Source organism: Chiloscyllium plagiosum, unplaced genomic scaffold, assembly GCF_037043375.1.
Source record: "Chiloscyllium plagiosum isolate Xiang-an unplaced genomic scaffold, Cpla_swu_hap1 HiC_scaffold_30, whole genome shotgun sequence".
NCBI classification, from domain to species: Eukaryota; Metazoa; Chordata; class Chondrichthyes; order Orectolobiformes; family Hemiscylliidae; genus Chiloscyllium; species Chiloscyllium plagiosum.
This window is the reverse complement of record NW_028270168.1, coordinates 4896766-5105259: the sequence shown is the minus strand read 5'-3', so window position 1 is coordinate 5105259 and position 208494 is coordinate 4896766. Positions and strand designations below refer to the sequence as shown.

The 208494-nt window shown below is 41.5% G+C and overlaps 1 protein-coding gene across 12 annotated transcripts; it reads right to left on the bottom strand.

Annotated features, from left to right (window-relative positions):
• Positions 1-19992: 19992 nt before the first annotated feature.
• On the bottom strand, positions 19993-207868 carry ahdc1 (AT-hook DNA binding motif containing 1). 12 transcript variants are annotated; one of them, XM_087976686.1, is made up of 7 exons: positions 111227-111488; positions 97713-97750; positions 79430-83998; positions 53679-54031; positions 30897-30991; positions 28304-28598; positions 19993-27774 (listed from the first exon to the last, which is right to left on the bottom strand). In XM_087976686.1, the coding sequence occupies exon 3, from the start codon at positions 83861-83863 to the stop codon at positions 79466-79468; it is 4398 nt and encodes a 1465-aa protein (XP_087832812.1). In that variant the 5' UTR covers positions 83864-83998; positions 97713-97750; positions 111227-111488; the 3' UTR covers positions 19993-27774; positions 28304-28598; positions 30897-30991; positions 53679-54031; positions 79430-79465. The 12 variants fall into 12 exon arrangements, with proteins under 12 accessions (XP_087832812.1, XP_087832810.1, XP_087832819.1 ...); XM_087976684.1 differs by lacking the exons at positions 19993-27774; positions 28304-28598; positions 30897-30991 and adding exons at positions 44677-45839; positions 45952-45991; positions 207837-207868 and having other exon boundaries at positions 46755-54031; positions 111227-111325; XM_087976693.1 differs by lacking the exons at positions 19993-27774; positions 28304-28598; positions 30897-30991; positions 111227-111488 and adding exons at positions 44677-45839; positions 45952-45991; positions 207837-207866 and having other exon boundaries at positions 46755-54031; positions 79430-83292.
• Positions 207869-208494: the final 626 nt, after the last annotated feature.

Below are 208494 nucleotides of genomic sequence, written 5' to 3'. Positions count from 1 at the left end.
CAGAGATACAGACACTGCCACCATGCCACAAGACCCCAATACTGTCCATATTTGATTTTTAAAAACTATTTTTGAACCTCCACATTTAAAGTTAGTTTCTGTGATTCCTTTCAGTTGCGTGCATCTAACATTGTCAATGTCAGTCGATCTTTGTGTTCTGATTTAGGACTTATCCAGATGGTGAAGTAACAACTTCACAATTCTCTCTGCCTCATAATTCAAACTCAACAAACCTGAAGTAGAAACACAAACAAAAATTTGGTTTGAGTTAGTTCTTGGGACAGATTACTTGGCACGCAGATCCATTAATTATCACTTCTACTATTCACTCATCATCTCATGCATAATGCTTAATTAGGGGGATTGTTCTGAAAATTTCAGGAATAATTATGTTAAGCTGCATTGCAAAAGTAGACATTAACCTTGACAGTGCTGAGTATCTCTGTATACTGTACCTCAAATCAGTATTACTTATTATCATTAGGGATCATTAATTAAACTATTCCTTGAATATTTCCCCAAATATCACTTGTATTTTTGCTTTGTACTGATATGTTTCTTCCCCTCCCACAACCATCTAAGAGGTTACTTATCACTGAGAAAATCCAAAACTTTCAGTAGATGATAAGGAATCTGACACAAGTTTTGTATCAAATAAGTAGGACTACACAGTATTAAGTGACTGTTCTACATTCACGTTTGATCAAAAACGAAGTTAATTCAATTTACTCTGGTGTCATGATGGACTTAACAGAAGAAGCTGGAAGGTACAAAACCATGGCCCGTTCTGAAGAGGGTGACGGAAGTGATGATTGATACTCCGAGAAAGACAAGAGTCATTGGCAAGATGCATCCAGACCTGCATCCTGACCTGCATCCTGACCTGCATCCTGACCTGCATCCAGACCTGCATCCTGCGTGTATTCTTAATTTGGGAGTTGAATCTAGATATTATGGATTCCACAGTTAAATACTGTCAAGATAGGGTCAATATTACAGCCTTCAAGAAAAGTTACATAGAACTGAAGAATCAAAATATACTTGCTGAGCTGGAAGGTTTGTTTTCAGATGTTTTGTCACCATACTACATAACATCCTCAGTGAGCCTCTGAATGAAGCACTGGTGGTGTAGCCTGCTTTCTATTTGTAGGTTTGGGTTTCCTTGGTTGGTTATGTCATTTCCTGTGGTGACATCATTTCCTATGGTGATGTCATTTTCTGTTCTTTTTATCAGGGGGTGAGAAATGGGATCCAAGTCAATGTGTTTGTTGATAGAGTTTCGGTTGGAATGCCATGCTTTTAGGAATTCTTGTGGATGTTTGAGGCTTGTCCTAAGATGGATGTGTTGTCCCAGTCGAAGTGATGTCTTTCCTCACCTGTATGCAATCAACCCACAATCCACTAATGAAGTTGCATTAGAACGTCATTGCAACGAGCCAATGAGCTAACACAGACTGCAGCACAGAGGAACTACGCAGAGCAGAGGAAAATCACTTATACAGTGTATTAAAAAAGAACGGATACCCAATGAACACAGTTCGCCATTTCTGAGGAACAAACCCAAACAAGCAGACAAAACATGTCCAGAAACCCTAGCCACTCTCCTCTACATCAAAGGCATCTCTGAAATGACTGCCAGACTGCTCAAACCTCTTGGCTTCATGGTAGCCCACAAACACACCAACACACTAAAACAGCAGCTAATGAACATGAAAGACCCTATACAGACAACAAACAACACTAATATCACATACAAAATACATGTCAAAAACTGTAACAAACACTACGTTGGACAAACAGGCCGAAAACTAGCCACCAGGATACATGAACATCAACTAGCCACAAAAAAAGACATGACACACTCTCACGAGTATCCTTACATACAGATGAGGAAGGACACCACTTCGACTGGGACAACACATCCATCCTAAGACAAGCTGGAATTCCTGAAAGCCTGACATTCCAACCGAAACTCTGTCAACAAACACATTGACTTGGATCCCATTTACCACCCTCTGAGAAAAAGAACAGCAAGTGGCATCACCATCGGAAATGGTATCACCACAGGAAATTACATCACCAATCTGATGAAACTCAAACATATAAACAGAAAGCAGACTACAATACCAGTGCTTCAACAGGAGGCTCACTGAAGATGTTACCTAGTATGGTGAGAATAGGAGTGGGAGGAGCGACTGCGAAGACCAGTGGCATGACGGGAAGGTAATATTTAAATATATAAACTTATGTCGGGAGTTTCAGGTACATACTTTGGCAGTGACCGAATCCCGAGACACTACCCGCCCTCCTCCTCTAACCAAAGAAAACTCGTGTGTTGCAAAGGTAAGGCACTTCAATTGATATTTCTTGTGTTTCGTGTGATTGATTAAAAGTTTACTACTAGTTGGTTAGTTGAATAAGACCATAGAGAAGTACTAACAATTGTTTAAATTAATTAACTAACCAGAGATGGCTGGGCAGGTGATTTGCTGTAGCTGTATGATGTGGGAGCTGGCTGATCCCATTGTGAACGGCAGTGACCACATCTGCATCAAGTGTTGGTTGCTGGAAGAACTCCGGATCAGAGTTGATGATCTGGAATCTGAGCTTCAAACACTGCGGCACATCCGGGAGGGGGAGAGTTACCTGGATGCTTTGTTTCAGGAGGCAGTCACACCTGGGAGATTAAGTAATTCACATTCAGTTAGTGGTCAGGGACATCAGAATGTGACTGTAAGTGAGGCAGGTAGGGGGAACCTGAGTTCAGGAGTGGAGGAGCCTCAGTCCTTGACCTTGTCCAACAGGTATGAGATTTTAGCTCCCTGTACGGATGAGAAAAAGGGCTGTGGACAGGATGAGCCAGCTGAACATGGCACCATGGTACAGAAGGCCATTCAAGAGGGCGGGAGCAAAAAGACAACTAGTTGTTATAGAAGATTCTATAATTCGGGGGACAGATAGTATCCTTTGCAAGCTGGATCGGGAGTCCCGCATGGTGTGCTGCCTACCCGATGCCAGGGTGCAGGACATTTCTGAACAGCTTGAAAGGATATTGAAGCGGGAGGGAGAGGATCCAGTTGTTGTGGTCAACATTGGCACTAACAACATAGGCAAGGCTAGGAAGGAGGACCTGTTTGGGGATTATCAAGCACGAGGAAGGACATTGAAGAACAGGTCCTCGAAGGTCACAATCTCTGGATTACTGCCCGAGCCACGTGCTAATTGGCATAGTGATAAGAAATTAGGGAAGTAAACACGTGGCTCAGAGATTGGTGTGGGAAAGAGGGTTTCCATTTCATGGGACATTGGCATCAGTTTTGGAGCTGGGGGCGATCTATACCAATGGGACGGTCTCCACCTGAACCGATCTGAAACCAGTGTTCTGGCAAAAAAGATAAATAGGGTGATCACTACATCTTTAAACCTGTGAGTCGGGGGAAAGGGAAGGGAAAAGGAAGGGAAAGGGAAAGCAACAGAGTATGGAGTCAAGTAGAAAGATAAGCAGCAGGTTAGCATGTGTGCAGGGTTAAAGTTCAAGGCAGACTAGGAATGAAGCAAAAAGGAAGGATAACTTAGGACATATTACTAGACGTAATGGAAATCATGAGGTTAAGAAAATTAGCATTAAGGTGCTTTACCTGAATGCTCATAGTATTTGTAACAAAGTAGATGAATTAACAGCACAAATCATCGTGAATGATTATGGTGTGGTAGGCATCACAAAGACGTGGTTGCAGGGGATTCAGGACTGGCAGTTAAACATCCAAGGATTTACAACTTATCGAAAAGACAGGGAAGTGGGCAGAGGGGGTGGGGTGGCCTTGTTAGTAAAGAATGAGATTAAATCTATGGCACTGAACGACATGGGGTCAGATGATGTGAAGTCTGTGTGAGTGGAACTGAAGAACCAGAAAGGCAAAAAAACCATAATGGGAGTTATGTACAGACCTCCCACCAGGGACGCAAGATGTACCGGGAAATAGATAGGCCATGTCGGAAAGGCAAGGTCACGGTGATCATGGGAGACTTCAATATGCAGGTGGACTGGGTGAATGATGTTGCTGGTGGATCCAAAGAAAAGGAATTCATGGAATGCTTACAGGATGGCTTTTTGGAACAGCTTGTGAAGGAGCCCACAGGGGAGTAGGCTATTCTGGGATTAGTGCGATGTAATAAGCCAGACTTTATAAAAGATCTTAAAGTCAGGGAACACTTAAGAGGTAGCGATCATAATATGGTAGAGTTCAGTCTGCAGTTCAAAAGAGAGAAGGCAAAATCAGATGTAATGGTTTTACAGTTACATGAAGGTAATTACAGAGGCATGAGAGAGGAACTGACGAAAGTTAACTAGAAGCAGAGCCTAGTGGGGAAGACAGTAGAGCAACAATGGCAGGAGTTTCTGGGTATAATTGAGGACACAGTACAGAGGTACATCCCAAAGAAAAGAAAAATTATCCGGGGTGGTGGGGGGGAGGGGGAAGTTAGAATTGACAACCATGGCTGACGAAGGAAGTCAGGAAATGTATCACAGAAAAAGAGAGAGCCTAGAAAGCACTGGGAAATCAGAAGATTGGGAAGGCTACAAAACAAACAGAAAATAATAGAGAGAAATACAGGAGGAGAGAATCAAACATGAAGGTAAGCTAGCCAGTAATATTAGAAATGATAGTAAAAGTTACTTTCAATACATAAGAAACAAACGAGAGGCAAAAGTAGACATTGGGTTGCTCCAAATTGATGTAGGAAGGCTAGTGATGGGAGATAAAGAAATAGCTGAAGAACTTAATAAATTCTTTGTTTCAGTCTTCACAGTGGAAGACATGAGTAATATCCCAACAGTTAAGGAGAGTCAAGGGGCAGAGTTGAGTATGGTACCATTACAAAGTAGAAAGTACTTGATAAGCTAAAAGGTCTAAAACTTGATAAATCTCCTGGCCCCAATGGGCTACATCCTAGAGTTCTGAGGGAGGTGGCTGAGGAAATAGCGGAGGCGTTGGTTGTAATCTTTCAAAACTCACTGGAGTCAGGGTAGCTGGTGACAAGTGGTGTCCCGCAGGGTTCAGTGTTGGGGTCGCAGCTGTTCACTTTATATATTAATGATCTGGATGAAGAGACTGGGGGCATTCTGGCAAAGTTCATCGATATTACAAAATTAGGTGGACAGGCAGTTAGTTCTGAGGAGGTGGGGAGGCTGCAGAAAGATTTAGTTTAGGAGAATGGTCCAAGAAATGGCTGATGAAATTCAATGTGAGCAAATGCGAGGTCTTGCACTTTGGAAAAAACAGCACAGGCATGGAGGGTTGGAATGTAAAAGCAGTGATGTGCTTCTGAGAGTTTAGCAAGCTCTAGTTAGGCCCCATTTAGAATACTGTGTCCAGTTTTGAGCCCCACACCTCAGGAAGGACATACCGGCACTGGAGCGTGTACAGTGGAGATTCACACGGATGATCCCTGGAATGGTAGGCCTAACATACGATGAATGGCTGAGGATCCTGGGATTGTATTCGTTAGAGTTTAGAAGGTTGAGGGGAGATCTAATAAAAAAACTTACAAGATAATACAAGGCTCAGAAAGGGTGGACGCTGGCAAATTGTTTCCGTCAGGCGGGGATATTAGGACTCATGGGCACAGCCTTAGAACTGGAAGGAGTCGATTTAGAATGGAAATGAGACATTTCTTCAGCCAGAGAGTGGTGGGCCTGTGGAATTCATTGCCACGGAGCGCAGTGGTGGTCAGGACGTTAAGTGTCTTCTAGGCAGTGATTGATAAATTCCTAATCTCGCAATGAATTAAGGGCTACGGGGAGAGTGCGGGTAAGTGGCGTTGAAATGCACATCAGCCATGATTGAATGGCAGAGTGGACTCTATGGGCTGAATGGCCTTACTTCCACTCCTATTTCTTATGGTCTTATGGTGATGAAACATCTGAAAATAAACCTTCCAGCTCAGCAGGCAAACCTACAACCTGAGCTACAAATCTTCTTTAAAGTCGCTAATCAAAATATATATTTATAGAAATGCTAGATAATATATAGATTCATACAATACAGTAAAATGTACATCCCCAAGTATAATGAATATATTTCAACACTTTTTTTGAAGACATACTTGTTTTCATTCTTGATCTGATCAAATCAGACTTGTCATTATAACTGCAATTTTAAGTGATCAAAGGTTTTAATTCTTCTCCTAAGACTGATGCTTTCGCTGATTATTTTTTCTTTGTGTGCTCATCCCTAATTGCCCTTGTACTGAATGGCTTGCTCAGCCATTTATTGGGGGCAGATGATCAACCACATTGCTATGGGTCTAGAGTAACATGTAGGCCAGACCAGGTGACAATGGCAGATTTCCTTCCATAAAGGCAGCACGGTGGCTTGGTGGTTAGCACTGCTGCCTCACAGCACCAGGGACTCGGTATTCCAGTCTCTTCCCCTAGTCCAGAGATGTGCATGTTAGGTGGATTAGCCATGGGAAATGCAGAGTTTACAAGAATAGGGTAGGGGGCGGTGGGTTGCTCTTTGAAGGGTCACTGTGAACCCGACAGGTCGAATAGCCTGCTTCCACACTGTAGGGATTCGATAAAGTATAGCTAACTTTCTCAGCTGCTTCATTCATTACCAGCCTCATTTTTTATTGGAAGATTTGTTTTCATTGTCCTTTTTGAATTTCTCATCGATAGTGTTGCACCTCAGTGACAACAGAAGACAGATATGAGGAATTTGTTTGCACTTACTGTACCTACTCCTTCTCAGCAGCTCTCAGTTTCTCCACTGCCTCTGTGTTTTTGGGTTTTTTGCCGAGTTCCTGAGCCAGTCATTGCTTCGGACTGAACTATTATTGGACAATCCTACTGGAACTTAGATCACCCACTTCCATCCAATCCTCTCCGTTTCTGTCCATCCTCTGCTGAAAGCCTGGTCCATGTTTCAATTCCCTCCAGAAGTGAAAATTCCAATCCTGCCCTGGCCAAACCCATCCTCCACAAACTTGAACTCATTCAAATTTCTGCCACCTATTTCCTGCTCATTCATCAACATTTGAACAATGTTAGCTTTTCAGTCCTTCAAGGTTTCAATTTTAAAATTCTCTCAAGCTCATGCACCAGTTCTTCCATGGCCACGAGTCTCTTGTCTCCGTAATTTCCTTCAGCCCCACAAAATTCACACATTCATGTTCTCCTACTCTGGCCACTTATGCATTCTCAAAATTCATCACCTCCACATTGATTATCATGTAGCCATCCAACTAAGATCTAAATAGTGGAATTCACTCCTTAAACCTGTCCACCTTTCTCTATTTATTTAAGATGCTCCTTAAAACATTTTCAAAGAACAAAGAACTTTACAGGATAGGAACAGGCCCTTTGACCCTCCAAGCATGTGCCAATCCAGATCCTCTATCTCAAGCTGCCACCTATTTTATAAGGATCTGTATCCCCCTGCTCCCTGCCCATTCATGTATCTGTCTAGATACATCTTAAATGACACAATCATTCCCGCCTCTACCACCTCCACTGGCAACAGATTCCATACACCCACCACCCTCTGCGTAAATAACTTTCCACATATATCTCCCCTAAATTTTTTCCCCTCTCGCTTTGAACTCGTGACCTCTAGTAAATGAGTCCTCCACTCTGGGGAAAAAGTTTCTTGCTATCCACCCTGTCTACACTTCTCATGATTTTGTAGGCATCAATCACATCCCTCAATCAGTCATGCTTTGATCACCTCGCTAATATCTCCTTTTTTGACTTGGTGTTTTCTTGTCTGATGACATTCCTGTGAATTATCTTGCAATTTGTTTTTGCTTTTAAGGCACTATATGAATGTAAGTTGTTATTTTCTCTTTCATTCACTTATGATAGTGTTTGCCTTTCATTTTACCATTCCCTTTCTTCAGTAAGGTTAGATTCCATCCATGTTGATCTCATACCCAGTTCTAGGCTTCATCTTACTTTGTGACATCTTTCCAAAGTCTTTCTGAAATTCAAATTAAAATGAATTGTACACTTGCTTCAGTTTCAGCCTGACTGAAAGCAAATGGTTCTGGGGTTGTGCCTAGAGTCCGGCTGAGCTCTGGGTGAGGTAGCTCAATGCCTGAGCTCCAGATTTCAGCTTTCTTCTGTGGTGCAAAGCAGAGGAAGCAGCAACTATCTGAACAGCCTGGCACTGATCCAAGAGCTGGTCCCAGAGACTCATAATTAAAAAAATTATTATTGATATCAATGCAATCCTTGAAGGGATCGAGAAGATGGGAATGGAATTGGACACACAATAAAATATATTCAGAAGCTCAGATGATGGCACAAGACCCATCTAGATCTAAGACTAATATTGAGATATAGTGATGAGAGAAATCAAAATCTGATGAGACTAAGAGTATGGGACATCCAACCCATTAGAGTCATACAGAGGTATAGCACAGAAACAGACCCTTCAGTCCAACCTGTCCATGCCAACCAGATATCCCAACCCAATCTAGTCCCATCTGCCAACACCCAGCCCATATCCCTCCAAACCCTTCCTATTCATATACCCATCCAGACGCCTTTTAAATGTTGCAATTGTACTAGCCTCCACGACTTCCTCTGGCAACCCTTACACGCACCCTCTGCATAAAAAATTGCCCCTTAGGTCTCTTTTATATCTTTCCTCTCTCACTCTAAATCTATGCCCCCAAGTTCTGGACTCCCTCACCTCAGGGAAAAGATCTTGTCTATTTACCCTATCCATGCCCCTCATGATTTTATAATCATCTATAAGGTCACCTCTCAGCCTCTGAGGCTCCAGGGAAAACAGCCCCAGCCTATTCAACCTCTACCTATAGATCAAATCCTCCAATCCTGGCAACATCCTTGTAAATCTTTTCTGAACCCTATCAAGTTTCACAACATCTTTCCGATAGGAAGGAGACCAGAATTGCACATGATAAAAGGGAGAGGGGTAAGGAATTCTTTAGTTTGAGCTTAGATTAGATTAAATTCCCTACAGTATGGAAACAAGCCCTTCGGACTAACAAGTCCACACTGACCCTCCAAAGAGTAACCCACCCAGACCAATTCCCCTACCCCCTAAATTTACCCCGACTAATGCACCTATCACTATGGGCAATTTAGCATGGTCAATTCACCTGACCTCACGTTTTTGGATTGTGGGAGAAACTGGAGCACCTGGAGGAAACCCACACAGACACAGGGAGAATGCGCAAACTCCACACAGACAGTCGCCCAAGACAGGAATCGAACCCAGTTTCCTGGTGCTGTGAGGCAGCAGTGCTAACCACTGAGCCATCATGCCACCCTACCAATACTAACCAAAATAGATTAGATTCCCTACAGTGTGGAAACAGGCCCTTCCGCCCAACCAGTCCACACCGACACTCCGAAGAGTAACCCACCCAGACCCATTTCCCTCTGCCTAATGCACCTAATACTATGGGCAAGTGCACCTTTGGGCACCTAAGCACTACGAGCCACCATGCCACCCCGAGTTCTTGGGAAAGAATGAGTTGGAGGTGATAGGTAACGTTGACACAGGGATGATGAAACAAATATGGAATAATGAACTGGTAAAATAACCCATACATGATAGATATTCTTTGCAAAAAGGTGGACACTCAAACACTATAAAGCTATTGTTTCATGACCCAATGGTCCCACCAACGGACAAAAAGCATCAATAGCAATGGGGAGACAGTGTTCTCTTCAGCTAATTTCTAAATATAGATAATGGATAATAAAACAAAGGCATAACACCGTAGAAATAGATACCTGCTTCTCAACTCCTAGTAAGAGGGGGATTGTGTTGGTAAATGGATGACCAAAGGCAATCAGCCTGTGCAATATGAAGTTTCAATCACCTATTAAATCATTGAAAGTACAGAGAACAGAAGAAATATTTATATACTATAATCAATTAATAACAATTTTAAACACCAAACAGCAATGATTTTAACTCAGACTATACTTAACATTTGTTAAATGTTTCAAGACAAAAGCAATTTTGAAGGCACAATATAAATGTTAGTTGTTGTTTTAAATTTTCTTTTATGATATTGTATATCTTTCATTTTATGATTTAAAAGAATTTTCTAATATTAAAACCATTCTATTGCAATAAAATGTTACTTGGCATATATTTAGTGTAATCATTTAAAGTGCCTCCAATGTAATATGTTGCTTGCAGAATTGCATTTTGTTCCTATAAGAAATTTTGTGTTAATTCACATGATCCTCAATTCAGTGTTTGTAAGATATTCACAGAGCATAAGGTCAACATTTAATCATTCATGTTTTCTCATAATGCAATACACATGATAAAACATATGGTAAACACTGTAAAAATGTACCTAACGTAATGACTCCTACAGTTGATCCATTTCATTAAATTCCTAATCAGAAAATTCAAAAAACTGTGATTCTTCTTGAAAATGTCAAACAATTCTTCTGCACTTAAACTCTCTAACCTCATGTAGATTTATAAGTCAACTTATTGATTCTGACATGAATGCTTTAACCTGAATTTGTTCCTTGTTCTTAACTCCAGCAACTGTTCAACCTTCAATTAAAAATAAATTTGGTTTCACTGAGGTTCACGCTGTATAGTTGTTACATTTGCTTCACATCACTAATTGCTATTAAGGTGTGCTCAGTGTTATACCATGTGAAGATGCTTTGCCCTGATGATATTGTGCAAAGTAGGCTACATAGAGATTTCACCTGTTGATCAATCACCCCCCTCACCAAGACCTGCTTTCTTGGTCCCGACTAGCCCATACCCTTCACCTTTCTGCAGTAATGTTTCCATTCCCTGGTCAATGGTTACCACTGCTTCCAGTGGCACTGTTCTAGATGAACAGCCGCCTCTGATTGGTTAGCAGTTCTTGAAAGTGAGGTATCTTGCCTCAGGATGGGAAAGGTTTATGGGGTGAGAAGTTACTACAACCTTGGGCAACTGATTGGTCCTTAGTCCCATTTCAAAGTCACAGTTTCCCACTCCCAGATAGTTGTCTCATGTTTCAGCTTTGTCTCCATTTAAAAACTAATTTGAGGTTTGGATCAGAGTGGTGCTGGAAAAGCACAGCAAGTCAGGCAGAGTCCGAGGAGCAGGAAAATCGACATTTCGGGCAAAAGCCCTTCATCAGGAATAGAGACAGGAAGCTTCCAGGTACCAGTCCAAGATATAAAAAGGGGTTTCAGTTTTTGGAGATGGCACTGAAAGTGCAAATTCATAGTCAGGACGCTGTCAGATTACATTACATTACATTATTACATTACATTGCAGTGTGGAAACAGGCCCTTCGGCCCAACAAGTCCACACCGACCCGCCGAAGCGTGGTGCCTACATTTACCCCTTACCGAACACTACGGGCAATTTAACATGGGCAATTCACCTGACCTGCACATCTTTGGACTGTGGGAGGAAACCGGAGCACCCGGACGAAACCCACGCAGACACGGGGAGAATGTGCAAACTCCACACAGTCAGCCGCCTGAGTCGGGAATTGAACCCTGGTCTCTGGCGCTGTGAGACAGCAGTGCTAACCACTGTGCCACCGTGCCGCCCACTGTCATTATGGAACACTTTGAATTAACACAATAAAGGTGTGTTCTAGTGATGAAAGTAATGTCACTATCTGCTGTGCAATTGCTGAAATTAATAGTTGACAAGAGGGGGGATCCAAGATGGCGGCGTCTGAGTCTATAGTGCTCCTCCCAAGACCTGGGAAAAGTGGGCCACCCACCTCCACCACACTCACCAAATCATTTAAAATAGTTTTTACTTAATGTAATTAGTGACTCAGTACTAAATTTAAACCGTCTAGTCTCCTGTAAAAATGACTAGGGGGAAAGGAGCCCGCAGTTCTCAGCAGGCAGGAACCCCTCCACCACCCTCTCCAGCTGTAGCAGAGGCATCCACCGCCACCCCGGGGGACTTACCTACGATGGCGAGCCTCGTGGAAATAATCTCCAAACTCAATGCGAAGATCGATACCTTCAGCAAAGTATCCCGGAGCCCATGGGACTCACTCTCAGTCGCACTACAAAAGCACGGCTGAGACATCAAAGAAATTGAGCGCCAAGTTGGAGGGGCGGAGCTTAAGGCCACGACCTCCGAGGTCATAGCAGAGTCGGCCATGGTTCGGGTCCGGACTCTCGAACAGCGAGTCCGAACCTTAGAGAATCACATTGACAACCTCAAGAATAGAGGTCGTCGAAAAAATATTCGTTTGCTGGGCCTTCCCGAACGGGAAGAGGAAGGCCAACTTACAGCGTTTCTCGAGCAGTGGCTTCCACAGCTGTTAAATCTGGAGGCTGGATCAGGCCAGGTAAGGGTGGAATGGGCCTACTGGGTTGCAGTGCATGGACCTGGCTCGAACCAGCGCCCCCGCCTGGTCCTGTTCCGGCTGCAGGGCTACAAGGAGAGGCAGATGCTCTTGGAAGCTTCCAGAAATCTTGGGAAAGATCCCCAAGCCATGATTTGCAAAGGATCCAAGATTATGTTATTTCAGGACTTTTCCCCAGCTTTGGTCCGAAAGAGGAACGCGTTTGATGAAGCGAAGTATTTAAGGGGCTTAAACATTCAATACTCCTTGTGCTACCCAGCTACACTATGCTTCAGCCATGAAGGGTCCGTGTATAACTTCGGATCACTGGAGAAGGCCAAGGAATTTTTGGACTCTCTTAGATAAATTATAAGAGTTAATTGATGTTGTTTTTCCTCCCCCCCCCCCCCCCCCTACCCCCGGCTTACCCCCTTTTTTTTCCTTTCATTACCTTACTGTTTAATATTATCTCTGGGGGGTGGGAAGAAGGGTTTATTTATTTATTCTTTGCTTAGCGATTTTCTTCCCTTTTTTTATATGTATATAAGCCAGGGGGTCTAGTTAATGTAGATGGGGGGATGGTGGTTACCTTATCCTATTTTATCTTTGTCCTTAGGAGTGGGGTTGTTTTGCCCTGTTATTTTGTATTAGTATATTTAATTATTATTTGCTGAGACTGTAAATTTATAGTCATATATGTTCATATATGGTATTAATATTACCAAATATATCCAGGTGTTGGTGTGGGTGGGGGATGGGGGGAGTAGGGTACTCATTGTTAGTTCTAGCTCAGTAGTATACTTGAATTTTCTTTATCCTATCATGGGGTGCCTGGGTCAAGGGTGGGGCACTGGTTGGGAGCGGTTATGATGGGTTTTTTTATTTAGGATCTGAATGTATTAAAGAGCCTTTATTTTTGTGAATTTTATATGCTCTATGCTCGGGATGTTTTGGATAGGGTTTCTTCTCCCGGGGCGTCTTGGACTTGCCCGGTGATTATGGGTGATCGGTCGATTAAATGGTGCGCCTGGAATATCATGGGGAGTAATTCATCAATCAAAAGGAGGAGAATATTATCAAACCTCAAGAAAGAAAGGATCGATATAACTCTCCTATAGGAGACACATTTATTGGATAAAGAACACCTGAAATTACAACAGGGAAGAGATTATTTTCCACTCTCTCTTTCTGTGCAAGGAAAAACATTTTGGCAAACTGGGTGGCTGATGGCCCTCATGGACTTTCGAGTTGGCACAGAATAATTATGGAATATACTCCCCCTGACCTCCTTACAAATATGATGCACCAGGAGAAAAACCGAATTACTCCATAAATATGGCAGCCCTTCTTGAATTACACAAATACAGATATCTCGGTCATCCTAACAAGGAACTTTATTTAATTGAGAGGGTGAACCTGGCTGGTCCGGGGCCCCTTAGGAGAGGAATCCCATACGAATACGGGTTTTGTTGTGACCTGATGTTAACACATTCCAAGCATGTATATTACCACTCAATTTCTGTGTTATCCGTTGGGTTTTTTTTTCTCTTGAATAATGTAAGAGTTTTAATCATACACTCTGGTTAGTTGTAGGTTAGATGGGTAGGGTTAGTTGAGTTTTGTTTTTTTTTCTCTTGGTATTTCTTTTTTTTCTTGTTTGATAGAATTTGGTTATTATTTATTTAAGATTTAACTGTATATCAATGTTTATACTTGGGTTTTTTTTAGTTTTCTTTTGTAAACTTGTAAAAATGTTAAATTTTCAATAAAAATATCTATTAAAAAAAAGTTAACAAGAGAGTTAGTGACATTAATTGCATACCACGGCCTGAGACTTTGCTGTGATAACACTTGCAGAACTCTCAACATGCCACTGAGACTGACAGGAATGTTTGGAACTCCGTACATACACGTGGAAATGGGTGTCAGTAATTCTGTGCTTCTCTAATGAAGAGCACTATTGAGGTCCCTTGTTCTGGACTGCAATTCTGAAGCAATCAGTAAAATTTACTGTAAAAACCTTCAAAAAGTCACTTTCAAGAATGAGATCTAACTGAATTTGATGCACCAACTCCACAATCATTGTTGAGTAGCCTTCCTGGTCCTGCAAACTATATCAAATGTTTCAATTATAATGCCATTTTAATAATCTATTTTGCAATCAGAAAGCCAATCAAAAAAAAATATTAAATAAATTTAAATTCCTGGTTTGCTGTCTGAAATATGAATGGCTATGTCGTCAGCTTTCTGATTTAACAGCTTCTAGGTACTGGATGATCCTCTTCACTTGCTGCTAGATTCAAATAGCTTTCAGGAGAGGGAAAATTCCACCTCAAAGATGACCCATTCCTTGAGGAGAGTGTAACTTCTTTGCTGCTGATTACACCCACAGAAATAGACATTCACTATCACGTGACATGTCCTCAGTGCAGAAAGAACAGTAGATATGGAAACAGTCAGGTGTCAGTTCCTGTGATATTGGTCACCATAGCTTTAATTTTGCTGCTATTGTGTTGTGTGCTATATACATCCGAGAAGGAATTCTTCAAAACATCTGTGACCATTTTTATAATTAACAAGCAGCAATCCAGCTGTGACCTTATTTCAGAGTCATGTTCAATTTCTGGTCTTAACAGGGCAATTTTACACTTGTAATTGTGTAGTTTGAACATTGATGGTAACAATTAGGTTACCAAGGCAGCACAAGGAAACAGAATTTTGTACTTCAGTGTGTTGTGCAACAGTTAGTTATGATAGAGGTTTGCACAATCATTTCTCCTTCTGGTGAATCTTGATTTTTTTTTGCTACCGCACAAATAGAGGTGTCAAAATAACCAACAGGGATTTAGGATAGAAAATAATACCATCTTGAGCAAGCTTTTGTGTATTTCATAATCTACCACCACCATTGTTCCTGAAAACTAATCATTGGCCCTTCATATTTGCAGATCTCTCTATCCTGTGCTATTCTTGCAGTATCAATAAATTCCTTTCATTTTAAACTTACTTAACCTTGATATTCTTTTCCCTGGAAATCTTCCCCCTTAAAATGTGGCCCAAACTAGGTTTTCTACTTGAGTCTAACAAATGTAATTGTTCATTCACTTGCCTTAACCCCATCATCTGTCCAGCTGATTCTTTCCATCCTTCTCAGCCCCACATTTCGAAGATATCTTGTAACTGTCTCTTCACACACATAGCTTCCTGAAGAAGGGCACATGCCCGAAACGTCGATTCTCCTGCTCCTTGGATGCTGCCTGACCTGCTGCGCTTTTCCAGCAACACATTTTCAGCTCTGATCTCCAGCATCTGCAGTCCTCACTTTCTTCACATACATACGCACGTATCATGTTAAATCATCGGGGAAACAATGACCTAATGGTATTATTGATAGGCTATTAATCCAGAAACTCAGCTAAAGTTCTGGGGACCTGGTTTTGAATCCTGCCATGAAGAATCTGGAATTAAAAATCTACTGATGACTATGAAAAACATTGTTGAAAAAAACCCAGCTGGTTCACTGATGTCCTACAGAGAAGGAAATCTGCCATCCTGATCAGGTCTAAATGTTACTCCAAACCCACAGCAATGTGGTTTGACTCTCCAGTGCCCTCTGAAATGGCCAAGCAAGCCACTTGGTTTAAAGGTAACAAGAGATGGGCAATAAATGTTGGCCAACCAGCAACGCTCGCAGGTGAGTTTTTAAAACTAACTTTGTAAGATGACTGGCTACCTGTCTATAGACAAAGCCCCAAAAATGAAAATAAAAAGAGATTAGAGCAGCCAAAACATGGAAGCTTGAGGATAAAGTCTCAATGTGGTTAACCAAGTGCCTGTTCTGGTGTTCAATCTCCAGCAAAAACAACAAACACAATGAAATGAATCGATAACCATGCGAGGCAAACAGAAGCTGGGATGGAGAGATTGGGAGCGAACTAAATGGAGAGGAATATTCATCATTATGTGGGTATTTTCCAACAGCAAACCACATAAGCAACCTAAGCTAGCAATGAACTGTCAATCCTCATTTTTGTCAGAGGTTGCCTTTAGCCATGAGAGATGAGAACTGATAGGAAGATTAACTTGAGGGTCAATCCACCTTGTCCAAAAATCAAAATATCATAAAATATTTATTCTAATTTTGGAATCCCATGCCAGTTGGATTTTTTTAGAATGGATTTCTGTAAACCATAATATACTATTTGAGGAATCTATAAAAAAATGTGCTTTTTTTGCAACATATTTCATGCTCCAATTACTTTAGCTGCTTTCACTTCATATTTGTGTTTCATTAGAGTACAGTAATAATGAGTTCAAGCATTTTATTAACTAGTGGACAATGAAATTCCATAGCAGCTGGCTGGTTTGGGAGTAGCTGACGTGTATTTTTTCTGGCAATATATTCAGTTTATCACGAAGCTACAGAAGAAGCTGTTGAAATGATTTTCAATATTTGCAAATTCATTTTGTTTTGTCCCAGTAAGTAAAACAATGCTGCAGAATATTTTGCCACAAGATGTCGGCAGTTTAGACAGTAAATGCTGCACTGCAGATAATTAGGGCATTGAAATTTGGTTAAACAAATTAAAATTTGACTCTAGTACTTTTTAATTCTTGAAGTCATCAATCCTGAAAATGCTTCACATTGTGATGAAGAACAAATTTCACAGTCTTTAATACTTGCAATCAAACCAAAAAATTGGCATTAATTTTGATCATCTATTGTTTCTACTGCTATTGAATTTCTTGCATAATTTTTGTTTAATGTTGTGTGCTGATTGCACCACGAGGGACTGGCTTGGAAGAAATATTAATCTGTAATTTTGCACCACTGTTTAATGTGACTCATGTTTTCGATTCCTTTATGCCTCAACACATTGTGTTGCATGAAGTCAACCATTCCACTGGAGCAGAATATGACTGCATTAACACAAGATGAACTGTAAAGCTTCTTCATGTCATAGAGTCATGCAGTATAGAAACAGGCCCTTCAACGCACCATTTCTATGCCAACCAACAAATGCCAAACAACATTAATCCCATTTATCTGCACTTGCTCCATAGCCTACTATGCTCAGGCATTTGAAATATTCATCCAGATGCTTCTTATAGAGTCATGGGGCTGTGCAGCATGGAAACAGACCCTTCAGTCCAACTTGTTCATGCTGACCAGATATCCTAAATCAATTTAGTCCCATTTGCCAGCATTTAGTTTAGTCCATATTCCTCTAAGCCTTTCTTATTTATGTATATCGGAGGAAGTGCTGGACATCTTAAAATGCATAAAGGTGGATAAATCCCCAGGACCTGATCAGATATATCCTAGAACTTTGTGGGAAGCTGGGAAGTGATTGTTGGGCCCTTTGTCGAGATATTTGTATCATCAATAGCCACAGGTGAGGTGCCAAGACTGGAGGGTGGCTAATGCATTGCCATTATTTAAGAAAAATGGTAAGGAAAAGCAAGGAACTATAGACTGGTGAGCATGGGTCAGTGGTGGGGAAGTTGTTGTAGCGGATTCTCAGGGACAGGATTTACATGTATTTGGAAAGGCAAGGACTGATTAGGGATAGCCAACATGGGGGGAAATCAAGTCTAACTTGATTGAGATGTTTTTGAAGAAGTGATAAAGAAGATTGATGAAGGCAGAATGGTGGACATCATCCATTTCGACTTCAGTAAGGTGTTCGACAAGGTTTCGGATGTAGACTGGTTAGCGAGATTAGATCACATAGGATCCAGGGAAAGCTAGCCATTTTGACTAGCTTGAAGGAAGGAGACAGGAGATGCAAGAATGCTTTTCAGACGAGAGGTCTGTGACCAGTGTTGTGCAGCAAGGATCAGTGCTTGGTCCACTGCTTTTTGTCATTTATAGAAATGATTTGGATATGAACATAGGAGGTATAGTTCGTAAGTTTGCAGATGACACCAGAATTGGAGGTGTATTGGACAGCGAAGAAGGTTACCTCAGAGCACAATGGGATCTTGATCTGATGGGCCAATGGGCTGAGGAGTGGCAGATGGAGTTCCATTTAAATAAATGTGAGGTGTTACACTTTGGAAAGGCAAATCAGAGCAGGACTGATACCCTTAATGGTAAGGTCCTGGGTAATGCTGCCAAACAAAGAGTGCAGATTCACTAGATCACAAAAAAGTTTTTAAGATGAAATTTGAGCTCATCCTTCTGTATCTTCCCAATCCAGCTTTTAGAATTCATAAATGAGCTGAACCATTGGTAATCTACCTCAGTTTCTGATCACTCACTGTGTAAAGAAATATTGTGTTGTTTATTCCACATTCATCCTTCAGAGGGTGAAGATGTACTTGCTTGTCCTATCTCTTTAGAATTCCTCATAGTTGACTTCACACTGTGCAAATTTATGTGTCACAATGATAGAAAATGCAGATTATTAATAGTTAACTTCCATTGACTAATTCAAAAGTCATGGACTTTGAGAGGAAATAATTATAAATGAGATGGGACACATTAAAATTGCCCTTAAAATTTCCTGACCTGAAAATAGGCAATCTCAACAGGAATCTACAAAGAAATATTTAAATACCATAGCTGAATAAAAAATAATGTGCAAGAGTTTGGGGAAATTGGCCCAGGTAATGATGCTTGTTTGATGAGCCAGTGTAAGCACGATGGGCTGAATGTCCTCCTTTTATGCTGTAATCCTTCCTGTAAAGGTTATCTAAGGTTAATTACCTGCACATTAAAAGTGATCTTCTGGAATGCATAGCCCAGAATAAGACGTTCAAATGTCTCTGGGATGCGAAATTCAACAAGTATATTTTTGAAATATAAAAAATAATAAATCTCAAACTCAGTGTACATATGGGAGGATTCACATCCTCAATCATCACCTCCCACCAAAAACTATATCAAAGTAGAACAGGGAACTCAGACAATAGACCATTGAGATTTAGTTAAAAATGGATTATCCACATTGTGGGCCAGTATTCACATGTAAAACAATTCCCCACCTGATAGAAGACATGATTAATATTTGTGGCATTTGCCACAGAAGACAGTAACATCAAGGACATTTTTGTAAATCTCCATCTAAATGTCGTGCCCACTTTTCCATTGAGAGAAAACCAACTGCAGAGTTATTTCAAAATGTGGAGATCTGCTCCAACATGTACACCCAGAACAACTAAACCAGTTCAGGAACACAACACCCCACTAGAACCTCAAGACCAACACCAAAACATGTCACTCCTTCAGCTGGAAACTATTTGCTGCTCAATTCCAACTCCCCTAACCCAGTACCTTGCTCTGATTGCTTGTATGTGTGCATGTTGTGGGAGTCAGGGGAGGTGTCACCTTTTCTACAATACTTTACAATGAGCAAACTTCCAATAAAACTAACTGTGTAATTGTGGTTACCTCCAGAAGTCTCTTTCTTCATTGTCCTAATTCTTGTCCAAGTGCAGATTGAATCAGTTTAAAATCTATTGCACCAACCTCAAGAGTGGAGAGGGAGGAGTTTCTTTACCACGCCAGACAAAAATAAAATGTTTTTGACTGGAAGATTTCTGGCTTATTGAACTGTGCTTTCAACTGTTCTCTCTGCTATTAGAAAGCCTCATTGTTCTTTGTTATATTGCATCTAAGAGTTGGACACCTTAATTTACCACAAGTAACATCATATATAATTACACAGAAACAGTCGGCCCAATTTTAATTCTTAAGTGAACGAGTTTCAGTGACTGAGATACAATTGGATCCATGCCAAACATTGATTTTGAACACAAGAAATCACAAGTTAATCCAACATGCTACTTGCTTTGATGATTCCCACCTGGAATTTAGGTTCACAGTTCTCTGAAAGTGGAGTTCCAGGTAGACAGGGCAATGAAGAAGGCTTTTGGCACGCTGGTCTTCATCAGTCAGGGCACTGAGTATAGAAGCTGGCAAGTAATGTTGCAGTTGTACAGGACATTGGTGAGGTCGCACTTGGAGTATTGTGTTCAGTTTTATCACTCTGCTATAGGAAGGATGGTATTAAACTGGAATGAGTGCATTAAAAATTTACAAGGATGTTGCCAGGACTCAATGTCTGAGTTACAGGGAGAGGTTGGACAAGCGAGAACATTTTCCTTTCTGAGGGGGGGACCGTGTCGAGGTATATAATATCATGAGAGGAATGGATAGGTTAAATGCACTCAGTCTTTTTCCCAGGGTTGGAGGATCGAGGATTAGAGGGCATATCCTTAAGGAAATAATAAAAGGGAGCCTGAAAGGCAATTTTTTTAAACACAGAGGGTGGTTCTTATATGGAATGAGCTGCAGCGGAAATGGTTGAAGTGGGTACATTAATATTTAAAGGCATTTGGACAAATACATGGATAAGAAAGGATTAGAAGGATATAGGCCAAGTGCAGGGAAATGGGGTTAGTGTGGATGGGCATTTTGGTCGGCATGGACCAGTTTGGGCTAAAGGACCTGTCTCCATGCTGTCGGACTCTGACTCTCACAGTTTAGAGGCATGGTGGGGTAGAACTTGAATTTGTCTAGAAGTGTACGTGATGATGGGTTGGTCGCTTGTTCAATACTTTTTCCAATTTTTAGTCACATTTAGATAAAGTAAAAGTCCAACGTGGAGAACAAGATAACTATGATTTGGGTTCTAATTTTATTCCATTCATAAAGTACATGTGAATTTATTGTAATTTTCCAAATGCAAATTGTTGGTATTAAATTGTACTTGCCAAGGTACAATTCTAAGCTTTCACTGTAAGATCTTAGTTGATTAGTAAATGCACAGTTTGCAGCACCCTCCTCCCTCTCCCCAGCCAACTGTAAAGGTGTTACATTGATGTTAATGCTGTGCTTCCCAATCACAAAAATGATACTGATCTCAGGCAGAGCCCTGTCCACAGACCCAATACCACCTCCTTCCCTTCTGACCAATTTGTACTCTTGCTCTTTAGCCAGGCTTGTGCTTTTGACTAAATGCCTCCTTGGACACCCCTCACTCTTCTCAAAGTTCATACCTTTATATTTTAAGCAGTTCATTTATTTCTTCCAAAACGATCCATGCAGATGCTAACATTACTACGTCCCAAAGATTTCACCCTCCTGCTCTTGTCTTTACCTGTTATTTCATTCCCATCTCCCACACTGCTTTCATCAAACTCACTCCTTTCATGAAGCCAATCTCCTGCTCACTTTGTCCTCTCCCCATCAATTGTTGACTGTTCAATTCACTTCCTGGATTCCATTGCTAAATGTTAGTGTCAATGGTCCCACTGAAAACTCCATCCATTTCACCAGTCACAAGTAAAAATTAGACCAAACTTTGAATTCCACATCTTGAGGCTTATTTCCAGCTCTGAAGCATTGCTCTGCTACTGAAATTCTTTTCAAAGCATTATTCACCCAAGACACAACTATCCCAATATTCTCTATCACAGGCCTTCCTAGCTCTCACTTCAGAAATTCCAAAACTGCCCATATTCTCATGATCCTATCCTGTTGATCTATAGTGGTTCCTGTTCCAATTGCATTTGAAATTTGAAATTTTTGCCCACAGTCATGTGGGGCTTCAGAAATGATTTGCAAGGATGTTGCCAGGGTTGGAGGATTTAAGCTGAATAGGCTTGGGCTGTTTTCCCTGGAATGTTGGAGGCTGAGGGGTGTCTTTATAGAGGTTTATAAAATCATAAGGGGCATGGATAGGGGAGTCTTTTCCCAAGGATAGGGGAGTCCAAAACTACTGGTCATAAGTTTAAGGTGAGAAGGGAAAGATTTGAAATGGACCTAATGGGCAACTTTTTCACACCAAGGGTGGTGTGTGTGTGTGGAATGAGCTGCTGGAGGAAGTTGTGGAGGCTGGTACAATTACCACATTTTAAAAGACATCTGGATGGGTATTTGAATAGAAAGGGTTTAGAGGGATATGGGCCAAATGCTGGCAAATGGGACCACATAAATTTAGAATATCTGGTCGGCATGAACAAGTTGGACCAGAGGGTCTGTTTCTGTGCTGTACAGCTCTATGACTCTGACTTATTTTCTCGAGTTTCTCCTCTTCTCCCCTGACAGATGTTGCTTCTTCCTTGGAATATAAGTTCAAACCAATTCAATTATTTTTCTGCCAACCCATCCGAATGACCATTAAACAGCTCGGAAAAAATGTATGTGGGGATTAACAATGTCAAACGTCACATGACACCAGGTTATAGTCCAACAGGTTTATTTGAAATCACAAGCTTTCGGAGCGCTGCCCCTTCATCAGGTGAAGTGGAGGGAAATGTTTCCTTCCCTCAAGGACATTAGTGAACCAGATGGGCTTTCCTGATAATCTGCAATAATTTTGCGGTCATCAACAGACTCATCAAATTCCACCATGGCAGAATTTGAACCCAGGTTCCTAGGACGTTACCGGGTCCCTGGATTAACAGTCCAGCAATAAGCCCACTAGGCCAAGATGTCCTTGTCAATCCAGCTGCAATGAATACACTGGGTATTGAACTGAATAAATTAATTCATCATAGGTAAAGTTATAATCATTCCAGATGATAATAGGGCTGCTCTCTTATTGGACAGAGAGATGACGGGTGGTGGTTTAACCTGAGGGTAACTATGCCTCAGGCAAGGGGAAAGATTGAGAACGTGGGACTTTCATGATGCCCTCAGTCAGTGTGAGATGTTGTCTGTAAAAGGAGGGCCACTACAGAAACACTGAATAGTAAAGTCTTGTATGAAGCTCATGGAACTTTGCAGTTTCAACTCTACTGGATTGGACTAGTGAAACTGAACACTCTTGCATGTACCAGCCTGTGATTGAGTGTTGCTGTGCTGTGAAGGTCACAGTCAAAGAACTATTCTCTAGTTACCCTGTGTGGTAGGTAAAGACCCACTCTCAATTCAAGCGCTGCAAAAATAATCAAAATGATATAACAGATTTAATTTCAAATTTGCAAGTATATCTACCTAAAGTTCAATTTTAATTATTGTTGTATAACTATGTAGATAATGTAATTTAAACTTAGAACCCAAACCATGGTAAGTGTGAAATTTTGTATGAGTATACATAAGACTAGAAATTAGGCCATTTGGCCCATCGAATCTGCTCTGCCATTCGATCATTGCTGATAGGTTTTTCAACCCCATTTGTGGTTAGTTGTGAGTTAGCTTCCAGCTATCTGACTCAATATAAATGTAGGCTTACATGTAGAAAACCACATGACATCAGTTATCTGTCTTAACTGTTTGTGGACAGTTGATAATCTCATTAAGATATTTGAATGTAGTTGTATTTTATGCTCCAAATTCCAAAAAAGTTACATGTTTATTGCCAGGATTACTTGGATAATAATACAATTCTGAATTTTGGCAATTGAACCTTCCATAAATGTGTAACTATCATTTTCCACAATGTCATCTTGAGTTATTGGAATCCTACATACAAAGACCACAACGAATAACTGGGTTTGATGGAACAAGGAACAAAGTTAACTAAAATATGATAGAACTGCAGAATTAGGTAGAAGTGTGTAAGGATGAATCTGTTTGTTTGGATTGAGAATAAATAGAATGCACTGCTTGAGAATGTTAATAAGTTCACAAGATATAGGAGCAGAATTATGCCATTCGGCCCATCAAGTCTGCTCCACCATTCGATCATGGCCGATATGCTCCTCATCCCCATTTTCCTGCCTTCTCCCCATATCCGTTCAATCCATCACCAATTAAAAATGTCTAACTCCTCCTTAAATTTACTCACTGTCCCAGCTTCCACTGCACTTTGTGAGTAGCAAATTCCACCGACTCACAATCCTTTGGGAGAAGTAGTTTCTCAACTCTGTTTTAAATTTGCTACCTCTTATCCTCAGACTATGACCTCTCAAACGTGGAGGTAGGTTCAACTGAGACATTAAACACTGAGTTAGACAGTTGCTTGAAAAGGAACAATGTGCAAAAATTGGCAGGAAGTGATTTGCTTTCCCAGTCAGGAATGATGGGTTGAATGGCCTCCTCTTTCACTGCAACAATTCTGTGATTAAAAAACCTGCAACTGAGAGCTTTAATTGTGAACATAATTTGAAATTTATTTTGCAACATTAATTTGTCAGTCTTAGATTGTGTGACTTTGCTGATCAATGCAGGGTGTGTGCCCAAAGGTTCAGAGAATACTTTCACTGGGTTGAAGGGTGTTTGGAACATGTGCTGCAGGAGCAGCACACTCTGTTTTGATGATAGCTAATGTTCCAGACTAACGTTTAACAACTATCACAAAGAGCATTTAGCTCTCAATTTAAGGATAAGTGCCAAATGCAGGTAAATGGGACAAGATGTATTTAGAATATCTGGTTGGTATGTAAGGCTCTGTTTCCATGCTGTACATCTCTCTGACTCTTAAATGCCTGAGCTTCACTTTTTAGTAGATGCTGGAACTGAGATGTTACAATGTCAAACAGGAAATCGCTGGAGATTATTCAGTGCATAGAAATTGGATTTTGAAAAGATTTGGGCACAGGAAACATTTACAAACATCACTGGTGAGGCTAGCGTTTACTACGCATTCCTAATTACAACCACATAGGGGGTCTGAAGCCACATGTAGGCCAGACCAGGTTAGGGACATTAATGAATCGGGGGATGTTTTTCACAATTGGCTGTGGTTCCTTTGGGCAAGCTTTTCATTCCAGACTTTTCTTGAGTTGAAATTTCACCACCTGCCTTGTTGGGATTTGAACTCTGTGCCCAGAATGTTAATCTTGGCTTCTGGATTATTCAGTCAATGGTATTATCCCCTTCTATGTGGAATTAATGACTGGTCAGCCAATTTGTTAACCCTTTATTAATGAAGTTACAATGAAGTTTCCATTTGGTTTTCATGCTGATCATTTTCTCATTTCGAGCACTTTGACCTAAGAGAGCCATCACAATGACAAATTCCAGAATGGCCTCAGTGCAATAGCCAGAATTTCACCAAACTCACAAAGGCCGCTTGGCTAAGTTGAGAAACAAAAAAATGAATAAAAGTTTGGAGTCACATTTCTGGTCAATTTGGACTACAGCAAGAAAAAAGTATGTGGAGTGACTTGATCGAGAAAAACGCCTCTTGCTTTTATATCATACATAGACCATTCCTGATGATGGGCTTTCCCTTGAAATGTCGATTCTCCTGCTCCTCGGAAGCTGCCTGACCTGCGTTGCTTTTCCATCACTACACTCTCAACATAGATCATTGAACGGTGGTACAGCACATTACAGGCCCTTTGGCCCTCGATGTTGTGCCAACCTTTCATCCTACTCTAAGATCAGACTAAACAACATATCCTTCATTTTATTATCATTCATGTGCCTATCCAAGAGTCGCTTAAATATCCTTAATGTATCTGTCTCTACTACCACAGGTGACAGAGCATTCCACACACCCACCACTCTCTGCTTAAAGAACCTACCTTTGACATCTCCCCTAAACCTTCCTCCAATAACCTTAAAATTATGCCCCCTCATGATAGACTGGATAGCAAGGAAATGGCTATCAAGCCATCTCTCATCTTTCTTCATTCCAATGAGAAAAGCCCTAGCTCCCTCAACCTTTTTAAGACATGCCCTCCAGTCCAGGCAGCATCCTGGTAAATCTCCTCTGCACCTTGTCTAAAGCTTCCACCTCCTTCCTATAATGAGGCGACCAGAACTGAACACAATATTCCAATATTCTTGGTCTACCTAGGGCTGTACAGAGCTGCAGCATTAGCTTGTGGCTCTTAAACCCAATCCCCCTGCTAATGAAAGCCATACACCATACACCTTCTTAACAACCCATCAATTTGGGTGGCAACTTTGAGGAAGCTATGGATGTGGGTCCCAAGATCCCTCTACACTGGCAAGAATCCTGCCTTTAACCCTGTAATCTGCATTCAAATTCAACACTCCAAAATGAATCGCTTCATACTTTTCCAGGTTGAACTCCATCTGCCATTTCTCAGCTCAGCTCTACATCCTGTCAATATCCCATTACAACTTACAACAGCCCTCCAGAGTATCCATAACTCCTCCGATCTTTGTGTCATTTGCAAACTGACTAACCCACCCTTCCAGTTCATCATGCAAGTCATTTATAAAAATCACAAAGAGCAGAGGTCCCAGAACAGATTCCTGCAGAACACCACTGGTCATCCAACTCCAAGTTGAATATTTTCCATCTACTATAACCCTCTGTTTTCTATAGGCCAGCAAATTCTGTATCCAGACAGCCAAGTTTCCCTGTATCCCATGCCTCCTTACTTTCTGAATCAGCCTACCATGGGGAACCTCATCAAATGCCTTGCTAAAATCCAAAACACCACATCCACTGCTCTATCTTCATCACTGTGTTTTGTCACATCCTTTAATAATTATATTAGGTTTGTGAGGCATAACCTACTCATGACAAAGTCATGTTGACGATCTCTAATCAAACTATGGTTATCCAAGTAATCATAGATTCTGTCTCTCAGAATCCTCTACAATAATTTGCCCATCACTGATCTAAGACTGACTGAACTGTAATTCTCAGGATTATCCTTATTCCCTTTCTTGAACAAGGGAATAACATTTGCCACCCTCCAATCATCCTGTACTACTCCAGTAGACAGTGAAGGCATAAAGATCATTGCCAAAGGTGCAGCAATCTCTTCCCTCACTTCCTGTACTAACCTTGGGTATATCCCATCTGGCCCTATAATATACTTTTCCCTATAATCAAATTTGGCAAAATGCTCTATAGTTAATGCTATACTTTTGAAATACAGTTACTGTTTCAAGAAATGATTTGACTACCACCTGATGAAGGAGCGTCGCTCCGAAAGCTAGTGTGCTTCCAATTAAACCTGTTGGACTATAACCTGGTGTTGTGTGATTTTTAACTTTGTTTCAAGAAAGGTGATGGTTAATTTGCAAGAAAGCTCCCGCAATGCGATAATATCTGTATAATCCATTATTTCTAATGTTATTTGTGAGAGATAATTGTGGAGAACTCTCTGAGTGGCTTCAAATAATGCCTGGAAACTTTCACATCCACCTGAGAGAGCAGATGAGACTCAATTTAGTGTCTCATCTGAGAGACAGCACTTCTGGCAGTGCAGCATTCCCTCAGTACTGCGCTGAATATCAGTCTTGATCGTCATGCTCAGGTCCTGAAGCGGGACTTGACGCTATCATGTCCAACATACGGCAAGAGCTGATACACCTGAAAGGTCCTGGGGAATTAGTCTTGGTCACAGTCCAGCCTTTGGCAGGTACTTGAAAGGGAGAAGGCAACAAGACTGAGATCCTGCAGAAAAGGCATATTGGTTGAAGCAGCAGCTGCCCATTGGAGGGATTTGGGAATATTCTGTAATCACATATCAGAGGATGGGGTGCAGGGCTGGTGCTGATCACTGCAACTGAGTTGAGAAAAGCCATGGAAAGATTTGAAATTTTCCTCAAAGATCTCAAAGCTGTAGAGACAAAGGATAGAGGCAACACAAATCAGATTCTACCATCATTAAACAATCGATATGTTATACAATGGCTGGGCTAATCAGACCATTATCCAGAAACTCTAGTCTCAACACTGCATCATCAGCATTACAGTAATAAACTATAAATACTGTGTAAAAGAAAGATCAATTAAAAATGCCCACAAGATATTTCAACACAAGGGTAACATGCTATTAACTCCAAGTGCATATTCTATACAACAGAGAGATACAGAAATTACGTTAAACTTTCATGTTCCTTCTCCTCTTTGCCACATTCCCCTACTGTCTCTCCCAGATTCCGTCTCTCTGCTCTCTCACCCACATTCCCTCCATACCACATGAAATATTCCTTTATTTTCCAACTTGTGCAACACTGATGATCCATCCAACCATCTGTCTTTTCCAGGAAGTCAAGATCTTGTTAAAGTTTGTTTTGCATTAGTTTATTTCATAAAGAATTCAAAAAATAGAAAGACAAAATTGATCTGACCATTTGGATACAAACCGCTTGTGTAAAGTATAGGTGTATTATGAAAAGAGTGTTGTGCCTGAAGCAGCAGTCCATCCCTACAGTTGGCCTGCTCAGTAGGAGGCATTCTGCTCTGATTCCTGAAGAAGGGGTTTATGCCCGAAACGTCAATTCTCCTGTTCCTTTGATGCTGCCTGACCTGCTGCGCTTTTCCAGCAACACATTTTTAAGTTCTGATCTCCAGCATCTGCAGTCCTCACTTTCTCCTAGGCATTCTGCTCTGGACAGACACATTAGTTTGTACATGATGTCATCAATGAACCTGTGGAGGCTGAAACAAAAACTCCAGTCAGCGAAAACACAGCAATCCGGGCACACTGTAAACCTTCAGCATTATCGGTGCTAATTTTGACTCCCAGCCAGCATTCTTGTTTAAGTAGTGCAATCATTTTGTTTGTAGCAGTTGTGACCAAATTCACTTTGACAAGCTGCTGACGCTTTCTCTGATGCGGTTTCACCTATTACATAATTGTAAGAAAATGTGGACTACAATTTCTTGATTGTGTTATTTAATTTGCAGTAAAAAGTCCAATTGGCATGTATAATAACTCTGAAAGCCTGGCTGGGAAGGAAAATAAATTAACATTGAACACTAAGGGGGGCACGGTGGCTCAGTGGTTAGCACTGCTGCCTCACAACGCCAGGGGCCTGGGTTCAGTTCCACCCTCAGGCGACTGTCTGTGTGGAGTTTGCACATTCTCCAGGTGTCTGTGCGAGTAACCTCCAGGTGCTCTGGTTTCCTCCCGTGATCCAAAGGTGTACAGGCTTAGGTGAATTGGCCAAGTTAAATTGCCATAGTGTTCAGCGATATGTAGGTTAGGTGCATTAGTCAGGGGTAAATTTAGGGGAATGAGTTTGGGCGGGAGACTCTCCGGAGGGTTGGTGTGGACATGTAGGGCTGAAGAGCTTGTTTCCACACTGTAGGGATTATGAAACCAAAATAGAGACACCAGTCGGGGACAGCTGCTTAGACCCATCTGCAGGTCTGCTTTATAAATTGTAGCATTTTGCCTTATTTCATGAGGCTTTGGAAAAATAGAAACAGAAGTAGGGTCGCTTGACCTGAAAATAATAACTCTGCTTTCTCTCCACAGATGCTGCCAGACTGTTGAGTTTCTCCAGCAATTTCTGTTTTTGTTTTACCTTTCACCTTGTTAGATTGCAGAGCACCTTCTCCATGGCTAAGTTAATGATCTGCAGCTTGAATTACATTCAATTGTCAGGGAGGAAGTTTGTGCCTGGATTCACTTCAGCCTGAATAGCTGTCTTCTGGCCCTTGGTGGGAGACACAGCCAGAAAATCCCAACCTACAGGCTGCTCTTGAAGAAGATGAAAGCCAAGGCTGGGAGTTTGTGTATCCCCCAGGACCGTCACAAGCTTTTAAACTCAGGTCCATTCTCAATGTCATGTCAGATTACAGCTGTACTTGATGCTGCTGCTTTGGGATGAGTGTGTGACTATATTTAGCTGAGAAGGGATATTCAGACGGAGAGTGGGGCTGAGGATCAATGGGGGAGCAATGAGAATCCTGATATATTGGTGTATATCGGCCTGCACTTGAACAAGCTTCCACTGTCCTGACCAAAAACAAACAAACAGCCAAAGAATAATTCAATAATCTGGCACATTAGTTCAGTGTCCAGTGGGTGAACCAATCACAATTCTGTAATGTTGTTTTGGATTTTGCTTCCAAAACGATGTCCTTCCCTTTTACTTAGAAGCAGTTTTATTAATGACTGTTGCAATTCATAGGCTGAAAAGTGAATTTTAAATACGCAAACTGCAACAGTAAGCGAGATGAATTAATAGAAACAATTATTTCAGAAAGAAAGAGTATATCCCTGATTTGGCAAAGAAAAATAGATTCATAATTAGGATACGTAGTTTAATAATTAATGCATTAAATAATTAAACAATTTATTGTTTTAAAGGCTTCAGAAGATTTCATTTTATGATATTTGAATTCTTTTTTACATGCCTCTAAATATTCCATTTAGTTTCAAATGTAAGAAATGCAGCTTTTACAATTATTATTAGCAAGAAGATGATGATTTAAGATAACTTGTGTAAATGTGTCTGGGGTAAAAGTTCTTTACCCAAGCCCTTCAATTCTGCAGGGCATTCAAATTGGTCAAGATAAAAACATTAGATTCTAAAACTTTGTGCACCAATAAGAAAGATGGACATTCAGTTTATCCACAATCACTATGAAATTTATGAAGACATTTCATGACTGCATTTTTTTGAATGGAACATTTCAGGACATTAGGTATACGTCACATGTCAAACTTATTCTAGTTTTTAAAAAGTTGTTTTTATAAGTTACCATAACTTTGACTAGTTTTTTGTGATGAAATTTAAAAACATGTCATTCTCCTTTCATAGAAATTGACTTTTTTCTCACAAAGAATCTCTGATCAGTCAATGCTTTGATACGAACTGGATGATAAGTAACTTGGGTGTAAAACAGCCACTTCAGGACTGTCATCCAAATTCTTGAATGAATCTATATTCTACAAATGTACAAGCTGCCCAGAGTCAAATGAAAAAAGAAATCCATGATACTTACGTTTCTCCAATGACAGAGGTGCCGCCTGTGATCTTTCTTTCCTTGCAGTGTAATAGTTCAACTTGATGCTTCTCTGGCACAGAACAGCAGGAATCCTATTGGAAAAAGAAACCTCCAGAACACAGAGACATTGTCACATAAACAAAACTAAATGTCATTTTCACTTTAAAAATGGAAAGCCTACATTTTGAAAGGTGGCACGTTTCCAAGATGAGGAACTCAAATCCTACAATCTCTGAAGGTAACAGGCTAAGAACAATAAATGTATTTGAAAAAACACTTATATCTAAAGATGTGCAATTCATCATTTCTTTTGTTTTCAATAAAACATAGGTGGCCTATATAAATGATTGTTTCTGGTGGAAAATCTGGACCAGTTTGACTTGAATGATGAGGTAATGTTAGTACTGCAATGCCAAATTGTTGAACAATGAAGTTGTAACAACAATTCTGAATGAATGTGTGCAAATTGATGCATATTGTCAACACAGATACTCACTGCATCTTTGATGGTGCCCCAAAAGAATGATTTCTGACTTTATTGGGCAACATAATCCATTAACACATGTGTCTAACTGCCTGTTTCAAAATGTGAGGGGCTGAGAGCTTGGGAGAAATCCTACAATTATTCATCAGTTTAATAGTCAGTGACATTCGAATCACCCACTCATTGTTGTTATGAAACTTATCAAAAGTGTCCTTAAAATCCACGTGTATAATAATCGGTGCTATTTTTGTGTTCTTGCTGTGATATTTTTGAAAATTGCTGAATCCTTCCAGAACCAAAAACAGACTTTTTTAAAAAAAAAGAATTTTGAGAGGGTTTTGTCCACTAGAATGGCCAAAATCAGGTGATACAAAATAAAAGAAAATACAAAATTAGCAGCTAAGTGATATCTGTTTTAAGACAATCATATTTCAACTTAAAGGGAATGGAAAAGAGAAACCAGTAATTTATTGCAACAGGCTGCAGTGTGATTTTTTTCTGTTTATCCATCAAACTAATTAGACCTCTGTACGTCGTGAACTGCTGTCACAAAAGGGAAGGAGGAAATCGAGGGAAAGGAGATAGGGAGAAAGAGGGATAACAAAATAAGGAGGAAGAGAACTGTCAGGCATGATTTATTCCATGCAGACTTTGTGGATGATTTTCTTTTGCTTTTGTGAGTCAGGCAACATCACACAGGGGACTGCAGTGCTCATAGCAACAGCAGGAAGGCTGGTTTCCTTGGCAGTGCACAACACAATTCACTGCATTCTTACAAGTCAGACAGGGTTGGAGGTCATTTCACTGCCTGTACTATTTAATGCAGTCTCAAAACGATGTAACATTCAACCATTCTGCATTGCATCATAAGAGTCTTTAATTAAAGTGCTGGTAAAAGAAGAGTAACATGACCTATGTGTTTGCACATTGCAAAGGAACCACAGCTGAACAGCCATTATCAAACAGGATTGTACTGAATCACTAAAATTGAAGATATAGATTTGTGCCAATGATATATTGTGGATATAACATCAACAAACCCCTCAGCGCTGGTTCTGTACATTTTTTGCAACAACACAACAGGGTGCTGCTTATGCCATTGTATCTCCACCGATTCCAGAGCACTTGACCTCAATGCACCAGTTGCACCCTGTCTACAGTTAGGCCTGAACTTAGTGCAGAGAAACAAGGAACTGCAAATACTGGAATTCTGAAACAAAGACAGAAAATGCTGGAGAAACTCAGCAGGTCTGGCATCATCTGTGGAGAGAGAAACAGTTAACATTTTGGGTCCAGTGACTCTTCTTTCACCAGACCTGAAACATTAACTCTGTTTCTCTCTCCACAGACGCTGTCAGACCTGTTGAGTTTCCCCAGCACTTTCTGTCTTCGCTTTTGAATTTAATACAGCCTCATATGACAGGACGTATGGTGGCCAGGCCCGTGTCATCATGGGGGAGGATTCCATATTGGTCAGCCAGGGGCACTGGAGCCCCCTCTGATTACTGACAGATGGAAGGGACTGGTGAGCGACTCCCAGTCTCCGACGCAATGGAGACCTAACAGCCTTGACCCACTTCAAATTGGTGCTGGGCTCAGGGATTAAATGGGAGGTTTCTCACACTCTCAGAAACTCACCCAGCAAACCAATCCCCAGATGGGTGTAGGAATCTCTCACGGGCAGGAAATCTGACACTGGACTGGGGGACTGGGACTGGTACATGAAGGCGGGCAACTGTGCTCTTGCCTCCACGCTCAGTACCCGACTCCTGCCTTCACATCTCTGGCCCATTGTCCCACAGAGATCCTGGGTCTCTAGTGGACACAGGCGAGCTCACACGGTCAGCTTTCAGCATCTTGACTTCTATTGGCTGGGGCACCAATCAGAGGGAAGGAGATGATTTTGTCAGGGTTTCCTCACAGGCTGAGGTGAACTGACTGTGATTTTCCCAGTTGCTCCCTGATGGGTGTGATTGCTATCATCCTAACAGACTTGAGCTTCAGTGTCTCCCTGTGATGTCCATCGGACTGGGGTTTTGGACGAGTTGCTAGGTGTAGATCGGAACAGAGAGAGACCGAGGCAGGTCACTAAATTCACAGGAAAGAACTGTAAGGAAAGTCTGAAAAACTTTGGGTTATCAACTTGATCTCATAAACCTTTTATGAGGTAATAAACGTTATGGAAAGGTAAATCAAGGGCAATAATCAAATGGTACTCGCTGCAGCATAACCTCACATTAACAACACAAATCTGGAAATGTGCAGCAGAGAGGAGGCCTTCAGCCCACCATGCCAGTACCAAGCTTCTGGCAGAGCTTTCCAATTCATGTCCTACACTTCACCACAGCCCTGGAATAAGTTTCATTTTCAAATATTTATCCATTTTCTTTCGAAACTTTTAATTAAATCTACTCCCACCGCCTTTCCAAGCAATACACTTCTGATGGTAACATCTCTCTGTGTAATCAAACGTTTCTGCAGCCTCTGGGGTTGAGAAACATATCAGCCATGATTGATGGGCCAAATGGCCTAATTCTACTTCCAGATCTTAGGGTTAACCTTTATTCCTTTTGCCAATTATCTTAATATTGTTGCCTCTAATTACCAATCCTTCTGTCAGTTGAAACAGTTTTTCCTTGTTTACTCTTAAAATTCTACAAGATCTTTAACAGTTATTAAACCTCCCTTTCATCTTCCCCATTCAAAGGAGAACAAGCTAGTTTTCGTTTGTTCCGCCAAGTAACTTACCTGCTCGTCAAATTTCTCTCTTCCTTTCAATTCACTAAAATCTCTTCTTTCAAAACTCTGCTTGTCCAAGGTGTGATGGGCATAAACGTAACAAATTCAACCGGGCTAAACCAATGCTTCATGAAGATTTAGCTTACATTTTCTGACTTTGTACACTATTTAAAAAGTTAAAGGGCTTGCATGCCTTTTTAACAGGCAGGAGGCTGGAAGGACACAGCAAACCAGGCAGTACCAGGAGGTGCAGAAGTCATCGTTTCAGGTGTAGCCCTTCTTCAGGACTCGGAGTGGGTGTAGGGGCAGCAGAAGATGAAGTGGAGATGTGGGGTTGGGTGACGAGGTGGGGCTAACAGCCTTCTCAACCAGTCCTGCACCTACACAAACTGTTTGATGTACAGCCCCAGGTTCCTGTTCTTACAACCTCCTTCAAAAATGCACTCATTAGATTATACTGCCACGCCCCAGCTTTTCCACTGAACTGAACGAGGTGGCAGCTTACTTTCATCCTGAATTAATTTGCAGGATCTGTACCTACAGGGTTAGTGGGTAAAGTGGGATGCAATCTTTCATTCAGGCCGTCCTTTTGGACTGGGGTGAGTAGCTCTGTACCTGAAACAGAAATTGCTGGAAAAGCTCAGCAGGTCTGGTAGCATCTATAGAATCCCTACAGTGTGGAAACAGGCCCTTCAGCCCAACAGGTCCACACTGACCCTCTGAACACTAACCCATCCATTCCCCTTTCCTATTACTCTACATTTACTCCTGACTAATATACCTAACCTACACATCCCTGAACACTATGGGCAATTTAGCATGGCCAACTCACCTGACCTGCACATCTTTGTGATTGTGGAAGGAAACCGGAGCACCCGAAGGAAACTCCACGCAGACACGGGGAGAATGTGCAAACTCCACAAAGACAATCACCCGAGGCTGGAATCAAACCTGGGACCCTGGCGCTGTGAGGCAGCAGTGCTAACCACTGAGCCACAATGCCACCTGTGGACAGAAATCAGAATGAACACTTTGGGTTGAGTGACTCTTCCTCAGAACTGATGGTAGCTTGGAAAATGTCAATTTATATGCAGAAGATCGGGTGGGGCAGGGGGTTAAGGTGGGGATAAAGCTCAAAGAGAGAGAAGAGCAGTTGGATTCTCTGCCTGACCTTGGAGGTTCCTCACAATTTCACTCATTGCGACAATAACTTGCCATTAATAAGACCGATCTGGAAATGTGCAGCAGAGAGGAGGCCATTCAGCCCACCATGCCTGTGCCAGCTGTCTGGATCCAGAGGATAAAGGCAGTCACCTCCTGAAGCCGTTAACTATCAACAAATGTCACTAGATCACACTTTATTCAAGATCAAAAGGCATTATTTCTCCACCAAATGCTTATCCCAACTGGATGGTTTTCTTTCACATTCTTATTTCTATTTTGCTTGAAAAAAATGTCTGTTTTTATAAAAGCAAAATGCTGGCAATTTGAAATAAAGGCAGAAAGTATTGAAGACCCTCAACAGGTCCACAGTGTCTATGGGGAGAGGAACAGAGTTCTGAAGCAATAGTCATGTCAGTCTGTTTCTCTATCCAGAGGCTGCTAAACCTGAGCAGTTTCCCCAAGATGTTTGGATTTTATTTTAAACAGCTTTTCTTTTTGCAATTTCTCCTTTTTTTTCTGTAAGGCTCTAATTATAACTTATTTCTTGTTATATATCTTCATTTGGGACAACTACAAGATGATGAGATGGTGCGATTGTGGTAATATCGCTGGATCATTCATCCAGATCCCTAGAATCAGGCTCTGGGAAAATGGGCCTCAACGCATAGTCAATGGTAATATTTGAATTTCGTACATTCAATGTAATAAAAACCTATCTGATTCACTAATGTCTTTCAGAGAAGGAAACTGCCTTCTTTACGTGAGCTAAACTTTGCATGACTCCAGACGCACTATAACATGCCTTTAGTTACTTGCTTGTCAATTTCTCTCTTCCTTTCAATTCACTGAAATCTCCTCTTTCAAAACTCTGCATGTCCAAGGTGTGATGGGCATAAACATAAAAGTTCAACTGGGCTTTTCATGAAGATTTAGCTTAAATTTACCCTTTCCTGCCCCGTGAAATGATCTAGCAAGCCACTCAAGGGCAATTAAGGATGGATAACAAATTCTGACCCAGGCACTGATACCCAGATTCCATGAAAGAATGTTAAAAAAATGATCAGCCAGTTTGAGAAACATCAGTAATAGTGGAAGGTCTACATACTCCCCCAGGGCTTTGAAAACCAGACTGAAGGCTGGTAAGTTCTAAATGTAGAACCACACTAAGATTCACAGCTCCATTACCGTCTCTAAAGTCTCACCTCAGCACGGTGGCACAGTGGTTAGCACTGCTGCCTCACAGCGTCAGAGACCCGGGTTCAATTCCCGCCTCAGGCGACTGACTGTGTGGAGTTTGCACGTTCTCCCCGTGTCTGCGTGTGTTTCCTCCGGGTGCTCCGGTTTCCTCCCACAGTCCAAAGATGTGCAGGGTCAGGTGAATTGGCCATACTAAATTGCCTGTAGTGTTAGGTAAGGGGTAAATGTAGGGGTATGGGTGGGTTTCGCTTCGGCGGGTCGGTGTGGACTTGTTGGGCCGAAGGGCCTGTTTCCGCACTGTAATCTAATCTAATCTAATCTAAGCTCCTTTGATCAACTGCAACCTCACCATCTTTGGGATTTATTCATGCCACGAATGGGTGGGTCAAAGGCAGGGACAGTCTGCACAACAGATTTCAAAGTATTTAACTCCTTGACTGATCCTACCCTGCCAACTTTATTTTAAAATCTTTAAAAATTCCTCTCAATTACTCTAAAAGTCTTCCCATCCACACTGCAAGCTTCCCCTCACAGTGATTGAGATGTAGAATGAACTTCAATGTCGGGGAAGGGGAAGCAGAATTACTGGAATTATTTTTAAATACTAGTTGGAATTTGCAATGGGAAACTGAGAAAGATTTTCTTGCACTGAAATGGATGTAGAGAAGTTCCCTTTCTGTACCTTGTGATTTGATTTATTGGAAAGACGGAGAAAAAACATCAATGCAGTCTAATTAGAGAAAATTATATCTCATGCATGAAGGCATAGTCCATAGTTTTTAAACTTTTGATAAGGCCATTCCTAGTTTTCCAATTCAGAAATCAGTTGCAGATACAATAAATGTGCATGAGTAAACCTTTCAGCACCCATAAAATAAAGGCGCATTCAGAAAAGGGGGCCTGTAAATTATACAACAAAATTATCTTAGGAATCAAAATCTCCAAATATCATCACCAATCCTACACCTTAAAAAAATTTGTTAATAAGGTAGGTGAATTTATTGACATAGATGTCGCAAGTCCATGTTAAATGGGCAAAGGCCATTCCTGTTCAAATGTCTTCAAGGTAGTGCCTTTACCTACCAATAGATGTCACCAGTGCACATTTTAATCTAGATCAATAAACATCTCAATACAAATGCTAATCAGAAACAAATCCAAAGGGCTTCTTTCATAATGCAAATTTTAATTTTGCAAACAATCTCTCTTTACTCTTTTTACATTTCACATCCTCCTGCAATTGTCCCGGCTACACATTTTCAACAGGACAGAGTACATGTTAACATCTTCCAACTGCAAAATGATCAACATTGGTTCCTCTTAGGGGAATCGAAAATTTCTTCCCTTTCCCAACCAAAGACATATAAAAACTTGCTTTACCTCTGAATTTCAATCATGGCACCTCACTAAGAACTAATTAAACCCTGTGATTGAGTAGTAGGATCCCTGTGGCAAACTGATAATCGGGTAGCCCACATTCCAACACTCGAGCATTACTTCAGTTTAAACTTGATTTCTTAGATGACATTTCATATATTTGCTCATTCAGCTGCTGTTTACATTATCCATAAACTGTTCTGTGGAATGTATTGTTACACAGTTCAGCTGCTTGACCAGCCCTTTCAGATGACAGGTTCTGTTTTTCACATTATACTTACAGGTAAATAATATTCCCAGAAAGGGTTCCATTTTCTTACAACTAAGTAAATATTAAATCATTAACACTATTTACTCTCTCTCTCTGTCTTTCTCTCTCTATATATATTAGGACAAGGAAAGTGAATGTACTATCACCAGGACTGCAGATGACCCAAATGTAGATGGCAAGTGATGAATATGACACATCGAGTCTACAGAGGGTGACAGACACGTTGAATGAGTAAGAAAAAATGGGGCAGATGAAATATAATGAAAGAAAATCTGACAATGAGCACTTTGGCAGGGGTAGAAGAGCTGTGTTTTAATTAAATTGAGAAATAAAGCAAAAAGCCACCGTACGTAGAGATTTGCAGCCCCTTGTGCATTAATTATTAGAAGCTAGCATCCATGTTCAGTGGTTAATAGGGAAAGCTAATGGAATACTGGCTTTTATTTCAAAGGGGATAGAGTATAAAACCTATCGAAGATACTAGTTAGACCACAGTTGGAATACTGTGAACTGGAATACTGGTCCCATTATGTAAGGAAAGATATCCTGGCATTGAAGGCAACTGAAGGAAAGTTAATTAGATTGATCCAAGGTATGGAGGGATTGTCTTATGAGGAGAGGTTGAGTTGGCTGGGCCTGTACTCATTGAGTTTAGAAGAATGAGAAGTGACCTTATTGAAACATATAGGATTTTCAGTGGACTTGACAAGGGAGATGTGGTAAGGTTCTGAAAGTGGGTCATTGGACCCAAAACGTTAACTCGGCTTTCTCTCCACAGATGTAGCCAGACCCACTGAGTTCTTCCAGCAATTTCTGTTTTGTTTCTGATTTCCAGCATCTGCAGGTTTTTGTTATATTTTGTTGTGGAAAGGTAGCTTCCTTTTGGAGGAGAGCTTAGGACCAGAATAAGGAGTTGCCCCATTAGGACAGAGATAAGGAGGAATTTCTTCTCTGAGAGGATAGTGAATCTGTGGAATTCTTTACGGCAGAGAGCTGTCAAGACTGGGTCAGTAAGTATATGCAAGACTGAAATATCAGATTTTAATCAGTAAGGGAATCAATGGTTATGGGGAAAATGCAGGTAAGTGGGGTTGAGGATTCAGATCAGTCATGATCTCACTGAATAGCAGAAGACTCGATGGGCTTAATAACCTACTTCGAGTCATACATCGAGATCACGGAGTCTGGACGAACCAATCTAGAGTCATACAGCATGGACACAGACCCTTTGTCCAACTTGTCTGTGCTGACCACATATCCTAAATTAATCTAGTCCCATTTGCCAGCATTTGGCCTATATCCTTCTAGACCCTTCCTATTCATATACCCATCCAGATGCCTTTTAAATGTCATAATTGTTCCCGCCTCCACTACCTCCTCTGTTCCATACACACACCAACCTCTGTGTGAAAACTGGTCCTCATTCCCTTTTTAAGTCATTCCCTCCTCACCTTAAAACTTTACACTCGAGGTTTGGACTCCCCTACCTTGGGAGAAAGACCTTGGCTATTTGCCCTAGCCCCATGGCCCTCATGATTTTGTAAACCTCTATAAGGTCACCCCTCAGCCTCCAATATTCCAGGGAAAACAGCCCCTGCCTATTCAGCCTCTCCATGTAACTCAAACCCTCCGATCCTGGCAACATAGCATCATAGAGATGTATAGCATGGAAACAGATCCTTCGGTCCAACTTGTCCATGCCAACCAGATATCCCAAATTAATGTAGTTACATTTGCCAGCATTGGCCCATATCCCTCTAAACCTTTTCTACTCATATACCCATCAAGACGCCTTTTAAATGTTGTAATTGTACGAACTGCCACCACTTCTTCTGGCAGCTCATTCCATGCATGCATGAAAAAGTTGCCTCTTAGGTTCCTTTTAAATTTTCCCCTAAACTTATGCCTTCTCGTTCTGGACTCCCCCACACCAGGGAAAAGACCTTGTCTATTTATCCTATTAATGCCTCTCATAATTTTATAATCCTCTATAAGGTCACCCCTCAGTCTCCGACACTCCAGGGAAAAACGCCCCAGTCTATTCACCCTTTCACGTTTCACAACATCCTTCCTTCAGGAGAGAGACCAGATTGCACACAATATTCCAAACGTGGCCTAACCAATGTCCTGTACAGCCGCAACATGACCTCTCAACTCCTGTACTCAATACTCTGACCAATAAAGGAAAGTATACAAAACGCTTTCTTCACTATCCAGTCTACCTGTGACTCCACTTTAAAGGAACTATGAACCTGCACTCAAAGGTCTCATGGTTCAGCAACACTGCCCAGGACCTGATCATTAAGTGTATAAGTCCTGCTCTGATTTGCCTTTCCAAAACGCAGCGCCTCACATTTATCTAAATTAAACTCCAACTCTCAGCCCATTGGCCCATCTGATCAAGATCCTGTTGTGATCTGAGGTAACCTTCTATGCTGTCCACTACACCTCCAATTTTGGTGTCATCTGCAAACTTACTAACCATAACTCTTATGCTCACATCCAAATCATTTATATAAATGATGAAAAGTAGTGGACCCAGCACCAATCCATGTGGCACTCCACTGGTCACAGGCCTCCAGTCTGAAAAGCAATCTTCCACCACCACCCTTCTAGCCAGTTCTGTATCCAAACAGCTAGTTCTCTCTGTATTCCAGGAGATATAACCTTGTGAACCAGTCTCCCATGAGGAACCTTGTCTAACACCTTACTGAAGTCAATATAGATCACATCTACCACTCTGCCCTCATCAATCCTCTTTGTTACCTCTTCAAAAAAATCAATCAAGTTCGTGAGATATGATTTCCCACGCACAAAGCCATATTGACTATCCCTAATCAGTCCTTGCCTTTCCAAATGCATGTACATCCTGTCCCTCAGGATTCCCTCCAACAACTTGCCTACCACTGATGTCAGTGTCATTGGTTATAGTTCCCTGGCTTGTCCTTACCACCCTTCTTAAACAGTGGCACCACGTTAGCCAACCTCCAGTCTTCCGGCACCTCACCTGTGACTATCGATGATACAAATATCTCAGCATGAGGCCCAGCAATCACTTCCCTAGCTTCCCACAGAGTTCTAGGGTATACCTGATCAGGTCCTGGGGATTTATCCACTTTTATGTGTTTCAAGACATCCAGTACCTTCTCCTCTGTAATATTTTTCAAAATGTCACCATCTATTACCCCACATTCTATATTTTCCATGTTCTTCTCCACAGTATACACAAATGCAAAATACTTGTTTAGTATCTCCCCTATCTACTGTGGTTCCACACAAAGGCAGCCTTGCTGATCTTTGAGGAGCCCTATTCTCTCCCTAGTTACTCTTTTGTCCTTAGTATATTTATAAAATCCCTTTGGATTCTTCTTAACCCTTTTTGCTGGTGTGTTGGCCATAGGAAATGCAATGTTCCAGGGAAAAGGGTAGGGGGATGGGTCTTGGTCAGATGCTGTTCAATGTGGACTTGTTGGGCTGAATGACCTGTTTGCACACTATAGGGATTTGATGGATCCCTCTGGATTCCTTGTGTCCTGTCAGTACTCCCTTGTCTCGTTATTTCTTCGAAAGTTGTCATCACATTCTTTTTTAGGATTAACTTCTATGCGCCACTGATCTGTCCATCTGATTTGTGTCTTCCTGTAATTAAGAGCTTCTGTCTCATCCAGCAAATATTTGTGTCATCTGCAAACTTACTCATCATCTCCCCACATTCTCATAGGATAGGCACCAACACTTCCTCCACCATAATCCCCAACACCAGTGCCCCACTAGGCTGCGTACTCAGCACCCAACGGTACTCCTTATACACCCATGACTGAATTCCGCTTTAACTCTGTTCACATGTTTGCTGATGACACCATTGTTGGAGGTCAGATTTCACACAACGACGAAACAAAAAACAGGAAAGAGACTGAGTGCTTAACAGCTGGGTGTACAGACAACAATCTCTCTGTCAACATTAGCAAAATAAAGGAGCTGGTCATTGACTTCAGGATGTGGAGTGGAGCGCACACCCCTGTTTGTATCAATGGAGCTGAGGTAGAGGTGGTTGAGAGTTTCAAGTTCTTGGGAGCTGGCAATCTGTCCTGGTTCACCCACATTGATGCTGTGGTCAAGAAAGCACAACAATGTCTCTCTTTCCTCAGGAGACTCAGGTAATTCAGCATGTCCACAAAAGATACTTACCAATTTTTGTAGATGCATCACACAAAACATCCTACCTGGGTGCATCACAGCGTAGTTTGGCAACTGTTCCTCTCAAGGCTACAAGAAACTAAAGAGAGTTGTGAACGCAGCCCAATCCATCACAGAAACCAGCCTTCCATCCATTGACTCTGTCTGTACTTGTTGCTGCCTCGGGAAAGCAGCCGACATCATCAAAGACCCCTCCCAACCCGGTTCGACTCTCTTCCACCCTCTTTCATCAGGCAGAAAATATACAAGGTTGAAAACAGATAAGAATAGTTTCAAGAGCTGCTTCTTCCACATTAACAGACTTTTGACCAGACCTCTCAAATGTTAATTCTGATCTCTCTCTCTCTCTCTGCAGCTGTAATACTGTATCCTGAACTCTGTTGTTACCCTGATGCACTTTGTATGGTATGATCTGCCTGTATAGCACACAAGACAACACTTTTCACTGTATGTCGATACATGTCACAACAATAAATCAATCAAGTTACATCATTTATATATAATTATGAACCTTGTGGTATCCCACTGCACACAGGGTTTCAGTCACAACTCCTTCGTTTACCTCCCTTTGTATCCTCCCACTAAAGTCAATTTTTGATCCAACTTGCGGAGTTACCCGAATCCCAGGTACTTTTACTTTTGTTGTCAATCTCTTATGTGGGACCTTATCACATGATTTGCTGAAATCCATACTAACTATATGAACTACTTTATCCTTGACACACCCACTCAAATAATTATTTCAAATTTGTTAGGCATAACCTCCTTCTGATAAAGACTTGCTGATCATTCCTGATCAAACCTTGCTCCTTCAAGTGGAGATTAATTCTGTCCTTCAGAATTTTCTTCAACAGTTTCCCTACCACTGAAGTGAGACTCACTAGTCAGTAATTGTTTGGTCTATCTCTACCAGCTTTCTTGAAAAGTGGAACCACGCTAGCTGGTTTCCAGTCCTCTGGCACCTCCCCTTTGGCCAGAGAGAAATTAAAACATTGCTCCTATGTCTTATGGTCTTTTGATGAAATCAATAGTTTGCCTCAGTAATGTACACACATCTTGATTCATATTATTTTAACCAATTGTTCCATCTGATGTGTTCAAGGTTCTGTTTATTCTTTTGTAGGTTGCAATATGACATTACACCAGATGTTGTATTAGGATTTAACAACCAAGCAAGTTCATTAAACAATTAAATAATAAGTAAATAGTAACAGTATCAAACCATGCACATTTACAGAAGCCTTTTTAAGCCTGTAATAGAAAATAATAGATTACAACCACACCATTAAACTGAAAGCAGTGTATTTCTTTGACATGGAATGTTTTCCTCTCTTGTAAGTACAGAATTTATCTAGCCTAAACAGGGTCTCTTCAGAGACTTCTGGTAGACTAGATGGTCTGAAAAAGACCGACTAATACATTAACTTAGGATAACAAATGGGACTGCCTGACGTTGAACAATATGGAAGGATCAGAAGCACATTTCAATTAATCACATCTAATGTTTATATTTGAATTACTTTACTTATCCATGGAAAACAGACTTCAGACCAACTGACAATACAAATGTATAAAGTTAAGTTCACTCAGAATTTGTGTTAAACTTGCTTTTAAATCCCCAATGCACCTTGTCAGAAGCCAATATTCCACTAAATTGTAAGATAAAAATCTTCATTTTGTCACTGCAGATGCTTGCCAACTTGCTGATGAGATCACCTAACTGGTCCAAGGGACTATTTTAAGAGACATTACTAGCAGCGAAAATAATGTAACAAAAATTGCTGAAGGGCTCAGAGGTGCTCAAAAATTCTAATGCAGTGAGATGTCACAATACACAGTAACTAAAAAACAAGATAGCCCAGATTCATTCAGCTCCTTTTGAACTATTAGATAAAGGAGACATTGACCCAAAACATGGAATCGATTCAAACATAGAGCTTTAAAGTGAAAAAAAAGTCTGGTTTCTGCATTTTCATCTGACTCACCAGGCACAGAATAACTGGTTTATTATGTATCTTATGCACATGCTGTAAAATAACCCCTTTTAATTCAGCACTCACAACAGTTAAATTATATCACATGCATGATAGTTCAGTTGTGTCCTTACTGCCAAGGATGCAAAGATTCTGACGGAAGATCATGAACCAAGTGCAATCAACAATCAAACAATATCTTTCAATCTGTTTTCAGATTTACCAGTCTTTCGTTATAACAAAATAATGGTGAATATGGAAGAGTATATTGATTGTTGTGTGACCATAAAGCCTGTTGATGTTTATCTTGCTGTAACAGGCGAGATAATTTAGTCATTTTCAGTTGGTTTAGCAATATGCAGAAGACAAAACATTCAGCAAACAGGTTTCTTTATTAACATGGTGAACATAATAGAAATAAGGTACATATATATGAAGGCTAAACTGAATGATTTTGACCAAGAACAACTTATTGCTGTTTTGAGTTTTTACTTGATTGTCAAAGCATGAAGACTTTTAGCCAAGAATTACTTTTTTCAACAGATACTTATCCCATTTCTCTGATGGCTGGTAAAATGTGAGATTTGGATGGTGCTCATCTAAAACATCAATAATCCAAACCTCTTTGTCTCAAATAGCGAAGGGTTAAAAACAGCAGAGTAAAATGTTATCGTTGACCTCTTGTGTCTCTTTCCTTGTTACTTTTTGTCTGATAAAAAGATATTCTGTTCTGTGCAAAATGGGATTCCAACCCCATAAATAAATAATATTTACAATTCTAAATCCCACAATGTTTGGCAACTTGCTGTAAGAACAATGATGCCATTTCAGAGATATTTTTAAATTTAGCTTAAAAAACGTTGTTAAATATGACTTGTTTCAATAATTTTGCTCTGTATACGATTAACTGTTTAACTTCAAGTCCTGGATGGCTTTAGAATTTTTATTTATTTTATACATTAAGAATGTAAACCATTTTGTTTTCAGAAAGAATATTTAGTAGCTTTACACTCAAAATTTCCCCGTGTTTATTTTCATCGACACTAATCTTTTTATTGTATGGGCTTCCCATGAAATGTATTTTCCAATCCAAGGTACGATTTCTATTGCTGGAAAAGGCAATTCTTTTATCAAACAGAATTCAGCAAGTACAAACACAGAAAATCATTTAGCCATCATTTCTTGTTTAGCCAGTGTTTTCACATAGAGATTTCTCTCATATCTTCCACATTAACGTACCTTTACTCCTTTTAAGAGGCTGTCCAAACATTCCATGTTGATGTTCCTTGATGAAATTATGGTATATCTGGTTGAGATAGGGGTAAACTTTGCAGCAGTATCCACACAACATGTAATCAAGCCAATGGGTGACAGCATCTCCAAGAACTTTAAATCCAAAAAAAAATTGTTATAACCCAAAGACCAACTTGCACTGTTGAATTTTCTATTCCTCTTGCCAGAAGCTGGAGTGGATTGAATGTTGGAACAGCACAGCAATTCCTCATTTAACTCTGTAGTTGCGTTCCTGGGAAATGCATCTTTAAGTGAAAAAATTTTAAGTGAATCAGATTTTCCCAGTAGAACCAAGGTAAAAGCTGTTAGATTAGTTCAGTAGGCTCTCTTGCTAGAAAAAAAATCAAAACATCGTACCTTGCAGATCTAAGTTGAAATACTTCGCATTCCTAAATACCTATATGAGTAAACAAAATGACATTTAAAATAATTTTTAAAATATAAAACAAATATGCTAGCCCCTTCTACCTACACCTCACTCATGACGTCTGCTGGTCCCTGCCTCCCTCTCCTGAACTCTCGCTGACTGAGGGCTCAGGGGGAGGAGCTGTGAGCATGTGGGTGAGAGAAGATGTGGTGTGGGACAGGAGACTGAGTTGGAAAATGGAACAGCAGTGGTGAACAGGTCATATGTCACTCTGTTGACACCAGACACAATCCACATTGAGGCAAAGGTACTGATGTTCAGTGCATGAACCAGCACTGTTACAGCCGCAAAGCTAGAGTGGAGGGCGGGTGAATGGGGTAACAACACACAATCGGGAGCAACTTTTGGAGCAGGTGTTGCAATGTAGTAATGTCGCTGTGCTAGTTATCCAGAGAGTCAAGTTAATGGGTCTGGAGACATTGGTTTACATTCAACCATGGCAGCAGGAATTTAAATTAAATCAATACAATTCCTTCCCTAAGGGAAGTGAGGGTCTACCTACAGCAGGTGGACTGCAGCGGTTCAAGAAGGCAGCTCACCCCCACCTTCCCAACAGGCAGCTAGGGACAGGCAATAAATACTGGACCCAGCCAGCGACCCCCGATGCACGAGTGAACTTAAGAAAAAAATCTGGAATTAAGAGCTTGTCTTGATTTTGTGAATATTGTCAATTGTCGTAAAAACCCAATTTGTTCACTGAAGCTCTTTAGAGAAGGACATTTACCATCCTCACCCGGTCTGGCCTACATGCGACTCCAGACCCAAAGTACTGGCTTTGCAAACAGCTCAGTTCAAGGGATGGGTGACAATGCCAACAATACCAGTGAAGCCTATAGGATACGAAAGAATACATGGAACCTACTGCATCTACATATAAAAAGAGCATTCTGCTGCTGTCTAAGTAATCTTCAGAGAGAAAACGAGAGAACTACAGACAGCAGTTAAGTGTGTGACGTACAGTTAATTGCACTGTATTATACCTTTGTTCAATGGATCATTTCACCTGCAGCAAAAATCAGGAAAGTGCTCTGTTGAAATAAACTAGTCTGGTGAGTAGACATTTCTCCCAAATGCTGTGATAGCAGCATGTGTGGGGAACAGCATTAGTACTCTGCAGTATGTTATGCTTGGATTTTGTTAAACAATTTAAAGGGTTTATAACTTGGATGTGAATCAAAAGATGGAACCCTAGAGCACTGGGTCTGGGAGATGCAGGGCCATAGCTCCTTGAAAGTGGAGTCGCAGGTAGATAGGACAGTGAAGAAGGCGTTTGGTATGCTTTCCTTTATTGGTCAGAGTACTGAGTACAGGAGTTGGGAGGTCATGTTGCAGCTGTACAGGACATTGATTAGGCCACTGTTGGAATATTGCGTGCAATTCTGGTCTCCTTCCTATTGGAAAGATGTTGTGAAACTTGAAAGGGTTCAGAAAAAATTTACAAGGATGTTGCCAGGGTTGGAGGATTTGAGCTACAGGGAGAGGGTGAACAGGCTGGGGCTGTTTTCCCAGGAGCGTCGGAGGCCGAGGGGTGACCTTATAGAGGTTTATAAAATCATAAGGGTCATGGATAGGATAAATAGACAAAGTCTTTTCCCAGGAGTGGGGGAGTCCAGAACTAGAGGGCATAGGTTTAGGGTGAGAGGGGAAAGATATAAGAGAAACCTATGGGGCAACATTTTCATGCAGAGGGTAGTGTGTATGGAATGAGTTGCCAGAGGAAGTGGTGGAGGCTGGTACAATTACAACATTTAAAAGGCATTTGGATGGGTATATGGATAGGAAGGGTTTCGAGGGATATGGGCCGGATGCTGGCAGGTGGGACTAGATTGGGTTGGGATGTCATGAATAAGTTGGACCGAAGGGTCTGTTTCCGTGCTGTACACGAGTATGACCCTATGACGTGGGGAGAATGTGCAAGCTCCACACAGTCACTTTGGGTTGCAATTGAACCCAGGTCCCTAGCGCTGAGAGGCAGGAGTGCTAACCACTGAGCTATCCTGCCTTACACAAGTTTATAAAATCAGGAGGGGCACAGATAGGGTGAGTAGCCAAGGTCTTTTTCCCAGGCTAAGGGAGTCCAAAGCTAACAGGCATAGCTTTAAGGTGAGATGGGGCAAGATTTAAAAGGGACCAGAGGGGCAACATTTTCTCACAGTGGGTGGTGCGTGTATGGAATGAGCTGCCAGAGGAAGTGGTGGAGGTGGGTACAATTATAACATTTAAAGGCATCTGAATGTTTACACAAACAAGAATGGTGATAAATAGGACTAGGGCAGTTTAGGATATCTGGCTGGCATGGAAGAGTTGGACCGAAGGTTCTGTTTGACTCTATATACACTGCACTCATGTGCAGGATTCATTCTCAATTAAATAAAAACAGGGGAGAATTATCAGTTCTTATCTTCACAGAATCACATTATTATCAGCAAAGCGATTATATACACTTTCCCTCGATCACGTGTGAATCTTAAAATTATGGCTTTTAATTGCAAACAGGAGTAGAGGAAGTTACTTCATTGCATCCACAAAAAGAAGCAGTCTTCTCATTTAATAAGTTACTGACTGAATCGTGATGTGAATTTTGATTGCTTCCCAACCAAAGGAAGATCTACGGGTAACAATCTGCATGTCTGAAACTTTACAATGAGTTTTAATAAGTTCTAGAAATATTTTTTAAAATCGTTAGCCAATTAATACCATGAATAAATTTATAATTGAAATTATTTTCCTCAATTGTGAAATTAAAGAAACTGATTGCGAAAGGGCCTTGGGGTGTTTTAGTACATTCAAGGAGCTGTGTAAGTGGCTTTTATTTTTCCTGGAAGTTGTTTTGCACCTGATGTAGAATTTTAAGAATAATTCTGTGCTCCTTTAATCATTAAAGGGAAAGCCATGTGCAGACAGATCCCATACAAATTAGCAATGAAACAAATCTCAACTTTAAAAGAATGCTTCATAGGAATCATGCATCAAAATTGAAGGGAGGACCTTAGTCAATGAAAGGCTGACATTTTCCTAAGTGGGAAATTAAAAAAAAAATCAACATTATATCCTACAGTAACTCCTGGTGAGCAATGGCCTAACTCGCTCACCAGTCGCCCACAACTCTCTTTGACCCGTGATGAGACACTACTGATGGAGGAGGACTTGAACACAGCTAAATCCATTCCCTTAACTACTTGGCCTTGACCAAATGCAAACACCTTTTGGGAAAGTAACTGGTTCCTATTCCTTTGAGGAAACCAACAAGTTGGAGGTAAAAAGAAATCTGAAAGAAGTGGGATAATCATTGAAATTAATCAGTTCAGGAATTGAAACTTGTGCCAATTTGAAAGGGCAAGAAAGAACTTTGTTTTGAAAGCCGAGAAAAAAAACACTGCAACTCCAAGTGATGTACATTTTACAATCCATCTGTTATCATGATCACTTCTTCATTGCTGGCCCAAATGCAATTTGGATATAAGTTTTTGTGTCCTTAATGTCCAACATTCTTGGAAATCTGACAAGGTAACCAATGATTTTAATTTTCGGATCATGTATGCAGATAAGAAACAGAAGTCCAAATATTGATCCCTGTCAGATATCACTCAACAGTTATCATTTGTCGAAGAGTGTGGCACTGGAAAAGCACAGCCGGTCAGTCAGCATCCAAAGCAGGACAGCATAAGCTCTTCATCAGGAATGAGGCTTGTGGCCCAAGGGTGCTGAGTGATCAATGGGAGGGGTGAAGCTGGGGTGAAAGTAGCTGCAATGGGTAGATGAAGTTGGGAGTGATGGTGATAGGTCAGACAGGACGGAGGAGTGGATAGGTGGGAAGGAAGATGGACAGGTAGGACAGATCAAGAGGGTAGTGCCAAGTTGGAAGGTTGGATTTGGGATAAGGTGGGGGGAGGAGAAATGAGGAAACTGATGAAATCCAAATTAATCCATGTGGCTGAAGGGCCCCAAGGTGGAAGAAGAGGAGTTCTTCCTCCAGGTGTCAGATGTTTAGGGTTTGGTGGTGGAGGAAGCAGAGGAGTTGTATGTCTCTGGGGAGTGGGAGGGGGAATTAAAGTGTTCAGCCACAGGGTAGTGGGGTTGTTTCATGCATGTGTCCTGGAGATGTTCTCTGAAATGTTCCACAAATAAGTGTCCTGTCTCGGCAATGTAGAGGAGACCACATCGGGAGCAACAGAGGCAGTAGATGACATGTGTGTGGAAGATTCTGACACATTCTGCAAATAGGTTCCATAAGTTATCATTTGTACCTAGTTTACAAGTGTCTAAGACTTTTTTTCTGTACCAAGGATGTTATATAAATGGAAGTTGATAGTTTTGTTGCCATCACCAGTTCCCTGCTCCAGGCAAGTTAAAAGCCTTTCAAATGGAACTTTGTCAAATATCTTCTGAGTCAAAGTTTGCAGCTCCAAAGCATCATATCAGACAAGAAATGTTAAGTTTCTCTCTCCACAGATGCTGCCAGACCTGTTGAATTCCCATTTGTATTTCAGATTTCCAGCATCTGCGGTATTTTGCTTTTATAAAATTCCACCATCTGGAGTTCCAATAGCCACATTATTTGGAACATCTTCAAAAGCTGTTGAACGAGTCTGCCTGGTGAGATGTATTTTTAAATCACATCAATTAGGTTTTCCTTCATAATTACTTCTCCAACTGAATCTTTGGAATGGATTCCATTATTTTGTCTGGAAAGAACTGGCTTTTATATATTTCCATTCACAATCTCAGGATAAATGTTGGGACATCAAAGCAGCTAATTTGCCACAATTATTACTTGGTTGAGGAATAAACATCAGTTTGGACAGAGAAATCTCTTTGTTTCAAATAGTACTGTGGGATATCTTATATTTGTTGGAGATAGCAAATGGAACCGTGGTTTAAAGTCTCATTCAAAGATGACATTTTTCACTGTGCAGCCTGCTCCTAGTAATAGACCATACAGTTAGGTTCAATTTTGTGTCCAAATCTCTGGCCTGGGTTTAAACCCAGTGCCTTCGGATTTGGAGGAAAAGTGACAACTATTAATCTAATGCCGACACATTAGTTATTGATTTAGGGCTAAAACTCCTTCTTTAGCAAATTTTTCACCTTTTTAAAAAATTGTCTGACAGGTTCAGAAGACAAGGTTCTTATGTTTTTAAATCAGCTAATGTACCCACTTTGAAAGTAGTTCAAATCAAAGAAAGTGATTTTGCTACAAGGGAGGTAAGGTACACTTCTCCCAACATTTGATTTTGCTAAGAAACATCAGATCATGAGCAAGAGGTACACAATGCTTGGAGGAGAATGGCCAAGGTGTAACATTTTGCAAACCAATGATTGACTGCCATGAAAAACACCTGCAGACTGCTCTATATCAGCACCAAATAACAAGACCATAGAACAGTTACCGTCCTCTCAGTCGGCGAGATCTCATTCCCCATTAGTCAGACAGAGTGGCATAGAGGTGCGATAATTTATAGTTCAGTAAAATGGAAGAAAAACAACCTCCAAAACATTCCAGCAGCTGAGCTTCTGCTGTCACAGGCCCAGGGTCTCCTGATTTCCACTTTAGAATCTCTCAATCTTGTAAAATTAAGAGTTCCATGGAGCAGAACCGACCAAGCCAATTGCAGAATTTTTGTCTGCAAACCACAAAAAGCCCTGAAAGTTTGACTCCTGTAGATGTCTGTGGAATACTGAGGAATATCTTGCTCATCGAGCCAGTTTCACCATTTAACTAGAGCACAGCTGATCTTTAATCCTAACTTCATCTCTCCTGCACTACCTCTTATTCCTCAATACTTTCATTGTCGAGAAATTGACTGAAGATGGTACCGAATAACTGAGCCCTCTCAGACTCTGTAGTAGATAACTCCAAAGACCCTCTAAACTCTGAGTGAAGTCTTTCCTTCTCCTCTTGTTCCTAAATGGCCTGATCCACAGAGATTATATCCTCTGATTCTAACTAACCCAGCCAGGGGAAAACCCTCCATCTCTCCCCTGTTGAACCCAGAAAGAATTGTGTGGGCTTCAATGAAATCATCTCTCATTCTTATAAACTTAGAGAGTATAAGCTTAGTCTTCATCCTCAGAGGACAGTGGTGCCATTCCAGGGATCAGTATAACTCTTGAGAATTTAGGCTTTTTCCCCCCCGGATTGCTGATATGTGGACACTGAATATAAGACTAATGATCAGACTTTATCTTAAGTAGGTCACAACAGCTGCAATGGTTTAATGAAGAAGACTACTGCACAAGCTCAGTGACTGCAGCAAACACAAAAGCCTCATATTCTACATCTGATGATCCTGACTTAGGTAAGCACATTATGTACCAATGTGAAAGCTGGAGAAAGGTGCGCTTCTCATCTTGGGTGCTGTTGGCAGTAGACAATGAATGAAGATTATTTATTGTGTGTGTAAGCAAAAACGTAAATCTGGAAAAGATGAGGGAAGAAGGGGGTGAAACAAGGAGAAAAGCTCATCTATGGTAATGCTGGTTCTGTATTTTATGTGGACTGAACTAAACACAATCAGGCAGTCACTGAGTACAACTTCAAGAACACGTAATGTGAAGACGATTTGTTTAAAAAATGGTTAAAAATGTTCATATTTTTCACACAAACCACTCAATAAACAGATCAAATCAGGCAAGTCAACAGAAATGACACCCTGAGCTTATTATCATCTGTACTCCAAAATTCATCGTATAATACTGCATCTTACAAATAAAAAGTCCATACGAAATTGTTTTACAAAGATATATCTTTGGGTGCACACTGCATGAAGGCAAAAAAATGTGCTAAAAACCAATCTTGCAACCTCACAACAATTACTACAGGTAGGTACAGAATACAATAAAAACACATCTTAAATAAAACATTATATACATTAAATACGTTATAACCTTTTCTGTCATTCCCCAGGCAAACATTTCAGTGCATATTTGAAGCACTAGCTATATCGATATAAAGAATTTACAGATACGTTTGTACAGTAACATAAACTGCTGGTGCCCTGATGACACATCTACTCCATCCTTGGTTAAATACTGTTTATAAAAACTGTACATTTTAGTCTTTTAAAAAAAACATATGTATTTATAATAACACAACATGTATTGTCACTGCATAATGAGGTGACAAAAAATGGATCAAGAGCTGTTGACAGCATTGCAATTTCAGCGATCTTAGCTGACTCCAAGCAATTATAGAGCTGCCAAAATACACACTGTATGGCATATCAGTACCATGTTTCTTGTGCGATTCTTGTACTCTGAAGAAAAAATGAGTGAAGAATTAGTGTGATTCTTTTCCCTAATTATCCCTAATTTTGCCACTGCTGTCATCGGAAATGTACAGTGCATTTTGTTTCCTCCATCCAATACCCCATGTTAAGTACAAACCTTTCAAGTGGCATTTAGAATTTCTAACTTAGAGACAGCAAGCTCACTGATGCTTCATGGTAAAAAGTAAGCTCTAGAGACAATGAACAATGGCATTTTAGCAAAAGAAAATTCAGTGACAATTTTACAGTATCTTAAATGGAATACATGTTAGAAAGCTTTATACAGTGCAGTTTTAAATTTCCAAAGAGGAACCATACTGTTTCGAAAGCAATAAAATGAAATCACAAAATCAGAAGTTATATTTACACTGTACAAACATTATACGTACCAGCTGAGTAAGTGCATCCTAGAACCTCATTTTTGTAGCTGTCTAAAAGATGGATTGTGTATGAGAGAAGAGTCAGCATTTTGCAGCCAGTTTTTCATATTTTTTTTTCAAATGTGAATATAGCAACAGCTTCTTCACTGCAGTTTTCAAAGTGCAATTCCTCTGTCTGCATCCTTCTGCTCACCTTCCCACAACTCTTTGTGATTGTCTCTGCAGGAGTCCATCTTAATATTACTCTTTAAAGCCGAAATGCAGTTTTCCTGAATAAGTCAGTTCACAACAAAACTCTCCAATGAATTCATGCAGACTATGTGCGTTCCTAATTGCTCCACAAAACCCTTGATCCAATCATCCTGAAAAAATTAATGATTTTACTGTATAGCATGGTGTCCCATGACAGGAAAAGCAGCAAAGATTAATTTTCAACAATTGCATGCATCCAATGTTGCATGCTACTATCACAATAACAGGCAAAACAGAACAGTAAAGCCAGACTTGCATTTATGTCATTCATGACTACTGGTCTCAGAAGCAGTCTACTGAAGTGCTTCTGATATGCAGCACCCAAATTGCACACAGGAAGCTCGACAAACTGCAACATTATATTAACCAGATGACCTGTTTTTATAATGTTAATAGAGAAATGAATATTGGCCAGGATACAGGGAGAACTCATCTACTCTTACATGAAGTAGTACCATGGAGTCTTTAAAGACCACTGGAGAATAAAGCCTGGGCCTTAGCTTAGCATCTCATCTGAAGGGCAACACCTCTGGCAGTGCAGCACTCACTCGGCAACGCAACAAAGAGTGAAACTTGGTTTTGATATTCAAATTCCTCAAGTAGGACTTAAACCTGGACCTTTCTGACTGATAAGTGAGAGTCTCATTAACTGAATCATAGCTGACACTTATTGCAACACACATATTGAACAGAAATACATTGACAGAAGTAACTTGAAATATTTAATGTCTCCTATTCTATATATAGGATCCAACTAGACCCCAACAGTTCAACCCAAATTGTCTGGAATCACTTCTGGGCTCAAGCTACAATTATTCAACATATTTTTTCTTTACATATTGAGTTAATTTCTGTCTCTCCTCCCATCAAGATTATAGAGATGTTAACTTAAAATCACTTCAACCCAGTAATTTTCCAATAACATTTCCTTGGTTCCAAAAATATACTGTCAGCTCTGTGGAGCTCAACCTCACTGTCAACATCAAGTTAAATAGTTCCCAAAATGTCCAATTTTAACTGTCAGTAACAAAGCTGTACTTTATCATGGTTTAAACTAAAATTGCTACATTATTGATTTGAGAAGTTTGGAAATTTTGTTAAGATTGTTCTTGGCTCTACAGAGTGGAAAAAAGTTCATTCAAATAGTCCTAAAATTATGGCATAGCTAGTTACCATTTATTGAAAATATTATTCTCCATTGGTTCTGAAATGAACTTGTCATTAGAAGAAAAATACATGGAAGCAGGTGGAAATAGATGTCAGAATGGAAAAAATAGAAACACTAAATTTCCTTTCTGGATATGATTTTCTGTATAGTATCCTGATTTAGAATGTAGCCTCATTAATGTTGTTGCAATGGATGTAGTAACTTATATTCTAATTATAGTTGCCAGAATTCACTTTGCTGCACTAAATAATGACCAATGTTGCCTTACTACAGGCAACTAAAATGCCTGTTGCATAATCTCGTCTTTAACAATACACAAATTATATCAGTCTCTTGTCTACAATAAATGCCCCTTCCTAAACACCCAGGAAAAGCTAGAGATTTACTGCATGGACAAATACAAGTTGTTATAGAAATGACTTGTCCCTTTTTGATTCTGAATTATGAAGCAGTTTCAGCTTTCCAGCCATGGAGGTATTACTTTAAGAACACATAATTTTCTATTAGGTGTTTCATACCACACAGAAACATAATATGTTTCATTGCCACAGTAAAATTAAATTGTCAGTCTTCCTTGAACAATTAAGCACTTTGATAACTGTACTACACCAAACAAAATCAAGCTTTTATTAGAAATCTTGCTGTGTTCAGACAGCATTATGGAAAATAGTATAATATTATATTTAATAAGGAGTATTTACTTGTTTATTGATTTAACTTTTGTGTTCAAGACAAATAGTCATATATCTTAATTTTAAAATGCTTAGTCTTTGAGAATTTGCTCAGAAAACTGTCAAGATAATTATTAGTGTAATAATAGACTAATTGTCTGTATCATGCAAAATTTATGTTTTGTTGTCATTGCTAAAGTATTCTACCTTTAATCACGTATCAATCCAATTACAGCAGAGATTTAGTTATAAAGTTCTAAATAAATTAACTCTAACAGACAAGGGCTCTATAACATGCCAGCTTGAAAAAAAGAAAAATGGAAGATATTCAGGGACCATCTTTTGTAGTTACTTCAACACAACAAAACTGTAAGGTTTTGTACAGATTGTATTTTCCACTGAATGAAGCTGAACAAGGAACATCTGGACAAGAGAAACAGAGCAGGTCTGATGCAGTAATGTGCTTTGCCTTGATCTTGCTGCTAATTTTGGGTCTTGCTCCGATGCAAAAATGTATTTACAAAAATTACCTGAAATGAATGCCCACAGTTAAGAATGGAACCAAAGTTCTGTTCCAAAGTATAGCCACCTATAAGAAAATTCAGCAAGGACTAGCAGCAAGTTTACTACAGTACTTTCTACCACAAAGTGAACACTGCCACTATGTTTATGAATGCGAAAAAGGTAAAGTCACCAGACTTACCAGACCATAGGGCTGTCCTCTTACTAGAGACAACTGGTGGTAGTTTAACCTGAAGGTCACCATGCCTCAGGCACAGAGAGAGATTGAGGAGGAGAGTCTTTCATGGTCACCTCAGCTGGTGCAGGAACTGAACCCACACTGTTGTGCAACATTGCATTGCAAACCAGCTGTCCAGTGAATTGAGCTAACTGACCCTATACCCCTATGAATGCAGTCACTTATACACCAAACAGTTGTGCTGCATGCTTTAATTTTATATATTATTCTGATATGCAAATCTGTGACCATTATCAGAAAAGGAATGCACATCAAAACACATATCTTTGTTCTGGAGCAAGTAAACGTGAACAACTCATCTTGGATAATGGCCTTGTTCCCTGGAAAATACAAGTTAGACAGTCCGCCCAGAGGTGATACTGCTGTCACACAAAGCCCACACTGATGCAATGGATAGGTGATGCAATGAGCAATGCATCAGATATCAGGACTGTCTTTGAGGATGGGAAACCTACAATCTGTTCCAGTGAAGCTGTGAAAAACTACAAGAGCATGGACATATTTTACAACACAGTAGATGGACAGAGACCTCATCACATTTTTGAGTATGGAAACAGAACCTTGCCAGTGAATGCTGGGAGGGTGAAAATGTGCAGGTACGAGCAGATCTGGATGGATTGAGGCAGACAGCTGCAGAAGGAAATGGATATCATTTTGAAGGAGGTTGTGTGTTCCGACAGCTGCCACCATACTGGATATGTTGATAAACAGGAAGCTGCTGGTTCATTTCCCTGTTCAATGTTGAAGAACTATATAATTGCACTTTGGTCTACGTTTGGGAACAAAAAATAATTTCCTGTACAAGAGATAGAGATGAGATATAACTTTATTCAGTGAAAAAGTGCACGAGCTGTTAACCTCACACGTGTTTTCAGCAATGTTTGCATCTTCTTGGCTGATAATACATCTCTACACCATTTTTCGACATATTCTGCTGCTAACAGTGTAATTGTGGAAGATAGTTGTTCAGTCATTTGGTAAGTTGCCCGAGATTCAGAAAAGCCAGTACTTCTATCTTGGAATATCTCTGACGAATCCACAAGAGTGTCGGGAGTCCCGATGTGAGTTCACTGCTCTCTGAGACAATGCCTGGCGCTATTTCTACAGCTGGTGGCCCAGATCACTGTCATTCTCACCCTGTACTTTTGTTCTCCACATACATCATTGATGTATCCCAATTATTAACCATGGGCTCATGAAATCCCTCATATATGATAATCGTTTGTCAAGACATTTATGAATGTTATCTTCACCCCAACATCTACCTCTCTCACCATTTGAGCTGTAAGATGAATAAAAATCAGTGTTTTCTCTGCTTACTGTCAGTGGAAATTCTTACAAAGACTGGACACTATACGGGCCACAAACTGGACACACTTCACAATGGGGTTTAGGAACTGTGCTGAAGGAAGAATCATCAATGAATGTCGATAAAGAGGAAAATAAAGGATGTGGGAGTTTCATTTTGTGGTGAGGATAAAGAGGAGTTCAAACATTAAAGGGGATAGAGTGAATGTTGTGGATATGGAATGGAGGAAGTGTAGGCTTGATTTAAAGGAAGAATAAGTGCCATCGAGCACTGAGCTGTCGAAGGCTATCAAATTAAATGACAGAAGTAGTGCAGCTTCAACTGGGGAAGGTGAGGAGAGCCAACTGAATTAACAAACGATGAATTTGAACAACATTTTGAGGGAAAGAAGAGTTCCAGCTTGAATTGTGAGGGAGAGAAATTCCAGTGAACATTGGAAGGATTGGAGTAAGAGTGTTTCCTGTGGAAGGGACAGGGTGTTACACTGGGTACTTGCTATCAGACTGCAGGAGGGTTGATTTTAATTCTAACATAAAGCAAAGAACCGGAAATCTGAAACAAAAACAGAAACTGCTGCAGGAACTCAGCAGGTCTGGCACCAACTGTGCAAAGAAAGCAGAGTTAACATTTTGAGTCCGGTGACTTTGGTCTGTACTGAACTGTCACCAGGTTCAAAATGTTAACTCTCGTTTCTCCCACAGATGCTGCCAAATCTGATGAGTTTCACCAGAAATTTCTGATTTTATTTGATTTGAATCTGGCCTATCCAGTGGAAAGTGGACACTTGGGCAGGTTAAAAGAAAGAGCAGGTAGCTTGCCCATGCCGACCTGAAGTGTATGTGAAACACGTTGGGTGCAATAACAACTGATGCGATACTGATGTAACTGTAACGGGGCAATCATTGCGACACTTTGATCTGTAACTTGGGGCAACTCAGAACCAGCTTCTTCCCCAGACTCCAGCCCTGTATGAGCTGACTCCTGAACGACTGATAACTTTCTCCTGCCTACAATGCCAGTGCCTATTGCATCACTCTATACAGCACCCTCATTGCTAAATAATGTCTTAAGATGCTGCTTGGTCCAAGCAGGAATAATGATGCTCAGTTCTGAAGCTGCAGAATTAGATTCTTCACGCTCTGCAAAGACAGCAGATGGGATATTATTAGTAGTCCATTTAATTGGGCATTTTAAATATGGAACACTTGTGCATAGTTTGTATGAACACACCCATGCAACAGCAGATGACAAGTGTAAGACATACATACCTTGGAGCTAGTGATCATCCAATTTCTTGCAAATCATCAGCTTCTGCAGCCTCCCTCCCTGATACTGCCATTTATGTGCAATTAAAGGCTGCCGATGCTGGAATTAGGATCTTCCCTTTGCTGCCCTTCTGTTGTGTGCAAATATTACCTTTAAACATAAGAGCAGTTTAATTCAGAAGTGTTGGGAACCACAGGTCATTTTCCCAGCAGTAAGTTCTCTGCCATTCCGATCGTGAAATGCAATTCACAAAATTCCATTTTTAATTGTACATAACTCTCAACACGGTGAGATTACAGATCCTCCACCCCGCCAAAAAAAAGTTAAAGTGACGTATGTGGCACGAACCAAATTATGAGGTGTTTAATGTCAAGGTCATTGATTCTGAAGTTGCCAACAAATCATCAAAATTATAATTGAACAGCTTATTTGATAGTAAGTGACATCTTCGCTCAGGAACCAGTTTAGCTCTTGTAAAAGAATGTGTTGGCTTGTATTACCACACGATACCTAAAATGGCGATCTGTGAAAAATAAACACATTGCCATGTAGGAAGGAGAGATACAGGTAGCTCTTCTATAACACAATGGTTGTGTTCATGGGCAACTCCACGTTATACAAAAATCATGCTTTAGAAACAGCACTTAAAGTGTTGGTGATGTAATCGCGTTTTAAAAGGTCACGCTTTCGAAATGGTGTCCCCAATTTGTCAATTGCGTTACAGCGAATTCTTGGCAATGAAATGCGCACTATAGCAGAACGACCTATAAATGTAGTTTTTGTACTGTTTTTAGAATCGAGAAGAGTAAAAGTGGAAGGACAGGTTTTATTTACTTGTTCATGGGATGTGGGCATTAATGCTTAAACCAGCATTTATTTCTCATTCCTGCTTACCTGGGAGAAGGTGATAGTGTGCCCCTTTTTGAACTCTAACAGCCCTTGGGGTGTAGGAATACTTGGAGTGTTGACGGGGACGAAATTCTCGGATTTTGACTCAGCAACACTGAAGGAACAATGATATATTTCCATGTCAAGATGGCGTGAGCCTTGGAAGTGAACCTTTAGGAGATGGGATTCCCATGTATGTGCTGCTCTTGTCCTTCTAAATGCTAGAGGTCATGGAAGGAGCACTGGTGGGTTGCTACAGTGCATCTGGCAGATGGCACACACAGGTAGCGATGGTCTAGTGGCATAATCTCCAGAATATTAATTCAGAGACCCAGGTTCAAATCCTGCCTTGGCAGATGGTACAATTTGAATTTAATAACTATCCGAAATTAAGAGTTTAATGATGACCATGAAATCATTATCATTTGTCAGGAAAAAGCCATCTGGTTCACTAACGTCTGTTAGGGAATGAAATCTGCCGTCCTTACCTGGTCTGGTCTACATGTGACTCCAGACCCACTGCAATTTGGTTGACATTTAACAGCTCTCTGGGCAATTACAGATGGGCAATAAATGCTGGCCTGGCCAGTGATGCCCACATCTCGTGAGTGAATAAAATCAAAACACAACTGTCAGTGATGAAAAAAGTGTATGTTGAAGGTGGCAGATGGGGTGCTCGTCAAGTGGGATGCTTTGTCCTGGTCAGTCATGAGCTTCTTCAGTATTGCTGGAGATGGAAGACCCTCCTCCAAATGCCTGACTTTGATGTTTTGAGAAGATTTGTAGCTCAGGCTGAGGTTCTGGATGTAAGTTTGCTCGCTGAGCTGGAAGGTTCATTTCCAGACGTTTCATCAACCTACTAGGTAACATCTTCAGTGGGCCTCAGGTGAAGCACTGTACATGATTCCTGCTTTCTCTTTAGATGTCTGGGTTTCTTTGGGTCGGTGTTGTCATTTCCCGTGATGTCACTTCCTGTTCTTTTTCTCAGTGGGTGGTAGATGGGGTCTAACTCGATGTGTTTGTTGATAGAGTTCCGGTTGGAATGCCGTGCTTTTAGGAATTCTCGTGCATGTCTCTGTTTGGCTTGTCCTATGATGGATGTGTTGTCCCAGTCAAAGTGGTGTCCTTCCTTATCTGTATGTAAGGATACTAGTGAGAGTGGGCCATATAATTGATGTTCATGTATCCTGATGGCTAGTTTTCTTCCTGTTTGTCCAATGTAGTGTTTGTTACAGTCCTTGCATGATATTTTGTAAATGACATTAGTTTTGTTTGGTGTCTGTTTAGGGTCTTTCAAGTTCATTTGCTGCTGTTTTAGTGTGTTGGTGGGTTTGTGTATTACCATGATGCCAAGGGGTCTGAGTAGTCTGGCAGTCATTTCCAAGATGTCTTTGATGTAGGGGAGAGTGGCTAGGGTTTCTGGATGTGTTTTGTCTGCTTGTTGGAGTTTGTTGCTGAGAAATCAGTATTGTGTTCATTGGGTACCCATTCTTTATGAATACACGGTATAGGTGATTTTCCTCTACTCTGCGTAGTTCCTCTGTGCTGCAGTGTGTCGTTGAAATAATGATCTGATGCAACTTCGTTTGTGGGTGTTGGGATGATTGCTTCTGTAGTTCAGTATTTGGTCTGTGTGTTGTTTTCCTGTAGATACTGGTTTGAAGTTCCCCATTGGCTGTTCGCTCTACTGTGACATCTAGGAATGGCAGTTTGCTGTTGTTTTCCTTCTCTTTAGTGAATTTTATGCCAGTAAGGGTATTATTGATGGTCTTGAAGGTTTCCTCTAACTTGTTTCGCTTAGTGAGGACAAAGGTGTCATCCACGTAGCGGACCCAAACCTCGGGTTGGATGGTTGGCAGAGCTGTTTGTTTGAGTCTCTGCATTACTGCCTCTGCTAAGAACCCTGATAGCGGAGATCCCATGGGTATTCCGTTGGTTTGTCTGAAGGTTTTGTTGTTGAAGATGAAGTGTGTGATAAGGCATTAGGTCTAGTAGCTTGACGATACTGTCCTTGCTGATGAAGTTGTGGTGTTTGGTGTATGTGTCGTTGGGTCTTCTAATAAATAGTCAGTGTTTCCTTGGCTAGGTTAATGTTGATTGATGTAAACAGGACTGTTACATCAAAGGAGACTATTATTTCACCCTATTCTATCTTAGTGTCTTTGATGGTCCTCAGGAATTCTTGGGTGGAGTGGATGGAGTGGTGTGAGTCTTCTACTGAGTGTTGTAGCTCCTTGGCTAATCTGTAAGTTGGTGTTCCAGGTAGCGAGACTATAGGTCTGAGGGGGGCTCCTGGTTTGTGAATTTTGGGTAATCCATAGAAGCGTGGTGTGTTGGATCTGTCATTTTTTGGAAGCCAGTCTTATTTATTTCTCCAGATTTCTGAAGGTTTTTGAGTAGGGCTGTGATTCGTTTCTCTAGTTGTGGGGTCGGGTCTATTGCCTTTGTTGGTAAGTGTTGGTATCTGTAAGTAGCGCATTCGCTTTATCAATGTAGTCTCTTCGATTTTGAATGACTGTCAAGCGTCCTTTGTCTGTGGGTAGGATAACAATGTTTTTTTTTAGTCTTTCCAATGCTTTCCTTTCTTGTGTATTGAATGTGTTTCCTTCTTTTTTTCTGCTTAATGTTGGTGTGACTACTTGTCTGATGGCTTGCTGGGTTTCTTCTGTGAGTTGGCTGTCTTTTAGTGTTGTTTCTAATGCTGCTAAGAAATCTTTCTTGTCCGCATCCTGGCAGTTGTAATTTAATCCTCTTCCTAAGACGGCTTTTTCAGTGTCTGTTAAGGGTCGGTCAGATAAGTTTTTTATCCATGCTTCTGTGTTGTCTGTGTTGTTATTTTGTGTAAGGTTGTCTAGTTTTTTTCATTTTCTGTGTTTGTTGCTGTCTAATATCTATGGCTTGGTGTACTGTGTCTGTACAACAGGAAATGACAACACCAACCCAAAGAAACCCAAACATCTAAATAGAAAGCAGGAATCATGTACAGTGCTTCGCCTGAGGCCCACTGAAGATGTTACCTAGTAGGGTGACAAAACGTCTGGAAATGAACCTTCCAGCTCAGCGAGCAAATTTACATCCAGAGCCTGACTTTGATCTTGGAGATGATGGACAGCATTTGGGGAGTCAGACATGATGAACTTCTTGCTGTTGAAATCCCAGCCTCAGACCTGTTCTTGAAGCGATAATTTTTATATGGCTAGTCCAGTTCTGCCTCTGGTCAGTGGTAATCCCAGGATATTGACAGTAGGTATTTAGTGGTGGTTTTGCCATTGGATGTCAAGGAGACATGGTTAGATTGCCTCTTACAATATAGAGCAGTACTGCAGAAAAGCAAGACCTTCAGTCCACCATGTCTGTGCTGATCATGATGTCATTCTAAACTAATCCCAATTGCCTGCACATGGTCCCTATCCATCTGTTCCCTGGCTGTTCATGTCCGTCTAAATGCCTCTTAAATGTTGCAATTGTGTTTGCTTTTACCACCTTCCCTGGCAGCGCATTCCAAGTACTTTCTGTATATATAAAAAAGTTTCCTCACACATCTCCTTTACGACATCCCCCTCTCAGCTCTTAGTATTTGACATTTCCACCCTCGGAAAAAGACTCTAACCACCCACCCTATCCATGCCTCGCATAATTTTATATACTGCTTCTATCAGGTTGTTCCTGATAGCCTCCAACTCTGTAGCATCTTCTCTGGTGGAGACAACCATTACCTGGTACTTGTGTAACGTGAACATTACTGTCACTTTGTGCCAGGTATAAATCCAACTGGGACAGAGTTTTCCAGATGATTCCCATTGACTCGAGGTTTGCAAGGGCTCAATGATACCATACTGGATTAAAAACTGCTTTGAAGGGTGGTCATTATCACATCACCTCTGCAATCCAGTTCCTTCATCCATATTTGCACCAAAGCTGTAATGGCTGTAAAGTGTTGGGCAATTAAACAACTCACGGGAGGAGGAGGTGCCGCAAATATCCCCTTTCTTAACTGTGTGAGCTCAGCATATTGTGCAAAAGACATGCCTGAAATGCTTGCAATAATCTTCAGCCAGAAATGCCGTGTGGATGGTCCAAGTTAGCCTCCTCCCAGATGCCAGTCTTCAACCAATTTACTTTGTTCCATGATATCAAGAAATGGCTTAAGGTACTGGATACTGAAAAAGGCTGTAAGTCCTGACAATATTCTGGCAAGAGTACTGAAGATTTTTCTCAAGAGCTAGGTGTACCTCTCCCCAAGCTGATCTAGTACAATATCAGCAACAGCCTGATAATGTGGAAAACTGTCAAGGTAATGGTCTATCCATAAAAAGCACAAATCCAACTCGGCCAATTACTGTCTTACCAGTTTGCATTTGATCATCAGCAAAGTGTTGGCAGGAGTCACTGACAATGCTGTCAATCATGATTGGCAAAGGAATAACCTGCTGACCAGAGCTCTGTTTGGGTATGCCATGGCTGGTGAACTCCTGATGTTATTTTTAGTTTTAGCTGTTCATGGGATATAGGCATTGCTGGCTGTGCCAACATTGTTTTATATCCTTTATTACCCTGGAGGTGGCGGTAGTGAGCAGTCTCCTTCTCAACTGGAAACCTTGGGGTGCAGTGCTCATGGAGAGGGAGTTCCACATTCTGACCCAGTGACAGGGAAGGGACGGTAATATATTCCCAAGTCAGGATGGCGAGTGGCGTGGAGTAGAATTTAACAGTGGTGGTATTCCCTCGTAGCCGATACTGTCCTCATTCTTCTAGGAACCAGAGGCTGGAAGTTTGAAAGGTGCTGTTGGAGCAGCCTTGGTGAACTTCAACCATGTACCATGTAGATGGTAAGGTAGTTCACACTGCTGCTACTGTGAAGGAGGGAGTGAATGGTCAAGTTGCTGCATGACATTCTAATCAATTGGCCTACTCCATCACTGATGGTGTTGAGCTTCTTGAATGTTGCTGGACCTGCAAGTGGAGAGTATTGGGTGGTATTTTTGCTCAGTGGTTAGTGCTGCTGCCTTACAGCGCCATGGACCTGGGTTCGATTCCCACCCTCAGATGCAGACATCCAAGCAAGTGGAGAGTATTGAGTGTACCGCTGCATCAGGGGAGCATGTGGGATCACAGTGGAAGGTGACTGTTTAAATCACTAGCCACCACCACTTCAGTGGGATCTTAGGAACCAAGAAATGTGAAAATTCAGAATTTACACAGTATAGCAGGTTGGAGCTGATCGAAATTATGTGCATTTCTCTGGAATCACGGTCCGCTTTTCATTTAACTACGTGAAAAAGCTCAGGTGCCCTTTAGGGAGCCCAGGCTCTCTCCAATAGTTTTATGGTGAGCATAAAAATGCCCAAACTTAGTGCTGTCAACATGGGTATGAAGGTGATAGCACAGCTTACAAAGGTCCATGGGCATGCATGCACAAGCATCCCTTAGTTTAACCATTCTCAATGGGGGCCAAACAGTCCCCTCAGGGGCCCTGGCACATTTGAAGGGGGCCACAGGGTGTTCAATAATAATTTATGTTCTGTACACCTGTTCATGTTTGAAAGGGGGGCCCTGGAACTTGAGAAGAGTTCCTAAGGGGGCCATGGCCAAAAAACAGTTGGGAATCTTTCAAGGATATAAGGTGCCATGGTTGGTGGAGACCATAGCTGGGCTTGTGGGAGTATGAGAGGCCATTAGGAGGGGTGGTGGAGGGGCATGGATGGGACATGGCAACTGGTAAGGGGACAAGGATTGACAGCTGAAGGGATATTCCATGTTTTTTTAATTTCTAAATTTCAGGTAAGGCGCTAGACCCCAGGGCATAGCCTTGCAGCCGGCCCTTCTCCACAACCAATAGCCCAATTTGGATTTTTCAGGATCTCCCAATCACAAAACCCGAAGTCCAAGCAGGTATGTTTAAAGTCCTGTTCATACAGTCAGAACTCTCCTGTCTCAGCACAGCCAACAGGATTGGAAATCCAGGCCAAACAGCTCAGAAGGCATTGGGGCTAGAAGCATGAATAAATGTGCTGGAGAAATTCAGCAGCTCTAGCAGCATCGGAGGAGAAAAAAACAGGGCTAATGTTCCAAAGGAAGGTTATGCTGGTCTTGAATCATTACTATGTTTGTCTGCCAGACCTGTTGAGTTTCTCCAGCACATTCTTTGTTTCAGATCTCCAGCAGCTGTTGTATTTTGCTTTTACCTTCTAATTTAGAAGGGGTTGGATGGCTCCAGTTCAATTGCAAGGAGCATTAAGTAACCCAACACTAGGAAGACAGGGAAGAAAGCTTTTGACAAATCTGACTCCCTGTACAACTCAAACCAACACTCCTGGTGCTCTAGTTATCTGGTTTCCCACTAAAGCTGAGCCATCTCCCATTCCTCACATGTAAATAACTTCACTTGAGGTTGCTTTGTTCGTAGTTTGGTGTCACATTTGACCTTGGGGTGAGCATCCAATGACCTATCTGTGCCATCATTAAAACTGACTCGACTTACCCTTGTTAACATTTCCCAGCTTCAATCCCATTTCAGCTCATTGTTTGAAGTTTTTTCTTGTCCCTATGGCCTTGACTACTGCAATTCACCTCCTAGCAACTCTTCTGTATTTTACCCTCCACAGAATTTTGCATGACTCAAGTTTATGTCTTAATTGGCAGGTAGTCCTTCCTCCTACATCTCCCCCTGTGCTTATCCACCCACCTGGCTCCCAGCCGGTTAACAGCTTGAATATAAAATTCTTATCCTTTATTTCAAATTCCTCCATGACTTTGCCCTTGCATTTTTGTCATTGCCTCCAGTCCTACAAACCTCTAAACCTCCTCTAATTCCAGCTTCCTGTGCATTCTCAATTATACACACTTCACCACTGGTGATCCTGTCCTCAGGTGCCCTGATCCTAAGCTCTGGAATTGCCTATCTGACTTTCCACATCACTTTCCTCCATTAAGATACTCTTTTAAAACCTATATCTTTGACCAAGCATTTGGCCAATCCGCCCAATATCTCCTGAGCTTTGGCAGGACTTTTTCTGTTAATGCTCCTGTAAAATGTCTCAAGATGCTTCTAGAAGTTAAAGACAGTGTCCAAGTATAAGCTATCTGTTTTGCAGGATGCTCAGGAGTTGCAGCAAATGGTGGCTCTTTAATCCAACAAGTGGCGCAGCCTGAGGTTCTGAGGAGAGACTGGGAAAAATGGAGTTCTGTGTCTGAGGGAGTATGATAGCTCAGTTGGGAATTGCAATATGAGTTTCAAGGTGCAAATACACACAGGAGGCAATTCTAAAGTTGGAACATCTTTGTTAGGGGCTGTCATCGGCAAAATGGAAGGTGCTTTGGCCTAAAGTAGGACTGACGTGCAGTTAAAAACCAAAAGAACTGTAAATCAGAAACAAAAACAGAATTTGCTGGAAAAGCTCAGCAGGTCTGGCAGCATCTGTGGAGAGAAAGCAGAGTTAATGTTTTGGGTCCGGTGACCCTTCCTCAGAACTCACCTGACCTGAAACATTAACTTTGATTTCTCTTCACGGATGATGTCAGATCTGCTGAGTTTTTCCAGTAAGTAAACTGACAAAGTATCCCTGAGATGGATGCATTGCAAGTCACAGCAACATAATGCATTTCACTCTCTCAGCTGCAGTCAGTGGAGATTGGGACTGTGGTAATTTTGTCAGGGGCTCAAGATCTGCCAATATGGATGTTGTAGTGAGACCTTAAGATTTGGGAACACAGTGGACATCTAGATAGAGCACGCCCTCCCACTTTGTTCCTCATACCCTCCCTCCATCCTGGTTAATGTCTTCCACATGTACACAGTGTCGTCCAGAGCAGAACAACAGAATTGAGAATTTGTATTCACAAAGGAGACAGAAAAAGCTGGACAGTGGATACCAAGTTTGGGAAGGCAGCAGGGGAATATTCTAAAAGTTGTTGATTGTGGCAGGAGGTTTGGGGAGGCCACTGTAGTCTGATACTCCTCTTCAGCATCTCTCTACTACAGGGTTCAAACATGCTGAGCTGGGCAGCAAGTGTTTGGCTTTTCAGGGTGTACATTATGTTGAGATTTTATACATTTTTTAATGGGCCTTATTCTGTATCTTGTAGACAGAAATCAACAAATGGAAGTGATCTTTGTCCAGTAAAAGAATCACAAAATGAGCTCCAGTGAACCAGATATTAGAATTGAGGATTACGTTTGAGCACTGGGCATGCTGACTGGAAAAGGGCGACTTCCAGATCATTACCAGCTGGGTCAACTCATGGAACTTACATTTCTTCTGTGATGGCAGGATAGATTACTGGTAATTAGTCCACACTGTGGAGGCTACCATTATATAATGTGCACCTGAACCCAAGGACTGAAAGGGAACATAACGTTGCAGATTAGAGAAACAAAGTTTATCTTTTTAGTGGCACATGTGGATTGGGCCTCACTCTGTGCCAGCCATACCATAGCAATCAGAGAAGGTCACTGAGCGGGGGCTGAAAACAAAGGGAATTTCACCTTTGAAAAAAGGTGCAAAGGATGTACCTTGACAGATTTCTCTTTTACAGAAAATGTGAATTGAAAATGAGAAAGAATGGCAACTGGAAAGCACTTGACCTGAAGTGCCCACCTACCTACCATTCTGTGTTCTGCAGCGTGTCTTATCCCATTTCTCAGGTGGGTGGAAAGTAGCCTGATGGGTAACAGCTAAGTGCATGAGATTTATGAATAATATGCAGTTTAAAGATGGCACCTGTCCAGTCAGTCAACGCATAGCAGAACTGCTTCTGTTGTCAAATTACCAACTCGAATGAAAATATTTGGAAGGGTCACATACAATTCCTTCCATAATCATATACCTTCAAATATAGATTTTACCCTAAATCAGGGCCTATTTTGCCCTTGGTTTGTTTTGCTGCCGATCTTCTAGTCTTCATACTCAAACATGTTTTCTGCCAAAATTGCCAAGCGGCAGAATTTGATTTGCCCCACTCAAAGTGGTGCTTTACCAAATTGTCTGCGTCTCTCAAAACATTATGCGCGGCAAACCATCCACGTGTCAAATGGCTCCTGCTCTTTTTGAAGATGCTGTTATTCAGGTCTGTAAGAGTGCAGTGAAAGATGCAAATCCTCTGAAAAACAAGGTGCTGAACAAAACATGTCATCGACAATAATTCAGGAAGGAAACCTATGTAATACAGAAGTGCAGCACCAATTTTCATTTATCAAAACTCTACAGACACAAATAAGATAACTCATTTTTGTAATGTTAGGAGGACATGACATGCTAGAACTCTGCTGTGCTCTCCTACTTTGTAACCAATAGTGCCACAGATTCTAACGCAATAGAGAGAATTGGTATGGACTTTAACGTCTTGCCTGAAATGTATCAGCTCTGACCACACAGCACTTTCTCAGCAACGCAGCTGTAGCATCGGGCTAAATTACAAGCTCAGATTTCTGAATTGGGACTTTCAGACCCAGTTTGCTGACCTAGAGATGAATGTGCTACCACTAAGCAAATGTAAGCAGCTACACTGCTGGAGCAATTGAAAGCTAACGTTATTTTTACACACCTATCCAGTGGGCAGGTTGCCTTTGTGACTGGAACAGTGTAAGAGTTAGTACAGGGCAAGATCATCCACAGCAAAATCATGCACATATGAAGATTTGATTTGATACACTGCAAGTTCAAACAGCTCACAAAAGAGGAAAATAAAGTCCCAAGTTTAATAAAGCCCCTCCCCATGTGGGATGAAAAGAAAGCACAAGTGTTGATTACCAATTAATGGTCTTCCATTGTCCGTTTTGACAAATGATATTCCTTATCTGTGTCTTTTAAAGTATTTGTTTCCACACAGCTTTAAAAAGGAAAGAATTCAATATTTGGCATAATCCTCTTCAGCCTAAATGGTTAAAATCAACAACTAATACAGACGAGGGCAGAGGGTTAAATGAGGGTTGTTCCAGGGGAAAGGAGAGAATTCCCAATGGCACACGACTTTAGAATTGTTTGTCCCAGTTAGAAGCAGACACTCCCTCTTATTACTCTCATAGATTTTATTCCAGAGAACACACAATGAACATTATCTTGGGATCAACTTCTTCCCTTTTTTCAGCAATAAAACGAAGAGTTGAAGAAAATTGCCACGACCAAGACATACTTGATCAATTTCAGCCAATTCGTTCACATAATTTACCAACTGATCATCTAGCGATCATTTTGCAATCAAGTCATCCTCCATTAGAAGGGTCCTGAAAATGTACTGAGAGCCTCAGAGAAACCTCCCCAAACCATCTGCCAGAGCTCCTTCACTTGTTCACGTAAATCTTCTGAGTTAATCTGTGCCACCTTCAATGGGAGTGCCACCAACACTCACTTCCCTGTGCCCCCCCCAATGAATCCCACAGCTCCCCCAGCCCCACTCCCCCCTCCAACTCCACGCCCCACCTCCACAACCCTCCCACTCCCAACCCCACCCCCCTACTCCACCCCCTGACCCCACTATGCGTTGCTTTCTTCAAATAATTCTTCATCAGACAGGTGGCCTGGATCGGTCAGAATGTGATTTGATGAGATTATACCAGATACAACAATAATATTACATAGCACGTTTAATGTAACAACACTGCAAGGGATTTTGCGGGGGTTGGTGTGAAGCACATTACACGGGATGGTATCTGGGCAGATGACCAAAAGCTCAGTCAAAGCAAGGGTCATAAAGGAGTGTCTGGAAGGAAGAATGGCTGACAGTTGGAGGTGGCCAAGGACAGTATTCCAGAGCTTCTGACCTCCCTCACTGACAGCCCATCACCAACTGGGCAGCAAGTAAAGTCAGGGATGCACACAGAGTTTCTCCACTGCAGAGGGCTGTCAAGGTTCAGTCAATAAGTACACTCGAGGCCAAAATCCATTCTTCATCACGATGGAAATCAAGGGTTATGGGGTAAAGTTGGAAAGTGGAATTGAGGATGATCAGATCAGCCAATGATCTCACTGAATGACAGAAGAGACCCGATGAACTGAATGGCCTACACCCGTTCCTCTGTCTTATGGTCTAAAAGGCAAGGATTAGACAAGTACAGAGATCTCAGAAGTTGAGAAACTGATGAGGATTACAGAGGTGTGGAGGTCTAAGGCCATGAAATGGTCTGGAAACAAAACACTGGACGTTGGTGATCCAGCACAGGTTGACGAGGACAGGGGTGAAAGGGAAGGAAATCAAGATATGGGCAGCAATGCTCTGGCTAACCTCACGTTTACAGTGAGTAGGGTGTGATAGGCAGGGCAGGAGCACACTGCAATGGTCAGGCTTACAGGGCAGCAGCATCTTGAGCTGAGACACTGATGAAGTTGGGTAACATTGAAATATTCAGCTTTGGCCATGGCTCGAACATGCATGTGGAATCACGTCAAGGTCAACCCTGTGAAGATTGTGAACACACTGATGTCATCGCGGGTAGGTGAGCTACAGGAGGTGGTCACTACAAAACAGAGATCAACCTCAACTAGAGTATTCAGTCCAGTTGTTCAATATTGTCCTTTCAGCTGCATGACACTGACATCTTTCGCTATAAATTTGGTGTCTTATGATCCTACTCCACAGCCACCTGATGAAGGAGTGGCGCTCCAAAAGCTAGTGCTTCCAAATAAACCCGTTGGGACTATAATCTGGTGGTGTGTGATTCCTAACAGTGCACACCCCGTCCAACACTGGCTCCTCCACATCAGTGTGTAAGGAGGTGGAGGGAGTGAGTGAGTGTTAAAGGGGGCTGAGGGAGTGAGTGTTAAAGGGGACGGAGGGAGTGAGTGTTAATGGGGACGGAGGGAGTGAGCGTTAAAGGTGACGGAGGGAGTGAGCGTTAAAGGGGCGGACGGAGTGACCATTAAAAGGGACGGAGGGAGTGAGCATTAAAGGTGACGGAGGGAGTGAGCGTTAAAGGGGCGGACGGAGTGACCATTAAAAGGGACGGAGGGAGTGACCATTAAAAGGGACGGAGGGAGTGAGCATTAAAGGGGACGGAGGGAGTGACCGTTAAAAGGGACGGAGGGAGTGACCGTTAAAGGGATTGTAGGGAGTGAACGTTAAAGGGGGCAGAGGGAGTGAGTGTTAGAGGGGACGGAGGGAGTGAGCATTAAACGGGACAGAGGGAGTGAGCATTCAAGGGGCACACGGAGTGGCCGTTAAAGGGGACAGAAGGAGTGACCGTTAAAGGGGATGGAAGGAGTGAGCGTTAAAGGAGACGGAGGGAGTGAGCGTTAATGGGGACGGAGGGAGTGAGCGTTAAAGGGGACGGAGGGAGTGACCGTTAAAGGGGATGGAGGGAGTGACCGTTAAAGGGGATGGAGGGAGTGACCGTTAAAGGGGATGGAGTGAGTGTCAAAGGGGACGAAGGGAGTGAGTGTTATAGGGGGCAGAGGGAGTGAGTGTCAAAGGGGACGAAGGGAGAGAGTGTTAGAGGGGACGGAGGGAGTGAGCGTTAAAGGGGACGGAGGGAGTGAGCGTTAAAGGGGACAGAAGGAGGGAGTGTTAAAGGGGACGGATGGAGTGAGCATTAAAGGGGCGGAGGGAGTGAGCATTAATGGGGACGGAGGGAGTGACTGTTAAAAGGGACGGGGGGAGTGAGTGTCAAAGGGGAGGGAGGGAGAGAGTGTTATAGGGGGCAGAGGGAGTGAGTGTTAGATGGGACAGAAGAAGGGAGTGTTAAAGGGGACTGAGGGAGTAGGCATTAAAGGGGATGCAGGGATTGACCGTTTATGGGGATGGAGGGAGTGAGCGTTAAAGGGGCGGAGGGAGTGAGCGTTAAAGGGGTGGAGGGAGCGAGCATTAATGGGGACGGAGGGAGTGAGTGTCAAAGGGGATGGAGTGAGTGTCAAAGGGGACGGAGGGAGTGAGCGTTAATGGGGACGGAGGGAGTGAGCGTTAAAGCGGACGGAGGGAGTGAGCATTAAAGGGGACAGAAGGAAGGAGTGTTAAAGGGGATGGAGGGAGTGAGCATTAAAGGGGACGGAGGGAGTGAGCATTAAAGGGGACAGAAGGAAGGAGTGTTAAAGGGGATGGAGGGAGTGAGCATTAAAGGGGACGGAGGGAGTGACCGTTAATGGGGACGGTGGGAGTGACCGTTAAAAGGGATGGAGGGAGTGAGCGTTAAAGGGGATGGAGTGAACGTTAAAGGGGGCGGAGGGAGTGAGCGTTAGAGGGGACGGAGGGAGTGAGCGTTAAAGGGGACGGAGGGAGTGAGCGTTAAAGGGGACGGAGGGAGTGAGCGTTAAAGGGGACGGAGGGAGTGAGCGTTAAATGGGACAGAGGGAGTGAGCGTTAAATGGGACAGAGGGAGTGACTGTTAATGGGGACGGAGGGAGTGAGCGTTAAAGGGGACGGAGGGAGTGAGCATTAAAGGGGCAGACGGAGTGACCGTTAAAGGGGACGGAGGGAGTGACCGTTAAAGGGGACAGAGGGAGTGAGCTTTAAAGGGGACGGAAGGAGGGAGTGTTAAAAGGGATTGAGGGAGTGAGCATTAAAGGGGATGCTGGAATTGACCGTTAATGGGGACGGATGGAGTGACCGTTAAAGGGGACGGAGGGAGTGAGCATTAAAGGGGCAGTGGGAGTGAGCGTTAAAGGGGGCGGAGGGAGTGAGCATTAAAGGGGCGGAGGGAGAGAGCGTTAAAGGGGACGGAGGGAGTGAGCGTTAAAGGGGACGGAGGGAGTGACCGTTAAAGGGGATGGAGGGAGTGAGCGTTAATGGGGACGGAGGGAGTGAGCGTTAATGGGGGCGGAGGGAGTGAGCTTTAAAGGGGAAGGAGGGAGAGAGTGTTCTAGGGGGCGGAGGGAGAGAGCGTTAAAGGGGCAGGACGGAGAGAGTGTTTTAGGGGGCGGAGGGAGAGAGTGTTAAAGGGGGCTGAGGGAGTGAGTGTTAAAAGGGACGGAGGGAGTGAGTGAGTGTTAAAGGGGACTGAGGGAGTGAGTGAGTGTTAAAGGGGGCCGAGGGAGTGAGTGAGTGAGTGTTAAAGGGGGCTGAGGGAGTGAGTGTTAAAGGGGGCTGAGGGAGTGAGTGTTAAAGGGGGCTGAGGGAGTGAGTGAGTGAGTGTTAAAGGGGGCTGAGGGAGTGAGTGTTAAAGGGGGCTGAGGGAGTGAGTGTTAAAGGGGACGGAGGGAGAGTGTGTTAAAGGGGACGGAGGGAGTGAGTCAGTGTTAAAGGGGGCTGAGGGAGTAGGTCAGTGTTAAAGTGGGTGGAGAGAGTGTGTTAAAGGGGGCTGAGGGAGTGAGTGTTAAAGGGGGCTGAGGGAGTGAGTGTTAAAGGTGACGGAGGGAGTGAACGTTAAAGGGGCGGAGGGAGTGAGCGTTAAAGGGGACGGAGGGAGTGACCGTTAAAAGGGACGGAGGGAGTGAGTGTTAAAGGGGACGGAGGGAGTGAGCGTTAAAGGGGACGGAGGGAGTGACCGTTAAAAGGGACGGAGGGAGTGAGCATTAAAGGTGACGGAGGGAGTGAGCGTTAAAGGGGCGGACGGAGTGAGCATTAATGGGGACGGAGGGAGTGACCGTTAAAAGGGACGGAGGGAGTGAGCATTAAAGGGATTGTAGGGAGTGAACGTTAAAGGGGGCAGAGGGAGTGAGTGTTAGAGGGGACGGAGGGAGTGAGCATTAAACGGGACAGAGGGAGTGAGCATTCAAGGGGCACACGGAGTGACCGTTAAAGGGGACAGAAGGAGTGACTGTTAAAGGGGATGGAGGGAGTGAGCGTTAAAGGAGACGGAGGGAGTGAGCGTTAATGGGGACGGAGGGAGTGAGCGTTAAAGGGGACGGAGGGAGTGACCGTTAAAGGGGATGGAGGGAGTGACCGTTAAAGGGGATGGAGAGGGTGTCAAAGGGGACGAAGGGAGAGAGTGTTATAGGGGACGGAGGGAGTGAGCATTAAAGGGGACAGAAGGAGGGAGTGTTAAAGGGGACAGATGGAGTGACCGTTAAAAGGAACGGAGGGAGTGAGTGTCAAAGGGGATGGAGTGAGTGTCAAAGGGGACGGAGGGAGAGGGTGTTATGGGGGCAGAGGGAGTGAGTGTTAGAGGGGACAGAAGGAGGGAGTGTTAAAGGGGATGGAGGGCGTGAGCGTTAAAGGGGACGGAGGGAGTGAGCGTTAAAGGGGACGGAGGGAGTGAGCATTAAAGGGGACGGAGGGAGCGAGCGTTAAAGGGGACGAAGGGAGTGACTGTTAATGGGGACGGAGGGAGTGAGCGTTAAAGGGGACGGACAAAGTGAGCGTTAAAGGGGCAGAGGGAGTGAGCGTTAAAGGGGACGGAGGGAGTGACCGTTAAAGGGGATGGAGGGAGTGACCGTTAAAGGGGATGGAGAGGGTGTCAAAGGGGACGAAGGGAGAGAGTGTTATAGGGGACGGAGGGAGTGACCGTTAAAGGGGACAGAGGGAGTGAGCTTTAAAGGGGACAGAGGGAGTGAGCTTTAAAGGGGACAGAGGGAGTGAGCTTTAAAGGGGACGGAAGGAGGGAGTGTTAAAAGGGACTGAGGGAGTGAGCATTAAAGGGGATGCAGGGATTGACCGTTAATGGGGACGGAGGGAGTGAGCATTAAAGGGGCAGAGGGAGTGAGCATTAAAGGGGCGGATGGAGTGAGCGTTAATAGGGACGGAGGGAGAGAGTGTTTTAGGGGGCGGAGGGAGAGAGCGTTAAAGGGGAAGGAGGGAGAGAGTGTTAAAGGGGACGGAGGGAGAGAGCGTGAAAGGGGACGGAGGGAGTGAGCGTTAAAGGGGACGGAGGGAGTGAGCGTTAAAGGGGACGGAGGGAGTGAGCGTTAAAGGGTACGGAGGGAGTGAGCATTAAAGGGGACGGAGGGAGTGAGCGTTAATGGGGACAGAGGAGAGAGTGTTAAAGGGGGTGGAGGGAGTGAGCATTATAGGGGACGGAGGGAGTGAGCGTTAAAGGGTACGAAGGGAGAGAGCGTTAAAGGGGACAGAGGGAGTGAGCGTTAAAGGGGACGGAGGGAGTGAGCGTTAAAGGGGGCGGAGGGAGTGAGCATTAAAGGGGCGGACGGAGAGAGTGTTAAAGGGGGACGGAGGGAGTGAGCGTTAAAGGGGACGGAGGGAGTGACCGTTAAAGGGGACGGAGGGAGTGACCGTTAAAGGGGACGGAGGGAGTGAGCGTTAATGGGGACGGAGGGAGTGAGCGTTAATGGGGACGGAGGGAGAGAGTGTTTTAGGGGGCGGAGGGAGAGAGCGTTAAAGGGGAAGGAGGGAGAGAGTGTTTTAGGGGGCGGAGGGAGTGAGCATTAAAGGGGAAGGAGGGAGAGAGTGTTTTAGGGGGCGGAGGGAGAGAGCGTTAAAGGGGAAGGAGGGAGAGAGTGTTTTAGGGGGCGGAGGGAGAGAGCGTTAAAGGGGAAGGAGGGAGAGAGTGTTTTAGGGGGCGGAGGGAGAGAGCGTTAAAGGGGACGGAGGGAGAGAGCGTTAAAGGGGAAGGAGGGAGAGAGCGTTAAAGGGGAAGGAGGGAGAGAGTGTTTTAGGGGGCGGAGGGAGAGAGCCTTAAAGGGGACGGAGGGAGAGAGCGTTAAAGGGGACGGAGGGAGTGAGCGTTAAAGGGGACGTAGGGAGTGAGCGTTAAAGGGGACGTAGGGATTGAGCGATACAGGGGACGGTGGGAGAGACCGTGAAAGGGGACGGAGGGAGTGAGCGTTAAAGGGTACGGAGGGAGAGAGCGTTAAAGGGAACAGAGGGAGTGAGCGTTAAAGGGGACGGAGGGAGTGAGTGTTAAAGGGGACGGAGGGAGTGAGTGTTAAAGAGAACGGAGGGAGTGAGTGTTAAAGGGGACGGAGGGATTGAGCATTAATGGGGACGGAGGGAGTGAGTGTTAAAGGGGACGGAGTGAGTGACCGTTAATGGGGTCGGAGGGAGTGAGCGTTAAAGTGGATGGTGGGAGTGAGCGTTAAAGGGGACGGAGGGAGTGAGTGTTAAAGGGGGCGGAGGGAGTGAGTGTTAAAGGGGGCGGAGGGAGTGAGTGTTAAAGTGGGCGGAGGGAGTGAGTGTTAAAGGGGACGGAGGGAGTGAGCGTTAAAGTGGATGGAGGGATTGAGCGTTAAAGGGGACGGAGGGAGAGAGTGTTAAAGGGGATGGAGAGAGTGAGTGTTAAAGGGGACAGAGGAATGAGCGTTAATGGGGATGGAGGGAGTGAGCGTTAAAGGGGACGGAGGGAGTGTGCGTTAAAGGGGACGGAGGGAGTGAGCGTTAAAGTGGATGGAGGGATTGAGCGTTAAAGGGGACGGAGGGAGAGAGTGTTAAAGGGGATGGAGAGAGTGAGTGTTAAAGGGGACAGAGGAATGAGCGTTAATGGGGATGGAGGGAGTGAGCGTTAAAGGGGACGGAGGGAGTGTGCGTTAAAGGGGACGGAGGGAGTGTGCGTTAAAGTGGCAGGGGGAGTGAGCGTTAAAGGGGACGGAGGGAGTGTGCGTTAAAGGAGACGGAGGGATTGAGCATTAAAGGGGACGGAGGGAGAGAGTGTTAAAGGGGATGGAGAGAGAGAGTGTTAAAAGGAACGGAGGAATGAGCGTTAATGGGGACGGAGGGAGTGAGTATTAAAGGGGACAGAGGGAGTGAGCGTTAAAGGGGATGGAGTGAGTGTGCGTTAAAGTGGCAGGGGGAGTGAGCGTTAAAGGGGACGGAGGGAGTGAGTGTTAAAGGGGACGGAGGGAGTGTGCGTTAAAGGGGACGGAGGGATTGAGCGTTAATGGAGACGGAGGGAGTGAGTGTTAAAGGGGACGGAGGGAGTGACCGTTAATGGGGACGGAAGGAGTGACCGTTAAAGGCGATGGAGGGAGTGAGCGTTAAAGGAGCGGGGGGGAGTGAACGTTAAAGGGGATGCAGGGAGTGAGTGTTAAAGGGGATGGAGGGAGTGAGCGTGAAAGGGACGGAGAGATTGAGCGTTAATGGGGATGGAGGGAGTGAGTGTTAAAGGGGACGGAGTGAGTGACCGTTAATGGGGACAGAGGGAGTGAGCGTTAAAGTTGACGGTGGGAGTGAGCGTTAAAGGGGACGGAGGGAGTGAGTGTTAAAAGGGACGGAAGAAGTGAGCGTTAAAGTGGATGGAGAGATTGAGCGTTATAGGGGACGGAGGGAGAGAGTGTTAAAGGGGATGGAGAGAGTGAGTGTTAAAGGGGACGGAGGGAGTGAGTGTTAAAGGGGACGGAGTGAGTGACCGTTAATGGGGCCGGAGTGAGTGAGCGTTAAAGTGGACGGAGGGATTGCGTGTTAAAAGGGGCGGAGGGAGTGAGTGTTTAAGGGGGCGGAGGAAGTGAGTGTCTACCATCCCCTGGGCCAATTCTTGATTCAATTCAATTTTACAACGACAACTGATGCCAAACATTGTGAAATGACAACTTAACGTCAAGGACAGTTATTCAGATTAAACCGTTGAAATTCAGCTCTTTCTTTCCTCCCCCTACGTTTAACTTACAAACATGTTGTGGAGGTGCCGGTGTTGGACTGGGGTGGGCAAGATCAGAATTCACATAATACCAATCTGCAGTTCAACTGGTTTATCTGAGAAGACAGACCTGACAAAGGGACAGAGCTCCGACAGCTCGTGATTTCAAATAACCCTGGTGGACTATATCCTGGCGTCTTGTGACTTTGGACCCTAACTTATAACCAGTTATCTGTCAAATCGATGGAATCATTGGAGATGAAATTAATGGTAATTCAACTTATTTTGTTCTTTATTCTTCTTTTAGCATCTAAGATTTGTACCTCGACATTTTGTACTTAAGATGGTGCCTTGAGAGGTGACATTGTAAACATTTCACTGTACTCCTCTACTTGAAAACACACGAGAATAAACCTTATTCTATTCTAAGTTAAACATTGACATGTCAACAAAAGCTCAGCATTCCTCCCTTAACACAGAGGAAGAGGATTTTCATTGAAGTCCTTTTGTCTTGCACCTTCTTCTTCGGTGGGGAATGAGAGAGCCTGTCAGAGATCTTCTTCCAGCTGACACTGATTATTTAGCCAGAATACAGCTCAAGTTGCTGTTTTTGATGGAATATCAAGTTGGAGTCAGTATTTTCCCACTAACTTTGAGAGGCAAGAGGAACACAGCTGACAATGGAAGGCAAAATAATTAAAGTCAACAATTTTCTTTTGTTGACACTGAGTGAATGATTGTCGCTTTATCAGATCAAGATTCCTAAAAGAATGCCATATATATAGGTGATGGGGAAGAAGATAATGATTAGATTATAATTAAAACATACATACATATATTCACATTCTGTGCTTAGAAAAAGAGAACTTTGCATCCTAAACTCGAATACAGAAGCATAATTCTTGAGGCATACAATGAACATAACCCCAATGTTAACCAGTAATACATTACATCATATATAAAATGTGCTGGCAGAACTGATAAACAAACAATACATGAGCATAATCAGAAACAATGATCATCACTGGCTGAAGCTAGGAGAAGATCAATGCTCTTACCTAATTGCACTGAATGTTTTGCAATATCATCAGAAGTCACTGTGAAGCATTTCCTGTGTACACCTCATCCTGATTTTGGTCCAGTAGTAAGCCCATTGGTGCCTGTCTACGGTTCCCTTGTTTGTCTGCGTAGTTATTGTCCACATGAATAGAAGAATCACTTGATGCAGGCGAAGCATTTGCTGTAGATAACATCGCATTAGCGTATACCGAACTGCTGTAATCTATCGCCATCTTCTGTGTTTCTTTGTCCATCTGTGCTACCATATTTAGAGGGATCATTTGGGGTGCAGAACTGGGTGGATTATGTCTTCCCTGCATTACAAACAGGGGCATGTCAGCTTCTTTCTTGCTCTCAACTAATGAACTGCAGCTGGTAGAATTCTGCAAATATCTGGTGCTCGGTTCCAGAGGTGGATTATCAGGTTCAAACTGGAGCTGTGACACTGATAAATCTCTGTTGGCTGGTGTTGTCCTCGGAGCCACATTTGTTCCTGAGCTGTTTTCCAATGCATCGTAAAAAGCTGAATGTTTTTTCCCTTCACTTGACTCTAGATTGTCCACATACCCAGGGGTGCGCAAACTAAAAAAATCTGGGTTCTCAGACAGAAGCCCTTCATGATCAGGGTTGATTGAATGTTGCAGTGCTTGGGCAGATAGCTGCTGGTGAGGGCTTTGAAATGGTTCAGTTTCTAATGTAGACTGCTTTAGGTCTGAATACAGAGTCTCTTGAACATCATTGCCAGAAAATATTGGGGAATAATTTTCATCAGGCATTGGTGTCGAACAGCCTGAAGAGTATAAGCTACAGTATTCTTTCTGATCATTTTTTTGAACTTGAAAGTTTTGGGTGTTAGAAAGTGTTGGGGGCATACTGCTATCTGGACTGTAGCCATAATCTAAAGCACAGTCTGCACTTTCAGAGAATATAGGATTGGTTCCTTGAGTTCTCTGTAACAGCTTTGATTTGCGAATAAATTGATCTCGCTTATTTGAAGCACAAAGTCCCCTGGTGTTCCTCACCTGTCTTGGTAATGCACCTTTTCTAGAAGGAAATGAGGGTGAAGCTGGAAAAACCAACTGAGAAGGGCTGGACATATCAACTCGTTTCCGTCTTCCATACACAGCTCTTGAATCAGTGGGGAATGGGACATGATGGTTCCACTGACGTTTGGAACCAACTTTCGGTCCAGATCTTTCAACAGGTACTGTTTCGTCCCAGTCCATCATCAATTTTTCTAGACTTGAGAGACTAGATTTCTCTTCACTTGCCATATTACCACAAATGTTAACACCTCCTTCAGAATTCTCAAAAGATGTGTTAAAGTGGGATGAGGATTCACTGTAAGTCTCTGGAAAGGACCTTAGCTTTACTTTCTGGGGTGTATAGTTTGAAATATCCAAGATGTCTTTTGACTCATTCAGGTTGTAATCCAACATTGGTGTGTAATGGTGATTAAAATATGCCATATTCCCATCGCAAAGATTAAAACTGGATTTGCAGCTCAGTTGAAGACCTCTGGAAAACGCCATCCTGGAAGTATCAGCTGATAACTGCAATGAATTTAAATATTTCTGAGATGCGTGGTCCATGGAACAGGCTGCATCAGATTGATTCTCAGAAGTTAAAGATGTTTGTAAAGTCAGAGGACTGTGATCTGGCTTAAAAGCGTTAAATGAAGACGTCTTATTAAAATGTAGATTTGATCCAATTACATGATGACTATATGTCTCAGTTGAATTGGCTTGTGAAGAAGTAACATTATTGCTTGTATCATAGCCAAACGAGCAATCTCTGTTACCAAGAAAGTCAAGACCAGAATACTCTCGAGGTTGTGGCAGCACATCTGAATTACTGAAACTTTGAGCTTTCGGTCTGTAGTTACTATACGGAACAAAGCTATCTGCAGTCTGTTGGCATGAGAGTCCTGTCGGTCTCGAAAGAGGTGGCTGAGCAGCAACTCTTTGGAAAGTTTCTGAATCAGAAGGATGATACGAGGAGCCGAAATCAACATTGTCTGAATTGTCTGCAATCATTTGTGGATAAGTCTGTCCTGTTTGATTTGTATGTTGCTGGCTGCCAATGCAACTAGGAGAATTAGTTTTATCAAATCCTTCCTGGTAATGAGTTAAGTGTCTTGATGGCTGCACTGAATTGCTGACACCAAAGCTTCCACTCAGGTTACACGATTCTTGCCCAGTCTGCGAAAATGATAAATCCATCAAGTCTGACGAATCATCTGAATCAAGTAAGGACCGGAAATAGCCAGCAATGCAGCCTGGACTTTGTTGAGCGACACTGCTTTGGTTGGAGGATAAACAACCCATCAAATAGCCATTCCTTGACATAGAACCAGACTCCCAAATAGTATTGGGAAATGATTGTGTAGACATACCAGGGTAAGATGGATACAAACCATTTCTGATTGGTTGCTTCGAAGGATAACCTTGGCCCACAGGCCAAAAGTTTTCATTTTGTCTTGCCCATTCTGAATTTTCAGCATTCATATTCCGAAAAATTCCGTGTTCTGGAAATGGTAGTGCACGCTTATATGGTTTCCTCCTTTGAACAGGTTTCTCTTTCATTTCTGTGCCCCATTTGCATTTTCTGGCATACAGCTTGGTTTCACCCAAGAAAATCCGCTTTCTCTTTCCAATGCCCTCAAAGAAATCACTGAAAGTAGAAGATGATTCTGCAAATTGCCCCAGTTGCCTTCCTCGTGAACACCCTGCTTTTCCACCTCTTCTTCGAGTACCTGCCAATGTACGGTAAAACTGAGACATGTCCTGATGCATAGAAGCTGATCTCTGAAATGATCCCGGATCACTAGGTGACCAACACCTGGGTGGTGAGCATCGACCCAGGATCAGACTCTGTTTAGTTAAAAAAGCCAATTTGGACAAAACATCTGCATAGTCTGTTGTGTTGTCATTGGATCCAGCAATATAAGTAGGTTGTGGTGGAGAAAGTTTGTGATGCCTGGGTTTTCTCTTCACATGATTGGTAGCTTCACTGCTCCCTTCAGGTAATACTTTCCTTGGCCTACCTCTTTTCCTTTTGATAACGACAGGAATATCGCTTGTCGGTAACACCATCACCTTGCTTCTCCTACCTTTCTTCACTGTTGGTAACGCAGCTGTGTTTTGCTCTGGCAGAGTAACGTGATGTGTTTTGACTCCTGCACTCACGTTATTGTGCAGTAAAAGCTTTTGGCACATTTTTGTTTTTCTTTCTGCGTACATCTGGTACTTCTGAGTATTGATTTTTGCTATTTTAACTAACATCTTCCGACTGCCTTTGCATTTAGTTTTTGGGTTCTTATTTAAAAGTGTCCTTTTAAGAGGCAAACGAGAGACTGCTCCATAATCTTGATACGCTTCTGCAGATGCTGAAGGAATGGAAAGACTCTTGCAGTATTTTTCAAACTCGATTTGTTCCAAACTATTTTCTCGATTATACTGAATCATTGGTTTTTTCCTCAAAGCGTATTTTTTACATGTAGTTTCAGTTAAAAGCAGTCCAGCATTTATTTCCTCTTCATTTTGGCTGTTGTGTTTCAGAATCCCAGCTTTAGAACTTTCACACTTTACATGGTGTCTATGTTCCGGGACAGTGTACAATGATGACATATTTTCAAAAAAGCTATTGTTGTTCGGTGACACGGCAGATGAGATCAGAGCTTCGATTTTAGAATCTGGGTTGGCTGGATCAAATTTTTCAAATTCAACACGCCTGCATTCGCGATGGTCTGTATTTTCTTTCCTTTGCGTCCTATCCATTTCTTGCCTTCTGCTTGCCATCTGAGATTTAGATCCTATATGCAGGCTTTCTTCTGGACTTCTAATACTGCTAGCAAGCACAACTGAAGAAAAGAAACTATACTGTAATCCTGTCTTTTCATTTTTTGCTACTTTGCTTCCATTACTTTGAAAGGTGCTGGAGTCAATTTTAAATGCACCACAACTGAGCTGGATGCCATTATTTTGCACGTCATTAGACAAGAGATTTAAGTCTTTCATGATATCTCTTAAAGTTACTACAGGGTATAAATTACTTTTGCCATTGCCACATTTGTTTTTCAGCAATGCCACAATGTTGTTAATATTTCTTTTCCCAGTTCCCATTGTAGCATTTGGAAAACTTCTATGGAGTGAATCAGAGGACATTTTTTCTTTTGTAACTTCATTGGTTTCAGCTTTACCAATGCTGGATTTGTCTGATCCTATGTCTGACTTAAGACTTTCCTCGTTATAACAGCTTTTTGTTTTCCTAGTCTGACAAATACCAACTGAATCCATTTGAATCAGAGTATCTGCTTCATTATAAGTGTATGCATTTGAATACTGACCATCTTTTACATCTAGAGACCCATTGGCCAAAGGAACACCTTCGGTTTCTTCAGAGCCATTACAAAGTTCCTTAGAAGCTGACATTTTTATTATGGCTGGTGATTTGGTGATGTGTGTGTTCTCCTTTAGTACAGTTGAAATGGTTTACTCTCTGAATGTTAATGTTAGCAGCATTGGAATAGGTGTTGGGTTGTGAACTCCTACACTTTATAGAAGCACCTATAGTTAAAACAAATTTAAAAAGTAAAAACCAAGATGGTTTATTTTAAACTGCCTACATATGATCTTGCTATTTATATCTGTAAACAGGCTTACACATAATATATTGAAGATTATAGTGTCATATAAACATTTGAAATCGGAGAAATGAAAATATTTTGTCAGATTAGCCAAAATAAGAGCACATAGTTAAATTTAAAAAGAAAGCATACTGTTGTTCTACTGAATTTAAGACTTGACTTTTGAAATTAATTTATTCGTTAGGGTGAGGAAAATGTGTAGTATGTTTGATCAAATATGATATTTTAGTTAATATCAAAATAAACCTCTTGTGTTAATTTGATGTGATTAGAGCTTCCATATGAAATGTTTAATTTAGTAGAACAATTTTAAATGAATATGATATGTCACAGGTTATCTACCCCAGGCACAGCAATGTTCATTCTCCAAATGATTGTCTCTTTTACATCATGGGTCTATTTTTGATTCTGCCAATAGGGAAGATATGTGTGCTTTACTTATCCATTTTAGTATGAATGGATATTCTTTTGCAAGTTTCTCCAGCGGTAAAGCACATAATTTAGTTGACATCATACTGTTTTACACAACTGCTTTACACTGATTTAAATTAGACCTAAAAGTCCTAAAATTTGGAAAATGGGGATTGAGAGACTATTATTCAAAGCAACATCACAATGCCTTAGGTAACCATTTTCGCTTTTTCCTTCACTTCAAGTTTCCTTCACAAAAGGTTGGTCATCCTAGAGTTGTCCTAATAAGGAGGACTGGAGGATCATGGCTCAAGTCATGAATTTCATTAAAAAAAAGGTTTACAGTGGTCTAAGAGTGAAAGGAGAAACCAAAATGTGTAAAGCAGGTTCTGACTTCATCTATCACTTTCCACTCAAAGATCTTGACCACTGACCCCAGCAATTGGGACACCAACATCATCCAACTCATGATGTCAAGATATGTAGCAAGATAATCCCACCTCCATGAGGTCACTTGTTTTTCAACCATACCAGTGTGGACCAATCACTGCAAACCAACAGGTGCTTATTTAATTTAGGCTTCCTATTCTTTCAAAAGGACATTTCTCAAAACAGCAGTTGGAAGAGGAACTGGAAGAGGCATTTTAACAAAATATTGGTGCGCTTTTCTCTAAGTTCAGAAGAAAAATCCTTCACTCTTGGGTTTTGTAACTTTTGAAAATTTCTCTTTTGCCCAATTTCTGTATTTTCAATCTCTAACTGGCCATTGGATAAAAGCTGTAGATGTTCAGAATTTCAAAAGCAGAATTTGAAGGGCAGAGAAACTTTGAAATCAGTCAACATCAAAATAAGGTCAATAGAAATGCAAAGGAACTGGGAAAGGGAAAAGACAGTCAAAATGATTCAACATGGCACCCAGCAGTGAGCCTCAAAGGAACATAAATTTGATGGGGATTAGTTAGATTGCCAAAAAATTAAAAATCGACAATGGGCATTCTGATCACAGAAATGTGTTTGAAATTTATCACACATCTTTGCCTTCTGGGGAGAAACTATCCCTCACCAGATGTTAAAAATATTATAATTTTGCTTCCATTGGCACACAGGTCATATCGGAGTTCGGATCAATGTTTCCTACATCTGCATTTCCAGCTCAGCCAAACTTCTGCATTCAAGATGTCGAATAATCTGTTGTCTTTATTTACCTGTTCTTTCTGGTGACTTTCAACTCTGTTCAAAAAAGGAAGAGCATTCAAGAGGCATTTAATAAATGATCTAACTGGATGATATGGAATCTCTGTCCTGATTTGTCAGCACTTTAAAGTTCAAAAGACACACCATGCCAGATCAGAAATGCAGAATGGAACATAAATCTTTCAAAAGCTTACTTCAAATCTGGGTTCCTAAGAATGCAAAATATAAAGAACAAACTCACTCCAGCTTTGTCAGGAGGCCAGAAATGAAAGCTCTGCCTTGGCAAATTGTTTGTTGTGAAAAATACAAGATATTCCCATTACTCAGAAGAAGATCACAGCACTGGCAGAAATTAGATACTTCACGCTAGTATAAAACTTCAATAGTGACCCTCAAATTACTTGGGAGTGCAATGTGGGGCATCCAAAATCAAATGACATTTTAACCATTGCTTCCCTCCATTTTTAATCAACTGTTTATCTCCTTCATGTTTGAAAACTGGCTGCTAATCTGTGGAGGGGGTGCTGTGAACAAACATTAGAAGCGACATGACATTAATTGATATCATTTTCTCAGCAACCTTCTGTTCCAGGTGCAATTTCTCAGGTTTTGAATTTTAGACAATGCAGGAAGAGGATTAGAAGTGGGGAGTTAAGGCATTTCCACTTTATAAATAATATAAATCTCTAAATAATAATAAGCTCGTGGCTGTGGTGGTACTGTGGCCGTGATTGAAGTGATGGTGGCTTGTTGGACCTAATCTGTCCCTTCTGGAGAAATGCCAATGATGCAATGGCTTTGGTAGTGACAGTGCTGCTGGTACAGTCCGGAAATCCTTGCAATGTTAGCCCCAGGGGCAGCTTCAGCAACAGCATCCCATAACCACTCCATAAACCCAGGAGCCATGAAGGGAAAAAAAGATGAACTTTGTCCTAACTTCGTCTCAATAATTTATTTTAATAATTTCTCATTAAAACAATGCCAAATTGTGGTGGCCTATACTCTTCTTATCTTAAATACAAGTGACAATAAATTGCTATTCTATTCAATCAACCTTCGGGAAATGCTCAAGCCTCATCTGCAGTTCAGTGCAGCAGTTCTGACTACTCAAAATTAGCTCAGAGCAGATACTAGTCTGCAAGGATGTGCTACTAACTCAAAAATCAAGCAAGAGGTCCTGGCTTCAGATCCCGGACGAGCCCCCAAACTGTTACGACAGGAGGTAAATCCTCCTGCTTAATTTAAACCAGCAACACAGAAAAGATTTACCCCGTGCAATAATCTGTGAAAATCCAATAGGCCAAGAACTATTTAAAGTTAAAAATTAACAACTTTATTTCTTAAAGTATAAATAAAGTATAAGAATAATTAACTAACAAGTAACAACGACTCCTTCTTCTAACCTATCTTTTACTTTCCCTTTTATAATACTACTCCGATAAAATCCCTGATTAAGATTTACTGAAAAATTCAAATTTCAAAACCAGCCTGCAGTCGAATCTTCTCTTTGCAGATTTGCCTTCCAGGTCGTTGTTGATATTTTTCTCTGCGCAAACTCCTTCTCTAGACAGGTACCTCTCAGACAGTTCTGACTAGCAGTCTACATCTTGTAGCAGTTCTCTTCCAACTGTTCAATTTTTCCCGTCTTATACCCCAAAGAATTAGACTTCTTCATTGGTTTTTAATATTGTCAATATACTAAATTCAAACTTGATTGGAGGTTGGCATTTTGGGGTATAATGTAAATTGATTGGCTAAACTGAAATCTGTTTTTGTCTCCAGGCAACCAGCTACACTGACTGCTGGATGACATACTACATTGTGTCTAGTTGAGAACATATGGCACTGTCAGGTAAGTTCTGCTAGCTTTTAACTTTCTTAAAGGTACCATACACCACACCTTCATAATACCAGCACATTCATTCTCTTGTATGAGTCAAAACATCAAATATTATTTGCAACAATTTTCCCTGAATTATTTCAAGGAGTGACTAAACTTTCTATCTTAAAGAAGGATGGTCGAGTTAAAATAGACTACAAAATAATTATGAGGCATTTTGATGCTGAATGATGATATCGGACAGCAAAACTTTACAACTGGCTACAATTCACTTTTCTTGGAAAACCATACTGTGGACAAGATCAAACGACCTGCTCCTAGTCTCTTTTAGCTTCAGTGACAATGAGGAGCAGTGTTAGTTCAGTAAGAAATGTCTGCCTGGAGGAACGCCTCCGAATGAATACATTATATTACTTTGTTGGGATTCAAGTAACTCATCTTCCTCATGCAGGAGGTCTCATTTTGTAGATAGGGCATTGACCATCTACCCAAGCATTTTTATACATCAATATTGGTGATGTGATCATAGTATTAGCCAGCTCTTTGTAGTAGATTCAGCTCTTCGGAATCCGCCTCCAACTGGAATCTTTGTAAACAAAAACAGTTCACTGTTGCATTAAGTTATTGAAGGCGATTGATCGGGGCAGCATTGTGGCTCAGTGGTTAGCACTACTGCCTCACAGCGCCAGAGACCTGGGTTCAATTCCAGTCTCGGACAACTGTCTATGTGGAGTTTGCACATTCTCCCTGTGTCTGCATGGGTTTCATCCAGGTGCTCTGGCTTCCTCCCACAGCCCAATGATGTGTAGGTTAGGGTGGATTAGCCGTGGGGATTGCACCGTTAGGATTGGGTAAGGGGGTGAGTCTGGGTGAGATGCTCTTCAGGGAGTGGGTGTGAACTTGTTGGGCTGAATGGCCTGTTTCGGCACTGTAGGGATTCTAGGTAATGACCACGCCAACACTGCAACTTAAAGACTTTTTAAAAAATTTATTGGAATAGATGGAATGGTCTACTGTGCAAGTCAAAACTAAAAACCTGTATAATCTGAACTGCATGACATTACTCAATGAATACGGATTAGTGAGTATTTTCTTAAGCATCTTTGGTATGTGAGGAGAGCTGACAAAGAGGGGAGAAGCTATTCTTGAGGAAATGTGCGCAGGATTCTGGAAAACAGACCATTGGGCATTGTACAGTTATTCAGGGCAATGTCAATGAATTTTATTACCTTCAGGTTAGGCTTGGAGGGTGGTCAAGGGCTGTTCTGAGTTTGTCTCTAAAGGTTTTATTTGACCCAAATTGGTATTTCTATATGAGAATACAGAAAATGGTCAATATGAAGAAAAAAATACTTAGATTTCCACAAGGAATCTGATTCTTTTCTTTCATCTCATGATGGTGATAGATGCATTTTATTGCATCAAAAAAAAGTAATGACAAAGGGCCCTGGTGGGACATTGATAGTGCTCTTTCCTCTGAGCGAGGAGGCCTGAATTCAAGTCCCACCAGCTCCAGAGGTACACTGTAAGACACAAAAAATATTTATGTCATGAGAAATTCTACAACAGAGTAGTGACCCATGCTGCTCAGTAAGGAGGCTTGGCTTCAAGACCCATGTGCTCCAGAAATGTGTAATAAACCATAGAACATAAAACATTACAGCGCAATACAGGCCCTTTGGCTGTCAATGCTGCGCCAACCTGTGGAACTAATCTGAAACCTATCTATGCTATACTATTTCATTTTCATCCATATGTTTATCCAATGACCATTTAAATGCCCTTAAAATTGGCGAGTCTTCTACTGCTGCAGGCAGTGCGTTCCACGCTCCTACTACTCTGAGTAAAGAATTGACCTCTAACATCTGTCCTCGATCTATCATCCCTCAATTTAAAGCTATGTCCCCTTGTGCTAGCTATCACCATCCAAGGAAAAAGGCTCTCACCGTCCACCCTATCTAACCCTCTGATCACCTTGTATGTTTCAATTAAGTCACCTTTTAACCTTCTTGTCTCTAATGAAAACATCCTCAAGTCCCTCAGCCTTTCCACATAAGACCTTCCCTCCACACCAGGCAACATCCTAGTAAATCTCCTCTGAACCCTTTCCAAAACTTCCACATCCTTCCTATAATGCAGTGACCAGAACTGTACGAAATACTCCAAGTGTGGCTGCACCAGAGTTTTGTACAGCTGCAACATCATCTCGTGGCTCCAAAACTCAATCCCTCTACCAATAAAAGCTAACATATTGTTTGCCTTCTTAACAATCCTATCAATTTGGGTGGCAACTTTTAGGGATCTATGCACATGAACATCGAGATCTCTGCTCATCTACACTGCCAAGAACCTTACCATTAGCCCAGTATTCTTTATTCCTGTTGCTTCTTGCAGAGTGAATTATCTCAAACTTTTCTGCATTAAAATCCATTTGCCACCTCTCAGCCCAGCTCTGCAACTTATTTATGTCCCTCAGTAACCTGCAGCATCCTTCCGCATTCTTCACAATGCCACCGACCCTAGTGTCATCCGCAAATTTACTAACCCATCCTTCTACGCTCTCATCCAGGTCATTTATAAAATGACAAACAACTGTGGATCCAAAACAACTCCTTGCGGTACACCACTCTTAAATGAACTTCAGGATGAACATCTCCCATCAACCACCACCCTCTGTCTTCTTTCAGCTAGCCAATTTCTGATCCAAACCGCTAAATCACCCTCAATCCCGTATCTCTGTATTTTGCGCAATAGCCTACCATGGGAAACCTTATCAAATGCCTTACTGAAATCCATATACACCACATCAGCCACTTTACCCTCATCCACCTGTTTGGTCACCTTCTCAAATAACTCAATAAGGTTTGTGAAGCATGATCTACCCTTCACAAAACTGAGTTGACTATCCCTAATCAACACATTCCTTCCTAGATGATTATAACCTTTGCTAACACTTTAACCACAACCAAAGTAAGGCTCACTGGTCTATAATTACCAGGATTGTCTCTACTTCCCTTGTTGAACAAGGGGACAACATTTGCTATCCTCCAGTCTTCTGGCACTATTCCTGTAGACAATGACGACTTAAAAGAGCAAAGCCAAAGGTTCTGCAATCTCCTCATTGGCTTCCCAGAGAATTCCAGGATAAATCCCATCTAGCCCAGGGGACTTATCTTTTCTCAGAGTGATAATTTTCATACCGACTGAGAATATCTAGATGTTGATTCATGGAAATTAAGCAACAACATTGCCAAGAATTCTAATTCATATTCAGCTTGCTGAATGCAGTGTTCCATTGAATGTGTAGGTTAGGTCCAACCTAATCTGGAGATCTCTGCTGTGACACTGATTGCTGGTCCATTATTACATTATATCTTCTGTTTGTTTGCTGTGATTCTCAACAAAATAAGAAAAGCAACATTCTGTTACAGGGTTAAGATAACTCCTGTACTTGCTAAAGAATCTGACTGATTTGCAAAGTCTTTTTAGTATTTTTTGGTTTGTTTTAGCTTTCTAGAATCACCTTTAACTTTTTTCTTCCTGCTTTCTCCTTGAAGAAATGCTGTCTTCTGCCTCCCTCCCTTTTTAAACAGGGGCATTACATTAATCATTTCCAATTCTCTGGGACTCTTCTCTGACTCTAGCGATTCCTGAAAGATCACAAATGCCTCTACAATCTTCTTAGCCACTTCCTTCAGAATTCTGGGGTGTAGTCCATATGGTCTGGGTGATTTCCCGTTGCAGTTGACAATTCTAACCCCTCAGATTCTACACCTTCTAACTGTACATCACTTCTTGTTATATATAATTTAATTTAATTTCTTACTTAACAAGGCAAACCCCACCTACTCCTCGATCTAGCCGCCTGTCCTTCCGATAGGACATGTATCCTTGGATATTTTGTTCCCAGCCCTGATCCCCAATGCAGCCACGTCTCTGTAACACCCCCAACATTGTACCTGTCAATTTCTATCTGCACTACAAGCTCCTTTACCTTGTTTCATATACTGCATGCATTTAAGTACAACACCTTTAGTCTTATGTTGACTGCCTCCCTCTCATAGTTATCCCCTTACCTGCTGTGCCTGAAGTTAGATTCCTGACCCTTTCCACACACTCTGCACCATTATTTGTTCTAGAAACCTTTATAACCTCTTCCCTGCTTGAACTTTCTCCATAATCTTCTAACCAACTGAACACCATCACCCAACTACCAACTCCCCTCACCCCGTCCCCAACCCACCCACCCAGAACTGGCGCCAATTGTCTCATGAATTCAAACCCATTTCTCCCACACCAACCTGTGAGCCACATGTTTACCTCTTTCACCTTGTTGACCGTGTGCTGATTTGTTCATGGCTCAGGCAGCAATCCAGAGACTATTCCCTTTTTTGGTTCTGTTGTTATTTAGCCCCTAAATACTCATCGTCCCTCAGCAGAACCTCTTTCTGCTTTCCGCATTGTTGGTACCTGGTAAATGCACCAGCTCCTACACCATGCAGTTACAACAGGCCACTTGTCTCAGCATACCCATCTTAATTACTTAGTTCATAATTTGATTTTTTTTTTTAAATCATACTGTACTGGTCTTTTAGTTTGCCTGTAAATATTTCCTCTATTAACCTTCTGTCTGAAAGTAACCTATAATAGTTACTTTGTAGTTATCAACCAATGATCTTACAGTTTACCTATGATGTTACACTTTTGTGCTGGCCCCTGATCCTGGGATTCAAATGATCTAGTTTCTTGAAAAAAGCAAGCAAAAAGCACCTCTTCCCCTCTGCATAGAGTTCCCACACTGTCTCCAAGTTCCTCAAACTATATACTATCCACTCACTCAGGCTATGATTCACTCCTGAAGTGACCTTCCTGACCAAGCGAAGCTTACTTAGTCTGTGGATTAAAGAGCCTACTCCTGTTCGTAAATCTTCTGTTCTCATGTTTTTGCCAAACAATACAAAGGTAGCTCACCTATGGACATAAGACATTAGATATTTCAGTTGTTCTTTAAAGACCTTAAAGACACTGAAATCTATTGGCTAGGAAGAGCATTTCTGACCTCTTTTTTAAACTGAAACACAGTATTCAAATTGATATTGCCCAATTTGCATATGGATTAGGATGACTGCAATCAACACAGAGTTAATGTTTGAATTCTAAAATATTTAGTATCCTGCAGAGCTTTATATTCATGTCCCTTATACAACTTCGAAGTTCAAAATGCTTCATATTTTGCCATCAAATGCCCACCTCATGACTAACCAACAGATGTTGATACAACTGCAATAGTTCAAGGCAAAAGCACTGTTTTGTTCATTTTGTTTCTTAGTCTCAAGTCTGTCTTAGGGGAGGTGTTAGTCCACTGGTATTATTATTAGTCTATTAATCCAGCGACCCAGTATTATTCTAGGGACACAAATTCAAATCCCACCATAGTAAATGGTGGAATTTGAATTTTTTATTTAATTTGGAGTTAAGAGTCTGATGATGACCATGAAACCATTGTCAATTGTCAGAAAAACCCACCTGGTTCACTAATGTCCTTAATGAAGGAAATCTGCCATCCTTATCAAGTCTGATTTACATCCACCTCCACAGCAATGTGGTTGACTCTAACCGCTCTCTGGGCAATTAGGGATGGGCAATAAATGCTGGCCTAGCCAGCAACACCCACATCTCATGAATGACTGAACAAATTAAAGCAACGTCTCTAATTAAAAGTTCTAATTAAAGGTTAGTGATGAACAGCTGAAATTTTCTGAAAATGAAAGATCAAAAGACCATAGGCTGCTCTCTCACTGGAGAGAGGTGATTAGTGGGAAGTTTAACCCAAAAGGTCAGTATGTCTTAGGTGGGCACTTCATGGTAACCTGTGGACTAGCAATTAATCCCTACTGTTGGTGTCACACGACATCGCAAACCATTCTACTAGTCAATCCCCCTCCTGAAACTCACTCGAATTGAGTAGACAAGCTAACGCATTCAACACACCACACAGTCAACTGGTGAGATAGTAAACAGATAAGACAATTTTAAGATCACTTCACTTCTGCTGTCTTGGAATGACATTTATATGTATATAACTCTGGGAGAAATCAAACAAAGACTGTTTAGAAAGACCCTAGCTCATACAAAATACTGAAAGCGGAGAGTCCTACATCCTGTACAGAAGATTTCTATGACTTAAAGTAAAAGTTCATAAGAAGGAGTTCAAATGATGGGATACCAATACATGGAGGAAACCTGAAGTGAAGGACAATAAATCTTCATTTTTATAATTACATTTATATCTTATAGTAAATAGGTATTTGTTGTTAATTTAGAATCATTAGATATTAAATAATAAACAGTTATTGGTCTAGTATAGTATATCTAATTCAAAATAATATTTAATTGTACTTTAGAAAGCTATGACTTGTAACAAAGGAAATCATATTTTAGTATAAAACAAATTAATTTAACTCCACACTACAATATAAAACTTGTGGCATTGTGGTAAGATATGTAGTTATGCCCACACCCAGCCCAATCAGGTACCCATTCCCTGCTATGGTATTATTACCAAGTGCCTAGTCAAAACAAAGCACTTGCCCCTTCTCCAAAGTGGTGGTCTTTCATTGGATTTGCTGTGTGGCTTCAGAGCACTGGCAGGTCCAGTTTACACTCTTCTGGTGTAGGCCAAGCCTTCAACTCAAATCCCACACAAGCCTCTGAAATGTCTGAGCAATTCAACGTTGCAAAAGTTACTTGAAGGAAACAGCAAACTTCCACCTCCTCCAAGCAACTGGGGACATGCAATACAGACACGTCCACTTTACTCTATAACTGTATTAGTTGGGAGTGTGCATTCTCCTAAAAACAGTAAGGAAGACATCCTCCATGCTCACGCTGCAACGATGATTACTGGCACAGGCAGATAGAGGGCTTCAGGTTCCCATATTCAAATGGACAATCAACACCCTCACTCCGCTCTCCCATTGCTTTAGTTTACACCACTCTGATTGTTAATGGAAAGTTGAAAAATATTTGGATTATGATGGTGATAGAACAAGAATACACAGCGTGCCACTATGTAGTGTCACCTCAAAGAATAAAATATTAATTGGCCAAAATATTTAGTTATATATCATATCCTCCAAATTAGAATGACACAGGGCACTTCCACTCATTTTAATCCACTAGGATTAGGGTTTCCAATTCCTTACAAGAGTTACTTAAAGGAAAAGATCATTTTTAGCATAAATATAAATGTTTATGAAACCATTTTCTATCTCAGTTTACCTGTATTATCTGAAGGACACTGTAAACTATATGTTTGATCTTAAAGACAAAACTGAACTAATAATATGAGACACGTATTGTTAAATTTGGTAAATGCAGCAGAAATGAAAGTTGAAATGTTGAACATTTACTTTTCTTAGATCAAAACAGAGTAGTAAAAAATCATGGATGTTACTCGCGTGGCTTGGTTATTCTCACATCATCATCACACAGCCCAAATATTACAATGTAGAGATCCCAGTATTGGACTGGAGTGGACAAGATCACAAATCACACAACACCAGGTCAACAGGTTTATTTGAAATCATAAACTTTTGGAGCACTGAGTCCACCTGATGAAGGAGCACCGCTCCAAAAGCTTGTGATTTCAAAAAAAAACCTGTTGGACTATAACCTGGTGTTGTGTGACCTTTGACCTTACATATTATAAAACCATAAGGATGTCAAAATGGGTTTGTAAATTAAACACTTAATCATTTAAAGTGTTGATTCGCAATGCCAAAGTGTGAAATCATTGTGACTCTTACAGCTGCCACTTGAGTTTTACTTGGAATTGGCTGAAGAAAGAACATACTTCAGAAGTGTAGAATTTGGCACATACAGATTGGACTAGTTCTGTTCGTAATGGCATGAAGTCTCTGAATTATGATGTTCCTTTAAAATAAAATTTTTAATCCCTTTTCAGTTAAAATGCAAATTATGTCACGGTGACCACTTTCCCCAGCATGGCTGTCACTCATCAGGAAGATGGCGGGAGGGTGATGTTTGGGAGGAGACATTAGGTAATCCCTCCCCATTGCAAAACTAGACTGTGAGCCCTCACTGTTGAGGACATCCTATCCTGGAGCTACTGGACAATCCGAAAGGCCAGCAGCACTAACTCTATAATGGACTGCAGGGCAAGCCACTGATCCCAGATCAGCATGGTGGCTCAGTGGTTAGCACTGCTGCCTCACAGCACCAGGGACCCAGGTTCGATTCCTCCCTCTGGGTGACTGTATGTGTAGAGTTTGCACATTCTCCCAGTGTTTGTGTGATTTTCTCTGAGGATGTGCAAATTAGGTGGATTGGCCATGCTAAATTGTCCACAGTGTCCAGGGGTGTGTAGGCTAGGTGGACTATGGTAAATGCAGAGACAGGATAGAAGGGTGGGTCTGGTTGGATGCTCTTCGTAGAGTCGGTGTGGACTCTATGGGCTGAGTGGCCTGCTTCCACACTGTATGGATTCTTTGATTCTGTTGAATGGCAGAGCAGTTTAAGGCGTCTATCCCTTTTTTTTGGTCTTGTCCTGGATTGAGGGAAGTTGGGGCATTCGGAAAGGAGTGTTTGATCAATTATTTTGTTTTTCGGGGGGAATGTGCTGGTCTTGGAAGGTTTTGGTGCTTGGGAAACAAAATGGTTGTCTACCTCCCACCCAGATCAACTGTTTCAGGGCATTGGGAAATGGGGACCCAGTAAACTGGAGTCAACTGAGCTCTCAAGATACTCAACACAACACAACAGGATGTATTTCTGCCTAGTATAAATCAGGGTCCCTCACATTCCCTTCTCCCTAACCCTGTCTGTATAACCGCTTCCCATCAGCGGAACAGAAAGGAAATGATTAGAATTACAGTCCAGACTTGGTAGTATTTCAGCTGACATGACAGCGAGGTCAGATAGATGCTGGGAAACAAGCAGGGCAGCAGCACAAAGGCTAATAGGAAGAAAGTTTGGGAAGTCAGTCAAAGCCAGACAGAGACCCTCAGTTGAGGGGGGATTGTGTAACTATATCACGGAGATGCTCACAGTGTCCTGATGCAGCTAACGAATTCACGATTTCAGACCCAAGAGATGATTAGGATGCGCATGCCTGGTGCAGCTCATGTTGGGGACCCCATATTACATCTTTAATTACTTAATGTTGTTGTTCTCAACATGTGACTGAGTCTAAATGATGCATGCTGGGCTGAATAGCTGCATAGCTCCATTTTCTAGTCCTTCGCTCAAATTATCAACTTTCACTGCAAAACCAGCCATTTATTTTGCAGTTAGAAGGTTTTGCAACTGATTAAGCCAATAACCACCTGCAATCCTAACCTGGTTACAATATTACTGTCAGAATAAAGAACCGATAACAAATGGATTTATTTCCTTGCATTGTTTTGAAGTTAACATTTCAGCCTTTTATTCACTTTCTTTTAACAGGAAGTCAATGGGGAACTCCAATAGTCTCCTTCCTTTTCCTTCTGGAAGTATCAATACCTTTAATGTAAACACTCAAACTGTAATTGTTTGAAAGCTTCTGGAATCAACTATTAATAGTAATGACATTTATGATTGAAAGAAAGCATCCCAATTTCACTCAATCTATATTTTGGTCTCTAACTTAATATCTTTCTAAATACAGTCAACTAAGTTAGGTTGTTGTATCTGTCAGAAACATCGCTTGTCTGAATTTACTATTAATATGTCACAAGCTTAGTACTTGACAAATGAAAGGAGTGTTAAGTATGTTCATTCGATCTGTCTAAGCACAATTTCAGTAATTGTTTCCATTCGAAAAAAAAACAATTTAAACAGCAAGCATGATTTGAGAATGTTCCTAGATTAAAATTCTTGGAAATGGCCTGTGAGTATTTATGTTTATTTTTGTCTTTGAAGTTATTTTACATATGTTGTCAGGTGTCAGGAGATTGCTGATGACAAACCTATAACCCAAATTGTTTTCCATATCATAATTTACCATATTTAATTCTGAACAGATTACATATCCAAATCACAATTTAAAATCAATTGGCATATGCAAATAAATGACTATTACAATCTATTTACCAAAATAAAGAAAACTCCAATGTGGCATTGGACAAATAAATTAAGAAAACTAGCAGTGTTTCAAGGCTTACATAAGTTGTAAAGAGACCCTTACCTTTAACTGTGACATTTCTGCTACTGGTCAGTAAGCTCCTATAAAACAGAAACAAAACAGGGTAGATAGTTTTAGTGCATTGAAGCTTAAAACGTCAAAAGGCTATTCCATCAAAGGCTAAATTAACTTTTCCCAATTTACTTGGCCTCATCAGTGTTTTAGATCCGAATTAGATGCATTGTCTTTAGATTGGAAAATTGAAACTTTTCTGTCTCAGGGATGGACAAGTACAGAAATTCTCCAACTTAACTGCATACAATTTCAAATCTGGGTGATACATACACTTCAAAGATCCAAGTGACTAATCATGGCTCACAGTGAATGAAAGCAGAGAAGAATAAGCAAGGAGGGAAGTAAAAAAGATTTCAGTTTAAAATAAATCTATTATTTCATGAGGCACAGTGGCTCACACTGCTGCCTCACAGTGCCATGTACCTGGTTCGATTCCAGCCTCATGCAACTGTCTGTGTGAAATTTCTATGTTTTCCGTGTGTCTGCATGGGTTTCCTCTGGGAGTTCTGGTTTCCTTCCATAGTCCAAAAATATGCAGGTTAGGTGGATTGACCATTCTAAATTGCCCTGTACTGTCCAGAAATGTGTAGGCTGGGTGGGTTAGCCATGTTTAATGTAGGGTTACAGGGATAGATCTGGGTGAGATGTACTTCATAGCGTCAGTACGGACTCGATGGGCTGAATGGCCTGCTTCCGCACTGTAGGGATTCTATGATTCTAAGATTATCAATGTTATGATAAATAAATAAATTGAACAAAAAAAAAGCTAGCCATAACATCTAACTCCACCATCCTTTGTAACATGAATTTGCAATTTATGAGAATTTCTGTTTCTGACTACTCTTCTGTTCAGCAAATGCCAGTAAAAAGAGGCAACCTGACCTGCCATAAGTTCCTTTATTATTTATGGCATCAAGCAACACAGGAAATAAGTAACTGCAAACCCCCACAACCCTGCAAACTCCAGCTGTGAAATCACCTGGAAACGATTTCATTAATTTATAACACAGCAACTACATTATTAGGTTTAACTGTCCATTTTCTGCCATATTGGAAAAAGTCTATTAGTTACTATTCCTATACATTTCCACGTTGAATACACATTTCTGAGCTCAACAAGTTAACGTCAAAATTCATCAGCCTCAATTGTTTTACACACTCCATCTCATATCATCTTTTTGTTAACAACCTCTCCACAAACATTCTACTAAAGTGGCTGTCAGGAATCGGTAATAACAATCACCACCTATTGGTGAGGCAAGACAAGTGTTCAATCAATGAGAAAAAAACTTGATATTTGTTAGCCACACCCAGATGTGGTTGCGGCGTATACAAGAATTAGCCCATGTTCATTATGTTTTAAAGGAACCTCCTAACAAAATTTTTCTTACATGCTACGACACAGAAACAACACATTACATCAGTGCACAGATAAACCTCTGAACTGCAAACAATTGAGACCCTAAATGACTGGCAGGTGATCTGCAAATCTGATAAAAACTGAATAGAATGGAGGAGGAGGAGAATGTGGTTGACAATTAGCAGTATTTGCTTACAAAACTTTTCAAATGAAACCTTCACTTAAATATCACATATAAAACAGTTTAATATCAGTGGGTATAAAGAAAGACCAACATTTATATAAACCTTTCAAACCACAGATGGATCAAAACACTTCACAGCCTATGAGATACAACATGAAGTGTATAGGTTACTCTGCTGTAACGCGCACTTCATCAATGCAAATTCGCGATTAACGAATTGGGGATGCTATTTTTAAAGTACGAACTTTTAAAACATGCGTTGGATGTAATGTGTTTACACAACCAACACTTGAAGTGCTGTTTCTAAAGGATGATTTCTCTGTAATGCGGGGTTGACTAAGAATGCAACCATTAAGTTACAGAAGAACTGGCTGTACTCACTTTTATATTGTACGGAATGCAGCAGGCTGTAATCTCCAGCAAACAGCAACGGGGTAACAACTTCATTAGCTAATTTGTACGATTGTTGAGGGATAAACATTGGCCCTGCGGATAATTCTTATCGTTTTTTTTCTCAAGACAATGCTGTGGGATATTTCACATGCATGTGAGGGACTAACTGGATCACTGGTTGAAAGATAGCACGTCTGACAGTGCAGCACTCTGTCAGAACCACATCGGAGTGCCAGCCTTGGGCTTTGTGCTTGTGTTGTGGAGGATGCCTTGCACCAAAACCTTGCGATTTATTAGTGTTGACCCTCAAAATGTTCAGTTTTGAGCTGTGCAGTTATTATGAATCAATAATAAACACTAATATTGGAAGTGAACAGAAGCTGATGGTTGCATGATTTCTTTTTTAAGGTATGTCTACAATCTTTGAAAACTATTAGCAACAACAAGTAAATCCTATCACAGAATTTAATCTCATGTTGTTCAGATTATGATGAAAATACTGCACTTTATGTTTGCTTCATATTCTTGGGGCAATAATATTGTCTTCCTCAAACTTCAGCCCATCAAAATATCTGCTAACCACATTCTAACATTAACCAATTTCCCTTCACACATCATTCTTTGTGCTAAACTGCCTCTCAGTATTCTGCAAGTTTCAATTCGATCCTTCCTCATCCTTCTAAACTCTGAATACAGACACAGAGTCCTCAATTGCTCCTGATATGTGCACATCACTGGCTTGACCAACATTTATTGCCCATCCTTAGTTGCCCTTGAGGTGGTGGTGAGCTGCCTTTTAAACCCCTTCAGTCCATATGCTGTAAATAGACCCACAATGCCCACTTGGGGGGAATTACACGATTTTGACCCAGCAACAGTGAAGGAACGGTGATATATTTCCAAGTCAGGATAGTGAGTGGCTTGGAGGGGAACCTGCAGGGGATAGTGTTCCCAAGTATCTGCTGCGCTTGTCCTTCTAGTTTGGTTTGGAAGTGGTTTGGAAGATACTGTCTCAGGATATATAGTGAATTTCAGGATATATAGTGCACACTTCTGTTACTGAAGTAGAGGGTGTGGATGCTTGTGGATGTGTGCCAATCAAGCAGGTTAGTTTGTCCTGGATGGTGTCAAGTTTTTTCAGTGTTGTTGGTGCTACACCTCTCCAAACAAGTGGGGAGTACTCCATAACACTCCTAAGTTGTACCATGTGGATGGCAGACAGTCTCTGGGGAGTGAGGAAATGAACTACTCACTGGAGAACTTCTAGTGTCTGACCTGCCCTTGTAACCAATGTGTTCATGAGGCAAGTCCAGTTGAGTTTCTGATCAGTAGTAACCCCCAGGATGATGTTAGTGCAGGATTCAGTGATGGTAACATCATTGAATGACAAGGGGTACTGGGTAGATTATCTCCTATTGGAGATGGTCATAGCCTTGCATTTGTGCGGTACGAATGTTATTTGTCACTTGTCAGCCCAAACCTGGATATTGTCCAGATCTTGTTGCATTTGAGCATGGACCGATTCAGTATTTGAGGTGGTGTGAATGGTGCTGATGTTGTGCAATCATCAGCAAACATCCCCACTTCTGACCTTATCATGGAGGGAAGGTCATTGCTGAAACAGCTGAAGGTGGTTGGGCCTAGGTCACTACCCTGAGGAACTCCTGCAGAGGTGTCCTGGAGCTGAGATGACTGATCTCCACCAACCACAACCTCTCTGCCAGGTATGACTCCAACCCTATTCCCATGATTCCAATTTTTTCCAGGCTCCTTCATGCCACACTCAATCAATTGTGGCTTTGATGTCAAGGGCTGTCACTCTCACTTCACCTCTGGAATTCAGCTCTTCCACAATCAATGGGGAAAGCTTCCATGGGAGGAGACAAAGAAATTGCCAGTCAAACTAAAGACTTAAAGCAGCAAAGGGGATTGAAGGAACAAACAGAAGTACATAGCAGGTAAAAACAATGACTGCAGATGCTGGAAACCAGATTCTGGATTAGTGGTGCTGTAAGAGCACAGCAGTTCAGGCAGCATCCGAGGAGCAGTGAAATTGACGTTTCAGGCTGATGAAGGGCTTTTGCCCGAAATGTCGATTTTACTGCTCCTCGGATGCTGCCTGAACTGCTGTGCTCTTCCAGCACCACTAATCCAAAAGTACATAGCAGGTCAATAAAGCTTACAGCTCCGCAGTACAAAAGCAACATTTGACATAATCAATAGAACACTCAAACATGTGTGACCTTCTGCAAGCACTAAGGAAATGCCCAGTCTTTGATCAATTTTATGAGACACATGGCAGAAACAGCCATTGGCAAAGTCAGTGCATTGGAACAAAGGTGATTCTGTTACAACGAGCCGTGCACTGACCCAGACTGCATTGACCTCGGGATACAACAAAGACCATCTGCTATCCTGCCATGAAGTAATCAGAGTCGAATAGTGTGGCACGAGAAAAACACGGCTAGTCAGGAAGCATCCGAGCAGCAGGAGAATCGACGTTTCAGGCATAAGCCCTTCATCATCAGCAAACAGGAACTTGATGATGTACATGGATTAGACAGAGATTCACATTTACATCCTTCTAGAAAACATCACCATCAACAAGCCATCCAAAATATTGATGAAACTTAAGTCACTTCGCCTCAGAAACTGGTGAAATTATTAATTATTGACTAATATTGACACAAGGACATGTGCCAAAATACTACCCCTGCAAATTCTAAAAAAAATAGAAATGGAAAGCCACGATGAAACCAATGAGTGTGATGCTTTCAACATACCACAGTTTACCAATTCCACATGCAGGTCAATAGTATTGGAATGTAAGCACAGTCAATCCACAGTCAATCCACTCCGATATTGCTGATGCTCTGCATCATAGTCAATGCTGATCCAGCAATTCCAGACATACAGCATGCTGTGAGCTAACACAAGTTACAATCCATGGGATCAGTGAGGCATCATCAAAACAACAGAAACTGCAGTAGACCGTTTAAGAATAATTCATTTCTGCAAGTAAGAGGTACTAACATCTCCATGTTCTGATGTGGAGGAAAAGAAATAAAAGTTGAAGCAAAGAAATTGAAAAACTAGCTCAGTATACATTCAGATTTCAGAATACCATTGTTGAGATGAAGTCTTTCAGTGATACCTCTGTTCAGCTCACAAAAGAAATGAAGAGTTGAAAGATAAAGAAAGGAATTCAGATGAACTGTAACCTCTGTATCATCCATCTAATGAAAAGGCTGACTATTTACAGGAAGAGCTACAGATATTGCCTTTCTCCATGCAATGCTGAAGAAAATGACAGTCCTGCAAAGGCAGCTAAAGGTATACATCCAACATACCAAGGAGCTGCAATTTTTGAGAAGATTTGTAGCTCAGGTTGAGGTTCTAGTTGTAGGTTTGCAGAAGAAAAATACCTACACAGCGTATTCAGGAAGAATGGGTACCCAATAAACACAGTCCACCAACTTCTCAACAACAAACCCAAACAAGCAGACACAATACGCCCAGAAACTCTAGCCACATTACCATACATCAAAGAAATCTCGGAAATGACTTCCAGACTACTCAGACCCCTTGGCATCATGGTAGCCCACAAACCTACCAACAGCGGCTAATGAACTTAAAGGACCCTATACAAATGACCAGCGAAACAAATGTCATTTACAAAATACTATACCAGGACTGTAACAAACACTATATTGGACAAACAGGCAGAAACCGAGTCACCAGGATACATGAATATCAACTAGCCACCAAACGACATGGCCCACTATCGCTAGTATCCTTACATGCAGACGAAGAAGGATATCACTTCGACTGGAACAACACATCAATTGTAAAATAAGCTAAACAGAAACACGCAAATGCATTTCAACTGGAATGGCATCAATAAACACATCGATTTGGACCCCATCTACCATCCTCTGAGAAAAAGAACAAGAAATGATATCACCCACCTTAAGAAACCAAGACACATAAATAAAAAGTGGGACATAACACCAGCACTTCACTGGAGACTTACTACTGATGTTACCCAGAGTGGTGATGCAATGTCTGAAATCAAACCTTCTAGCTCAGTGAGCAAACGTATAATCAGATACCAAGGAGCTACAAATCATTCACATACCCATTAGAAATAAACTCAAGCAATGATACCCCAATGGAAGAACTCAAAAAGGGCACAGAGTAAACAAAATAACCACTGAAACAGAAGGAGGGATTCTGGCTTCAAATTAAAATTTAAAAAGCATTAAGTTGAAACACTGGAGCAGAATGTCAAGGAGAAAAATATACTTGACCAAAAGACTAAAATGTTGATGGAAAATTTCATAGCGTAAACCCAGAAGCTTCAAAATGAGCGAAACACTCGACGTCAATGCTAAGAGATCTGAACCACTCAAATAGTTGAAAGAATAAGTGAGTAAGTGGCTAAACTGGAACAAAAACCTGGGTGCTGCACAAACATAAGCAAAAACAAATGAAAACTGCAGATCACAGTAGAAAATCTTGACAATGGCAACAGGAATGACAGACAATATCATTGACATCTGTGGAAAGTAACGGAATCTCCAAAGTCAAGATCATGAGATTTGGATGCATCTGCAAATTACCTACAAATCAGATCACCTGCTTTTCTTAAAAAAAAAAGTTAAATTATGTTTTGGAAAGGAAGAGGAATATTGTGTGTGCACGTTCCCATTAAGAGAGAGTTCACCTATAAGGACGGGTTGCATCTGAACTGGAGAAGCATCAATATTCTGGGTGGGAGGTTTGCTCGAGCACTTTGGGGGGGTTTAAACTAGATTGGCGGGGCAACCTGTTGATGTTGATGGAGTAGGTAGTGAACAGCCAGACACAGCATGCAGAGAGTCCGTGAGGAAGGACAGGCGCTTGATACGACAAAGGTGCAGTCAGTGTGATGGGTTGAAGTGTGACTATTTTCATGCAAGAAGTATTAGGAATAAGGGTGACGAATTCGAAGTATGGATCAGTACTTGGTCCTGTGGTGTTATGGCTATTTTAGAGACTTGGATATCACAGGGGCAGGGTGCCCAGGGGTTGGATGTTCCAGGGTTTAGATGTTTCAAAAGGAATGGAGCAGGTGGTAAAAGAGGTGGGGGAACGGCATTGCTAATCAGGGATAGTATAACAGCTGCAGAAAGGGAGGTCGGCGAAGAGGGTTTGTCTACTGAGTCATTCTGGATGGAAGTCAGGAACAGGAAATGAGCAGTCACACTTTATTGGGAGATTTCTACAAGCCCCCCAACAGCACCTGAGACATGGAGGAGCAGACTGGGAGGCAGATTTTGGAAAGGTTCAGAAATAACAGGGTTGTTGTCATGGGTGACTTTAATTTCCCTAATATCGATTGGAATGTTCTTAGTTCAAATAGTTTGGATGGAGCAGTTTTTGTCAGGTGTGTCCAGGGAGGGTTCCTGACAGAATATGTAGATAGGCCAACTAGAAGGGAGGCCATATTGGATTTGGTGCTTGGCAACAAACCATGCCAGGTGTCAGATTTCTCGGTGGGAGAGCATTTCAGTGATAGTGATCACAATTCCATGACCTTAACTATACTCATACAGAGGGATAGGAGCAGACGGTATGGGTAAGTATTTAATTGAGGGAGGGGGAATTACAGTGCTATTAGGCAGGAACTGGTGAGCCTAGATTGGAAACAAATGTTCTCAGAGAAATGCACGACAGAAATATGAAGGTTTTTTAGGAAGCATTTGCTGATAGTGGGACAAACCTGTCTTGCACTGAGGCAAGGAAGGGATGTTGGGGTGAAGGAACCTTGGATGACAAGGGATGTAGAACATCTAGTCAAGAGGAAGAAGGAAGCTTACCGTGGGCGGCACGGTGGCACAGTGGTTAGCACTGCTGCCTCACAGCGCCAGAGATCCGGGTTCAATTCCCGCCTCAGGCGACTGACTGTGTGGAGTTTGCACGTTCTCCCCGTGTCTGCGTGGGTTTCCTCCGGGTGCTCCGGTTTCCTCCCACAGTCCAAAGATGTGCAGGGTCAGGTGAATTGGCCATACTAAATTGCCCATAGTGTTAGGTAAGGGGTAAATGTAGGAGTATGGGTGGGTTTCGCTTCGGCGGGTCGGTGTGGACTTGTTGGGCCGAAGGGCCTGTTTCCACACTGTAATCTAATCTAATCTAATCTGAAGGTTGAGGAGATAAGGATCAGACAGGGTTACAAGGTAGCCAGGAAGGAACTGAAGAATGGACTTAGGAGAGCTAGAAGGGGGCATGAAAAAGCTTTAGCGGGTAGGATTAAGGAAATCCCTAAGGCATTCTACACTTATGTAAGGTACAAGAGGATGGTCAGAGTGAGGTTAGGGCTGATCAGGGATAGTGGAGGGAACTTGTGCCTGGAGTCAGAGGAAGTAGGGGAGGTCCTTAATGAATACTTTGCTTCAGTATTCACTACTGCGAGGGACCTTGAAGTTTCTGGGGACAGTGTGAAACAGGCTGATATGCTCGAACAGATTGATGTTAGGAAGGAAGATGTGCTGAAAATTTTCAAAAACATGAGGATAGGTAAGTCCTCCAGGCCAGACAGGTTATACCTTCGGTTACTACAGGAAGTGAGGGAAGAAATTACTGCGCCTTTGGCAACGATCTTTTCATCCTCACTGTCTACTGCAGTAGTGCCAGATGATTGGAGGGAGGCAAATATTATTACCTTGTTCAAGAAAGGGAGTAGAGATAATCCTGGGAATTACAGACTCTTACATCAGTCATAGGCAAAGTGTTGGAGAGGATTCTGAGAAAAAGGATTTATGATTACTCGGAAAACCATTGTTTGATTAAAGATAGTCAGTATGGCTTTGTGAGGGGCAAGTCATGCCCCACAAACCTTAATTAATTATTTGAGGGTGTGACAAACACGTTGATGAAGCCATGATGTGGAGATGCCGGTGTTAGACTGGGGTGTACAAAGTTAAGAATCACACAATACCAGGTCATAGCCCAACAGGTTTATCTGGAAGCACTAGCTTTCAGAGCGCTGCTCCTTCATCAGGTGGCTCATCACAGCGCTCTAAAAGCGAGTGCTTCCAAATAAACCTGTTGGACTATAACCTGGTGTTGTGTGATTCTTCAGGTTGATGAAGATAGAACAGTGGATGTGGTTGATATGGATTTTAGCAAGGCATTTGATAAGGTTCCCCATGGTACCTTCATTTAGAAAGTAAAGAGGCATGGGATACAGGGAAGCCTGTCTGTCTGGATACAGAATTGACTGGCCCATCGAAGACAGAGGCTGATAGCAAATGGAAAGTATTCAGCCTGGAGCTCAGTGACCAGTGGTGTTCCGCAGGGATCAGTTCAGGGACCTTTGTTCTTTGTGACTTTTATAAATGACTCGGATGAGGAAGTGGAAGCTTGGGTTAGTAAGTTTGCCGATGACATGAAGGTTGGTGGAGTTGTGGGCAGTGTGGAGGGCTGTTGCAGGTTGCAATGGGACATGGAGAGGTTGCAGAGCTGGACTGATAAGTGGCAGATGGAGTTTAACCTGGAAAAGTGTGAAGTGATTCACTTTGGATGGTCGAATTTGAATGCAGGCTTAAAGACAGGATTCTTGGCAGTGTGGAGGAAGAGAGAGATCTTGAGGTCCATCTTCACAGATCCTTTGAAGTTGCCACCTTGGTAATAGAGTTGTTAAGAAGGCGGATGGGTGTTGGCTTTCACTGGCAGGGGGATTGAGTTTAAGAGCCGTGAAGTTATGCTGCAGCTCTACAGAGTCCTGGTGAGACCATACTTGGAATATTGTGTTCAGTTTTGGTTGCCTCATTATAGGAAGGATGTGGAAGTTTCGAGAGGAGATTTACTAGGATGAAGAAATGTTGAGGGAGCTATGGCTTTTCACATTGGAGCAAAGAAGGAAGACAGGTGACTTGACAGAGGTGTACAAGATGTTGAGAGGTATAGATAGAGTGGATAGCCAGAGTTTTTCCCAGTGAGTAAATGGCTATCATGAGGGGGCATAATTTTAAGGTGATTGGAGGAAGGTTTAGGGGAGATGTCAGAGATAGGTTCAGGGAGCGGAATGCACTGCCAGCAGTGGCAGTAGAGTCAGAGATATTAGTGATATATAAACGACTCTTGGATAGGCACATGGAAGCTAGCACAACGAAGGATATGAAGCTGAGTCTGATCTTAGAGTAGGATAGAAGGCCAGCACAACATTGAGGACCAAAGGGCATGTACTGTGCTGTACTGTTCTATGTTCCAATTCCATGTGTTTTGTCTATACGATGTTGTAACTCTCCCTCGCAGTAATTCTACTGAGAGTTTGTGAGCTACTCAGAGAAATCTGTTGGTTTGCAGCATTTCACGGTTTTGAATAATCTAACTCAAAGTTCATTAATTCCTGATGAATCATTATATCATTAACGTAACATATTTGGTTTGGAATTCTGATTTATGATGCTCCCATGAAGTACCTTGAGATGTTACAAAATTAGAAACTGCTGGAAAAACTCATCAGGTCAGGCAGCATCTGAGGAGAGAAGGCAGAGTAGTAAGATGTCATGTTGCATTAAAATGCTCTATGAGTATAAATAGTTCTACAAATATGATAAATAATGTTTCCACAGTCAACTATGGACAGCAAGTCAAGCAGAAATGGCTACTTTTCCTTTTTCACAGTTTTTAAAACGTTAACTAAAAGTCTGAAATTGTCAACGGTTTAAACAAGGTGAAAGGGAGCTTTCTGAGTGAGTCTAAGATTTGCAAGGAGCCACATCAGGGACAGGTAATGTGGCCTTGAGAGTTACACTGAGTAACAAGTACTCCATAATTATATCACAGACATGAGAGGTTGCTATAGGAAACATGCAATAATAATGTTGAAAGATGTGTCATTTAACAGGCATTAATACACCCCAAAAGAGTGCAGGCAAGCTGCAAATTGATAACAGCAATGTTTGAAGGTATCAAATTCTCGATGCAGCATTTCCAACCAATATATTTCAATATTGTTCAAACTTCACAGTATAAACAGTGCAACAATAGGTATTGAAATGACAGTTGCCATGGTTATATGAACCTTTACAGACTACAATCCTGGGACAAAGCATTGCAATATTATTTATTTTAACAGTTGGATAATTTCAGTTACAAATATAGGAAACAAAGCAATGAAAGCACTCAAGGTTAAATGAAGACTAGAGATGAACGAATTCTGTTTTGCTATTAAGCATTACTCAAAGAATGAATTCAACCAATTATGTGTAGTTTTGAGGGCGTATGGCCATAATCACCCGATAACATCGTCACTATTCCAAAATCTCTCAGAATTTCTTGTATTATTCATTCAAGGGGTGTGGGTGCTGCTGGAAAGTCTAGCATTTGTCATCCATCCTTAAGTACCCTCTGAGATATCTTAGCAAGTCACTCGGTTGATTAAGAATCAACCACACGGTGGTGGTCTTTCAATCACATTTCAAACAGCCTGATAAAATGGCAGATTTGCTTCCCGAAAGGAATTGATTTTACAACAATCTGGTAGTTCTATGGTCAGCATTCTTAATATCAGTTTGTTATTTGAAGTTTTCCATTTGCTATGGCAGGCTTTGATCTTATGACTTTAGACAATTTAGATTACAAGTCAAGTCACATAACTACAATGCTACCATATCCATAATTCCGTCTCCAACCCCACCAATAAAGAAGTGGTACTGTGAATAAAATCCCAAGGCACCCAAGTTATAGAACATGGAAACTGATGGTCATGTGATGAAACAGAGAAGAGGAGAAAGAGAGTTCAATGGAGGTTGGTTTATCTCAACAATGTTTAATGTTCTATGCTTCTGGTATTTCTGTGTAAGCACTCTTTGAGACAGGTATCATTCTTCATGGCATTGTTGAAGTTCCATATACCATTAAATGCAAAACAAAAATCCCAGGAACATTTATGACCTTAATTTCAACTAAATTCAAATGATGCATGAATCTTTTGTTCAAAACTGTTTTGTTATCCACCTGCTCCAAAACCAAATGTTTTTCCTGCAAGATCATTCTGTGGATTCTTACCATAGATTTTCATGTGTAATTAGATTGAAGTATCTGTGAGAAGTGATCAAAATGCCTTCCCAGTCCTAAAAGGATAAAATCTAAGCTTGTGAGCAATCTTGCACAAATTACAAAGAAGGGAGTCCCCTACACAGTCACCCAATCTTCCACTGAAGCACGCACAAAACATTAGGTTATTTTTAATGAATACTGCAAATATACATACTTCCCCCTTGTAATAATGATATACTAATTATGTACTGGAAGAACTGCCTCCTAACACAGGAATAAGCTGTATGTTTACACAGCTTTAAGGGAAATACATCAAAGGGTTAATGACCATACTTTCATAAACAGGTTAGTCAACATTTTCAAGTGTCTCGTGAAGGAAAGAATTTCAATTTCCAGCATGATGCTCTACACAGAATCAATTCTCAATAGAGATAAAAGATTAATTTGAAAAAAGGCAGCACTCTTTAAATAATATTTCTGCTCTATGATTTTATATACGCATACACACATGATATATCACATATAAAAACCTATAAAATAAGGCAAATCTCATTTTACTAACCTTCTCTTAGTTGATTACATTTAAAACCTACGAGGGAAAAAAAAATCTAAAAAGAAACCGTGGCATCATACAGCCCGGAGATGAAATTTTTCACTCTGTACTCGCAGTTACTTTAGCTTTTTGCCCATTTTATCCATTTATTAGAGGTTTTATGTAAGTTCTCTTTGTCCTCTGGTGTACTGTAGGTGGTTCTTGTTATGTAAGTCTTGTCACTACACATTGCAGACATTTTCACAAAATGCAGACCCTATGGTCGAGCTTGCTTCAGTTGTTATTACCTTCTCCCGATCCATTTGTTATGCAAGTTAAAAATCCCAGCTCTGCAATATTTTGTGCCAGGGAACATCTTCTCCATCATCAGTACGGTGCTGGCACACCACAGATCACAAACACTTTCCATCCCTCAGAGCCGATGAATGACACTTTCTTGACTGTTATTTCTTTAGGAACGGCACACCACAGAGCAGAGAAGCCTGGTAGGCTTTTTCCTTTGCAGAGAGTAATTTTTACTGAGCATGAAGATTAACAGGCAAACGTATTTGCGAAAATTTCCAGTGCCTACGCTCCTGGATGAGGAGGGTATAGAGGGACCCACTCGAGGGGACAAAAAAAACCAAATGAAAATTTGGGAGAAATAAAAGTCTCAGATGCACACAGAGTTTGGTTTAACAAGGAAATTTGGGAGGAAAAGCATTAATTTCAAGCACATCAGTGTGACATCTGAGATCAATTTCCTGCATTGCCTCACTCACCAAATGTAGAGTGAAATCCATTATTTATCTGTAAGATTACAGTGGCCTATTCTATTTATCACCCCCCCCCCCGCCTCACTTTTTGCCTCACAGCTTACACCATGTTTAAATGGCAAGATCCTCTTTACAGACACATCATGAGAATGTAATAATAATGAACTAGGCCCATTAACAAAGATATTGTAAAAATAAAGGTTTCATTACCTTCAGCCCCAGTACCATTTGTTCTCAAAACTGGCACAAAAAGATGCTCATTAAGCTTGAAGCCATCTGGCTGTAAGTGCTGTATTACGAAGGAGAATTCTGTAAAAAGAAGTATATATGATACAGATGGGAACGGCCACTTTTCTGTTTGTGGAGGACATTGTTAAAGCCCTTTCGGTGGAATAGAAAAACTTAAAACAGTGAATCGTTTGCATAAAAGACCAGTCTTTTGCAAATGTAAATTCTGAGTGTGGTGTAAACAAACGAAATCGCACTGCAGTCCTACATTTCAGCTGGTTTATAACATTTATAGGTTCCCTTGCTTAGCATAAGCCGGGGGCGGGTAAGGGGGGTGCTCGTGGAGAGAGGGAGAGAGCAAGAGAGAGACGGAGAGAGAGATATGAACGTTTGTAATTTTTGTTGTGATCTATAGCCAGACACCAGGCAAAGACTGTACAATTAAGTTTGCCTCATCTTTCTCTCCTCCCCCCTCAGTCTCCCAGAGGTACCGCATGCTTTTAATTTAAGACTCCGAGCTCTGCCAGCATTTTAAACACCACAATTTTCCTGTTATTGTCCTCAGACAGAGGGCACTAAAATGCGTACACGATTAAAACAGACCACACAAATACAGAATCCTGTCTGTCAGTTTTCCTACATTGCAGTGGCACCTCAAGATACCTCTTTCACTGTGGAGAGCTGGAATGGGGGAGCTGGTTGGTGCTGATGGTGCTTTTTTTGGGATCAAATGCCTTCTAAATAATAAAGCAACTACAACTTGTCATAAAATATTTATTAATAACAAAACACTGACTGATGGAGTTATTTTAAAATTAGGCATTTTGATTTACTTGCTGTTTGCAGTGATGAGGTGCTACAGTGTATATTCAAAGCAGCAAGACTGCAGGTCTCGACAAAAATAATTGGGTCAGGAGAGGTTGCACAATATGTCCCCCTAGCCAATTATTGGAAGAGCGTCACCACTTAAATTGAGCACAAGAAAAAAAATGGATGTAGTTAAGACAGACGCACTTAATTATTTGTTTTTCAATGACTGACTTAAACTACTGCAACTCTGAGCTTTGAAAGGAGTCTGCTCACCTCACATTGCAAAGACACAACATTCCAGCAGCCTACTCAAAGTAGTCAAGATTGCAACTGGTTGGGAAGCCTGTTGTAATTTTCAGAATGTTTATGAATAATTTCAAGGTTATGGTTCACTTCCAAAACCTCAATGACAATTAGAGAAAATGTTAGCACCAGCACACCCGATACCCCAAGAAATTTCTCTTGTGCAATGTTCCTTTTCTCTCAGGCAATTTAACTTTTAGGAAATCATACACAGTAGACAGGACAGCTGTCAGCACTGGCTCTGCTGCCAGCACTCTTACTTGAGCCAGAGGGATGAATCTCTTCAAAATCCCATCAACTCAAGTATTGAGGACAAAAATCGAGGCTGACTAGTCTCCAGCAATGCAATGTTGAGGGAGTGCTGCATTGTCAGAGCAGTCCTCTTTCCAATGCAATGCTAAACTGAGATCCATCTCCCCTCTCAGGGGGCTGTAGATGTTTTTGTGAGACTGTTTTGAAGAGCTGGAGATGGGCTTCTCTCCCGATTCATGGCCAATATTTATCCTTCAGTCAATATCACTGAACAGATGGTCATTATCGCATTGGTGTTGGTGGGAGATTGCTGTGCACAATTTAACCTATGCATTTCCAACATCACAACAGTGACTGCACTCACTTCATTGATAACAACATACATCGGGATGTCTTGATGTCTTGAAAGGCATTGAACGAATTTGTGTTTTTTGTGCTTTCACGTAACTCATTAATTCCTGGTATTTAACAGCTAAGGTAATACAGAAATCTATAGCTTCCAGAGTGCAAATGACATCTCTTCACTAATAAACCATTGGTCACAGGATGCTGAGATGAAACATCTTTCATTTATGTCAATAGTGGCTCAAAAGTTTTAGAAACATAGAGAACAGGAGCAAGGGTAGGCCATTCAGCACATTGTACCTGCTGCACCATTCGATATAATCATGACTGATTCTCCAACTCAACGTCATACACACAGCGCTGTGCCCTTATTCGCTCGACACCTTTTGGTCAAATAAAAATGAGTTGATCAAAGAGGCTGAATTGCACAATACTATGACATCAACCAGCCAAACAAAGTCACAGAAAAATGTGACAAACTTAAGACCTGAATACAATCACTGAGGAACAAAACATCGAAAACTCCATGATCTTCAGCTGAAAGAAATGCCTTTTATCTCCTTTCAGGTATCTATTTCTATTATGAATCATTCGTCCACTTTACTGAATAAGTTTCCCATGATCAATTCTGTAATAGTTCAACAGAAAGAGTCAAAATGATGACAAGGCTTAATGGTGAAAGTTAAACTCAAACGGCAATTTATAAAGATTTATGATACTATGTACATAGTGAACAATCAATGCACCAACACAAACTTCTTTCATTAACAATCCTGCAATACAGAGGCAGGAGATGTTGAACACAGGTATCCTAACAACACTGCTGAGATGCTCTCAAGTGTGGCAATTGCACAATTCACACAACGCTTCTGCTTTTCACTGCGATAATGTAGATACCAAGTGCATCAATTTGTGGTCCCAATTTAGAATTCACTGCCTTGCAATCACATGTGAGAGCTCAAAGCAGTAATGATTGGTGGCCCCTCATCCTCCAGCCTCCAAGCGATGGGAAAGACATGAAATGCCAGTAATGCTACACTACATTCCAGCAGATAGCTCCAATCCCCACTGCCTGGCTGAAAGCATGGCTGAGTTGATGTCATTGAAAATGACACAGAGAGCACACTGCACACAAAAGCTCAGCTCTCTAGTTGGGAGTGGGAAAACACACATGTTCATGAGCAAACCAATCTATTAATGCCTTAATATCTGTACACTATAAAAATAGCTGTGAATTAGGAACAGAAGTAGTACATTTGACCCTTCCAACCTGCTTGAATTCCATATACCTACCTCAAGTTAACTTTGGATTCTCTTACCTCTCAAGAATCTAGTTACATCTGCCTTAAAAAATATTCAATGACACTACATGAGGTGCAGAGTTCCAAAGTCCCTTAACCCCATGATAGAAAAATAATCTCCTTGTCCCTGTCCTGAAATGTTCCTTCTAGACTCACCCATAAGAGGAATCATCATTTCCAAATCCATCTCGTCAAGATCATCCGGGGTCTTATACACTTCAATCACTCATCCCTTCACCTTTTTCAAACTGCAGTGGATGCTTGCCCAGTCTGTCTAATCTTCCCTCATAAGTTACCTGAAATGAGTGGGTTATCAATCTGGTAAATCTCCCCTGAACCACCATAAATACATTTATATCCTTTCTTCAATAAGGAGACCAGAAGTGCACAGTCTTAGAGATTTGGTTTCATCAAGCCCTCTACAATGAAAGCATAACATTCTTACTCTTCAGTTCAATTCCTCTCAATCATAAAGGATAGCATTTCAATGGCCATCTTAGTCATGAGCTGTACCTACAAACTGAGTTTTTCTGACTCATACCAGATTATCTAGATCGCTCTGCACATCAGAATTCTGCAGTCATTCTCCGTTTAAGTACTACTGACCTTTATTTTCCTGCTAAAGTTATTAACTTCACATTTTCCCAAATTATACTCCATCGGCTAGATCTTTGCCCAATCATTCAACCTATTTATATCAGTCTGCAGGCTTGTTATCTCATTCCAGTATGCTTTCCTATCTACCTTTGTATCATCTGCAAATGTAGGTTCTAGCCTTTGCCCCACTCCAAGTAGTTGAAATAAATGGCAACATGTTGATGGAGCAACATGAACCCCTACAGGATACCACACATCATATATTACCAATCTAAAAAAAGGCTCATTTGTTTATATATTCTATTTTCCACCAGCCAGCCATGCTCTTATGTTACCAGACCAGATCATAAGCGGCTTTTTGGCACAATAACTTTAAGCACTGAAGTTTGGCAAATACCTTCTGGAAATCCAAATTGGGCTCCCCTTTATCCACAGAGCGCATTACTCCTTCAGAGAGCACCAAAGACTGATTAAATCTCGTTTCATTAAATTTGCTATTCCATACACATTCCAGAATACAGTGCAGGGATTCTTTCTTCGCTGTTTCTTGAACAGGGCAAGGTGACTTTATTGCATACTTTTTTGCAGTTCGTGGCAGAACAACTTGCTTTGTTTGATGGGAAACGTAAAAATTTAATCCAGGCCTTGAGGCTTCATTCATTGCTTTTGGGTTTGGAACTGGAAATTCAGCTTTTGACCCTCCTCTCATTCCCTCGTCATGCCTCCCTGACTCTCACCCTTCCACCTCCAATAAACAGTTACAGTTTTGCCCTCCCCGCTTATTAACTCCTTAACAACCAAATTATGCGCCAAGATTTGGAGATCATTCATTTCACACCTGCAGATTCAAGATAGCGATGGAGTGTCAGGGCTGCATGTGAGCTCTTGCCTCCGGCTCATCCATACCCCCCCACCCACCACATGCTTGCTTTCTTTTTATCATGCTTTTTGGTTCTGCCCTCTTTCTGTTGTTTTTCTTTTCTTTGGAGTCTTTTGTGGTGGGTTGGTCAGCAAAGGCAGCATGGTGGCTGGAGCAGAATGGTGGCTCCTCCTGGTGGTCAGAGGCAGAGGTGGACACAGCTCCTCATGGCCACTGGAGGTGTTGGCGACGAGGATGTCTTCCCAGTGTTTGGGGAAGGTAGCAACAGCACCCGGGCCTCTCCACTAATTGGGCACTGGCAGAGTGGCTGGATCAGGATTCTTGGCAAGATGGCAGTTGTAGCCTGGACTGGCAGCCTGGACTGACTGCAGTCGGTCCAGAGCCAGGACTCCATGTATCATCAGAGAAGTAGTGGACTCTGGCTAAGGGGCAAGTGTGGGTTCAGCGTGGGACCCAGTGGCATTGACAACATGGGCTCAGCGGTGAAGTGATGGCGCTTGAAGAGCTGTGACTCCCACGGTGTGGGCAACATCAAGGTGGTGGTGATGCAGGGTGAGCTAACTCAGCTCTCTTTCAGTTTTACCTTTTATCCTTTTTATTCTTAACCTGTTCAAAATGGTGCCGGATTACGATGACAGTTGAAGCTTTTTACTGTAATATTCACTGTAAAGTGCAAGTGACAATAAATAAATAAATAAATCATTTCAAAGCTGCTACCCGAGTAAAAACAACTGCTTATTACAGGCTCACGAGATGCAAGATTTTGTAATTGAAAAATATAAAACTAACCAAACAAGAAGATGGTAAAATTATGAACTCCTTACTAATAATGTTACATCCCCAGCTACATTGCTGCTCCTTTCACAGGGCAATGTTTCACATTCCTGTCCGTCACTGACACATAACGTTAAACAGAAAAGAGTCATCTAAAAAGTTAAATGGAGCTTTTTCAGAAACTTTCTCTGCTTCGTTTTATAAGAGACCTATGCTTTGCATGTTAATTAGTTATTGTGACATTAGTACATGCTTAATCCCCAAAGACCGGAAAGGTGCACAGACTGGTTACACCCAGACACAGTGAACCAATTATTTATTGGCACAGCATGGAGGTAGATGCGCTTGGGCCTCACTGGAACCGTCTGGTGAGAGTCATCTCTGATGCAATGCAAAATCAGAGGGGAGGAATATGGAATTGCCATTTTCCTGGCCCTTTTATTCATGGTGTTGCACCCTCTCCTGGAAAATTAAATACAATATTTGTTGTATAACAAGGGTACAGAATATCTGCATAAATAACTGCGTATGCCAAGATGTTATTGGCTGAGTAGCATTTTCAACTCAAGTACACACATAGAGAACCCTCCAAGCCACTCACCATCCTGACCTGGATATATATGGGCGCTCCTTCACTGTTGCTAGGTCAAAACCCTGAATCTTTCTCCCAAATAGCACCATGGACGTGCCTAAACCAAACAGACTGCAGCAGCTGTCCACCACTGTCTCAAAGTCAACTAGGGCTGGGCATCAAATAGTGGTCCAGCTTGCAGTAACTGCCTCCAGTGAATGAACAAAAACAATTGATCTATGTCAATTTTAGAATACTGGATATAATTGCGGTCACTCTTTTATAAGCAGAAAACATTTACAAGGACATTGCCAGGATCGGAGGGTTTGAGCTGCAGGGAGAGTCTCAATAGACTGGGGCTACTTTCCCTGGAGTTTCAGAGGCTGGGGGGGGGGGGGGGGGGGGGGCACCTTATGGACACTTATAATATCATAAGAGGCATGGATAGGATGAACAGACAAGGTCTTTTTCCCAGGGTAAGGGAGTCCAAAACTAGACAGCATACATTTAAGGTGAGTGTGTGTATGGAATGAGCTACCAGTGGAAGTGGAGGAGGCTGGTACAATTACAACATTTAAAAGGCATCTGGACGGATATATGAATAGGAAGGGTTTAGAGAGATATGGGCAAAGTGGTGGCAAATGGGACTCGGTCAGGTTGGGATGCCTGGTTGGCATGGACAAGTCAGACCAAAGGCTCTGTTTCCCTGCTGTATGACTCTGTCTATACTTGCAAACACCGAGCTGAGATAATAGTCTGTCTAAACCACAGGAAACACTAGTCTATCACAACTGCCAGTAACATTTCACAAAGAGTCCAGTGTAATTTTCCAAGTGATGGGAACAAGAACACAATACTTTCCATACTGACAAGGGTTCCTGGAATACAGGTACCCCGTAAAGTGTTAGTTAGGCCTATGTTTGAATCATTTGGATGTATAATTGACATTGAACAGTGATGGTCTACCCCTGAATGACAGGCTATGTTTGAAGCAGTGTATCCCCGACTCAGGATATTTTAGCAAAACATCCTTTCAGAGCTTTCCCAGGCCAAAAAGAATGCAGGGTTTGCAGTTGCAGAAATTGAATTTAGTAAGAATTGTGGTCAGGGATTGAGGAAACTGCTGTTCCCTTGCTGTACATAACAGACAAAGCAACAAAACAAGTTTAATACATTGCCACCGGGTCAGGACAAAGCTGTAGGTCTCACAACAAATGTGAGTCAACTGTGGCTAAAGCAAGGAAGCTAAAGATGGTACTAAATCTCAGGAGGAAGCTCAAAGTTACCAAAAAAAAGTAAGCCTGAGGATTGAGTTCATTTTATAATTCAGAGGAAGACTAAGAAACTGATGAAGATCGGAAGAATTTCATATAAATGTGGAGCAAGATACATAAAAATGGGCTACAAAAGCTTTTACATGTATGCAAAAAGGAAAAGATTAACAAAGCCAAATGTGCATCCATTACAGGTAGAGACAGAGGAATTTATATATGGGAAATACAAAAAAAAATTAGATGATTATTTTCTGTGAAGGTAGACACAATATAAAAAGTCCCTCAGAAATAATAGTCATCCAAGGAACTAGTGAGAAAGTGAAGCAGGAAGAAACATTAGCAAAACAGAAGCTTGGGAGAAATTAATTGGACTGAAAGTTGACAATGTTTAGGTCCAGATGACCTACATAGATGCATTGATGATTATCTTTCAAAATTCTATAGATTCTAAATTCTGTAGACTAAATTTTCAACTTACATCATCTGATTACAATATTGGAACCATTCAGGAACTAAAATGGTTTGAAAGGGGAGAAAACATGGATCCAAAATGGTTGCAGTGCTCACCTGACCCAGATTGAGGCAAATTCAATGAACTAATGTGGAATAATAAAAATAATCTGAACTGAAATAACCATTTATCTAAAGGCACTAAAACCTTCAACGAATCAGGCATCAAGGAACTCTCATCTCCTGTTTGAATTTATACCTTGTGATAAGTTGCACATGCTGGACATAAAAGGTTACCTGCAACAATCTAGATTGGAAAGACACTGAAGCCAGACTTGAGAATGCATGGATCAACCATACTTCTGTAGCTGATTTGTTGAGCAGCAACATGAGAAAAAAGGTGAATTGGTTAATAGCAAAGAATGGAACACACTCACACTCTCTTGCTCTCTGTGTTTTCCTTTTCAACATCTCAAGAATTTCACAAACATGTCAGAGAAATATCCAATTTCTGAGAACTCAAGGATTCTATACATTTTGCTGTTGCTGAGGAGATAAGACATCTTTACTTGGAATATTGTGTACAGTTCTAGTCCCCATATTACAGGAAGGATGTGGAAGCATTGAAAAAGGTGCAGAGGAGATTTACCAGGATGTTGCCTGGTCTGGAGCGAAGGTCTTATGAGGCTGAGAGACTTGGATCTGTTCTTATTGGAAAGAAGAAGGCTAAGGGGGGATTTGATAGAGACATACAAGATGATCAAAGGATTAGATAAGGTAGACAGTGAAAGTCTTTTTCCTAGGATGATGATGTCAGGTTGTATAAGGGGGCATAATTACAAATTATGGGGTGATACATTTAGACAGATGTCAGAGGCAGGTTCTTTACACAGAGAGTGGTAAGGGCGTGGAATGCCCTTCCTGCTAACGTAGTCAACTCAGCTATATGAGGGAGATTTAAACAATCCTTAGATAAGCACATGGATGATTTTGGGATAGTGGAGGTGGACGAGCTGAGAATAGTTCACAGGTCAGCGCAACATCGAGGGCCGAAGGATCTGTTCTGCGCTGTATTGTTCTATGTTCTATCTAATATATAGCTGTGGTCTCTGGTTGAACTGCAATAGCTCAAGTACTCTGTAGCATTTTAAGCTGTACATTCTTCTGTGCTTCTATTGTACTGTACACTTTCCTTTTTTAAACTTTATTTTTATTTGTGCATTTGATGCCATGTTTTATTTTTTCTTCTTGAGTTAAGTAACAGGATTCCTTTTTCTTTCACTCAATAAAACCTTGTGATTAGTTTTTTAACAAAATGACTAGTATGGTGTTTTGTTTGAAGTGGGATATAATTGGGTATTAGAAAGAAGTAAATTGCAGATAACTGAGGTGGTTACAAAGAGGAGAGCCAATCTAATTCTTCTCATTTGATTATAATACAATCTATATTAATGGTTTAAACAGGGGTTGTGGGAATCAAATGTAATATTCCCAAGTTTGTGCATGACACAAAACCAGGTGGCAATGTGTGTTGTGAGGAGAAGATTTCAAGAGGGTTTGGACAGGATTAGTGAGTGGGCAAGAACATCACAGATGGAGTAGATCGGAGGTTATTCACTTCAGTAGCAGGAACAGAGGTGCACAGCATTTCTGAAAAGGAGAGTGGAGTATTGAGGTCAAAAGGACCTTGGATGTCCTTGTACATAAACACTGAAAGGTTAACATGAAGGTGTAGTTAGCAATTAGAAAAGTGAATAGTATGTTGGCCTTAATCACACAAAATTCAATTCCAGGAATTAAGGCATCTTGCTTCAATCGTACAGAACTTCAGTGAAATAACATTTGGAATGCTGTGTGCAGTTTTGGACCCCTTAGCTAAGGGAGGATATACATGCCATAAAGATTGTGCAGTGGAGCTTTCACCAGGATTCCTCCGATGACAGATCTATCCTACAAAGAGAGACTGAGGAAACTGAGCCTCTATTCTGCAAAGTTTAGAAGAACAAAATAGGATCTCATTGAAATTTACCAAATTTTTAAGAAGGGACAGTATTGATGCAAAAAAAAAAGGTCTCCCTGGCTCGAAGAAGATCGAGAACCAAGAAGCAGAACCTCTGAATATGGGGCAGGATGTTTCGGACAGAGATAAGGAGGAATTTCTTCATCCAGAAGACTGTGAATCTTTGGAATTCTCTACCACAAAGGGATATGGAGGCTCAGCAATTTAGCATATTAAAAACAGAAATAGATAGGTTTCCAGATACTGATAACGTTCAGAGAAATGGAAATTTTTCAGAGACTGGCATGGAGGTAAATGACTAGTCACAATCTAGAATGTAGTCCAACAGGTATATGTGAAATCACAAGCTTTTGGAACGCTGTTCCTTTGTCACTTCACCTGAAGAATGAGCAGCACTTCAAAAGCTTGTGATTTCAAAAATAATTGTTGGACTATAATCTGGTGCCATGTGACTTCTGACTTTGTCCACCCGAGTCCAATACTGGCACCTCCACATCATGGTCTAGAATAGCATAGCATGCTCAATGGGCTGAATGTTCTCCTCCTACTCCTAAGTCACTAAGAAGGCGACCTCGCTAAATCATTTCTGAAATTCAAGACCAAACTGCAGTCGGAATCAAAAGTCTGAACAATAAGTTATAAAAGAATATTCATGTATTCACCTGCTAAAACAAAAATTCAATTCTTTCGGATTTTGAGTTTTTAAAAATATATTATCCAATTACAAAGGCCATTGCAGGAGTTAGTATGAAGTAATGTGTAATAGTCATTGCAGGGGAACAGCGATGTGTTCTTTGTTGCAATGGCAACAGAAACCTTAGCAGGTAGAGAGCAGCCTTTGGCAAGATGATTTTTTAAATCATACACCATAATCTAGAATGTCTGAAAAGCAAACAGGGAATAGCCCACATATTTCCAACATTGCAGTGCACCCGAATGCAGTAGGCACACAGAATTAACAAGCTAATCAACATGCAGAGCACTTTTAACTATAAACCATCTTCAAAGTCATTTTGTTAAAATCCAAATATAGCTTTATGTCAGAATGGATTAAGCAGGTAATGTATAGAGCAGCTGTATGTATCCTGAAGGCATCACCTGTCATAATGCCAATGTTTTGAAGATTACAGAAAGAATAACAGATACCTAGAAGCAATTTAATGGTTGTAACCCAATCGAGACATTCAGATAATGTCATAAACTAGGACAGTGAAGGTCCAGCAGTTTATGAACAATATCTGAGGGGCAGAATATGGTTTGAGTATTTAGTTCATTGCTAGATTTTAAAGAAAATTATAAAATTAAAGAAATGACAAAAGGAGGTGTATCCAGTGGCCTGAATGGAAGAAATGTCTGGTCCAGGACCTATGGGCACCTCCCATCAGGTGTTCAGCACATGATCCCCACCCCAAATTGCCTCTCCTCTCAAAGCATCCACATTTCTCATCATCAGAATCTTAAGCTGTCAGGAAAGTGGAGATTGTAGAGCTAGGTGGATATTTGAATTCAGTGTTAAGGGGCTGCAGGGCGCACAAGATGGATTGCCGCTCCTCAAACCGGTCAATGTAAGATTAGGCCTGACAAACAGTCACGCCAAAAACCAAGAGTGATCTGATCTCTCTGTAAAGGCTGTCATGTGACTCCAGTACTCTTGGCTTTGCATTTGATTTGCCAGATTTCACGATCTTGTCCTTCACCCACCCCCCACCCTCACCAAGTCAACAGAACACTTTATTTTTAAGTCAAAAATCACACAGCACTGTTATAGTCCAACAGGTTTATTTGAAACACAAGCTTTCGGAGCTTTGCTTCTTCTTCAGCTGTTAAGGAGCGAGTTGGACTATAACCCGGTGTGGTATGATTTTTGACTTTGTCTACCCCAGTCCAACACCGACACCTCCACCTCAAGACTTTTTTTGAGAAAAACACTGAGGATCATTCATTCCGTCACATTGTTATGTTCTCGATCACATCTTCACAACTGCTTGACAATGTGAACAGCAGCAAGCCTTCTGCATGTCCGTGCAATCTACATCTGGGAAAGTGACAGAAAGAAAGCACGGTTGTCCTTGGCCAGCTTTCTGGGACACTCAGCACAATGTTTCCCATTTCTGGATGCCCACTGGCACTGACAGTGGGATACATATCACAGGGCATAGCGAACAACAACACTGGCACTGACGGTAGGATACACATCACAGGGCGTAGGGAACAATGGCTTGCAAACTGGGTTCATACCCAGTCTCCAGAAAAGGTGTCATTAACACAACAAGCTCTCCTTCAGATATCTCTAATTAGATTCCAAAGTCACAAATATAAAACAACTGCATTTATGCAAATTCATAGTATGCAATGTATTTGGTACAAAGAATCATGGAATCCCTAAAATGTGGAAAGAGCCATTTGGCCCATCGGGTGCACACTGATCCTCTGAAGAGCATCCCACCCAGACCTACCAACCCTGCAACCCTCCCTCCACAACCCCATCCTAGCCCCTAACTCTGCATTTCCCATGGCTCATCAACCAAACTTGCAACTCTCTGGACACTAAAGGGCAATTTTGCACAGCCAATCCAGCTAACCTACACAGCTCTGGATTGTAGAAGGGCACCGAGCTCCTGCAGGAAACCCATGCAGACATGGAGAGAATGTGCAAACTCCACATACAGTCAACTAGAGGCTGGAATCGAACCCATGTCCCTGGCGCTGTGAGGCTAAAGAACATGAAGAAACAGCATAGAAGTACTATTCTCAGGAGTGAGCAGGAGCGGACAGATCTGTGTGCACATTGTATAAGCCATTAAAGATGGCAGGACAAGTAAAAAGAGTGCTTAACAATGCTTATCGTATTACACATTTTATTAATAGGGATACAGAGTACTATAATCAGGAAAGTTATACAGGGCACTTGTCAGATACCAGCTGGAGTACCGTGTGGAGTTCTTGTCACCACACTTTAGGAAGGATGTGAATGCATTGGAGAAAGTGCATAAGAGGTGTATGAGAATGCTTTCAAGCCAGAGTTATGACGACAGACTGGAGACGTTGGAACAGTTTCTCCTTGAGAGGAGAAGCCAAACAAAAGATCTGACAGATGCTTTCAAAATCATGAGGTATATGGACAGATTGATTGGGAGAAACTGTTGCCATTCATAAATGGATCGAGAATCAGATGGACTGTTTGAATGTGCTTTGCAAAAGAAGGGAATACGAGGTGAGAAACATTTTTTTCACATAGCGAGTAACTCAGGTCTGGAATGCACTGCGTTCAGGACACAATTGAGACATTCCAGAGAGCATTAGGTGGTGATATAAATAGAAACAATGTGCAAACATTGGGGGCAAAAGCAGAAAATTGGCCCTAAGTCATAATGTTCAGAGGGCCAGTGTGGACATGATAGGCTGAATGTTCTCTTCTGCACCATAACAATTTTTTGATTGTTCCATTATTGCCATCTATTATCAAAATCTCTCATTATTAATGGGGAAAATCAAGAAATAACAAAGTATTTCTTTATTGACAAAGTAGTGTAAATCTAACTCACTACCATGGTTTTGTAGGCCACCTTGCACATCATCACATCAGTGTTACACATTATTCCTGAGCTCACCTCCTGACCTTATTACCTGCCCTAACCAAACTGAGCTGGGCACTGGGATCCTCTCCTCACAACTGTATAATTTAACTGACAGCAGCTAGCTGCCATTGGGCATCATGGATCAAGTGTGAAGAAACAAAAAGGAGAACGGAAGAGAGTGACAAAGGTAAATCTCATGCTCGGAAACAACAATGACCAGAGAGAAACCAATGAAAACAGAAAGAAAGGCAAACCCAGAGTTGGTAAAAGGAAAAACAATATGTTTCACATTAATAAAAGGGGTGCCTCACAAAACTGGGATTGGTCCAACCAACAACTTAGGTCAATTTCTACATGGATTTAGGTGTAGACTATAACGTGGGAGACTCTTTCTTACAAAACCAGTGCATCACAATCACGCCTTTCACATTAAACAGAGTAAGATTAGGGCCAATCAAGGATAGTAGGCGGAGGTTGTGCATGGAATCACAGGAAATAGGCAAGTGCTAAATGAATATTTTTCCACATTATTCACACTAGAAAAAGACAATATTGTCAGGGAAAATATTGAGGTACAGGTAACTAGACTAGATGGGATTGAGGTTCACAAAGAGGAGGTGTTAGCAATTCTGGAAAGTGTAGAAATTGATAAGTCCCCTGGGCCAGATGGGATTTAGGATTCTCTGCGAAGCCAGAAAGGAGACTGCCTAGCCTTTGGCTTTGATCTTTATGTCGACATTGTTTACAGGAATAGTACCAAAAGACTGGAGGATAGCAAATGTTGTTCCCTAGTTTAAAGAGGGGAGTAGAGACAACTCTGGTAATTATAGACCAGTGAGCCTTACTTCGGTTGTGAGTAAAGTGTTGGAAAACCTTAGATAGTATTTGTAATCATCTAGAGAGGAATAAGTTGATTAGAGATAGTCAATATGGTTTTGTGAAGGGTAGGTCGTGCCTCACAAACTGCATTGAGTTCTTTGAGAAGGTGATGAAACAGGTGGATGGGGGTAAAGCAGTTGATGTCTGTATATGGACTTCAGTAAGGTGTTTGGTAAAGTTCCCCATGGTAGACTGTTGCACAAAATACGGAGGCATGGGATTGAGGGTAATTTAGCAGTTTGAATCAGAAATTGGCTAGCTTAAAGAAGACAGGGGGTGGTGGTTGATGGGAAATGTTCATCCTGGAGTTCAGTTACCAGTGGTGTACTGCAAGGGTCTGTTTTGGGGCCACTGTTGTTTGTCATTTTTATAAACAACCTGGATGAGGGTGTAGAAGGATGGGTTAGTAAATTTGCGGATGACACTAAGGTCAGTAGTGTGGTCAACAGTGTAGATGGATGTTCTAGGTTACAGAGAGACATAGATAAGCTGCAGAGCTGGGCTGAGAGGTGGCAAATGGAGTTTAATGTGGAAAAGTGTGAGGTGATTCACTTTGGAAGGAGTAACAGGAATGCAGAGTACTGGGCTAAAGTTAAGATTCTTGGCAGTGTAAATGAACAGAGGGATCTCAGTGTCCATGTACATAGATCCCTGAAAGTTGCCACCCAGGTCGATAGGGTAGTTAAGAAGGCATACGGTGTGTTAGGTTTTATTGGTGGAGGGATTGAGTTTCAGAACCATGAGGTCATGCTGCAGCTGGTGCAGCTGCACTTGGAGTATTGCATACTGTTCTGGTCACCGCATTATAGGAAGGATGTGGAAGCTTTGGAAAGGGTGCAGAGGAGATTTACTAAGATGATGTCTGGAATGGAGGGAAGGTATGATGACTAAAGGCTGAGGGATTTGAGGTTATTTTATTTGGAGAGAAGATGATTGAGAGGTTACTTAATTGAGACATACAAGGTGATCAGAGGGTTAGATAGGGTGGACAGTGAGAGCCTTTTTCCTCAGATGGCGATGGCTAGCGCAAGGGGATAAAGCTTTAAATTGAGGGGTGATAGATAGAGGACAGATGTCAGAGAAACGACATTGCTTTACTCAGAGGGTCGTAGGGGCGTGGAACACACTGACTCGCCAACTTTAAGTGCATTTAAATGGTCATTGGATAGACATATGGATGAGAATGGAATAGTGTAGGTTAGATGGGCTTCAGGTTGGTTCCATAGAGCGGCGCAACATTGAGGGCCGAAGGACCTGTACTGCGCTGTAATGTTCTATGTTCAATAACAATGGTCAGATGCTAAGAATCTGCTACCACGGGCTGGCCTTAATTTCGTCTTTAGGCCCCTAGGAAACATGCCCGAAACCAGGAGCTCCAATTCAGTCAGCATTCAATCCAAGAACCCATTTAGATAAAAGCAACTGGAAAACTGAGAACCAAGGGATTGCCTGTTAAAAAGTAATTCATGGAGTATGCCCAGGACACACCCAGATCTGCTTACAGCATTATTTCAATACAATGAGATTATAAAAATGAATTACTGACTAATTAATTGATAGAACTTGAAACAGACTTTCTCCTCAACATTTTCTGAAGGAGATTCCTAATGCTGTGGTACATGACATGTACAAATGCATTTGCTCAATCAAGCACCCATTCTTCTTATGTCAACCTTGCTGCAGCATGCCAGAGGAATATTTGGCAGCAGAAGGTATCACAGCTGAGTATAATGCTGCCCATTTCACTCCACCAGAAACCTTGAAGGAGATCACCCATGTTTTTCTAATAAATCGGAGGCTTCTGTTCACAGTGCTCTTAGTTATTCAGCAGAGACCAGTTACCACAGTCCAGTCTTGCCCTGTTCTGGCTGGTTAAGTACATACCAAAAGGTGTTGCTACTCTCCTATCTTTCCATGCTTTTGTTTTCATTACGTCTTTGAACGCACAATTTAGGATCACTAGCAATTTTATCAGGCAGCACCATTAGAGCATGTCTGTAAATATTCACAGTTGCTATCAGTTGCAAATGTGTTCCTGTCAGGATTTGACTACCACCATTGCAATCTACAATCACTTCAGCACAGCATTCACCATAAGTTTTTTTTATCAATTTCAAAAGAGCATCTCACAATAGAGACTGGGGAAAATTCTCAAAACTGAAATATATTATTCTTCAAATTCAACTCATTTATTCTTACATTTTCAGGGAGTGGATAAATGAAAGTAGATCATTGTTAATATTTCATAAAACAATTAACCATCCTTAAACTAATCTGAAAGATGACTTTAGTAATCTAAGCAGCTTAGTCTTTTTACATATCATGATATTATTTTAATTCTAATCTTTCCATTATACTGGGGACAAACTACATGCAGTAGAATGTTCAAGTGACATCTGTATCCTATTAAGACTTCAGCTTTCGCAGACTGAACCAGTTCCCCATTTTTTCCCTCTATTCCACACTGCCTACAATAAAATACAGTCAAACACGAATAAATAATTCAGCTTGCAGCTGATGCTTGCTCTGCCATATGTGCTGCCTGCCTACAGTCGTTTGCTGCAAAAATGTTGTAATGCATACCAAAAACTGCACACGCTCCCCTTTTTTTGCTCTGGGCACAGTACAGATTCACAGCTGCGTGATCAGTTTTTGCTGTCTTCACAATGTTTCTCCCTCCCACCTTCAAAAAAAAAAGGGTCATTTCAGCAAAGATGCACATTTGCCTCCTTCTCATCCTCTCCCCTTTTTCTTCATTCACTGACCTAACAGTAATGACACACACGGATGCATTCATGTGTGACAATGAGTTATGATGCATTAATGTGTATACACAGGCTCCTCTCTCTGGAATGCTGAGTCGAAGCTGAGCAGAATGACCCTTTCCTCATTACTTCAAAGAACTTACAATATACATTTGGTTTAAATAAGGAAAGAAAGAAGTTTTTTAAAAAAAATTCCAGGACATGGGTTTCAACTGAGAGACAGATGTACTGGTAAGATGCATTATAACTGGTACGAACTCTTAAGGAGCGCAATTGGTTCAATGCACGACAAAACCTCAAATTCCTACATCAGGTTTAACTAGCTGACTGCATCAGTAAATAACTGTTGTGACAACTCATGAATGAATAAGACTGCATAGGAAGAACATATTTCAAAAATAAGATGAAAATAAAACATGTCCTTTCATGAGTTAACTTCAAAACCCTGTAAAACACCATTTCAAAAGGATTTTGAACCTCCACAGTTGTGATGCATGGTGTGTAATTAATATATATTTAAGTTCACTTACTTTAAAGTTTGGGTTTGAATTAGTGGTACATGCATTTTCATTTATGTGCATGAGGGTGCTTAAATGATTAACATGTCAGTACTTCTGAAGCCATGACTTTATTTTAAACCTTCATGAGAAGGAGAACACATGGGTGGATAAATGGGAATTTGTTTGCATTGGGGTTTTATGAGTGGACAGAGTAAGCACGAAGGAGCTTTAGCTTGCCTTCTGTTTGAAAGGATGAGGAATCATTTTGTTTTGCTTAATTGAAAAACCTAGAGCTTGAAAAGCTTTTGTTTTTCACTTTGCTGAAGTACTAGTTCAAGTTTGATGTAGGAAACAGCTCCTCTAAGAGAAATAAGCGTGTTTAGAACAGTTTGCTAATAGATTACACCAGTGTAAGGATCTTAGCTTAAAAGTTCCAGACCAGAAGTGTTTAGTGAGAAACCAGAGGGGTTCATTTTAAGTTGAAAAAGGCCAAGCACAATTCTGTTTTTAATCAAGAATGAAACTACCAACCTCTCAAGACATATGAGGAATGTTTGAGGACTTTTGGTCTGCACTCAATGGACATTAGAAGGACAAGGGCAGAATCTAATTGAAACACACAGTATACTGAATGACCTGAACACAGTCGATGTTAGGAAGATGTTTCCATTGCTAGGAAAGACTAGGACTCGAGGGCACAGCCTTAGTCTAAAGGGAAGACCTTTTAGAAAGATAAGGAGAAACTCCTTCAGCCAGAGAGTGGGGAATCTATGGAATTAATTGCTACAGAAGGCTGTGGAGGCAAGGTAATTGAGTATATTTAAGACAGAGATAGATAGGTTCTCGAGTATCAAGAAGATCAAAGGTTACGGGGAGAAAGCCGAAGAATGGGGTTGAGAAACCTCTTAGGCATGGCTGAATGGTGGAACAGACTTGATGGGCTGAATGGCCGAATTTCTGCTCCTATGTCTTACGGTCTAAGACCAGAAATTGAAAGAAACAGCTAAGTTAAACATATAGATTGACAGATAAGCAAACACTCTCTAATGTTTGTATACTGCAATGTGATGATGTTGAGAAGATGGGATTGCATTTTTGTTTTGTTTCAAAATCTTTCAAGTTGTGTTATATGCCAATAGCTGGGCGTATGCTTTATGTAGGAGCAAATTGCTGCAGACGCTGGAATCTGTACTGAAAACAAAAATGCTGGCGATCACAGCAGGTCAGGCAGCATCAGTGGAGAGAGAGCAAGCTAACGTTTTGAGTCAAGATGACTCTTCAGAGTGATGTGAAGCGTGGAAGGGGCTTTATGTTTTACATTTTCTTTTGCATTAAAAAAACCTCTTTCATGCTTAAAGCAAAGCTGCAGAATTCTGTGTTTGTGTTTCAGGGAAAGCCCACCCCTTTAAATCAAAGAAAGGTGACCTATCAAGCCAAATTTCAGTCTTGAATCCGACATGTCCAATCATAAAATCAGCTGGGCTCATACTGCAGTGCAACATTCAGTAAACTTCAGTATGAAATCGAGCATATGGTAGAATTGTATTCCTTTATTGAACTGGAGGAAGGTAGTAATGAATTAATGTGTATGGGAGTGCAAACATCCCTTGTTATTTGGTTGTCAAATAAAGGCTATCAGAATTGGTCAGGGTTAGGATATTGCTGCTATGCACCTGCTAGGTATTGGTAAGTTATATTTTGTTTTCCTACAGTCTGTCTGTCAAATATAGTAGAGGTCAGATGCAATGCAAAACACACTGTTCTCTGCTCCAACAATGCATCTCAATTCAGAACAGCAAGCTCCCACTGTGCTCATTGTCACTGTTGCATTTCCCACACTAGCCATTACTCTGCAAAAGCTGTAAATTTGGGACCGAAGGCTGGAGAAGCTTTGCACTTGAACTCATGTGCTCCCGAAAATATCTCTATTCAAAACAATGAGAAGCACCTTGAAGGAACTTGGAGGAGGCCGAATCAAAGTCCCACTGTAGAGAAACCAGCAGGTCAATCCTGTTGTCATGCCAGGTCACCTTTCACAGAATATGGTTATGATTTAAACTACACATCTACAAATGATAACGGTAAACTTTAAAACCTGTTCTCAAGAGAAGTGGAAACTCAAGTCGATCAAAGTATGTGGTGTCCTGTCCCTATTCTCAGGATTAGATAATTGAAACATTCATTATGATACAATATGAGTGCTTAGTACCGTACATGAGAATGAAGCAGAAAATACATAAATGTTAATTGACAAGCTGAACCATTTAAGGACGGCATGGTGGCTCAATGGTTAGCACTGCTGCCTCACAACACCAGGGGCCTGGGTTTGATTCCTGCCTCGGGTGACCGAGTGGAGCTTGCACATTCTCTGTGTGGGTTTCCTCCGGGTGCTCCAGTTTCCTCCCACAATCCAAAAGATGTGCAGTTAGGTGAATTGGTCATGCTAAATTGCCTGTAGTAATAGGTGCATTAGTCAGGGGTAAATACAAGGTAGGGGAATGGGTCTGGGTCGGTTACTCTTTGGAAGGTCAGTGTGGACTTGTTGGGCCGAACGGCCTGTTCCATACTGTAGGTAATCTAATCTTAATTAGACTTTTGATGCTTAAAAGTATTTCAAGAAATGTGAGCATTAAATATTTCTAGCCTATTACTTTAAAAAGGCCAGATTCTTCACTAAATAAAATAGCCCTTTAAAACATGACCACATTCTAACAAAGCATAGCTGGCAATTAATTGTTTAAGTTCAAAACAATAACAAATTCTGACAAAAGATGGTTTCTCAACTAATTACTGCAAAAATAATGTGGTCTCCTTACCCTAAAAATAATGATGTTCTTTAAATGAAACCTTAAAAAGGTAAGGACGGTTTACTGTCATCTCCATAAGCTAAGATCGTTGCACTAATTCTTGGTGAACTCATACTTTAAGATATTATCATTTTCTTCTTGTGTCATGCCATACACAAATATGCAGATATTATGAACCACATTGTATATGCTACATGTTAAATGACCAAAACTCTCAAAGACTTCCAAGATCGCCAGACATTTTTTGTGGTTTGAGGAAATACCTTATAAATAGAGAGAACAAAGAGGTTATTCTTCCTGAAATATCTCATTGTGGAATAGGCCAAATGGTAAATAAAACACATAACAATTCATTGCCATAAACCTCGAAACTGCTGGGGAAATTCAGCAGGTTTTTGGAGAAAAAGCAGAGTTAACTTCTCAGATTCAGTGAGTTACCTTCTTTACTGGACCTTGAACAGTTGACTCTGTTTTATCCCCTTAGAAATGCAGCAGGTCTGGCAGCATCTAAACAAGCAGAGTCAACATTTTAGGGTCCAGTAAAGAAGGTAGCTCACTGAACCTGAAAAGTTAGCTCAGCTTTCTCTCCCAAAGACCTGCTGAGATTCTCCAGCAATTTCTGATTTTGTTTCAGATTTCCAGCATCGGCAGTCTTTTTTTTGAGAGTGTAACAACTTGACTGTAATGGGTCAGTCTGTCTTTCAAAGAATGGACTAAAAGGTGAGAAAAGCCCAAACGAGACAACTTAGTGGATTCTCCCAAATCCTTATTTTGACAGAGACCCAATGCAAAGTCACACAGAACACAGAAAAGTACAGCAAAGAACAGGCCCTTTGGCCCACGATGCTGTGCCGAGATTTAATCCTAATGTAAAATATATTAACAACCTACGCACCCCTCACTCACTGCTATCCATGTGCCTGTCCAGCAGTCACTTAAATGTCCCCAATGACTCTGCTTCCACCACCACTGCTGGTAATGCATTCATAACTCTGTGTAAAAAAACATACCTCTGACGTCTCCTTTATATCTTTCTCCTAATATCTTTAAACTATGACTTCTCGTACCAGTCAATCCTGCCCTGGGGAAAAGTCTCTGGCTATTGACGCTATCTATTCCTCTCATTATTTTGTACACCTCGATCAGGTCTCCTCTCTTTCTCCTTCTCTCCAGAGAGAAAGGTCCGAGTCTATTCAATCTCTCTTCATAAGGCAAGCCCTCCAGTCCAGGCAGCACCCTGGTAAACCTTCTTTGCACCCTCTCCAAAGTCTCTGTATCTTTCCTATAGTAGGGCGACCAAAACTGTACACAATATTCCAAGCGTGGCCTCACCAGGGACTTATAGAGCTGCAGCAAAACCTCATGGCTCTTAAACTCTATCCTCCTGTTGATGTAAGCCAAAACACCATATGCTTTCATAACAACCCTATCCACTTGGGTGGCAACTTTGAGGGATCTATGTACTTGCACACCCAGATCCCTCTGTTCCTTCACACTGCCAAGAATCCTGTCTTTAATCCTATATTCAACATTCGAGTTCGACCTTCCAAAATGAATCACTTCGCATTTATCCATCTTAAGATGGCCATCATTGCTGCCATCAAAAGAACTTAACAGCAGAATTTGGCAACTTTCAAGACAATTTCTATCAGTGAGTCCTCTGTTTTAACGCATCAGACAGCTGCATCAGCTAAGCAGCCAAGGTATCTAACTGCGAAGTTTAAACAAGAACAGAGCCTCTCCCCTAATCTATTCCACATTCAAATTAATGAGCAATTAATCTCATGGCAATCAATTACTCTGAATTTTCCTCCTTGAGACCTTCTCTCTAAACAAAGCATCAACTCAACTAAGAAGCATCTGGCCAGCACCAGATAACAGGGTGAGAGAAAATGCATTTTTACAATTCTTGTCTTCCCTTCACCTGTATCTAACTGTGCATGTGGACACTGCCAGTCGAGAAATGAACTGTCAAATTTTTGTTAACCTCTAGGGAAAGTGTGTCAGAAATAAAATAATTTTCTTCATTTTTAAATTCACAAAAGCTTGCTGCTGAGTTTTGTAAATTGAAAGGTCAAAGGGTTTAAAAAAAACACATCTAGGTAATAGAACTATATTGATTTTAAGCAAATGAAACTTCAGATTTGGTGATGATAGGAGACTAGGGCAGAGCATTGAAATTGAGATCAGTAGAAAGGATACTTATTTTGGAAAAGTACAAAATTACCTCAAACCTCTTGAGTTATTATCATCGTATAACGGAGCTCCCCAATATGGCTAACTCCCAATATGCCACAGCACTCATTATTGATGCTTAAAACTGGATTAACAACAGAAGCTATTTTTTAAAAAAGTCGCCTGACAAAGGAGCAGTGCTCTGACAGCTTGTGATTTCAAATAAACCTATTGGACTATAATCTGGTGAAATGTGAATTTTGACTTTAAAAAAGTACAGCAATTAAACAGATTTCAAAATAATATTGACTCAGTTTTAGGAGAAATGGACAGAATATTTACGCAGTAGTGTAAAGTGGCTTCATTACAATTCCAATGTTAATTCAGGTTGAAAATACCAGTGGTCTTAAACATTCTATGATCTGGCCAACGTTGACAGTCCTGTTACAATAAACAACATAGCAATTCTTTCTGTTTTGAATTAGGGAAATTAAGAATACAAAACATCAACATGTGCACAATTAAACATACACAGCATCAGTTTAAAACCGGAATTGGGTATGTCTCTCATTGAAAAACATTACAAATGCTTCACATAACTGCTATTAATGTAACAACACAATTTCTATCACTTGAACAAAATTCATTATCACAAATTTTTAAGTAGTGTTCAACTCCTAAGGTCAAGCATTTGCTTGAGAGATTGGAATCTCCAGTCTGGAAACATTCTGAATCAGCGCACATGTTCAGGAAATCAGGCTTTGATTGGCACAACTTTAAGTGTGAGCATGTGCACATGTGCGTACATGTGTCTGTGCATGCATATACACACATGCTTGTATCTGTGTATACATGTGCCCATGTGAGCATTCTGTGTCGGTGTGCGCACTCATACAGTCAGCGTCTGTGTGTGCCGTTTGTGCATGTGAACGTGTATGTCCCTTTGGGTGTGTTGGGGGGGATAGTCAGTGAAAATGGGGAATGTGTGAGACAGAAAGAGAGAGAGAGACAAAAAAAAAGAAAAAAATGTGACAGGATGGAGTCAGAACATTATGCCTTGGCACAGATTACAGGCAGCCATAGGGTCTGAGTGTTTAAAAAGCAGAGCTTTTAAAAGCCTCAATTCTCAGTAACTTCATTCCAATTGTTTTGTTAAACATTAGGTCCTCTAGCCCTCACACCCAGTCACAATCCCACTCACTATCATGCCTATACCAGCTAATGCATGCCCCCAATCATCTTCCTGTCTGCTTATAGCATCATGCCAACCCATGCCTCTCCCACTACCTTTCAGTATTTCATAATCCATGTCAACTCACCTAGTATTAACCACACAAAGACTTCAAGAGCTATGAAAAATTGAAATATAAAATACAATTCTGTTCACAAAAGCCCATTCATATATTTTAAATCTCAAACATTTATAATCCCTTAAAAAATAAAACATCTGTGTTCACAGCCTACAAACACTGCTAATGCTTTAATAATCTCTTTACGTTGTCAATCAAATTGTGAACTTTTATTGCCTCTCCCACTATAATGATAGTTTGTGGAAACCAGCCAAACATTAATAATACTATCACTTAGGATTACATAAACAAACAGCTACTGAAATTGATAGAGATGCTTTTCAATTCTCAGAGTCAGATCATTACTTCTTAATTGGTTAAAGGGCTGACCATCTAAATAACTGGACACCTCGACAGACATTATCTGCTCTTCAAGACATTTACAACCTTACTAAAGCTTCTCAACTCTCACCCTTGCGGAAGACAACCCTTGGTCCAGTGAAAAAAGGGTATGTGGAACTCAGCAGTGAACTCCAACAGGCTTGCTGAGCCTGGCTTCCCAATCAGCTATCAACACCTCCACATTCTCAAAGTTCCACAACAAAAATAGCACGTGTTTTTTAAAGGATGCTTTTTAAAGGATCCCTTTAAATTGGATTTTTGACCCAGCTAGTCAAAAATCCAATTTCTATCATCTCACATTAAACAAGAGCAATGGACAGCCGCACAAGAGAAAGGACACAGGTGGTTGTATTCTCAACGTGAATTTCACACAAACATCTGCGAATATTTCTTTGAAACTCCACACATCAGAAATATCATTCACTTGTCCTGGCTAAATGTATGATTAAAAGGACTCATCTACTTGCAAGTGGAATTACCTCACTTGCAGAAAAATAGAAAATACTCACTGATAATCCAAGTAAACAAGAAGTCCCTGTAAATTATGGATTTTAAAACCGGGGTCTCAATTATAGTGAGTGCATGGTGGGGGTGTTTACCCATCTTTAATTTCTCTATTTTCTTTCATCCACTGTCTTGTTTCCATTTTATTTACATTGTTCCATGAGTAAAAAGGTTTTCTGCAAAAATGGTACATTTTTTCTGATGGATACATGCCTATTTTTGTCAAAAGACCAGGCAAGGTGGTCAAAGTGTGACAATGTTCACACAAAGTCCTCAAGCAGTAACAGCTGAAAGTGACTGCTTTGAAATCACTTTCAGATTTAAAAATTAATTTAAAAATATTTTGAAAATTTGGAATACCTGTTTTTGTTGTGAAATAAATGAAAATGAAACTAAAACTGGTAAATTATCTGGCTTAGAAAAATACACTCGATGAAACCTTTCAGACTGCAGTAGAAATTTCTGTAGCATATGGCAGATTAAAACATGAATCAGATTTCAAATAAAACAATTCTTACCATGTCTCTGTATCATTTAGGTGTTAGTACCATAAAGAGCAAAGAATTATGGTCACTTTATCTTCATTAAGCACACAATAGATTTGTTTGTTTTCTCAACATAATTTGTATAATATACCTGTCCAGCCCACAGACACAAGGCCCTGTAAAAAAACATACTTTGAACAGAATTTTCACTGATCACAGATGTTAAGGATTTTTGTTTTTTTATAAATGGCGAGTTGTCAAAGTCCCAGCTTTTTACACTGTTGAATACCAACTTTTAATCAGCATTTGTAATAGCATATATTTTACCGTCTCTTCAATAATCGCAATGGACTCCAAACCACAATGTAAATTTTTTGGTGAGCAACATTAGCACAATAACCAGCTTATATTTAAATTGCTCCTGACTGGAAGAAACTCACTCAAAACAAACCCAGCCGCTGGTAGTGGGATCTTACCCTAGTCAATATGTTTCTACATTACCAGCTTGTTTGAGAGAAATGACTTCTCACTGCAGTATCGTTATCCAACAAAGCACCTCACAATATTTCACTACATTTGTAGATCCAGAGTACGTGTGCACCAATCCAAGCAGATCGGTAACTGCAGAGTTTAAACTGAAGAGAAGTCTCCGAAAAAGACGCACATTATTTCAAGTTGATGGTGCCATGGATTATAACGTCTGCAGCAGTGTGAACTTGCCCCAGCAGCCAAGAGGTTTGGGAGCACGCTGTTCCAGGAACACAGTCTACTCGAAAACTCCCTAATGTTGTGACCCATTATCATTGAAAACATGTGTTACATAGGGCTCTTTTACCCATTTCAAGAGAAGGCAGATGAAAAATGCACAAAGCATTTTGTAGCACATGAAGGTACATAACTGTAGCACAGTGAAAGATTTTAACAACTTTGTTTCAGTTTGCAGAGTATATTTTAATACGTGCAACTGCTATATCAAGGCTACAATAAAAGGAATAGTTAGAAGCAATTCTTACAAGTCAGTGGGTGCCGAAAGTACAAACCTGCAAATCCAACTGGAGTAACAAGTAAACCTTCGATAGCAACCGAAAACAATTCGAGTTTAGTGACTAAAATCTAACTGAAACACCATCTCATACTGGACAGCAGTCACTGAGCATTCCAGACAGTAGGCACAATAAAAACCGAAAAAACTGTGGATGCAATAACTGTGGACCCAAAACGGTAACTCTGATTTCTCTCCACAGATGCTGTCAGACCTGCTGAGCTTTTCCAGCAATAGCTGCTTTTGTATCAAATTACAATATTTGTATGGAAAAAGAACAGAAATAAACCTTTTAATCCCATGAGCTTACTCCATCACAGCACAGTGGTTCAGTGGTCAGCAATACTGCCTCAGAGCACCAGGGACCCAGGTTCAATTCCACCCTTGGGTGTCTGTATGGAGTTTGCACATTCTTCTCATGTCTGCGTGGGTTTCCCTCGGGTGCTCCGTTTCCCCCCACGGTCCAAACACATGCATGCTAGGTGGACTGGCCATGCTAAATTGACCACAGTGTGTAGGAATGTGCAGGCTAGGTGGATTAACCATAAGAAATATAAGGTTACAGGGATGGGGTGGGTCTGGTTGGGATGCTGTTTGCAGGGTTGGTGTGAACCCAATGGCCCGAATGATCTGTTTCCACACTGTAGGGATACTATTCTATCAGTCAAAGGAAGAACCAGTAAAACATGAAAATGGTAACTGCTAGTCCAACTTGTCTTGTGTACCTCAAAATGGAGCTCCAGTATGTTCTGAATATTCTGAGTATTACCAGCTTCTCCCATTGCCACTTTCTTAATTCCACTTTTCTGCCTTTCCCTATAGCCTGTGACTTCCTTGACAATCCTGGGTTACAGAATTCTTACAAAAATAACAACCCCCTGAGAAGAATTTCCACACATCTCTGCTGCAAATGGAAGCCTCCCCATCCCCATTCCATTCTGAAACTGCACTGACTTCTAGATTCCTCTATGTTCAAATCAAGAAGACAGAAAGTTCCTTCTGAGAAAACGTCACTAATAATAAATACTGAATTGAAGAATATGTGAATCAAGCATATTTATTATGAAATAATATTATTCTGATTACAGAGGCCTAAATGTATTTAATTATGAGATCGACCTTCATTTGAGGAATGTTGCAGAATCTACTTGGAACGTTACTCCATTTATTAGAAAAACGAGGTATAGGAATGCTGCATATAATTATGGCATCCGTTTGTGAGATCACGCTGAGGATAATGCAGCCTCTGCAACCGAAGAAATATTAAACTGTCTCATTGCAAAATGCTCTTGTTTATGGGGAAGGTGATGGGCTTCAATTCATACCACATCTCAGGTCATAAACATCTTTTCAATACAGAGAAAGTGTTTTACTGGTGGAGGTTAGGTCTGCCAAATGCAACATCACATTGAATTCCTTTGCGTTGTGGTGCTACAAGTGAATGTTCAGGGTCATTGTTCTCAGAGCAAGGACCTCTCCTGGTGGCTCAGCCAACCTTTCTTTCTCAAGGAATAGAATCAAACCAATTAACCAGCTAATCATTTCATTAAAGGTACTATTTTCCAGAGTGATGTAAACATTATTCTCATATCTATCTGCAAATTATGTTCGGTAAGTGTAAAATTACTCATTGTAGAAAAGCTTGGAATAATTTTGTGGGATAAGGAGTTAAATGCATTATTTGATATTTTACTGGAAAGGACACTGTTTAGTTAATGCTGAGACTGCAGAATAAATACTTATTCTATTTGACACATGAAACATTTAATGTTTGGCATAATAATTAGATCAGAGAAAATGGAAGTTTATAAATTCTATTAAATTAATAAGCTTTGTAGAATAAAAGGAGTAGGTCTGCAAAATAACTAGCCATTAACTAAATGAAAGTGAGAAGGACATTCGACCTGCAAGCAGTTACTAACTTGTCTATAATCTTACTACAGAGAAATAAATACTGTAGGTGTTTACAGTGCTCTGTATTTAGTATAGGGAGTTTGAGTGGTTGACCTGGATAAAACTGGCCCTATGAAGTTCAGGAAAAACAATGGACAGAACTCTCAGAAATGTTACTGATTGTAATTGCTACTAGTTTTACAGTATACTGGATCTGCCAACTGCATCAACAGCTTAAACACAGAGTAATGATTGCTACTACACTCATGGCAGTTAATTTATTGAACTGCACATTTTTTAAACTAGAAAACCCGGTCATTTACACATCTGGACCATCAAATTGCACAATTTGTTTTGCCAGGTTATTTTGCTCTTTTTTTCTCATGGAATAGTGCTGCAATTTGAAGTTTATTGCAAAGTCGTGTATACTTTTATTTACCAATTGCATCATTGTTGAAAGGGAAGATCCTGAACTACACCGGCATTTCACTCACAGCCATTTTCACGTCTTGATTGTGACTGCTGATCAATCAGTGCAAAGAAGCCTCAGACACCTCCTGCAAGAAATATCTGAAGCTTTCATGAGCTTGCAGACACGGAGCTGTACAACGCACAGCAGGCAATGAGGCCACCCTGCTGATATTCAGATGATTCTGCGTAATTGCTGAGTTCACAATGCAATTCAGGCCCCTATCCTGTGTTTGCAATTTCACACCAACAGGTTTTTGAACAAGCCAGCAACAATGATCATCCAAAAATAAGGGGCAGCTCATACAGACTTAATGAAAAGATCAAACTGTTTCAGTAAGATGCAAACAGATTGTGTTCAGTCGACTATCAGGAAATATTAGCAGGTGAGGTCAGTTGTCCCAACCCTTAGAAGAAAAGCTGGATAATTTGCAAACACTGTCGAAAAGTTTAGGAATTATTTTCTATCTCATTTCTCTTGGCTTTAAAGAATCCTTGAACGAACACGTGTATTTAACACATATTTAAAAGAAATATACTTAGTTTTTTCACATTTGACCAGCCCTGCCCTACAAACTAGAAATGATATGTTGTCTAAATGCTGACATTATTGTGGACACTTCATACAAACCTCAAATCACTGTACTGATACAGTCACTTGGTCATTGCTTTTTGTGTGCTGACTTTTTTTTCGGTGTATGCATTATTATTTAATCATTTATTTTAGAAAACAAAAAATAACAATCTTTCCAGTACTATTCATTAATCTTAGGGAGGGGCGGGTTAAAAAGTATCAGTGCATTAGATGTGGCAGAATCTTCCCTGATATCTCCCCACTCTAAAGTTTACTGCCACTTCACATAAAATAAAATCTGAAACAATATTATTTCAAAAATAAGCTGATAAAGTACGATTTTCATAATGTGGTGTCACAACTTTGGAGGGAAGGTTACAAAGAGATACTTCTTTAAATAGTTGCCCACGTTTTTACTATTCATTTCACAAAATATTTACATCAAATACTAAAACAGATTGCAAAAACATGCATCAGAAGACTGGTGGAAGTCTGAAAATACTGATATGGATATAGTATTTTTTTTAAATTGTGTTGGAATATAACAGTAAAAATTCTTACAGTAAGAAACAGAACAAACTGTTTCTTTGTATTTCTTTCAGAATTCCAACAACGCGCTTTGTTCATCAAAGCCCAATAACTATGTTACGTGTTTACAAGTACCTGTATTGTAAAACATTCTTTAATGTTTATGTGTAGGAGCCAAAATAATGACAATGTGTCAAACACAGACTGTGGACACAACTGACCTGAAAAAAAAAGCTATCTTTAGCACAGCTTATAAAACAAACTTATGAACTTCAACTTCACAAAGTTTCTAAGGGGAGTTCATGGATCCAGGATGGGAAATGGGATTCTGGAAATATTTTTCATATTAGAGCCTCAAATTATTCACACACAGATGCATAAATACACAGGGGAAAATTGCATAGATTGCTGCTGAATCTGGCTTTATTTAGGCCACATCTGGGGCTGTGTGTGTGGGTCGAAGCACAGCTCACCTTAGAGAGCTCTGGAGTCCCAAAACAATGTAAGGTAAATGAATTGGGATAATTCAGGGGATAAGGTTAGCACGAGGCATTGGTAAAGTTCATTCTGCATTTGACAGAACAAAGATGATTGGAGTAAGGCATATTAATAAAAAAAATTCCAAGATTTTAGTGAGTGAATTGTGAAAGATATTGCCCTTGTTTGGGGAGTTAGTAACAAATGGACTGTATTCATGATAGAAACATGAAAAGAAATTATTTTCACATAAACTGGTAAAAGATTTGTGGAACAATATATTTTAGAGTTGACTAGGAAGAAACCAGAAACAGTAACAAGTGCTGGACCAGAAATAATTAATTTTAATAATGCAATGGTTATGAACCACTTTACTAGAAGTGACTGTGGTTGAATTCAACGTTGGATTTGAGATGTACACAAGCAAATTTCAAACCAAGGTTCTAAATCTGTGCAAAGAAAATTGTGAAAGGATGAACTGTATTTCCAACACAGAAAAATGACCTGAACTGCATGGCTACTTCAATATATTGGGAAAAGCTTACAAAATAATATCTAGCTCAAAGTTTGTGAGAAGATTTGTAGCTCGGGTGCTCGTTGCTGTGGTTCTGTTCACTGAGCTGGAAGTTTTTGTTGCAAACGTTTCGTCCCCTGTCTCGGTGACATCCTCAGTGCTTGGGAGCCTCCTGTGAAGCGCTTCTGTGGTGTTTCCTCTGGCATTTATAGTGGCCTGTCCTTGTCGCTTCCGGTTGTCAGTTTCAGCTGTCCGCTGTAGTGGCCGGTATATTGGGCCGGTATATGTGTTTGTTGATGGAGTTTGTGGATGAGTGCCAAGCTTCTAGGAATTCCCTGGCTGTTCTTTGTTTCGCTTGCCCTATAATGGTAGTGTGGCCACAACACACTGCAGCACACCAGAACTGCAAAAAGAGGAAGAGGAACACTTATACAAGGTATTCGCAAAAAACGGATATCCTCGCAATTTCATCAACAGATGCCTAAGGGAGAGACAACAGAACGAGGACATGCCGCAACCCAAAGGACTAGCCACACTACCATACGTCAAGAACATCTCTGAACTGACAGCCAGACTACTGCGACCACTAGGACTTATAACAGCACACAAACCAACAGCCACTCTCAGACAACAACTCACCAAAACTAAGGACCCGATACCCAGCATGAGCAAAACTAACGTAGTGTACAAAATCCCATGCAAGGACTGCACAAAACACTATATAGGACAAACAGGAAGACAGCTAACGATCCGCATCAACGAACATCAACTAGCCACGAAACGACATGACCAGCTATCCCTAGTAGCTACACACGCAGACGACAAGCAACATGAATTTGACTGGGACAACACTACCATTATAGGGCAAGCGAAACAAAGAACAGCCAGGGAATTCCTAGAAGCTTGGCACTCATCCACAAACTCCATCAACAAACACATAGACCTGGACCCAATATACCGGCCACTACAGCGGACAGCTGAAACTGACAACCGGAAGCGGCAAGGACAGGCCACTATAAATGCCGGAGGAAACACCACAGAAGCGCTTCACAGGAGGCTCCCAATCACTGAGGATGTCACCTAGACAGGGGACGAAACATTTGCAACAAAAACTTGCAGCTCAGCGAACAGAACCACAGCATAATATCTAGCTTGACAATCCATTCGATGGTCTCTGGAGATGCCTCTAACAGTGAACCTTGTGAGCAGGTTAATTCAATGTCCTTCATGATTTGGTACTCTTGACCTCTTGGTTCCTGATGAAGGGCTTTGCCTGAAATGTCGACTCTCCTGCTCCTCGGATGCTGCCTGACCTGCTGTGCTTTTCCAGCATCACACTCTCGATTCTTGGCCACAGTTGCACTTTGGGTCATTCTCATCTTCCATTTACAGAACATGTGGCTGCATTGTCCACATCAAGTCATTCAGCTGAGCATGTCTGAAGCCTCCAATCACAATTCCGGGATCAGGGATGTGGTGTTGGTTCTTTGTGCTGCATGTGTCCCATGATGCCATCCAATGGGACAGCGACTGCTTCCCAGGATTGCCGCCATGGCTTAAAGCTCTCGGTGGGGGTTTCACATTCCTGTGATAGGGAACATTGAGACTATTTATGATGTTTCCCATCTCATGGAGCATGAGGGCATCAAGGAGGGGTTATTTTGGACAGCACTGGAATCACTTGGCTGGAGTGAGCTTCAAGCTATCCAGACACCAACCTCACGACAATGCACATCTATGCCCTGTGTGTGATAAGTGTAGGATCGCAAGGCAGAGCAGGGCAGAGCAATATCCCGCAGTACAGCAGACCAGGACCAATGTTATAGTATGAATTGGAGAGCTTGTGATAATCAAAACAAAGCTATTGAGAACTTGCTAGCTAATGTCATCAAGACAACGACTAACTGGCTTGCCTGTATGAAAAACCTGTTATCACTAGCTAAGCTGATGTGTAGGCAAGTTACAACAAAATTAAATATACACATATTGGCAGAATGCAGTGCCCTGACTTACATGGTCAAGGTTAATAACAATACAGAAATAGGTCGCCATGACCCACAGAATCCAATGATAGTATGAGTATTGGTAAACAGCTCACCACTACACTTCCCAGAGCAACAAACCTGGTCCACCCATCAATACCAACATCTCATCAAACTATCAGATTGTTGTAAAAACTCATCTGGTTCACGAATATCGTTTTGGCCACCACCCCTAACTGGCCAGTTATATCTGGTCACACAGCAATGTAGCAGACTCTTTTTTGCCCTGTGAAATGGTCAAGCAAGACACCTTTCACACACCACATTGTTTTCAAGAATAATTTGAGGCATTGAAAGTTCACCATGCCAACCCATAATTTGTGAACGAAAGGTTGAGCAGACAAAGACAGCTATGAAGGCATATCAAGAGAGTGTGCGAGGAAAGAGTGTCCGCTCATTAAAGACAAATGCAGAGAAAATTATAAATGTCATTTTGTATCCATTTTCACAGTGGAAGAAAATTATAAACTACTGGTGGTGATAGAAGGCAATTTGAAAATAAGCCAAAGTTATGCTCAATGTATTTAATGCAAATTAAAAATGGAAATGGAGAAAATAATATGACTTAACAACAGCAATATTCCAATACGCAATGGTTTCTATTTCAGAGTATTATGAGATATGGGTGAGGAAATTGCAAATATTGTAATCATTATTTTCCAAAATCTGAGCTTCAGCAAAATACAACATAATTTGGTACCTGTTGGGAATGGAGGAGGCAGCAATAAAGGCTTTGGACTAGGTGGTAAGCTTGCACAGCACAGGCTTCCAATAGGAATACAGCCTTTTATCTGTTATACATGTTATAGACATAAACATATATATGGCTGGGGTGAAAGGTTAGAGAGAAGAATTTTCAAATCTGCAGGTTACACTTAATTTAGGAAGCAAAGCTGCATAAATGGTAGGAGGAAATCATAAAGGGAGATAGACACACCAAATAGGTGTGCTTAACAACAAACGAGTGGGTCAGTGAGAGACCATCCACTTCATGAGAAGATTTTTCACAATAATAAGAGGCTTTAGGAGCTGTGGAAGAATAAAGGATGTCCACGTACAAAATCAAAGCTAGTGCACATAATTACAAACCGTAATCAAAAATGATGATGGAATGTTGGCGTTTAACTCAAGAGACTCAAAATAGATGTGGCATTGTTACAGTTCAGTTGTACACAGCCTTAGCTTGGTCTCACCTACAGCACTGCAGACAATTTTGAACACCACACCTCAGGAAAGATTATAAAAATAATGCAGATGCCGGAAATATGAAATAAAAAATGCCAGAGATATTCAGCAGGATCTATTCAGCAGGTATTCTGGCAGCATCTCTGGAAAGAGAAGTAGTGCTAACATTTTAGGTCAATGACCCATTCATTCGACTTTCTGAGAAATGGTCAGTGCCCTAAGATGTCACGTCTGCTTGTCTCTCCACAGATCCTGCCTGATACAAGGACTATCTACTTGGATTTTCTGCTTATATCTCAGGAAGGTTTTGTTGGTCATAGTTAAAAATCACAACACCAGGTTATAGTCCAACAGGTTTATTTGGAAGCACTAGCTTTCGGAGCGCTGCTCATTCATCAGGTGATTGAGCAGCGCTCCGAAAGCTAGTGCTTCCAAATAAACCTGTTGGACTATAACGTGGCGCTGTGTGATTTTTAACTTGTCCAGTCCAGTCCAACACCAGCACCTCCAAAACATTGTTAGTCATAGGAGGAGTTCCAGCAGGGATTCACCAAAATGATGAGTTAAAAAGGGCCAATTAATGAGGCCAGGTTCTGTAGACATGTAGAGAGTTTGGGGAGGTTGAATGGGCCTTTAATAGAGACATTTAAATGATAAAGTTCTGATATACTAGATGTAAGGAAATGCGTCCCTCTTGTGTCTGAGTTCAGGACAATGAAATTATTACCTTAAAATTATGCTACTTAAAAGTGAAATGAAAAGCAACTTTTCATACAAAATGTCTGCAACTCTATTCCCCCCCCCAAATGATTATAAATGCTCAGTCAAATGAAATGTTCAAGTCTGACATCCTTTCATTTTTGATACTTAATAGTGTGAAGTGAAAAGACACAGAGGAGGTAAAATGGAATTCAGGTAGACTCTCACCTTCAAGCTGTAAATGGAACAAGTAATCCAGGCCGAAACTGCACTGAAGTGTAAGCGAATGATTAACAGTTAGATGTGCCATTATCACATTTGAGTATCGAGTCACGGCACTGTTCAGAATAAGGTTAGATTAGATTACTTACAGTGTGGGAACAGGCCCTTCAGCCCAACAAGTCCACACCGACCCTCCGAAGCATAACCCACCCATTCCCCTACATTTACCCCTTTACCTCACACTGTGGGCAATTTAGCATGGCCAATTCACCTGACCTGCACATCTTTGGACTGTGGGAGGAAACCGGAGCACCCGGAGGAAACCCACGCAGACACGGGGAGAATGTGCAAACTCCACACAGTCAGTCGCCTGAGGCAGGAATTGAACCCGGGTCTCTGGCGCTGTGAGGCAGCAGTGCTAACCACTGTGCCACCGTGCCGCCCACATAATGCTTAAAAAAAGGTAGTACTAATTCAAGAAGCTCAAGCAGCTCCCAGCTATGTTTCTGATTCAGATTTCTCTTCCGATCAATACCTATGAAGATTGAATCCACTGGCCAGACATATCCTCTGCTCTTTCAGCGAATGCCTTTGAAAGCTGGGGTTGTCCAGTTTGTCAAAACAACAACAGTATGGTGGCTCTTTTGGTGCAGCAGTAGTGTCCTCACCATTCCGGCTGAAGGTCAGGGTTCAAGTGCAAACTACCACGAACGTTTTTTCCTTGAGCACAGGAGGTTGAGGAGTGACCTTAGAGGTTTATAAAATCAGGAGGGGTATAGATAATGTGAATAGCAAATGTCTTTTCCCGAGGGTAAGGGAGTCCAAAACTAGGGGGAGTATTTTTAATATAAGAGCAGAATGTTTTAAAGAGGACATGAGGGGTAACATTTTCACACATAGAGTGGTTCGTATGTGGAAGCAACGTCCAGAGTAAGTGATGGATGCAGGTACAGTTACAATGTTTCAAAGACATTGGATAAGAACATGAGTGGGAGATGTTTGGAGGGAAATGGGCCAAGCGCAGGTAGGTGGGACTAGTTTAGTTTGGGATTATGGTCAGCATGGACCGAAGGGTCTGTTTCCATGCTATATATCTCTGTGACCATGTCCAAACCGGTTGATTCAAAATAAGGAATACCAGCACTAAATCTCAAAACCAAACAATTGGTTGGGAAGTTTTTTCAAATGCTTCAGTCTGAATGTACAGGAGCAAAGAAAGACCATTCAAAAGGATCACAACCATTCCATTTGTGTTTTGAACTCCACAATCCCAACTACTCTCAACAACCTTTAACTCCCCTGCCTAACAAGAACCTCTCTCTCCAGAAAAACCAACACCACTGGAAATCAGAAAAAGAGAACAGACATTCTTGGGAAAACTCAGGTTTAGAAGTTCCTGAGTTTTGAAGAAGGGTCACTAGACCTGAAATGTCATCTCTGTTTTCTCTCCACAGATGCTGCCAGCCTTGCTGAGTTTTCCCAAGAATCTCTCTCTGCTTCAACGACCTCACTTCTGCTTTCTGTAGCAGACAGTTCCAAAGTCACACAGCTCTCAGAAAATGCTCTCCTCACTTCTGTCCTGAAAACAGTGTGACCTCATCCTGGACTGACCCACAAGAGGAAACATCCTTTCTCTTTCCACCTAGTGAAGATTGTTCAGAATCTAATCCACGCTAATAAACTCACCATCACTCTTCGAACTCGAGTGGGAGTGGGCCCTGCCTCTCCAAGCTATCCTCATAATGCACCCTGCTCTATCTGGAGGATAAGATCAAGCAACTTAAATATGCAAACTCTTTCACTGCAATGAGTGAAGTTGTGTTAATCACAGCACTAAAGCGTATTAAATGGACTGTTCAGTGAACATATGGGCAGAGTGGAGAATTGGAATGATGGAGGTGTGGCTTGAATGTAGAGCTATCACCAGCAAATGGCTGCAGTGTTTCAATGTCAATATTTCTGTAGTTGCTGTGCAACAAGGTGGCACGGTGGCTCAGTGGTTAGCACTGCTGCCTCACAGCACCAGGGTCCCAGGTTCGATTCCAGGCTCGGGCAGACTGTCTGTGTGGAGTTTGCACATTCTCCCCGTGTCTGTGTGAGTTTCCTCTGGGTGCTCCGGTTTCCTCCCACAGTCCAAGGATGTGCAGGTCAGATGAATTGGCCAAGCTAAATTGCCCATCATGTTAGGTGCATCAGTCAGAGGGAAATGGGTCCGGGTGGGTTGAGTGAGTTCAGACTTTTCACACTGGAGAGGAGGAGGAAGAGAGATGACTTGATAGAGATGTACAAGTCAATGAGAGGCACAGATAGAGTAGGGAGCTGGAGATTTTTCCCCAGGGCAGAAATGGCTGTCAGGAAGGTCGTAATTTTAAGGTGATTGGAGGAAGGTATGGGGAGATGTCAGAGGTAGGTTCTTTACACAGAGAGTAGTGGGTGTGTGGAGTGCACTGCCAGCAGTGGTAGTAGTCAGAGACATGAGGGACATCTAAGCGACTGCTGGACAAGCACATGGACAGCAGGTAAATTAAGGGGTGTGGAGGTTAGGTTGATCTTAGATTAAGATAAATAATCATCACAACATCGTAGGCTGACGGGTCTGTATTGTTCTATGTTCCATGTTCTAATCTGCATTTCAAATGTATTTCCATGGCTATATAATGCTTTGAGTGTTCTGTTGAAAGCAAATCTTTCTTTTCTTTCTGTTTAGCATTTGATACTCTGCTAAAAAAAATTCTACCTGAAAAATTAAAAAGCAAGCATAATGGGCTTGTGAAATGGCAAGCAAGCATCTTGTTGCAGATTTCTGTAAGGATGTTTCTAACACATTGGAAGGCAACTTGTAAGAACAGAAATCTGTGATGAAGAAGGCCACTCCATTTTGTTTGATCTCCTCCTGTTACCTTTCCAATGCTTTCGGTAAAACGTGCAACCATTGCCTGAACCTACTCATATTTACGCACTGGTTGATATCCTGGATGAGTTCCCTAGAATTTGAATTGTCCAATACCCTGATATTTATGTCATAGATGTCATCAGCCGCCAGTGCATGGCTGTAGTGACTGTTCCAGACTAAACTCGATTGTGATCAGTTCACTGCATGCCCATTCTATTTAACACAGGTTACTCAACCTGGACACTTGCTCAGATTTGCCAGAGCCTCATGAAAGATCTGTACGATGGCTGCACTGTTTTGCACAATTTGTTTTGCTTTCAGTTTAATCACCTGTAAAATTGGGAAATATTTATTTTGATGACATGTATTTATTATACACATTCTATTACTCTTTGTTTTACTTCCCTGCTTTTCTTCAACTCTCTCTGTCCCATGCACTGCTTCCAAGAAGTCTAACATTACCACTTCCGAGCTGGTTGCTAAATGCTGTGGAAACATACCCAAAGATGATCTCTTCCATTCTGTCATTAATGTCTGAACTATTGAAAACCAGCAATTAAAAGATCTACCTATTTTGCTAATTCTTAAACTCTGGAGTTTAAAAAGCTGTGTGTTACTGAGGTACGGGAGACTTTGGGAAACTGTTTGCTTTTGTGAAAGAGCCCATGGCAACAATTGTCGTTCATCCTGAATGTCTAATTTTAAGAACAAAAATTGCAAACTTGATAAAGAGCATTGAGAGTGAGGTTGAATAAAGTAAACTTTGCTTTATGTGGTTTCAGTTCCCTTATTGAACAATTATAAGTTGACAATTCCAGGGACAACCTGAGCGATTAAGTCAAAGAATGCTTGGCCTTCACAGGTCAACGCAACTACCATAGATACCAATATACAGGGCAACATGCGAAGCACTGAAAACCCCCTCTGAAAGCAGGGGTTAGTTTGTACGAGGCAACTGAATTGGCGATATGGGTGGTCATTCACCATGTGGAATCTGCTGTGTACAGCAGGGTCTTCAATACTCACACAACTTCAGAACACAGCTTCATCATTTGCTTGATTACTAACACCTAGTCAGAGGGTAACTTAAATATCCACTTTTGGGATGAATAATTGAGACTGACAACTTAGGAGAGTTTAGCATCCTTTGGCTAAAAAAGTGGGCAGAAGGAGCAGTGGATGTTAGGGGGAGAGACAGAACAGAGACTCATACAGCAAACACATGCAAAACATGATTTCTTGACCTGAAAATATTGAGCTCTCTTCAATGGGGCAACTTATATGCCATGATCCACATTAAGTGCAAGATCTCATCACGGAACCATCATTGATCTTTACAGCAAGAATTCCCAACTCAGGTAAAGAGGCTGTGCTGAGGAAGCTGTGCTGCAGGAGCTCCTCTACGCTGGGAGCTGGGCATACCTGATGCACTCAGCTAATCTGTGTTCCTGTACGTGCAATGGCCAGCTAAGGAACAGCATTGACAGAAATTTTGAAAAACTACACCCGTGCTAATGGAAGAAACACAGTGAGTTTGTCCAATGACAATATATAAATGCATCAATGTTATTATCATTGATGGCTGTCTTAGTTTTGTCTTGGCCTAGTATATTGATCTTAATGTGGCTGTCAGAAAGTTTCAAATATAAACAAATATTACACAACTTACTTTGTTTTTCTGTGTCCCAGGAGCTGAAAAGGTTAAGAGCCATTTTTTTGTGGCAGTTGCATTAAATATATTTTTGATTAGATTCCCTACAATGTGGAAACAGGCCCTTCGGACCAACAAGTCCATACCGACCCTCTGAAAAGCAACACATCCAGACCCATTCCCCTACATTTACCTCTGACTAATGCACCTAACACTACGGACAATTTAGAATGTGCAGTTCACCTGACCTGCACATCTTTGGACCGTGGGAGGAAACCGGAGCACCCGGAGGAAACCCACACAGACACGGGGAAAATGAGCAAACTCCGCACAGACAGTTGCGTGAAAAGGGAATTGAACCCGGGTTCTTGGCGCTGTGAGGCAGCAGTGCTAACCACTGAGCCACCATGCCGCCCCACATTGCACGAGGGTCTGGATTTTATTATCCCACTGTACGTGAAAATTGGGTTGGGTGCAAGTTTAACTCTTGGAATTATTAGCACAGATTGCCACCTTGTTTCCTCACCACGTTGTATTTTTGTACAGTCTTGGGGCACAGTCATGGACCTTTTCTGCGTTGGATTGTCAGTTCTAATGCTAACTTGAATACGTCCCCCTCACTCACCTAAACTATTTTTATTCACTGGTGTTGGTGTGGTGAACCCTAAAATGCAAGCCTGCCTTGAACGGTTTGTGGCCACTAGGTGGAACCAGCTAAGGAGTTTGTAATGTCTTTTTAAACACTTTTTACAACATTAAATGTGATAGTATCATCCAGATTAGCTACTACATCATCGCCATTTATTTAGATGTCACTATTTCCATGTAGGTTTGTTTTAACTGTGCTGACTCATTATAGATCTCTGTACAGAATGGGTAAGTTAACATGGATGGGTAATGGCTTTGGGATGTATTAGAGTACTTTTCCCATTGGAAAAGGTGCTCTAATGCATTCCAAACTGTAGAAAAATATGCTGCAGGAAAGATATTTCCTCTGGTTTTGGAGTCTAAAAGGGGGAATGCCACTTAGATCAAAAAATGAGGAAAAATACTGTACTTGGAGGATTGTGAATTCTTTGGAATTGTCTATAACAGACAGCTTTGAGTATGTTTAAGGTAATAATTAATAGATTTCTGGTTACCATGGTGTATAGAGTAATGGGGATGGCATGAGTGAAAGGATTTAAAATATTCAATTTAACATGATCGTGGGCCTTGAGAGTGTGGTGCTGGAAAAGCACAGTAGGTCAGGCAGCATCCGAGGAGCAGGAGAGTTGAGGTTTCAGGCAAAAGCCCTTCATTAGAAATGCTCATGGGCCTGACTAACTGAATCGCCCACCTTCTTCCTGATTCTTTTCTATACATGACATTCCAACATCTCTTTCAGGCTCCAATATTTCAAGCTTTACATTACAGTTAAAAAGAATAGTACCGGTTATTTATTTTTAAAAGTCCAAAGTGGATGACTTAAATCTGTCTAACCTGACAGTTCATTTTGCCAGTTTTGCCCATTCATTTTTTCCACTAATATTTCTTTGCAATTTCACATTTTCTGACAATTTACAGTGCCAACTATTTATAAATGGGGAGTACTTCAGGCCGCAGCATAAATCCACATGAAACACAACCAGTCACATCTGCTGATTACAGGACCAGTATCCTGACTCTGTGAATTTCCTACCCTGGTCAAGAATTTGCCTTCAATCCCATGAGCTTGAACTTTAGTAAGTCTCTTATGAGGAACCTTATCAAATGCATTCTGCAAATCCATACCGGCAACATGTATAATTATCCCAATATCATGTTCTATCAGGTTTGATAGGCATAATCTTTCCTTTACAAATCCATTATTGTTATTACACAGATTCTCAATCCTATCATACAGATATGTAACTACTTAAATTAATTTATGTGAAAACCCTTTACCTCATAGGGTCTGTTATGTCATCAGTCTGCTGTAATTTTTTTCTCTATTTACTGATTATTCACTTTAAAATAAAAATATATCTTCTACATTGCCCGGTGGCTTCTTGAAGTATTGACAGTGTCGTATGAAACGTAGGAAAAGTGGTCACTGAAAATGTTAATAGTTTCAAAAGAGGTTATTCATATAGGAAAGTTTGAAAGCCACTGCAAAACTATGCACGTTATGAGTGGTCTATAAAAAGTTACATGGCTAAACTTCATAACCTACTGAAAAATAAACCATCAGTGAATTGGGCTTCATGCTATACACCCACATATCTCAATAGTTTATTTTTCAACAAACTACTGAGTCAAACATTGAATCCCCTAGATAAAATAAACAACATGGTTCTATATGTTTTCAAGTGCCCTGTGTAACTGGTATGTTTACTTAGCAATGGTGAGCTCATACAGTTCAAGCAATTTTGTATAATGGAAGTTCTGACATAATAAAGTACTGTTGTAATGCTAGAATCTTAATGTGATGGGATTATACCATGCTCCATCAGTCATGTAACTACACCATACTTGTACCTGCTAACAAAAACAAACATAGAAGAGAATAAAACAGACTTTCAATTTCATTATTTTCAAGGAAAATAGACATTAAAATTTCTCAAAAATACAACTTAAAAAAGAGCAAACTTACATCCACAACACAAAAAAGATGAGAACTATATGTCGCATAACATGCTACCAAATTCTACAGAATATTTCCAAACAAAATCTTTACAGGAAGATCAGATTTATTGGTACAGCAATGAACATGCATACAGTCCATCAAAAACTCACTCAATTTGCCAATTCTTATGCCCATGACCCTTTAATATTCCCAGTTTCATGCAAATATTTTGTTCTTCTGAAAAATCATTTTTGCAATGGTTTGTAACTGAGTTCTGAGGTTCTGGGGCAAAAAAAAAGTAGCCTATTTCTTGCTATGATTACCTTAAATTTATGACCCTTTGTTATTATTGAAAAGCTAAGAAACAATAATTCATCATTCATTCAAGACATGATTTCACGGCAGATCAACTTCAATAACTGGGAACAGTCTACACATGACCAAATCACTCGGCAATGAAATCTCCAAACTGGAACATCCAGACCAGAAGAGTGACATCTTCAGATTCCCACAGAAAAGCCTCATCATCGAAGGAGGGAAAATAGAGCAGCAGCCCGTGTCAGGGAATGTTAACCAACATGCCTTACAGAAGTTAAACTCTTATTTAAAGACTCCAACAGATGAGCAGTAAACATAGAAACTAGCAGGAGTAGGCCATTCAGTCCTTTGTGCCTGCTTCACCATTCAATATGATCTTGACTGATTTTCCAAGTCAATACCCCTGTTCTTGCGTTCTCCCCACACTCTTTGATCAGTTTAGCTCTCAGAACTATATCTAACTCCTTCTTGAAAACTTTCAATGTTATGGCCTCAAGCATTTTATGTGGCAGAGAGTTTCATGGATAGGTGAGGACCATCAGTAATTGTACTTTATCATTGCCCATTATTACGGGTCTTGTGATGCCAATGGTAGTGTCCATACCTCTGAGCCAAGAGGCTGGGTTTAAATCCCACTTGTCCTGGGTGTGTGTCTTAACATGTGACTAAAAATAACTTATACTGACCTTAGGACCCTCAAAACCTTTTAGATCTCCAATAACACACTCCACATAAACAAAATAATTTCAATATTCTCCCTTCACGCTTCAAATCCTAGTGCATTTTGTTGCAAATGCTCTCACCCTGTACTTCACCGGTCTGCTGAATGTGTGCATATCCTGTAATGCTGGGATTCAAAAAGTGAGGGTACAGACCCCAGCAGGATCAATGAACTGGAAAGCTGAAGCCCTAAGCTCTAGGCCAGGAATGGTCAATGCTGACTTATAAAAACTACGCTGCTGCTCGAACAGGCTGCTGTTCTCAGTTCTCCCTGAGGAGTCCTGATAACTTTCAAGATATGGAGTTGCTGTGGGAATAGGTTTTGGAAGCGATGATGTAAAGGGCAACTAATCTTCTCAATTAACAGTCCTATCAGAATTCTCCCACCAAACAAGTCTGTCTTTTCTTTCGCATGTTAATTTAAGTTGACTTGCATTTGCAGCATCTGATTTTTTTTTCAAATTTATCATCTCGACCGATTTTGCAGTTTGAGCTGAAGCACTGACTGTAGGCGAAAGCATCACATTCAAGTGCAATCTGCCTGCCCCATGCTTGCAGCACAGCATAACATAGCAGCAGGGACACCAGGCAAGAAACAGGATAGTGCTGAAAATGTGTTGCTGGAAAAGCGCAGCAGGTCAGGCAGCATCCAATGAGCAGGAGAATCGACATTTCGGGCAGGAGCCCTTCTTCACTTTCTCCAAGAAGCAGGATAGTGGCCAACTTGTCCCCTTCCGCCACAAGCCAGAACAAGACTTAGTGATTTCTTTAGGAAAAGAAAATTCTAAAATTGAGTATTTTACAACAACAAATCCCCAAGAAGCAGTTGAAGGTCAGGATGGCGGGAAGACTGAGAGATGATCACACGTTTTTCCAGTGGGAGGAAATAACAGTCACTAATGAGGCTGCACAGGGCTAGAGGGGCCGAATGGCTTACACCTGTGGGATGAAGTTGAGACAGCAGAGATGTCAGGCAGTGATATGCCATCAGCAAGAGAAAAAGAAAGCCTTGTATTTATATGATGCCCTTCACACCCTCCAGAATTTCTCCAAAACATTATGATAATTACACACTTTCTGAATTTCTGCCATTGCTGTATTGTAGGAAACACAACAGCAAGTTTCAAAAAAATGGCAGCAGGATAATGACCGGTTCAGGGGGTGTTGGGAAAGGAAGGAGAAATATTGGTCAAGCCATAGGGAAGCACTCCCTGGCTCTTTCCAGCACTGCCCTACAACCTTTGACATCTTCCTGAAAATGCACTCGGAGCCTCAATATTGTCTCTTCCACAAGATGGCACCTTTGACAGCTGAACGCTTGCTCATGTTTGCAATGGAATGCCAGCCTTAATGTCCGTACTCACGTTCTGGAGTGCGACCAGTTAAGCCATGCACAGCTAATGCTCCAAAAGGACACAGACAGGTAACCCATACAAGTGAAGATCACTTACACACAACGGCAATGAGGTTATGGCCGAGTGTGAAAGCAACGACAAAGGACAGCTGAATGTAATTCACTGGGACACAGAAAGCCAGAAGCTTTGGGAGGGCGAGATGATAGTTACACAGGATTTTACCACATGGACAGCTTTGGCGGAGACAGATAAAACTGGATTTCTGCTGTTATCATACAGAGGCTGATAATTCACCTAAATGGAAATGCTTTGAAAATGAGCGATCAGTTCCAGCATTCCACAAAATACCTGAAAATCAAAAGTGGCAATAACCTCTTATCATTTCTTTTTCCGAGTTCACGTTTTTTTAAATTTAAACAACCTATGGCAACTCAAATTTTACAAAGTGACGACAAACTTAATTTAAACTGTTTGATAACATCTGAATGATAAAATGACATTCCAAAGTCATTCACTTAGCCCAAGGGACAATATTTTCCGAATTACAGTCTTTGAACTAATCAATATTGACTTTCCTACATTTTGCAGCTAAAGTTATTTTACACTAGAAAGATTTCATAGCTAAAGTCAATATTTTACAATATATACAGTGGTTTACTGCTTAATGTCACTGTCAATGGAATATCACAAACTGAGGGAATTACAAAATCAGGAAATGAAGCAAACTCTATCAAGGAATGGCCTTTTCAACAACCAAGTCAACTGCCCTCTTTTGTCTACCTTTCTTGACGGCAACAACTTCTCAGAAACAGGCCATTCAGCCCTTCAAACAATGTGATGGTGGTCAAGCTGTGATGTTACTTTTGCCCCATATCTCTTCATCTATTTGGGAAACACAACTCTATCAACCTTTGAATTAAAATTAACTATTGAGCCTGTATCAATTGTGGAAGTGCGTTCCAAATTTCCACCATCTTTTAATGTCAAGAAATGTTTCCTAATTTAACTCTTGCAAGGTTTGGCTTTAAGGTGGAGTCGGGCTAATGTCACCCAGTTAGTAATCTCGAAGCTGAGATTAATGCTTGGAGCATTCCAAAGAAGCCATGTTAGATTTGAAACATTAACTCAGTTTTTCTTTCCACAGATACAGCCAGACATGCTGAGTTTCTCCAGCAATTTCTGTTCTATCTCCGATCCTCAGCATCCTAGTATTTTATTTTTACGACAGTACTCAGGACAGGAATTCAAATCTCACCACATTAGCTGGTGGAATTTAAATTCTATTAGTAAATATTGGACAGGTGGCTCCTCTGAATAACAGTAACCATGATACCAGTAAGTGTAGGAAAAACCCATTTAATGATCATAAATATCTTTCAGGGAAGGGAAATCTGCCATCCTTAATGATGTGGCCAACATGTGGCTCGAGACCCTCAGAAATTTTGGGGTGGCTAAGTGGTTTGCATTGCTGCCTCACAGCACCAGGGACCCTTGTTTGATTCCAGCTTTGGGGACTGTCTGTGTGGAATTTGCACTTTCTCCCAGTGTCTGCATGGGTTTCCTCCGGGTGCTCCGATTTACTCCCACCATCCAACGATGTGCAGGTTAGGGTGAATTCAGAGATGTGTCGTTTAGGTGCAGTAATCAGAGGTAAATATAGAGTAATAAGGGAATGGGTCTTGGTGGGATACTCTTCAGAGGATTGGTATAGACTTGTTGGGCTGAAGGGGCTCTTTCCACACTGTAGGGAATCTATAATTCTATTGAATATCCTTGACACTTAACCCCCGGTCTGAAATGGCCAAGCAAACCACTTATTTCAATGACCATTAGGGATAGGCAGCAAATGCTGGCCTTGCCAGTGGTGCTCTCATGACACAAAAGAATAAAGGCTATAAAATCTATAGATTATGCCCACTAGCCGTACAAGCTGCAACTTGCAAAGTTAGTTTCTTCCCATCACCTGATTTGTTCTCCTTGTTTGCATCATGCTCCATTTGCCCTTTAATATTTCACCCAAGCTGCCACAAATCCCATGCTATTTTGAGATCTGTACACATTTTAGAATCATAGAGTCACAGAAGAGGACCTATGGCCCATTGGGGCTGCACCTACCTATCTACATTAGTCCCACTCTCCAGCAATTGGTCCACAGCTTTGAAGTTCTCATGTACTTTTTGGAGGTTGTAAGGTTTCCTGCATCTACTACTTACTCATGCAGTGCATTTCCACCATTCTCGAGTGAAAACAGTTTTCCTCTGATCCCATCGAAACCCCCTGCGATTCATCTTAAAATCACGTCACCTTAGTATTAACCCTTCAACTAAGGGGAACAACTGCTTCCTATCCACCTTGTCCACACCCCTCAATCAGGTCCTACCCCACCCCCCCCCCTTTAGCCTACTCTGCTCTATATAAAGCTACTGAAACGTATCCAGGTGAATCTCCTCTGCACCTCCTTCAGTGCAACCACATCCTTCTAGTAGTGTGGTGACAGAACTGCACACAGTATTCCAGCTGTAGGCTTACCTAAGTCATGTAAGACTCCAAATTTAGCACCTTGTTGTTTTAACGTATGCCATAATTAATTATGGCAGGTGTCCCATATGCCTTCTTCACCACCCGATTAACCTGTCCTGTCATCCCCAGGGACCTGCAGACAAGCACCCCCGATCTCTCTTCTCCTCTGAGCTTCCTGATGTATTGTCTTTCTTTAAGCATATTCTTTCTGCAGGTGTCACTGAATAAATGTCAAGATTTAGAAAAGTTGCACAGTTCCACCCCACCAACTATCCCCCTCCCCACTTTTACTCGATTAACATTTATATTAAACACATCGCCCCACTATTTGAGATTGACCAGCAACACAGATGACAGATGTGTACACCTCGGCTGTTATTAAACTTGCTGAGTATGCAAGGAAGGTACTGGATTCTTAACACGCTCATTCATTCTGAGCTATTACACCTTCCACACACTTGGAGCAGCATGCCTGACCCGGACTTATTTTGTACCAGTGATTTGGCACAAGAAATTCCAACAAAATGAAAAAGGAGACTTGAAAGATGTCAACAGGTGTTAAAATTTAATTTCAACAGCAAACCATTTATTGAGATCGGCAATGTGATAAAACTGAGAACAAAATGAGGCCACCATTAGATCAATAAGTTGGAGAAATGTCAGACTGACGAGATCACATCCATGAACCCAATTAATAATCATAATCATCTTTCTGTTCCACTGACACATACCCACCGACACACACCCCCACCCACCCCGACACACACACACACTCTCCCACCGACACACACACCAACCCACCCCCACCGACACATAACACACACTCCCGACACATACACACACACTCCACTGACACATACACACACACTCTCCCACCGACACACACCCACACACAATGCTCAATGTACTCTTAAATGGAAAGTAAATCTCCCTCTATCCTTTTAAACTGAAAGTAAAGTTTTCTCTGCAGTGACCTCATCAAACACTCCCAGGACAGGGACCACACAGAGTTAGATACAATTCACACTTGTCTAATACTCTGCCTAACTGTAAACACAGCTGCCAATTCTTGCTTCACTGTCACTGTAAGCTCAATCATAATCTGCACTACTGGCCATATAATAAACCACTCGATCCACTACAAATCACTCTGGCCTGATTAAAGACTATTTTATAGAGATGAGATGATATATGAACATATACTCCACCCAACAGTGTTAGATCAATTACTAGTTGTTGTCACATCAGGAAAGGAGCCTGGGTGACTGATTTCCCATCAAGGAATTCTGATCAAGCATTAAGACATGGTTATTCCGAGGCAAGTTACTGATCAGGTATAAAACATACAAATGGACAGCTACGCAAATATTAGGCAGAATTTTCATCCCTGACTATCAACCAACGATTCATGCAGAAAGGGACATGGACACTGGTTCTGAATAAGCCGAATGCCCACATGGCAAACAGGATCATGAAAACATGTGCACTGACATGCCACCAAACAGCTCCAAAACCAAATGGCAAGGCTAAATCAATGTCTTCAGAAGAGAAGGAAAATAAAGTGGAGGACAAGAAATAAAACTAATTCCTGCAAAACATTTTACAATTGTAAAATAATGAACAAGTACCAACCTGCCGATCCGACGGCACCAGGCAGGAAAGAATGAACTGAAGCACCCACTGTGCTTTGGAGACAATTAAACAAGCAAGGTGCACACAAACAACGGGAACAACTGCCTTTAGCAACTGGTGCAGTAATAACAAGTTAACTCAACCTGCTATTGAGGTGTTACGACTTCCTATGCCATTAACCCTTTGAATTCTGTAATCTCTTCAATTTTCAATATACATTCCTCTCTCCGCATGAACTGCCTGCGCCTCTCAAAAAAAAATCTTTGCTAAATTTCTAATACTGAGATTTAAGGTCAGATAAAAATTGAACGAGAATTTAGCTGTGAAAGAAAATGCTGCATTCCTCAAAGGGTTAATTCAGAATGGCCATATACCCATGATGATTTAACAAGGAAGAAGCATTAGACAGAGAAGGGGAAATCTACATTGATGCTGAACGTGATGCATTCTGTTCCTGCAAGCAAAGGCACTGCACTTTAAATCTTGCCTCCACAGGGCATTGCAACTGCCAGTAAAAAAGGAGACATATGCCATTTTGTGGTTGGTGGAAAAACAGCACAGGGTTTGTTTGTTTATGTGAGATGAATTTAGAAGTTGCAATCGATTAAAACTGCCCTTTCTTCCCATTGCCTTATCATTTTACTTCAGGAAAACTAGCAATTTAACCCAAATGTTCACCTCACCAATGAATTAATCAAATCCAGCAAAGATCAAAAGGTGATCCTCCAATCTGAGTTTCACCCAAGGGAGTGAAAACATATGAGCTATGGTTAGCACGTAAACTAGAAAATTTATGGACCCACTCCCCCAAAAGCAAAAAGTAACCCTCCAAAAAAAAGTGAAAAAATATGATGCAAAAATAATGTACAGCTGTGTCACAGTACAGAATGGTGCAATAAACTCTATTTCCCAAGTCTAGACATTCTGGTTATTATTTTTAAAACAGTATTGTACGCAGGCTTTCAATCAATGTTCTGTAAATGCAGCTTTTTTTTTCCTCTGACATCACAGCTCTGCTTTGGATCCTTTTCTCCATGGCAACACAGGTCAGAGTGCTCAAAGGGAAATCAGCTACTCCAGTCAGAATTCAAATATTAAGCTGAAATATAAACAAACACGCAGTCAAATGATGTTCACTCCAGCCGAGGGACTGAGCTTTTGTTAGATGCCAAGTCATGTGGACTAGGGGTTTTCAGCCCTGAAGACTAAAACCTGTCTGTGTTTCTCTTCAGTGTTTAATACTTCAAGTGCATGATTTCAGAAACTGCTCATTGGCTTTCGGTCTCTTTCTCCCCACCTTACATCCTTCTTAAAGATCACGCCAAACAGTTCCTCTGCTCACAATCCAAGTATGCAGGTCAATTAACCAAGCACAGGTCCATGAGAGGTTTGAGAGCACAAAGAAAACCAACTACAACCATATGCTTGATGTGAACTGGTACACAAGGCAAATTGTTGCCAGATGACAGCCTCAGCCCCAGGAAAAACCATCACGTACAAGTAGAAAGTCAAAAGAGAAAATCCAAGCAGTATATTTCTGGCACCCTGCATCTCCTGCAGCCCGCCTAAAAAAATATGGAGAGAATGCTCGGGAAATGGTGGCACTTCTTTAACACGTATGCTAATAGCAACAAGGCAGCCTTTTCTCAAAAAAAGGATTTTACATATTTCTACCGAATAAGTATAACCTTGATACAACTACTGTGCAATACTCTCACATGAACAGCATCAAGTCTGTTTTTTTTCTATAGGGACTGTTCTAGTTGCTAAGATACTACTGGCATTGCAAATGGAAATGGGTCAGTAAACCTGTAGAGATACTGTGCTACTCCAACCATGCAGCTGTTATGACACAGATCTAAATCCCCTTTAATATTTATTGCCTGTAGTGTAAGCTTCACTCTGAGTACTAAGTGTTTACTGAACTTTGCACCATGCACCCTCTCCCCCTGGCCCACTCCCACAAGGTGTTACAACTGGCGCTGTCCTCATGCGATTTTCTATCATTTTCTTCTGCGATTAATCCAAATTAAACTGGAAGCTTCCAGGATACACTTGCTCCTCGGGATTTTAACTGAAAACTGCACACTACTGCATGGGGAAAACTGCAAACAAGTATACAGATATTTACAGAGGTGCTAAAGTGCCATTTTGCTTTATCCTTCAGAAAATAAATGACTCTTGTGAGACTATTATTCAGTACCTGATCAACATGCTGTCAATATGTAAAGGTTCTCTGCAGCAACATTGACTAAAGGTCATTCATCGTTAAATCAATCTGCTGCCCCATTCAGCCACCTTACATTTTGATTACTTTTGACAGTTAGGCCTTCACCTTATTAAGAACTGAGTGCCACAATCTGGACTGCTCATTCCTAGATTTGTGAGGTATGTAGCAATTAGCGCTGCAATACAAAACCTCGAGTCTGGAGAGGCCACATTTCATTTCACTACAGTGCACACTAGTTTGGAATGTCTTTAACGGACGAGAGTTGGATCAATTTCGGACTTGTCCAAATCAGTAACACATCTACTTCACTGGAATCTGAACAAACACATCAAATTATTAGTAATAAAACATGTATACACACTGCCTTCCCAGTCACAAAACAGAAGAGGGACAGAAAGTGGGTAAACCTACCAAATCAGTCTGAAAAATCAATTAATAACCAAAAAAATGGATAACACAGAAAAACAGCACCAAGTTGAACAGGGCAGACTGTGAATGCAATGGATCTGTACCAAACAATTAGAATTGATTTATACTTTAATAAATGCTCAAAAACGAACCAACTAATTTAGGTTCAACCTAATAAAAGCATAATAATGTACTCCTTATTCAGCTCCTTAAGCTTGATTCGGAGGGATCTGCAAGTCAGGTTCCAATCTAACAGAATACGACTCATGGAACATGAGGGCCTTGTGGTAAACTGGCTGAGGGCCTGAAGCTCCAGGTTCTAGACCACCCCAGAGTGGACAGTTAAGGATGGCAATCATTAAACAGGCTGACCATCAACCTGCAAACCCTTCCAATACATACCAATGGCAGGTACAGGATAATTCCTGGTCAGCTGAATGATGTAAGAAAAGTTAGAGCCCCTAGCATCACTGTCCGCAAGTTTAAGGTCTCAGTGTTAGGGTCAAAGTGCACACTGATACAGCAGCTGCTTGGTCTTTCTGACAGATTGATAACTCTCCACCACTACAGTTGGTCAGGAAAGTCAGGAATTACCAAGTGGAATCTCAGAGCTCCTAGGACTATCTGCTATTTTTTTAACCACACGGCAGATGAAAACTAACAAAAAGGTAGCAACATATCTAGTCCTTTTGAGGCCATTTACATATTGCTGTACATTGCCATAACTTTGTTTTTAAATTATTAACATCCTGCCTTCATGGGTGAAATAGAGTTGAAATAGACAAATATTCAGCTCATTTCTATGAGAAATAAATACTAACAGATGAATGAGAAGCTGGTGTAGGCCATTCAGCCCCTCTATCCCACTCCACCATTTAATAAGGTCTTGAATGATCTGACTTCACTCTCCTGTCTATCATCAATAACCTTTGATTCTTGCCCAGCAAGGTTGTCAATCAAGAACAATTAAAATTATTCAATGACTCTAAGTATTCTACACTCTGGGCAAGAGTTACAAACGTTCTCAATTCTCAGAGAAAAACCGTCTCATCTCTGCCTTAAATGGGAGACCCCTCATTTCTGAACTGTATGTCTTAGTCTCTCTAAAAATGAGAAACACCCTTTCATCATCTATTCCATCAGGTCCTGTCACAACCTTACCTTTCAATTTGATCATGTCTCAGTCTTCGAAACTCCAATGAATCCAAGTCGTCAAGCCTGCCCTCACAAGATAACCTACTCACTCTAGTCAGCCAAGTGAACCTTCTCTGAACTGCTTCAAACAGATTTACATCCGTTCTTAAATAAAGGAGACCAAAACTCTGCACAGTACTCTATATGTAGCTTCACCAAACTTCTCTACAAATGTAGCAACACATCCTTACTTTTATATTTCATTTCCTTGGCAATAAATATGTTCTGATAGCCTTCCTTGCTGCACATGCAGGCTAATCTTTTTTTTAATCTTTTTTAATTCATGTACCAGGATGGCCAGATCCCTTTGTAATAAAATTCTGCAATTCCTTGACATTTAAACAATACGCATTTTTTTCTATTCTTCCTGTCAAAGTGGACAAATTCATAATTTGTCACATTATACGCCATCTTTCAAATGTTTGAACCACTTATTTACCTATCTTTATCACTCAGTAGACACTATGCCCTCGACACAACTTATTTTCTCTATTTACCTTTCTATCATTAATAAACTTATTTATCAATTTATTTGGACTATTCAACAAAGTAATTTATAGATTGAGATCTCAAAATTGATTTCTGTGGTATGCCACTCATCACACCTTAGAAAAATGACCAATTTATACCCAGCCTATGTTCCCTATTAGCCAACCAATCCTCCACTTCATGTGAATGTTACCCAATACCAGCAGCTTGGGTGGAAATTGTTAAATTTGAGAAGGTGCAGAAAAGATTTACAAGAATGTTGCCAGGGAAGGAGGGTTTGAGCTCTAGCGAGAGGCTGAATAGTCTGGGGCTGTTTTCACTGGAGGCAGAGGCTGAGGGGTGACCTTATAGAGGCTTATAAAATCATGAGGAGCATGGATAGAGTGAATAGCCAAGATCTTTTTCCGAGGGTGGGGGAGTCCAAAAGGTGAGAGGGAAATGATTTTAAAAAGACGTAAGGGGCATTTTTTTTTTACACAGATGGTGGTATATATATGAAATGAACTGCCAAAGGAAGTGGTGGAGGCTTTAAAAGATATCTGGATGAGCATATGAATAGGAGGGGTTTAGAGGCCCAGTGCTGGCAAATGGGATGTCTGGTTGGCGCAGACTGAAGACTTGGTTTCCATGCTGTACTACTTGATAATACAATCAAATTGCATGGTTAGTGAACAAAATGCTGAAAGTTGAAACAAGATCCACAACCCTCAGAGATGCCTATGCTTTCTCCAATTTTGACTGCATGTGCGTTTCTGATTTTAATTGCCCCACCAATGGTGCTGAGATCTCAAGCTCGGGAATACCCTCCCTTGACTTGCTCCATGGCAATGCCTCAATCAGAGACAACATGCAAACCATCAGCATCACGTGGTGCAAATTGTTGTTCCCTTTGAAATTTAGAATCCTTGTATCTGCCCTGTTGAGTGTAAAATGGAAAGTTTCTCTTACATGTCTCTTCCTGAAGTACTACCCAAGTTTGACATATTAACTATTTGTTTTAGAATGCTCCTCAATTTGCTTTGACACACTGAAGGGGCTATATAATTTATTGTTATTGTTACAGTACAGACACCTGTTATCTGACTGAGTCTTTATTTTGGAGTTACTCTGGATTTTCCAATGACACAAAAATCTCTGATGTTAAGTTGATGAACGGGGACAAGCCTGACAACTTAAAATGAAGAAGTTAACTCCAAATCTGCAAGTTATGAGAAAATGTATTGATACCTGAAACATGACATTATATTTTGCCAAGAAGGGTGGAGAAGAAGGTACTCCAGGAAGGTGCATATTAACCTGTTGCTTCTACCTCAGACTGATATCCTTCTGCATACATCCCCAAGAGTAACATTTCAGCTCTTAAAATTTATTGAGAGGCTGGTACAATTAAAACAAAACAACCAAGGGAACTGAAAAATTTGAACATGGACTAGCTGTTCCCACAAAACCTGCACTGAAATGTATTTTGGAACTTGCTGTTTGGTTGGTTGACATAGTAGGTTAAGAGCTGAAAATGTGTTGCTGGAACAGCGCAGCAGGTCAGACAGCATCCAGGGAACAGGAGAATCGACGTTTCGGGCATAAGCCCTTCTTCAGGAAGGGCTTATGCCCGAAACGTCGATTCTCCTGTTCTCTGGATGCTGTCTGACCTGCTGCGCTGTTCCAGCAATACACTTTCAGCTCTGATCTCCAGCATCTGCAGACCTCACTTTCTCCTCCATAGTAGGTTAAGAATCAATGGACATAGCTGCTTTATAATATTAAAAACAATTTTAAGTTTGTCAACAAGTTGCACTTTTATAACATTTACATATTTGGAACATGCAATAAATTGCATTCTTAGCATCTAGAATGTTCAACTGCCAAAATATATCATCACAGCTAAACTGATATGACTAGACTTCAAATTCCACCTGAAAAGTGGAGCACAAATTTCCAAAGCAGTGTCGAGGGTGTACTGCTGAGAATTTGTCCAAGGTTTTTGTCTGAATTTCAGTGGTGAAATTCCAGGAAGGTAGCCCAGAAGTCCCAAAGATGGCAGGTTATATCTACCAACTTATCCCTTATCCATTTGCAACAAGGAAGGTGCTGTCTATACCCAAACAGCTGACACTCAAAACAGTGTTCAACATTAGAAAGAGTTCTGTAATCAGACAGCATTTGTTGAATAATCCTAATTATTCCCATGATATTGAACAAAAACGCTAAATAAAAGGACCCTCTATCTAAATCACAATCTTAACTGAAGTTAGGTAAAGCACCAATTGTAAAGAAAAGTACACAATTGCATTAGGTGAGCTGTCGGTCAGACAACTGGCTGAAATGTTAGGAATGGCTGAGAATGACTGAAGGGTTAATAAAGAAGGAACTAATTAGAATACAAGGAGAAGCTAGCTTGGAGTGCAAAGCAGACAGCGACAGGTATTTAAAAAGGAAATGACTAAATAAACTGAGTGAAGGTTGGTTCTCTAGAGAATGAGAATAGAGAGTTAGAAGGTGATAACAGGAAACGGCAGATAAAATGAACAAATATTTTGTTTCTGCCTTCACTACAGAGAATATAAAAAAACATTTCAGCATTATCTGTAAACCAGGTGATGGGGGGGTTGGGTCTTGACCAAATTACAATCATGAGGGAATTGGTACTATGAAAACAGCCTCCAGATCCAGGTGGACTTCATACTTGGGTTTTAAAAGAGGTGCTAATGCAGTAGAACACATTCGGTGTTAATTTTCCATTATTCCCTAGACTCAGGAAAAGGCTCCAATAGATTCGAAACTACTAAATAGAATCCCTCTATTCAAAGAAAGGGAAGCAGAAAACAAGAACCTGTAGATCAGTTAGCCTGACACCTGTCATAAGGCCGGTGTTAGAATCGATCATTGAAGAGATTACATGTGCATCCTTTGAAGAACTCAAGACAATTAGGAGTCAGCATGGTTTTGACATTTGATAAGGTGCCACATCAAAGTTATTACAGAAAACTAAAGCTCATGGTCTGTGGCTAACATTGGCACAGAGAGAAGACTGGCTGGCTGGCAGAAAAGAGTGAATGCATAAATCACTCTTTGATTGGCACGATGTGGTGAGTGGAGTCCTGCAGAGATCTTATACCTCTCCCTTTTCCAACTGACATCAAGAACTTAGATGGCAGGAGTGAAGGCACGGAGGCTAAATTCACAGAGAATGCCAAATTAAGTTGGGAAGTATGTTGTGAAGACGTAACGAAATTGCAGTCAAACATAAACAGGTTAAGTGAGTGGGCAAAAATCTGTTAAGAGTATAATGTGAGAGAACACAAAGTTGTTCACTTTGACAGGGAAAAAAAAGCAAAGTATTACTGAAACAGAGAACAAGTGCAGAATTCCTAGGTGCAGAAGGATTGAGTCACAAAACATAAGTGTGCAGTTACAGCAAGTAAATCAAGGCAGCTAATGAAATGTTATCCTTTATTACGAGAGGAATTGAGCATACATGCAAGGATATTATGCTGTAGTTTGATGAGTATTGGCAAGGCCATATCTTGAATACATGTGCAATTTCAATCTCCTTATTTAAGGAAGCACAAAAGTTTACTTGATAGATGCCTGGGATGTCAGAATGCATCTTATGAGGTTAGTTTCGGTAGGATGGGTTTGTTTGACCTGGAGTTCAGATCAGTGGCAGGCTGACTTGGTTGAAGTGTATAAGATCTTGAACGGTCTGAACAAGGTAGACGTGGAAAAGGTATTTCCTCTTATGGGTCAGTCCAAAACTGGGGGATGATGGGGTGCACTGTTCTCAAACAGTGGGCAGTGTTTCAGGACAGAGATGAGGAGAAATCTTTGCTCTCAGAGGGTTGAGAGACTTTGGAACTTTCTGCCTCAGAGGCAGTGAAGGTGATGTCACTGAGTATTTTTAAGACAGAGGTAGATAGATTCTTATTTAGAAGGGGAATCAAGGGTTATCAGAAGCAGATGGGAATGCAGACTTCAAAACAAAGATCAGCCATGATCTAACTGAATAACATTACAACATAAGAACTAGGAGCAGGACTAGGCCATCTGGCCCTTCGATCCTGCCCTGCCATCCAATTAGATCATGGCTGATCTTTCCATGGCCTCAGCTCCACTTACCCACCCGCTCATCGTATCCCTTAATTCCTTTAATCTTAAAAAAAACTTAGCCTAGCATTAAAAACGTTTACTGAAGTAGCGTCAACTACTTCCCTGGGCAAAGAATTCCATAAATTTACAACCCTCTGGGTGAAGAAGTTCCTTCTCAATTCAGTCCTAAATCTATTCCCTCTAATCTTGAGGCTATGCCCTCTTGTCCTAGTTTCACCCGCCAGTGGAAACATCCTCTCTACTTCTGTCTTATCTATTCTCTTCATAATTTAATGCTTTTCTATAAGATTCCCCCTCATTCTTCTGAGCAGGTTTTTTTTTGATTAGATTAGATTAGATTACTTACAGTGTGGAAACAGGCCCTTCGGCCCAACAAGTCCACACCGACCCGCCGAAGCGCAACCCACCCATTACCCTACATTTACCCCTTTTACCTAACACTACGGGCAATTTAGCATGGCCAATTCACCTGACCTGCACATTTTTTGGACTGTGGGAGGAAACCGGAGCACCCGGAGGAAACCCACGCAGACACGGGGAGAATGTGCAAACTCCACACAGTCAGTCGCCTAAGTCGGGAATTGAACCCGGGTCTCCGGCGCTGTGAGGCAGCAGTGCTAACCACTGTGCCACCGTGCCGCCCGCACGATTATATAAGAATTTGACAGGCCAAATTCTTATATAATCATGAATGCGCTAAGAATCAGGCAATAAACTACTTTAGGATTGTCAGGGTCTGTGTGGTACGCATGTGTACACCAGATGCTACATAATGTAAAGCACAAACTCTTTGCACACAAACATCATGTACACACACTGTGCCTTTTCGTACTCAGCAAACCAGGTGACAGCCTTTTTCTGGTTCATGTATCAATCATAGTCAAATGGCCCAGTTTAAAATCTAAAGAAAGCTCGGCTGTTCACTGTCAGTCATCGAACTGGTGCATCATCAATACCAATGCCTCCACCAATCAGAATCCATTTGCCAACATGTATTCTGTATTCGAGTACATGGGTAGTGCAACAAAAAAAGCTTCAACAAAATATACCTTTATTAGCAGTAGTCAAGTTCTGTACTATAGTGCCAAATGGTTATTGAGGGAGTGCTGCACTGATAGAAACAACAACTGAAATTGCTGGAAAAGCTCAGCAGGTCTGACAGCATCTGTGGAGACAGAAACGGAGTTAACATTTTGGGTCCAGTGACTCTTCCTCAGAACTGGTGGGTCTGAACTGGAGGCAGTCACTGAGGAATGTGTTGTGGCTGTGGAAATGAGTTTTAGCAAATGCCTTTTCAAATAGGGCGGCATGGTGGCTCAGTGGTTAGCACTGCTGCCTCACAGCACCGGGGTCCCAGGTTCGATTCCAACCTTGGGTGACTGTCTGTGTGGAGTTTGCACATTCTCCCCGTGTCTGCGTGGATTTGCTCTGGGTGCTCTGGTTTCCTCCCACAGTCCAAAGATGTGCAGGTCAGGTGAATTGGCAGGTCAGGTGAATTGGCCAAGCTAAATTGCTGACAGTGTTAGCTGCATTAGTCAGAGGGAAATGGGTCTGGGTGGGTTAGTCTTCAGAGGGTTGGTGTGGACCTGTTGGGCTGAAGGGCCTATTTCCACAAATCTAATCTAATCTAATGAAATACCAGGAGTGACAAAATTAATGATGCTGAGCAAGAAAAAAAGATTGGAACAGAAATCCTGTTGGAGAGAGGAGCAGAATTTCTTCAAGGTGAGTGTGCCTGAAAGAGATGTGGCAGTGAGCTAAATACTAAATAAAATCTGAAAGAACTGCAGATGCTGAATTTCAGGAATAAAATCAGTAATTGCCGGAAAAGCTCAGCAGGTCTGGCAGCATCTGTGGAGAGAAATCAAAGTTAAAATTTTGGGTTCAGTGACTTTTCTTCAGAACACTCACTGCACTGTCAGAGTTGCAGACTTTTGGATAATACATTAAACCAAGGGCTGGCCTATCCTCCCTTGTAGATATAAAAAAACCCCAATGAGATTATTTTGAAAAAAAAGCAGGGAATTTCTCACTGATGTCCTGGCAAGTATGTAATTCTCAATCAATAGTCACACATAATAAAAAAAAGTTGTTCATTATCACTTCGCTATGTGTGGGAGTTTGATGTATGCAAATAGTCTGCCACAGTGACTGTATTTCAAAAGTACCTCATTGAATGTAAAGAGCTTTGGGACATCCTGAAGTCATGAACGATGCTACATAAATGCGAGTCTTGCTTTTATATCAGTCAACTGATCTTGTCTTCAAAAAGTCATGCTTCCTTAATACTAAGGGGCTCAGATCTGAATATTTTCTTAAGGTTTATCAACATTACTTTCGTACAAAATGTGCAAAAACCAATTCTTGTTAGAATTACAGATAGTCAAAAACGCAACACTCGAGTACCAAAAAAATACAGTCAAAAAACTGCAGATGGGAGAATTCCCAGTAAGCTCGCAGAATATCCAACTGATAGAAACATCTAACGAAGCAAGCATAATTTGTAGGCAGTATTTATTTGTCGAATTTAAAGCTAAAGAATATGTACAATTATCCTGATCACAATTAGTAATATGAATATGTCACTGTTGGGGAAATGGAACACATCTTATTTGACACCCAACAACCGCTCTCAGTCGAGTTACAGTGGGTATTTGAGGAACAGAAAGCTAATCGTTCATCTACCCCAGTAACGTGTTTTAACACCAAAGCCCTCAGCACTTCACCCCAGCCACCATCCCCAACCTTTAACCCAATATGACAGCACTCTCTCAAAATATTCATCCATAAGGTCTCTGACTGATTTTGTATAATTTTGGCTGCAAAGAGCCCTTGCTTAATGTTGTTAAATGGTTCTTGGAAAATGCAACATTATAAAAATAGCGCATCGAGAGCTCCTAACCTTCTCCCAGAATTGCCTGCTCCACACCTTATCCAAGACCTAGCTCTCACAAAATCAGCACCGTTCTCCTGCAGGAGTGTACAGGCATACACAAACAGGAGCACAAAACAGCAAAAATACATTCTGCAAATACAGGGTTCAACTGGAAAGATAACACGAAGCAACGATGTGTGTGACCATGATTTGTAAAGTGTTCCTGTACTTTTACAGAATAATATAACAGTGAGGGAGGCCACTCCACCCATCACACCTGTGCCAGCTCTTTGAAAGAGCTTATTCTTTATCACATTATTCTGATCCTTTTGCCCCAAAAGCAGTGTGAACCGTTTCTCTTCAAACATTTATCCAAATGTCTTCTTGAAAGTTAGTGTTGAATCATCTTCCACCACCCTTTCAGACAGTGCATTCCAGATTGCAACAACTCACCACATAAACAAGTTGTCCTCATCTTCCTTGCTCGCTTTTTATTCTAGAACTGGAGTCATTAAGTTTCTTAATAAATCAACTCCTCTTCGACCTTCACAAAATCCTGAAGTGGATTATCCAATAAGAATTTGGATAGGCTCATCTAAGCACTTTTCATTTGTGTTCTTACTGCCTATTTCATAGAATCACAGAATCCACAGGCCATTCAGCCCATCAAGTTCACACTGTCTCTTCGAAGAGCATCATACCCAGATCATATCTTTACCCCACTCCTGTTACACTGCATGGCTAATGTATCTAACCTACACATTCCTGAACACTATGGACAACTGCAGCATGGCCAATTCACCTAACCTGCACACTTTTGAACAACGGGAGGAATCTAGAGCACCCAGCAGAAACTCACGCAGACACAGGGAGAACGTGCAAACTTCACACGGATTGAGGCAGGAATCACAACTGAGTCCCTGGCGACAGTGCTAACCATTGAGCCACCATGCCACCAATTTACTTCCCACTTGTACCCAGATCCCAGGAAGGAAAGGACACTATGTGAATCCAGTCACCAGAGAACATATGAAAACAAAACATTTAGTGTAATGCATGGAAACACACAATTGCAAACATGACACAAGAATTTAGGATTTACAAACATTTCAGCTCCCTGAATATCAATACTGAAATCGCTCACGTTTTCACCCTTGCCTACATCATGAAACAACAGGAAAGAAGTCCCAGTCTTGCCTTATAACTCAAACCTTCCAGTCTCTGTAACATTCTCATAAACCTTTTTTGCATACTCTCCAATTAAATAATATCCTTTCTATAGCAGGGCGAGCAGAATTGTACACAATACTCCACATGGCCTTACCAATGTCTTGTACAGCTGTAACATAACATCCTAACTCCTGTACTCAATGCTCTGACCGATGAAGACAAGCATGCCGAACACAGTCTTCACCACCCTGTCTACCTGCGACTCCACTTTCAGGGAAGATTTAAAAGGGGCTAAGTTTTCACACATAGAGTGGTGCATACATAGAATGAGCTGCCAGAGGAAGTGGTTGAGGCAAGTACAATTACATTTAAGAGACATTTGGTCAGATACATGGTTAGGAAAGTTTTAGATAGTTATGGGCCAAACACCAGGCAAATGGGACTAATTCATTTAAGAAACCTAGTCAGCATTGACAAGTTAGGTCGAAGGCAGTGTTTCCTTCTGTATGACTCTATAATCCACCTGCCTCCACTTAAAAAATATTCACTGACCAGCTTCCACCACCTTAAAAGGCAGAGAGTTCGAAAGCTGCACAATCCTGAAAGACCATGTTTCCCCTCAGTTCTGTCCTGAAGAGCCAGCCCCCTAACTCTCAGTTCTCCCATTAGAGTGAGTATCCTTTACACATGAGCCATATTTCTTCATGGCTTGACAGAGTATTTTGGCATTTTTCTCAAAACAAGGCTTGGCTAACTGAACTAATCACCATTGTTGGCATCAACGTCTGCTTGTTCTTTCAAGCAGCGGCCAAATGAGAATTAAATTCAAGGTGATTTGTCTGAGGCTCCAGTGTGCAATGTCATGGCACACTGTCCTAAGACCAGAACTTGTAGGAAAATACAACAAGATTCCTGGGTGAAACGTCACCGTTTATAAAATTTTGTTCCACATTGTGAATAAAAGTATCAGCTTAAAATTTTTAGTTTACATTTGGAAATCCAACTTCTAACTAGTCACAGTGGCACAGTGGTTAGCACTGCTGTCTCACAGCACCAGAGACTCGGGTTCAATTCCAGCCTCGGGCAACTGTCTGTGTGGAGTTTGCACATTCTCCCCGTGTCTGCGTGGGTTTCCTCCGGGTGCTCCGGTTTCCTCCCACAGTCACAAAGATGTGCAGGTCAGGTGAATTGGCCATGCTAAATTGCCCGTAGTGTTAGGTGAAGGGGTAAATGTAGGGGAATGGGTCTGGGTGGGTCGCTCTTCGGAGGGTCAGTGTGGACTTGTTGGGTCGAAGGGCCTGGTTCCACGCTGTAAGTAATCTAATCTAATCTAGATTTCACTCAGGTCTGTTAATTTCTTAAATGTTCATTAAATTTGCATCGGCACCTAACATGTTAAAGTGCTATAAAATAAAATTGCTCTTGTTGCATCACCCAATCACTAATTCTTTATTAAACTCATCACTGGTTGTTGCCAACCTAGTGTAATGGAAAGTGGACACCTGGCCCTTCATTTATTTTTCTCAAAATGAAACAGAATGAAGGTAACAGAGACATGGTGGAGTAACTTGAATAGGGTAAAGCTCCCTTTCAAACACAGAATCAAGCTCTACTTTCAACCTTCTCTCTTTTGGTGAAAAGATGATGAACCATGAACAGATGGTAAGAACAGTTTTCAATCCAGTACTTTTACTTGACACCCAAGCATCACAACTGGAGCCATTTTTACTGAGAAACCTGCCCACAGTGAAGTCAGCTGGCCAAGTAAGATGACAACGCAATGTTGCATACGGACAGAGCCAACAAATCACACATGAAACCAACTTATTGGGCAACTCATCAACATTTATATAAAAGTCTCAAAATGTCCTAAAGTACTTCAGGGGAGGCTTATCAAATAAAATCAATACTAATCCAAAACAGACAATATTAAGGCCAAGAAGGTCTTTGAAGAGGTAGAATTTAAGGAGTATTACAATGAAAAATAGCAAGGTAGTGAGGCAGGGACCTCACAGCTTAGGGTTTTGTGTCAGAAAGCACAGGCATCAATGGAGGAATGATAAAAACCACACTGAATACCACTCACACCATTTGTGCTATCTTTTGACACTCTTAATAACCTGAAATTGTCTTGCCATTATCTCCACCTATAAATTCTGTGCCTGTACACTTCCTTCCACTTCATGTGACAAAGGGGCAGTGCTCTAAAAGCTTGTGATTTCAAGTAAACCTGTTGGACTATAACCTGGTGTCATTTGACTTCTGACTTTGTCCACCCCAATCCAACACTGGCACCTCCACATCACTGAATAAGAGGCTGAAGGTGGAGGAACCCAGAAATCTTAACTGATAGGGCTGAGGGACAGTACAGAGATAGCAAGGGCTCTGTCCTTGGAACAATATAAAGACAAGGATGGAGATTTTAAAATTGAGCCACTGTCTATCAAAATGGATCAATTTTTAAAATGTGTTCAATTCCTGCTTAAACTTGGTCAAAATCTGAAATTTAACTGCAGTCTATGGTTGTGTATACTACCTTTCAAATTCTTCACCATAACGGTGAATTGTTCAATTAGGTTTTTTTATATATACACACACTTACATTATGGCTCATAGTTTCACATCATGTTTTATCCACAAATGTGCTTATTCCCTCTTTTGCAAAATTGCTCCCTTTTGAAGTTGAGAGACCTGGACTGGTCAAGTCTAAACTGACAATTGCACGGATGTGGGTCTCAACAGCAAGTGAGGTGAAGCATCGACAGAGATTGGTGGTGTCCCAGGAGTCACTGTATTCAAAAATACAATGTCACCTTGATGTTCTTTTGGAAGCTGAACTCGTCAATCTGTTCCCCACTTTGGGTCCCAGAACAACCTTTACCGAACTTATCTTTGACACAAATTGTGAAATCTGGGCTCAGTTCAAATCTGATGAACTGATGAACACGCTTACTGTTCTTTGAATCAACGCATTGTTGAGTCACTCAATGAGTCAGTTGTATTTTCTGAGGGGAAAGCCTGGAGAATTAGTTTTCACTGCATTACTTAACATTTTTATAAATCAATAGTTGAGAAACAGCAAAGAGTAAATGAACACGATAATTTTACTGAAACATTGTGTCTGAATGAAGTACAGGCTGATTAGAGTTCTTTTCTCTGCACACTTGGTAAATGTGATAGAATTGTGCAGTCCGAGCCCCATTTCTCATAGATATCAACTGACAGCAGGAATTGGCTCAGGAGTTGCTACGCTATTCCTACCTTATTTTGAAAGTAAAACCATATTTATCCTTCAACAGCATCTCTCAAACCTGTACCTCTACCATCTACCATTTGGGGCAGCACAGTGGCTCAGTGGTTAGCACTGCTACCTCTGCACCAGGGACCCGGGTTCAATTCCAGCCTCTGGCAACTGTCTGTGTGGAGTTTGCACATTCTCCCCGTGTCTGTGTGGGTTTCCTTTTGGTGTTCCGGTTTCCTCCCACAGTCCAAAGATGTGAAGGTTAGGTAGATTGGCAATGCTAAATCGCCCATAGTGTCCAGGAGGGATGTGTCGGCTAGATGGATAAGCCATGGGAAGTGCACGGTTAGAGGGATAGGGTAGGGGAGTGGGTCTGGATGGAATGTTCTTCTGAGGGTGGGTGCAGACTCAACAGCGGAACAGCCTGTTCTGCACTGTTGGAATTCTGTGCTCTAGAACGACAAAGAATGAGAACACCACCCACCTGCAAGTTCCCTTCCCAACTACAGACCACCCTGAGAGAGAACTAGACTGTCATTTTGTTATGGTCACTAGGTCAAAATTTCTGAACACTCTCCCCAGTAGCAGTGTGAACATGTCTACCATCCAGGGCTGCAACTTGTTCTTTTCATAGTAAAATTAGACTATAGACTTTCAACTTCCATCATCTGGTTTTAAAACTTGGAACAGGTCACATTGACTTAATATCGTCATGATTCGGAGATGCCGGTGTTGGACTGGGGTGTACAAAGTTAAAAATCACACAACACCAGGTTATAGTCCAACAGGTTTAATTGGAAGCACACTAGCTTTCGGAGCGACGCTCCTTCATCAGGTGATTGTCACTCCGAAAGCCAGTGTGCTTCCAATTAAACCTGTTGGACTATAACCTGGTGTTGTGTGATTTTTAACTTAATATCGTCACAGTGATCACTTGACCACAGATCAAGCCTATTCACGAAACTATCAATAAACACAGACTTGTCACATTGTTGGACAATGCAGATGGAATTCCATCTGCTTACACTGAAATGAACATGTCGTAAAATGACTGAAACTAGTCAGTCAATGAGATCAGAATCTTCTGTTTGATTTTTGCATTTCTGAAGTTTCACACATTGGGATGAAAGCTGTGTTCAGACTATCCAGCCCGGGGAAAATAAGTAAGCCAGACATGGGAATACAAAGAGGAAATATACTTCAGACATCAGCTTTCTATTCTTCCCAGAAGCTACCATTCATCCCCCACTAACAACAGAACTGGGAGCTTTCTCTTTTTTTTCTCTCTCTGCTTCTCAGAAAACAATGCCGAGTAGAAAGCAAACAAAAGAAACATCTATTCACCAAAATCTTGGATAATTAAAAAATCTGCTACTCCAGTGGATACAAGTCATCAATTAAATAACCATGGTCTCAGGTTTAAATGTAATATCTCACTGACTCAATGACGCTTGACACTGCATTCTAATCTTCCTTTTTGTACTAGATGCTTTCCCCTTTCCAAATTTTATACCTGAGTTTGCATGAGTGATGTTACGTTTTTCTCAGGGTTAGTAAATAGTAAAATTCATCTATCACCCAAGAAAATCTGTATGGGTTCCTGAGCTGGGAACAATGTTTTCAATTGAATTATGATGTAAAAGGTAAAGTTGCCCCAGAAGGTAAACTCCAGCACCCGATAATAGGGCTGTGCTTTCATTAGAGAGAGGGAGGACTGGTGATGGTCCTCATACCTCAGGTGAAGGGAGAGCTCTTCAAGGAAACCTCAGCTGGTATGGGAATTGAACCCATGCTGTCGGTGTTACTCTGCATCACAAAACAGCCGTCCAGCCAACTAAGCTAACATGCTTAAAAACAATTTGAAATCTTTGTTGCAGCCAACCAAAGGATTTGAAAGAGGAGAGCCAATCAGAATTCCTGCTAAATATATGTTCTTTTGTGCAGATCTCCACAGTGATTGCAGAACAGTGATTCTGGAACCAAAAGGTGTTAGCAAGCTGATCACTGTGCATGGATCTTCAGAGCAGCTGCATGCAATATTTACTGAGAATGGTGGAGCCAATTTCCTCCTCTTCATCTGGTCATAACAAGCAGTTCCAGGCAGTTCATCACCGCCTTCTCCAGGGCAAGCAGGCTTACTCAAACAAAAAGCTAGCTGAACCAGTAATAACTACATCCCATGTACAAATAAAAAAAAATACTGATATGGGAAGTGAAGATTTACACTAACAGAATAAGGAGTTTTCAGTTGATGAATTAAGAAAGAGATAGCACGGAACAAGACAGACCATTTGGTCTAATACGTCCTGCTTGCTTTCCTAGACTATTTGCAACCTATGGGATGTTGGAGGACATCCAAACTATCTAACTCAGCTGGGAGAGATTTATCATGTTGTTGGACATTCAAGTGGGAATGTCATCTGCCGACAGAATTACAACACCTAGTGCAGTAGAGTTTCGTGAGATTAGTAAAACAGTATCGATCTTTAACACAAGTAAATGTCTGATAGATAACATAGATAATTGGGTGCTATCAACATCTCTGGACTCTCAGTGTAGTTGTAAACTGACAGAATACTCTTCACTTAATATTATGTGAACATTGACATTACCTGGAGATACTCCTACATTGTTACTGTGTGGGGAACTGTGTAACTACCCTCTGTTGACACCTCCTTAAAGCAACCTGCCACATGACCATGATGCCATGAGATATGAGCTTTGCAAAACTGCAACTTTGCATAACAGACCTCCTTATACATACAATGTGGGAGAGGGGAGATCATCTTATGGTGAGGGGTCTTATTTACGATGCTCATGTGACATAACTAACATGAGTGAAATAACACAAACGTCAAGATGTGGAGAGAAGCTTCTGTAACCAATGAAAAGGGGCGAGGTGTTGGTGTATTGTAACGTCACTGAACCAGTAATCCAGAACCTTAACTTAATGTTCTGGGGCATGGGTTCAAATTCCACCAAGGCAAATGATGAAATTTAAATTCAGTAAAATCTTTCATTAAAATTCGAATGATGGCCATGTAACCATTGCCAATTATCATGTTTAAAAAACAAAACTGCTTGGTTCAAAAAATAATTAGCCATTGTCATCTGGTTTGGTCTCCATGTGACTCCAGACCCTACCCTCTGAACTGTCCTAGCAAGACAATCAATCAGAGTCTGACAATCAATACCAGTCACACCAGCAATACCTACATCCCATGCAAGAAAAACATGCTCAGAAGGAGGATATATGGGCGTACATGTCTGAATGATGTTATTTTCTTATATTCTTTCAACAGAAAGTAAACGGCAAAGAACCTGAAGGATTCACAGTAACATTCTTGAGTCTTGTTGAAGCAAAGGTATACTGGCCAGGGGAAAGCAGGCCACCGAAGGTTCACTCAGTTGATTTCAGGTACAGTGGGACTGTCTTGTATGGAAAGGTTGAGTAGGTTGGGCATGTACTCACTGGAGTTCAGAAGAATGTGAAGTAACCCTAATGATGACAAATGCAGACAGGTTATTTCTTCTGTGGGAGTGTCCAGGACAACAGGGCATAGCCTCAGAATAAGGAGTCGCTCATCTCAAATAAAATAAGGAGGGCTTTTTTCTGAGGGTGGTGAATCTGTGGGATTCTTTTATGTAGAGGGCAGCCGAGGCTGGTTCATTCAGCAAATTCAAGGCTGAGATAGACAGATTGTCAGTGAGTGAATCAAGGGTTATAGCAGAAGGGCAGGAAAGAGGAGTTGAGGATGATCAGATCAGCCATGAGCTCACTGAATGGGGAGTGGATTTGATGGACCAAATGACCTACTTCTGCAACTACTTTCTATAGTCTAGTCCGCTGTTTAATGGCGAGATAAGTTGCCTATTAGCTCAACCCTACCAGAAGCTGATGATATTAGGAGACTTTTCTCTTAAAAGAAAACTAACTTTTAACTTGAAATTTTTTAATGGATAATAGAAACTGCCAATGGAGTTACTCTATTCCTTTCACCAACAAATGTAACATGATTGCTTCAACGACAGATGGCACAAGGCGTTTTCTGGCTGGTGGCTTTTTGAATGACTCAACTGTAGCCTTGGAGTCACAGAAAGCTGAGCATAGTCCGTGCATTTTACAGTTGGCTTTGAAGGTGCAAGTGAGTTCCTGCTAATACCAAATATAGCCATCTCAACTTAACAGAAGGAACACTACAAACATCCTGGAGGCAAAAGGACCATTCAGGCCATCAAACCATTCCACCAGCACATTTCCCATTATAGCACACAGCAACATTTTGCATGTTTGTCCCAATGTACTGAACTGAAATGCATTTTGCTGTAACTTATGAATATTACAGAAAGAGAATGAATTCACATCAGAACCACTCTGAGCATGCCACACACACACACACGAGTCACTCTGCAACACATACCAATGTTCCATTGCTACTAATGTAACAGAAGTATACCATATGAAGTACGCCATTTAAATCGTTTCTTTCATTGCAACCTAGTTTCCGAATAGCTCCCAAAAAGTCACAATAAATGAAAAACATCACAAAACATCAGACAATATTGTAATTTCGGGTTGCTGGCGGCTATCCTGAGTCTGCCACCGATGTCAAATTGAAAAGTGCATTGAAATTGGGCACTTTTGTGTATATTCTGTAAAATTGTACAACTGTAGGCCGTGGTGAAAAGAAGTTGAGTTTACAAGACACCATACAAGAGAATTCCAACACCCTCAGTAAAGAATACAGACCTGGACCCAAAGAAGGAATTCTACTTTACCCACTGTATCATGCCCCTGGATTACTTTCAAGAATCGGTAAAAGTCAATCTTCGACAGTCTGATGCTTTGCAGAAACAAAGCTGCACGGTTACATATGTAGCATTTTTTGTGATCATTGTAAAGTTGTGAAGACATACTGTTCATTAAACATGTCCTTAAAGGAGCCAAAAAACTCAGAAAAAGAGAAATCTCTATGTCTTCAGATTTAGCCACTTACCCTTGTTTCTTTCTGTTTCATGAAATGTAACATAGAACATAGAAGAATACAGCGCAGTACAGGCCCTTGGGCCCTCGATGTTGCGCCGATCCAAGCCCACCTAAACTACACTAACCCACTATCCTCCATATACCTATCCAATGCCCTCTTAAATGCCCATAAAGAGGGAGAGTCCACCACTGTTACTGGCAGGGCATTCCATGAACTAACGACTCGCTGAGTGAAGAACCTACCCCTAACATCAGTCCTATATCTACCCCCCCTTAATTTAAAGCTATGCCCCCTTGTAATACCCGACTCAATACGCGGGAAAAGGTTCATACTGTCGACCCTATCTAACCCCCTAATCATCTTGTACACCTCAATCAAGTCACCCCTAAACCTTCTTTTCTCTAGTGAAAACAGCCCCAAGTGCCTCAGTCTTTCCTCATACGATTTTCCTTCCATACCAGGCAACATCCTGGTAAACCTCCTCTGCACCCGTTCCAATGCCTCCACATCCTTCCTATAGTATGGCGACCAAAACTGCACACAATATTCCAGATGCGGCCGTACCAGAGTCTTATACAACTGCATCATGACCTCAGGACTCCGGAACTCAATTCCTCTACCAATAAAAGCCAGTACGCCATATGCCTTCCTCACCGCACTATTTACCTGGGTGGCAACTTTCAGAGATCTGTGTACATGGACACCAAGATCCCTCTGCTCATCCACACTACCAAGTATCCGACCATTAGCCCAGTACCCCATCTTTTTGTTATTCTTCCCAAAGTGAATCACCTCGCACTTAGCTACATTGAATTCCATCTGCCACCTTTCTGCCCAGCTCTGCAGCTTCTCTATATCCTGCTGTAACCTGCCACATGCTTCCTCACTGTCAACAACTCCTCCGACTTTCGTGTCATCCGCAAACTTGCTCACCCAACCTTCTAACCCCTCTTCCAGGTCATTTATAAAAATGACAAACAGCAATGGTCCCAAAACAGATCCTTGCGGAACACCGCTAGTGACGGCACTCCATGAAGAAACTTTGCCATCAACTACTACCCTCTGTCTTCTTCCATCCAGCCAATTCCTAATCCAAACCTCCAACTCACCCTCAATGCCATATCTCCGTATTTTCTGCAGTAGCCTACCATGGGGAACCTTATCAAACGCCTTACTAAAATCCATATATACCACATCTACCGCTTTCCCCTCATCAACCTCCTTCGTCACCTTTTCAAAGAATTCAATAAGGTTTGTGAGGCACGACTTGCCCTTCACAAAACCATGCTGACTATCCTTGATCACATTATTCCTATCTAGATGTGCATAAATCCTATCCCTTACAATTCTCTCTAAGATTTTGCCCACAACAGAAGTGAGACTCACCGGCCTATAGTTACTAGGGCTATCCCTACTCCCCTTTTTGAACAAGGGAACCACATTTGCTATCCTCCAGTCTTCTGGGACTACTCCTGTAGACAAAGAGGACATAAAAATCAAGGCCAATGGCTCTGCAATCTCCTCCCTTGCTTCCCAGAGAATCCTAGGATAAATGCCATCAGGCCCAGGGGACTTATCTATTTTCACCTTTTCCAGGATTTCCAACACCTCTTCTCTACATACCTCAAAGCCATCCATTCTACTTATTTGTGCCTCAGTATTCTCATCGACAACAATGCCCTGTTCCTGAGTGAATACTGAAGAAAAGTATTCATTCAGTGTCTCCCCAATCTCTTCCGCCTCCACACGCAACTTCCCCCTACTATCCTTGACTGGACCTATTCCTACCCTAGTCATTCTTTTATTCCTAACATACCTATAGAAAGCCTTAGGGTTTTCCCTAATCCTATCTACTAAGGACCTTTCATGTCCCCTCCTTGCTGCTTTTAGCTCTCTCTTCAGGTCCTTCCTGGCTACCCTATAACTCTCAATCGCCCCAATTGAACCTTCACGTCTCATCTTGAGATAGGCCGCCCTCTTCCATTTAACAAGGGATTCCAATTCCTTATTAAACCACGGCTCCCTCGCACGACCCTTTCCTACCTGCCTGACAGGTACATAATTATCAAGGACACTCAATAGTTGCCCCTTGAACAAGTTCCACATATCATTTACACTCTTGCCTTGGAGTCTACTTTTCCAATCCACACATCCTAAGTCATGCCTCACCGCATCATAATTTCCCTTACCCCAGCTATAATTCTTGCCCTGTAGTACACACTTATCCCTCTCCATCACGAGTGTAAAAATCACCGAATTATGGTCACTATCCCCAAAGTGCTCACCTACCTCTAATTCTAACACCTGGCCTGGTTCGTTACCCAGAACCAAATCCAGTATGGCCTCACCTCTTGTTGGCCTGTCTACATATTGTGTCAGGAAACTCTCCTGCACACATTGAACAAACACTGACCCATCTAACGAACTTGAGCTATAGCTTTCCCAATCAATATCAGGAAAGTTAAAGTCCCCCATAACAACCACCCTATTACTGTCACTCATCTCCTGAATCACCTTCCCAATCCTTTCTTCATGCACCAACACACTCAATATTAATCATGCCTAACATAGAGAGACTGAGGTTCACTGTACCCTGAACTTTAGCTCAACGCGCTGAATATTCAACAGGATGAACTGCATTTGAGCTCAAACACTAGTTTGCAAGATTTCCTCCCACCACCCGTTTTTCATGCCACTCCCCCTTCCTCATGGCAAAATAGTGGGGCAACCAGGAATTTGATTTAGTTTTATAATTTTTGACCACATGAAGATTTCAACATGAATTATAGATAGCTTAATGTCAGAAACAACTTAATATTGAGTGGACGAGAAACAACTTGTTAAATCTACAGCAAATTAATCTGGAAAATATTTATCAGCCATTTTTAGGATAAATTTACTGTAAAACTCTCTCCACTGTATGGAAAGTGTGACACAGCCTGCTGTCGAATATTGTACACGATGGAGCAAACTTGCCCAGTCTGAGTCAACGTTTTTTTTTTGCAAGATGTCACTATAAATTAAAGAGAAACATGGGATGGAGAACCACTTTGTTAACACTCAAGTTTTAAATATAAACAGAGCGCGCATTTCAGAAACCTTCCCCACCTCAGGACCAGATTTTTTGGCTTATGATCTGCAGGAAATTCCTAATGATCTTCATCATGTGCTCTGAAAAAAAAAGCCCTTCCTGCCTAGTCTACCCTAAAGGACATATGCTGAACATTCTGCACACATTGAGTCTCTTTGCTTCCCTTCAAAATCCTTCATAAATTCCCTCAAAACAGAGAGCCCAGTGATGAAGGGCTGAACACGGTCATAAATGACTACCTCTGCAGGTATCAGTTTTGTTCAGGAAGCCTTTATATTTTTATTACACCAGGTTGTCGTTTAAAGATTTGAACATCGTCCATGTTTGCTGGTTTTTCCTTGGCGAAAAGCCAGGCTGCTAAGCTGTCAGCTTCCTGCTGTGTCTGAATCACGTGACAGGGAATGCAACCACAGTAACACCCAAAATACTTGCTGCTCAATGCTGTTCAGTCTAACAATTCTTCTAACTGCTGAGCAGTGTATGATACTTGGTTTACATTCAGTTAAGTATAGACATGAAATGTTTCAACACAACAATTCCTTACGATTTTTGTGTATGTGCAGCCACATTTAGCAAATCAAGAACAAACTGTCATTAGTGTGGCCTCATCAAAGACACAAAATCTGATTGATCCTGGCCAGAAATAGATGTGTTCCACCCACATCAGCAACCCACGCCCTCCCTCGCAAATTGTGTACAGTTCATTCACAGTGAAATGTTTGATTCAATCTACTATAAAGTCCTGCAAAAAGCTACGATAAAACAAAAGATCCCAAGACTGGGAACACTGTCGACTGCAGGCAGCAGGTATCGCCCACACAGCTTCCAATCCTGTCCTTTGTTATTGTCACTGGTTAAAGACTAGCATGCCACAGGCAACAGTTATTGCCTAGTACCTGGTTAGATCATTTTCTGTATGCGAGACAAGACAGGAAGTATTGACATGGGGAGGAGGAGGGGGGAGCATCACAGCTAAATCTGATCTGTCAACTAACACGCATACATGTGCACACACGGGGAGAGAGAGAGAGAGAGAGAGGCAGATGACGACTTGCGTCTACATACTCACACACTGCAGAGGGAGGATGCTTGCTGACATTTCAGAACTGACACCTATTGCTGCAGGGAGGGGGGGGTGTGTGTGAGGAGGTAGGAGGAGTGAGGGTGTGTGTGTGTGAGAGAGAGTGTGTGTGTGAGAGAGAGAGAGGCGGAGAGAGAGAAAGACAGAGAGAGCGGGAGAAAGAGAGAAAGAGAGAGCGCCCCCAGCAAAGTTTACACCACAGCCATAATGTGCTGCAGATGGGCTAAATTATTTAACAGCACACTATCTACAAGATGCAATGCAGAATTTACCAAAGATCCTCAGACAGCATCTTCCAAACCCATGACCACTTCCATCTAGAAGGACAAGGGCAGTAGATACATGGGCAAACCACTCACTGCAAGATCCCCTCCGAGCCACTCACCATCCCAACTTGGAAATATATCACCATTCCTTCAGTGTCACTTGACTGAAATCCTGGCATTCTCCCCCTAACAGCACTGTGGGTCAGCCTACTGCACGTGGACTGCAGCTGTTCAAACAAAAAAGGTTCACCACCAACTTCTCAAGGGGCAACTAGAAACAGAAAATAAATGCTGGTCCAGCCAGTGATGCCCACATCCCAGAAATAAAAGGAAAAATGGGAACTCCACCACCTCCTCTCCAGCCAAGGTCCTCCCTCAGGAGCTGCTGATCAACATGAAGACGGCTTGAACTATCCCAGGAGGGCGACAGCAGGGGGCACTGCTGGCTGTGCAGGAAGAGACTCGAAGAGGACCATGACTGACCCCAAAAGCTGGGGTTTTAAATGAGGAAGGACTCTCGGTTTCAGGGAGGGGGGCTGTTATCTTTTGGGAGGGGATGGTACACCTGATGAGCTTAGGGTACAATCCCCATGAATCTGGTGACCCCTTCCTTCCATGTAGATGTTTAAAAACATCTGTCCGCTCCTTTCCGATTCCTCATGTTGGCCATATTTTGGTGTCATTACTTTAGTCAGTCAAACTTTTAACAAATTCAAATGACCCTTACTTACTTACTTACATCTCTCTCTGGACAGAAGATGTGATTGATGTGATTTTCAAATTCATAAGCAGGCTTTTCATGAGATAGCTTGTAAAGGGAACACAAACATGAGGGCATGGATTTTAAAGTGATTTACAAACAAAGCAAGGACAACACGAGGAGAAATTTGTTGACACAGCAGGTAGATCGGGTTAGTGGCTCAGTTAGCTGGATGCCAACAGCATGGGTTCAAATCCCACACTAGCTGAGGTTACCAAAAAGAATTGTCCTTCTCAACCTCGTTCTTCGCCTGAAGTGTGGTGACCCTTACCATCCCTTGTGTCTCTCTCTAATGAGACTGGGACTATGGCAAAGAAACAAAATGTGGGTTATGTAATGCACAGCCTAGGACCATGGAAGAGATAGGTCCAATTGAGGCAAGAGCATGCTGAATGCTTACTTAGTCAGAAATAGCGTGCTGGGATGGGCGGGGCAGGTTGGGGGGAGGCGAGAGATTGGCTTAGAAAACAGGCATGATGGGCCAAATGGCATCTTTCTACACTGTAACAATTCGGTGATTATGGGCTAGCTACTGATTTCCTACCTGCATGGGGGCGTGAGTGGGGACTGAGTAGGTTACTAGGTGGCATGGTAGCTCAGTGATTAGCATAGAACATAGAAAAATACAGCGCAGTACAGGCCCTTTGGCCCTCAATATTGCACCGATCCAAGCCCACCTAACCTACACTAGCCCACTATCCTCCATATGCCTATCCAATGCCCGTTTAAATGCCCATAAAGAGGGAGAGCTGGAAATGTGTTGCTGGAAAAGCGCAGCAGGTCAGGCAGCATCCAGGGAACAGGAGAATCGACGTTTCGGGCATAAGCCCTTCTTCAGGAAAGAAGGCTTATGCCCGAAATGTCGATTCTCCTGTTCCCTGGATGCTGCCTGACCTGCTGCGCTTTTCCAGCAACACATTTCCAGCTCTGATCTCCAGCATCTGCAGACCTCACTTTCTCCATAAAGAGGGAGAGTCCACCACTGCTACTGGCAGGGCATTCCATGAACTCACGACTTGCTGAGTAAAGAATCTACCCCTAACATCTGTCCTATACCTACCACTCCTTAATTTAAAGCTAAGCCCCCTCGTAATAGCTGACTCCATACGTGGAAAAAGGTTCTCATGGTCAACCCTATCTAAACCCCTAATCATCCTGTACACCTCTATCAAGTCACCCCTAAACCTTCTTTTCGCTAATGAAAACAGCCCCAAGTGCCTCAGCCTTTCCTCATACGATCTTCCTACCATACCAGGCAACATCCTGGTAAACCTCCTCTGCACCCGTTCCAGTGTCTCCACATCCTTCCTATAGTATGGCGACCAAAACTGCACACAATACTCCAGATGCGGCCGCACCAGAGTCTTATACAACTGCAACATGACCTCAGGACTCCGGAACTCAATTCCTCTACCAATAAAAGCCAGTACGCCATATGCCTTCTTCACCGCACTATTTACCTGGGTGGCAACTTTCAGAGATCTGTGTACATGGACACCAAGATCCCTCTGCTCATCCACTCTACCAAGTATCCGACTATTAGCCCAGTACCCTATCTTTTTGTTACTCTTACCAAAGTGAATCACCTCACACTCACCTACATTGAACTCCATTTGCCACCTTTCTGCCCAGCTCTGCAGCTTATATATATCCTGCTGTAACCTGCCACATCCTTCCTCACTGTCAACAACTCCACCGACTTGTGTATCATCCGCAAACTTGTTCACCCAACCTTCTAGCCCCTCCTCCAGGTCATTTATAAAAATGACAAACAGCAATGGTCCCAAAACAGATCCTTGCGGAACACCGCTAGTAACTGCACTCCAAGATGAACCTTTACCATCAACTACTACCCTCTGTCTTCTTCCAGCCAGCCAATTCCTAATCCAAATCTCCAACTCACTCTCAATGCCATACCTCCGTATTTTTTGCAGTAGCCTACCATGGGGAACCTTATCAAACGCCTTACTAAAATCCATATACACCACATCTACCGCTTTACCCTCGTCCACCTCCTTAGTCACCTTCTCAAAGAATTCAATAAGGTTTGTGAGGCACGGCCTGCCCTTCACAAAACCATGCTGACTATCCTTGACCACATTATTCCTATCCAGATGTTCATAAATCCTATCCCTTACAATTCTCTCTAAGACTTTGCCCACAACAGAAGTGAGACTCACCGGCCTATAGTTACTAGGGTTATCCCTACTCCCCTTCTTGAACAAGGGAACCACATTTGCTATCCTCCAGTCTTCTGGCACTATTCCTGTAGACAACGAGGACATAAAAATCAAGGCCAATGGCTCTGCAATCTCCTCCCTTGCTTCCCAGAGAATCCTAGGATAAATGCCATCAGGCCGAGGGGATTTATCTATTTTCACCCTTTCCAGAATTTCCACCACCTCTTTCCTACATACCTCAAAGCCGTCCATTCTAATTAATTGTGACTCAGTATTCACATCGGCAACAATGTCCTGTTCCTGAGTGAATACTGACGAAAAGTATTCATTCAGTGTCTCCCCAATCTCTTCAGCCTCCACACGCAACTTCCCACTACTATCCTTGACTGGACCTATTCCTACCCTAGTCATTCTTTTATTCCTGACATACCTATAAAAAGCCTTTGGGTTTTCCCTAATCCTATCAACTAAGGACTTTTCATGTCCCCTCCTTGCTGCTCTTAGCTCTCTCTTCAGGTCTTTCCTGGCTACCTTATAACTCTCAATCGCCCCAATTGAACCTTCATGCCTCATCTTTACATAAGCCACCATCTTCCATTTAACAAGGGATTCCAATTCCTTACTAAACACGGCTCCCTCACACGACCCTTTCCTCCTTGCCTGACAGGTACATACTTATCAAGGACACTCAATAGTTGCTCCTTGAACAAGCTCCACATATCAATTGCGCACTTGCCTTGAAGCCTACTTTTCCAAGCCACGCATCCTAAGTCGTGCCTCACCGCATCATAATTTCCCTGTCCCCAGCTATAACTCTTGCCCTGCAGTGCACACTTATCCCTCTCCATCACTAGAGTAAAAGTCACCGAATTGTGGTCACTGTCCCCAAAGTGCTCACCTACCTCCAATTCTAACACCTGGCCTGGTTCGTTACCCAGAACCAAATCCAGTATGGCCTCACCTCTTGTTGGCCTGTCTACATATTGTGTCAGGAAACCCTCCTGCACACATTGGACAAACACCGACCCATCTAACGAACTCGAGCTATAGCTTTCCCAGTCAATATCAGGAAAGTTAAAGACCCCATAATAACCACTGCTGCATCACAGCACCAAGGATCCAGGTTCAATTCCAACTTGGTTAACTGTGTAGGGTCTGCATACTCCTCCCAGTCTCTGCTCTAGTTTTCTCCCATGGTCCAAAGATCTGCAGATTGTGGGCAGGGCTGGGGGTGGGACGCTCTTAGGAGGGTCAGTGTGGACTTGATGGGCCAAATGACTTGTTCCCATGCCAATGGAATTGCATTTGACATGCATAACATCAGCACCTGACCTCCCCCCCCACCCCCCCTCGCCCCCCACCGCACACAAACAAACACACCCAGCAGGGGTATGTAATATCAAGCCCCTGGATTGGTGTTTCCTTTGGTCCTCTGCATATGGTAAGTCTGAATTTCCCACTCCAACCACTGCCCTGCCCAAAAACAGTGAACACAGCACAGCCCAAGAATTGAATTTAAAATCTTCTTGGTCTTTGCCAAGTCATATGCAGGAAATCTGCTTTTAATTGTTCTGTATTATATACATATATACTATAAGAGGACATAATTATTGTTCCAGAAAAATCGCAACCACAAAATGATATTTTTGTCCATGTCAAACATTGATGAGTTTTGCAAAATGTGGAATTTAATATTAATGTAAATTGAGGGGGTCTCACTAATTCATAAGCTCAACGGATATTCAGGGGGCTGGGGGAAATGAAAAAGAGACACAGTCAAATGGATTCTGATAAGTTGTACATTATTTCATAATTACAACATCTGATATGTTAATACATGAAAGACACATGGAATGTTTCGGATTTTTTTTTTTATTATTCTAACGTGGTTACTGTCCTGTATTCTTTCCCAGGGCATGGGCATCACTAGTTCAGCCAGTACTTACTGCCCATCCTTAATTGCCATCTGAACAATTGTAAGTAAACCAGATTGCCGAGAGTCTGGAATCACATGGAGGCCAGACCAGATGAGGACGGCTGATTTCCTTCCCTGAAGGACATTAGTGACCCAGTGGTCACCATTAGGCTAATCTTTAACGCCTGATTTTTATTTAATTCAAAGTTCACCATCCACAATAACAGGATTCAAGCTCATGTTGCCAGAACATTAACATGGGGTTCCACATTACTCATCCTGTGACTTCACCTTAAACACAGATCAGAGTGGTGCTGAAAAAGCACAGCAGATCAGGCAGCATCTAGGAGCAGGAAAAAGGACGTTTCAGGGAAAAGCCCTTCATCAGGAATAGAGGGTTAGAAGGTGGCATCCTATGAGCGATCCCGTTTTTGTATTTATTGAGAATATTTCAAAAACATGGCTATCTGTGGAGCAGATTGTTACAATAACTGTGGTGTTCTCCTTCCAAACCAGAGCATAAATACCATGACCAGAGATCACAATGGTCTCACAAGGTGTGCTCCACTCCGACAGCATCAAAACAGTATTAGCAACAGAGCGGACGCTGACTGATGAGGATGAATGCAGTGTGCAAAGTCAATATGCCTTATTTCTTCTGTTAACAACAAATCAAAATTACAGTTTTTAATAAGCTCCTAATTGAAGGCACAACTACAAACTTAATAGTGATAACTTCTTTATCCTTTATTTTTCTCAAATTCTTTTCCAAAGCGTTTTTCATTCCATTCACCCCACCCAATCCTTTACCCCCTGTCCCAAGTCCACCCTCACACGGTGCTCCTCCCCAGACTACCACGTTTTCATCCTCCATTAACAGTAGAAGCAGTTAGCTATCCATTACAGGGCTGGAATGTAGTAAACTTTACAATGCTGCAAGCACAAGGTTTCCATTACCACCAGCATGGTAAACAGAGCAGCCAAGGAAATAAAACCACCTGGTTCTGTTCAGGGAATGCTTAGTATCCTGAGTGTGTGTGCCAAGACAGCCTTCAGAAAGCACAGAGTGATAAAGCCAAAACCCAACATTTTACTGTTTCCAACCAATGGTATTTCATTTACTCTGCAGTTCCCTTTGACAGGATAGAGTATCTGTTTTGCTAATAGGCAGTTTTTTTTTAAAAAGAAGCAAATGGACTGTAGATGAATTAAGAACATGAATTAACAAATATACTTTTACTCTGTCATCTTGTTCCACATTTCAATTACTTTGCTTTAAGAGACTAAAGCTCAGTGCCCCATTAAAGCAACAAAACATGCTGCATTAAACATTTCTGCTCAGCAGGATTAACATGACCTCAACAGATCCATCCATAGATGCGAATTAGATTGAAGTGCATAAGATTTTTTAAGGAACCAATGTTCCAGGCTGCGCTGCCTACACTTATTACAAGACAAACAGATGGTTTCTTCCAATGGAGATGTTGTCACTAAACGAGTGATTATGAAGTTTCCTCTCAGTCCACATTGGTAAGGTGATAGTGAAGTTCCTTCAAAGTCAATTTGAAGAATGCACAGTTTGCATATTCATGTCACTGACCATCAATCTGTCAATGATGGAGAACCCCAATTCAAGGATCACAGGTTAGTCTGCATTGCAGCTGTAGGTTACTGTTGCATGTGAGCAGACAGAAATGGATTTAAAAAGCCAAAAACGAAAATACAAACCACACTTGGTGTTTTCTATGTCGCATTTCAAATATCAGATAAGGAACACCAGCCTTCGTACCTATCACCAACTGGCAGGCTTTTGCTAGACAACATTACCGGTTGCTTTGAAAACATGATAAGATGCTGCCCCAAATAAAGAAGATAACATGGACTATGCTGAACTGCACTGTAACTCAGGAAGCTTCTCATTTCACCCAGAGTGGATAAATATGTCACGCACATTGACCAGTAACAAAACCAGCTTACAACTAGCTTTCTAATGAGGTTGAAAACAAATTCAGTGAATAAACAAAGTTATGGATGCTAGAAATCTGAAATAAGAACAAATGATACTGCAGATCGAGAACCATAAATGCTTATAAAAGGGAACAACGCATTAACAAGACCATGCCTCTGGTCTGAACAACAGGAATTCCCTAGATATTTGTGTTTTAAAATCAATCCAATCAGAGATGTGTGACTCACCTCTACAGCAGGTGAGACTTGAAGCTGTGCCGCCTGGTCCAGAGGTATGGACACTACCACTGTATCCCAAGCACCCTCAAGTTATCTGCATATGTGATAACTGAGTTGTTTAAATGAAAGTCAAGTCAGCAGATTCAGATTAACTGGGTACAGAAGGAGACCAAGCAGCACTGGCAACGTCTGTTCTGCCATTCCTTAACTTAATATTCCTTAACTTCCCAACAAAACAAAACGTTAACCTCTTTTTTTCAGTGCAAACTGAGGACTTGTAGGAGCAAGTTCATTTTCACAGTGATCAGCACACCTTCCATCAATGGTGTGATGGTGAAATTCCTATAATTGTTTAAGTGGATGATGCAACATGGGGAAGTTTCGATTGGACAAGTTATTGCTTACAAGGTGTCAAACACTGGTCATTAAATGAAACTATTTTGTTCATGAGTCATTAAATCTTTAGGTTCTTCAGATTTTCATGTTTGCTAAATCTCAGAAGATTCCAGAATAAGTCAGTAGTCTGGGATTCACTGACAAAGCTAAGGTTGAGCTTTGATTACCATCTAATTTTTTTTTTTAAGTCCTGAGGTCTGACTTTAATTCAGTTGACAAAGAAGCAACATTTTGTAAGCTTGGTTAGTGAGCCAGGTCAGTATGTTATGGTCAAGCTCACAATACATTTTCAAAGATTTATTACAGATTGCTAAGGTCATTATGTGAAAACCCACTACATGGAGACTGAGAACTAATTTCAGTGTAAAACACCATTCAGGAAGAGGTACGAGATAGACTAAAATGTCTTCAATTCTGCACCAATTAATGTGTTTTCCCCCAGCTTCAGAAGAGGATATCAACAACAACTGCATTTATATGGCATCTTCAATGTTGTAAAGATGGCAAGGTGCTCTGCAGCACTAATATAAATTAAAATATGACACCAAGTTGCATAAGACAACATTAGGCAAAAGACCATTAATGTGATCAAAAAGCTAGGTATTACAGAGTGTCTTAAAGATGGAAAGAAAGGTGAAGAGGTTCAACTGTGAAATTCCATCACTGAGACAGAGGCAGCTGAAGACAAGCCACCACAACGATGGCACAAATTGGAAATGCACAGAATTAGGAACGCAGATTTGAGAGGGTTGTGGGACTGAGGATGAACATGGAGATAAAGAGGGAGAGACCAGGGAGGACCTGAAGGCCAGGATCAGAATTTTAAAATTAAGGCACAGCTGGACTGGGAACCTACGCCACCTGCTAGTAGAACTGGCTTCAATTTTCCACATTAGTCATTCTTGTGGTCTCAGAGTGATGGTTAACTTCATTCCAGTTGCGGTGGATTAGAAGAGTACAATTATAAAAAGCCCAGTTCAAACCAGACTGCTTTATTTTTTACCTTATAGCCACATGGCCATAAGCTTTTGAAGGTCTGGGCAATTTTCAAAACCTGATCTGAAGGGTGAGCAGGCAATGCCAATCCATGAAGGAGCTTATCCATGTGCCTGAACAATCTCATTACCACTATTTCCCAGCCCCGTAGGACTTGCACACTAAATTCATACTCCCCACTTTAATCCCAGCTAAGAATAACAAAGCATTGCACATTTTTGAAACACCACTCAATGTGCCAAGGCCTGTCTTTTGTTGGTGATATTTCCACTAAACCAAATGGTTTAAAATTACCACCTAAAAACTGCTTCAGCTTTCACCTGGGGAACATTGTGATGCAAAAGATAATACAGAAACACAGCGATGTCTTTGTTCTACATATGAAGGTCTGCAACAATTGAGGTGTCACGATGGGCAGAGACTGAACAGTCACCAGCCCATCTCCACTGAGTGCATATTTACATCATGTTCCAGTGATTAATATCTCAGCAGAAATAGAAGTGTTCATGCTAAATTAATTACCACATCCATTGAGTAACTATCTGCATAGCACCAAACAGAACTTTATGCCACTGTCTTTTCTGTTAAGTGCTATTACATTCTCTACATTTCAGTTGTTCAATTTGTAAGAAAATCATCCATGTAGTATCTCACAAATCCGTCAAATTTATCTCTGGGTCAGGAACAGGAGCTAATGAACAATTCGTCTGTCACCTCTGTCCCTGTGCTTTGAAAACTAGCTCAGACAGTGGGTACTCAATGTACTTATCCCCTCCTCCATTCTTACTGACAATGACTAGGGTACAATTACACGGTGGTTATATTATTGCTAAACTAGAAACTCTAAAGGCCAGGGCTAACAATCTGGACACCAACCACATTTTATTTAAATATTGAACAAATATGAAAAAAAAATCACTAAAGGCTCATCAAAAAAATCCATCATGCCAACTCGTTCAGGGAAGAGAATCTCCTGTCCTTATCCTGTCTGGCTTGTTAGTGATTTCAGGCACAGCACTGTGGTCCTCTGAAAAGGCAGTGAGTAGTTTGCAAACATGCTGCTGCCCTCCAGCTTCACAACAGTTGCTGGCTTTGCTTACAACATCCTTACCTCACAAATGAAGTAAAGAAAGGGAACTTGAGAGCAGCACAGTTACTTCACATTTCTTTATTTGATATATTTTTAAAAAACAGATTTAACAAATACATCTGTCAAAGCTAATATTTTTTAAATGGCATCAGTGTAAAACTTTGCTCGATCTTTACAGAGATCTAGGATTATGGCCATAACTCTGTGACCAGAAGAACATGTTCTGATTGCTGAATTTCCCAACAAATACTGCTCTATAAAGTAATGTCTCTGAAATTATTAATGTTGAAAACTGCATTAAGCTCCACACATTCTGAAGGTATCATGAGGACCTGAGTGAGAACATCTTAGGATCTTAGAAGGTGAAGAACTATACACGCTATTTTCCCAACAGTCTCAGTAAAGTTTATTCCCAAAATGCTGAATCTCCTGCTCCTTGAATGCTGCCTGACCTGCTGTGCAAAGTTTCTGGGGAAAAGGCGAGAAAGGGGAGTTGTGGATTATCAGATCAGCCATGATCTCACTGAATGGCCAAGAAACCAGCTTCCTGTGCATTACAGGAACCAACAACTCAAGCATGTGCTTCAAGGGGAAATGGACTACTTCTGCTTCTGTCTTATGGTCTTACCAAGTAGACCCTCAAATCCAATCAAGGAAAGAGGATGGTGGCAGCAAATATATCCCAGTGACTAGCTGACAGTGTTTGGCATGGTAGCACATACACCACAAAGCATGACCAAACAGGGGAGAAGACACTTTATTGTTCAAGCTGCATGGGGAAGAGTCCTACTCCACCCAACAGCCCCAGCACACCAAGCTGGGAGGAAATCTGCTGGCCTTACCTGGTCTGATCTACATGTGACTCCAGACTCTCAGCAACATAGCAAACTACTAAATGCCCTCAGAAATGGCCAAGTGAGCCACTCAACTGAAGGGCAATTAGGAATGGACCTCACCAGTGGTGTCCATATCTCATGTAACAACAATAATACCATACTACACAAGTGCCAGACTTCTTAACGTTACTTTCATATTGGATATACTAGAGTTTGGTTGATGGGCAGGAGTGGTGGTAGTGAAACGGACAGGGCTACAGAGAGAGAGGGAGAGAGAGAGAGAGAGAGAGAGAGAGAGAAAGAGAGAGAGAGAGAGAGAGAGAACAAAAGCGAGGGGGGAGAGAGGGAAAGAGAACAGAGACAGTAAAAAAAATGAAGAGAGAGGAAGAGGGAGAGCGAGCGGGGGTTAAGAGGCAGAGGAAGAACAGAAAGAGAGAGAGAGAGGATAAAGGAGAAGAATGAATTTGACATCTGTTTATCTACAGGACGATCGCAGAGCAGTCAACAAGTCACCAACAACAAACTGCTATTCAGATTCTGTCCCTAACATTCTGTACAAGTGAGTTACTGAAGAAATGGGAACAGAGACTGGCCACTCAGTTCTTGGAATGTGCACCACCATTCATGTGAACTCAGTCTGACCTTCGCATACTATTCCCCACATCGGTTAATGCCTCAGAAATCTATTGAAAATACATCCCTTGTCGAGAATTACTCTGTGACACAACAGCGATCTTGGCGTCGCTTGCAATTATTTTCTTTTAGCTTCAGCCACACAGTTTGCTGCAAGCTGAATTGTTCTTAGAATAACAATCATCGATTTTTCACAATCCTCCTACAATGGGACTCTGCCTGGATTCCCATTTGACATAATGCTGCAACCGGCTTCCTGTGCACTACAGGAATCAACAATTCATGCAGGTGCTTCAAGGGGAGAGAAAAGGAATATTGAACTGGACCCAAAAACGCAGATATTCTGTGCAACAGTCAGTTTATTCTAACCAGGGCATGTGCCGCAGTGCACAATACCAATACTGACTGCAAAACAGCTGTTTGGCTCATCATAACGTGGGAGCAAGCACAGAGACAAATACTCTTGTAACTACCCTTTAGGGTGTGGGAAAAGAAATCAGTACCTTCATCACTGCCTGTATCAAGAACATTAAAACCATGTTTTTTTCTTTTTGTACAGATGTGTTGCATTCACATTTACGCTTGGTCTCACATTAGTTACAGGCTCAATATTAATTCCAACAGCAAATAATCAAACTGTGTTCACACGTGCTGCCAGACCTGCTGAGGTTCTCCAGAGATTTCTTTGTTTGTTTGTTTAAGAAAGTTAGACAGGAGGATGAAGAACAGTTCCCATTAGAGTCAGAGATGTACAGCATGGAAACAGACCCTTCGGTCCAACCCGTCCATGCCAACCAGATATCTCAACCCAATCTAGTCCCACCTCCCAGCACCCAGCCCATATCCCGCCAAACCCTTCCTATTCATATACCCATCCAAATGCCTCTTAAATGTTGCAATTGTACCAGCCACCACCACATCCTCTGGCAGCTCATTCCATACACGTACCACCCTCTGCATGAAAAAGTTGCCCCTTAGGTCTCTTTTATATCTTTCTCCTCTCACCCTAAACCTATGCCCTCTAGTTCTGGACTCCCCCACCCCAGGGAAAAGACTTTGCCTATATATCCTATCCATGCCCCTCATAATTTTGTTAACCTCTATAAGGTCACCCCTCAGCCTCCGACACTCCAGGGAAAACATCCCCAGCCTGTTCAGCCTCTCCCTGTAGCTCAGATCCTCCAACCCTGGCAACATCCCTGTAAATCTTTTCTGAACCCTTTCAAGTTTCACAACATCTTTCCGATAGGAAGGAGACCAGAATTGCACGCAATATTCCAACAGTGGCCTAACCAATGTCCTGTACAGCCGCAACATGACCTCCCAACTCCTGTACTCAATACTCTGACCAATAAAGGAAAGCATACCAAACGCCTTCTTCACTATCCTATCTACCTGCGACTCCATTTTCAAGGAGCTATGAGCCTGCACTCCAAGGTCTCTTTGTTCAGCAAAACTCCCTAGGACCTTACCATTAAGTGTATAAGTCCTGCTAAGCTCCAGGGAACACAGGTCAAAAGGTTTTCAGCCGGACATGTCATGATTGCTGCTCTCTAGAAGGACAGGGCCAGCAGGGTCATGGGACATAAAAGCTCCTAAAACCATTTATCATCCGACTTGGAAATATATCGTCATTCCTCCAGTGTCACTTGGTCCAAATCCAGAACTCCCTCCTAATGGTATTGTGGGTCTACCTACAGCACATGGACTGCAGCGGTTCAGGAAGGCAGCTCACTCCCACCTTCTCAAGGGGCAACTAGGGATGGGGAATAAATGCTGACCCAGCCAGAAATGTCCACATCCAATAAATTAATGAAGAAAAGTCACTGAGTTGTTGAGATAATTCCTTTTTAATGCAGCAAATGGTAATGACCCAGAATTTGCTGTGGATGACGGGTGTGACTGAATGACTGAGAAGTTAGTAAACTCTTTTCCACTGGAGTCCGGATGCGGAGGGAGACATAGAGAGAGAGAGAGAGAGAGAGAAAAGGCGGGAGGGGGGGAATGAAGATTAAATGGCCTAAATGGTAGCCTCATGTTCTGAAAGTAACACAATGGCTTTAAGTATAGTTTACTTTTTTATTTCATTATCTCAAGAGATATACTTTACCTGGGTTTACAAAAGGCACTCAATAAAGTGCCTCACAAAAGGTTGATACACAAGATAAGGGCACACAGATTTGGGAGAGAGATAATTTCATGGATAACGGAATAGCTCATGGTCAGGTAGAAGGATTAGGATAAATGGGGCATTTTAAAGTTGTAGGCTGTAACTAGTGCAGTATCAGTCCTAGGGCCACAGCTGAGACAGAGACAGAGACAGACGGACAGAGAGAGAGGGGCAGGGAGTGAGAGAGGGAGGGAGGGAGAGAGAGAGAGAGAGAAAGAGAGGGGCAGGGGGAGAGAGAGAGAGACACACACACACACACAGAGGGAGAGAAATGGAGAGCGCGAGACAGAGACACACAGTTATTTACTTTGTATTGAAATAGAAAAGCAAAACACTTTTTCAAAGTATATATAAATGTCAAAGTTCAGTGAGATATGGATACACTCATAAAAGGAACATTGAGCCTGCATGCCTCAGTGCTGATGTCTCTCCTCGGTATGGGATCATAGCTAGGTAAGCATTTCCAGTCCATCACTAACTACCCTTGAAAGGTTGGTTGCCACCTGGTTTCTTGAACTGCTGCAGTTTTTGGGGTATAGGGATACCTGCAGTGCTGTTATGGAGGGGGGTCCTCCAATTTGACCCAGTGACAGTGAAGGAACAGTGATACATTTCCAAATCAGGATGGTGAGGTGTTAAGGGCTGCAGGTTTGGTAAATGATGTCAAATGACCTTGGTGAATGTCTGCAGTGCATCTTATAGATGGTACACATTGCTGCGACTGGTGAAGGGAATGAATGTTTAATTGTTGGGATGGAGTGCCATTCACATGAGTGCTCTGTCCCAGATGGTGTCAGGCCTCTGGAGTGTTGCTGGAGCTGCACTCACCCAAACAACTGGGATCATTCCATCATAAAAATCAAAAGCAAAAGACTAAGGATGCTGGAAATCTGAAATAAAAACAAAGTGCTGGAGAAACTCAGGAGGCCTGGCAGCATGGGGTGGGGAGGCATAAACCAATTGTCTCCTTTTCATGCTTTTCTTTACATCCAATCTTCCCTTCTCCACCTTTACCAACCACTTGGTCTTGGATTGTGAGTAGGCTTCTCCTCCTTCCCTTCCACAGTCTTCAGCATAAAGAAACAGTTTCCAATCCCTTTCAGCCCTTACATCAGGCTCAAAGCATCAACTCTGTTTCTCTCTGCACAGACACTGAGATATGCCAGCATTTTCTGTTACTTCATCACACTCCTGACACGTGCCTTGGAGAGAGAGAGGCATTGAGCGGACAGCAGGTAAGTTACTCGCTGGAGAATTCCTAGTAGCCATAGGATTTTCCAGAATCTGGTTTCCAGCATCTGCAGTCATTGTTTTTATATAGTAAGGCCAGTTCAGTTTCATATAACCCTACAAAATAATGGGGGATTCGTTGGTGAAAATGTGTTGGAGATGATCATTGCCTGGCATTTTGTGTGGCATAGGTATTATGTGCCATTTACCAGCCCAAACCAATGTCAACCAGGTCTGACTGTATATGGCCAGTGACTACTTCAGTAACGGGGGAGGCACGAATGGTGCTGAATGTTTTGCAATTATCACTGAACATCCACACTTGATTTATTATTGTCACACGTACCTGAGTACACTGAAATATTTTGTTTTCCACGCAGTACAGGCAGATTACAACATATAAAGATCATGGGGGATAAAACAGAGCGAGGAACACAAAGTTACAGCTGCAGAGAAGGCACACAAAATGCAGGATCAACATGAGATCTGAAATTTGAGAGGTCCATTCAAAAATTTAACAACAGTGGGGAGGAAGCTGTTCTTGAACCTATTGGTACATGTGCTTAGGTACTGTATCTTCTGCCTGACAGAATAGATTGGAAGAGATTATAACTGGGGTGGGAAGGGTCTTTGATGACGTTGGCTGCCTTTCCGAGGCAATGAGAAGTATAGATGGAGTCAATGGATGAGAGGTCAGCTTCCATAATGTTCATAACTCTCTGTAGTTTCTTACGGTCTTGGAGAGTTGCCATACCAAGCCGCGAAGCATCCAGATAAAATGCTTTCTATAGTGCATGTGTAAAAGTTGGGGAGGGTCCTTATCAACATGCCGAATTTCCTCAGCCTTGTAGGAACAGATGTTGTTGTGCCTTTATGACTATTGTATAAACATGGGAGGTCCAGGTCAGATTCTTGGTCATCGTCACTCCTAGGAACTTGATGCTCTTGACCATCTCCACCTCAGTTCCATTGATGTAGATAGTGACATGCCCCCTTCCTTGCTTCCTGATCAGCTCCTTAGTTTTGCTGATGTTGAGGAAGAGAATGCTATCTTTGCACCACGTCTTGAAGCATTCTCTTTGCTATACTCTATCTTGTCATTGTTTGATAAGTAAACTTGTAGATGGTGTTCATATGAAAATTGGCTGCACAGCTATGAGTGTACAGAGAGTACAGCAGGAGGCTAGTGGATTGGTCTGGAGGTGCTGTTGCCCACCTTCACTGATTGTGGTCTGTGGGTCAGGCACTTCTGACCCTAAGAAGATAAGGCAATTGACAAAGCCGATGAAGATGGTTGGGTCCAGGACACGGTACTGTAGGGTCCTTGTGGCACAGTGATATTGCCCCTACCTCTGGTCCAGGAGACACAGGTTAAAGTGCCACCTGCTCCAGAGGTATGTAATAACTTGGAACAGGCCAATTCTAAATGTAACCTGAGGAACTTTTGCAGAGGTGTCCTAAGTCTGGGATGATTGTCCTCCAATAACCATGAGCATTTCCTTTTGTTTTCCTCCATCAGGGGTATTTTCCTCCAGGTTTGCAAGGTCTATAAGACCATAAGAAATAGAGTGGAAGTAAGGCTATTCAGCCCATCGAGTCCAGTCCGCCAATCATGGCTGATGGGCATTTCAACGTTACTTACCCGCACTCTGCCCATAATTCCTTGCGAGATTAAGAATTTATCAATCTCTGCCTTGAAGACATTTAACGTCTCTGCCTCCAATGCGCTCCGTGGCAATGAATTCAAAAGGCCTATCACTCTCTGGCTAACAAAATGTCTTGACCCCCCTCTAATTCTAAGACTGTGCCCACAAATCCTAGTATCCCTGCTTGAAGGAAACAATTTCCCAGCGTCTACCCTTTCTAAGCCATGCATTATCTTATAAGTTTCTATGAGATCTTCCCTCAACCTACTAAACTCTAATGAATACAATCCCAGAATCATCAGCCGTTCACCGTTTGTTAGGCCTACCACTCCAGGGCTCATCCGTGTGAATCTCCGCTGAACACGCTCCAGTGCCAATATGTCCTTCCTGAGGTGTGGGGCTCAAAACTGGACATGGTATTCTAAATGGGGCCTAACCAGAGCTTTATAAAGTCTCAGGAGCACATCACTGCTTTATGCCATCTACTTGATGCCATACATATAACTGCTGCTTTAACATTAAGGAAAATCATTCATAACTCACTTAAATTCAGCTTTTTTGTCAATATTTAAACCAAGGATGTAATAAGGTTGTGAGGCAAGTGGCCCTGACAGAAGCCAGTGTGTGAGTGAGACGGTTATTTGTTTGCAAATACTGCTTGAAAGCACTGTCAATGACTCCTTCCATCATTTTACTGATGCTTGAATGTACGTAGACTGATGATGCAGTAAACTATTAGGATCTGTCCTGCCTTTTATACACAGGACATACCTGGACAACCTTTCACATTGTCACATAGGTGCCAGTGTTGAAGCTGTACTGAACACCTTTGATAGGGGCACGGCTAGCTCTGGAATACAATTAACACTATTACTAGAATATTGTCAGGCCCCACAGCCTGTGCAGTATTAGAAATACTAATAGAATAAGGCATATTGGGTTGTTATTCAAGTCAACAAGACTGCAGAAGTTCAATGGTTCAATGGAGAGTGTAGGACAACATGCCAGGAGCAACACCAGGCACATCTGAAAATGAGGGGGCAACCTGATGAAGCTACAACACAGGACTGCTCACAATCCAAACAGCATACACAGCAAATGATACTAATAACTAAGCAGTTACATAACCAATGGATTAGATCCAAGCTTTGCAGTCCTTCAACATCCAGATGTGAAAGTTAATTGACAACTAAACTCCTCACTGGGGCAGGAGACGGCTCCACAAATATTCCTGCCTTCAAAAATGGAAGAGCCCGGCGCCATCAGCGCAAACGATAAAACTGAAGCATTTGCAACAATCTTTAGCCAGAAGTGCTGAGTGGATGATCCATCTCGCATCCTCCAGGAGGTGCCCAGCATCACAGATACCAGTCTTCAGCCAATTCGATTCACTCTATGTGTTAACAATAAACAACTGGCAGTACTGGACACTGCAAAGGCTACGGGCCCTGACAATATTCCAGCAATAGTACTGAAGACCTGAGCTTCAGAACTTGCCGCAAACCCCTAGCCAAGCTGTTTCAATACAACTACACCACTGACATCTACCCAAACATTGCCCTTTGTCCAGTACACAAAAAGCAGGACAAATCCAACCAGCTAATTACCATCAGTAATCTACTCTGCAAAGTAATGGAAGATATCACGAATAGTACCTGATCAGCAATAACCTGCTCAGTGACGCCCAGTTTGGGTTCCACCAGGGCCACTCAGCTCCTGACCTCATTACAACTTGGTTCAAACATGGACAGAAGAGCTGAATTCCAGAGGGGCGGGCAGAGTGACAGCCCTTGACTTCAAGGTCACATTCAACTGAATAGGGCGTCAAGGAGTCTTAGCAAAGCTGGAACCACTGGTTGGAGTCAAACCTGGCACAATGGAAGATGTTTGTGGTTGTTGGAGGTCAGTTACCTCAGTCCCAGGACATCTTTGCAGGAGTTCCTCAGGGTAGTGTTCTAGGCCCAGCCATCTTCAGCTGCTTCATCAATGACCTTCTCTCCATCAAAAGGTCAGAAGTGGGGATGTTCACCAGTGATTGCATAATGTTCAGCACCATTTGCAACTCCACAGATACTGAAGCTGTCCATGTTGAAATGCAGCAAAAGCTATATTCAGTCTTGCACTGAAATGTGGCTAACAACATTTGTGTCATTAAATGCCAGTATGGACCATCTCCAAGAGAGAATCTAGCCATCATCACTTGACATTTAGTATTGTTGCCATCACTGAATTACCTATTCTCAACATCCCTGGGCTTAACACTACCCAGTAACTGAGTTGGACTAGCCATATAACTGCAGTGGCTACAAAAGCAGGTCAGCAGCTGAGAATATTGTAGTGAGTTCTCTCCTGGGTTCCCAAAGCATATTCACCATCTACAAGGCACAAGTCAGCAATGTGATAGAATATTCCCCAAGTGCAGCTCCAACACTCAAGAAGCTTGACACAATCCAAGACAAAGCAGCTATTTGACTGGCACCGCATACACAAACATCCACTCCCTCCACCACTGACGCTCAGGAGCAGCAGTGTGTACTATTTACAAAATGCACTGCAAACATTCACCAAAGATCTTCAGACAGCACCTTCCAAACCCATGACCACTTCTGTTTCAAAGTGCACGTGCAGCAGATAGACAGGAACACCACCCCTTCGAAGTTCCCCTCTAAGTCACTCACCATCCTGAGTTGGAAATAAATCTCCGTTCCTTTACCGTCTCTGGGTCAAAATTCTGGAATTCTCTGCCTAAGGGCATTGTGGTCTATTCCAAGATATGGACTGCAGCAGTTGAAGCAGGCAGCTCAAAGGCAATAGGGACAGGCAATAAATGCTGACCCAGCCACCGACGCTGTCATTCCATGAATGAATACATTTCTTAAAAAGTTGTGGTCTGACCATAAATTTATACACTTCCAGAATATACTGTTCTTGTATTCTATGCCATGGGTAATAAAGGTAAGTATCAACCTGTCTTCTTAACCATTTTTTCTGCTGCCTTCTGGAATCTGTGGACATGCCCGTCAAGGTTGTTCTATACCTTCCAGGGTCCAATTATTCATAACAGAATCCCTTTCCCTGTTAGCCATCCTCAAATGCAAGACCTCACACATTTCCAGGTTGAATTCCATTTGTCACTGGGCTGCCCAGCGACCAGTCCACTGGTATCCTTCTGCAATTCACAGCTATACACCTCACTATCCACCACTCCACCAGTTTTTGCATTATCCACAAACATTTTGATTAATCCTGCTCTATTTAAGTCTGATCGTTAACGTACACCACAAACAGCAAGGGCCCCAGCTCGGAGTTCTGCAAAACCCTGGAAACAGACTTCCAATCACAGGAACATTCCTCTACCATCACCCCCTGCTTCCTGCCTCTCAGCCAATTTTGGATCCAAGTACTTGAACAATTTGGACTTACACAGACAAACCAATTCACTGCCCCAAATTTGACGTCTTCCCTGAAAAAAGTGCAAGTTTTATTTTAGCTAAATTTTGCGGATTCACAGATGTGCACCACTAATACCATTGAAAGATTGATTATTCGTTGCAAAACATTAAATCCTCAGCCAAAGACAGAAACTCCTGTAGCTTGTAATGGAAGCAAGATTAAAATAAGAATTTCTCCAGATATTCTCACTGAAGTAATGCAGACAATGGTGTAAAGCTTCACTCTCCTCACTGCACACTCCATTGACCAGGCAAGATATACCAGGAACATCCTGTTGTTGGAAAATATTGCCAACTGTTTTTAAAGTAGTTCATGCAGACTCAGCTCAAGGAACATGTAGTGAGCTGCCGACAAAATCTCATCACTCCACCCTGAAAACGCTTGGGGATATTTTTACTCTGGTACTCCCTGAAATTTTGCTTTGATGAGATACCTGACAGCTCTGACAGCTAGACATATGAATACAGTTCTTGTCCTGGTGTCAGGTTCTCATGTGCAGGCATGACTACTAGAGGGTTTGACTATCACAATTCTTAATTTCAAATAAACTGTTATGAGTTTATTAATAATTTCAGTTTCTTCTATTTTTACCCAACATTGTAATTTCTGCAGCTACATTTTGTTTTGCAAATCACTGCAATCCATTTAAGGTGAGCACAGTGAAACCTGGCTAAAGTGTGTTCACTCACACAAATTATTTCATTAATCGTGAATATAAGTGAATGTAACACTGTGAATAACCCAGTCATAATGAAGTTGACTCTTCGATTTTAGGGGAAACATGAGCTTTTTTTAAAAGTGTTGAGCCTTTAAGGAGCTTTCAAGTACAACTCAAATATCAGCGTAAGCAGTTGCTTCCAGTAATAAAGGCTACTACAGCCAGAGAGAGGTTATATTAACACTGAGAATTCTCCAGCTTGCCTATCTTTTACACAACAAATATTAAAACCTTGTTTTTTTCCTTAGGGGTGTGGGTGGAAGGGTGAGGGGATATTAGGGTCTTTGGCCAAACTAAAATTTAAATAGCTTCCATTTCACCTGGCACACTCGCCTCACTGCAGTGCTGTGTTCGTGTATTGGTTACTTTGCATTTAGCAGCAAGGACAGATTTTCTCCCTTTCCCTAATTTAAAACCCATTTCCTTTCTCCACTATTAATAACCCCTTCATATTTTGCATTGGGCCCTCCCCACCACTTGGCCTCTTGCTCCTCCTCCACCTCTGTCAAAAATCAGAAGTCACCAGATTATAGTCCTGGTGTCATGTGACTTATTTGAAATCACAAGTTTTCACAGCGCTGCTCCTTCAGCACTTGAAATTTCAAATAAACCTGTTGGACTATAACCTGGTATCGTGTGATTTCTGACCTTGTCGATCCCAATCCAACACCATCATGTCTGTCAGGAATACAAAGGAAAACTATTTCCTTACACCATTCTGATCTGAAGAAGCATCACTGGACTCAAAATGTTAACTCTACACAGATGCTGCCAGACCTGCCGAATTTCTCCAGCAATTTCTGCATCGATTTCCAGCATCTATACTGTTGAGCTTTTGTAAGGAACGCAGTAATGAGACTTCAGTATCACTAACAAGGTGGTGGTCCAAAAATACTTCAATCCTCACATCCCCATTTCCAGTCAGGTAATACAAATCATTCTCAAGACCCATTCAACTTGAATGAAGCTCACAAACTGCCCAGCCATACTTTTCAGATTATATCCTCCCAATCAGACTCTAAATCAGTGTCAAGAATTATAACAATCTTTGATTACATGATTAACTGAACTGCTATCTTTTATAAAAACTCAGTCATTTATGCTGAGTCATCCAGACCCTGTTGTGATAAAATTCCTAATCATGAAATTTGTTGTGACAAGGCACATGATAAAAATATCTTGTACATACGTGCAAAATACAACTCCATTTATTGATCATTTATAATTCACATACACTGGTGTTTGTTCCCCATCTGATTCTCAAAGGACATCATTTAAAAATATACACTAATACACTGTAAGCTTCTTTCTGTGGAGGGCATTTTTTCCACTGTCAATAATTTAGTAGAAATTTACATTTTTTTATATAGCAGATAATAAAATCTAAAACCTTTCTTCACAGGATTTGAAATATTTATAAGCAAATTTGTACAGTACTGTCTGCTCTAATGCAAGGTAGAGTTGGTGTTACCTTTTTAAGTCTAAATAGACTATATTTTAAAACTACCAAACATCAAAAAATCAAATCAATTCAACAATAGCTGTCAACATCTTCCAGGCTTTTCCAACAGTTCTTAATAGCCCTTCAAAAAGACAGCTTACCTGTCTGAAAACAGATGGATGTTGTTTTAAAAATAAAATGAGCCAGAAACACTCACTAGATAGACCCACAATGGGAGTTTCTGAGAGAGAATGTTTCAGTTTTCTGCCAAAATTGAGGAGTTTGGTTGAGAACTGTAATATGTAGCCTGTACTAAAATAATTTACCACCACCCACAATGGCACAGCAATACAATTCATGACAATTCCAATTAAGGAGGACAGCTGACTGTAAGTCCCCAATGGGGCAAAACAATAATAAAAAAGAATCAGGGACCTGGATGAAGTCAGAATTGGGGGCAGGCAGCTCAGAGAGCTGTAGACTCAGAGGGAGGTTTCACAGCAGAGCCACAGAGGGATTTAAATAGAAGGATGGGGATTTTTACAATTGGATGAGTCAATGCAGTTCAGTCAGCATAGGAATGACAGGTAAACAGGGCTTGATACAAGATCACTTCATTAAGGGGCAGCACTGGCCTAGCGGTATTGTTGCTAGATAATAATTGAGAGATCCAGTAATGATCTAGGGTGCAGATGGTGGAACACAAATCCAAGTTCAGGTTGTACGTTTGCTCGCTGAGCAGGAAGGTTTGTTTTCAGAAGTTTCGACATCATGCTAGGTAATGTCAGTAGTGAGCCTCCGGTGAAGCGCTGGTGTTATGTCCCACTTTCTATTTGTGTGTCTTGATCTCTTAAGGTGGGTGATATCATTTCCAGTTCTTTTTCTCAGAGGATGGTAAATGAGGTCCAAATCAATGTGTTTATTCATGTAGTTCTGGTTTGGATGTCAGGCCTCTAGGAATTCCCATGCGTGTCAGTGTTTAGCCTGTCCCAGGATGGGTGTATTGTCCCAGTCGAAATGGTGTCTTTCTTTATCTGTATGGAAGGATACTAGTGAGTGTGTGTCATGTCTTTTGGTGGCTAGTTGGTGTTCATGTACCCTGGTGGCTAGTTTTCTGTCAGTCTGTCTGATGTAGTGTTTGTTACAGTCCTTGCATGGCATTTTGTAAATTACATTTGTTTTACTGGTTGTTGGTATAGGGTTAAACTGAGAAAAAGAATCGGAAATGCTTTCACCCATTTTAAGAGATTAAGACACATAAATAGAAAGCGGATCAGAACACCAGTACTTCACCAGAGCCTCACTGGTGATGTTACCTAGCATGGTGACAAAGTGTCTGAGAACAAATCTACCAGCTCAGCGAGCAAACTTACAACCTGAACCTCAACCTAAGCTACAAACCTTCTTAAAAATTGCAAACAAATCCAAGTCTGACGATGACTGTGAAAGTGCTGGGGAGTAATGTAAAACCCCATCTGGTTCACTAATGTCCTTCAGGGAAGGAAATCTGCCATCCTTACCTGGTCTGGCCTACATGTGACTCCAGGGATGGACAATAAATGCAGGTCTGGCCAGTGATGCCCACATCCTATGAATGAATTAGAAAAAGGTATAAGCTGCCAAGTTAGGAAACACAGGAGTAGGAATAGGCCATTCAGCCCCGGGGGCTGGCTCAGCCCTTTCAGATGGTGGCTGATCATCTACCTCAATGAAATATTTCCACACTGTCCCTTAATATTGTTTGTATCTGGAAATCTAATGATCTCTATCCTGAACTTACTTAATGACTGAGTTTCCAGACACGTGTGGGGTAGAGATCTCCAAAGATTCATCACCCACCACGTTCTTCTGCATCTCAGTCATAAATGGCTTGCTTTTATTTACATCCTGTGCTGGTTCTAGACTTCCCACTTGTACTCTCTCAATCCATTTTAGAACTTTAAGAGGATCAGTGGAGACTAAGTTTCCAGAGGATGGAGGTCAGGTGAAGCAAATCATCTACCATCACTGAAATTCACAATTTTATGCCACTGTCTAAATGGAGAAGCTGATTGATTGATTTATTGTCACATGTACCAAAGTATAGTGACAAGTATACATGGCTCCACTGTCAAGCAGATTGGAGCAATGTTAAAGGTCCATCATGGACAACATGCTACTTCAGGGAAGAACAAATAG

Coding starts and splice junctions, on each gene's coding strand:
- ahdc1 (XM_087976684.1), bottom strand. CDS start 83,863: ATGTCAGCTTCTAAGGAACTTTGTAATGGCTCTGAAGAAACCGAAGGT.